At 43.2% G+C, this 288,358-nt stretch overlaps 1 protein-coding gene across 1 annotated transcript; it reads left to right on the forward strand.

Annotated features, from left to right (window-relative positions):
• The first annotated feature begins 89,143 nt into the window (after window positions 1-89,143).
• TMEM88B (transmembrane protein 88B) lies at window positions 89,144-232,758 on the forward strand. Its single transcript, XM_040325800.1, has 2 exons — window positions 89,144-90,092; window positions 232,114-232,758. Exons 1-2 carry the CDS (start codon window positions 89,823-89,825, stop codon window positions 232,381-232,383), a joined length of 540 nt encoding a protein of 179 aa, XP_040181734.1. The 5' UTR covers window positions 89,144-89,822; the 3' UTR covers window positions 232,384-232,758.
• The last annotated feature ends 55,600 nt before the right edge of the window (window positions 232,759-288,358 follow it).

Here is a 288,358-nt window from a genome sequence, read left to right on the forward strand (position 1 = left end):
GCCCTACAAAATGACCTCCAGCAGGCCACTGGTGTGAATGTCTCTGACCAAACAATCAGAAACAGACTTCATGGGGGTGGTCTGAGGGCCCGACGTCCTCTAGTGTGCTCTGTGCTCACTGCCGGACACTGTGGAGCTTGATTGGCATTTTCCATTGCACACCAGAATTGACAGGTCCGCCACTGGTGCCCCATTCTTTTCACAGATGAGAGCAGGTTCACCCTGAGCGTGTGTGACAGACGTGAAAGGACAAAAAACACAAACTCCTGCGTACAAGTGGGATCCTTGATGATTGATCAAATGTCTACATACAGTTCTCTTTAGATGTAAAAAAAAAAACCCCGTAGTAACAGAGGCCTTGCTGCCCTTCATGGATGGGGGAATCCTGATAGAAGACAAAAAGGGAGAAAGAAAGGCGCACCAGCCTCGTGTACTACCGTTTGGCAAATTTTAATGAAAAATTAAAATAATGAAAACTACTCACAAACAAAGAATGATAAAAGGCTTGTCAAACGATAAGACGTGAAAGGGTCTGGAGAAGCCGTGCAGAACTTTATGCTGCCTGTAACATTGTTCAGCATGACCGGTTTGGTGGTGGGTCAGTGATGGTCTGTCGAGGCAAATCTATGGAGGCACGCACTGATCTCTAAATGCTACACAATGGCACCCTGACTGCCATTAGGTTTTGGGATGAAATCCTTGGACCCATTGTTAGACCCTACACTGGTGCAGTGGGTCCTGGGTTCCTCCTGGTGCACGACAATGCCCGGCCTCATGTGGTGAGAGCATACGGCCAGTTCCTGCAGGAGGAAGAAATTGATACCATTGAATGGCCCCCACGCTCACCTAACCTAAATCCCAAAGAACACCTCTGGGACATTATGTTTCGGTCCATCCGGTGCCGCCAGGTTGCACCTCAGTCTGTTCAGGAGCTCAGTGATGCTCTGGTCCAGATCTGGGAGGAAATACCCCAGGACACCATCCGTCGTCTCATTAGGAGCATGCCCTGATGTTGTCAGGCATGCATACAAGCATTTGGGGGCCGTACAAACTACTAAGGACCATTTTGAGTTGTTGCAATGAAATTTCAGCAAAATGGACTAGCTTGCTGCATAATTTTTTCACCTTGATTTTCCGGGGTGTCTTTGAATTCAGCCCTCTGTAGGTGGATAATTTTCATTTCCATTAAATGATGTGCCATTCTTTCATTCCTAACACATTACCCAGTCCATATCAGTATAGATATCCAGCATGAGATTTTTTGCCCATTAAGATCTGATATGTTTTCAAAGTGTTCCTTTATTTTTTTTTAGCAGTTTATAATAAAATATAAATTACTATATATCTTAAATATTTTTTTCCAATCAAAAAGTAGCAACAAATCATAACATGAAGGGGTACAGGAGTATAAAGAGATATAAAGGTGTGAGACTTCAACAGGGCTTTCAAATCTCATTCAACACTGTTCTGTGTATTGATGCGATTCTGCTGAATATTCTCTCTCTGGACTCTGATGTTCATTATCCATCGCTGTCTTTTAACAGACACAAGACGCAAGAACCCTGAAGAGAAATGAAAAGATTGACGAGAGGCTTCTTCTCTAGTATGCTGCTGTCACAGATTGCTGGACCCAACAAACAAAGGCAATAATAGCTGGAAATTGATACACTAAATAGTGGAGTGAGAGGGCAGAACTCCTTCACCCTTCATAAACATTCATTTTTTGTCTTACTCAAACACATTTATTACACAGCTGGTAGAGCCATTTCATTTCCAGACTGTTGTTATTATACAAGTGGGTTTTATGCTGCCCCTAGGAGATGTTATGCTTTACTTCACTGACTGAGTTACTCTCGTTTCCATCTATTATTCAGTACAACACTGTTATATGCAAATTGATTTCAGCCTTTGGGTTCTTTTAGTTTACCTGTAGATGTATCTTTAGCCCTCTTGATGTTCTCTTGAATTTAAAGCTGTAGTAAACACCACTTGCACACTTGTAGGGTAAGGATCCTGGCGTAGTTTCCCAGTTTCACCACTAGATGGCCCATTGCTAAATTTGGGGTAAATGTGGGCCCTGTCCCTGAAAGGGTAGGGGGCCTTGGGTAAGGGATATAGAGATCTCAGGTGAGTGCAGAATGAAGCAGACAGTGTGTGGGACTGCTCCCTATGTTTTTATGTCAGGAGGCCTAGAGGCACAGCACCATGTAAGCAGGAAGAAGTTTCTTTATAGTTTCCCCTAAGACCCCTTTCACACTGGGGCACTTTGCAAGTGCTATAATGTTAAAAATAGCATCTGCAAAACACTCTGAAAGAGCCGCTGCTGTGTCCCCAGTGTGAAAGCCTGAGGGTCTGGTATGGATTTTAAGGGGAACCCCTGCCCATTCACATAAGGGGGGGGGGGCGGGTTTCTGGGGTTCCTCTTGTTAAAGGGGGCTTCTAGATTCTGATAAGCACCCCATCTGGAGACCCCCACAATCACCGGGCAGACCTGAAGGGATTTTGGGGGGGAACCACCACAATTTTTTTTTAAATGTTGGTGTGGAGTTCCTCTTAATAATACTAATACCAGACCCGAAGGGCCTGGTATGGACTGGGGCGGGGGGGACAGTTTTTTAAAATAATTTGTTGTGTATATTGCCGGATTCGACAATACATTACAGCTGCAGGCAATTTTAAATTACATTTTTTCCTTTATAAATGTAATTTTGCTGTGGTACTGTTATAAACATGGGAAAGATGTGCTACTTTACAGGCAGACTAAGGGGGCCCCCCAGGCATGATTTTTAAAGGAATATTTTATTTTTGTTGTTTTACTTCAAGCATTATTAAAATCAATGCCCCTGAAAAAACAGCATTTTTTGCATTGATACATGTCCCTAGGGCAGGACCGGGACGCAATACACTTTTTATGGCAATAACTTGCATATAAGCCTTTAAAATTAAGACTTGGGGCCAGATTCAGGTAGAAGATACGACGGCGTATCTCCAGATACGCCGTCGTATCTCTGAGTGTGAGGCGTCGTATCTTGGCGCCTGATTCAAAGAATCAGATACGCCAGAATTTCTCCTACGCCGTCGTATCTTAACTGCATATTTACGCTGGCCGCTAGGGGCGTGTACGCTGATTTACGCCTAGAATATGTAAATCAGCTAGATCCGCCTATTCACGAACGTACATCCGGCCGTCGCAGTACAGATACGCCGTTTACGCAAGGCTTTTTCCGGCGTAAAGTTACCCCTGCTATATGAGGAGCAGCCAATGTTAAGTATGGACGTCTGGACCGCGTCAAATTTTCCGTTGATTACGTTGTTTGCGTAAGTCGTTCGCGAATAGGGCTGTGCGTCATTTACGTTCACGTCGAAAAGCATTGGCTTTTTGCGGGTTAATTTGGAGCATGCGCACTGGGATACTTTCATGGACGGCGCATGCGCCGTTCGGAAAAAGCGTAATTTACGTGGGGTCACAATAAATTTACATACAACACGCCCACATCTTCCACATTTGAATTTAAGCGGGCTTACGCCGGCCTATTTACGCTAAGCCGCCGCAACTTTGCTTTGTGAATACTGCACTTGCCTGTCAAAGTTGCGGAGGCGTAGCGTAAATAGGATACGTTACGCCCGCACAAAAATACACGCTCCCTACGTGAATCTACCCCTTGATTTTTCACGTTTGTGTTCCATAGACTTTAACAGTGTTCCTGTGTTCGCACACATTTTTTGTCTGTTCGCATGTTCTAGTGCGAACCGAACCGGGGGTGTTCGGCTCATCTCTAATCTTTATGTAGAGCAACAATTATTTTTTTCAGATACACAGAGAGTTCTTTTCCATGTTGAACTTCCAGTATGAGAGAGTGAGAGCGATAACACCAAATTTAACACACCTGCTTGCCATTCACACCTGGGACCTTGTAACACTAACGAGTAACATGACACTGTGGAGGGAAAATGGCTAATTGGGCCCAATTTGTGAGGGGTGTACTCACTTTTGTGAGATACTGTATATATACATGTGGATCCGGCCTACCAGTCAAATGCCCGAGGTCCCCTATGGCCAGTCAGGGCATGGCTACAGGGGTACTTTGGTGTTAGGGATTGAGCTTAAAGTGGTTGAAAACCCTCACATATACCCAGTGAAGTGACTAGCATCAGATGATACACAGAAATTAAAGAAATCCTCCTACATGAGTTATACCTATTTATCTGCAGACAAGTCCAACATTTACACAGGAAGTGTAACACTGCAGATCTCAATGAGGACAGCTCTGAGCCCTGATTGGAGGGAAGCCACTCACCCCACCTCCTCACAGTAAACGGAGAACATGCAGTGTGATTAATACAGTGACATTATATATTCCTGATCGCTGCCATTACTAGTAGAAATTAATAAATAAAAATTCCAGTATACTGTAGTTGAAGGTAAATTTAAAGAAAAATGGATAAGAAAATGGTATGGTGTATGGCCAGCTTAAAGGAGTTGTAAAGGAATTATTTTTTTTTTTTGCTGAAATGACTGTTTAGAGACATAATAGTTAACTGATTCCTTTTAAAAATTATAAAAAATAGATAAAATCAATCATATAATGTACCTGTAGTTTCAGTTTTTGCATGTTTCCTGCTTCTCTGCTGCACATAGCCAATACAGGGCAGTGATGGTTTGGAAAACGAAACTGATTGGTGTTGAGGGGTTTTAGACACACAGTAATCACACCTCCTTGATTAGTGACCACAGAGAGAAAACTCCCATGACTTTTTTCATCAGGAAACAGGCAACCAGAAAGTGTTCAGAACAGAGAAGGATTACAGCAACATCAGAGCAAAAACGAACAATGAGGACATGAAACCAGGACTGCAGTAAGGTAAAGGAAGCTATTTAGCTAAAAAAAAAAAAAAATCCTTTAGTGTCCCTTTAAGGCTACCTTTTTAAATGCTTTTTAACTGATGTTTTATATTTGTCCCTACTGTATATTCTCCTTGTTTTACAAAAAGATGTCCTGGAAAAAAATAAAACAATGTGGAATAATAAAAAAAAGACATTTAAACATTTAAAACATGATCAAGGATTCTCAGGGCACTGTGGTTGTGCTAAAAAGATGGCTTAAAGGAAGCTACTACTTTTTAGTTGGCTTTTTTCTGATTAAAAACACTCAGTTGGAGCTACTCAGTTGTGATAGAGATGACTTATGTTTAGAGTTCTTCAACTAACACTAGAATCAATGATATTTTTTCTCTACTCCTGTTGTTTCTTAAGGATAGGATGTGATTGGAAATCCTTTCTAGTAGTAGGCAACAATACAAAAGTTTATATTTACAGTATGTTCTAAACCTTGTCAATGCTATCTGAAAAAAAGGAAAAATTGGGTCTGAGTGAAAGACTTCTGCATAAAGGCCAATTTGTCTTGGATGCCAAGCACATGCCAGTGTTAAAGTGATACTAAACACACAATGTATGTGGATGATGGCACTGTAGTTATTTTAATACAAAAAACTAAATCTAAGTACCTTCTTCCTGAGCGATATACAGCTGTCACATGACCCAATTTTTTATCAGCCTGTCTGCAGGAAAACATAAGCTGGAGGAGGATTTTCTAGTCCTTTGCTGCTGGTCACATGTTGAAAAAAACAAACAAACAGCCTTTGTGTAGCTTGTGTTGTAAAAAAAAGTCTCGACCAATGCAGGATCTTGACCGCGTCACTTCCGGTGTGGCTCCGTCACTCAAAAGGCTGACGGCAGGGCCTTACTGCGCATGTGCAATTTCACGGGTCTTTACAGCGCATGCACGGGAGCTAGCCAAGGTCAAAATCATTATGGTCTTGAGTGGGCAGGCAGGTGGAGGAGGAGAGATGCTTGAACGTACGTAAAAGAACTGTACTTGGACTATGCATGGGATCCCACCCCCCCTCCAAGCTCCGCTCTATTTCCCCCTGCAACCAACTCTCTGCCTCTGCCCGCTCCCTCGAGTCCAGGTTGCTCCATTGATAGCAATGGTGCATTGATGGCACATGTGAGGCTGCATTGATATGGACTGGTGAGGCTGCATTGATGGCAATTGTGGGGCTGCAGATAGGCATTGATCAGGCTGCATATGGGCACTGACCTTTATTTTTTTTCAAAGTTCCTTATTTCAAATAAATAAAAAAAATCCTGAAACTTCCCTCCTAAAGTGAAGGTGCGTGTTATACACCTGTGTGTGTTATACGCCGATAAATACGGTATCTATCACTGTATACATTGATAGAATTTGGCTGTCATTTTTGATTGTCATTTACCTGTTGTGAGAATTATTTCAACCGAGTCTTGGCTGTTTATCCGGGGCTTGGCTGATTGATACCTTTTTAGGTCTCTTCTTTTGGAGGGCTGGAAAGTTCACAGGGTTAAGGCTGCACAGAAGAACGTGTAATTATAAGCAACCCCCAAGGAGGCAGTGCTACGTTTGGAACACAGAGTAAACTAAAGTAATAAACAGTTTTAAATTGTCACACAAATATATATTTGAAATCAAATCTTTATTATTTTTTGGGCAATAATATGGCGTGGGTGGATTTCTTCCAATCACAGCCTGTGGCTTAGAATAAGAGGTTAGTGAAGCCTCCATCAATCTACATTGCAATATCCCATCCCATTGTGTTTAGCTGGTTAGTGGGCATGGAGGAGGAGGGAGGAAGTGGGCTGTCATTTACCACTGTGTATACACCCTCATGTGTGACTCTATAGTCACATGGGCTGCTCAGATGTGATAGGGAGGAAATGCTCAGCATAGAAAATCACTGAAAACTGAGCATGTGCAGAGTTGCTACCACTGATCTGAAAAATCCCTAGCTGTATTATCGACTTGGACAGAAGAGGGAGATAGAGAACAGCAGGATCAGACAGATTTTTTGCAGAAAACAGAAAACTAATCTCATAGTGACTGAGTGAGAAGCACTGTAATACAGCATTTATTGATGTTTTTTATGATGTGAGTTTAGTGACACTATAAAGCATATGTGAACCCTTACCTTACCGTAAAAAGCAACCCATTCAGTATAAAAACATATGTAGCGCCTGGTTACTTTCCAGAACCCGTACTAGGTTAAATTTAGAGGGGGTCAGAGAGTTAGGTAACTCTGACCATGTTAATTTGTCCAAATTTAGGCCTCTGTCTCAGCTTTGGCTGTGCTGTGGGCTCATTCTGTCGTTTCTGGGGTGCTGATCACACCCCAGGTCGACAGGTGGCAGCAGTGGAGTCAAGGATTGGGTGCTCTTACCCAGCAGCCTCGAGTTTGCCTCGCTGTGCATGCTGGGGGAGGGTATTTATGGGACAGATGCCATTGGTCTGGGTCTTCTTCTTCAAGTGTGGCGTCCACCTTCAGGGTAACCACGGCGAAATGGCCTTCCAGGCCGGGGTGTGCGTGCCATGCGGTGCTCCTGGCTCCGGGACCACGTTGGTCCGAAGCATCTGAGCTGTGACTGGGCCCCAGTGATCGACTGGGTCTCCAAATCTAAGAAGGTCCCAAGCGTTAGTCCTAAAATAGGAAGCTGTTCAGTGGAAAGTCTGCCTGAGGAGTGCCAAGAGAGGCTGGCGATCCAAAAGGGTTTCGACCATCCACCAGGGATCAAAGTAACCGGGTACTGAGAGGCTGGACGCCGGTCACCTATCAGTCGGTAACCTACCAAACTACCTGAAGGAGATCCAGGTGCCAAGTCTGCTAAGGAGAATTACCTCCGCTGTTTCAACCATAGGGAGAGTCTATGGCAGAGACTTTTTCCCCCAAGTTCCGAATGACATTCTGACTGCCAGGCTGGTGAGAGAGGCCTGTGCAGGTGCACTACACCCACTCAAGCTGGAGTGGTGAAAAAGAGAGTGTCGTTGGAAGCAAGACTGTTTCCCTGTTACTCGCACCTGAATCTGCTATTTCCATTTCTACTAAAGCTCTACTCTTCACCAAGTTTTATTGTTTTTATCCGGCTGGGTAATAAAGAGCACATTACTACACATTCCATTACTGCAACTTTCACCAAATACCCCTAGACGGCAGAGAAACGCGAGGTAACATGCCACCCAAAACAAACCAGCAGCTCCTTCAGGGGTAGTGCTGCACATATATAAATACTTTTTTGTATAAGTGATCGTATACCCTTTGTTCTCAACTGCATAAAAAGCTTAGAGGGGTGGAGGTGGTGAAACAGCAGTACACTGATCTTCCCAGTGAATGGCTGTGCAGGGGTGGGGCATGTCAGCACAGGTCTGATCACTGGAGGACAGGCAGGCTGTTCTCCCAGCACAGTCAGAAAACGTACCACGCAGAGATGGATGTGCTCTTTTGCTTAGCATGGTCGGGTTAAAATAGGAAAGCAGAGGGACTGGCAGGAGCACCAGGTCACACAAAGGAAGAAATACAAAGAGAACAGTATATTTTCTAACACAGGTACAACTGACACATATCAGGAATATCAAATGTTGGGGTTACATACTCTTTAGTTCTTTATCAGCTCCCCTTACAGAGAAGCTTATTTATATTTGCTTATTTAGACTGTTTTGTAATCTACCAAGAGAATTAGAATGTAAAAAATATGCATTTGTCATCCCAGTACCAGGAGAAAGCATGTAATACATTTCAGTGAAAGATAAATGTTAAAATTCCCCTTTTCCAGGACACACATATATTACCGGAGGCTAGCAGCTCGATTTCTCTTTTATAATTGCATGCAATTAAATTCACATGCATAATATACCTCTAATGTGCTGAGAGATAGGATGTACTCACAGGACAGTATATTATGCTGCCTTTTCTGCGTAATTGTCTCTTCATTCAGCGCTTTCCTCTTGTGTGTACATGATCGGGTTTATATATCAGACGTACTATATGTTGGAGGAAACGTGAGTAAAATTGCATATACAGTACTGAAGTTGGTGGTTCTGGATAAAGCCAAAGTACAAAAGCTTGGTGGTTGTCTAATAAAGTATAGTTTTTAATAATTCTAATGATTATAAGAATTCCCCAGTATAAAGGATCAACACATCAAAATCTTTAGAATTAAGCTCCAGGCAGATTTGAAGTGACGTTAGAGTTGAAAAAAAAAAAAATGTAGCCACTTGCTGTGTGCAGGATCACGTATATATTGTGATTCTGCATGTCTGCCTGAAGGGGGCGTGCTGCTTCTCTGTGATTATTCACAACAGAAGCTGATCTGAGCCGAGCCCTCAATGTCCTCCGGCACCTGTTGATCGTCAGTAAACAGCAAAGAATGGGGATCTGCCTATGTAAACAAGACAGATCGCTGTTCTGACGGGGGGGGGGATTCTGTGTTCCTTCAAAGCAGGGACTACAATCAATCTCTTCTCCTACTAAAAGCAGCAATACAGTACACATAAACACTGTCTAGGCACACTGTTGACCCTTTAATCGCCCTAGATGTTTACCCCTTCCTAGCCAGTGTCATTAGTACAGTAGGGATGAGCTTCGTATTCGAGTCGAACTCATGTTCGACTCGAACATTGTATGTTCGATCGTTCGTCGAATTACGAACGTTTTGGGCCGTTCGCGCCAAATTCGAGTTACGTTTCACAGCCCATAATTCACTGTGGCATTACAGTGCATTGCTGGCTGATGATTGGCCAAGCATGCACTATGACCTGCATGCTTGGCCAATCACAGCTTGCAAAAAACTGAGAGCCATAATTGGCCAAAGCCAGGGTGGCTTCAGCTAATTATGGCTCAGGGGGTTTAGTACACGCTATAAAAGGCCGCCTGCAGGTCGGCCTTGTGTAGTGTGTTGCGGTGGTTAAGAGAGAACAGAGAGAGTGTCATTTTTTGCAGGTAGATAGAGCAGGCAGGCAGGCAGGCTAGTCAGTTAAAGTTACAGTGTGTAGAGGATATATATACATCCCAGGTGTTGTACATATATTTATACACTGTATAGTTTAGCTAGATCAGTTCTTCCTAATTTACTGGCAGGCAGGTGATTGTGCTAGCTGCAGTATTCTCACGTGGTGTATTGCCTGTGTCCTCTGTAGTTTGCACCTAAAGCTACTTGATGTGTACTGCACATGTGCTCTGTATTTTGCACCTAAAGCTACTTGGTGTGTACTGCACGTGTGCTCTGTTGTTTGCACCTAAAGCTACTTGGTGTGTACTGCACGTGTGCTCTGTAGTTTGCACCTAAAGCTACGTGGTGTGTGTACTGTCTGTGTCTGTACTATTTTTCTCAATGATTTTCATTCATATTGCAGGGACCAGACATTACATTAAAGCCGCAAGCAGTTTTAAATTACTTTTTTCTTATAGTAATCTCATTTTGTGCAGGGACAGTTCTAAACATGTGCCACTTCACAGGCATACTATAGACACCCAGCAGGTACGATATTTAAAGGAATTTTTCATTTTTGTTTTTAATTTAAGCATCATTAAAATCACTGATCCAGAAAAAACGGCAGTTTTTAAAACTTTTTTTCTATTGATACATGTTCCCTGGGGCAAGACCCGGGTTCTCAAAGACGTTTTACGACAATAACTTGCATATTAGGCTTTAAAATTAGCACTTTTGAATTTTAAAACGTTCGAGTCCCATAGACGTCAATGGGGTTCTAAATGTTCATGCGAATGGTCAGTCCGTTCGAAGGTTCTGGTGCAAACCGAATGGGAGGGTGTTCGGCTCATCCCTATAGTACAGTGATAGTGTATATTTTTAGCACTGACCACCGTATTAGTGTCATTGGTTCCCAAAAAGTGTCAGTTAGTGTCCGATCCAATATCGCAGTTCTGCTATAAGTCACTGATCGCCGCCATTACTAGAATTAAAAAAATAGAAATTCCATAAATATATCCCATAAATTGCAGATGCTATAATATTCACATAAACTAATCAATACCGTATACACATATTGGCCCAAATTTATGAAAGAATTTTATTTTTTTATTTTTTTTATTGGATATGTTTTATAGCAGAAAGTACAAAATATTGTTTTTTTTTTCAAAATGTTTCAAAATTGACACATTTTCTTTTTGTTTATAGCGCAAAAAAAACTGTGGTGATTAAATAACACCAAAAGAAAGCGCTATTTGTGGGGAAAAAAATCTCATATAATAAATTTATGTACAGTATTGCATGACCACGGAATTGTCAGTTAAAGTAACGCAGTGCCATATCGCAAAAAGTGGCCTGGTCCGAAAGGGGGGTAATCCTTTTGGAGGTCAAGTGGTTAATCTGTGGCCCGGAAGTCCTTACATATTTCTATGTATTTTTAATCTATGAATTTTTATTGAATGTTTTGCCACTGATGTACTGCATTTACGTGTCTCTATGTATCTTGGAACAGTTTGTCTACCTCTGCCTTTCTTTGGATAAAAAATAAACTCCATTCAAATGTATACTTAAAGGGCTTGTAAAGCTTTGCGTTTTTTCACCTTAATGCATCCTATGTTTGCCCACAAGATAACCCCCTTGGGAGAGCGCTTCCCAGAGGGGGGTTAGCACTTGTGGGGAGGAGCCGAGACAGCCACCGAGGGACCCCAGAAGACCAGGATCGGGGCCACTCTGTGCAAAACGAGCTGCACAGTGGAGGTAAGTATGACCTGTTTGTTATTTAAAAAAGGAACCTTTACAATCCCTTTTTATATAGTAAATGGATGTGACCTGACACACACTATAATAAAAGTAGGACACATGGCGGCCTCCATCCCTAAATTTGTTATATAGAAGAGAGGAGTTTGTGGGACTTTAAATGAGGGAGCGCCATGTAAAAAGAAATACCATAAAAAGTTAATTACAGTACATGATTTATTTTTACAATCTTATATACATGTCAAATATTTTGTATCAAATAAATAGGTAGTCACAAGGCTTACTCTAGATATGCTGCTACATAGCATGCAATACAGAAATAAAATCATAGACATGGCAGATATATGTAATAAAATCGGTAAGTATGTGGAATATGAACAGATGATTTTTGGCATCTGGGAGCACTCTACGCGTTTCCTGGCATTTCAGCCAATCATCAGGAGTGTTTTTAGGACAGTATACTGGAAATGAGAATAAACAGAAATAAATGATGATGCATGAAAAGTGGGGAAGTACAGGGACTGTCCAACAAAATGGAAATAGTTGGGAAACTTACTATGCCACCACAAGACCCGGTCCGGTATCTGCCAAGGAAAGAAGGGGGGTCCGGGCAGGATGTCTCCCCCGGGGTTGAGACGGGGAACCCATGAGAACGAGGAACAGTGCCCGGAGTAAGACACGGTGGTCACAGCCTGATCCAAAATGTTATGTGTGCACGTAAAGTGCATAGTGTACCTAAAACAATGTATCAAAAATAAATAAGTAAATAAAAAATAATTGAAAAGAGGGGGTAAGGAAATATCAATGTGTTCCCATAAGGGGAATGCATGGGAAAGTGTGCATATTGGCATTTAGCAATACTGCTACTTATAAATTTCCTATGCATTACCAGACTAATTCCTAACCTTTGTTCATTGTTTCTATACCAGTGTTTAGCCACATTGCTATTAGATCTCTTTCCTACCTTTGAATATATCCCTACATTATTAATCCCCATTGCTACCAGACCAATTCCCAACCTTTGTTTATTGCTCCTATACCAGTGTTTGGCAACACTGTTATTAGATCACTTTTTTTTTTTGAACATATCCCTGCATTTACTATTTTTCCATGTACTATTTTTGGTCTACTACTGATATTAGACTAATTTCCTCATTTTTTTACTGCCCCTTTATCAGTGTTCAGCAACACTGTTATTAAACCCCCTTCTTTTTTCAATAGACCCCCTTAGCTACTACTTTACCATGTATCATATCTGACCCATTATTGCTACCAGACCAATTCCCAACTCCTTGTCTGGTGTGGTCTGTTTTTTTTGGGGGGGGCCTGGGTGGTTTTTCTGGCTCCGGGGTTGCGATGCGCAGCAGTCCGGCCCCTCCCCCCACCCTTTGGTGGGGGTTGGCGGTCGGCCTCCTGCGCATCGGCGTCATGCTCTGATGCTGTATTAACAGCGTCACTAACATCACTTTGATGTTTATTTACATCTTTGACCATACAGGCTGGGCGGGGAACCCACTGCTGATGGTTCACCATACGCAGCTGGTATTTCCCTCCCCGCCTTCCTTGTGCTAAATGGTCAATTAGGCATGATGTTGATGGGGGCCCCACCTGGGAATGGAGGTATATAGTTGCCTTGGAGTGGCTGGTGGTTCATTTGCTTGACTCAATCACTAGGAACAACACATCTGATCCTGCACACAGGTCACCCTCTCTTTTTGGGAGCCTAGTCACCATTCTATGGTATGTTTTTTTCTCCCCTGTCTGGCTCTCTTCTTTGCACACTTTCCCATGCATTCCCCTTATGGGAACACATTGATATTTCCTTACCCCCTCTTTTCAATTATTTTTTATTTACTTATTTATTTTTGATACATTGTTTTAGGTACACTATGCACTTTACGTGCACACATAAAATTTTGGATCAGGCTGTAACCACCGTGTCTTACTCCGGGCACTGTTCCTCGTTCTCATGGGTTCCCCGTCTCAACCCCGGGGGAGACATCCTGCCCGGACCCCCCTTCTTTCCTTGGCAGATACCGGACCGGGTCTTGTGGTGGCATAGTAAGTTTCCCAACTATTTCCATTCTGTTGGACAGTCCCTGTACTTCCCCACTTTTCATGCATCATCATTTATTTCTGTTTATTCTCATTTCCAGTATACTGTCCTAAAAACACTCCTGATGATTGGCTTAAATGCCAGGAAACGCGTAGAGTGCTCCCAGATGCCAATAATCATCTGTTCATATTCCACATACTTAACGATTTTATTACATATATCTGCCATGTCTATGATTTTATTTCTGTATTGCATGCTATGTAGCAGCATATCTAGAGTAAGCCTTGTGACTACCTATTTATTTGATACAAAATATTTGACATGTATATAAGATTGTAAAAATAAATCATGTACTGTAATTTACTTTTTATGGTATTTCTTTTTACATGGCGCTCCCTCATTTAAAGTCCCACAAACTCCTCTCTTCTATATTTACAATCCCTTTAACTCAAAAAAGTACCTTCTATTGCACTCAGGATCCTCCAAATCTCTAGTTTCCTTTATTTATTTTTGCTGTGAGAATGGCTATTTTAGTAGGGACAGGGCTTTGTTTCCACATGTCAGAGTCTCCAGCAAGGAGAACAGTGTGCAGCACAATAATCACATCACCAAATCACACTGAAACTCACAGTCAGAGGCAGCAGAACCTTGGCATAAATGCAGCTTTTTAGAGTTTTCTGCCCAGCCAGGAATGCCTAGGTACCCTCACATACAAGAATTGCACTGCTATTTTATAGAGGGATTCAAGACTATAGATACATTTTTCAAAGTGCTTCTTAGGCATAATTATTATTTCTAGATGTTCCCTAGAACACAGCAAATCTTTACTTTACACATGTAAATTTTTCGGGTTTTAAAAAATGAAGTTTCAACTTGATCATTAAAACGGCCTTGCCTACACACAATCGTGAAAAAAAATGCTCTAGCAAAGCGCGGTGACGTACAACGCGTACAACGGCACTATAAAGGGGAAGTTTCATTCGGATGGCGCCACCCTTGGGGCTGCTTTTGCTGATTTAGTGTCAGTAAAAGACGAATCGTGCTTTTCTGTCTGTTACAGCGTGATGAATGTGCTTACTTCATTACGAATGGTAGTTTTACCAGAACGAGCGCTCCCATCTCATAACTTGCTTCTGAGCATGCGTGAATTTTTCACGTTGTTAAAGCCCACACGCTTACCATTTTTTACAACCCGAAAAACAACAACGTTAAAAACGTTGGGAAAAAATAGAGCATGTTCGAATTTTTTTTTTGCCCGTTTTTCAGAACCCGAAAAATGCTCTGAAGCCCACACACGATCATTTTTAATGACATTTAAAAAAAACGAATTTTTTTACAACCCAAAAAATGATCGCGTGTATGCGGCATAAGAAAGCACAACATTAGAAATCCCTTTTTAAAATTCTAAACAGATTTCAAGTGCATATCAAGTGCGATTAATGGTGCATGCTCCATGTAACCCTCTACAGATTTTACACACTTGTTAATACACACCATCTGTCTGTTTTTAATTGCATTATTAAAATGAGGGTTGTAATTTCTCAACTCCTTCTGAAAATTTTAAATTGTCTGAATGGTCAAATTTATTGATCTGTATACTTGTCCTGGTCAGTGACAAAGAAAGTGTTGTGGTCATTGGATCAGCCTGACAGTCAGGCAACTAGCATTTTCAGAAATAGGTCAGTTATGACCTCCTACATAATTTGCTTGAAAAAGTTTTCTTTTAAAGGGACCCTGTCTTGTCCCTAAACTAACCAGATTTTAGTACCGTGCAAGAGAAAAGCAGTTATACCCACCTCCCCAACAACCCATGTGTCATACCTTCTCTACATTCCAGGGATGCAACCTTAGTCTGTGACATAGGCATTCAACATTTCCAGGAGTCTTTGATGTCTGTATTCCCCATAACATACCATGGTTCCATCTTTCGGCCCCTAGGGTTTTTTCTCTGGAACAACAGGACGTGGCAGGGGTGGCAAGCATCTGACACTGTTGTAAGTGTTGAACACAGAAGACACTGACGGAGGTTAGAAACTCTGAAAGAGGGGGTAGGTAGGAAACTCGAACCTCCAGAAAGGTGTGTTTAAGAGCTCTTCTTCTTCGAGGTACTGGTATCTTGATTTGTTTAGGGACCTGACAGGGTTCCTTTGAAAAATAGATCCAGTTTCTCATTTAGAGTCTCCTAGTATTCCAATGAATACCTATCGAAGTGCAAATATAGGAATTCAATGATCGTTCATCTTCTGAACGCAGCTAATGCCACTTACACACGATCAGTCCATCTGATGAAGCTGACTGATGGTTCGTCGCCCTACACACCATCGGTTAAAAAAACGATCGTGTCAGAACGCGGTGACGTAAAACACAAGGACGTGCTGAAAAAAACGAAGTTCAATGCTTCCAAGCATGCGTCAACTTGATTCTGAGCATGCATGGATTTTTAACCGATGGTTGTGCCTACTAACGATCGGTTTTGACCTATCGGTTAGGAATCCATCGGTTAAATTTAAAGCAAGTTTGCTTTTTTTTTAACCGATGGTTAAAAAACCGATGGCGCCCACACACGATCGGTTTTGACCGATGAAAACAGTCCATCAGACCATTCTCATCGGTTTAACCTATCGTGTGTACGCGGCTTTAGGCATGTGTCCCAGCCCTATGTAAGCAGGAATCGCCTCCCTCGATCTCGTTGTGGCTTTAAAAAATAGCCGATATATATGCTATGGAAAAGGGTAGCGCAATTATGCAAGGTAGAGAGGAGAAATTTAATAAAAAAATTAATACGATGATCCCTTTTTGTCTGCTCTAGGGAATATGGCTGTGCACTAGTGGAGGGGGAATAGAGGAGTTCCATTATTATTTTTTTGTTTGTGTGTTTGTCTGTTTGTCTGTTTTTTTTTCTGAGAATACTTTGGGACTATAAAATATGAATACTGATTCTAGAGACTTTGGGCCAGATTCAGAAAAGAGATACGACGGCGTATCTTCTGATACGCCGTCGTATCTCTGAGTGCGCTCGGTCGTATCTATGCGCCTGATTCAGAGAATCAGTTACGCATAGATATCCCTAAGATCCGACAGGTGTAAGTGTCTTACACCGTCGTATCTTAGGCTGCATTTTCAGGCTGGCCGCTAGGTGGCGCTTCCGTTTGTTTATCTGAGGAATATGCAAATTACTATTTACGTCGATTCAGAAACGAACGACCGCCCGGCGCTTTTTTTTTACGTCGTTTGCGTTCGGATTTTTCCGGTGTAAAGTTACCCCTGCTATATGAGGGGTATGTGCAGCGTATCCTATGTTAAGTATGGCCGTCGTTCCCGCGCCGAGTTTTGAAATTTTTACGTCATTTGCGTAAGTCGTTCGCGAATACGACTGGACGTAATTTACGTTCACGTCGAAAGCAATGACGTTTTGTGGCGGATTTTCGAGCATGCGCACTGGGATGTTTTCACGAACGGTGCATGCGCCGTTAAAAAAAAACATAAAATATGTGGGGTCAAGCCAAATTTAAATAAAACACCCCCCCAACATCCCCATTTGAATTACGCGGGCTTACGCCGGTCCACATAGGTTACGCCGCTGTAACTTAGGGCGCAAGTTCTTTCTGAATACGGAACTTGCACCCAAAGTTACGGCGGCGTAACGTATCTAAGATACGTTACACCGGCCGGACAGATACACCATTGTATCTGAATCCGGCCCTTTGTATACTTATTCTAAATTAGAACAGAACTGTGGTATAATATTTTTTGAGACGTGCATGCAATTGAATTATGTTTGTATGTTTGTATATATGTATTGTTTAAAATAAAATATAGGATAAAAAAAAAATGGCCATCCTTTGTTGTGTGAAAAAAGGCTTCCTCGCCATCTCGGTAGACGTACGTGGTCCTTACCATTTCTGCATGCCAGCTGTAAGCGCTGCTTTTTTATGTGACACTGAGGATGTCTGTAAGCCCTCATGCACACTGGGAATTTAAAAAAAGCTCTTCCTAGAGTCCCAAGTCTTGGAAAAAAAAATGGCAGAAAAAATGTGCTTTTAGCTGCGTTTTTCACAAACGTTATTTTTCACAAAACACACCCTACTGCTAATCTTTCACTTTCAAATGCCCACAAAACACACCCTACTGCTAATCTTTCACTTTCAAATGCCCATAAAAGATTATGGGCTCGATTTACTAAAACTGGAGAGTGCAAAATCTGGTGCAGCTCTGCATGCTAGCCAATCAGCTTTTAACTTCAGTTTGTTCAATTAAACCTTGACAAAAAACCTGAAAGCTCATTGGTTTTGCACTCTCCAGTTTTAGTAAATCAACCCCTACTTACAGTCTGAGTGGCATTTTTAACAAACAAAGGTGCTTTATTGTAATAGAAAGTCAGATAATACAGTATACCTCTTGACATGGTACAAAACAGGACATACAATAAGGAACATCCGCATACAGAAGATAGCCTAGATCAGGTATTGTAACAGGCCACATCATGACATTCAAAGAAAAACAACGGCAAATAGGGCAAGTCCACCAATGAATAAACCCCACACCACCCTCCCCAGAGGTCGCAGGAGACAAGACCCAGGGCCATTAGGAGGAGAACCAAGGAGCCCATACTTTTCATATTTCCACAGGCAACCACGATTAATGTAAGTGATTCTATACATAGGTAAGGCAGCCTCAATCTGTGTTTCCCAGGAGGAAAGGGATGGGGGGGAGGGACAATCCATTTCAAAAGTATCTCTTTCTTAGCGTAAAAAAAAAAGGTAAGAAATCAGTAATTTCAAATGATGCAGAAGTTGTGAATCCTCGTGCACCCCTAACAGGGCCAGCTCAGGTAGCATCTGGAGGGACAGCTGCAGCCTCGTGTTAAGTTCACGAAACACCTCTGACCAAAATCTCACTACAACAGGACAGTCCCAAAACATGTGGAGAAAGGTACCAACTTGAGTCCTACATTTAGGGCACATGGGATCTCTGGCCAGGAATATGCGATGGAGTTTTTGGGGAGTGTAATCAATTCTTTTTTTTATTCCATAAGTCTTTATTGAGTATATAATAGTGCAAAAGACAACAAGAAAATAAATTTTGAGCACATAAAATGTTCAACAGTTCAGAACAAAGAATTTTTACAGGTATGAGCAAAATAAAAGGAATGGTGTAGACATTATGCATATGAAATAAACTGAAGTTTGCTTGATGTATTGGTATAAGCAAAAAAAATTCATCCTTTAGTTTTGTACCTGTATTCAGGGTTTGGGAAGGGGAAGGATTGACCTAGGAGGGGGAGGGGGGGGGGGTAGGGGAAAAAAAAAAGAAAAAAAAAAAAAAAAAAAAGGAGAAAACAGAGAGAGAGAAAAAGAAAGACATGTGTAGCGCGTATGAGAGGAGAAAATCAGCTAAACCATCAATCTCAGAGTAGACAGATCTGAGGTTCAGGCATTACAAGTTATAGGTTTTGTATTCTGGGGTGCTTTTATACTCAAGCCATTTGTACCAAGTCGTATTAAATGTAGTAATCCGTTCCTGAGCAGTGCTAATGAGTTCTTCAATTCTTTCTATGTTAGTTAGCCTGCGAAACCACTCTTTCTTTGTTGGTGTGATAGTTGAACGCCAGTGGCAAGGAATACAGTGTCTAGCAGCGTTTATCATGAACATTGTGAGGGATTTCAAGTATCTCCTTCTGGGGATTAAACTATGGTGTAGCAGATATTGTGTCGGTTCTAGTCGGAGGTCTTCTGATGTGATTGAGGTAATAGTTTCATGAACCATTTTCCAGAAGGGTTGGATTAATGGGCATGACCACCAGATGTGAAGCATCAAGCCTTCCCCTACATTGCATCTCCAACACTTGTTAGAAATTTGGGATGAAAACTTATGGAGCAAGGTGGGAGTTCTGTACCATCTGGTTACAATTTTATAGCCACACTCTTGGGTGGCAACATTTAGAGAGCCCTTGTGGGCGTACATAAAAATGGTTTCCCATTCTGCTTGTGTGAAGGTCAGGTTGAGATCTTTTTCCCATGCCAGACAAGACGCACTGGAGAAGTCCGCATCGGTTTCAAATAGAGAATTATACAGTATAGAAATGGTATGTCTTTGTGGTTTATTTTGCGAAATCAAGGTCTCTAAAACCGTGGGGGGTCGAGACCAGATACGGATAGGCTCTTTAGCAGTCAAGAAATGTTTGATTTGCAAGTATTGCCAATGTGAAAATACAGTCGGCTTTAGTTCTCTGTTCACTTCATCTCTAGTTAATAAGATACCAGACTTAAAAAAGTGCAGAATCCGTTTGTCCCTGTGTGGCCAAGTCCTGGGAAAGAAATTACGTTCTAATCCAGGAGGAAAATCAGGATTGTTGTTTAGGGGGGTAAGTGGGCCTAGCCATGGTGACGGGCAGGTTGCTTTGAATGTGGTACGAAATATTTCTAGGGTGGGGCCAATGAGAGGATGATGTTTGGCAGCTAAAGCCTGGTGTTTCGGGTTGATCCAAGGAAGATTTCTGACTGGTTGATCAAATTGCGAGTGCTCCAATGTGACCCAATCCTTTATTGAGTGGTGGTTGTTCCAGTCCACTATCCTCGCTAGAAGGGCAGCTTGGTGATACTTACGCAGATCAGGAAGTGCAATCCCTCCCTTGTGTTTGGGTAAATTCAGTTTCGTAAATCTTAATCTTGGGGATTTGCCTCTCCAAATAAAAGAAGAGCAGGCTTGTCGAAAGGCGACAAAAAAGGCAAGAGGAAGTTTGATAGGGATCGCTTGCATAGCGTAAAGGAAGCGGGGTAGTATTGTCATTTTAATCAACGAGGCCCTGCCAAACCAGGAGACATTTAAGGAGCTCCATCTCTTGAGATCTTCTTTAGATTCCTTTAGAATTGGGGTAAAGTTTAATTTGAATAAGTCAGGTAAAGATTTGGGAATCACAATTCCCAAATATGTAAAGGAATTTTCTGCCCAAGTGAATGGAAAGTTCTTCCTACAAAGGTCCACCTCGCCCGGGGATAACGTAATATTTAACGCGGTTGATTTTGAGTGGTTGATTTTTAGATTAGATATTGCTTGGAATTGTTCTAAGTCCTGTAGTAGATTGGGTAGGGATATATGGGGAAGCGAAAGGAAGAGAAGCATGTCGTCCGCAAATGCGGCTATCTTGTACATTTTGTCATTTATTTGTATTCCCTTGATATCTGGGTTTTCCCGTATTCTATTTAACAAGGGTTCCAATGTTAGTACATAAAGTAAAGGGGAGAGGGGGCAGCCCTGTCTCGTTCCGTTTCGTAGTTTGAAGGCGTCCGACAGGTGGCCATTGACGCGTACTCTTGCAACCGGGTTTACATAGAGGGCTTGAACATATGATCTCATTAAGGAAGGGATACCAATATGTTTCAATACTGCGTCAAGATAGTCCCAGGCCACTCTGTCGAACGCCTTCTCGGCGTCTAGTGACAAAAAAAAGCCTTTTACCTTGTTAGAAGTAAGCCAATGGTGAACATTTAACGCTTTAATCGTGTTGTCACGTCCCTCTCTGCCTGGGATAAACCCTACTTGATCAAGGGAGATGAGGGAAGTTAGCAGTGGGACGAGTCTATTAGCTAGTATTTTGGCGTATATCTTAACATCTACATTGATCAGGGAAATTGGTCTATAGTTTGCAACCTGGGTAGGATCCTTTCCCTCCTTGGGAATTACAGATATATGGGCTTCTAGTAGTTGGGCTGGTGGGTTTTGCTCAGAGTGGAGGGCTCGGAAGGTTTTTAGAAATCTGGGTTTTAATATGTCTGTGAAGGTCTTGTAGTACATTAGAGGAAGACCATCCGGACCTGGAGCTTTTCCTACCTTCATGTCTTTAATGGCCTTGTCAAATTCGCATTCTGATATGGGCGCATCAAGATCTTGTGCTACATTGTCAGGTATTTTTGGTGGGCTGTATTTTTGTAGGAACTCTTCGATAAGTTGTGATCTTTTAGCCGTCTTATGGGGGCATTTTGGGTTAGAGGGTAGGTTATATAGAGTTTGATAATACATTTCAAATTGCTTGGCTATCTCTTCGTTAGAGGAGTGTATCTTGCCTGTGTTGTCTCTAAGTTGGTGGATTGTGGCAGCAGCCTTTTTATCTTGGACCGCCTTCGCTAAAAGTTTACCACTCTTGTTACCTTGTTCGTAATATATTTTATGACGTAGTATGTATTGTCTTTTAGTCTTTAAGCTTAATTCTTCCGACAGGGATAGTCTGGCATTCGTCAGCTCCTCCAGGGTATGCGCTGCAATAGTTTGTTTATGAGCTGCCTCTAATGTCTGTATTTGAGCGATCAAGGATTTAATCCTCAACTGCTGGTCTTTTTTCTGTCTGGCTATTGCGGCGATGAACTCCCCCCTCATGACACACTTATGTGCTTCCCACTGGGACAGAAGTGAAGTGTCTCCATTTTCGTTCCGTAAGAAATAGTCTGTCAGTGTATCGTTAAAGGATTGTACATGGACCTGGTCTTTCAGGATAGATGAATTGAGTCTCCACGTTTTTGTTGTAGTGATTCGGTCTGGGAATATTAATGTCATAGTGATTGGGTGGTGGTCAGATATCAACATAGGCTCAATTGTGGCACTTTTCAGTAGTTTTAAGTCTGCTTGAGATAGAAAGAAGTGGTCTATCCTAGAATATTTTTGGCATACTGCTGAAAAGAATGTGTAATCTTTGGTTTGCGGGTTTAAGGTTCTCCAGGCGTCATGTAGCATTAAACCTTGAAATTGAAGTTTAATTTGTTTCAGTGCTCTATAAGGAAGGCTCGACGCTCCGTTTGAAGTATCTAAAATAGGATTGAGAGGGACATTAAAGTCACCTCCTAGTATGAGCATACCAGAAGCAAAGGTGGTCAGCAATTGTTTAATCTTACGAAAGAATGCTACCTGTTTTGTGTTAGGGGCATACACACTTGCAATAGTGATCTGGTGTGATCTAAGTTTCCCTTTCAGAAATACGTATCTCCCATCTGGGTCTAGCATAGTGTCTTGTATTTGGAATGGGGTATGTTTTGCTATCAGCACTGAGACTCCTTTTGTTTTCCCGTCAGGGTTGGATGCATGAAAAGCTAGAGGAAATCGTTTATCAGTAAATTTCGGTATTTTGCCTTTTTTAAAGTGGGTTTCTTGGGCGCATACAATATCGGCTTTATGTTTATGGCAATCATTAAGCAGTTTAGTTCTCTTTTCAGGAATGTTGAGTCCTTTTACATTTATAGAGAGTAGCTTTAGCGCTAATGGAGTAGAGCGATGGTTATCAGGTGGCATATTCGCACTGTAACAAAAATCTCCTCAGGAAAAGAGAAAGGAAAAATAAATAAATAAAAGTAATGCAGAGAAGAAAGAAAAAAAAAAAATATATAAAAAAAAAAAAAAGGGGGGGGGGTAGGAGCGGGAGGGGGGAAGGAGTTGGGCAGGGAATTCCGGGAGTAGACCTAAACCTGAAGGTCTGCTCTAATAGTACAACCCGGTAGTATCAAAGGGTGTAAAAAGTTACACCCCTTGTGTGGGAGCAGTGTCTACTCGGATCAAGAAACAGCAAGTGAAGTAGAATAGTGGTAGAAATTGTGATGAGCAAAAAAGACCAATATAATAGGTCTCCCTGCACCTCAGAGATTTCTCTATAAATTAGGTGTGTGGGCACTCCGGAGCGACTATCTAAAAAAATGGCGTATATCAAGCTCAGGTGAATGGATGAATAATAACTAGGGTAAAGGCTGCAGGATTACTTTGAGTTGCTAAGGGCACTACGTGAGCATGGAAAAGACATGTTAGTACGTTCTGTCACCTATAGACAAACTTCAGTTTAAAAAGTTTTTACTTCTTTGACATTTCTAATAGCGCTGTGAGCTACCGTAAGAGGGCCCTGGCGGGTATCTCAGAGTAAAATACAGATAAACAATCTCTGTTAACAAAAAAAAACTGGCGACACAGCCAAAATAAGCAACTTATAACAATAACAGATCCACCAAACGACATATTATCACTTTTACATCTTCTAAGTATTACCAACCCTTCCAACTGTCTGTCTCATAGTTATTTTGAGATAGAACCTAGGCCTAAAACTGATAAATAAATTTGCCTGGCACATTATCCCCAAGGAGTTAGTGATACTATGAGTAGTTTTTATAGATTATATAGAGACGCATCATCTATCTTACTAATTTTGTTATAACTATATTGAATTGATACTTCTGTAAATAGTACCACAAATTACCTATTTAAAAAAAAAAGAAAAAAAACAAACCCAAAAAAAAGCAAAAACAGAATTATCAGATAGTGAGACATATCGCGCATGGTACCTGTCTCCGCAAAGTTTTCCGCCACCTACATCTCCAAAGAGGATACCTTCCTTCAGGGGCGTAAGGTAGATTATGTCAACTTAGTAATATATGCTAGCATATTTAAGATATTCTGAGAGTAGGGCGCAACTGTAGGATCTATACCTGGATTATACTTCCTTTACCTTATGACCTCAGTGATCTCGTAATATAATCCAAAGAGAATCAACCTATGATGGATCAATTATGCTTTTTACTGGATCTTAACTAAGACAGTATCCCCCCAAGTCCTCCACCCCTCCCTCCCCCCACGCCGGGAGTATATTCAAGAAACATGTATAGAAAATACAATAACAATGTAAGCAGCCAGAGAAGAGCGGCCTCTAGTGGCCTAAACGTATATTACTGAAGATTAAGATTGTTCAGAGTCAATCATCTCAAGACTCAATACGTGTACCCCTATTACTGTGTGGGATTATGGAACAGGTCCCATGTATCAAAAGGGGTACTTACAGCTAGTTAACCGTCTTGTCTGGTAAGTAGCAGGCAAAATAGCAGTATTCAACTGGAGCGTCTCAGTCCTGAATAATAATGAGTAAACTTGAGGGTCGCGTATTTCACTTCATACGTAGCTTCTTGTTTACCTTGTTTACCTGCAGGAGCAAAAAAAAAAAACACACACAAAAAAAAGAAAAAAAAAGAAACTTGGGAGGGGGGGGGGGGCCCAGGGAGGAACCAGCAAGATAGGGGTACATGCCCCCAGCAAAAAGAAGAAAGATACAGTTTGTCGGTATGGTTGACTTGTCCTTGTCATTTCAACCAGGATAGGCTCTCAATATTCTCGTGAAGCCTTTGTCTCTCATTTTCCTTTCTCCTTCCCCCACCCATAAGGTGGGATGTTTTCCATCTTATGTATAAATGTTCGTAGGCTTCATACAGATCATTACTGTGGTACAAAGGTTGAGATGTCAGGTGTCCATCTGATCAGGGCGATCCAGGCGGTCTCTGCGTCTTGGTGGGGACAAGTCGGGACTTCCTCGGGCTGCTCCTCCTCTGTTGCGATGGGGCGAGGAAAGTCTGCGGCGCCGGTCCCCGGTCCTCTGTGCTCTCGGGTTGTTGGTACTGATCACTTCGATCCAGTTGTCATGTATCATGAAGGAGTTATACCACTCAGGGACATCTACAAGTGGGATGTTCAGGGTTTCACAGAACGAACGAAGTTCATCAGGTGTGCGAAGCAGTGCCGTGTGGCCTCTCCAGGTAGCAGAGAGACAGAACGGGAACTTCCATCTATATGGGATGTTTCTGGATCTTAGCTGTTCTAAGAGTGGTCTTAGAGCTCTGCGCTGTTGCAAAGTGATGTTAGAGAGATCTTGGTAGAGTTCAATCTCATTGCCGTTAAAAATGACCCTGTTTTTCTCCCTTGCCTTCTTAAGTATAGCCTCTTTTAGTGGAAAGTTAACAAGGCAGCACACAATATCCCTGGGGGGTTCATTGTCTCTCCCCCTAGGCCTGAGGGCCCTGTGGATTCTCTCGAATTCAATGGGGGAGTCAGGGGGTCTTTCCAAGAGATCATTGAATATCTGTGTCGCAGTTTGTTCTACAGGGTTCTGGTCTGCGCTTTCAGGGACACCCCTTACTCTAATGTTGTGCCTCCTTCCGCGATTGTCCAGATCCTCTAAATGGCGAGTAATGTCAATTAGATGGGACAGATGTAGATCTGAGGACTTCTGGACCTGCTTAATGGCTTCTGCATGTCTTGCTGTGGATTGCTCCACTGCCCCCATACGCCCTGCTACACTCTGGATGTCAGCTTTGAGGTCAGATATGGCAGATTTGATGTCGTGAGCCACTGCCTGTAAATCAGCTAGGCAGAGAGGCTGTGAAGGCTGAGGAGGAGGATGGAGTGATTGCACTGATTGGGCCTGCAGCCCCTGCGTGCCATGAGGTGAGCCATCCATGATGGGATAGGAGCCTCCTAGTGGGACAAGTGGTTGTGGGATAGCTGCAGCAGCGTGGCTTTCTTCCCTCTGCTGTTTAAACAATGCAGGGATGGTGGATGTGCCCTGTATGACGCCCGCTGTGACTTGCGGTCCGTCGGCGATGGAGCTGGAGCCGCCGAGCGGCGTGTGCTGCTTAGGCGAGGCCGCGGATGTGAGGCCTTCTCCCAGCGAGGCCCGGAACATCGCGGGGATACAAATATTTTGCGGCTGGGCTGTGTTTTGCGATCCGCGGGAGGCAGCAGCGCTGCGGTCGCCCTTACCCATCCGTGGAACTCCTGTCCTGAGCTGTAAAGCTTATTTTAGCCGCTCCTGTGTGCCGGAGGACGGGAGTCACACGTCCATCTTGGTCCGGAGTTAGGCCACGCCCCGTGTAATCAATTCTATGGAGGAATTTGACCTGAATAAGCTTATCCCTGGATGCAATGACCAACTTAGGGCCATAATCCAGGCAGTCTTCCTAGCCCTCCCTATCCAATGAGGGTATGTCACTGTGCCAGGCATCCCACAGTCTCTCCATCTTGGGGCAGTAACAGCGCCCCGTACAAGGTAGAGAGAGGCCTATCAAGATCTCCCGGCACCAGAAGGTCCTCTATGGGGCAGGTGGTACGCAACCATTAATTCCAGGAAAGGTAGTAACTCGCCCGGGGCGCAACCTGGCTCAGAGAAGTGATACCAAATCGGGCCCACACCTGAGGGTCTGGGATGGAACGGAAGTGCGGCAGAGCGGGGTTGCCCCACAGTGGAGGACCACTGATTGGGTTTCAAATAGCGTCGCTGAGCAGCCGTCCACACCCTCCACGTCGCCGAGTAGGCCCCGGGACCACCTCATATGGCCCCGGCCCCCTATAGACAAAATTACGTAGGTCAGAAAGTGAGCCAAGGCAATTTGCCTCCAGGCAGACCGCTGTATTAGATCTGGAGCCCCTGAACCACCAATGAACCGACACCAACATTGCGGCCCAAAAGTACACCTCGAAGTTAGGGAGGGCCAGGCCCCCCATGTGCGCAGGCAACCACAAGGTGGAGCGTGCCAACCTGGGGATCACAGCACCCCAAATAAAGGAACCCACACAGCTATTAATGTCCTTAAAAAATGAGACTGGGACCCACACTGGACAGTTCCGTAAGAGGTAAGTAAACTTAGGCAGTATCATCATTTTTAACAAATTTATACGACCGAGGAGGTTAAGCGGTAGGTCAGCCCAGGCAGTACACCTGGAACGCAGTGTAGTCAGGACCGGCTTTAAATTCTTTCAACATACTTAGAAGGGTCTCTGGTCACCAAAACACCAAGGTATCGGAACTCCTCCACCCACCTCAGGGGGAGGGGGAAACCCCAGAAACCGCACCATCATCAATGGGAAATAACACAGATTTACCCCAGTTGATTCTGATGCCAGAAAATTTCCCAAATTCATCAAAAATACACAGTGCAGCTAAAAGAGAAGAGCCTGCATCATTCAGGTACAGCAACGCGTCGTCGGCATACAGGGACAGTCGCACCTCCAGCTTACCCACCCGCAGGCCCAGGACATCCGGAGCACTCCTGATCAAAATCACCAGGGGCTCCAGAGCCAGAGCGAACAGGCCGGGGGAGAGCGGGCATCCCTGCCGCGTACCGCAATATAAGTTAAAGGGTTTCGAGAGCCAGTTGTTGGTGCGGACTCGTGCTCTAGGCGTTTGGTAGAGCAGTCTAATCCCATGTATGTACCTGGGGCCAAACCAAAAGCAGAACCCCTCACAAAAAGGACCATTCGACCAGTCAAATGCCTTCTCGGAATCGAGAGAGGCAATGACCCTGGTGCTCAGGTTATCATGCGGGATGGTGAGGTTCAGGAAGAGGCGCCTAATATTTATATCAGTGCCCTTACCTGGCATAAACCCAGTTTCATCAATACCCACCAGGTCGTCAATGACCCGGGACAGTCGGAGGGCCAAGATCTTTGCAAAGACCTTTGCATCCACATTTAAAAGGTAAATGGGTCTGAAGGATGCACAATCAAGTGGATCCTTGCCAGGCTTTGGCACCATTACAATTATAGCCTCACTCATCGAATCGGGCAGGGCCTCCAAGGTTCCAAACGAGGAGAGAAGTGATTATCTGGCGCAGCAATCAATTGGACCTGGCTATCCCTGATGGAGCTAATAGGAATAGATGGTACGGCACCTTTGGCCAACCAGACCAAGAGCCTCCCATTTTTCCCCCCATGCTCAAAGACTGTCATGAACAACCCTGTCCACCAGATGGCGGTAGCGGCACATCGGCGTGCATGTGCGTGCGCAATTGCGGTAACGGCGCGTCTGCGCACACGGGCAGGCGCAATCGCGGCACCCTAACGCACGTGCAGATGCCATTCTGGCGCCAAATTTGGACATTTAAGGCACCTGACACTGGGGCCTCTTGCTGTTCGGTCTACAGCGTTTCGTGAGACCCACCTGTTACCCGTTTACCACGACTGATCCCGTTCCTGAGACCCGGCTTGTTCCTGATTGCTCCAGTCTTCTGCCTGCCCTGACTTCGGCTTGTTGTGACTACTCTTCTGCCTCACCCTCTGATCCATCTGCTGCCCGCCTGTTGCTGACCCGGCCTGAACCACGACTCTGCCTCTGCCCACCGTACCTGTACCTGATCCTCCAGCCAGTGTATGACCTGGCCTGTTGGGACTTGTTTGTGTCTGTACTAGGGTACACCTCCCCTGTTGCTGCAGCTCTCCGCTTCCAGTGCCTCTGCCTCCAGTCTGCAAGCCGTTCAGTCTGCACCTGCACCTCTGCATCCCCGGAGACCACGGAAGCCTCGCTCAGCTCCAGCACCAGCGTTACACCAGGCGCTTGTGCGACTTTGCATTCCCGAACTCCCTGTCTGCTCTACCAGGGGTCCCGGGATCAGAGGAGTAAGAGTAGCCACTCCCTGCACATCGGGCTCAGCCACCAGGTACGTGACATTCCCTAACAGCCATGTCCGAGCCCGCGCAGGGAGTGGATCCTATGCAGGAGCTCTGTCGGCACCTTGACGGATTAACCCAGGCAGTCTGAACCTTGCAAGAGGGTTACACGCGATTGGAGTACTGTGTCCAGGCCTTATCCGCTCCAGCCTCTACCTCTGCTGCTACTGGTACCTCTGCTTTGCCTTCTGTGATCATGCTGCCACCAGAACCCAGAGTCCCCACACCTGAGAGAGTTTCAGGAGAACAAAGTAAATACCGAGCTTTCCGGAATGCCTGTGAACTTTATTTTGCATTACAACCACAGACTTTTTCATTGGAAACCACCAAGGTGGGCTTTGTCATCTCGCTGTCCGGTGAACCGCAAGCTTGGGCTCATCGTCTTTTGTAGCAAAAGGATGTTTCCCTCAATAGCCTAGTCACCTTCTTCCAGGCCATGTCTCTGTTGTATGAGGATCCTCATCAAGCTACCGCAGAAGCCACCTTGCACGCTCTTCAACAGGGTCGCAGGCCAGCGGAGGACTACGTGTCTGAATTCCGGAGATGGAGTTCAGAAATGAACTTGAATGATGCGGCTCTATGCTATCAGTTCCGCTTAGGGCTCTCGGAGCCACTTAAGGATGAATTGGCTTGGGTAGGTGTCCCTGGAACTCTGGATGCTCTGATCAACCTGACAATCCAGATTAATAGGCGCTTAAGAGAACGCAGGTCTGAACGGGCCGCTGGTCCGTCTCGCCCAGTCTGGATGATGCCTCGGGTACCCTCCTTCTCCAACCCGGCTCCACCGATTCCCACGACTCCTTCTTCTTCTGACACCTCAGAACCCATGCAGTTAGGTCTTCTCCGCCCTTCTCTCACACCAGAGGAACGCCAACGTCGAAGGGTTAATAACTTATGCCTCTATTGTGGGGAATCCGGACACTATGTAAGGACTTGCCCGGCGAAGCTCCGTAAGTTCTTTTCGTCTGTTCATACGCCTGTTGTCCCAAATAATTCAACTCACCTGGCTATCCCCATTTTCTTTCAGCTTCCAGGAGGGAATATCCATGTCAACGCCATACTTGACTCCGGAGCCTGCAGCTGTTTTTTGGACCAATCCTTTGCCACCAGACACCATATTCCTCTGTGCCCTAGAGCTACTGAACTTTCTGTACATTTTGCGGATGGATCGGTCTTTAAATCTGGGCCGGTCACCCAAGAAACCCTGCCTCTGGCCACGACCATTTCCAATACCCATCATGAACTACTGTGCCTAGATGTTATCGAGTCTCCTCTGTTCCCCATCATCCTGGGCATGCCATGCCTACAAGCCCACAACCCTCAAATCAATTGGATTACTGGGGAGATCAGTTTCAACTCTCCTTACTGCCAGCAATACTACCTGCAATTGTTGTCATTTGCTCCCTCTCTGCTCTGTATGGACTCTGATGTCGAGATCCGCCAATCCGTTCCTGAAGTATACCATGACTTTCTGGATGTCTTCAGCAAAAAGGGGGCTGAGACCCTTCCTCCGCACAGATCCTACGATTGCCCGATTGAGCTCCTCCCCGGAGCCGAAATCCCCTTCGGTAGGATCTTCCCTTTGACAGAACTTGAACTCGAAACCCTAAAGATCACCATTGATGATAACCTCAGGAAGGGATTTATCCGTCCGTCTACTTCACCCGCAGGAGCAGGGATCTTTTTTGTAGAAAAGAAGGACCATACTCTCCGCCCCTGTGTTGACTATCGAGAACAAAGTGACCATCAAAAACCGATACCCTCTTCCCTTGGTACCCGAGCTGTTTCAAAGACTGGGGGCTGCAGTTATCTTTACGAAACTGGATCTCCGTGGGGCCTACAATTTGGTGCGCATCCGAGACGGAGATGAGTGGAAGACTGCCTTTCGTACCAGCTTCGGGCACTTTGAATACTTAGTAATGCCCTTTTGGCTCTGCAATGCCCCCTCCACATTCCAACATTTTGTGAATGATATCTTTAGAGACTACCTTGACCTTTTTGTTATCAATTTCCTAGATGACATCCTCATCTTCTCCCCTTCCTTGGACAAACATCGGGAACACGTCAAGAATGTGCTCAGACGACTTTGAACGTCTTTGGTCTTTCATTGATTCACATGAGGTTTCCTCCCAGCACCCTCACTGTCCCCTGTTGACTCTTTTTTTTATCTCAAGAGACATAAGAACCGTTGCCTTCTGCTATTAGTACTATTACTCAGTGGCTGGCCTTTGTTGGCAGGAGTTTACACTCCAGCCAGCTGGGAGTTCTTGCAGTTGGTCCAAGTGCTTCATTTCCCATCTTCCACCACTGATCGCAGGTCCGCCTCATGGCCGCTTATCGTCTGGGTTCTGATTTGGCCGTTCTTGCCAGTCCTGGAGAGTCCTCCCATCTTTCCTGGCTGTCTATCAGTGATCAGCTCACCATGTAAGTACAATCTCTAATGCTATAAAATCATCACATGTGTGGAGACATTTCTGTTGAAAGTATAACTTTAATGAGAATTTAATACTGAATTATCATTACCAACATTTATACTAATGTTCACTATATTTATATTATAGAACATTTTAGGATTGCTTCAAATGACATTAAGCCTCTGAGGAAGGACGACATGGTCCGAAACATGTTAGGCGTCATTTCCAAGCATGCATTCTCGCTGGCCTACCAACGTATCTAGGGCAGTTAAGTTTCATGCCGATGTTTTGTATTGAGCTTACTTGCTATTACTACCTGTATATGTTTATACGTAACTCCTGCTACTCTAATTTTTCTGTATGTTTCTAACAAATATGTTTTTTTACCTCACACCTGTTCTGCCTTTAAAAATACAGATGGGTCACATCGTGCCTTGAGCACTAGGTTTCTTCTCTTGTTTTCTATATTGGATTAGGTGGATCAGGTTTGTCACACACACTGTGAAACTCTGGTTAAAGATAGTATATGCGCCCTTTACCTTCTCAAACCACCACTGCGCACAGGAAAAATAAATGCAAATATATATACTCAAAATATATATATGCCTAAAGCTGAAAGGTATGATATATATGCAAACATTTTAATGAAAAATTTGTAGCACTGTGTTCATAAATCATATAAACATATCTAAAACATGTAAATAATATAAACTAAATCACCATGTGAAAAAGTGTAAAAAAAATATTAAACATGAGAATAAAAAGAAAATGTAGAAAATATGTACTGCAAATTACTGGTATATATTATCTCTAAACAAGTGTTCATAAGTGGTCATCCAAAACCCACACCTTAAACTTTAGGTGTGGGTTTTGGATGACCACTTATGAACACTTTTTTAGAGATAATATATCATTTGCAGTATATATTTTCTTTTTATTCTCATGTTTAATAATTTTTTGACACTTTTTTATGTGATGATTTAGTTTATATTATTTACATGTTTTAGATTTACATTTTTGTCACACACACTGCCAATCTCTTTCTAATTAACCTGGTGACACTCACTTATGTTATTATGCTAATATAATTTTTATAAATGTATGTGTGAAAAAATTGTTATACTTGAACCAAGTGTCAGAGGACAGAGGGAGAAGTGAAAATGTTTAAATTGTATTTGGAAATTTACTCTATATGACTGGATATATTAAACTGCTAAAGTGTGATAAAAGGCTTTATGAACTCCATGTAGATATTAAGACAAAACATCATAATGCAGCTATATATTCATTAAAATATTACAATGTATTTAAAAATGCAGCTAATGTAGATAACTTAATTTGTCTTTGTACGAGCCTCTTGTAATCTGTACAACAGTACACAGACCATGGAGGTGGGGCCTACTTTGCCCTGCATGCATGGGTACTTTTCGCTTGGAGCGAGATCATTCTGTGCTACTCCTCCGCCCCCCCCCCCTCATCCCCCCACAGCCGGATTCCCTCTTCTCTTCTCCCACTAGCTGTGGGGAATGTGTCAGGATGGAGAGCAGAGAAAGGGGCCAGTAAATATGTAATTTTCCGGCCCCTTCCTTTTCTGAATTGAACATAGCAAGCAATCACTATCGATCACTTCTGTGTCCTCTGATAACTGAGCATAGTAACCTGTGATTACTCTGCTTCAGTTTATGAATGGACGGAAGCTGCTGTCTCCTTTTCATTCATCTTCAATGCTGAGGGTACAGAGAAAGGGACTGGGGAATCTCTATCCTCAGTCCCTTTATCTGTCTCAAAGGGGAGATGTCAGGGGGTCTGTTTAGACTCCTGATATCTCAACAAAGCCCCCTCAACAGGACTGAAAAAAATACAATAAATATTTAGCAATTATAATTCAAAAAAATAAAATAAAAAAAAATAAGATAAAAACACCAACACTTTTCACTGCCCCGATGCACTCAACCCAGCCCCCCCTGCACTGCCTCCCAAAAAGAGCATTACAAAAAAACTCCAAAAAATTAAATTGTAAAATAAAAAATAAAAAACTACAGGCACCATACACTGCCATACTGATACCGTCCACTACCCCATACAGGCAGGGTTTGAAATGGTTCCTTGGAGGGTTGCGTTGTTGGAGAAGATCAGAGCCCCAAACCCGGTGAGTGAATCACTGTCAATGACATTGTATTACGGTATATAGTATATATAGACAAATCTGTCTGTGTACCGAGCACATGGCCTGCATGTGAGGGTTCCCCCCTTACCCAGTAGGCTGCATTTGATGAGCACTGGTGAGGCTGCATTGATGGGTACTGGTGAGGCTGCATTTGATGGGCACTGATGAGGCTGCATTGATGGGCACTGATGAGGCTGCATTGATGGGCACAGATGAGGCTGCATTGATGGGCACTGGTGAGGCTGCATCAATTGATTGACACTGATAAACTACATTTTATGGGCAATGATAAGTTGCATTCCATAACCAACATGCACCCCTTTGAATAACTGCAGAACCATCAGGAACCATGAATCAGACGGAGACAGAAAATGCAGTAAAAATCACACCATTTAATATAGTGGTAAAAATGTTACAAATAGTAAACATAGTCAAAATATAGCCAGGGTTCGGTAACCAAGTCGGGTAGTCAGAACAAGCCAGGAAATCAGGGAGCCAGAGATCAACGTAAAGGGTGTGTCTGCTGGGCATAATAAAATACTCCAGCACACCTACAACACACCCCTCAATCCCTTTGATTGGGTGGAGATAGCTCTGCAACGCCCACTCCAGGCACAAGGAAAGATGGCTGGACCTTTAAAAAAACAGACTTGCTGGCTGAATACTCACATGAAAATTAAAGAAAGAAAGCCTAAAAACAAGCTATCACATCTAAGCGTTGGTAAGCTGCAATACAATAAATGTTTGCTTTTGGGTTTAACTGCTTTAAGCATTTTTTCACTTTTAAACCCTTTTATTTTACCGTTGCTTTCGGTATGTCTGTTTTGTAATATATTTTCTGTAAATATTTTTTGCACATTTTTTTCATTTTTTTCATTAACCGGTTGCCGACCGCCGCATGTATATGTACGTCCACAGAATGGCACGTACAGGCATATGGGCGTACATGTACGTCCCCGCCTTTCCACGGGTCAGGGGTCCGATCGGGACCCCCCCCCGGTACATGCGGCGGTCGGAAACCCGCGGGGAGTGATCCGGGACGAGGGCGCGGCTATTCGTTTCTAGCCGCCCCCTCGCGATCGCTCCCCGGAGCTGAAGAACAGGGAGAGCCGTATGTAAACACGGCTTCCCCGTGCTTCACTGTGGCGGCTGCATCGATCGAGTCATCCCTTTTATAGGGAGACTCGATCGATGACGTCAGACCTACAGCCATACCCCCCTACAGTTGTAAACACACACTAGGTGAAGCCTAACTCCTTCAGCGCCCCCTGTGGTTAACTCCCAAACTGCAACTGTCATTTTCACAATAAACAATGCAATTTAAATACATTTTTTGCTGTGAAAATTACAATGGTCCCAAAAATTTGTGAAAATTGTCCAAAGTGTCCACCATAATGTCGCAGTCACGAAAAAAATCACTGATCGCCGTCATTAGTAGTAAAAAAAAAAAAAAAAAAAAATTAAACTTTCCCCTATTTTGTAAACGCTATACATTTTGCGCAAACCAATCGATAAATGCTTTTTGCGATTTTTTTTTACCAAAAATAAGTAGAAGAATACGTATCGGCCTAAACTGAGGAGAGAAAAGTTATATATGTTTTTGGGGGATATTTATTATAGCAAAAAGTAAAAAATATTGAATTTTTTTCAAAATTCTCGCTCTATTTTTGTTTATAGCGCATAAAATAAAAACCGCAGAGGTGATCAAATACCACCAAAAGAAAGCTCTATTTGTGTGGAAAAAACTACGCCAATTTTGCTTGGGAGCCACGTTGCGCGACCGCGCAATTGTCTGTTAAAGCGGCGCAGTGCCGAATCGCAAAACCTCGCCTGGGCATTTAGCTGCCTAAAGGTCCGGGGCTTAAGTGGTTAAGAGAAATGTAAATAACTAAGGGGTGTTGTTATTTTTGTCTTTTCACGATATCATTGTTAAAATTTAAAAGCTGCAAGTGAGTAAAGGTTTTCTGGTCAAGGGTTGCATGTTAAAAAATAAAATAGTAAAAATGTTATATGAGCTATGGGAAGACCCTATTTATATTTTGCTCCACAGCTCTGTAGCTTTTCGTTACACCTCTGATTACACATGTTCCAGACATTAAAAATTGTGTTGCTCTTCTCAACATTTTAATCTCTCCATTTTTATGCTCGGAGACTAAGATTGAAAACCTGAAACGTTTCTGAAACCTGAACTGAATTTCAAACACATAATAAGCATAATGAGTTACTAGGCAGGATCATATTAGCCCGCTGAGTAAAATTGTAAATATATGTTTATTAATCTAAGCATATATATCCGGTGTGATATTTGCTAGATTGGCTTTTAATAATGTATTTGCGCAATGTTAATTCCCAGCAGAGAGCGTGGGGGGGTGCTGTGTGAGCCCAGGGAAAGAGGGGCTCTTTGGCTTACGTGTTATTATGTTAATCACATTGTGCATATTGTTTTGCAAGCATTTTCCAGTATCACCAGGGTCACCAGATGGAGAGAAAATATATTCATGTAGATTGAAAATTGTAACAGGATGGAAGACCATGATTCCATCTTCATCTTATGAGTCAGATTAATAATAACAGTCCTTAGAATCTGAAACTGGCCATGTAGTGCGTGAATTTTGGTTGGTTCCTAACAAACCCGCTGAAATTTGGTTAATGGGTGTTCTTGTCTGCCCCTCCTGTCCAGCCCAGCATCTGTTGATTAAAAAAAACTAAAGGGGCCAGGCAGAAAATTTCTGGATGGACAGCACCTGCATCCAATTAGATGCGGCCGCTGTTTGGGTATTCTGATAAAAATGTATAAGTGCATGGCTAGCCTTACTTGCAGTCATATATGTAAAATAACTGCACAAATATTAACATCCAAATTGGGATTTCATTAATTTTACAAGTTCACATGAATACATTCCTGACTAGAGATGTAAAATGTCCCTAAATTTTGAAGCCATGGGGAAAAAAATGTTTGATTGTGTATTTTTGTCAGGCAGTGGTTTGTACACTTGCTAACTTGCAAGGCTGCAATTTACAAAAATTGTGAGAACAAATGTTATTTTCCAAATGCTACAAGGATGACAAAACACATCCTGGCATGCCAGAGATGCCATAAATGTGCCTTAAAGACATTAAATATATATTTTATTGAATGAAATGATGAGGACCATAATCAAAGTGTGAGTATATTTTCCCTTCAGAATTCTCATTCCAGGAACACTTTTTCTGCTGCTTCAGGATCATCACAAATAAAGCAATAACCCATTGCAGGCAGGAAACCGAGGCTCCTTAGTTGTGTAGCAGAATTTCAGTGTCCAGCTTGCATCACTCCTGTGTGACAGGAAGTCAGGTAAATCTGTGGGTGTTGTCACAGACGGGAGATACATTTCTGCCTTGTTTAGACAATACACCAATTATTATCAGGCGTCGGCTGCAGAAGTAGCCAGAAAGGTTTAAGGGCGTTGGAAAACTTTAGCTGTTCAGAATGAGGCAATTAAGGCCTCTATAAGTAATCCAGAGGATTACTACTGATTGCTGCATCCTGAGGCTTTTTGAATAAAGGAGAGCAGTGAACAGAAATATTTCTGAAGAGGTGAGGTGCTGTTGATTTTTCTGTGTGATAAAAATCAAAAAGACTATTTGTTTTTCTGCTGTATGACCAGCAGTGTCTGCTCAGCAGTAGGCTGTGCCAGACTCCATAGGTAGGTTCCTGTGTGGTGAAGATAGACGCCCCAAGTGGCCAGGGTTTATTTTATGTTTGATTTTGTTTATGCTGTTTGGATGCTTGCACTTGTTTCCAGCAAGATGGAAGAATAAACCAAATTCTTTGTTTTCAACCATCTTTGGCTGTTTCTCTGTATCGTTCCGTGTGTAGTGAAGCCATCCAGGGGGTCACACACCCCCCCTACTGAGCTAACTCCTTACAAATGTGGCTACTGATCCCAGAACCACCTCTGCAGCTGCCCCTTTCACTAGCCCTCCAGGCCAGGGCCACTGATAAGTCAGAACTACCCGCCCTTTCTTCTGACAGAAGAATGCATGCAGAATAGAAAAATCTCCTATCAGCGCCCCTCTTGCAGCGACGCACTGGGCCGATCTAAATGCAGAGTCTCCCTCCGCTTGTGTAATCAAGCACAGCGGGAGATGGAAATCTCCCTTTTTGTCAGCTGGAGCTGGGGTCTGAACTGTTCGGCGGCCATCCACTCACTGTAACAAAGCCCTGCCTCCTAGATCGTAATAGACAGAACACTGATCCAATGCAGAGAAATTAAGTCAGTGTTCTGTCTATCACGATCTAGGAGGCGGGGCTTTGTTACAATGGACGCCGCCGAACAGCTCAGACCCCAGCTCCATGACACAGAGGGAGATTCCTATGTAATACTCTTTGTAATCAAGGTACTGGCGAGGCTACAGATGGGCACAGTGAGGCTGCAGATGGGCACAGTGAGGCTGAACTGGGCACAGTAAGGCTGAAATGGGCACAGTGAGGCTACAGATTAGCACAGTGAGGCTGAACTGGGCACAGTAAGGCTGAAATGGGCACAGTGAGGCTGCAGATGGACACAATAAGGTTGAAATAGCGTCTATAGCAGTAAATCCGGCAGGCTGGTTTTACCCAAGTTGATCAAACAATCAACTTGGTACATTCAGTCTGCCCACACACGATTTGAATCTTGGCCAGATCCTGCTGAACTGAAAGAACACAGAAATCCTGTAATGTATATCTGTGTAGATATAGAGAAATATCACTTTGGAAAGTCTAAGGGCCAGATTCTCGTACGATCGCGTAACTTTGTGCGGGCGTAACGTATCTGATTTACGTTACGCCTCCGCAACTTAGACGGGCAAGTGCTGTATTCTCAAAGCACTTTCTCCGTAAGTTGCGGCGGCGTAGCGTAAATCGGCCGGCGTAAGCCCGCCTAATTCAAATTTGGATCAGGGGGCGTGTTTTATTTAAATCTTCTGTGACCCGACGTGATTGACGTTTTTCCCGAACGGCGCATGCACCGTCCGTGGAATTTACCAGTGTGCATTGCTCCAAAGTACGCCGCAAGGACGTCATTGGTTTCGACGTGAACGTAAATGACGTCCAGCCCCATTCACGGACGACTTACGCAAACGACATAACTTTTTTACATTTCGACGCGGGAACGACGGCCATACTTAACATTGGTACGCCGCACTTACGCCACCATATAGCAGGGGTAACTATACGGCGGAAAAAGCCTAACGTAAACGGCGTAACTTTACTGCGTCGGACGGGCGTACGTTTGGGAATTCGCGCATCTAGCTAATTTGCATACTCGACACGGAATTCGACGGAAGCGCCACCTAGCGGCCAGTGTAAATATGCAGTTACAATCCGACGCCGTAAGAGACTTACGCCTGTCGGATCTAACAGATATCTATGCGTAACTGATTCTAAGAATCAGGCGCATAGATACAACGGCGCAACGCAGAGATACGATGGCGTATCTGGAGATACGCCGCTGTATCTCCACTGAGAATCCGGGCCTAACATTTTATCTGTAGGGAGTTACAAATGTCACACAAATGATCCCAGACCGGGGTTATTATCTTTGTGTAATATGAACATATGTGCTTTTCCACACTGCCTTTAATTTCCTATTTAAATCCAATATACCGTAACTTTGTAATCCAACAATTGATTGTGGGTGATAGTAGCTAGCTCCTCATTATCTCAGTGCCACACATTGCACTCTTCAATGGTAGGACATTTTCATTCATGTAGCTCTGTGTGCAGAAGACATAGTCAGGTCCTCTGAGGATGCACATTTGACATTTAAAGAAAGACTACAAGTTAGGAAAAACTATTAATAAAAGTACATGGTACATAGTGGCCGTGCTGAATCCTCGGAAACTCAATCTTTGTACTGAAAGTAATTGCTTTGATCAAATATAAACTTCCATGGAAAACTTTAATCTAATTGGTAGCATTGAGAAACTTCTCAGTACCGACATCTGTCTCTCTGTATGTGAGACACAACAAGGAGCCTGCAGAGGGTTACCAGATCATCTATGAAGAAGAATGTGGTGGATTGGAGTATAACCCTTGTTTGTGCATGATAAACTGAAGCAATAGGCAGGAATGTAGTGTTCCCTGTATGTACAGTACTTCACGAGCCTGACCTGGCCTAAAACATTTCTAAGATAACAACACTGCAGAAACATACCTTGTAGTATTTACAAATACCCTTGTTAGGCCGTGTTCACGCTTTTTTTTGGTGTGGTGCGTTAAAACAAATTCTGATTGCTGCATCTTTGAAAAGTTTTCATAAAAAAACGTTATATAGAGTTCAATGGTACCTCATATAAAATGCACATAAACTAGGGTGGCCACCTCATCCCTTTAAAATAAACACATATTAATTACACGGGTTCTGTGGTGGATTAAGGTGATAATTAAACCCACTTAGTGCCTTATCTGCATTAAATTATCCTCAGAGTGATTAATATGGTGATGTCACTGCCCTACCATGCCTCGGGTGGTGATGTCATAAGGGGGTGTGGCCTCCTCATTACATCACCAGATTGCCCCATCCCATGTCTGTATAAGTCATAGCACATGGCGGACCTGGCATTCATGGAGTTTCCCCTAAAGAGTCATACCAGACACAAAGTGCCTGGTATTGTTGGGATCAAAGTCGTGTCCCTGTTCATTAAAGTCGGATGGCTGTCGGACTTCAAGCCACAGGGCAAAGTCGGATCCACAGTCGTATGACGGTTGTGTCGTACCAGTGTGAACACATCCTCAGACTACATCTCCCAGCAAGCTTCTAATTGAAAGGGGGATTTTAGGAAATGCTATTTTCAGAGCTGTTTTTGGCAGGCTCTCTTTCTTCTTCCTTGGATCCATCAGTGAGCACTAGAGCTGACATCCAGCTGCTTGAACCACGGCCTACCAGGACCCTGTGAGCCATCGCTGTCCCTGCATGGGTGAACCTGCATGCCATATTAAAGATCCCCTGTCCCTCCTGCTCACGATCAGTGGACCGCGCTGTGGGTGCCAACCCAGACTGCTGTGTTCACATCTGACTGACCTACTGCATCCATCTTTTTGCTGACTGATGTACAGACCCTACATTGCTTCCTGTGTGTGCCAACAACCTTCAGGATCTTGTGAGGGGGCTCATGCCCAAATCCCCTTCTCTTCAGCAACATTCAGCACATGGACACTGCATACATACAATATAACTTGGATTACAAAGGAACTTGTCACTTTAGCTATACCCACTACTTGCCTGCTGGCTGCTTGAATCTTCCTCCTTAACCTCTCCAAGGATTTTCCTTTCAACATCTTTGGGCTCCAACGTGCCGGTGAAGAGTGTGTTCAGTCATGACACTTGGACTACCCTTATCCTACTATATGTGGGGTGTGAGCTGGCCTAAATAGTGATTAACCTCTTCCCCATAGGAATAGAGTCCCCTACAGTCAAGCCTCTATCTATGCATAGTCTCCCCCACCATTGTGGTCTCTGGGCCCATTCAATTATTTAATGTCTGAATATATATTCTGAATATACATAACTGCCAAGTGTTTAGCTCGACCGGTCTGTCTTGGGTGCTGTCTTAGGGTTTAGCTTACTGAACCCACTGCTCGTCTTAGTCAATGCAGAGGTCTGCTGCCTTAAATTTACATTGTGTTTGTGATTCATTTAAGGGGGTATACATCATGTCAGAACCTAGAGAGTCAGAAGGGCTGGGAAGTTCCCAGGGTCAGGACAGCACATGAGGACAAGCAATATCGAATGGGTCCTATGAGGGTAGTGCTACACAACTAAGCCACTAAGCCATAATCTTTAAATAAATAAATGTGCCCCTATAAAGTCTAGACACTGGCTGTAAGACTTGACTTTTGTCAAAGGCAAGATAAAGTCCTGTGCCTGTCTGCACTACTTTTACACCCTGTCAGTCAACTGTCAAAAGGGGGGGATCTATTGCCCACTGTCATTTGATAGCTGAATAGCAGCGCCGGAGGCAGTGGTGTATTTAGGTTTTGTGCTGCCCTAGGCCTGACGAAACTCATGCACCCCCTAATTTAAATATGACCCACCCCGTCCCACCCTTTTCTGTCAAGCACACACCCCCATTTAGGACCCGCCCTGACATTTTCCAGTGAGGAGACCAGTTCTGAGGGCCTTGGGGGGAGGACAGTGAAAACTAGAAGCGACGCAAAGCCCCCCCAGTTGCGGAACGCTGCCCGCCCACACAACAACTCATTGGTTGGGGTCTGCCGCCCTAGCCTCCTCCATGTATATGGGCTGCCCCCTCCCTGATGGTGGCCCTGCCAGTATTATTATACCGGCAGTAGTGTGGCCACTTTATGGGGGCACTAGACTGATTTGCCTCCCGGCCCAGTCCACCCCAAGACTAGTGCAACACTGAAAGTGTAGTGCAAGCCACAAGGACTCTTTATGAGCTGCCCCCCTGCAGAGTGCTGCCCTAGGCCTGGGCCTTGTTGGCCTAGGCCAAGATACAGCATTGACTGGAGGTAGATTGAAGCCCTCCCTTATGTAAGAAAAAAGTTACTTTTTAAGAAGGTTACAATTTACTTTTGAAATTACATGAGTTTATTTGAGATTTTAATGAGTGGCTTTGGATCTACTTTAAAGGATATTGTACAGTCAAGAGGCCACAGTAGTGTAATAAACATTGCTCAGCTTAAAAAACATACAGCTAAGTTTACATGGCATATCTATAGACCTACAGTGAGGAAAATAAGTATTTGAACACCCTGCTATTTTGCAAGTTCTCCCACTTGGAAATCATGGAGGGGTCTGAAATTGTCATCGTAGGTGCATGTCCACTGTGAGAGACATAATCAAAAAAAAATCCAGAAATCACAATTTATGATTTTTTAACTATTTATTTGTATGATACAGCTGCAAATAAGTATTTGAACACCTGTCTATCAGCTAGAATTCTGACCCTCAAAGACCTGTTAGTCTGCCTTTAAAATGTCCACCTCCACTCCATTTATTATCCTAAATTAGATGCACCTGTTTGAGGTCATTAGCTGCATAAAGACACCTGTCCACCCCATACAATCAGTAAGAATCCAACTACTAACATGGCCAAGACCAAAGAGCTGTCCAAAGACACTAGAGACAAAATTGTACACCTCCAAGGCTGGAAAGGGCTACGGGGAAATTGCCAAGCAGCTTGGTGAAAAAAGGTCCACTGTTGGAGCAATCATTAGAAAATGGAAGAAGCTAAACATGACTGTCAACCTCCCTCGGACTGGGGCTCCATGCAAAATCTTACCTCGTGGGGTCACAATGATCCTAAGAAAGGTGAGAAATCAGCCCAGGACTACACGGGAGGAGCTGGTCAATGACCTGAAAAGAGCTGGGACCACCGTTTCCAAGGTTACTGTTGGTAATACACTAAGACGTCATGGTTTGAAATCATGCATGGCACGGAAGGTTCCCCTGCTTAAACCAGCACATGTCAAGGCCCGTCTTAAGTTTGCCAATGACCATTTGGATGATCCAGAGGAGTCATGGGAGAAAGTCATGTGGTCAGATGAGACCAAAATAGAACTTTTTGGTCATAATTCCACTAACCGTGTTTGGAGGAAGAAGAATGATGAGTACCATCCCAAGAACACCATCCCTACTGTGAAGCATGGGGGTGGTAGCATCATGCTTTGGGGGTGTTTTTCTGCACATGGGACAGGGCGACTGCACTGTATTAAGGAGAGGATGACCGGGGCCATGTATTGCGAGATTTTGGGCAACAACCTCCTTCCCTCAGTTAGAGCTTTGAAGATGGGTCGAGGCTGGGTCTTCCAACATGACAATGACCCGAAGCACACAGCCAGGATAACCAAGGAGTGGCTCTGTAAGAAGCATATCAAGGTTCTGGCGTGGCCTAGCCAGTCTCCAGACCTAAACCCAATAGAGAATCTTTGGAGGGAGCTCAAACTCCGTGTTTCTCAGCGACAGCCCAGAAACCTGATTGATCTAGAGAAGATCTGTGTGGAGGAGTGGGCCAAAATCCCTCCTCCAGTGTGTGCAAACCTGGTGAAAAACTACAAGAAACGTTTGACCTCTGTAATTGCAAACAAATCTACTGTACCAAATATTAACATTGATTTTCTCAGGTGTTCAAATACTTATTTGCAGCTGTATCATACAAATAAATAGTTAAAAAAATCATACATTGTGATTTCTGGATTTTTTTTTTTTATTATGTCTCTCACAGTGGACATGCACCTACGATAACAATTTCAGACCTCTCCATGATTTCCAAGTGGGAAAACTTGCAAAATAGCAGGGTGTTCAAATACTTATTTTCATCACTGTATCTGTGCTTCCCAAAGCCCATCCATCCTGACAGATTCATCCTCTCCTTGTATAGAAACTATGACACCTTGCCCATTGAGCTTCCCTAGGGAAAAAAAGTAATAAGCGCTCAACCTTTTTTTTACCAACATATGCATGTGCAGTGCGCTCTGTTTTCCACCATCACAGCATTTTGTATAAAAAGCATTTGTGTAAGAGAAGAAAAAAGAAAATACCTTGTGTGTTAGGGTTCTTTTAGATAGGTAATATAGAAATATCTAGGGAGAGCTTGGCAACACATACATTTATATGTTCTTTCAATTAGGACTTTTTACAAAGAACACATACATAAATAATTTTCTCCCCATGATCCATCTGTTGTGCTCAATATATTGATGTTTGTTTGTGCCTGTAAATTATTTTAAAGTGAAATAAATCAACATCTTGCAATTGACTTGTAGAACAAAAAAATAATTAGCCTTTTTTGTTTTATTCTCTCTGTAATATATGCAGCCAGTAATTAACATGGATTTACATTAAGTACTTTCTGAATGCCTCATGAGATTTTAGATTGAAATGTCAGACTATCTTTTATAAATAATACTCTTAAAGTGGTTGTAAAGCTAATTCCCCCCCCCCCCCTAAATAGCTTCCTTTACCTTAGTGCAGTCCTCTTTCACTTACCTCATCCTTCCATTTTGCTTTTAAATGCCCTTATTTCTTCTGAGAAATCCTTACTTCCTGTTCTTCTGTCTGTAACTACACACAGTAATGCAAGGCTTTCTCCCTGGTGTGGAGAAAACCTCTTGAGGGGGGAGGGGGCGAGCAGGAGGGTCAGGACACTCTCTACTTTGCAGATAGAGAAAGGAGCTGTGTGTTAGTGGGCCCCCTCAAGAGGCTTTCTCCACACCAGGGAGAAAGTCTCACATTACTGTGTGTAGTTACAGACAGAAGAACAGGAAGTGAGGATTTCTCAGAAGAAATAAGGACATTTAAAAGCAAAATGGAAGGATGAGGTAAGTGAAGGAGGACTACACTAAGGTAAAGGAAGCTATTTAGGGAAAAAAATTGACCTTTACAACCTCTTTAAGAGCATGAATATCATTAAGAGCATGTTTATCCAACTACAGGTTTCCTTTTAAGGAAACCTTGTCACCTCACCAGCCTAAAAAATGCACTGGAAAATCACATCATTTTAATGCTTATTTGCAGTGCTTTTTCCTTTTTATAAATATTTTTTTATTTACTTGCAGGATAAGCTTGGATTTGGTCTGAACCCATGTTTATGCCAAACAAGGAAGGAAGCTGTAAGTGCCACCCCATTGAGTTGTGGTTGGGGCATTCCCCACCTCGCCAATGCAGGTACACAAAGGGGATGATGCTTGTGAATTATGGTTATTGACCTAATATATGGCTACATGCCGATATTTCGTCAAGGACATTGACCAAATACGGCCATGTGGCCAGGGTGGGGAATACCCCAGACACAGCTGATTGGGCTGGCATTGGCAGCTTCCTTCGAAATTCGGCTGAACATGGGTTTGGACCCAATGTGCCTCTGAACTTGCTAGAAAATGTTCTCATTCCAGGAAGAGTCAACTGCATAGTACAGCCCTTTCTTCCTTGCACACAACAGATATTTTCTCTTCTGGTAATTTCTAATTACTGTCTGTGCTGGCCCAGCTCTGCCCTTGTGAGGGGGAATACTATATATCAGAGTTCTCCAAACTGTAACCCAAGGGACAGATGTGGCCTTTTGCTAGCGTTTATCGTGCCCTTGGAGCACTTTTCCTCCCAATGATTTCAGACACTATTCCTTCCACTGACACCAACAGTGTGGTATACTTTCTGCCAATAATGATGGGAAACTATTGCTCCCACTGATAACAGATATAAAATAGGGGGGGGGGGGTGTAATGGCGTTTGCAAATAATAAAGGGAATAAAATATAAATAATACTAATAAAAATTCATGTTAATAAATAAATAATGATCTTCCAAGTAATAAAATCCAATTTCAAGTGCGTATATCCACCATTTGCTGTGTGTCTAAATGTGTTCCACTCTAAATAAAATCAAGAATACTGCCCAACATCAATAAGTTAATGTGGAGGGTAATAAGAGTGAATTATTAATAAAATTACCTAAATAGGTAACCCAACGTGCCAACGTAAGCACAGTGTAGATGTGGTCAGAATAAAAATTCATAGACCTCAATAAATAATAATACATAAATATGCAGACATGCATAAAGTGCTAAATCCAAAAAAGTGCATAGTGAAAAAATAAATAGAATCAATGATTAATAAAGTCCAATAAAAATGTGTAAGGCAAAATTCCTTAGAACAGAAATGTCCAATAACATGCATAGGGTGACAGGATGACTTTATCGGCAAGAGATTTGTGGAAAAGAGCTACAAACAGGACTTCATTGAGAAAAAAATAAAGGATGTTGTCGCCTTGGATAGAGATACGCTCATTCAGGATTCCACAAGGAACAATTCCTTTGCTGGGGGAGTACCCCAAATAATGGACTACAGCGTGCAACACAAGCAGATAGAAGCGATTTGTATGAAATACTGGCATATTGTGAAAGCTGACCGACATTTGTCATTGGTACTCCCAGAAAAAATGATGTTTACATATAGGAGGGCCCCCACCCTAAGGGATATGATTGCAAAAAATGTATTGGACCCTCCGGAGAAAAAAAGTTTTACATTTTTTAATGAAAAAGGCTATTACCCATGTAAAAAATGTTATACATGTAGACACACCAAAGAGAGCAAAAGGAAAAAAGAAAATTTTAAATCCAGTGTCACAGGGAAAGAATATAAAATTAAAGAGTTTATCTCCTGTGAGACTGAAGGGGTGGTCTACCTTTTAGAATGCCCATGTAAAATTCAATACGTTGGTAGGACAAAAAGGAAACTTCGGAAAAGACCACGTGAGCATACACAAAACATTAAAAATGGGTTCCCAAAGCATAGCCTGTCTCGTCACTATGATCGGTGCCATAACAGAGACCCCTCCTCAATAATGGTATGGGGTATAGAGAAATATAAACCCCATTGGAGAGGAGACAATAAAGTGCAGAAGATTAGTCAGGCAGAGTCCCGCTGGATACACAAATTGTGCACTTTGACGCCACATGGGCATACTGTTGAGTTTGATCTTAACTGTTTTATATAAAATTTTTCAACTTACCCTTCCTTTTAAAAAATATTTATAAAATATTTTATATTTTAATAATAATTTTAGGATAGTACTATTAGTATTTTCCTTTTATTTGGTATCATTTAGATATTACATCGTATGCGTTTTTTTACTGTCCTTATTCCTGAGTATTCATCATATTTGTTGATTGTCACGTATTAATATGAATAGCTATCTTGCATCCTGAGATATTCCTCAACTTTGGGTCGGGGTTGCCAAATTTTTTTGAGTGGATCAATACCTTTCCTCCTTTATCTTGGAAGTTTTAAATTAATTTATCATGTATGTTGTTCCTTATTTCATAATTTGGACCTGTTAGTATACAAGGAATTGATGTTCTCATGTGTTTTTCCATTATCCAGCAGGGGGTGGTGGTGCACCCGTTATCTGTGAGCTTTAATATTTATTTCATTCTATGTCCTCTTTCACCACTAGAGGGAGCAATCAGATCGTAGGATTATTTATTACATTATTTATTCTATTTAATTATGCATCTGAGCAGTGTAATTATCAAAATGTTTATCAAGCGATATTGCTAGTTATGTATTTATTGTTTGTTGCCTCTGTCATCCGGTCAGTAAGGCACTATAAGAGTCACCTCTGCACCAGCCGCCCTCCATCCTATGATTAAGTGATGTTGGTTGTCACGATACGCGTGAGGAAGAAGGAGGGTGCTGGTGACGTCATCCGCTCACGGCCGCAGAGCGGAGACACATGCTGCAGTTACATGCTGTTCGTTACAGCTCAATTTTGTGAGTGATACTTGTTTTTATTTATTAAAATACCATTGATTTTACACTATGGAGGCTTCCTTATTCTCCTTTTGAGTGCCTGTGCTGGGACCTTGTAAGCCTTCTATTTTGGGATCGGATCTGCTGGCTGACGCTGGGACATGCATTGAGCAGTATTCCTATAGGCTTGTTATAAGCCTTTTTAAGGTAAGGGGCTAGTGATTACACTCATCTGACACTGTGGAAAGCCTGGCGTTGGTTGTTTCAATCACATGTGCATGTTTGGTATCTTTTTGGAGCACATTTGCACTTAGAAAATTTTGATGATCAAATTAATTCTATCTTGTGTTCAAGATTATTGGACATAATTTTTCTGCACTGGACACGCTGTTTTATTTATTTATTTTCCCATGACATTTTTCTGTGTCTGATCCCCTGGTGGATTATATTGGGGCATTTTTTTCACTGCATTAATTATTATTCATTGGTTTTTTTATTCACCCTATGCATGTTATTGGACATTTATATTCTAAGGAATTTTGCCCTACACATTTTTATTGGACTTTATTCATTATTTATTCTATTTATTTTTTCACTATGCACTTTTTTGGATTTAGCACTTTATGGATTTCTGCATATTTATGTATTATTATTTATTGAGGTCTATGAATTTTTATTCTGACCACATCTACACTGTGCTTACGTTGGCACGTTGGGTTACCTATTTAGGTAATTTTATTAATAATTCACTCTTATTACCCTCCACATTAACTTATTGATGTTGGGTGGTATTCTTGATTTTATTTAGAGTGGAACACATTTAGACACACAGCAAATGGTGGATATACTCACTTGAAATTGGATTTTATTACTTGGAAGATCATTATTTATTTATTAACGGGAATTGTTATTAGTATTATTTATATTTTATTCACTTTATTATTTGCAAGCGCCATTACACCCCCCTATTTTATATCTGTTATCAGTGTGTGAGCACTATTAGTCGTGGCTGCTGCTTATTTATTTTATTTTATATTCATTATTAGCCCTAGTTGCCCTGGTTAGGTTGGTTTGCGCATTAGTTCCCCCGACTTTTATTGCTCCCACTATTATCAATGATGGGGCACTATTCCTCCCACTTGTATAGATGATGGGTCGCTATTTCTTCCACTAATATCAATGATGGGCAACTATTCCTCTCAACAGTATCAGTGATGCAGCACTATTCTTCCCACTAATATCAATGATGAGGCACTATTCCTTCCACTAATATCAACGATGAGGCACTATTCCTCCCACTAATATCAATAATGAGGCACTATTCCTCCAACTAATATCAATAATGAGGCACTATTCCTCCCACTAATATCAACGATGAGGCACTATTCCTCCCACTAATATCAACGATGAGGCACTATTCCTCCCACTAATATCAATGATGGGGCACTATTCCTTCCACTAATATCAATGATGAGGCACTATTCCTCCCACTAATATCAACGATGAGGCACTATTCCTCCCACTAATATCAATAATGAGGCACTATTCCTCCAACTAATATCAATGATGAGGCACTATTCCTCGCACTAATATCAATGATGAGGCACTATTCCTTCCACTAATATCAATGATGAGGCACTATTCCTTCCACTAATATCAATGATGAGGCACTATTCCTCCAACTAATATCAATGATGAGGCACTATTCCTCGCACTAATATCAATGATGAGGCACTATTCCTCCCACTAATATCAATGATGAGGCACTATTCCTCCCACTAATATCAATGATGGGGCACTATTCCTCCCACTAATATCAATGATGGGGCACTATTCTTCCCACTAATAGCAATGATAAGGCACTATTCCTTCCACTAATATCAATGATGGGGCACCATACCCCCCACTTATATCAATGATGAGGCACTCTTCCTCCCACTAATATCAATGATGGGGCACTGTTATTCCTACTAGTATAGATGATGGTTCACTATTTCTTTCACTAATATCAATGATGGACAACTATTGCTCCCAACAGTATCAGTGATGCAGCACTATTCTCCCCACTAATATCAATGATTGGGCACTATTCCTCCCACTAATATCAATATTGAGGTACTATTCCTTCCACTAATATCAATGATGATGCACTATTCCTCCCACTAATATCAATGATGAGGCACTATTCCTCCCACTAGTTTTAATGATGGGGTACTATTACTACCACTGACACCAACAATGGTACACTATTCCTGCCACTGTTACCAGTGATGGGGTACTATTCCTCTCACTAATTTCAATGATGGCACACTATTCCTCCTCCTACTGACCACCAAAACTGAGGCCATGTTTATTCCCTTTGATGCAGGACCCAGGACACTTTCTACCCCCACTGACCACAATCAGGCCCCCTAAAGTCTGAAGGATAGTAAACTGGTCCTTTGTTTGAAGAATTTGGAGACCCCTGCTATAGAGTGTCACATGAGTGACAGCTCTGAGTCTGGTGACATCACACTAAAGATGGTGGCCCCCAACAACAGTCTAAGGGCTTTTGAAAGTCTCCACAAGGTAGACTTTTACAGATAAATAAGATTCATAACATACAATAAATGCACATACTGTATAATCTAATGGGAAAAATGTTGTAATGAAAGGTCTGAAGAAAAGGCCTCTTTAATAGAGTGATTTCTGGTTAACATGCCCTTGTCCTCCTCCCACCTGTTTTTCCTTACACCCCATGCATCCCTGATACAAACTCTGCTGATGGTACATGGAACCTTTATACCCAATTCTGAATTTCCTGCTTCTATTCTTAAAAATAAAAATCCCTGCAGTGATACAGCAGGACTTAATTTTGGCAGCTCTTTATTACCATCATTTCCAACAGGTTAATGACACCTATTCAACAGATCCTGCAGCTTGCTGCGTATATATCCCCAGCTAATGCACCCAGATAATAATCAGAATTAACTGTCCACATAAAGAGATGAAATTTGATCTGAGCCACTCAGTGTTTAGCTGCGTCATAAGAATCTAGCAAAGCAATATCAATTCCCTTTGGCAACTAAAGAATAAGAGGAATAAAAACCTTTCTATGGAAATATAGTAAACATCTGCACATTCGTACGTGTCATCGTTATAGACTACAAAAAAGTGGCAAATAAAATATGTAGATGATTTTGTTGCTTAATATGTAATGGAAAAACAGAATCTTTGAACCTCAATATTTTTTAGTCTCTTCAATATATAATCAAACTTGCTTCACCACAGAGACCCACCCCTTTGCCATAAAGCCCCACCCTTTTTTAGGTGTTATGGCCAGCTTAGACATACCATTGCACTCTATATATGAGGTAAATGGTTGAACCATTGTTTGATATAACAAACCTGTTGACTCTTTAAAATTAAAAAAATATATGAATATTAACGACTTGCCGACCGCTGCACACCGATATACGTCAGCAGAATGGCAGCGGTGGGCAAATGGGCATACCTGTATGTCCCCTTTAAGAAGCTGTGCAGCAGACGCACTCTTCGTGACTGTGCCCGTGGGCCCTGTGAACTCGATGTTCGCCAGCGGCCCGCAATCGTGTCACGGAGAGGCAAAACGGGGAGCTGCCTATGCAGGGCTGTCTAAATGAGAGGGCACACCTGGGCACTGCCCAGGGGCCCCATCTGCATGGGTGGCCCTGCACTTTGCCCATAGCAGCTGGTCCTTAAGCCCACGCTGCCCCAAAATTAGAGGGGTCATAGTTCTGGGGGGCATATTTGGGATGTAGAGGGGTCAGAGTGCTGGGAGGATATCTGGGGTGTAGAGGGGTCAGAGTGCTTGGGAGATATCTGGGATGTAGAGGGGTCAGAGTGCTGGGGGGATATCTGGGGTGTAGAGGGGTCAGAGTGCTGGGGGATATCTAGGGCTTGAGGGGCCATAGTGCTGGGGAGGCATCAATCTAGCAGATATATTATATGCACAGGACAGCTTTGTTACTTTAGGTACCGTATTTGCCGGCGTATAAGACGACTCCCTAATTTTCCAGGAAAAATTTTGGTTTTTGGGATATACTCGCCGTATAAGACTACCCCCTTCCTACTAGTCTTTCTGGAAGCTGAGGGGTAGCCGGAACAACCACTGACAGGAACAACCGCTGACAGAAACAGGCTTTTTTCAAATCTCACTGTGCCATTAGATGCCTCACTGTGCCTTTACATTACAATACATGCCTCCACTGTGCCATCACTTGCCCCCACTGTGCCATCACTTGCCCCCACTGTGCCATCACTTGCCCCCACTGTGCCATCACTTGCCTTCACTGTGCCATCACTTGCCCCCACTGTGCCATCACTTGCCCCCACTGTGCCATCACTTGCCCCCACTGTGCCGGCCAAGACGATCTCCCTACCTTATGTTTTTGCAGATTATGTCTTCCAGGCTGCGGGCATCCATTATTCAAAAGCCACGCCTTCTCCTCAGACTGTTCCGTGATAGGCGGAACACAAATTTTCCCAGCAGGGCCTCTGTTCAGTCATTCTTAAAGCCCAGTTAAAGTCTCATGCCGCGTACACACGATCGTTTTTCGGCATGAAAAAAAAATACGTTTTTAAAAACGTCATTTAAAATGACCGTGTGTGGGCTTCACATCATTTTTCGGCTTCTGAAAAACAACTAAAAAAAAATTCGAACATGCTGCATTTTTTCACGTCGTTTTTTAAAATGTCGTTTTTCGTGTTGTTAAAAATGATCGTGTGTGGGCAAAAACGACGTTTTAAATCCACGCATGCCCAGAAGCAAATTATGAGACGGGAGCGCTCGTTCAGGTAAAACTACTGTTCATAATGGAGTAAGCACATTCATCACGCTGTAACAGACAAAAAAGCGCAAATCGTCTTTTACTAACAAGATATCAGCTAAAAGCAGCCCAAAGGCGAATAGAACTTCCCCTTTAGAGTGCCGTCGTACGTGGTGTACGTCACTGCGCTTTGTTCATCATTTTTCAAAAACGATGGTGTGTGGGCAACGTCGTTTTTTAATGATGTCGTTTTTTGGACATGCTGAAAAACTTTCGTGTGTACGCGGCATCACACTTTTCTTTTTTTTACAATATAGTCCAAATGCTTTTAAACGATTTGCCCTCAATGAAAATTCTGCTTCCTGCCCTCCCATGTGTGTAGACATAGACCAGTGATGTCAGTGAACTAATGCTGCGCAGTGGTTGCTGGAAAGAAACTGGAAGAGTCTGAATAAGGCTGAAGGATAACAACATTTCTGAAATGCAAGAAAGAGTGAAAACATTTAAAAACAGTTTTTTTTTTTTAATGGGGAAAAAAAATGACATTCATGTACAGTACACATTGCTTTAGCAAACTAAATGTCATCAACGTAGGGTTTACATCTACTTTAAAGGCAAATTGACACCAATTAAAATGAACTGAGCTTCTCTACACCAATAACAAAATTACAAACAAGTTGTAGCACCAGAAATAGGAAAATGTCATTTAAAGGGCACTTAAAAGGCTTTAACGTGCAGCAAAAAGCGCCCTTTAAGTGACCTTTCACCCAGTGTTTTGCGAATCAAAGTTAAATGCAGTGTACATACTTGTGGCTAAGCGCTGGGATTCACTATCTATTCCACCGTTGAATGCTGAAAAATCATTATAACATGTTTTTGAAACATTTCTTAGCATTTAATAACATCTGACTAATGGTGCCCATATGGCCCGTACACACCATGAGAATATCGGACGAAAACTATCGTCCGAGGAAGAATCGTACGATTTTCGGATCGCGTGTACACTATTTTTAAAAGCCGATCGCGACAGTTCATCCGATATTATTTGATCGGACAAGCACGAAAATTTTCCATGTACGATGCCAGATCGGACGATTTTCGTTTAGTCAGTACAGTTGTCGTCTGAAAATACAATACAAATACATTACAACACATGACATCACTTCCGCAGAGGTTATCAAATACCACCAAAAGAAAGCTCTATTTGTGCAATTGTCAGTTAAAGCGACACAGTGCCATATCGCAAAAAATGGCCCGGGCATTGAGCAGCCAAATCTTCTGGGGCTGAAGTGGTTAAAAGCTCATTAATATTGATACATCAGCAAAGAACGGACACTGACACAATGACTATTTTAGTGGTGGAGGGAGGTAGAACATATATAATAAATATTATTTATTATTTCCACCAGAATGTTATGCCTAGGTTTCAATTCTTTGATACATTTTCTTTTTCTTTTTTAATACATTTTGTGAAAGTGGATAATTAAACTGACTCGCAACATGTTAAACTGCCCCCACCCCTATTATGTGCAGTAAAAGTCTACTTTTATTAAAAGCTCTACAAATCTATTTATGTATAATAGCTGTGATGTTAAAGCTCAGAAAAATGTTTTCAATCTTGTTAAATTGTAGTTATAATAAAATATCTTTTGATTATTCTACTTCCCCTGGAGAGTACCACTGTTTTACAAAGTATATTTAATCTCTTATTTGAGTTTGAATATTTAGGGTAATGAAAGCCTAGCTATATGTCGCCTGTTTACATTATAACATTTTGTTTTCTTTGTTACTATGCCTACTAAAAATTTGCTACAGTAAAGACATTTCTCCAGCTGTGATATGCGTTCCACAGGCTGCAATTACATCTACTCTGCCAAACAGAGACATTGTAATTATTACATAAACCGAGCTTGGATCACCGGTGTAGGACAGTGCGATGTTCTCATGTGATACGTTGCATATTCCTGCCTGGTAGACCGATGTCTACGGGAGGACAAGCCAGGGCCTCATTAGTGGGCATTTTTTTTTATATATTTGATAATGTATTTTGTAATCTATTTATGGAATATACAGTGGGGATCGAAAGTTTGGGCACCCCAGGTAAAAATTTGTATTAAGGAAAAATTGAAAAATCTCCAAAAGGCTTCAAATTACAGATTAGACATTCTTATAATACGTAAAAAAAAAGTTAGATTTTATTTCCATCATTTACACTTTCAAAATGACAGAAAACAAAAAAATGGCGTCTGCAAAAGTTTGGGTTAATATCTTGTACTGCCCCCTTTGGCAAGTATCACAGCTTGTAAACACTTTTTGTAGCCAGCCAAGAGTCTTTCAATTCTTGTTTGAGGTATCTTTGCCCATTCTTCCTTTCAAAAGTCTTCCAGTTCTTTGAGATTTCTGGGCTGTCTGTCACACACTGCTCTTTTAAGGTCTATCCAAAGATTTTCAATTATGTTGAGGTCAGGAGATTGTGAAGGCCATGGTAAAACCTTCAGTTTACGCCTCTTGATTTAATCCCCCGTGGATTTTGAGGTGTGTTTAGGATCATTATCCATTTTTAGAAGCCATCCTCTCTTTAACTTCAGCTTTTCCACAGATGGCGTCAAGTTACCATCCAAAATTTGCTGAAATTTTATTGAATCCATTTTTCCTTCTACTCGTGAAATGTTCCCTGTGCCACTGGCTGCAATACAACCCCAAAGCATGAATGATCCACCCCCATGCTTAACAGTTGGACAGAGGTTCTTTTCATTAAATTCTGCGCCCTTTCTTCTCCAAACGTACCTTTGCTCATTCCGGCCAAAAAGTTCTATTTTAACCTCATCGGTCCACAGAACTTGTTTCCAAAATGCATCAGGCTTGTCTATATGTTCATTTGCAAAGTTCAAACGCTGATTTTTGTGGTGAGGACGTAGAAGAGGTTTTCTTCTGATGACTCTTCTATGAAGACCATATTTGTACAAGTATTTCTTTATAGTGGAATAGTGTACCACAACTCCAGTGTCTGACAGATCTTTCTGGAGGGATCGTGCAGTCAAACGTGGGTTTTGAATTGCTTTTTTCACAATCCTGCGAGCTGTTCCGTCTGATATTTTTCTTGGTCTTCCAGATCTTGCTTTAACTTCCACTGTTCCTGATGACTGTCATTTCCAAATTACATTCCGAACAGAGGATATTGACATCTGAAAACGCTTTGCTATCTTCTTATAGCCTTCTCCAGCTTTGTAAGCGTCAACTATTTTCAGTTTTAGTTTTCTAGACAACTGCTTAGAAGAACCCATGGTGCTGATTGTTGGGGCAAGGTCAGATGAGTCTGGGCATTTAAAACCTTTGAGATTGACATCACCTGGTCTTCCTAGCCGATGATTGAGAACAATCCATGACACTGGCAGGTCTCAGCTTTGCAAAGGGGGCAGTGCATGCTATAAATTCTGCAGGGTGCCCAAACTTTTGCAGACGCCATTTTTTTGTTTTCTGTAATTTTGAAAGTGTAAATGATGGAAATAAAATCTAACTTTTTTTTGACATATTATTAGAATGTCTAATCTGTAATTTGATGCCTTTTGGAGATTTTTCCATCTTTCCTTGGCTTCGTTATGCACATTAATACAAATTTTTACCTGGGGTGCCAAAACTTTCGATCCCCGCTGTATATGGAATTTGGCGGTTACTTTACATTCTTTTTCTACATCATCTGAAAATTATTTCCAAATGTTTTATTTTGTAATAATTTTTATATTTTTTTGGAGTATTAAACCATATGCTATTACATTTTAGGAACTAGCAGTTTTGTCTTTTGATTATATGGTATGTTTACATTATATACAGAGGCGGCTCTAGGCTTTCTGAGGCCTTAAGCAAAACTTAGACACTTAGGGCCAGATCCACAAAAGGGTTACGATGGCGTATCTGTTGATACGCCGTCGTATCCCTGTTTCTATCTATGCGGCTGATTCATAGAATCAGTTACGCATAGATATCCCTAAGATCCGGCAGGTGTAATAGTTTTACACTGTCGGATCTTAGGATGCAGTACCGCGGCCGCCGCTGGGGGCATTTCTCGTCGTAAACCAGCGTCGGGTATGCAAATTAGCACTTACGGAGATCCACAAAGGTTTTTCCCTTCGTGAAGTCGCCGTAAGTGTTAGTTTGCCGTCGCAAATATAGGGTACCTTTACAAAGTGTAAAGTTAGTACACCATGTAAAAGTATACCCGTATTTCTCGCGTCGCTGTCCAATTTTTTTTTTCTTTTATTTTTTTCCCGCCGCAACTCTTTTTTACCCGTCGCGATTCACAAAACCTTGGCGCAACGTAACTTCGCGCAAAGCACGTCGGGAAAATAGCGTCGGGAGCATGCGCAGTACGTCCGGCGCGGGAGCGCGCCTAATTTAAATGGGACTCGCCCCATTTGAATTGGCCCGCCTTGCACCGAACTGATTTAGGATACACCGCCGCAAATTTCCAGGTAAGTGCTTTGTGGATCGGGCACTAACATGGGCAATTTGCGGCGGTGTAACTTAAATCGGAAAAGTTACGTTGCGCCCGCTGTTTGTGCATCTGGCCCTTAGCCACTCATGCCTATAATTGGTAAAAAAATTCAAGCCAATAAAAATGGCTGCAGAAAGTTGCACGGATCTAGCACACAGCGATTGAGCAGAGGCAAATTAGGGGGCCGTGAGGCCCCTGTGAGTGCGAGACCTTAGGCGACCAGCTAATTTGCCAAATTAAAGAGCCGCCTCTGATCATACACATTTTGGAAATGGGGGAAGGATTGCCTGGAGGGATTATTCTCTACCATCATAGCTATGTCCCACTATGTGCGTTTGAAAGAATGGATTTTTTTTCATATATATGACTTTACTGTGCACCCTAAGGCTCCTTTCACACGGGGCAGTAGAGGTTTGGTGGCGGTATAGCGGTATCTACCGCGATATTCGGCTGCTAGCAGTGTGGTTTTAACCCCCGCTAGTGGCCAAAAAAGGGTTAATACCGCCGGCAATGTGCCTCTGTAGAGGCGCATTGCCAGCTGTATTACCGTGTTTTTTCCATTGATTTCAATGGGAAGAAGCGGTATAGGAGCGGTAAAACCCCCCGCTCCTATACAGCTCCAAAGATGCGGCTAGCAGGACTTTTGGAGCGGTCCTGCTAGCGCACCGCTTCAGTGTGAAAGCCTTCGGGGGGAATCTGGAGTCAAGGGGGGCCTAGCTGAAGAGCAGTAAAACCCATAGAGGAACACAGGAATAGCACCAGAAGAAGCCAGTGCCGGGAAAGCAGAAGGGAACAAAAGACAGGTCAGCCATTAACCACTTGCTTACTGGGCACATATACCCCCTTCCTGCCCAGGCAAAATTTCAGCTTTCAGCACTGCGTCACTATAAATTAAAATTGCGCGGTCATGCGACGTGCCTCCCAAACAAAATTGCCGTCCTTTTTTTCCCACAATAGAGCTTTATTTTGGTGGTATTTGATCACCTCTGTGTTTTTTTTTTTTTTTGAGCTATAAAAAAAAGAGCGACAATTTTGAAAAAAAAACCACAATATTTTTTACTTTTTGCTATAATAAATATCCCATTTTTTTTAAAAAAAAAGTTTAGGCCGATAAGTATATTGTTGGTAAAAAAACACAAAAAAAACGCAATAAGCGTATAGTGATTGGTTTGTGCAAAAGTTATAGTGGCTACAAAATAGGGGATAGAATTCTGACATGTTTTTTATTATTATTTTTTTACTAGTAATACGGCGAAACTGCGAATTTTGTCAGGACTGTGATATTATGGCGGACATATCGGACACTTTTGACACATTTCTGGGACCATTCACGTTAATACAGTGAACAGTGCTATAAAAATGCACTGATTGCTGTATAAATGTGACTGGCAGGGAAGGGGTTAACACTAGGGGGCGAGGAAGGGGTTAAATGTGTATCCTGGGAGTGATTCTTATTGTAGGGGGAGGGGACTGACTGGGGGAGGTGACCGATGCTGTGTCCCTATGTACAAGGGACACAGCATCAGTCTCCTCTCTCCCTGACAGGACGTGGAGCTCTGTGTTTACACACAGAGCTCCACGTCCCTGCTCTGTCACTGCCAATCGCGGATACCTGGCGGACATCGTGGCCACCAGGCATGCGCATCGACATCTTGTTGACGAGCTGGGTGTGCGCGCGCCGCCGGCGCGTCTCCCATGCCCCTCAGTGGCTGGAGGCCGGAGGCCGTATATAGACGGCCTCCCGGCAATTAAGAGCCACATTGTGGCCGTAAAAACACGCCGGGCGGGCGGAAAGTGGTTAAAGACTGACCTGCAACTTACTGTTTTATGCTTGAGCTCTCCCCAGATGGCCCACTGTGATGTGAGCAATCAGCCGCCTGGCTGAATGAGCCCGCTGCTCAAACGTCTCAGAACTAAAGTTTATGGACACATTCACTGCCTTTTTCAGGAAAACTTTTTATTTTATTTTGATAGCTACTTCTTATTGTGCTGAGTTGCAAAGCAATGAATACCAAAGCCAATTTGGTTGGCCCACTGTCAAAGTGGATTTTTAAAAGTTCTCTCACTTCTACAAACAATCCCTGGTGTTCTCGATGAAACTGTGATCTATTGCATGTCTTAGCGCACATTTCCCAGCTTCAGCTTCAAATTTATGTCATTCCTCTCTGTGCGTCTGGCGCATTGCCAGCTGCATTTATCAATCATATTTCATTTTGTCTTATGGATAAATTGCAGGGCTCCGCAGTCTGCTTACACTAACAGCATACTAATTGAATACAGATGATGTGAAGTTATGTTGATGACATTTTTTTCTAGCAGCAAAGAGAAGACGCTAAAGACTATCCCTGATAATTATAGACAAGTTCTGATATTTACACAGACATCAACACTTTCTAGTACTTCAAGTCTGCGGACAATCAGTGTGTTATTACTGGCATCTTCTAAATCAAAATCAATGCAAACCAAGGACAGACATTTCTTAGATATTTTGGGCCAGATCCACGTACCCGAGCGCATTGTTGCGTCCGGCGTAGCGTATCTATGATACACTACACCGCCGTAACTTACAGTGTAAATTCCTGATCCTGAAAGAATTTGCGCCGTAAGTTATGGCGGCGTAGTGTAACTTTGGCGGCGTAAGGGCGCGCAATTCAAATGGATGTGATGGGGGCGTGTTTTATGTAAATACGTCTTGACCCAACGTAAATGACGTTTTTTTTGAACGGCGAATGCGCCGTCCGTGGGGGTATCCCAGTGCGCATGCTCGAAATTAACCCGCAACAATCCGTGACGTTACGACGTGAACGTCATTCTACGCAATGCCCTATTCGAGAACGACTTACCCAAATGACGTAAAACATTCAAAATTTGACGCGGGAACGACGGCCATACTTAACATTGAGTACGCCTCATATAGCAGGGGTAACTATACGCTGAAAAAAGCCTTATGGAAACTACATAAAAAAAATTGCCGGCCGGACGTACGTTCGTGGATCGCGTATCTAGCTAATTTGCATACCCGACGCGAAATTCGACGGAAACGCCACCTAGCGGCCAGCGTAAATATGCAACTACGATCCGACGGCGTACTAAGACATACGCCAGTCGGATCAAGCCCAGATTCAGTCGTATCTTGTTTTGTGGATACAAAACAAAGATACGACGGGGCATTTTAAAAATTACGTGGCGTATCCATAGATACGCCGGCGTAATTCGTTTGTGGATCTGGCCCTTTGTTTCCAAAGATTTTATTTGGAAAGTAGAACACATAAATCATTAGCTTTAGTCCTTCAACTGATGGCAAAAGAATTACTTTAAATGACTATATAGTAGATGTATAAGTGACTATTCTAAATAGATCTTAACAAAAGGAAAGAATTGATATTAGATTAAAAGGACAGCGCTATTTAAAATAACTTATTAAATACCCTTAAATCCTGTTAAAATATAATATTTTATCAATATTATGTAATTCAAAGTTCCCACTACTCTCCTAAACGCAGTTCTATTCACAAAAGATGAAATCTAACAAAGTGCAAAATGCCAAATGGGCAACACAATTATTAAAAAAATGTTTGGTACTGAGCAAAAAATATAAGAAAAATATAAAAAACACAAAGAAAAATATAGAAAACACAAACAAAAATATAAATATCTGTGCAAAAAAATTATAAATGAACGACTCAAATTATAAAGACTGTATAAAAGTTCATGCAAATAATTCATTAATGTCCTACATATTCAACATACATTTAGAAAAGTGCTCTTTTTAAATCATTCTAGTATTCATCAAATGTTGGTAAATTGTATATGGACTTTATTTGTTTTTTTAAAGGAGGTTTATGTATTGATTTATGAAGTTTTTGCACAGATATTTATATTTAATTCGTTTTTTGCGCGGCACTAAATACCTTTTGAATAATTGTGTTGCACATTTGGCATATTGCACATTGATAAATTTCATCTTTTGTGAATAGAACTAAGTTTAGAAGAGTAGTGAGAACTTTGATTCACATAAGATTAATAGGATATTATATTTTCACAGGATTTAAGGGTATTGAATAGGATATTTTAAATAGTGCTGTCCTTTTGAACTAACATCATGTGTTGAAATGTGAAATATGAAGTCCAGCAGGATAAGCTGCAATTGCGCCAATGACATAGGTTCTTTACTAAGTGATCAGCTGTGAATGATCACAACTGATCACAGCGTGTAACCAGGAAGTTCCAATAAATGTCTTTCCTCGGTTTGCGCTGACAGAAGAGCCGACCACCAGCTCTCTTGTCAGATGGAGGGTTTGCGATGATAATCAGCACATTGATTATCAGCTCAGCCCCCATCAGAGGTGCCCACCACATCTGCCAATCACTGCCCATCAGCTGCCAGTCAGTGCCCATCAAATTGCCAATCAGTGCCCATCAGTAATGCTTGTCAGTACCTCATCATCAGTGCTGCCCATTAGTGCCATCTATTTGTGCCCATCAATGCTGCCTATCAGTGCCCATCAGTGCCGCCTATCAGTGCTGCATATCAGTGCCCATCAATTTTACATATTAGTGCCTCCTCATCAGTGCCAACTCATTGGTGCCCATCAGTCATGCCTCATCAGTGCCCATCATTGCAGCCTCACCAGTGCCCATCAGTGATCGAGAAAAACAACATTTTATAACAGAAACAAGGAAAAACGTTTTTTTCCCCCAAATTTCTGTCTTTTTTAGTTTGTTTAGCAAAAAATAAAAACCCCAGTGGTGATCAAACACCACCAAAAGAAAGCTATATTTCTGGGGAAAAAAATTGTTTGAGTATAGTGTTGCATGACCGCAATTGTCATTCAAAGTGTGACAGCGCTGAAAGATGAAAATTGTCCTGGGCAAGAAGGGGGCAAAGTGCCCAGTATTGAAGTGGTTAAGTATACATCATTGCATAATACAAATATGTTGCTAGCACTATGATGTTTTAGGTAATTAAATTAAAACTGGCTATATGTCTGGGTCCTGAAGAAGCCAATTTAATGGCGAAACGTTGACTGCAAAGAACAACATCATATCATACCACTATATGGACCTATGTTCATCTAAACTGTATGGGCCAGATTCAGGTACAGCGGCGTAACTTTGAGCGGGCGTAGCACATCTCATATGCGCTACGCCGACATAACATAGAGAGGCAAGACCAGTATTCACAAAGCACTTGCTCCCTAAGTTACGGCGTAGCGTAAATGGGCCGGCGTAAGGCCGCCGAATTCAAATTAGGAAGGTAGTGGGCGTGTTGTATTAAAATTAACCGTGACCCCATGTAAATGAATGGCCGAACAAACGACGCATGCGCGCGCATGCTCAGAATCACGTTGCATATACTCCCTAAGACACGACGGATCAATGCGTACGACGTGAACGTAACCTACGCCCAGCCCCATTCATGTACGACTTATGTAAACGACGTAAAATCCGACAGCTGTACCAACGTCCATACCCTAACATGACTTACCCCTGCTTTATGAGGGATAACTTTATGCTGGACGTACGCCTTACGTAAACGGCGTAGCTTACTGCGACGGGCGCAAGTACGTTCGTGAATCGGCATATCTAGGTCATTTACATATTCAACGCGTAAATCAATGGAAGCGCCCCTAGCGGCCAGCGTAAATGTGCACCCAAGATACGACGGTGTAGGAGACTTACGTCTGTCGTATGGAGCCAGAATTCAGGCGTTTCTGGTTTCAAGAATACGGCACATAGATACGTCGGCGCATCCTAGAACTTACGCGGCGTATCAACAGATACGTCAGCGTAAGTTCTCTCTGAATCTGGCCCTATATGTTTATTTTACTATAAGTATATTTTATGTAGTAATTTTCCCGGTTGGAGTATCAACAATCTTCTCTTCTAACATTTTAATTGTTTTCTAAATAAAATATGATGCTTTCATTTAATATGTCTCCTCTTTGTGGCCGATATAGTCCGTCATTGTAGGATACTAGAGGTTCTCTGGTTATCTATTAGCTTTGAATGCATCACACTGATCCTATACAACAGACACCAGCACATGCATAACACATGACTACTAATACAAACAATCCCTCAAGGCCCCATGCACACTGTGGGGGTCCTGACTATTAGTGTTTGCAGGTGGAATGAAGGCTAATTGAGTGGCTAATTAGTGTTTAGTATGCACAGTGGAGAAAGAAACTTGCCTCAAACCAGGCCTGAGAAGATTGGAAGCATCAGTGATCACTTTAGATGTGCATTATGCTTTCTACAGTTGTCTGGCTGAAGTCATATCAGATGGAGAGGATGGAAGGCTGTAGCATTACTCATACAGTGGCGGCCTGCTTGTGATCTGTCTCTCCAGTGATTACAAAAGTGCAGTGGAATATATGAATAATTTTTTTGGCTCCTGGCATTAAAGATATTAAATCAAACATGGAGCTTTTTTGTAGCGTGTACTACAGATCACTGGACTTGTAACAACAGCTTTAAAGTAAAAAAAAGAAGAGTCAAAGATAAGAGGTTATATTTGCTAATTGCTCAGTAGCGCTGGATGCATTTGAAAAACTAATGCATTTTTAAAGTGGATCTAGCCTTTAAAGAATAAATGCACTTGTAAAACCCAATCGTGATTTTTATTTATCCAGCCAAATATAGCAGCTTTGCAAATACAAAAGTTTGGAATCTTATCTTTCTGTTCTTATGTTTTTCAAACCATCAAATTAAATGTATAAGAGACTTTTAGATTATATAATAATAATAATAATAAAAATAATAATAATAATCCGAAGAAAAGAAGAAGAAAAAAATGTATCATATGTCCAATCACTCAAAAAAAAATGTTTTCAAAATTAATTTCCCAAGCAATAATTACTGTATTAAGGAGCAGCTGCGGTCCTCTATTACAAAGCAAACAGTAGATTGAGTCTGCAGAACTTATTTGTATTAAAGGGGAAGTATAAGGCATTGCTAACAAGTGCATACTCTATTTTGAGTTATTGTCAGGAGCGGACTGACAACTCATGGGGCCCCCGGTCAATAAGAGATTATAGGGCCCCCTGGCAATAGGAGATTATGGGGCCCCTGGGCAATAGGAGATTATGGGGCCCCCAGGCAATAGATTATGGGACCACACAGTATACACACACATACAGTATACATACACACAGAATACACATACTGAAAAGATACTGGAGAGGCGGGGAAGCTATAATCTTGAGATTTAAAAAAAAAACACAGATTTTTACATACTGTCCCTGGTTTTACTGAGGCTGGCAACACTGATGGGGCTAGTGGCATGGGGCCCTCGGACAGTGCCCGAGTGGCCGAATGGTCAGTCCGCCCCTGGTTATTGTTGTGGTTACGATAAAATATTTTTTATGCAATTTGCATACTTTTGAAGCCCAACTCTAATTTAAAACAAGTCAAAATTACCGCCCTCACTCTGCTCATAAGGAATCTAACCCTAAGGCCCCTTTCACATTGAGGCGTTTTTCATGCGGTACAGCGCTAAAAATAGCGCTGCTATACCGCATGAAAAATCATGCCTTGCAGGCTTCAATGTGAAAGCCCGAAGGCTTTCACACTGAAGCGGTGCGGTAGCAGGAACGCTCCAAAAGTCCTGCTAGCCGCATCTTTGGAGCGGTATAGGAGCGGTGTGTTTACCGCTCCTATACCGCGCCTTCCCATTGAAATCAATGGGAAACCATGGTATTAACCTTTTTTCGGCCGCTAGCGGGGGTTAAAACCTCACAGATAGCGCCCGAATATCGCGGTAAATACGACGGTATAGCGGCGCTACAAATAGCGCTGCTATACCGTCACCGCGGCTCCACGCTTCAATGTGAAAGAGGTCTAAGGCTTCATTTCCACTGGCGTTTTTACAGCCACATTTCTGAGCGTTTTTTACAGCTTAAAAACGCCTGTCCATGTTATTCTATGGCATCATGCCCACATAGGCGTTTTTGAGCTGCAAATGGCATAGGCGTTTTTCAGCTGAAAAAAAAAACGCGGGACCAGGGCGTTCTGTGGCTCCAGCAATAGAGCTGTAAAAACGGCAGACATTAAAAAACGCTCAAAAACGCTCAAACCGCTACCGCTGCGTTTTTGAGCTCCAGCTGACAAAAAAAAATAAATTTTTTTTTTTTTTTACAAAATAAACATGGACAGGCGTTTTTAAGCTGTAAAAAAGGCTAAAAAAAGTGGCTGTAAAAACGCCAGTGGAAATGAAGCCTAAGGCCGGGTACTCACGACCAAACATGTATGGTGAAAGCGGTCCGTCGGACCGTTTTCACCATACATGTCTGCCAGAGGGCTTCTGTACGATGGTTGTACACACCATCGTACAGAAGTCCGCGCGTAAACAATACGCGGGGCGTGTCCGCGGTGTCGCCGCGACAATGACGCGGCGACGTGGGCGGCCCGCCTTTAAAATGCTTCCACGCATGCGTCGAAGTCATTCGACGCATGCGAGGGACGGCGGGCGCCTGGACATGTACGGTAGGTCTGTACTGACGACCGTACATGTCCGAGCGGGCAGAATTCCAGCGGACTGTTTTAAAACAAGTCCAGGAATATTTGTCTGCTGGGAAAAGGCCCGGCGGGCAAATGTTTGCTGGAATTCGGCCCGCTCGCGCCCACACACGACCAAACATGTCTGCTGAAACTGGCCTGCGGGCCAGTTTCAGCAGACATGTTTGCTCGTGAGTATGGGGCCTTATGGTTGCAGTAGCAGCATTGAAATTGTTTCAATGTGTATCAGCCAACTCGGATTTCCTCCAAGTGTGGGTTCCATAAGAATCTTTGGTAGTGGGTTTCCAAATAGCATTCAGCTGTGCAGGCAGCAGGAGAAGTGCGTATTTATTTTCTTCTTTACAGTAGTTGAGTATTGTACTGTTAGCCACTTAAAGCGGTCCTCCACTCTAAAGTGGAGTCCCGCTGATCGGAACCCTCCCCCCTCCGGTGTCACATTTGACACCTTTCAGGGGGGAGGGGGGTGCAGACACCTGTCTAAAGACAGGTATTTGCACCCACTTCCGGCCACACGATACGGGCGAAAGACGGGCATTCCGTCACATCCCGTCTGTCGCCCGTTGTGTGCTGGGAACACTCGGCTCCCAGCACACAGCGTGTGAGCCAATCGGCGGGCGCAGCGCGGCTCGCGCATGCGCCGTAGGGAACCGGGCAGTGAAGCCGCAGCGCTTCACTTCCTGGTTCCCTGAGCGTGGATGGCGGGGGGAGCAGCAGAGTGACGAGCGATCGCTCGTGCTCTGCTGCGATCGGCGCTGGACTCCAGGACAGGTAAGTGTCCTAATATTAAAAGTCAGCAGCTGCAGTATTTGTAGCTGCTGACTTTTAATATTTTGTTCCCATGGCACATCCGCTTTAATAATACAGAAAGTTTGGAGTTTGAGTGACAGAGAAGAGAAGTCCCTTCCCCGTTTTAAATACATACAGAGAATAAATATTAAAGCCCAGCTCCGGGAATTAGAAAAAAAAACCTACCCTTGCAGTGGGGCCTCCTGGCACAGCAATAGTTGTAGAAAAATGTAAAATAATGCATTTGGGTGGCAAAAATATGAATGCAATCTATACACTAGAGGGGGGGGGGGAGAACCTCTGGGGGAATCTAGGATGAAAAAGGACCTGGGGGTCCTAGTAGATGACAGGCTCAGCAATGGCATGCAATGTCAAGCTGCTGCTAAAAAAGCAAACAGAATATTGACATGCATTAAAAAGGGTAACAACTCCAGGGATAAAACGATAATTCTCCCTCTCTACAAGACTCTGGTCCGGCTGCACCTCGAGTATGCTGTCCAGTTCTGGGCACCAGTCCTCAGGAAGGATGTATTGGAAATGAAGAGAGTACAAACAAGGGCAACAAAGCTAATAAAGGGTCTGGAGGATATCAGTTATGAGGAAAGGTTGCAAGCACTGAACTTATACTCTGGAGAAGAGACACTTGAGAGGGGATATGATTTCAATCTACAATACAGCTCTTGAGTTAACTGGAGTAAGGAATAGTGTAAGGGCCTTTTCGCATTGGGCGATCCAATCAGGTCCCCCTGACAATTTATCAGGTGAACCTAATCAGAAGGTCCATGCATTCCTACGGACCGGCGGGTGTAAATTAACTTGTGTCCGTTTATACCCACCTACCTCGGGGTCCAATCAGGCTTGTTTAAACAAAATGGAGAAGGACTGCATCACCTTTCATTTGGGTGGACCTGATGGAGGCAGCTGGGTGTAAATGGACTGTGGAGTCTGTTTACTCTGGGCCCCCCGTAGAACAGAGAAGGGTCTGTCCATGTCCACTTTGCAGAAACATCTGCCCCGCTCTGCTCCCATCAGCAGGGGATCAGCTCATAAATCCCTTGCTGATCGGAAAACAAGGTACCTCTGTGAAAGGGCTCTAAGTAATCCTGCCTGTTCCTCTACCCCTAGACCCAACAAGCATTTAACCCTTGCACAGGGCTGGTGCAAGAATTTTTGACACCCTAGGCGAAACCTAATTTTTCCACCCCTTGGCTCCACCCCTGACCCCACCCCCTTTGCCCTTCCCTTGTAACATGTGACCTACCTGACCATTACTCTGACCCACCTACCTGACACATACAGTGACCCGCCTACCTGACACATACATCGAACAACCTACCTGACACATGCACTGACCTACCTATCTGACACATACACTGACCTACCTACCTGACACATACACATACCCACCTACCTGACACATACACTGTCCTACCTACCTGACACATACACCGATCCACGTACCTAACACAAACACTGACCCACCTATCTGACACATACACTGACCTACCTACCTGACACATACACTGACCTAACTACCTGACACATACACTGACCTAACTACCTGACACATACACTGACCTACCTGACTCCTATTTCCTGCACTACTCACCCCCCATCCCCCACATACAGCTCGATGTAGATCTGGGAGGATCCATCCTCCTTACCTCTGCGCTTCTTTGTCCATCACATCCGGGCTCTCCTCAGCACTGAGCGGGCAGTATTGCTATGGTGTCCCCACCAGCACCACCATCCAGCCGCTCCATGGTGTCTCCACCAGCACCGCCATCCACCTGCTCCAGAAGGACAGGCTGGCGCAAAGGAGTCCCAGAGCGGCGATGTGAGATATTTCTGTGTGAGGAGATGTGACAGAAGGGCAATCAGAGGGAAACATTGGGGGATTGGCGGCATAGCGGATGTGTTCTTGGGACAACCGGCCCGGTACTGAACAGGGTCAAGCTCACACACGCCTGGAGCTTCACGGGGACAGAGGCTGTGGCTGCGTCCTAGGCGGTAGCGTGCCCCTAGGCGGCTGCCTACTTTACCTAGTGGTAGCACCAACCCTGCCCTTGCAGCAGTGCAGGGGGGGGGGACCAACTGCAAGGGTAGAATTTTTTTTCTAATTCCTGGAGTTGGGGTTTAATACACATGTTCACAAAACACGCTGCAGTACTTTAAATAGTGCATTTAAAAAACACATGTATATTTATGCACAGAAATAGCTTGTATTGCCTTCCTGCTGCAATCTAAATGCTGGTATGCAAATGATTACAGATGTTTCCACAAAGACATCTATCTAATGAATACTCGTGAAATAAGTGGGGGTCTTTTATATTTATCCACACTTACACTTTAAAATCCCATTTTAGCATTATATATATCTTCTGGTTTGTGCACAAAAAATAAATTCAGAGCCAGTTTCCATAAAAACAGTATTTTTCTTTAGTGGCAATCATTTCTCTAATTCCTCCTGGCTAGACTGCTGCTTGTATTTGAATTAGTTATCATAACAGAGATGAGATGTGTGCGCTCTGAAATGTTTCTTGTGTAATATGGTTGGGGACTTTGCTTGGCGTTAGCGTGCAAAACATGGCTTGAGTACAGCGGCACAAAGGCTGTACAAGAAATTGAGCCGATTATCAGGCCCGGATTTCCCACAAGGCCACTGAGGCCAGGCCTTGGGGCGGCAGGGCTCCAAGGGGCGGTAGTGGCATGGAGTCCCCCGACGCCCGGAAGATACAGTTAAGGGTGGTAAGTTATGGGGGAATCCACTCGCTCGTGAGTGATTGCGGCGATGTCGCCGAAATCACTTGTAAAATATGTGCTCCCGTCCGTCCTCCCCTCTCCCCCTACCCCACATACCTCTCTCTGCTGGCTCTGTCTTCGGGACTCCGTCCTCCCCCCGGCCACCGAGTCTGTCTCCTGTCCCTGCTGCCGATGTACACAGAGAGAGGGGAGAGCTGTGCTCTTCCCATCTCAGCTGTGACAGGAGTTCTAGCACAGTGCTAGGACTCCTGTTTTGGAGGTGACAGGGTCAATAAAGAGAACCTGTCACCTCCAATTGCTATCACACAGGAAATTGTTTTCTCCTGTGTGATAGCAAAAAAGTTAAGTGAAAAAAAATTGTGAAAAAATAAATAAATAATAAGAAATAATAATTAAATTAATAAAATAAAAAAGTAAAGAATAAGAAAAATAATAAGAAAATGATACAAAAATTTAAGAAAGTAAGCGACAAGCTACAAATAAAAAAAGTAAAAAAAACCAAACAAAACATATTTGATCTAACCGTGCCGCACATTCTCCGTTGATTTGGGGGGGGGGGGGTTCGGTTAGCGGGGAGGGGGTGCATTGTGGAACCTGGCCTTGGGGAGGCAGGGAGAGAAAATCCGGCCCTGCCGATAATGCTTTGGTGGAAACCATTGTTATCCAGCTGCAGAGGATCCTCTGCATTGTATTGGGTATTCAGAGAAAAGCAGAGATAGCCAAAAAGAACCATCAATTCTTTCATGATGAATGTGACAGGCAGACTAATGAATGCAAAGCCATTGGGAAGATGGATGTGGGTAAAATTCCTATCCTCCCTATCTACCCTGTAAGTATTTGCTGTTACAGTGCACAGAATCATTTGCTACAAGACATTAACAGCCAATGGACGAAGCCAATGAAATCGAAGAGATTTATACAACAATTCTAGTCATTAATGGAATTAGCATATTGTTTAATTTTTATTTAATTGGAAAGTCTTTCTCAGAAAGCTTCATCAGGAGTTCAGAGGTACTGTTAGATGTTTGTAAATGATATATCAACATACACTAGATTGTCAAAAGTATTGGGACTCCTGCCTTTACACGCAAATGAACTTTAATGGCATCCCCAGAGGCGGCTCTCTAATTAGGCGGCTGCCTACGGCCTCTCGCTCCTAGGGGCCTCGCGGCTGCCTAATTTGCCTAATGTGTATGTGGGAGAGATTGCGAATGTCCCCCAATCGGAGTCCCCGGGGCTGTGTTTATGCCCGAAAATAGTTGTCCCTAGCCAGGGGGCGGACTGACCTCTTAATCACTTCCCAAGGTCCCAGGGTAAGTGCATTGCGGCTCCATGTACTCCCCTCCTCTGGATCCTCCCCTTTTGCCACTCTCTGTGTATCTCCTGCAATGTGCAAAGCGCGGCGGCTGAGCAACTCCCTGACCCACTCTCCGGGACGGACTGTAATGGAGGAACCTGCCACTGCCAGAGTTCGTGCCTGGCGATCATCAGGGAGCCTGTCTGCCGCTCAAGGTACAGCATGACAGACAGTCCTGCCTGACACTGACACGTAAGTGGGGCCTCATGTCTAAGATTTGCCTAAGGCCTCACAAAGCCTAGAGCCCCCTTTGGGCATCCCAGTCTTAGTCCGTAGGATTGAATATTGAGTTGGCCCACCCTTTGCAGCTATAACAGCTTCAACTTTTCCGGGAAGGCTGCCCACAAGGTTTAGGAGTGTGTCTATCAGTGGCGCTGGTGCTCAAAATTTTTGGGGGGGGCGCAAAAAAAAAATAATTGCAGCCTCACTGTGCCCATCAAATGCAGCCACTGCGCCATAAATTGTCACCACTGTGCCATGCCATCAAACGCAGCCACTGTGCCATCAATTGTCACCACTGTGCCATGCCATCAAACGCAGCCACTGTGCCATGCCATCAAACGCAGCCACTGTGGCATCAATTGTCACCACTGTGCTATGCCATCAAACGCAGCCACTGTGGCATCAATTGTCACCACTGTGCCATGCCATCAAACGCAGCCACTGTGATGTTATTCAGTTGTTTTGATTAACCACTTAAGCCCCGGAGCATTATGCAGGTTAAGGATCTGGCCCCTTTTTGCAATTCGGCACTGCGTTGTTTTAACTGACAATTGTGCGGTTGTGCGACGTGGCTCCCGAACAAAATTGATGTCCTTTTTTCCCACAAATAGAGCTTTCTTTTGGTGGTATTTGATCACCTCTGCGGTTTTTATTTTTTGTGCTATAAACAAAAATAGAGCGACAATTTTGAAAAAAAATCTATATTTTGTATTTTTTGCTATAATAAATATCCCCACAAAATATATATATATTTTTTTTCCTCAATTTAGGCCGATCCGTATTCTTCTACATATTTTTGGTAAAAAAAATCACAATAGGCGTTTATTGATTGGTTTGCGCAAAAGTTATAGAGCCGGATTCATGTAGCACTTACGCTGGCGTATCTCGAGATACGCCGCGTAAGTGTCAATGTGCGCCGTCGTATCTATGCGTCGTGCCCACAGAACTTGATACACCTGAAAATAGGCTTCATTCGACCGACGTAAGTTTCCTACGCCGTCGTATCGTGGGCGCATATTTACGCTGGCCACAAGGGGTGCTTCCATTGATTTACGAATCGAATATGCATGGGGTCACGCTTCATTTAAATGGATCACGCCCACCTTCCAGCTACTTTGAATTAGGCGGGCTTACGCCGACGAAATTACGTTACGCCGGCGCATTGTTGGGAGCACTTGCATGGTGAAGTCGGTGCTTGGCTCTCTGCTTTACGTCGGCGTAGCGCATATGAGATGCGCTACGCCCGCCTAAAAATGCGCATAGTGTTTACAATATAGGGGATAGTTTTATGGCATTTTTATAAATATTTTTTTTTTACTAGTAATGGCGGCAATCAGTGATTTTTTTCATGACTGCGACATTATGGCGGACACATCGGACACTTTTGACACATTTTTGGGACCATTGTAATTTTCACAGCGAAAAGTGCTATAAAAATGCACTGATTACTGTGAAAATGACAATGGCAGTGAAGGAGTTAACCACTAGGGGGCACTAAATGAGTTAAGTGTGTCCTATTGTGTGTTTCTTACTGTAGGGGGCGTGGCTACGTGTGACGTCACTGATCGTCGTACCCTATGACAGGGAACAGACGATCAGTGACAAGCCACAGAGAAGAACGGGGAAGGTTTGTTTACACTCACCTCTCCCCGTTCTTCAGCTCCTGTGACCCGATCGCGGGACACCAGCGGCGATCGGTGTGTGTGTAAAAACACAGACACACAGATCCAGTCAGGGGAGAGAAGACAGATTATGTGTTCCTAGTATATAGAAACACCGATCGGTCTCCTGCCCTAGTCAGTCCCATCCCCCCACAGTTAGAATCACTCCCTAAATAACACAATTAACCTCTTGATCGCCCCCTAGTGTTATCTCCTTCCCTGCCAGTAGTGACATTTATACAGTAAACAGTGCATATTTATAGCAGTGATCACTGTATAAATGTCAACGGTCCCAAAATAGTGTCAAAAGTGTCCGATCTGTCCGTCACAATGTCACAGTCACGATAAAAATCACAGATCGCAGCTATTACTAGTAAAAATAAAATAATAATAAAAATGCATAAATCAATCCCCTATTTTGTAGGCGCTATAACTTTTGCGCAAACCAACCAATATACGCGTATTGCAATTTTTTTTTTACCAAAAATATGTAGAAGAATACATATCAGCCTAAACTGGGGAAAACATTTTTTTTTTAAAAAATTGGGATATTTATTCTAGAAAAAAGTTAAAAATATTGGGCTAGATTCAGGTAGGGCGACGTAAATTTGTGCGGGCGTAGCGTATGTTATTTACGCTACGCCGCCGCAATTTAGAGAGGCAAGTGCAGTATTCACAAAGCACTTGCTCTGTAAGTTGCGGCGGCGTATCGTAAATCTGCTGGCGTAAGCGCGCCGAATTCAAATTGTCAAGAGGTGGGCGTGTTTTATGTAAATAAAACATGACCCCACGTAAATGACGTTTCTCACGAACGGCGCATGCGCCGGCCGTAGACGTATCCCAGTGCACATGCTCCTAATCACGTCGCAAATAGTCAATGCTTTCGACGTGAACGTAATTTACGCAAAGCCCTATTCGCGAACGACTTACGCAAACGACGTAAACGACGCAAAATTCAACGCTGTCCCAACGTCCATACTTAACATTGGTTACTCCTCATATAGCAGGAGTAACCTTACGCCGGAAAAAGCCTTACGGAAACAACGTAAAAAAATCCGCCGGGCGCACGTACGTTTCTCAATCGGCGTATCTAGCTCATTTGCATATTCTACTCCGAAATCAACGGAAGCGCCACCTAGTGGCCAGCGTAAATATGCACCCTAAGATACGACGGCGTAGGAGACTTACGCCGCTCGTATCTTAGCCTAATTTAAGCGTATCTGGTTTCCAGAATACGCTTACATTTACGACGGCGTAGATTCAGAGTTACGACGGTGTATCTACTGATACGCCGGCGTAACTCTCTATGAATCTAGCCCAAAAGCGCAAAAAACAAAAACCACAGAGGTGATCCAATACCTCCAAAAGAAAGCTCTATTTGTGGGGAAAGAAAATATAAAAAATCTTTACTTTATCTCTGTGCAGAAGCTTCCTTTAATAAAGACCAGTCCCCACTTCCCTCTCTTCTTGTGCAAGGTGACTGGTCTTGTCAACGCCCCCTCCTGTAGACTTCTGCAGGCAGCCTGTAGTGGGTGGACTTGCTGGGCCCCTGTCACAGCTCTTGTAATAATTTCATTGCTAGGTTTACAAGGTAATATCTGGGCTTGCAAAGATGTTTAGTGCACACAAAGTGCATTTATATATTTTGTGGCTATTGGAAAATATACTGTATTTAAACGAACAGTTTTCTGCCGGATATTTAATTTTAAACCAGTAGGGTTCGGCATGTGATACATTTATATACAAGTAGTGCTAGTGGAGCTGTGCTTGAAACAGTAGAACCCCCTCCTGTAATGATGTCATTTTTTTTCTTTAAAATTCAGATTATTTCAAATACTAAAGAGCGCCTTAAACCCAAATATTCTGAAAATGACTTGTATAATAATAGACACAAAAGCACGCAGTCTGAAAAGCGACTTCAACCTGAGCTGACACACAGCAGTATTAAATAGATCATGTTGATTTTAATCTTCTTTAAGTCAGGATTTTATTCATGACCATTGTTCCGAGAAATATCTTTTTTGACTGAACCTGAAAAGCAGACTAACATGTTTTCAAAAGCAGATAATTAAAATGAAACAGAATATTATATAAAAAAAAAAAAAAATCCTTTTATTCAATATTCATTGGCTATCCAGAGATTCCCAAATGCAGAGACCAGAAGGTTATTTTTTTTAAAGACTTCTTTACATATCTGGAATGTGATGAGCTTAAAGGGGTTGTAAAGGTTTACATTTTATAACATGTCATACTTACCTCCACTGTGCAGCTCGTTTTGCACAGAGTGGCCCCGAACAGCGTTTTCTGGGGTCCCTCGGCGGCTGTCATAGCCCAATGACATACCCCAAAACATGAACCTTTACAACCCCTTATGACCCTTATGGTATGTAGGCAGGGCTGGGGCAAGGGGGACAGAAGAGACATGCGCCCTGGGCGCAGTGTTGAAATGTGGAAAGGGCATGTATTGGAAGTTTATAGTGCTCTGTTCTCCTGTACCTCAATGACTGCAGTGTCACTCCTGTCAGAAGAAGCATGGGACTCAATAGTTGCTGGAAGAAGGATTCTGTTTCTCCTCCCTCCACTAACAGCCAATTGTGGGTGGAAAAAAGTGTGTGCCTGCCAGGGGCGGACTGACTATTCGGGCAATCGGGCACTGCCCGAGGGCCCCATGCCACTAGGAGGCCCCATCAGGGTTGCCAGCCTCAGTAAAACCAGGGACAGTATGTAAAAATCTATGTTTTTTACATCTGTCCATGAAATGTCCCTTACCGACATCCTTTTGGTCTAAAAATCCCAAGATTATGGCTGCCCCGCCTCTCCAGTACCTTTTCAGTGTGTGTATGTGTATACTGTCTGTGTATATTGTGTGTCTGTGTGTGTGTGTATACTGTGTATGCATACTGTCTGTGTGTGTGTATTCTGTGTGGCCCCATAATCTATTGCCTGTGTGCCCCATAATCTTCTATTGCCCGGGCCCCATGAGTTGTCAGTCCACCTCTGGTGCCTGCTGAGAACACATCTCTGTCTCAGAATGATGCCACTGGGGACTCGGGGAGTGATGGCAGGAAGCTCTTCTTTCTGGCTTCCCTTGTCATGTGACATATCACATGACCAGAGAAGAGGAAAGCGGATGCTTCACTGAGAAGGAGGTCTAAACTGAGTACACTCAACTCATCCGTAGACCTCTCCTCCTTAAAACCCTCCGAAAGATCCTTGACTTCCTGTTTCCCTTAAAACCCTTCAGCACCCTTCCTTCCTCAGAGCCCCCCCTCCGGATCCATTTAGTTCCATGCCCCCCCCCCCCCCCAATCCCTCTGATATAAATGCCAAAGCAGCTCTCCTCAGACAGAGACACCACTGAGGCAGGGAATTATTTTCTTCACTGACACTTATCCTTGTCCATTCTCTGTCCCCTTTCTCCACTGTGCCCGGGGCAACTTCCCCTGCTGCCCACCCCATGACATTGCTCACGCCCCTTCCTCTGTGACAGCACTGGCTTCTCAGGTACCAGCTCCATTACATGCTAGAAAATATAGAATATAGAAAATATAGAATTAACAGCACTGTAAACTAAGATAGACTTGGAGCTTATGCAGAGGTACTTCTTCTTCTTACTCCCAGTGGAGAACAGAGTGTCAGGGCAGCAAAGGGAAGGTAATTATAAGTTGCGGTGGAGGCCAGTTTCAAAGTTAACCTGTAAAAAGCGCAAGTTTACCTTAATCTGCTTAGACCTTTTTTAACACCAGCAGTGACATGTCATTCAGTTCTATTGGCCCAGTGCGATGTGGTGGATTGAGCCACACCACACTGTGCTAAAAATGAACTGCATACAGTACATATTGTCAGTGCACATCAGTGTGAACTGTCCTCAGGGAACAAGGCTTTTTGCCTTGTCCTGTGCTGGACAAGGTTGCCCAGCGCATTCCTAACACCCCGGATATGAACAAACCCTTACAATTTGCCACCGCTGGTGTGATATATGCCTGCTGTAGCTAGTCTGTCTTACTATGCAATGGAATAAATAACCCTGGGCTAGCGTACACACGATCAGAAATTCCGATAAGAAAAACGTGGATTTTTTTCCGACGGAATGTTGGCTCAAACTTGTGTTGCATACACACGGTCACATTCCGACCGTCAAGAACGCGGTGATGTACAACACTACAACAAGCCAAGAAAAATGAAGTTCAATGATTCCGAGCCTGCATCGAATTGAGCATGCGTGTTTTTTTTGCGTGTCGGAATTACAAACAGACGATCGGAATTTCCGACAAGAACTTTTCTTATCGGAAAAATTGAGAACCAGCTTTCAAATTTTTGCTGTCGGAAATTCCGACAGAAAAAGTCAGATGGAGCCTACACACGGTCAGAATTTCTGACCAAAAGCTCACATCAAACTTTTCTTGTCGGAAATTCCGATCGGATGTACGCAGCATTAGGCGAAGGACTCAGAAATGAGCCACAGACTCCGACTTTTATTACTCCAATATGAACATTTTTATTAAATTCCCCTTCTAGCTTTGAAAGATAAAGACACTCATTTGCACATACCTTCTTGAACAAAACACTTTGTCACCAGCTAAGACAGGGTTTCTTTACTGTCTATGGTCTTTTTTTGGACTTCTTTGCCAAAAGAGTTTCTGATGGTAAATAGTATATTTAAATATCTATACATTGTTTAGTAAAAATGGCATCTTCAGCTGTAAATAAGGCCCCGTTCACAAGGGCCGACTGATCGGATCCACCTCTCGGTTTTTCTGGCGGACCCGACCTGACCCTCCAGTCTCCTCTATGGAGCGGCGGGTGTCAATGGACATGTGTCCATTGACACCTGCCGATATCCAATCCTATCTAAAAAAAATATCTGAGAGATGGGCAACCGTTCTCCAACTGTCTAGTGGATTGAATGGTGTAAACGGGCAGGTGGTCCGTTTGCATCTGACCGCCCCTAGAGGAGAGCAGGCTGTGTCTGCTATGCATAAGCAGAGCTGACACGGACCCGCCATCCGCCTGCTCAGCAGGGATCAGTGGACAGATTCCCCGCTGAGGAGACAGGCTCCAAGCGAGCCCGCTCTATGTGTAAGGGGCCTAATAGCACTTGTTAGAGAGGTGATGCCAGAGTGTTTTGCAAGGACTTCTGAACAACATACTCTAATGCCTCGTACACACACGACCGGTTTTCCCATTGGGAAAACTGCCATGACAGCTTTTGGTCGGGAAAAAAAAAACGGCCATGTGTTTGCTCCATCGCAGTTTTCCCGACAGGAAAACCGCCGTGAATCCCTGCAGGAAAAATGAGAACATGTTCTTATTTTTCCCGCCGGAATTTCCGGCGGTTTTTAAGTCGGCAGTTTACCTATGGGGAACACCTGCGGTGGAGCATACACACGGCCGGGTTTTTCCGACCAAAGCTCTCATGGCTGTTTTCCTGCCAGGAAAACCGGTCGTGTGTAGGTGAAAAAAGCTACCAAGCAGGTTCTTGGTTTTCCCCTCGGTTTTCCCGGCGGCTTTTTTACCATCGGGAAAACCGATCGCGTGTACAAGGCATAAGAGGTGCTAGGAACTTTCAAACGTGCACGTTAAGTCATATGAGGAAAAGCCTTGAAGACACTTAACACCTCTGTTGAATTGGCTCTTGCACAGCAAGGCTTCTTTCAACGGATACTCGACAGTAGTTCAAACAATAGAAATACAGAAAGGAACGCCAGACCAAAACCAGATGACAAGATCATTTTAATTGTTGGTCAATAAGTCATATTAAAAAGCAATTATATTGCTTTATATACTTTATCAAATAAATGTTTTGTTAACCATCCTGCTTGATGAGAATTACACCATATCTAGCGTTAGGTTGCTCTTCAACTGCACTATTGTGTCATATCATCACTAACTTTTATATTTGAATGTGTTTTCCTTTTTTGTCATATATGGTCACTAACTTTATGGATATGTTGTTTGAAAAAGTTTGCACTACTACCTGAAAACTTTTGTCTACAGGGAGTGCAGAATTATTAGGCAAATGAGTATTTTGACCACATCATCCTCTTTATGCATGTTGTCTTACTCCAAGCTGTATAGGCTTGAAAGCCTACTACCAATTAAGCATATTAGGTGATGTGCATCTCTGTAATGAGAAGGTGTGTGGTCTAATGACATCAACACCCTATATCAGGTGTGCATAATTATTAGTCAACTTACTTTCCTTTGGCAAAATGGGTCAAAAGAAGGACTTGACAGGCTCAGAAAAGTCAAAAATAGTGAGATATCTTGCAGAGGGATGCAGCACTCTTTAAATTGCAAAGCTTCTGAAGCGTGATCATCGAACAATCAAGCGTTTCATTCAAAATAGTCAACAGGGTCGCAAGAAGCGTGTGGAAAACCCAAGGCGCAAAATAACTGCCCATGAACTGAGAAAAGTCAAGCGTGCAGCTGCCAAGATGCCACTTGCCACCAGTTTGGCCATATTTCAGAGCTGCAACATCACTGGAGTTCCCAAAAGCACAAGGTGTGCAATACTCAGAGACATGGCCAAGGTAAGAAAGGCTGAAAGACGACCACCACTGAACAAGACACACAAGCTGAAACGTCAAGACTGGGCCAAGAAATATCTCAAGACTGATTTTTCTAAGGTTTTATGGACTGCTGAAATGAGAGTGAGTCTTGATCGGCCAGATGGATGGGCCCGTGGCTGGATTGGTAAAGGGCAGAGAGCTCCAGTCCGACTCAGACGCCAGCAAGGTGGAGGTGGAGTACTGGTTTGGGCTGGTATCATCAAAGATGAGCTTGTGGGGCCTTTTCGGGTTGAGGATGGAGTCAAGCTCAACTCCCAGTCCTACTGCCAGTTTCTGGAAGACACCTTCTTCAAGCAGTGGTACAGGAAGAAGTCTGCATCCTTCAAGAAAAACATGATTTTCATGCAGGACAATGCTCCAGCACACGCGTCCAAGTACTCCACAGCGTGGCTGGCAAGAAAGGGTATAAAAGAAGAAAAACTAATGACATGGCCTCCTTGTTCACCTGATCTGAACCCCATTGAGAACCTGTGGTCCATCATCAAATGTGAGATTTACAAGGAGGGAAAACAGTACACCTCTCTGAACAGTGTCTGGGAGGCTGCGGTTGCTGCTGCACGCAATGTTGATGGTGAACAGATCAAAACACTGACATAATCCACGGATGGCAGGCTTTTGAGTGTCCTTGCAAAGAAAGGTGGCTATATTGGTCACTGATTTGTTTTTGTTTTGTTTTTGAATGTCAGAAATGTATATTTGTTAATGTTGAGATGTTATATTGGTTTCACTGGTAAAAATAAATAATTGAAATGGGTATATATTTTTTTTTTGTTAAGTTGCCTAATAATTATGCACAGTAATAGTCACCTGCACACACAGATATCCCCCTAAAATAGCTAAAACTAAAAACAAACTAAAAACTACTTCCAAAAATATTCAGCTTTGATATTAATGAGTTTTTTGGGTTCATTGAGAACATGGTTGTTGTTCAATAATAAAATTAATCCTCAAAAATACAACTTGCCTAATAATTCTGCACTCCCTGTATTACCCTCCCATTTTGTAGAGGTCTGGAGTTATGTCATGTTTTTGTAATTGTTATTTCTGGAAAATGAATACACATATTGAAATCTAAAAAGTAACTATATTTACCAACATAGGCATGCGCACAGGGTGTGCCCAGGCACACCCTAATAACCTCATGTGCATTAGTGTTATTGCTCTATGTAGCAACAGGAAGATAGGGAAGATCTGCCATAAGAGAAGTCTTTATGCTCTTCTCTTTCACTGTACTGGCCGGGAGATCAATGTGCCAGGGTCATACGTATGTAGACACATACACAGCATGTGTGTTTGAGCTTAAGGGTGCACGCCCTAATGCAATAATCTGCGCACACCAGGGCTCAAGTCCTGCGGGAACGTGTGGCAACGGAGTCCCTGCACTTTTTTCACAGCAGGAACGCAGTTCCCTTTGCAGGACGAGAGTAGCCGAGCCGCCCAAGCCAATCCTTCACTAAGCGGCGATGCCCAGCTCGAGTCACTGTCAGGGGCAGGCGAACCTTAGTAATCCTTTATGTTACTGGCCGCTTCCCGTATATGGATTCATCAGGTAGTGTGCGGGTATTCTGTCACTTCCTCGATGCCGCAATGTCTCCTGGGAGCTTTTGTCATTGTTCCCAAGAGACATTGTGGAGGTCTGCCGCGAGTTATCGCAGGATTTAGAAAGAACTTGCTTAAAGGAAGTGACAAAATACCCGCACACTACCCGATGAATCTATATACAGGAAGCGGCCAGTAACATAAAGGATTACTAAGGTACAGTGGATCGAAAATTTATATAATTCATTTTTTTTTTTTTGGTGGGGGAGTGGATCTTGGGTGGGAGTTCCCACACGTTTTTCCCCAGGACTTGACCCCTGGCGCACACCTATGTTTACCAACAATTAAAATGATCTTGCACTGTCATACAGTTTTAGTCTAAAGCTCCTTTCTGTATTTTTAGGGTTGTTTGCAACCCACCACCTCTGTAATTATGTTGGAGGCCAGGCTGTTCTGCTGCTCTTCTCATCTAGGGACCTTCCACGTATGTATCTGCCTCTAGTGAAGGGAAGTGTGCTATGTAGTCCTGTGTGTGCTGTTCTCCTTATAGTTATTTGTACATTACATTATTAATCTTTATTTCTACATGTTTGTTTTCATGCATTTCTTTCACTGCTGCCATCTGCTGGCCAGAATTTGCATGCCACACGTCCCTGTTCTTGTTAGTAAAGTTTTTTGTATTCAGAGGCGTGGACTCTTGCTGGGCAGGTCTCTTCACTGGGAGCAGCCATTTTCAGTATCTCCTCATGGCTGTGTGACTAGACACTCCACATTTTTGGGCTCGAGAGAAGGCATCAGTTTTTGACCACGCAGAAGTCAGCAGAAGTCAGCAGTAGTTAGCAGCAGCTCAGCAGCAGCTCTGCAGCCACAGCAGCTAGCCTCAGGACATATTCTAACAAGTCAGCATTGATACCACTACTACAGAACAGTATTGTATCACCGTTTGTTGTCTTATCTGGATTGAATAAACCCACGCTGATTTCATCTTCATGTCTGAGTCTGGATCCATCTAACCTGAACATCTGCCGGTCCTGTCTGCCCCACTGCTTGGATACGAAGGTAAGAAGTCACACAGCTATTATCAGTTATACCTTCAATCGCCTTCATGTGGGAACAGAACAGTCAAAAACTGCCTTAATGTCCACACCCCAGTCACAGATTCCCTCAGAGTTACCACACTAAGGAATCGCCCTGCAACAGGCCTATCTGCAGCGAATCTGCCCAGCTACAGTGCATGTTCCACAAGTCTAAGGGCAAGCACCGCATGTCCACAGTATCTTTACTGTTGCCTGAAAGCCCTCCACAACTCATCAAGCCGTTTCCTATATCCCATATCAATCTTTGCTCGCATAGCAGAACTGTTAACGCACACGGGGTCCCTCTCTAACCTAAACCCCCGCAAATCACTTAAAACACCTGAGGAACCTTGCCAGAGTGCCCCAGCGCAGCCGCACTGCAATTTTCAGCCCCCAATTCAAAAGTTTATTTTCTTAAAGAGACAGCGCACCTTAAATCAAAATGGACAAAAAGGACCTTGCACAGTTCCCCAGTGATGAAACAGAGCTAATGCAGCCTGATACTGATCACCAAGAAGCACAGGAAGCAGAACCCACACTTCCAGCAGACCAAGTCGTGCGACCAAGACGCTCCCTCAAACCGACAATAAAGGTCAGGGAAAACTATCAAACCACAAAAGATGAGCTATGCGATAACCTGGAAGAGCTATGGGAGCGAGTTTCCTCCCTCATGTCAGGACTTAAATCCTCTGGTGATACCTCAAGCTTACAAGTTGGCATCAGGCGGCTGAACACAGCTCATGAAGGATACAAGAGACTGTTCACAAGGTATATAACCTTTCTAAAAAACGTTAATAATGATGAAGCCCTTTCAGAACTGAGCAAGGCAGAATCTATAGACATTCAAAGAGACACCATGGTGCTGCTTGCTAAAGATAAAGCGGAACTCCGCATCTCCCATTTGCAAGAAACTAGATCACACAGATCAAATTCATCCAAACATTCCTCTCGGTCATACAGATCATCGTGCTCAAGAAGCTCAACCCTAAGCGACAGACTACTAGAGGCCCGCATAAATGCAGAGCAATCCAAAGCCAGACGTTCCTTCACTGAAAAAGAAGCTCTGGCAAAAGCAGAAGCAGAGGCCAAGAGGGCAGAAGCAGAGGCCAAGAGGGCAGACGCAGAAGCAGAGGCTCGAATAAAGATTCTTGAATCAGAGATGGAAGAGGAAGTTGCATTAGCTAAAGTAAGACTACTTGAGCAAGCATTAAGCCAAGGTCTTGATCCAGTCTGCTCGCTACCACAGGAGGTAGAAGATTCAGCTGACCGCACCAGCGACTATGTACTGAAACAATTATCTGCATCACCCCCAGTATGCAGTACTGTCCAAGCCGACAACGCCGAAACCTCAAAGTCATCTCCACCTACAGTGCCATTTACAGCACCCGAGCAACCTGATGGTGTTCACCCAGATGTGCCTTCTCAAGGACAGTTATTACAAAACTACAAAAAGGGTCATCAGGCGTTTCCTGGCCTACCTCCACAGCTCAAGCAGCAGTCCTCACGATCTACAGAGACTAGATCACAGCTCAACCCTGCAGCAGCATCATTCTACCTGGATGCATCTCACCCTTTCACGCCGCAAAGCCTACACGCCCCGGCGGCACCACAGGTTGTCGTGGCAACAAGCAGTGAGAAATCAGATATGTCTGAGTTGGCCAGGATTATGGCGATCAGAGAGCTAATTAACACAAGTCTCTCAAAATTTGATGACCGTGCAGAGAGCTACAGAGCTTGGAAGGCAACTTTCAAGGCCACCATTGCCAACCTCAAACTAGACGCAGAGAAGGAGCTCAACCTCATGATCTCATGGCTGGGTCCAAGCTCCACAAATCGCATCAAGAGCCTCAGAACTGTCTATGTGGGACAAGCAGAAGCAGGTCTCGCTGCCGCCTGGCAGAGACTCGAACGTACCTTCGGCAGTGCAGAAGCAATAGAGAAGGCCCTATTTAAGAGATTGCAGAACATTCCAAAGATCAATCTTAAGGACGTCCATAAGCTTCAGGATTTGAGTGACCTGCTCATGGAACTAGAGCTTGCCAAAAGAGACCCTCGTCTGATCGGGCTATGCTACCTGGATACCGCCCATGGAGTGAACCCAATTGTCGTGAAACTACCATACAGTCTGCAAGAAAAGTGGGCGGCATCAGTCTCAAGGTACAAAAGGGTGCATGACATCACCTTTCCCCCATTTATTCATTTCTGCAGATTCATTGAAGAACAGTCCCAGATGAGGAATGACCCCAGCCTCGATTTCCTGGAGTTCAACACTACAGCTCCAGCGACACCATCACCAAGGTATGAGAGTGCCATGCATAAACACAGAGACTTTAAGAGCAGCGTGAGTGTTAGAAAGACTAACCTACCATCTTATGCAGCACCCACGGGTAAACAGTACAATACCTCATCAGGAGACAAGTCCTTCAATCGTGAATGTCCCATTCATAAAAAACCACACTCACTGAACAAATGCAGAGGGTTTAGATCCAAACCCATACAGGAGCGCAAGAAGTTCCTCAGCGAGCTTGGGGTATGTTTCAGATGCAGCGCTTCATTGGAGCACATGGCTAAGGACTGTAAATCCATCATCAAGTGTGAGGAGTGTCATAGTGAAAGACATGCCTCGGCTATGCACCCAGTTCCACTGCCCAGAGACTCACCAGCTGCCGTCGCCACCAGTCCCGCTCCAAGTCATGGCGGGGAGCCCCAGAACCACGCTAACGCAGCCGCCGCTGTTTCCTGCTCATGTTTGGAAGTATGTGGCGAGGGCCAGGGTGAGAAATGTTGTGCCCGAATATGCCTAATCAAGGTCTATCCAGAGGGACTACCAGAAAAGGCAGTAAAAATGTATGCCATCATCGATGACCAAAGCAACCGGTCCCTAGCAGGACCTAAATTCTTTGAAGCCTTCGGGATAAAGGGACCATCAGAACCCTACATCTTAAACACCTGCTCAGGCCGCATTGAGACTAGCGGCAGGAGGGCGCAAGGATTCATTGCTTCCCCCATCAGTGGGAATACCGAAATACCCCTACCAACACTGATTGAATGCGATCAAATACCCAACCATAGGGATGAGATTCCTACCCCAGAAGCTGCGTTTCACCAACCGCACCTAAGGCACCTAGCCAACGTTATCCCACCTATGGACAACAATGCTGAGATTCTACTCCTGCTTGGCAGAGACAATCTAAGGGTGCACAAGGTGCGCCAACAGTGTAATGGTCCTGACTACGCGCCATTTGCCCAGAGGCTGGACCTGGGATGGGTAGTCATAGGAAATGTATACCTGGATCAACCAGAAATCGACTCCTTCAAAACGTACGTGCGTGGAGACGGACGCACAACTTGCATTAAGCCGTGTCCTCATCACTATGAAGTGAAAGAGAAGTCTCCAGACCTCGTACAACCACCTGACATCATTTCTCCCCTCTTTGCTGACGACTTGGGGAGATCAGTCTTCCACACAACCAAGGATGACGATAAGGTAGCCTTATTGGTAGAAGACAGAGAGTTCTTTAAAGACGAAACTAATCACTGTGTTTCTCCATTACCCTTCCGGACCACCAGGGTAAGTCTCCCGGACAATCAGGAGCAAGCGCTATCCAGATCTAACTCTCTTCGGCGCACCATGGACAGCAAGCCTGAGACGAGAGAACACATCGTTGTACCATTCGAACTTAATCCAGCAGATCACGCAACCAGGCCTACGTCTGTGGATTCCTTTGCTAAATCTACTCGGCTTACAGGCCCAGAGTTTCTGCTAGGACGGGCAGACAAATGTGAACAGGAAGTTTACAGCATCCAGGATCCGGATAATGATCCAGAAATCCGCGTCGAAGTTAGCGCATTAGTCACCGAAACAAGGGAGACCTCCAGGCCTGACTGCTATCGTTTTGAACATTTCTCCAGTTGGATGAGACTCGTCAGAACCATTGCAAGGTTAGTGCACATCGCCAGATGTTATCACAACACTCAAGAAGATAAAGATTGTCACGGTTGGCACATCTGTCATAAACCATTCTCTGCTGAGGACATTTCTCATAGCGAGTCTCTCATAATACGTCATGTCCAGCAGCAGGAATTTAACGTAGAATGGAAGTGCTTGAACAACAGACAGCAGATTCCTATAAAAAGACCTCTTGCTAACTTAAATCCAATTATGGACACTTTTGGCCTGCTCAGAGTTGGTGGTCGTTTGAATCAAGCCCACCTAGGAGTTGCGGAGCAAAATCCTGTCATTATTCCCAGCAAACATCATATCACCACGTTGCTGATCCGACATTACCACAAAAAGACTGAACACCAGGGCAGACAAATCACTGAGGGCAAGTTAAGGTCTGCGGGTCTTTGGATTATAGGTATGAAGAAACGTGTAGCCCAACTACTGCATGACTGTGTGCACTGTCGTAAAGCCAGAGGAAAACAGCTACACCAACAAATGGCCGACTTGCCCGCGGATAGACTATGCACAGAGCCGCCCTTCACCTACACTGGCCTAGACGTCTTTGGACCATGGATGGTGTCCGCACGTAGAACCCGTGGTGGTCACGCAAACAGTAAACGTTGGGCCGTGCTATTTACTTGCATGAGTGTGCGAGCCGTTCATATAGAGGTGATAGAATCTATGGACACATCCAGCCTCATTAATGCCTTAAGACGGTTCTTCGCCATCAGAGGACCAGTGAAACAGTTGAGGTCAGACCAGGGAAGTAACTTCATCGGCGCCTGTAGAGAACTGAACATCGACACTAAGCCTATCCAAGATCAGTTGGCGGAGAAAGGTTGCACCTGGATTTTTAATCCTCCTCATAGTTCCCACATGGGGGGTTCCTGGGAGAGAATGATCGGGATCTCACGCAACATCTTAAATTCTATGTTGATGGATGTAAACTCTTCAAGACTTACGCACGAGACTCTCGTCACTCTTCTCGCTGAAGTTTCAGCTATCATCAATTCAAGACCCCTTGTGCCAGTATCTATGGATCCTGAAACACCAGCCATACTGTCTCCGGCTATTCTACTTACCCAAAAAACGGACAATATGCTCACGCCTAGTGGAGAATTTACCCATGGGAATATCTACCAAAAACACTGGAAACGTGTACAACACCTGGCAGATTACTTCTGGAACAGATGGCGTAAAGAGTATCTCAATATTCTTCAAGGAAGGAGGAAATGGCAACATCAAAAACCAAACTTGAAAGAAGGAGACCTCGTATTAATGAAGGAGCAACAAACCGAAAGGATCACCTGGCCTATGGGACTAATTACAAAGGTTCTTCCTAGCAAGGATGGCAAGGTCCGAAAGGTGGAGCTGAAGATCTTCAGGAAGGGTGAGCTTAAAACTTTTGCAAGGCCGATTAACAAACTCATTCTAATATTACCCATCGAGAACGTTCCTGAAGGATGAAAAAGGACTGAACTCGAACTTCACAGCTTTACCCGCTATGGGTCAGCCAACCCACTATGTCATGTTTATTGCATTTCACATGTTCTTTGTTACAGGTTGTATTATATTTTTATGGACATTCGTCATAGTGAAATCTCCTTACGTAAATTTCAGACGGGGAGTGTGCTGTTCTCCTTATAGTTATTTGTACATTACATTATTAATCTTTATTTCTACATGTTTGTTTTCATGCATTTCTTTCACTGCTGCCATCTGCTGGCCAGAATTTGCATGCCACACGTCCCTGTTCTTGTTAGTAAAGTTTTTTGTATTCAGAGGCGTGGACTCTTGCTGGGCAGGTCTCTTCACTGGGAGCAGCCATTTTCAGTATCTCCTCATGGCTGTGTGACTAGACACTCCACATTTTTGGGCTCGAGAGAAGGCATCAGTTTTTGACCACGCAGAAGTCAGCAGAAGTCAGCAGTAGTTAGCAGCAGCTCAGCAGCAGCTCTGCAGCCACAGCAGCTAGCCTCAGGACATATTCTAACAAGTCAGCATTGATACCACTACTACAGAACAGTATTGTATCACCGTTTGTTGTCTTATCTGGATTGAATAAACCCACGCTGATTTCATCTTCATGTCTGAGTCTGGATCCATCTAACCTGAACATCTGCCGGTCCTGTCTGCCCCACTGCTTGGATACGAAGGTAAGAAGTCACACAGCTATTATCAGTTATACCTTCAATCGCCTTCATGTGGGAACAGAACACTGTGATTGACAGCTATGTCAGCCAATGAGAGGAGTGCACAGCACATCTGCCCACTAGACATCTGCGCTTGCCCTGGAGGAAAGAGGATATCTGAAAACTTTACCGACTGGCCTGCTGGTAACTTATTAGGGTGCTGTGGGGAGTTTATCATTATGAAGTAGGAGGCTATACGCATACCTCCCAACATTTTAAGATGGGAATGAGGGACACCTACTAGCAAACGTATGTAGGCGTAGGACACGCCCCCTGCCACATCCCCTTAAAGAAGAATTAACAAAAAAAAAGGTTCATTAAATCCACAAGGGATTTTTTTTTACCGCTAATATTCCTTTATATTGGCTTTTAAAATTTACAGATGCAGCAGTTTACAAATTGGATGTAAGGTTTAGCACTGGGAAACATTTTTTGAAACACAAAAAGTGTATTTTATATACAAATGGATCAGACCAAAATGAGGGACAAATGAGGGACAGAGGGACATTTCTCCAAATAAGGGACAGTCCCTCAAAATTAGGGACAGTTGGGAGCTATGCTATACGGCCCCTGGGAGCAAAGGTGCGGTGGCAATTGTGGCCCCTGTAGCTTCTTGTTGTACAATAATCTAAGGAGTAATGACTGTTGAACTCCAAACAAATGATTCCCCAACATTGAAGATAAATTGGCTGATGCCTCACTAGAATCGCTGTTTTCTTTTCTTTTGGTTCATCTTAAAGTGGTTGTATAGTCAAAAATTTCACTTTCTATTTATAAGTCCATGTAATTTTTTTAAAAAGTTTGCAAGAAACCTTTTTTTTTTACCTGTATACTTCTTGACTTATTGCTGCATTCTCGAGTGGGGACGTGTACCGCGCATGCGCCGGATCCGGCAAGCTGAGCCTCAGGCCGGACAAATTCTTTGCTTATGTCGGGGCTGCGTCATTTCCTCATGCAGACGTCAGCCCCGACATCCCACGATGCTTCGGCCTGATTCTCACCTAGAGCATGATGGTCATCACGTGACCTAGGCTTGCATATTGTGATCGCAGTGCACACGCGCGGGATTTATGAATCAGGAAGGAACTGTGGGCGGAAATTCTGCATGTGAAAGACGCGGAAGACCACATTAGAGATGGCGCAGGCTTACTACAGAAATGGCATGTCACAAAATCGGTGATTAATACAGTAAGACAGTAAGTATTACAGTAAGTAATGTGATATATTATATAGGGATCAATTGATGTAGAAATACAAGGTCTTTAAGACTATGTAAAGAGTTTGGATGTTTCCAGAGGGTTTACAACCGCTTTAATTAGAGAATGTGGAAATGAATGAACTTATGCCTTTTATTTAACCTTGCTTTACAGAACGCTTTTCTAGTCTCGTACAGATGAACAGTTGGATATCAGGGTTTGTTAAAAGAATCAGCTTTGAGTATTTCAGACAGGTGAAAAGATTTCTGCTTGAGAGACCTTACAATCTCTTACTGAACCGTCCTCGTGCAAGATTTTCCCTTACACGCTTCTAGGCAGGTCATGTCGTGTTCGATTTGCCTCTGTCAGTAACGCACTCAGATTGACACCCACACTTCAACACCTATCAGGCGCACTCTTGGATCGATCAGCACAAGACTTCATTACCCCCCCCCCAGTGGGGAAGTGTGACAAAAGTCAGAATTGGTGCAAGCGATAATGACATTAGCTGCAGCCTGGAATAACCCAAAGTGACGGAGCAAGACCCAGGTGTAGATCAGCTAGCTGCATGCATGTTAAGCAGAGAGGCAGCTGCTGTGGCTCCGGTAGCAGCCCATTGGCTAGTAGCAGCAGACAGTTCTTCCGAGCAGGATCACAAAGCTTAAGCTGTGAATAGAGAAACATCAAGCTAGGAATCAGCCAGCTGCTAATAGAGGAGCTTATGAAAATTCACTTCTGTATGTAGCTTCTCCTCCAAGACCATTATGATCACCTTACCTGGACAACTTTTCACATCTGCCATTCTAAGGGTCACCCCCAAGGATGTGACAACAAAAGCGTCTTTTAAGTAGAAAAGCTGCAGATCCAAGGGGCTCAATATTAAAGAGCATCTCTACTACTGACAAAGAAATTGGACAATTTCAGAGAGCTTGAACTTTGCATTTAAAGCGGTCAAGGGAAAGTGTGAAGCGCAAGCGACTGACGAAGTAAAATAACACTTTCACCCAAGAGTTTCGCAGCCCTGCCTGGACGATTTCAACACTTGCACATCTAAAAATGTCTGACCAAGAGATTGAGGACTTTGATGTGGACAATATATCGGACACTTCTCGAATGATCCCAAGCCTCCCTCCATACAACATGGATGACCAGCTCCTGCCCATGGAGACCCGGAGCAGGTGGGGTTGCTGGATTTGGACAGTGTTTGTCTCTGGAGCTAACTTTTTGGCGTTTTTAGTTAACTCCCTCGTCCTGGCCGTCATATTCTCTATTGTCTTGACTCCAACTATCGTTGTGGTCTACTTTGGATTTAAATGCCACTCAAGGGTAAGTACATGATGATATCTGTCCCTGTGACTTGCACCTATAGAACCTATAAATATACATGGTGTATATAGGATAGTTAATATTGTGGCAAGACAGAGAAACAAAAGTGCTGAACATAATAGAGCAATCTATAGCTCTTAGAGTCAACAAAATATAACATGAATACCACTTCAGAAGGTTGTCTTATGAGTGTAGAGTTCATTGCAGCTCTGTAAAGTATCATTTTCCTAGCTGTGCCCCTTTTACCTCCATACTCTACAATTCCCTGGAGTGCACTGGGTACGAAGGAGAGAGTTTGATTCACAATACAACTGATTTTGGTGCAGCTCTGTGGCAATTTATCTCTGAATATGAATAATTACAAGACACATATGGGAGATCACTGATGAAAAAAAAGAAAAGCTTTGGAACCTTTCAGCTAATGCCCCACTGTTCTGGGCTAGCTCTGTATGGATAAGTCTATGGTTTATGGGCAATCAGGTGCTTGTCTTACAGGCACTAAAGGGTGAATGTGTAAGTTGGCTGATACAATCGCAATAATATCACATCATTATTTTTTTCAAGTGTTGTATAAAGCATGTCTTAAACACGTAGACAAAGTTGGAAAAAGGGAGGTGAGGGGAGGAAAATAAAGATAGATTGATAGATAAATAAGGAGGCAGATAGGGAGAATGGTAGATAGATAGAGAGGCAGATAGATAGATAGATAGATAGATAGATAGATAGATAGATAGATAGATAGATAGATAGATAGATAGATAAGGAGGCAGAGAGGGAGAATGGTAGATAGATAGAGAGGCAGATAGATAGATAGATAGATAGATAGATAGATAGATAGATAGATAGATAGATAGATAGATAGATAGATAGATAGATAGATAGATAAGGAGGCAGAGAGGGAGAATGGTAGATAGATAGAGAGGCAGATAGATAGATAGATAGATAGATAGATAGACAGACAGACAGACAGACAGACAGACAGACAGACAGACAGATAGATAGATAGATAGATAGATAGATACATGGATAAATAGATAGATAGAGAGGCAGATAGGGAGAATAAGAGAGAGATAGATAGATAGATAGATAGATAGATAGATAGATAGATAGATAGATAGATAGATAGATAGATAGATAGATAGATAGATAGATGGGCAGATAGGGAGAATAAGAGATAGATAAATAGATAGATAGATAGATAGATAGATAGATAGATAGATAGATAGATAGATGGGCAGATAGGGAGAATAAGAGATAGATAGATGGGAAGATAGGGAGAATACGAGATAGATAGATATATAAATAGATAGATAGATAGATAGATAGATAGATAGATAGGCAGATAGGGAGAATAAGAGATAGATAGATAGATAGATAGATAGATAGATAGATAGATAGATAGATAGATAGATAGATACAGAGGCAGATATGGAGAATAAGAGATAGATAGATAGATAGATAGATAGATAGATAGATAGATAGATAGAGAGGCAGATTGGGAGAATATGAGATAGATAGATAGATAGATAGATAGATAGATACAGAGGCAGATATGGAGAATAAGAGATAGATAGATAGATAGATAGATAGATAGATAGATAGATAGATAGATAGATAGATAGAGAGGCAGATAGGGAGAATACGAGATAGATAGATAGATAGATAGATAGATAGATAGATAGATAGATAGATACAGAGGCAGATATGGAGAATAAGAGATAGATAGATAGATAGATAGATAGATAGATAGATAGATAGATAGATAGATAGATAGATAGATAGATAGATAGATAGAGAGGCAGATATGGAGAATACGAGATAGATAGATAGATAGATAGATAGATAGATAGATAGATAGATAGATAGATAGATAGATAGATAGATAGAAAAGAAAATAAGAGCAGAGGAAGACACCAATAAATAGTATTAGAAACAGGTAGATTTAATGAGATTGACAAAAAACAAATCGATAGATAGACAGATAGAATAAGGGACACCTATTTTGATAGATCTATCTATGATAATAATAATAATAATAATAATAATAATAATAATAATAATAATAGATAGATAGACAGTTAGATAGATAGACAAGCAGACAGATTCATTCATACAAGCACTCGTAGATAGTACAGATTTATAAGTCACCAATCATTCCAAGTACACCTAGAAGCGATATAAGTACAGGTAATAATCCAATAATCGTCTGTTAGAGAACAATATCTGTAAACATCTTCCAATAGCCCCTAACATTAGGGCTTATCTGACCTCAATTCTTTAGGAACAGTGCAAAGGCCAACCAAGGATTGTAACCCAAAGCAACCATCTAGACTTCACCAGATAAGAATATCCAGATCAAAGCAAATCTAATTCTGACTGCTAATGCTAATATGTGTTTTCTCATCTCTCTTTGCCCTTTTAAATGAAGGTCACAGGATATTTATGGAGGTGTCACCCAATTTCACAGTACAGTATCCTATTTGCACACTGCTTCATTTTTCATGGACAGACACAGGAGATAAGGAGTTAATGCACACAAGACATGAAGATCATTGTCATGTGTGATGTGATAACAGTGTGGATGTATAGAATGGGCTTCCATCAGTCACTGGAGATATCTGCTCAGACACCAAGCTGGCAGAGATGAATGCTTCTAGAGCTGGCATGGAAAGCAATAAGGCACATGGCATGCACATGGCATGCTGGATGGTAAAGGGCTACTGGTCTAGGCAAGCCAGCCTTTTAGTGTTTAATTGCTCTTCATTAAAAAACTATCTTCTCCCAATCCTTCTTATCAAAATGATTTTGATGATTCTTTCTAGATCACTTTCTTTTATCCAAAATCATTTCAGAACCATGGACAGCAAGTTCACTGAATTGTATACAAATATAACTAACTATACAAAGCAAGCTTCAATAAATGTGAATATTACACCTCATTCACACAAGCTTTGAGACCTGTAGTCATTGAAAGGACCGTGTATTTATGTGGTTTCAGCCTCCAGGTGCTGCATCCAGGCAGCCCATTTAGGTCTATGGGGATGCAGCAGCTTCAAGGACACTTGGACCAATTTGGCGGGTGTGCAGATGCAGATGTGCTGCCCAGAGAACATACACGGTCTGCATTGGGGGCTCACCAGCTTCTGCCCGCCTGTTACGTTGGGACAGGTGACTGTGTCCTTACAGCTGCTGCATCCCCATAGACTTGGATGGTCTGCCTGTACATAACTTTAGCCTAACTTTAATTGTTTAGCCAGCCCAGTGTGACCAGCTAAACTTCATACAAGCAGTCCTTTATTAATAACCACAGTTACCAACCATGATTTAATATTTAACAACAAAGGCCCGGATTCACATACATCGGCGCATAGTTCTGCCGGTGTAGCGTCTATCTTTTACGCAGCGCACAGAGGCAAGCACGTAAGCCAGCGTAGGTGGAAGTGGGCGTGAGCCATGCTAATGAGGCGTGACCCCATGTAAATGATAGACTGAGCGTCATAAAGATACGGATAACGTACGACGCATGCGCTGTCCCGTGGAAGCATCCCAGTGCGCATGGTCAGAATCACATCGAAACAACTGCCTAAGATACGTCGAATCACTACCTACGACGTGAACGTAACCTATACCTAGCCCTATTCACGTACTACGTAAACGACGTAAAATACGACGGCTGTGTTCCCTGGTCCATACCTTTGCATGACTTGCGCCTCATATATGGGGAATAACTTTACGCCGGACGTACGACTTAAGCAAACCGCGTATATTATGCGCCGGGCGCAACTACGTTCGTGAATCGGCGTATCTCCCTCATTTGCATATGCGCATAGAAAATCTATGGGAGCGCCACTTGCGGCCAGCGTAAATATGCGCCCACGATACGCAGGCGTAGGCAAGTTACGTCGGTCGGATGAAGCCTATTTTCAGGCGTATCTAGTTTTGTGGGCACGGCGCATAGATACGATAGCGCACATTTATACTTACGCGGCATATCTCGAGATACGTCGGCGTAAGTGCTTTGTGGATCCGGGCCAAAGAGTTTATACTTAAAGGGGTTGTAAAGGTCTGTTTTTTATTTTCTAAATATGTTCCTTTAAAGGGGTTGTAAAGGTAAAAGTTTTTTCACCTTAATGCATTCTATGCATTAAGGTGAAAAAACATTTGTGCATTAGCGCCCCCCCCCCCAGCCCCCCTTTACTTACCTGACCCCTCGAAAGTCCTGCGCCGTGAACGAGCAGGCTTCTCGGACATCTTCCCGGCTCATTAATTGGTTGATTGAAAGCAGAGCAGCCATTGGCTTGTGCTGCTGTCAATCATGTCCAATGACGTGGCACGCCAGGGGGGTGGGGCCGAGTGATACCGTGAGTGGCTATGGCTGCTGGCTGTATCACGGGAGCGCGCCCGCAAGAACTCGACACCATGCGAGAGAGCTCGCATGAAGGTGTTGAGTGCTTGCGGGGAGGAGCCGAGAGAGCTGCCGAAGGGACCCCAGAAGACATAGATCGGGACCACTCTGTGCAAAACGAGCTGCACAGTGAAGGTAAGTATAACATGTTTGTTATTTAAAAATATATATATAGTGACCCTTTAAGCTAATACATTGTTGGTTCACTTACCTTTTTCTTTGATTTCCCTTCTAAATGTTTTTTTTCTTTGTCTGAATTTCTCACTTCTTGTTCCTCCTCAATAAGCTGTTCTGGCTGACTAACCCCCAGCCAGAACATAGGGGCAAGCTTACTGAGGAGAAACAGGAAGTGAGAAATTCAGACAAAGAAAAAAAACATTTAGAAGGGAAATCGAAGGAAAAGGTAAGTGAAACAACAATGCACTAGCTTAAAGGAACCTATTTAGAAAATAAAAAATTAACCTTTACAACCCCTTTAACTTATTTAGTGATACATCTCTGTTATTTCAATAAGCCCTCATTTTCTCTGGGCACCTGGTTCAAGTCAAATAACCACATGGTTCATTCACAGACTATGGGCCTCAGCACTTATGTGAATGAGGTCTTACTAGATAAAAAAATAAAAGACAGCTTTTGCTGCAATATTCTGCCTTAATCCAAAGATTTCCCCCACTGCTGTTAGATATCTTCAGTCTGATGGCCAGCATCATTTAGCCCACGTTTTCTAAGCTCAGGTCATCATGGAACCATCCAAGCCTGTGACTGGGCAGTGAAAGGGGAAGCAGCACAGTGATGAGCTAATCTCTCTGTCAATCTTCTTTCTTCTTCTATCAGTGTGCTTCTTGTCAGCGCATTAACTAATTGGCTTTTTGTGCTGCTTCTTCTTTTCAAACTCCTGCCCTGTTGTACAGATACCAGGTCAAATTCAGACACTTACACTGCTTGCATTTAAAGGGTCACTAAAGGAATTTTTTTTTTTAGCTAAATAGCTTCCTTTACCTTGCTGCAGTCCTGGTTTCATGTCCTCATTGTTCGTTTTTGCATTCATGTTGCTGTAAATCCTCTCTGTTCTGGACACTTCCTGGCTGCCTGTTTCCTGATGACCACAGTACTGGGAGATTTCTCACGGTGGTCACTAATCAAGGAGGTGTGAGTAAAACGAAACTGGATTGGTGCTGAGGAGTTTTAGACAAAGTATCACTGCTCTCTATTGGCTGACTGCCCTCTAGTGGCTCTCTGTACATCAGAGAACCAGCAAACAGCAGCAAAAACAAAACTACACTGCAGGCACATTATATGATTGTTTTTTTATATATTTTTAATCATTTTTAAAAGGAATCAGTTAACTATTATGTCTCTATGCCCTGTAAACAGTCATTTCAGCAAAAAAAAAAATTTCCTTTAGTGACCCTTTAACTAGCTCCCTTACCGCACTATAGCCAAAAGACGGCTACAGCACGGCCGTCCAGTTCTGGGAGGACGTCCATGTACACCCTCCCAGAACCACGTCCCCTGCGCAGCTGATCACAGATCAGGGTAAAGAACCAATCACAGTGGCCCTTTACCATGTGATCAGCTGTGTCCAAGCACAGCTGATGACAACTACCTTGCTAGTTATCGCCATTCCTTTCCTCACGCGTTGTCACGGAGTGAAAAAAAGATGGCAGCAACCAGCAATTCTGAGAAGGCACATTTACACTGATAATCAGGGCACTGATCATCATTGCAGCCCCATCAGTGCCCATCAGTGCCTCCTCATCAGTGCCCATCAGTGCTGCCTATCAGTGCCAATCCATGTAGCCTCATCCGTGCACGTCAGTAAAAGAGAAAAAATTGTTTTTTGCACAAATTTATAACAAACACGAATAAAAAAAAAAATTCAACTTTTTTTTTTAAAGTTTTCAGTGTTTTTTCATTCATTTAGCAAAAAATATAAAACCCAGTGGTAATTAAATACCACCAAAAGAAAGTTCTATCTGTCTTAATTATAAACATTTCATATAGGTACAGTGTTGCATGACCCTGCAATTGTCATTCAAAATGCAACAGCACTAAAGAGCTGAAAACTGGCCTCGGCAGGAAGGGGGTGAAGTGCTTAAAATACATTCAGTAATGCTTTAATTATTTCAGAAATGAATTAATTAGGGTCTGTTATATCTACCAAGAGTTCAGCCTTAAAGTTATCTAAAGCCAACTTTTTTTTCATATTGGATAGATTGAGGCATGATTAGAACAACCGTTAATTCTTTATCACTGTATGGGGTTGGGGATTGTGATCAATATTTTGGGGGGGCAAATTAACGCCCCCCCCCTCCGAGGGAGACGGACAGGAAGGCGGCAAATCCCCCCACAGGAGATGGACAGGAATGCAGTGATCCCCTCCCCCCGGTAATCAGAGGCCTTACCTTAGGAGGCAGAGGAGGAAGAGCTGGGCCATTGCTCCCTCCCGGCCGAACAGGAAGTGGGTCCTGAGGCCCAATATGCCAGGGAGTTCTAAGATTGGAATATTAATTCGCTATTGTCATACAACTGGGTGGGCTTAGGGTGCAGTGCACCTCAAGCCCACCCTTTTTTTAAGGCAATTAGAGCCTCAGGCTCTAATCAAGTGCTTAAAAAAAACATTGAAATCCTTGCATTCGGCTCCCTGCATGTAGATTAGGGGCCGGCTCATGGATTAGGAGGGCGGCCCCTACGCCTCTTATGGACAGCCACCATTGTTGGGGAGGTTGGCGAATGTAATTGGAGTAGTGGGCAAAATCTTCCACAGGGACACTTGATTCTAAGCTGGGATTTACCTTTTTCTAGAAAAAGTTTCTCTGACTCTCCATTGAGTCTGGGCCGGCTTCCTGGTTGTAAGAACAGTGGACCATGACTGCACAGTTTAAAGGAATTTAGTGACTGGATTTAGAGCTACTTTAACAGGACTTCATCCCTTTGTACCCCAACAAAGGCCTTACACATCACCCTTTTTCAAATGCCATAACCCCATCTACACAGGAAACCACCCTAGTTCTCCTGTGTAGTTGTTGGTCGGCTGCTAACACTCCACTCATTATAATGCAGAGGCCACTTAGGGCCTGCAGAACTTCAGGCACTTGTAAAACACAGTCAAGTTATGTCTAAAAAACAATTAAAGCAAACCCTGTCATTAACTGACCATATGGAAAAACATGATAAGCAGAGGTTATCTTGCATGATGTCAAGGTTATCTTGCTTAAGAGGTTAGCTTGCATGATGTCAAGCCAATCAGTAGATCCAGGGATAAAGGCAGCTGAAGTTACTTGCAAATAATGACTTTTCCTTCAAGCATTGATCAATAAGGTCGCCCATCACATAATGGACCAATAGAGAGGCTCAGAAGTAGGAGTGGCAGACCTAAACTTGAATTTTACAGAAAAAGGCTAAAGTAGTTGTAAACTCTTACATAGGTTAAAGTAGCTGTAAACCCTTAGGCCCCGTACACACGGTTGAACATGTCCGCTGAAACTGGTCCACGGACCAGTTTCATCAGACATGTTCAGTCGTGTATACGGCCTATCGGACCGTTTTCCAGTGGACATTTTTCCAGCGGACCGTTTTCCAGAGGACAAAAGTTTCTAAGTATGCTTAGAAACTTGTCCGCCGGAAACATGTCCGTCGGACATGTCCGATGGTTAGTACGCCTAACCAGCGGACCGAAATCCCGCACATGCGTCGATTGATTCGACGCATGCGTGGAAGCATTGAACTTCCTGGTTTGCGCACATCGCCGCGTCACCGTCACCACCATGTCACCGCGTTCTCTGTCCGCAGGGATTTTGGTCTGATGGTGTGTACACACATCAGACCAAAATATCCCAGGAGACATGTCCGATGAAAACGGTCCGCGGACCGATTTCATCGGACATGTCTCCTCGTGTGTACGGGGCCTTACATATAACCACTGAAGTGGCTAGACTCAGGTGATACGAAGAGATGAAACAATCCTCTCTACATTTTCCTAAAACACACAGATCAAAAGATACTTCTCAGCAGTAGAAGGCACAGGGTGGGGAGCTGTCACACACTGCACAGCTAGAGTGCAGAGCTCAGTGAAACCTGAAACCTGAGTGTAAGGAATGGATAACCCCCTCCCCTCTACAAAGTCTCGTAGTGAAACATGCACAGCTGAGGCTGTCAATAACCTTCTGTGTGATGGAGAGGATTTCACCCTGGATTCTGTGGAATCGGCTTGGACTATTATCAGTGACTTGTACAGGTATAGGGAAGAGACAGCAGAGAGAAATGACACTATGTGCTTTGGATTGAAGCTAGTACACACTATAGTAGGGTGTGCTTTGTTCATTTTTATAACAACTTTAAAGCAGTATTACACCCAAAAGCAAACATTTATATTGCAGTTTACCAATTCTTAAGTTGCCCATAGATGGATCAAAATTAGGCCAGTTCAGCTGGCACTGGCCAGATTTCCATCGATCTATGGCTGTTCCCATAAATGTTTCTTCAATCAGCACTTCAGCACCAGTAACAGCCCTACATGACACTGTGGGGAAGAGTCCCCCATCCAACTCGATTGTGTGACTCGGGGAATCTGTTCAGTTTTATTTTTTCGGTCAACCCACTGCACCCCAATTGCACTTTACATCGGTGTCATCCTAACATGTTTCCAGCATTGGCTGCTATAGCCAGAGATGATTAAATTCAGCCTAATTTAACCTGCTGGGTAGAAATTACAGACTTCACTGGCTGCAAAATAGTTCCAGGTAAGCTAGCAGATAGGGAACCAACAACCAGGTCCATCTGTGCGTGCTCATAAGGCTTTTGAAATAAGGCTTCCAGGTTTCTGGATGTAGTTGTCATGGATCATCTCTACGGTTCAAAGTTACATCGCAGTTGGGCAAGGACTGAGATCTGGAACTGGCCGTTGTGTCAAGTCCTCCACACTGTAGCAGACTGTTCTTTTGATCAAAAAAGCAATCTCGTGTGCCCACAAAATTGCTAAAAACTCAAATGGAAGCAGCTACTGTTCTGTGAAACATCAAAACAGTGATCAAAAATAGTAAAAAATATAAAGTCGCGCTAAAGCTTGATATAAATAAGTATAAAAGGCTAAATGTAAGTGTAAACACATGAAATAATTTGTGAAAATAACATAGGAACATCCAAAGGATGTGAATAAAAAAAATAAGAACATGCAAACGAAATCACAAAAATAATAATTGTTTGTTCAGATCCATACTTGTTCATAAAATTCATGAATGAGTGATCTTAATATAACGTCCACAGAGATTAAATAATGATCCACCTGTGTGCACAATCTTGAAGTGATAAAGTCCACTCTCTTCAGAAATGGAAACAAAACCAAAACGTGATGTCCACCACCATATGTCAAAAGGATCTGCTTACCAGAACCCTGTGGGGCTAGGTTTAGGTTAGGTTTAGGTTAGGTTTAGGTTAGGTTTAGGTTAGGTTTAGGTTAGGTTATAAAAAAATATCTCGGAGCACTGTTCAATCCTACTAAGACATGGCCGTCCAGTTAAACTAATAGGCCAGGCAAGGAGAGCATTCATCACTCTGGAGGAGCTACAGAGAGCCACAGCTCAGATGGGAGAATCTGTTCACAGGACAACTGTTAGTTGTGCACTCCACAAATCTGCTCTTTATGGAAGAGTGGCAAGAAGAAAGCCATTGTTGAAAGGTTTGATTTGCAGTTTGCAAGAAGCCATGTGGGGGGGACAGCAAAGGCGGAAGAAGGTGCTCTGGTCAGATGAGAACAGAATTAAACTTTTGGGCCTAAAAGCAAAACACTTGTGTGGTGGAAAACTAACACTGCACATCACCCTGAACACACCATACCCACCATGAAGCATGGTGGTGGCAGCATCATGTTATGGGGACAGGGAAGCTGGTCAGAGTTGAAGGAAGATGGATCAAGCCAAATATAGGGCAATCTTAGAAGATAACCGGCTAGTTTGCAAAAAACTTAAGATTCGGGCAGAGGTTCACCTTCCAGCAGGACAACGACCCTAAACATACAGCCAGAGCTACAATGTAATGGTTTAGATCAAAGTATATTCATGTGTTAGAATGGCCCAGTCAAAGACCAGACCTAAATCCAATTGAGAATCTGTGGCAAGACTTGAAAATTGCTGTTCACAGATGCTCTCCATTCAATCTGACAGAGTTTGAGAAATTTTGCAAAGAAGAAGGGGTAAAAATGTCACTCTCTAGATGTGCAAAGCTGGTAGAGATGTACCCAAAAAGACTGTAATTAAAGCGAAGTATTGACCCAGGGGGGCCAAATACAAATGCACGCCACACTTTCACATATTTATTTGTAAAAATATTGGAAAAACATTTATCATTTTCCTTCCACTTCACAATTATGTGCCACTCTGTGTTGGTCTATGACACAAAATCCCAATAAAATACATTCACGCTTTTGGTTGTAACATGACAAAATGTGGAAAATTTCAAGGGGTATGCAAACTTGGCACTGTATATATTATCTATGTTTTATCTGTTTAGTCAGAGTTCAGTTTTAGATCATCATGGTTTTGGAATAATTTAAGATACTAAACTTTGCAATTATCTGTCTCCATTCAGCCCTCGGGAGAAGCTAGTCTCAGACAGCCTGTGTTAACAGTCTTCTCTCTGCTAATGTAACATGCTCAAAAAAGGCAATAATGACAAATATTCATCTAAAATTGCTTTTCTTTGTCTGCTTTGTACATGGCAGGTGATCTTATTGCAATTTCCCCAATCTCTGTGTAATACCAATGACAGTAAATCAATGTGCAGGGACACTGTGACAAGCAGAATTATAACACGTAAAGTACAAGCAACGGAGTGCAACCAAGACAGATTAAGGCAGATTCTGTGTTTTAAGACATGCTGGGTAAGAAACAGGGATTCCATTGCTGTTTACCTGACCCGTCTTTCTACTTGAAATGGTCATGCCCAGTTAGGTAATGACCTCAGTCAATGGTTCTGATTTACTATGTGGAACTGCACTGGAATGGGCAGAAATTGCTATGCAGATTACAGGTGCCACAACTGATCATTAGTATGAAAGGTTCATACTTCAAACAATGGAGCAGGTCCAACCTATGCACCATGGTGCAAAATGGCAATATAAGTACATGTATTTATCATTACAGCAAGCTATCTACAGCAGCATATTAAATTGGGCAAACCCTGTATGTCTGCCCATGTGCTCTACGATTCGGCTGTCAAAGAAAAAAAAATGGGATAGGGTGGGATCAGCAATGTGGGAGGTTCAGTTTACTATAGAGAGTGCCCAAACCAGACACTGCATACAGGGCTGGATTTCCCAATAGGCACCCTTCCTAGAGGGGTACCCGTCTGTATGAGTTAGACCTGCAGAACGGAAAAAAAAATTTGTTTCGGATTGATTTGTTATTTTACTACTTTTGTTTTGTCGATTCGTTTTGGAATTTGTTTAGTTTTGTTTGTGAATTTTCTAAGAAATTCAAAAATTTTGGAACGTTTTGAATCCAGATCAGTTGAAAAATGATTGACCAATCCGAAGCCTGTGTGAAGAATGGCTAGTTGTTAATGAGTGGGCCAGGAAGCTGGCCTCCGCCTCTTTACCAATGACTCATCAGCTGTCAGCAGGCTTCCCCACTGACAGCTGAATTTAAACAGAATTGCCAGCAAATAAAAATTCGGAAAAAGAACAGCGTGCTCTCCAAAATCTATACCAGACCCATATCTGAGCATACAGCCCGGCAGGCCAGGAAAGGGGGTAAGGTCACCTGGTGATGTAATCGGGTGGCCCAGCCCCTTAGTTATTTAAGAACTCTCAGATGGTGAAAGCCTTTGTCAGGTACAGAGCTCTTTTTTTTCTTCTTTGGGGCGGCAGTGGTGGCGGGGTATGGTGATTGATGTTAAATCTACCTTAAGGGACATTTTTATTTATTAAATTTTTTTAAATAAAGGACTTGTCAAAAACTGATTTTATTTACCTTTTATACTTTTTTGGCGAATGAGTAGGGGCACTATGCATCCAATACTTATTTAAATGGGGGGGGGGGTAGGTGTGTTCTCTGGCGGATAAAGGGGGCTTACAGATCCCTCTAAGTCACCCTTTCACCCCCACACAACTACCGGGCCAGGGTAGTGGGGAAGAGGCCCTTGTCCCCATCAACTGTAAAAAAATGAAAGTACATAAACAAACAAATATATATATATATCACATAATGATATGTCTCTTTAGAACTTTAGAACAGTATTCATCTAAAAATACAAAGAAAACTACTCAAGTGACTAGATCAACCTTTTTTGACCAATTTTACATGCAGTCATCCAATTTTGATGGTTTTCACATTGATCCGTTCAGATGAAGCTTTGATGTTTAACACTTTACTGCACCCTACATACAACAAAAGTGCCATTATCACAGCAAAAATGCAGAATTCATCCCAGGATACACCAAAGAGCACCAGATCCGGATTAAAATTCTTATTTCATTACATCAAATAACAGTACGGAGGGTCTTTTTTACAAGATCACAGGCATTTACTTATCGGGGACATAAACAAACTTCAAAAGAATCATCACTCACTGTCAGTAACAAATTTACATTAATCATTTCACTTCAAAGATTTATAGAAAAGAAAATTGCATCATTTTTCTGTTCCAGCATTTAAAGCAGAACCCAGACCACTACACCTCCATACTTTTCTGCCAGTAGAAGTTTGCTAAAGCACTTTTGCTACTTTGGTTTGGATGCAGGTTGGCGTAATACTGGGAAAGATGACTTATGAAGTCCCACTTTGAAATTCGTTAGAGCCATTGCCCCTCCCATCTACAAAACACCTTAGCTATTTTTCTATTGTACAAACTACTGTAAATAAGAAATTAAAAACTGAACTCCAGCCTTAATCTGCAAATTCTTAGGAAAATGTGTACAAAAATTCTTATAACAATCCATTGTCATTCAAAAGTACAGTAGTTTCTTTGCTTTTAACATTCAATTTGGAATTATAAATTTGTACTTTTGAAAAAAAAATATTTCTTCCTGCTCCTTCAAATTTTCCTGTCACTGCGGTTGAAAATGAAAATGGATTTGACCCCACTAATGATTAGAAAAATGAACAAACATTCTTACAACAAAAGATATCGAACAAAATCTCAGTCTTGCATAGTTGTATAGTCTTCTCTCCTCTAATGAAATAGCTTACACTGATTTCACTGCACACTGTAAGTTTTGTGTACAATGCATTAAAAGCTGCATCAAGTCATGCAGAGTCCATCTTATTTCTTGGCTTTAGGACTTTGAGTATTATCTATAAGACTCCTTTCACACTGGAGCGGTTAGCAGGCTCTATTGCGTTAAAAATAGCGTCTGCAAACCAACCCTAGACAGCCGCTGCTGTGTCTCCAGTGTGAAAGCCCTAAGAGCTTTCACACTGGAGCGGTGCACTTGCAGGACGGTAAAAAAAGTCCTGCTAGTCACATCTTCGGAGCGGTGAAGGAGCGGTGTGTGTATCGCTCCTCCACCGCTCCTGCCCATTGAAATTAATGGGACACCGCGGCTATACCCCCGGCAATGCGCCTCTTGCGGTGGTTTTTAACCCTTTCTCGGCCACTAGCGGGGGTAAAACCTCCGAATAGCGCAGCGAAATTGGCGGTAAAGCGCCACTAAAAATAGCGTAAAGCGCTGCCGCCGCCCCAGTGTGAAAGGGGCCTAAGGTCTGGGATACGGTGGTAAAAATTGTGGACCAAAGGATCCTGAAGAGCTGGCCAGGGGTTTCTGGTAAAGCTCATATTTTCCATCGAAAAAGCAAAGAAAGGGAGGGGGAGAGCAACCTAAGGCCCCGTACACACGATAGAATCCATCCGCTGAAAAATCCCAGCAAATGGGTTTCAGCGGATAGATCCTATGGTGTGTACACTCCAGCGGATCTGTTTCCGCGGATATTTCTCCCCTGGGATGGATTCCAGCAGATCGAATATTTGCTGACATGCCAAACAAATCTATCTGCTGGAATCCATCCCAACGGATGGATCCGCTGGTCTGTATAGACTCACCGGATCCATCCGTCCGAAGGGATCCCCCGCATGCGTCGTAATGATTCAACGCATGCGTGGAATTCCTTATATGACAGCGTCACGCTCGTCGCCGCGTCATAATCACGGCGACGGCGCGACACGTCATCGCCAGAGGATTTCGGCGCGGATTTCAATGCGATGGTGAGTACACTCCATCGCATTAAAATCTGCTGAAATCCTCGAGAGGATTTATCCGTGGAAACGGTCAGCTGGACCGTATCCGCGGATAAATCCTCCCGTGTGTATGGGGCCTTATAGTTAATTCATTCAAAAATAAGATTGCAGCACTTCCACAGTAAAAGTAAAAAAAAACCTTATAACTGTTGAGGCTGTGGTCAGCCAACTATGGGGCCTACGTGGGCCTTCCTAGTGCACAGGTGGAGAAAGCCAGTGTGGTCGCTCTGTGTGCCTCGGGCATTCCCATCCTGGGTGCTCTTAGGGGGTTCTTAGGTGGCTGAATGAAGTAGTAGAAAGAGTCAGCGCAAAAAGGGCCCATAGGTAGTTCCCTTGGCTGAGGCACCTGATGTGGCTGTTCAAAGGATAGGCATGAGTTGTCTGGTTTAGCAAAACATCCAGTTACTTCCTTTCACCAAATAAAATGTGTTTCATGGCTTTACATTGCCACTTCCTAAGTTCAAGGTGATAAAATTGGTGTCTAGTATCAGCCGGTAGTGAGATCCACTTATGCAATATCCTTTGTTGGCCACTAGATGGAATGTAGAGCTTGTGGCAGTGATGTCATCTAAGGGGATCACTAGCTGATACTAGACAACAATTTTATCATCTTGAACAGATCAATTGTCAATTTAAAGCCATGAAACGCGTTTTATTGGTGGAATAAAGCAATTGGATGTTTTACTAAATCAGGCGACTTGTGCCATTCTTTAAACAACCACATCGAGCTCCACTTCCAATCATATCACCTACGGCTCTTTTGGCACTGACTCTTTCTACTACTCCAGCATTATCTAGTCCTTTTCTCTCCAGCCTGACTATCCCTGGTCGACCCCTTTCATGAATTGGGGTTCAGTTCTTTCCATTGTGGCGGCTCAGCATCACATATAGGGGTTGCCTAAGGCAATCTACAGCCTGCCTAGGAAGTCCTCCAGACTGACACCCTTCCTTGAGGGTGTTTTTTGACATTTGCATAACTTCTTCCAAGAGCCAACCCACTGCTTCTGTCAGGGAAGATGGCTCTAGAAAGAAGTAGTAAGACAGGGTACTCTGCTTTCAGAAAACTATTGGTCCCTCCCACCAGCCACAATCTTCCTGCATAACATAGAGAAGCACAGTGACTCACTAGGTCAAAAACAAGGTACGTAATGAAAGCAAAAAATTGATGATGATGGGGGAGGGAGGAACCAGGGAAGGCAAATTTTAAATAGGCAAAACTTGAGCTTTTATAACAATACATTGTAGTGAAATTGTGTCACCCTGTAAACCTGAAAAGCAGGTGTGTACCTTTCTGCAGGCAGCCTGTAATGGGTGGGCTGATTGTGTCAAAAAGTCCCTTTAAATACCATTTTATGGTTAAGAAATTTACGAAATGTACCATCACCAATGACCCGGCTTTCTTCCTCCTGCATTCATCGGACATTCCCGAGAGGGTCTAAAAAAAGTCTGTGATTAGACACTTGCTGGATGCAGCCAAGGCATGCATCCCACTGCTCTGGAAAGCCTCACTCCCACCGTCAATTGCTCTTTGGATCTCAAAAGTGGAAAAAAATTAAACAAATGGAGGACCTTATCCTCACAGCACAGGACAGGCAGGAGGCATTTTCCAACACCTGGCAACTGTGGAATATATTTATATACTCAGCTGAGGGGCAGGCCCTACGAGGGCCCTCTGCCACTGTGTAGGTGTGTGCCCCTCCTTGAACCAACCCCTATCCCCTGGACGGCGGGAGCCCGTTCTAGAAAAAATCTACCTCTGGGAACCCCCCCTCCCCTTCCCGGACACTCCATGCTCGTGGGAACCCTCCCCACTCTCTGGTCAACTTTACTCCTTCTCTTGCCCTCATTATCTTCTGTTCTTCTTAGTTTCATCCAGTGGCAAGTCTCTCCAGGTCTCTCCTCCTTTTTTATCTACACGCCTGGGAAGTTTTTCAGGTTTACAGAAAAAGTTGGGATCTGGCCCGTAGGGCACCGACACCTCACCTGCCACATAGTCGACACACATGAGCCCTCATCGGCAATAGAAGACTCCAGCAGCCAAAGCACACATGGTGAGATGACTGTTGGGGTGGTTTCGGGCGCACGAGGGATGTTGTGTTATGACATATGTTGATTCTTATGCCCCCCCTCCCCCCATGATGCTCCATGTTATCGGAGATGCTGTACAGTCTGATGTGATGCTCTGTGAGATGTTCTGTCTGTGTGTTGATGTCTGATTACATGCCTTATTTTGTATCATGTCGGTCCATGTGGGCCCCTTCCCTGTTATAAATAAACAATAAAAATAAATAAAAAATAAAACATTTTATGGGCTGCTGTGCCTGAGCACATGTGGCCCGCAGACACGCATAGGTGTGAACTGAGCCTTAAAGTGTACCTTGCTACCTTAATGACTACTTATTGCTTTTAAGATTTGCCTATGTTATCAACTTGGACTTCCCTTGGATTCTGTCTGCCCCATAACTATGCTTCTTTGCCTGTTGCAACATTCCTGCCATACCCATTCAGGTGGCTCTCACCCCTCAGTATCACAGAGGGGTGAAAATAAATGTTAACTAAAGGCAAATTTTTTTGTTAGATTTGGATAAAGTGGAGAGGAATTAGAACGCCTGTCAGGCTTTTAATTCTGTCTGTGCCCCTATTAAGGAAATCCATCCTCTCTATTTGTCCTGTTTACCATTATCATTGAAAGTTAAAGAAAACCCCAAATTTTAGGTTGTCCCCAGAAAATTACTAGGGGAGAAATCTTCCAACGAGGGCACGAGTTCTGATGACCTTGGGTGCCCCAGCGGTTTCCCTGAATTTTGAATTTTGAAGGGATTTCTTCTCACTCTGTTTCGGCTATGCGACAGGTAAATATCCCCAGTGGGATAAAGATGTTGAAAAGAAAACTGACAGTGGTTATACCTCCCCCTTACTCAATACAAAATGTAATTGCCTATGTAGCGCCCCCTTACTTTCAGTATGGGCACTACACTAAAGTTAGTGGGGAATGGGAGGATTAGTTTACTCCCATTCACAATTTATTGAAATTTGGGCTGTTGTCCTGTAGGTCAGTCTGTGCTCCAGGTGTGTGTTACCACCCCTGGGCAACTGTTGGCGCTAGAGGGGTTCTGACGGGCCTACCTTCCCCAGCAGCCAATCAGAGGAGTTTTTCCCTCGTTGGACATGCTGGGGGGTATATCTGTGGCAACCGCCATTAGCTGTTCTGTTCTGTGCGGGGCCCTGGTTCCAGGTGCGGCATCCACCTTCAGGGTGCGCGCATCCATGGGCCCCGCCACCGTGGCCTACTTTACCGAGGTTGCGCACCATGCGGAGCCTCAACCTAACATTGAGAGGGGCCCCAGCGGCTTGCTGGGTCCCAAACCCTCTGCTGAGAGGATCCTAGGCTGGGAGCTGTGCGATGGGTATCAGCCCGGGGAGAACCTAGAACTAGAGGTTGTCCAGGAGGTCTAGACGGACCATTGGGGATCCCGTCACCACACTACATGACAGGTATGCTTAAAGCTGTCAATCGGTGACACTATTTGAACTGACTGGGAGGATTCACTCAATGTAATCTCTTATATCTCTTGCTAAGCCTGTGGCAGAGGCCTGTTTCCTCCCAGTGATTTGCAAGTGACGCTCCGGCTGCCAGGCTGGTGACAACCTCCTGTCCGGGGGCACTTTACCCACTCTGGCTGAAGTGATGACAAGTTGAGCTTAATTATTACCGAGAGCGGGCTTGCTCTCCTTCATATCCAAGGCCTGATACCAAAGTTCTCTCCTTGCTCATCAACCTTTCTCTATTGTGTGCCATGTTGATGTTGGCCGTGTTGGGCCTTGGAATAAAGCATTGAAAACTTATTTGATGTCTGGACACTCACTCTTTATCCACACTCACAAGTGTCACTCTAGACAAAAACAAGAGGGCAACTTAGTATGCCGATCCCAAACTAATCAGCGGCTCCTTCGTGGGTGAGCGCTACACCTATAGTGTAGAAAACCCAAAATGTAAGGTTGTCCCCAGAAAATATAGGGGAAATCTTCCAATGAGGGCACTAGTTCTGGTGACCTTGGGGGGCCCCAAGGGTTTCCCTTAATTTGTAGGGATTTCCTCTCACATTCTGTTACGACTAAGAGACAGGTAAATCTCCCCAATGGGACAAATATGTCAAAAGGAAAACTGACAGTGGTTATACCCCCCCTTACTCAATCCAAAATTGAATTGCCTATAGTTTATATTTTAATTAGAAGTGTCTGAGACAAATTCTTTCTCAGCTGGTGACATTGCTCATAGTAAGCATTCAGCTTGCTAACTAATCGATGCGGTGCAGTCAGTCAACATGGTGCAATGATAGATAGAGACCCAACATTTGTCAGATACTTGAGTGCATATTAGCTGCTCTAAAATAAAGATAAATGTGTTACATGATTATATTTTATAATTTCAACATATTATTTTTAAAATGATCAACTGCTTTTTTTAAATGTCCCTCTTTACCTCTGCTAACTGGCCTGAATCCAAAAAATCATTCCATTTAAAAACATGGATTTACAATATATTTAGCAACTAAAATCATTACTAATAAGAATTGGAAATGTTTTCCTGTAGTGAGAACCTCATGAATATCCCCCTAGGTATTCATTAACAGTTTCACCGATTAAGCTAGGTCATGCAGAAACCTAGGGGTCAAGCTGTGTGATGTCAATATTCCCTTATCCCCCATGGGGTTGTAGGCGGAAAATCCTATTACTGAATTCTGTTTATTGGGAGTAGCAATCAGTTGATGGCACAAATAGGGTAACAGCAGCAGCAGAACAATCCCAGATGGGCCTGTTTTTTGTTACGTTTCTAGTAGTTAAGGGAAAACAATACTTTAATACACTTTGAGCCAACTGCCACTGCCCATCCTTTCACCTTCCGCATTGTATACATATGGCCAAATGTATACTTCAGATTAGCCAATGACCTCTTCCACCAGTATAAGCCCACTCTAGTTGATTTCATGTGGCCGCCATACCTTTCTCCATAGGAACTACAAGCAAGTAGATGGCCTTTGTGTTGGGCCTTCAGAGAAAAGCTACACCTGCATATTTTGCCACATCCAAGAGTGTGGACAGTGACTCCTCCTTCCTTCTCCTGACCTGCTTTAGGTCTTCTGAAGTTCAGTCATAGAGAGAAAGCCTGGAGGAAAACAGCTTCTGCTGCATCTCCCATTAAAAAACCCTTAAAGGGGTTGTAAAGGAAAACCTTTTTTTGCCTAAATTGCTTCCTTTAAGCTAAGGCAGTCCTCCTTTACTTATCTTATCCTTCGATTTTGCTTGTAAAGGTAATTTTATCTTCTTACAAATGCTCACTTCTTGTTCTTGTGTCTGTCGCTTCTCACTGTGAGTTCCCCTTGGTGGTGAGTGTCGTGCTCGCGCCCTCCCTCGGACTACAGGACAGCTTCAGGATGCTCTCCACGTTTTAGAGAGAGACAGGGGCTGTGTATCAGTGGGCGTGTCTAGCGGGCCGCAGCACTGCCTCTCTTGTTAGGCTAGATAATGAAAAAACAGCTCTGGGAATGCGCAAAGCCACTAAGCGTAGTGGGAAATGTAGTTTCAGTATTGTGGTCACGTCGCTGCAACGAACGCACACCGCAAACCCTGAAATAGATGACAGAAGGATTACAGGAGAGCCGGAGGATTAGATACATGCTGTCTTTTAACAGGTATATATATTACTTGGATGAAAATGATTACTTTTACCAATATAAGTACCTTATAGACATTAGTTATACAGTTGTATTCAAAATTATTCAACCCCCACTGAAATTGATTGTTTTGCCCAGTTTGACATTGATTTTGATCATCCTGTCATCCTGCTTACAATTAAATCAAAGAGGCACGTGTAGGTCAGACAAATATAACATAACATTTATAATGAAATAACCACAAATGCCTTTTCTGTGCTCACATCATTATCAGTTTTATTCAACCCCCAATTGACATTCAATCTTAGTACTTAGTACAACATCCTTTTACAGTTATAACAGCTTTTAAACTTGAAGCATAGCTTGACACAAGTGTCTTGCAGCGATCTACGGGTATCTTCGCCCATTCGTCATGGGCAAAAGCCTCCAGTTCAGTCACATTCTTAGGCTTGCGCACTGCAACTGCTTTCTTTAATTCCCACCAGAGGTTCTCAATCGGATTTAAGTCTGGTGACTGCGATGGCCACTCCAAAATGTTCCAGCCTTTAATCTTCAACCATGCTCTAGTGGACTTGGAGGTATGCTTGGGATCATTGTCCTGTTGAAAGGTCCAACGTCTCCCAAGCCTCAGGTTTGTGACGGACTGCATCACATTGTCATCCAATATCTCCTGGTACTGAAGAGAATTAATGGTACCTTGCACACGCTGAAGCTTCCCTGTACCTGCAGAAGCAAAACAGCCCCAAAGCATGATTGACCCCCCGCCATGCTTCACAGTAGGCAAGGTGTTCTTTTCATCATAGGCCTTGTTCTTCCTCCTCCAAACATAGCGTTGATCCATGGGCCCAAACACTTCTAATTTTGTTTCATCAGTCCACAGAACACAATCCCAAAACTTCTGTGGTTTGTCCACATGATTTTTGCATACTGCAGTCGACTCTTCTTATTCTTTGGAGACAGCAAGGGGGTGCGCCTGGGAGTTCTGGCATGAAGGCCTTCATTACGCAGTGTGCGCCGTATTGTCTGAGCAGAAACTTCAGTACCCACATCTGACAAATCTTTTGTCAGTTCCTCAGCAGTCACAAGGGGACTTTTCTCCACTCTACGCTTCAGGTAGCGCTCAGCAGTCGAAGTCAGCATCTTCTTTCTGCCACGACCAAGTAGCGTTTCAACAGTGCCATTTGGCTTGAATTTGAGAATGATGCTTCCTATGGTGTCTCTTGGTATGTTTAACATCTTTGCAATCTTCTTATAGCCATTGCCCTTCCTGTGAAGAGTAATCACCTCTTCTCTTGTCTTCCCGGACCATTCTCTTGACTTCACCATGTTTGTAACCATACCAGTAAATGTCTAGAAGGAGCTGAGTATCACAGTCATTTTAAAGCTGCCTGATTGGTGCTTATTAGGCTTTATTGCTGCTCCTTGACATCCACAGGTGTTTTCAATACCTGATTGAAAACACTTCAATGAACCTCTGTTCTTCAGAGTGGTAGTCCTTAAGGGGTTGAATAATTGTGTAAATGAAGAATTTACAAAATAAACATTTACTACTGTATTACAAAACCAATTGATGTCATTTTAGTTGCATATAGTTCTTTAAGAAGTCCTTGTAGGATTTAATTCTGAATACAATTACAAATGTACACTAAATTCCCTAAAACCCTTTACAGCATTGGGGGGTTGAATAATTTTGAACACAACTGTACATGACACATTTTTTTTTGTTTACAACCCCTTTAAAGCGAAGTTCCACCCAAAAATTGAACTTCCCATTTTTTAAATCCTCCCCCCTCTGGGAGCAGATACTCCTGTAATCCAGGTATTTGCTCCCACTTCCCGGGGATAGGTCGCCGCGGCGACCTACGCCATGTCCGGTGCCTTCTCCGCCCCCCTCGCTGTCTTCTGGGAGACACACAGGTCCCAGAAGACAGCAGGACCGATAGAAAGATTGGCTTCGGGTGCCAACATCACGGGCGCCCAGGACAGGTAAGTGTCCATATTTTAAAAGTCAGTAGCTGCAATTTTTGCCTTTTTCCACTTTTCTCCACTTCTCCTCTAGGTGATCAATGTATATTGCAAGGATTTTAACAAATTTTGTTGTAGATTCCTATTTGTTTCTGCTCTGAAGGAATAATTCTTTGTTAGATCATCAGCAGAACACTGTTTCTGAATGGGAGTAACACAATCATTACAGGTAGCTGATGCACTCTCAGGGTTCTGATGAGAACAGTTGCAGTGTCAGCATCCCTTTAGAAGTAATTAACTAATTATTATTATTTCACCTATATGAAATTTGTGCTGCAGGAGATGCCTAAAACCTGACTTGTATCTTAGTGCAGTCTTCTTCACATAAGCAGGAAATAACATTTCTGGGAGCGTTCTGTACAGCAACTGTGTACAGGAAGCCTCCAGGTTGCTATATTGCATTGAATATATCCACTTAAAGACCTTAGGTGTTTTTCAGATTTGGTGTTTGCAAGACTAAAACAGTTTTTTCTGCTAGAAAATTACTTAAAACCCCCAAACATTATATATATTTTTTTCTAACACCCTAGAGAATAAAATAGTGGTCATTGCAATACTTTTTGTCACACCGTATTTGCGTATTTAATTAAAAAAAAATCACTTTTTTGAATTAAAAAATAAGACAACAATAAATTTGGCCCATTTTTTTTATATATTGTGAAAGATAATGTTACGCCGAGTAAAATGATACCCAACATGTCACGCTTAAAAATTGCGCCCGCTCGTGGCATGGCGTCAAACGTTTACCCTTAAAAATCTCGATAGGCGACGTTTAAAAAATTCTATAGGTTGCATTTTTTGAGCTACAGAGTAGGCCTAGGGCTAGAATTATTGCTCTCGCTCTAACGATTGCGGCGATACCTCACTTGTGTGATTTGAACACCGTTTTCATATGCGGGCGCTACTCGCTTATGCGTTCGCTTCTGCGCGCGAGCTCGTCGGGACGGGGCGCTTTAAAAAAAATGTTTTTGTTTTCTTATTTATTTTTATTTATTTTATTACTTTTTACACTGAAAAAAATAAATAAAAATGTGATCACTTTTATTCCAATTATAAGGAATGTAAACATCCCTTGTAATAGAAAAAATCATGACAGGTCCTCTTAAATATGAGATCTGGGGTCAAAAAGACCTCAGATCTCATATTTAGACTAAAATGCAAAAAAAAAAAAAAATATTTGAAAATGTAATTTTTTCAAATGACAAAAAAAATAAATGTTTCTTTAAGAGGCTGGGCGGGACTGACGTTTTGACGTCACTTCCGCCCAGCAGAGCTATGGGGACGGGCGATAACGGCGATCTCGCGGCGAATCCGCCACGGAGACCGCAAATTATCGTGTACAGGACCGCTCATGCTAAAGATAGATACCTCGGTTGTGGCAGCAGCTGCTGCCGTTACCGAGATATCCATCTTTAAAATTTGGACGTATATATACATGAGCAGGTCTGGAAGTGGATATAGAAAATTACAGAGCTGCAGATTGAAAAGGAAAGGTAATTTTAATAACTTTAAATTACAATATGACTTCTGTTATTGTATATGCTAGATCATTTTTTTTATTAGCTATATTTTTTTTCCATGAAAGTCGACTTACCGTTTGAAAAACCATTTTAAGGTGGGTACACACTATAGGGAAATTGGGCAACAAATTGTCCTGTTTTCCTCAATGTTTCACAGCAAGCTGAAACTGAGGATGAAAAAAATGTATGAAAATTCTTGTACAACAAAAGTTTTTTTTGTTTTGTTTATTGCTTCTGATCATGTGCAGTCTTGTATCTGATTTTTCTCGTACAAAAAACGAACAAAAACTGTATACATTAAAGGAAAATCGTTAGTTCTGTTCACGTACAAGAAATTTTTTGGAGATTGTCCTTTCGAAAATTTTCATTTGGAAAGTCTAAAACATTATACAGAAATTATATGATTTTGGCAGGGAAGGGGTTAAACACTAGGGGGCCATCAAGGGGTTAAGTGTATCCTAGGGAGTGATTCTAATTGTAGGGGGGGCTGGTCTCACTAGAACATGACAGAGATCACTGCTCCCGATAAGAGGGAACAGTAGATCACTGTCCTGTCACTAGGCCGAATAGGGAAATGCCTAGTGACACTGGAACACTGGCGGACATCGAGTCCGTGGGTCCCGCGGGCACGGTCACAAAGTGCCTGTGCGCCCATTTGCGCAGCCGTGCCATTGTGCCGATGTATATAGTTGTGCATTGGTCGGCAATCGGTTAACTGAGATGTTTAACAACTCGATTATGCAATTCAGGGAACCGGATAGATGGACAGGCAAGAGATGGCTGCAAATGCCCCCACCCACTCACAGTCTGTTCCCAATAGGGGTGTTTGGGTGCTCAGGAGGCATGCCCGGTATCTCCGCCAGTCTACTATAGAGCTCCTCATGTGCATTACTCTCTTAGGCCCCGTACACACGACCGAGTTTCTCGGCAGAATTCAGCCAGAAACTCGATCGAAGCTGAATTCTGCCGAGAAACCCGGCGTGTGTACACTTTCGGCCGAGGAAGCCGACGAGTTCCTTGTCGAGCCAAATAGAGAACATGTTCTCTATTTCCTCGTTGTTCAATGAGGAAAGTTGGCTCGCCGAGATCCTCGGCGGCTTCACACAGAACTTGACGAGCAATTTGATGAGTTTTGCCCGTCGAGTTCCTCGGACGTGTGTACGGGGCCTTATTGTTCTTTAATGAATGCATTGCCCTGTCTAGCTTTGCACCTATGTTGTTATTATTACTCTAAAACTCTTAGAACTCTGAATATGTTATTTCTGAGTTTATGTAAATCCCTTTTTGTTTTATTTTTTAAAAACCTCAACAAAAACATTGAAACAAAAAAGTCAATGTATAGGGACGGCCAACATTGGTCCCACCCCTCGTCTGAGGGCTGTGTGTGCAAACACAAAGACTGGCTACCAAGATCAATTCATGTTTGGGAAGACCCCTCGTCTTAGATGCGGGCATCCCCCATTCATGCAGTTCCTCTTTGGGTAATGCATTTCTTCTTCTTAGGAATAATAGTCACAGCTCAAAATTACGTTAAACCAGTTCCTTAGTGACCACTATGTCACTGATGTTATCATGTACCGGTACTTTTCTATATTGTATTGTATGGTTTTATAGCTGTATAGTTTATAACCTTAATAAAAATGATTGGAAAAGAAAAAGTAATTGGATAGTAAAAAGCTTATAAGCAATTTTAAATTGTGTAATATCTCTTAAAGCTGAATGTCTTAAGTGAACATTTGCTGGGCTTACACTTTTGTAAATCGACCTTTAATGATTTAGCACAACTTTTTCTCAATATCTACTAAATGATCCTTTTCTTCTATAGTCAATTTTGTTTAACAAATACATTTTCTTTATGTTTCAGCACATTTCATAGATGTGCGTACACTCTCTAAATTAATGGCACATTTATGTCATAATATCGATGTTGTATGACAATAAACAGATTTTTTGAGCTACTAAATCAGTAAGTCAATTCGTCAACTAATCAATTTTAATGCCACAGGATAAAATTGGTCACATAATTATGATATTGCCAGGAATTAGGCAGGCAGTAGAAAAGTGACCCTTTAGAATTGATCATTCCTCTCTAATCTTCGGGTACAGCTAGCATGAAGTGGTTAGGCCTGACACTAACTCAGCCAGGCCCTAGCAATTGCCGTTTTCAGGCAGGGACCACGGGCCCCTATGGTGTAGCAAAATAGAAAGTCTCTGGTGCTATCTGTCCTACATGCAGCTACTGATCCCAGTAAGCCATCATTAGGCCCTGCCAACCCTCCTGGCATCAGCTGCCTCTTTCCACTGCCCCTTCCACCACAGTCCACACTTCTGGTTCTGCACCCATCTCAGACTTCAAGCTCCTAGTCCTCTCAGGCGTGCCTCCCCAGTCCTTCTGACTGTGCCTCACTCACCAACCCTCCTGGCTGTGCATCACTTACCAGCCCTCTTGGCTATGACCAGTTGTCCTCCCTGGAGTCTCTTAGTAGTGCTCTCTCTCGCTGTCCTCTTCTTGCTCTCTCTTGTGCCTTCAGTTCAGGACCTCTTCATGCGTTCTTGAAGGTGGTCCAGACTGCACCTGGGCCCAGGCCCAAGGTCACCCCCCCCCCCAGACTGGAGAGCTCCCTCAAATACCCTGTCAGCCTCCACACTCTCTCACTCCAGCTCTTCCACCTGACAACTCCTAGGCAGCTGGACTGACTCTGAGTATTTAAGGAGGCCTGCCAATCCGCACACTGGGGCCCCTGATTCTGTTGAGTTAAAAAAAAGCCAAGTAAACGGTTTACGTTGACATCTCTTAAATGTCTTTATGTTAAACAGTTATTATTCTCATTAAAGAGGTGAAAATGATGACACGGGACAAAAGATGGAAAATTCTTTGAAGATGTGATACACAGGAAAAACGCACAGAAACACTCCACTCTCTCTAGCCACCTTGTGAATCTGCACTGAAATACTGCTGGGAGTGATCTTATATACTGGTCGTGCAGGCAGGTTCCTATTGGTTGCTATGGAGGTTGCTAACCTCTGACAACTGTGGTAGGAGAACTCTGATTGGCTCTGATGCAAAAGAAGGGCGGAGAAAGTATTCGCGAATAATCGTAATACGAATATTCACGATAGCGAATATTCGTCAACATAAAAGGATCGCCTCAGCTTAGCTACTCGGCCCAGGGTCTCTAATCATACCAGCAATGCTTTTAGACGTCGATGGCCGCGATATTCGAGTTATTCGCGAATAATCGAATATGCAATATTCGTAACGAATATTCGCAATACGAATATTCGTGAGCAACACTACCTCCTATTCATATTCTTCAATTTTCCTATCTTTCAACATCATATCACAGGAAAAGCTGACCTGAGTGATGAGGAAGAATTAATGTTATTGCCATATACTGACTCTTTTGGGGGTCAGTGGCTTTTTATGGGGACAGAGCACTTATGACTCTTGCTGTGATACAGAACATGATTTGGGATCTGAGAACTGCCTGTTGTTGAAAACACCCTTTGTGGACATATTTTCTATTCTTAAATTAATTATTTTTTGGAATTCTATTTTGGGAGATCAAAAGCAATAAAGAAGGAAATTCCTGTTTCATTTGAATACTTCTGCAAATGATGCCACTATTTTTCTTATTGAACCTATTTTCTTATTCTTTAAAAGAGACACTGTCATGAGAAAAACATCATTGTAAAATACATGTAAAAATATTGAAAATAGCAATGGCATTCATTCTTTTGCTGTGTAAGGCACGATAGAATCACTAGAATGTTTACTTAAAATTGTTTTTACTCAACACCTTTATTTTATGATGCGTTCTAAGTAAATTACAAGTAAAAACATGTATCTTGAAGTTGTTCTGCCTTACATGTAACTTAAAGTGATTGTAAAGGCAGAAGGTTTTAAAGTGATTGTAAAGGCAGAAGTTTTTTTTATCTTAATGCATTAAGATAAAAAGCCTTTTGTGTGCAGCTCCCCCCTCAGCCCCCTGATCCCTGGATACTTACCTGAGCCCCATCTCCATTCAGCAATGTGCACGTGTGCCTCGGCCGTGCAGGACACTCCCTCCTGATTAGCTGAGACATAGCAGCGACACCATTGCCTCCAGCTGCTGTCACTCAAAGACAGTTAGCCAATTAGGAGAGAGATGGGGGCGGGGCCGTAATTCAGCTTCATGTTTGAATGGACACATGGAGCTGTGGCCTGGCTCGGTTACCCCCATAGGAAGCTGCTTGTTGTGGGGGCACTCAACAGGAAGGAGGGGTCAGGAGCTCCAAAGACGGACCCGAGAAGAGGAGGATCCAGGTTGCTCTGTGCAGAACCATTTCACAGAGCAGGTAAGTATAACATGTTTGTTATTTTTTAAGAAAAAAAAACAAGACTTTAGTATCACTTTAATGATCTTTCATTTTCTTGAATCCTCTCTTGAAGTTGTGCTTCTGTAGAAAATGTTTGTGGCTTTAAAGGGTTTGTAAAGGTTTGTTTTTTTATTTTCTAAATAGGTTCCTTTAAGCTAGTGCATGTTGGTTCACTTACCCTTTCCTTTGATTTCCCTTCTAAATGTTTTTTTTTCTTTGTTTTCTTTAAATTTCTCACTTCCTGTTCCTCCTCAGTAAGCTGTTCTGGCTGACTAACCCCCAGCCAGAACATGAGGGCAAGTTTACTGAGGAGGAACAGGAAGTGAGAAATTCAGACAAAGAAAAAAAACATTTAGAAGGGAAATCGAAGGAAAAGGTAAGTGAACCAACAATGCACTAGCTTAACCACTTAAGACCCGGACCAAAATGCAGCTAAAGGACCTTGCCCCTCTTTGCGATTCGGCACTGCGTCGCTTTAACTGACAATTGTGCGGTCGTGCGATGTGGCTCCCAAACAAAATTGGCGTCCTTTTTTCCCCACAAATAGAGTTTTCTTTTGGTGGTATTTGATCACCTCTGCGGTTTTTATTTTTTGCGCTATAAACAAAATTAGAGCGACAATTTTGAAAAAAATGCAATATTTTTTACTTTTTGCTATAATAAATATCCCCCAAAAATATTTTTTAAAAAAAGTTTTTTCCTCAGTTTAGGCCGATACGTATTCTTCTACCTATTTTTGGTAAAAAAAATCACAATAAGCGTTTATTGGTTGGTTTGCGCAAAATTTATAGCGTTTACAAAATAGGGGATAGTTTTATTGCATTTTTATAAAAAAAATTTTTTTTACTACTAATGGCGGCGATCAGCGATTTTTTTCGTGACTGCGACATTATGGCGGACACTTCAGGCAATTTTGACACATTTTTGGGACCATTGTCATTTTCACAGCAAACAATGCATTTAAATTGCATTCTTTATTGTGAAAATGACAATTGCAGTTTGGGAGTTAACCACAGGGGCGCTGTTCGGGTTATGTGTTCCCTGAAGTGTGTTTACAACTGTAGGGGGGCGTGGCTGTAGGTGTGACGTCATCAATTGTGTCCCCCTATAAAAGGGAGGACACGATCGATGCTGTCGCCACAGTGAAGAACGGGGAAGGCGTGTTTACACACGGCTCTCCCCGTTCTTCAGCTCCAGGTCCCACGGTCCCGGTCACGAAGCTTTGGACCGGGTCGCGGGAGCGCGCAGCGGGTGTGCACCCGCGAACCGCGTCTGGGTACTAGTACAGGACGTACCTGTACGTACATGTGCCCAGCCGTGCCATTCTGCCGACGTATATGTGCAGGAGGCGGTCCTTAAGTGGTTAAAGGAACCTATTTAGAAAATAGAAAACAAACCTTTACAACCCCTTTAAAGTTTGAAGAATAATTAGGTTGTTTACACTGTAGCTGGTGTATGAAGGTCTGTCTGCTAAGTAACCACCTTAGAGCAGAAGAAATAATGCATCATCAGGTTTAAAGACTCATCGTTCTTTTCTGTGAGTTCTTGTTAACCAGAGGTCGTATTAGAAGAAGGTAGAAGAAATTACTCTTAAAATGACATAGCTGAAATTTATAACGCAGTTTATAGGCTATAAAATGTCACTTCACCGGTAAATGGCTTGGTAGATACAGACTAATAAACCTTTAATTGTATTTATAGTTTATTTGTAGTGTTATCCCGCTGTCCTCTCTTGCTCTTCCTGTGCCTCATGGACAGGACACCTCTGTGGGTTGTAAGAGGGTCCCGTCCGCTTCCGAGCCCAGGCCCAAGGTCACCCCCCCCCAGACTGGGGAGCTCCCTCAAAGGCCCCGACAGCCTAACACTCCATCTCCATCTTCCACTCGATCAACTCTTCCCCAGCTGGGCTGACCCTGAGTATTTAAGAAGGCCTGCCCCCTGAAAGTCCAAGTTGGGGATTGGTCAGTGATCCTTAGAATGCCCCATGTAGCTTCACCTCCCACTCCACCTCTTTTCCCAGAAAGTACCAGAAGATTCTGGAAAGAAGTGGGAGGTCCTAGTGACAACACCTGTGAGTTACCCAGCACTACTGTGAGCCACTTACAACTCAGATCACCAGAACACACCCAGGCTTGGCTGGTAACCAACAGCACTGGCGTTTATACTGGTACTGGAGTATTTTTTCAAAATGTTACTATTTATGAAGAATAGAATCTTGAAAGCTTAGCAGACCTTTAATATAAACAGCAGTAGTTTCTAAGCTTGTTTTATGATTTTTGAGGATCTTTGAGGATTAATTACTTCACAGTACAAGCAGCATGAAAGGTCAGTGATGGCCAGTGATGGCTTGCTTTAAAAGAGAAGTTTTGGTTTTTGTTTGTTTTAAAAAAAAATCATACTTAACTAGGTGAATGCAACATTGATCTAATGCTGCATCTGCTGTCTCTGAGGCCCCATTCCCACCTGAGCGTTTTGTAGCTTGAAGCCTCAAGCTACAAAACGCTGGAGGGGAAAAAATAAATTATTCTCTATGGAGATGGTTCACATTTCCACTCCAAAAGCTAAAAGCTCCAAAATGCCTGAAGCTCAAACAAGTTCTGGAGCTTATTTTTAGGCAGGTTTCAGGCGTTTTTCTACCTGCCTTACGGCTTCACTGCCCGTTTCCTACTGCGCATGCGCGACACGCATGGCGCTTTGTGAATGGGCGGCTGCCTCCTGGGATACACACAGTTCCCAGAAGGCAGCGCGCCTCATTCACAAGAAGACACGGCGACGTAGGACAAGCTTGAAGATCCTCCGCGGTGGAAGAAGAGCAACAGTCGCATAGCAACAGCCCTTTCAGGTGAGTATAAAACATTTTTTTTTTCAATTTTGTTTTTTTATTTATTTTACGATTTTTAGGATAAAAAAAAAAAACAGGTGGAACTCCACTTTAAGTACTTTAATCATTTTTATAGAATGAATATATTGATCTGTTTGTGTAACTAAAACAACTACTTTATAAAACCTGATTCTATTAAGTAGTATCCTCAGTGAAGGGGAACTTATAACCCCCACAACATGTTGGCATTTGATTTTTATCATAAAAAATAATAAATTATATCTGGACTCATCACTATGGTATGGCTCATAGGTGTGCGCAGCTTATTGCATTAGGGTGTGCACCCCAAAGCTCAAACCCACATGCATGTGTGTGTCTACATATACAGTATATGACCCCGGCACATTGATCTATCTGCCACCAGAGTGAAAGAGAAGTGTGTAACCTCTTCCCTTATGACAGAGCCGATAAGAGAGAGATCTTTCCCATCTTCCAGCATGTACACAGTGATGATGCTAATGCACACAAGGTAAGTAGGGTGTGCCCAGGCACACCTGGCACACCCTGTGCTCATGACTATGGCTTGGCCCTTTCTTCCTTTCACTCCATACAAGCTGACTCTCCCAAGAACCCCATTGGGGCTCCACTGGACAATGGAGAGCTACCACATCATAGCAGTCATTTGATTTATTTGGAATCTAGCCAAGCTTAAAGGGGTTGTAAAAGAAAACATTTTTTTCCCTAAATAGCTTCCTTTACCTTAGTGCAGTCCTCCTTCACTTCCTGTTCTTCTGTCTGTAACTCCACACAGTAATGCGAGGCTTTCTCCCTGGTGTGGAGAAAGCCTCTTGAGGGGGGAGGGGGCGAGCAGGAGTGTCAGGACGCCCACTAACACACAGCTCCTTTCTCTATCTGCAAAGTAGAGAGTGTCCTGACACTCCTGCTCGCCCCCTCCCGTCTCAAGAGGCTTTCTCCACACCAGGAAGAAAGCCTCGCATTACGGTGTGTAGTTACAGACAGAAGAACAGGAAGTGAGGATTTCTCAGAAGAAATAAGGACATTTAAAAGCAAAATGGAAGGATGAGGTAAGTGAAGGAGGACTGCACTAAGGTAAAGGAAGCTATTTAGGGAAAACATTTTTTTCCTTTACAACCCCTTTAAGCTTGGCTAGATTCCAAATAAATCAAATGACTGCTATGATGTGGTAGCTCTCCATTGTCCAGTGGAGCCCCAATGGGGTTCTTGGGAGAGTCAGTTTGTATGGAGTGAAAGGAAGAAGGGCCAAGCCATAGGCATGAGCACAGGGTGTGCCAGGTGTGCCTGGGCACACCCTACTTACCTTGTGTGCATTAACATCATCACTGTGTACATTCACACTTCAGGATGCACAACGTTCTGCACTCTGGCATAGAGAAACGAAGATGGAACTTTGAACGAGCAGTGTGGAAAAGGAAATTGTTTGTCTGTGACCAGCATAACTATTGGAAATGTGTTTGATTGCAAGATTTATTTTTTTAAAAGATTTCTTAATTTCCCCTCTCGAAAAGGTAACACTTTTTTCACAATAAACAAGTCGGAAACATTACTGAAATATACTATAAAGATGTAATGAAGTGTAACAGTATGACTTGTGGTTTTCTTTCATCCATTCAGCATGGTTATGATTTTGAGACTTTAAATGCCTTCTTGTATGATATATGTAGGTTCTGTTAATTCTAATCTCTAGACACAGAAGGAAGATATCGTGCTATTTATTTCCCAGAAAAAGACTTCCCATTAAATCATAGTAAAAAGGTAATATGGACTCATAAAAGGATCTTGTGCTCACCCTCCCTTTCTCATAAAGGGAATGGCATACCAGGCCTGGCATGGCTGTTAAATGCTCCATAAACTCAACATTTTGACCCTGAAATGTGAAGGAGAGATGGAAGTGAAGCTATTATCCAGTATGTATGCTCCAGAGACAGAAATTTTGTGGGGAAACAAAGATTAATGATGTCAGTGATGATTGCACTCATGATTCCTTCATTGGATTTGCCAATGATATATAATGTAATGAATTGATACGCTGAATACTAATGATCCAATCATTTTTCTAGATTATGAAATGTGATCACATACTCCAGGTTTAAATCGGGACTGGAAAGCAAAATAAAATAATTTAACCACTTAAGACCCGGACCAAAATGCAGGTAAAGGACACGGCCAGTTTTTGCAATTCGGCACTGCGTCGCTTTAACTGACAATTGCGCGGTCGTGCGACGTGGCTCCCAAACAAAATTGGCGTCCTTTTTTTCCCACAAACAGAGATTTCTTTTGGTGGTATTTGATCACCTCTGCGGTTTTTATTTTTTGCGCTATAAACAAAAATAGAGCGACAATTTTGAAAAAAATTCAATATTTTTTACTTTTTGCTATAATAAATATCCCCCAAAAATATATAAAAAAACGTTTTTTTCCTCACTTTAGGCTGATACATATTCTTCTACCTATTTCTGGTAAAAAAAAAAAACACAATAAGCGTTTATCAATTGTTTTGCGCAAAATTTATAGTGTATATACAAAATAGGGCATAGTTTTATTGCATTTTTATTATAAATTTTTTTTACTACTAATGGCGGCGATTAGCAACATTTTGGCGGACACATCAGACAATTTTTACACATTTTTGGGACAATTGTCATTTTCACAGCAAAAAATGCTATACAAATGCATTGTTTACTGTGAAAATGACAATTGCAGTTTGGGAGTTAACCACTAGGGGGCGCTGAAGGGGTTAAGTGTGACCTCATATGTGTTTCTAACTGTAGGGGGGTGGGGCTGGACGTGTGACGTCATTGATCGTGCTTCCCTATATCAGGGAACACACGATCAATGACAGCGCCACAGTGAAGAACGGGGAAGCTGTGTTTACACTCCTTGTTCTTCAGCTCCAGGGACCGATCGCGGGACTCCAGCGACGATCGGGTCCGCGGGTCCCGCAGCCGCGGAGCTTTAGACCGGGTCGCGGGTGCGCGCCCGCGACCCACGGTTGGGCACTTAAAGAGGACGTACGGGTACGTGCTTGTGCCCAGCCGTGCCATTCTGCCGACGTAAATGTGCAGGAGGCGGTCCTTAAGTGATTAAGAAAAGCCAAGCTATGGCGACTCCGACTTCAGAAAAGGATCCTGTACTACTTCAAGGCAACTTCTAGGCAACTTGTACCCATTGATTTCAATGGAAGCCGTCTCCAAAGTCGGATCAGTGTCTAAACTGAAGCAACTTTACAGGAAGAGAAAATAGTTTTCTCAGCCAAACCCCTCCCTCCCACAGAGTTGATTATTGTTTGATTGGCCACTGTCAAAGTCGCCTGTCCTGCAGACAACTTGAAGTCGCGTTGTAAGTTGCTCCGAAGTCGCTCTGAAGTCGTCACGCAAAGTCACACTGGAAATCGTGTTGCCCCTGTGTAAACCGGCACTTAGCGTTGTTCCCAGCCCTCTATGTTTACAAAAAAAAATCCTACTTATGATATGGAGAAGAGGAAATGGGAGTTGTTCTGTAGTTCTAAAACATTAAGGGACAGATTTACTAAAACTGGAGCGTGGAAAATATGGTGTAGCTCTTCATAGTAACCAATCAGCTTCAAGGTTTTATCGTCAAAGCTTAATTGGACACGCTGAAGTTAGAAGCTGATGGGTTACTATGTACAGCTGCAACGTATTCTGTGTGCACTAGTACGTCCGGTGACAACTGCCGTGCCATAGAGAAGACTGGAGGGTCCTATCGGGTCAACTTGAAAAACTGACAGGTGGACCCGATCGGTGCGCCTGTGTGAAAGGGACCTAAAACATTCAAGTTACCAGCCCTGACCTTAGGCAGGAGACCGGGCACCCTTCATGGGGGCTCACAGTTTGACACTGAACTGACATGCTAATATTGCAACAAACGACTAACCTTGAGAAGCAAGGCTACGCTATTGTTGAACTTCAAGCAATTAAAAAAAAAAACAATGAGTGCATAAATGTATTTCTAGGCACCCATACCCCCTCCCCTTTTTCAAGATGATGTTGAGACTGTTAGGATGAATTTACTATGTTACTGTGATATATATATATATATTTTTAAGATTAATGCCCTGAAATGCATATATGTATATATATGTATATATATATATATATATATATATATATATATATATATATATATATATATATATATATACTATATATATATATATATATATATATATATTTTTTTTTTTAAGTTGCATGTCTATGCAGACAGCATCAGCCATGTCTTGGGGGAACAATGATGTCTGGCTGACAAATGTCATTCTAACAGTTAGGCTTTTCCTCCCTCAAGTTCGATCAGTTGAGGGTAGAGGTCTAAAGGTGCCTGATGACTTATTGAATGGATCTCTATAATTACCACATCTATTTGTTGATCTTTATTGAACGCTACATGTTCCTGCGTCGTAGTCTTCATTCATCCTTTCATTGTCATTAATGCTTTCAATGACCTTCAACAGCTCTAATCAAAAGGGCTCTTCTTACCTTTGATTGGCCTAAGCTACAATATCAGCACATATTATCAGTTATACCTTTTCAGCCCTTCATAATAAATCCATCGATAAATAATTCTCTTTAGTATGATGCAAGGGAACATCTTCTACTGAGAATATTGCTGGATTTCATCAAATGTGTTTATTACAGGTATTTACATAGCAATATATATAAACCAAAAGGTGAAAGATCGCATTGCACGCCCAAAATACTCAATTAGAAATAAACTTGCCAGACAGTTTGTTGAAAAAGGACATACGATCTTCCAGTTAAAACTACTGGTCATCGCTGGGGTAGATCGGAATAGACGTGGTGGAAATCACAAACTAATTTTCACAAAAAAAGAAAGTAGAGTGGTCACATTCTTTAGATACATTCCAACCGAGGCGGCTGAATTTGGATATGGATTTGTATCTTTTTGTGTAGGTCCATGTCTTTTTAAGCATCTCTGTAAATATCTTTTTAAGATTTTGATTTTTGGAGATGTTTGACTAATTGCTTCTGTGGGGAATATTGCAGAGGCTATTTGTAAGGAATTATATATGCTTTATAAATGGGTATGTGAATATTTGGGTATAAGGTATATGGATATGGAGTGTTTTGCACTTTTTTTGCCATTAGTGTCTCTTCTGTTCCATACTAGGTGTCATCAAAAAGAAAAAAGTGATGTCAGGGACTATATTCATTTAATTTCATTAATTCCTGTTTAAAGTTTTTGAGATTTAACTTTAATTGGCAATGTAATTAATTTGATTGATTCCAAATGTGCTTGTGTTATAACTACTGATGCATATGCAATTATATTCTGATGCGTTTTCATCTGAAGAAGGGTGCTACCTTTATTAGCCCGAAACTTTAATGATGAAACTTCTATGATGGATTTTTTTTAACGATATTTCAATACATTTTTGTAAAGCAATCCTTTGCCTTTTTTGCAATATATATATATATATATATATATATATATATATATATATATATATATATATATATATAGACAGTACTGTGCAAAAGTTTTAGACAGGTGTTAAAAAAAGCTGTAAATTGAAAATGCTTTCAGACATAGAAGTGTTAATAGATTATTTTTATCAGTTAAAAAAATTGAAAGTAAATAGAAGAGAAATCCAAATCAAAGTAATATTTGGTGTGATCACACTTTGCCTTCAAAACAACATACATTCTTCTAGGTACACTTGCACACAGTTTTTAAAGAAACTCAGCAGGTAGGTTGTTCCAAATATCTTCGAAAACAAACTAACTAATGTCGGCTGCCTCAAATCGTTCTGTCTTTTAATGTAAATCCAGACAGACTCGATGATATTGAGATCAGGGCTCTTTTGGGGCCAAACTATCACTTCCAGCACTCCTTGCTCTTCTTTACGCTGAAGATAGTTCTTAATGGCATTGGCTGTATGTTTGGGGTTGTTGTCCTGCTGCAGAAAAAAAATATGCCAATCACACACCTCCCTTTTGGTAAGGCATGATAGATACAGTGGATAGAACAAGTCTACAAACCCCTGTTCAGCTAAAGTTCAGCTGTTCTAGTAGGTCTTTCTGACATTATCTCAGTCTCAACCTACAGCAAAAGCCATGATACCAGAGAGCTTCCAAAGCATCAGAAGGATCCCATTGTTAAAAGTTATTAGTCAGGAGAAGGGTACAAAAGATTTCCAAGGCATTAGATATACCATGGGACACGTTGAAGACAGTCATTATCAAGTGGAGAAAACAGTGACATCCAAGAACTCCCTCCAAAACCCTCCAAAATGTATGAAAAGATTAGAAGAATACTGGTCAGGGAGGCTGCCAAGAGGCCTACAGCAACATTAAGGAGCTGCCGGAATATCTGGCAAGTATTGGCTGTGTGATACATGTGACAACAATCTCTTATATTGTTCATATGTCTGGGCTATGGGGTAGAGTGACAAGATGGAAGCCTTTTCTTACGAAGAAAAACATCCAAGCCTGACTAAATTTTGCAAAAACACATCTGAAGTCTCCCAAAAGCATGTGGGAAAATGTCTGATTTAACCAAGGTTGAACTTTTTGGCCCTAATTACAAAATATATGTTTGGTGCAAAAACAACACTGCACATCACCAAAAGAACACCAAAAGAACACCATGCCCACCGTGAAGCATGGTGGTGGCAGCATCATGTTTTGAAGCTGTTTTTCTTCAGCTGGAACAAGGGCCTTAGTCAAGGTATAAGGAAATTATGAACAGTTCCAAAAATCAGTCAATATTGGCACACAACTTTCAGGCGTCTGCTAGAAAGCTGAACATGAAAAAGGACTTAATCTTTTAGCATGACAACAACCCAATGCATACATCCAAATCAACAAAGGAATGGCTTCACCAGAAGAAGATTAAAGTTTTGCAATGGCCCAGCCAGAGCCCAGACCTGAATCCTATTGAAAATCTGTGGGGTGATCTGAAAAGGGCTGTGCACAGGAGATGCCCTTGAAATCTGACAGATTTGGAGTGTTTTTGCAAAGAATAGTGGGCAAATATTGCCAAGTCAAGATGTGCCATGCAGTGATGTAATACAATCAAAAGGTGATTCAACAAAGTATTAGTTTAAGGGTGTGCATACCTATGCAATCATATTTTTTTTATTTTTACTTCCCTCCAAATAAAAGATTTCAGTTTGTTTTTTTAATCAAGTTTTACAGTTTATAGGCCACGTTAAAGGTGATAAAGGTTCTCAAATGATTTATCTTTGTCTCATTTTTATACCTCACAGACACCTGACATTTTGACAGGTTTGTGTAGACTTGTAAGTATCTGCCTGTTTTACTCATTGAGGACACTGTTGATCAATGGCAATGTTGAACTGTAGACACAGTGGTTAGTCAAGGAAATACACCACATGGTGGCACCTGTTCTAGTATGCCCTCACTTTTAAGGGATTACCACTTACTTCTGGGTTTGCCTATGGGAGAGAAGAAATCTCCTTAACGTACACACGGCCGAGTTTCTCGGCAAAAACCAGCAAGAAGCTTGCTGTTTTGTTTTTGTTTGCCGAGGAAACCGGTTGTGTGTACACTTTTCGATGAGGATCTCGTCGGGCCAAAAAGAGAACATGTTCTCTATTTCCTTGACGGCAATGGGAAAATTTGGCTCGCCGAGATCCTCGGCAGCTTCACAAGGAACTCGACGAGCAAAACGATGTGTTTTGCCCGTCGAGTTTCTCGGCCGTGTGTACGCGGCCTCAGGGGGACACAGCAAAAAGAGAAACTTTCCAGGGATTCTAACCCTTACCTAGTCTATCCAAAACTGAAAAAGGCTGTATAGATACACAGTAAAATACTAGGCTATTCGAAAACTGTCAGAGACTCCAGATCTGTGTTGTACGGTGGAAAATGGTAAAGAGTATCATGTGTGATGTTTATTGCTATTGTTTATTATTGTGCTTATTCGTCTCTCATCCTTCTAAGAGTTGAAATGTTATTTTTAATAGTCAATGTTAGAATAACTTTTTACAGATCATCTTAAACATGTCTCTTTAGAAAATGTGATAAAATGCTTTCACAAGTGTTTAAGTGCTATATTAATATTTTATCAAAACTGTGTGATATTCTGCCTTTTCACCTCTTGCTGTGTAAAAAAAAAAAACATACTAAATTAACTGTAAAAGCTAAATATAAAACATCTTCTCCTCTCCTCTACCTTCCGTTTCCTTCCCTTCCCTCATTTTAAACATCTACAAATTAAAGCAGAAAGAAAACCTTTCCGCTTCATCCGTATTCATTATTATACCCAGCAAGGCTATTGACTGTAATGAAACATTTCTGTTTATACAAGTGCATAGAGTAACCATCCCCTAGAATCAGCAGAATAAACTATGGGGTTTGATCTAAACCAGAGGTGCCCAACCTTTTGAAGAGCGAGGGCCACTTAAGTGACTTAGTAACCAGTCGCGAGCCACAATAAGCAGATGGCAGGTCCACGTCCACTCTGCGTATGCAAAGCGGACACAGACACAGCCCACTCTACCTTATGGGCCCTCTCATCTGTTCAAATGGAAGGGGACGGATCCACTTTTGTTTTTTTAGCAGATTGGATTGGAAATAAGCAGGTGTAAATGGACACAAGTCAAAGTTGACCAGACATCCCCAGTTTCAGGGGACAGTCCCCTGATTGAGGACACTGTCCCCGGACCAAGTCTGTCCCTGGTTTTGTCCCCAGATTGGATTTAATAGGGGGCAGGGGCAATTTCAAAGACAGTCAGTGCAGAATTAAAATAAAAAAATTTGAATTACACACCCCCGCTCCGCCGTGCCTACTAGCATAGGGGGTTGTATTTTTCCTATTATCTGTGCCCCTTTCTGATGATCATGTGCTGGTCGGAGCGGAGGGAATATTTCTTCAGTTTCGGACGCATGCTCATTCAGCTTCGCTCGCATGTTCTTCTGCCTTGGCTCAAATCCCGGCCAACCACCTGCCTAACTTGTCTTCCCTGGCGAAGTGATCTTCCTCCGCCCCCTATCCAATAGTAGCCAGGGCCCGAAGTGTAAGACTTGAGAGGCTGTGAGGCGGGTGGCGATGGGCAGAGAGTCGCTGATTGTTCCTAAAGTAAAGAAAAAATATGTCCCCGGATTTCATTTTGAAAAAATCTGGTCACCTTACACAAGTCTGTTTACATCTGCCGCTCCATAGAGGTGAATGGAGGGTCCGATTGGGTCAGACAGATCATGTTAAAGGGGCCGAGGGTTACTTTTACACTGATGGTCTGCGGTCTACTCACACCGTGGATGCAGCACAGTGCACCTGTGGCTTTCCTGCAGGTTAGCTGTTCTATTATATCCTGCGGGCGTGGTACCATTTCTGAACACCAAACGCACAGGTAAAACCAGAAGTCTATGGCTCAGTGCAGGTAACCCGCAGGTGCACTGCTCTACACATGTGGATCAATTTGAAAGCAGCCCAGTAACCACTGCAGAACAGATAAGTCCATACAGGTATATCCCTTTTAAGTACACAATGGGGTTTATTTACTATCATTGGAGAGTGCAAAATCAGGCTCACTTCTGCATAGAAACCAATGAGCTTCTAACCCCAGCTTGTTCAATTAAGCTTTGGTAATAAAACCTGGAAGCTCATTGGTTTCTATGCAGAAATTAGCCTGATTTTGCACTCTCCAGTGATAGTAAATAAACCCCATTATGTACTTAAAAGTGGGGTATGCCTGCAAATACACTGTGATATTAGTAATAAACTTGCTGTCCCAGGTGGAGTGCATTTGGTATCACTCCACCTATGACAGAGCCAGTGCTATACAGGAAGCATTGGCTTATTGCTCCGCAGCTGTTTTCTTTCTCTACCGCTGGCTTCATTCACAACACTGATGCTCTGGCATGGCGGGTGGGCAACCTCCAATCTGATCTTGCCAACCTGCCATCCCAGAGCCGGAGGTCGCGGGCCACATCTGAGGTCTCCGCGGGCCTCATGTGGCCCCAGGGACACTGGTGGTTGGGCACTCCTGATCTAAACCTACCTAGACCCCAGCTGTCCGTATCCATTGTTCCCACTAATCAGACCCTTAGTTCTGTATCTTAGGCCTCGTACACACGACCGAGTTTCTCGGCAAAAACCAGCAAGAAACTTGCTGGGAGATATTTTTTTGCCGAGGAAACCGGTCGTGTGTACATTTTCGTCAAGGAAACTGTCGAGAAACTCGACGAGCCAAAAAGAGAGCAAGTTCTCTATTTCCTCGACGGGAATGGAGAAACTTGCCTTGTCGAGTTCCTCGACAGCCTAACAAGGAACTCGATGTGTGTGTTTTGCCCGTCGAGTTCCTCGTCGTGTGTACGAGGCCTTAGGGTAGTTAGATAAATCATGAAGAACACAATTAATCACAATATAATCAGCATTCATATTTCCTTTTCTCCCATTTCCTAGAGGTAAAAATAGTTGAGTGGCAAAGGTTTGTTTGGTTCTGTATTTGGAACGAAAGAATGGACACGGCTAAATTAAATTCTGCACAAAGGATCAACTCTTATTAATATAATTGGTAGGCTGGAAAACACGACTCTGGCTGGATTAGTGTTACTAATTATACCTTGCCCTCCTGTAGTAGACAATGCTCTAAATTATATTACTGCTAATTTGGTTAATGAAACAATTAATGATTAGGAAGTACTGGAGAATTATTGTCAGGTCTGTAAGGGTTTTATGTTTCATATTTTCTTGAAATTAGCCATTAGTTTCATTACCATGTTGCATGTAGCATAGACTCTCTGGGGTTGATATACTAAAGACAAATAGGCTCTTCTCTTTACAAGGGAAGTTGCATGTTGCAAGAGATTTTTGCCCCAGAGCTTAGTGAATGCGGTAAAGGGATACCCAATCACATGCAAGGAAAATAATAAAATACAGCATTTTATACTCCACATGATTAGATGATGGGCGTCAGCAGAGCTTCCCCTCACTGCAAAATTGCTAAATTCTTATGCAAACTGCAATTACCATTTTAAAGTGAACTTTCTAGCTTCCTTTAGTAAATCAATCCTTATAAATCACTGTAATCTTTCTATCTATTTAAAGTACAACTAAACAAAAACAAAAATTAAACAACATTTTCCTTTAACCACTTAAGACCCGGACCAAAATGCAGCTAAAGGACCTTGCCCCTTTTTGCGATTCGGCACTGCGTCGCTTTAACTGACAATTACGCGGTCGTGCGACGTGGCTCCCAAATAAAATTGGCGTCCTTTTTTCCCCACAAATAGAGCTTTCTTTTGGTGGCATTTGATCACCTCTGCGGTTTTTATTTTTTGCGCTATAAACAAAAATAGAGCGACAATTTTGAGAAAAAAAAACAATATTTTTTACGTTTTGCTATAATAAATATCCCCCAAAAATATATATATATAAAAAAAAAAAATTCCTCAGTTTAGGCCGATACGTATTCTTCTATATATTTTTGGTAAAAAAAATCACAATAAGCGTTTATCGGTTGGTTTGCGCAAAATCTATAGCGTTTACAAAATAGGGGATAGTTTTATTGCATTTTTATTGATTATTTTTTTTTTACTACTAATGGCGGCGATCAGGGATTTTTTTCATGACTGCGACATTATGGCGCACACTTCAGACAATTTTGACACATTTTTGGGACCATTGTCATTTTCACAGCAAAAAATGCATTTAAAATGCATTGTTTACTGTGGAAATGACAGTTGCAGTTTGGGAGTTAACCACAGGGGGCGCTGAAGGAGTTATGTTTCACCTAGTGTGTGTTTACAACTGTAGAGGGGCGTGGCTTTAGGAGTGACATCATCAATTGTGTCCCCCTATAAAAGGGATGACACGATCGATGCAGCTGCCACAGTGAAGAACAGCGAAGCCGCGTTTACACGCGGCTCTCCCCGTTCTTCAGCTCCGGGGACCGATCGCGGGACCCCAGCAGCGATCGGGTCCGCGGGTCCCACGGTCCTGGAGCTTCGGACCGTGTCGCGGGCGCGCACCCGCGACCCACGGCTGGGTCCATATACAGGACGTACCTGTACGTGCATGTGCCCAGCCGTGCCATTCTGCTGACGTATATGTGCAGGAGGCGGTCCTTAAGTGGTTAACTCCCCTGACTGAGCCAAATCCTTGACCATTTGTGTCCTACAGACTCCCGCTCTCAGACACTGCATCTCCCACTGGGAGGGTTTTAGTAACAGAGGCAATGCTGTCAATCCAGAAAGCAGTGGCAGGACTAGGTGAAGCCAGGTGATGAGTGACAATCTACAGGCTTCTAAATCTGCAATGCTGATAGTCATGCCCCCGAAACATTTTTTTATCCCTCTGTATGGTGTTTTTAGGGCTATAATTAGCATTTTTCTTCCTTCAAACACAGCGAGTCAAGTTAATACCAAAGAGCTCAATTTTGGTCTCATCTGACCACAGCACTTTCTCCCAATCCTTCTCTGAAGCATTTAGATGTCCATTGGCATGACTGTACATGTGCCTTCTTGAGGAAGGGTACTCACCGTGTTTGGAGGAAGAAAAATGCTGACTATGACCTTAATGCCGCGTACACACGATAATTTTTCGACTTGTAACCAAAGTTTTTTAAAAATGTCATTTAAAATGATCGTGTGTGGGCTTCACATAATTTTTCGGGTTCTGAAAAACGACAAAAAAAAAATTCGAGCATGCTGCATTTTTAAACAACGTTTTTCGGGTTGTAAAAAATCATCGTGTGTGGGCTTAAACGACGTGAAAAACACGCGCATGCTCAGGAGCAAGTTATGAGAAGGGAGCGCTCGTTCTGGTAAAACTACCGTTCGTAATGGAGTAAGCACATTCATCACGCTGTAACAGACAGAAAATCGCAAATCGTCTTTTACTAAAGCAGCCCAAAGGGTGGCGTCATCCGAATGGAACTTCCCCTTTATAGTGCCTTCATACGTGTTGTACGTCATCGCGCTTTGCTAGAGCATTTTTTTTTTTTAACGATCGTGTGTGGGCAATGTCGTTTTAATGATGAAGTTGGAAAAAACAATGTTTTTTATAGAGGTTGAAAAACAAAGTTTTTTACAAGCCGAAAAATGATCGTGTGTACGCGGCATTAGAGCATGATCCCTACAGTCAAGTACGAAGGTGGAAACATTATGCTTTGGGACTGTTTCTCTGCTAAAGGTACAGACTGACTTTGCCTCATTGAAGGGCCAATGGACGGGGCCATGTATTGTAAAATCTTGGATGACAACCTTCTTCCCTCAGCCAGAGCACAGAAGATGGGTCATGGATGAGTCATCCAGCATGACAATGACCCTAAAAATAGGCGAGGCAACAAAAGAGTGGCTCAAGAAGAAGCACATTAAGGTCCTAGCCAGTCTCTAGACCTTAATTCTATAGAAAATTTATGAAGGGAGCTGAAACTTTGAGTTGCCAAGTGACAGCCAAGAAACCTTAAAGATTTAGAGAAGATCTGTAAAGAAGAGTGGACCAAAATCCCTCCTGAGATGTGTGCAAATATGGTAACCAACTACAAGAAATGTCTTACCTTTGTGCTTGCCAACAAGGGTTTTCTTTGTCATGTTTTGCTTGGGGATCAAATACTTATTTTACTCACAGAACTGCAACTTAATTTATAAAATTTTTATCATGTGTTTTTTTCTGGATTTTTGGTTGATATTCTGTTTCTATAATTTAAAATACTGTTTCTGTTGATATTCTGTTTCTATAAGATAAAAATGATAGACCCTTAGGGCCAGATTCACATAGATACGTTACACCGCCGCAAGTTTTCATCGCAAGTGCCTGATTCACAAAGCACTTGCGATGAAAACTACGCCGGCGGCCTCCGGCGCAAGGCGGGCCAATTCAAATGGGCGTGTGCCATTTAAATTAGGCGCGCTCCCGAACCAGACCTACTGTGCATGCTCCGTTGCCTAACTCCCGCCGTGCTTTGTGCATCGTGACGTCATTTTTTCGAACGGCGACGTGCGTAGCGTACTTCCGTATTCCCGGACGTGTTACGCAAACGACGTTAAATTTTAAATTTCGACGCGGGAACGACGGCCATACTTTAGACAGCAATACGATTGCTGACTAAAGTTATGGCATCCAAAACGACGACTAAATTTGCGACGGGAAACTAGACTAGCGGCGACGTAGCGAACGCGAAAATCCGTCGGGGATCCGCCGTAACTGCTAATTTGCATACCCGACGCTGGTTTACGACGCAAACTCCACCCAGCGGCGGCCGCGGTATTGCATCCTAAGATCTGACAGTGTAAAACAATTACACCTGTCGGATCTTATGGATATCTATGCGTAACTGGTTCTATGAATCAGTCGCATAGATAGAAACAGGGATACGACGGCGTATCAGGAGAAACGCCGTCGTATCTCTTTGGTGAATCTGGCCCCATATTTCTTTGTAAGTGGGCAAACTTACAAAATCTGCAGGGGGTCAAATAATTATTTCCCCACTGAATACATGTGTGTGTGTGTGTGTATGTATGTATATATATATATATATATATATATATATATATATATATATATATATATATATATATATATATATACAGTATATAAACCATTAACAGTAGTTGGTGGTTACATTTTGGGTAAAGATCCTTCCACCACAAAGTTTTCCCTGTGATACCCAAATGTAATCTGGTGCCATTTACTGCTGTGATTCTGCCATCCTGTGTACAGTAAATAAAGAAATAAAAAAAATCTTTATAAAAATAGATACTGTATTCAGAAAACTTTTTGCTATCACCTTGGAGTTTCGTTTTAAATGTATAAATACATATGAAGAAAATGGGACTTTTAAATAATTTAGAAGTAATGCTCAAAAATGCTTTTCCCAGGATTGAGGTAAACACAATATTTTAACCGGTACTAGTTCTTACTAGTATAGAGAGTAAAATCAGTGTAATTTTCTACATTAATTTAAAAAACAAACTTACGTCTTTAAAGCGGGGGTTCACCTGCAAATTTTTTTTTTAAAAGCCAGCAGCTACGAATACAGCAGCTGCTGACTTTTAAAAAATTAACACTTACCTGTCCAGCGCGTCCGCCGAAAAGCCGAGCGGTAGCTCGGCTTCCCCCGCCGCCATCCTCTGTAAGGGAATCGGGAAGTGAATCGCTGCGGCTTCACTGTCCGGTTCCCTACTGCGCATGCGCGAGTCGCGCTGCGCAGTTCCACTGGTTTCCGTTGTGTTCTGGGAGCCGAGTGTTTCCCAGAACACAACGGGGGGTGACGCGGAGGGTTTGAACCCCCGCGGAAGTCAATACCCAGAAGTGGTGCAAATACCTGTTTTATACAGGTATTTGCACCCCCTCCCCCCTGAAAGGTGTCAAATGTGACACTGGAGGGGGGTGGAGGATTCCGAAAAGCGGAGGATCACTTTTGGGTGAACCTCTGCTTTAAAGGTATGCATGCATTGCAGGCCTGCATGTGCATTGAATTTTGTACGCATAGCAATCGTAATTCGTGAACCATGTTCATTGTTTACGGTGTAGTGTTAATTTGCCCTAGGTGTTAAACATCCAAACTATGTTGTCTTTGTGCCTGATGCTTCTTTAATGTACGCCATAGAATGTACATGTCAGCTATTTCTGACATAAATAGAATGAAAATGAATGTGATCAACTCTCTTAGCAATGACATGCATACGTCGGGATAAGCAGTATGTCAAAAAACCTTGTAAGCTTTACTGTCACTGGAATAAAGACACAGCATGTATGAATATTTATCATTTGACTCTCTATTCAAGGCACCAGCACATAGAATCTTGTATGACAGCTTGAATACACCTCCACCTATGACTGATTTTTACAAACTAAAGTGTATCTAAAGCCAAAACTTTTCATTTAGTTTTGGAATAGATAGGGTAGGGGGGGTTAGAAGCCCTGCCAAGTCTTTATTGCTAGAATTTGGTTCAAAAATGTTTGTAATGTCTCCCTGGAGTTGATTTAATTAAAGATTACGGTAAGTTCAATAAAAAGTAAACTCATGTCAGGGGTTCTAAAGGTCCCACGTCGTCAGGGCTTAGATTCTGAAAGTTACGTGGAAACTGGACTATGTAACAGTGGTGTGATCCCAAAAAGGATTCTAAAGAATTGTGCACAGAAGGTCCAAGAATCAATAGGAACCAACCAATTATTTTAAAATGTATATAAACTTAAAGGTATAGTCCACTTTTTGCAGAAATTGAACAAGGTAGACCAACCTGTTATCCTGAGTTACCCAGAATTTGTGGCTTAATTCAAAACGGTATTTGATGTACCCGCAGCTCCGCTTCTGGCTGTCAAGAGCCTCATGTCCATCAAACAAAGTACGAGAACTGTTGCCGATTACGCCATTGAATTCCGTACTCTGGCAGCAGAGGTTGCTTGGAACAATGAGGCCCTCTTGGCTCCTTCTGAGAAGGAACAAGTCTCTGCCACCGACTTGGCTCTAATGAAATTAGAATTAGGAGTGGAACCTCTGCCACAGGCCCTTTACTCAGAAACATGGATAATAGAGCGAATCCTCTCAGTGAATATAATTTGCCTGAATCTCCCTCAGGTAGACTTCTTAGTTTGGGGTCACCGACTGACAAGTTGCAGCATACAACTTCTCAGTGTCCGGCCACCCGGATCCCCGATGGATTGCCTAAGCCCTATTGGATCACCTACCTCCGGGCTCACCCCAGACCGACTCCCCACCGAACCGCATAACTCGCTTGGGATCTTCCTCATGAAATGTGGGAACCCAGTAAGTCAGCTCCGAGCAATGAGGGCCGAGAGTCAGGAACTCCACGTAGCACGTGCACCCCGGCCTGGTAGGCCATCTCACTGGGGCGCGTAATTGTGCGCACACCCTAAAGGTGGGTGCTGCACCTGGAACCAGGAACGAGCGAAGGAACTCACAAAATGGCCTCTGCCCAAGAAATACCCTCCCCCAGCATGCCCCGCGAGGGAAACACTCCTCTGATTGGCCGCTGGAGAAAAGCACCTCCGCCTGGACCTCTCTGGCGCCACCTGTTATCCAAAGATGGAACGGTATCTTTGGAACACAGAATGGAACCGCAGAACAGCCCAGCCTGGCAGAAACCCAATTTAACAAATCAACATGGATGAGAGCAAAATAACTCTCTCATCCCCCTCTAAATTTAACATAGCACCTGTACTGAAAGTACACAGGCGCTACATATATGCAGAAAAACCTTTAGGTGACCAGAAAGCCATTGGTTAACACTGTAAATCATCCTTCCATTACTTGCATTTAAGAGCTTTTAAATGTAGAAACTAAATATGAATTTCCATGGTTGCATGTGCTAGAGTTTTATAAATGTGATTTAATACTAGTATAACTAGAGCGGTCTAGTCTAATACATCCCTATTATAATTTGCCACTTACACAGACAATATGCATCACTGATTCCAAGTTTGGCAGTGTTTGTCCAGGGGGATTTTTTTTAATACACTAGCAAAACCCAGAAACATAGTTTATGTTAATTTGTTTCAACAGATACTTTGTTACCTTGGATTCTGCTGTGAAAACAGCCAATCCCCTAACACTGTAAAAATGCTCTAGCATGCTACATACTGGTCGTGTAACCTTATGTCAAATTGAAGGTGATCATTTATGCGTCTAAGAAATGTGCTAATCTGAGCAAGATTGCCTTACGGACCTTTCTCAGCATATTCATGATAATATTTATTAGTCAGGGGAGAAACTGGCCCCACATCTAATTATAAAGAATGCTATTCTTTTACTGTTTGTCTGTCATGCAGCTACATCAAAGTCCATGGCAAAAATCTAATTAGTGGATGGTAGTGACCTCCAGCATATCAATATTTAAAGATATGAGGTAGCAGTGAGGCCACAGCATCGTCCTTTATTCTGTGATCACTTAGAAGAATGGCACTGCATATTGGCATTCCTCTGCAGAAAAAAATCTGAGAAGCTGGAAATCATATACAGTTAATATTTTATGCTACCACAACTATCTCTTGGGTTATTTATGTATATTAGTGCTGTCAAACGATTAAAATTTTTAATCGCGATTAATCGCATTAATGTCATAGTTAACTCACGATTAATCACTCTAATTTATGACGAATTTCCCCACAAATATCGCACAATTCTGCAAGTGATTATAATTTATTATCGCTGTTTTCTAGCTGATCTAAAACCATTTTTGACATAAAGGGACACTTTTGGACAATCTACAGTTTTTCAGGCAGAAATAATAGTTTTTATTTTATAAAAGTACATGTAGGACACTGGGCAGACCACTAGGGACAAGGGGGGTGTGTATTTTTTACATACAGTACTGTAATCTATAAGATTACAGTATACTGTGTGTATTGTGTTTGTTTACTTTTTTAAATTTGGCGCCGTTCTCCGCTCCCGTGCGTCGTAACGTCGCAGGGAACGGAGCTCGGCGGCACACAGGCACTGTGAATCGAGCGAGGAGGACCCGCCAAGCGAGGAGGACCCGCCAAGCAAGGAGGACCCGCCAAGCAAGGAGGACCCGCTCGATCACACAGCGGGGTGGCATCGCTGGATCCAGGGACAAGGTGAGTAACTTGCCTGTGAATCCAGCGAGAAGGTAAGCCGCGCTGCGCCGCTGCACACTCTGCATGTCCACCCCGAGGGCTCCTGCGTTAATCGCGCGATAAAAATATTGACGGCGTTAACATGGGTTTGCGTTAACGCCGTTAATATCGCGTTTAACGCACAGCCCTAGTATATATATATATATATATATATATATATATATATATATATACCGTATTTATCGGCGTATACTGCACACATTTTTCCCCTGAAAATAGGGGGAAAATCACGGGTGCGTGCTATACGCCGATAGCATACCTCGGAGGGGAAGGAGGGGGACGAGTGCCCGCCGGAAATCACCGAGCCGTCATCTCCTCTCAGCTCTAACTCGGCTGTCACGTCACACACGCACAGTCCCGCCTCCGCCACCAGCATTGGACCAGTGTTCTGTCTGTCACAGGGGATGGTCCAATGCCGATGGCGGTGGCGGGACTGTGCGTGTGCGACGTGACAGCTTAGTGAGAGCCGAGTGGAGATGACGGCTCGGTGATTTCCGGCGGGCGCTCGTCCCCCTCCTTCCCCTCCGAGGTATGCCATAGGTACGCATTACAGTCTAGGCCAGCGCTGCCGGGCTGCCCGCGTTTAAGGGTTTCCTCACCCTCCCCTTCACCACAGACTGCTGAATATTTGGGTATAGAAGCCCCAAGCCGCGCTACAGTTCCGGTCAGCGCTGCCTGCGTCTGAGAGTTCCAGCTCCCTCCCTTCCACCATCGAGTGCTGACAGCTAGAAGCCCTAAGGTACTGTGTATCTCCTTGAACATAGGAGTTGCTCTCTGAGTTGCTTGTTGTACATTGCTGCTTATCTTACTTTTAATTTTAACTGCATTTACTATTTGGACTAAAAAAATTAGTTTTTCCAGAAAATTCCCTCTTAAAATTGGGGTGCGCATTATGCGCCGGCACGCGTTATACGCCGATAAATACGAAATATATCATTTTTTTTTTATTTTTTTTAAATCAGCATTTGTTAATGGAGATTAATAGAAGTGTTTTGAGTTTTTTCTTCTGTTGTGCAGGCAGTTAAACAGCCTTGTTTCACCTTATGCGAGAGATGAAGTTAGGAGGCACTGGATTCAACTGAACCATAATAAAATGTACCAATGGTCTGGCTTGCAGCTCACTGACACAGTTGTAGGCAGGTGCCTAAAATGTTAAAAATGCATTTATCTAGCAAAGGGTTAATGTGTGGCATTGCAGGAGTTAAAGTTTGGTGCTGTGATGACCATATGGTTGCCACTTTTTCTTCAAGCCAAACCCGAACACAGTAATTTTTTTTTGTAGTACACACTATATAATTGTAACAGACCAGGGACACCTTTGGAAACTCCAAAGAGTAGAATAGTAATGCGGTGCACTTAGTGCCACTGCCCCCTCACCCTTCTGTCCTGTTATGTCCTGAGCCACATTCTTGTCTGAATATTGTGTCTGGGTTTCAGGTGGACTGAAACCTGAGCACATGATTCAAAACCCAGACTGTCTGGGTAATTCCTTGCTATGGAGTCATGGTCTGTCAAAACCGATAGCCAGTGAGGATTAAGCCTCCACATTCGGGTAGGGGAAGTCATTCGTAGGGACGCCGTCAGCCAGCAGGGAAAGTGGTCTGACAGGACCCTAGGAGCAAACCCTTCGTGGTATGGCTCAGAGGGCGCAGGATATCCTCTGCTGCGCCGATGCGGATCTCAGCCTCAGTGACCCAGTCCTTCAGCTTGGACAGGTCCTGGCGCAGCAGCGATATATCAATTTTGACCTTGTCTATTTTAGCTGTAAGCGTCCCCTGTATCGTCGCAATAGCATCCAGGACTTTAGCCGTGTCCACGCTCTGGTGTTCCGCAGCGGAGCACGTGCAGGCGCCATCTTTGGCCTGCTGCTCCATCTCATGATGCCGGTATTTTGCCAGTTTATCTATGGCCTCCATGTTTCGTTTAGGCGGGGAAATGTTCCCGTACAACTCCCTAGTAGAGGACACACTTTGGGGTGTAGATATTCAGGCTGGTAAGTGAGAAGGATAGATTACAGGATTCGGGGCAAGAGGAGCTCACAGTGCGTGTGTCCTACTCCATCGCTGTCCAGGTCATGCCCCATTTGGGTAATTCCTGCACAGGTGGAAACCCCAGGTGTTCCCCCTGCATGTGTCACTTCCTGTTTCTGAAGTGATAAATACAGGAGGGGGCAGGACCTCATGTGGTCCAGGGATGAGAAGAAGTCAATAAGGATATGTCATGATGTAATCTGGGTTTTAACCCCCGCTGGTGGCCGAATACCCCCACAAATATGACAGTAAAGGGGCGCTAAAAATAGCGGCGCTTTACCCCCGACGCCCCCACTGCCCCAGTGTAAAAGGAGCCTTATGGAGGGTCTGTAGGTAAGGGTGGCCTGGAAGTTGGCATGCTCTACCAAGGGGATGGGTCCCTAACTTCGGGCCAGCCGCAGAACGGAACCCTCCCAGGGATTGAGCCTGGAAACATGTGTACGCAAGGCCTTGAGAACTAAGTGCAGTGGTCCCAATCTTTGCCTACAGGCTGGTAAGTGTACAGTGTTATGAAGAGCTGGTGGAGAACAATCAGTGCTCACAGCTCAGCACTATTTCCCTTGAAATGTCTCTGTAGTTAGTCTCGGGACAGGTGTCACTGGTATGTGTGCTTTCTATATGTGGGGCCTAGTGAAGCAATTTTGGCCTTTGGCCATGAGGTGGCACAAATCCATGTGTGAAACAATACAAATGTAACAGCATGTAGTCACATGTCTACAAAATATTTTGATATTTCTCCATAAATTATAATTGTAGTAAAGTTAAAGGGGTTGTAAACCTTCATGTTGTTTCACCTTAATGCATCCTATGCAGTCGTCTAATTACCATTAATAAGAGAAACAGCCCTGACATAACAAATTAGCACCCTGCTTGTAGCAAGATGGCCACTTATACACAGGCACAGTGCAGAAGATGGCATAGTAAGTCAGTAATGGAGAAAGATCATCTGTAGGGAGACCACAGGTAATGCTGGTGACTAGTCTTTTGTCCTCTGTTTGCCTCTTGGCTACAGCTTCCACAGTACATTTCCTTCTTCAGAACCTTACTTTGTAATATGGTTTTACCTAATATTATTAAGACCTGATCAAATCTTAATGAATGAAAACAAATATATATTAAAAGTCAGCAGCTACAAATACTGCAGCTGCTTACTTTTAATATATGGACACTTTGTGAATACAGTACCTGCCTCTCTAAGTTACGGCGGCGTAGTGAATCTGAGATACGCTACGCCCGCACAAACTTAACCCAGTCTTTCTGAATCTGGCTAAATAACTTTTGCACAAAAGTATACGCTTATTTTGATTTTTTTTACCAAAAATATGTAGAAGAATACATATCGGCCTAAACTGAGAAAGAAATTATTATTTTTTATGTTTTTTGGGGATATTTATTATAGCAAAAAGTAAAAAATATATATTTTTTCAAAATTTACACTTTTTTTTGTTTATAGGGCAAAAAATAAAAACCGCAGAGGTGAGCAAATACCACCAAAAGAAATCTCTCTTGGTGGGAAAAAAAGGACGTCAATTTTGTTTGGGTGCAACGTCGCACGACCGCGCAATTGTCAGTTGAAGAGACGCAGCGCCGTATTGCAAAAAGTGCTCTGGTCAGGAAGGGGGTAAATCCTTCCAGGGCTGAAGTGGTTAACAACCCCCTTTTATTTATACAACAATTCAATAAACAGGAGAGATGTGTAGCACCCTCCTAGATAGGCGCTAGGATTAGATACATAGATGTAGTGTTGGCTCACTGTGTTTTGTGTAGCTGTGTTTTGATAGATAAATTTAGCTTGTCACATTGTAATCAGTTTGGCTGCAATTGCTGTACTTGTCACATTTAGTTGCTCACTATATTCAGTGCAGCTGCTTTTGACTAGTTAGGTCTGTTCAGTGTTCTCAGCTGCTGCTAGTCTGTTTACTCCCTCTGCTTTCCAGAAAAGCTGTGAAAACTTGGATCATAGTTGTGGAGCCATGCATGTGGCTGCATTAAGGCATGCTGGGAGACTATATATATTCTCTGAGCACACTGGGCTCTAGTCCTTTTCCTGGAGAGGAGTAGTCCAGACTGGAGGGCTTGCTGCCCCCCCCCCCCCCCCCCAGGGCAGTGCTGCCATATGCTTGCTGTTCACGAGACCTCAGCAGGGCAACCTAAGGGCCTGGATGTTGAAGCTACAGAGAGCTGACTGAGGGGCGGAGGGGCTGTCTGCCGAAGATCTACTCTGGTATCACTGGAGAAAGGTGCCGCTTAGAAGTTGGAAGGAGGCAACCGACTGTCCCTGGACCTCAGTGGCGGCTGGTGCTCAAATTTTTTTGGGGGGCACAAACAAACCCTAAAAAAAACATTGATTGCCACCACTGTGCCCATTAAACGCAGCCACTGTTCCCATCAAACGCCACTAGTTTGCTCCCTCAAATGCAGCCAGTTTACCCCCCCAAATGCAGCCAGTTTCCCCCCCCAAATGCGGCCAGTTTCCCCCCAAATGCAGCCAGTTTGTCCCCAAATGCAGCCAGTTTGCCCCCAAATGCAGCCAGTTTCCCCCCAAATACAGCCAGTTTCCCCCCCAAATACAGCCAGTTTGTCTCCAAATGCAGCCAGTTTCCCCCAAATGCAGCCAGTTTGTGCCCAAATGCAGCCAGTTTCCCCCCAAATACAGCCAGTTTGTCCCTAAATACAGCCAGTTTGTCCCTAAATACAGCCAGGTTGTTCCCAAATGCAGCCAGTTTGTCCCGAAATACAGTCAGTTTGTCCCCAAATGCAGCCAGTTTCCCCCCAAATACAGCAAGTTTCCCCCCAAATGCAGCCAGTTTCCCCCCAAATACAGCAAGTTTCCCCCCAAATGCAGCCAGTCTGTCCCCAAATGCCGCCAGATTGTCCCCAGACTGCCAGACTGGTACTTACCTTCCTTGGGTCAGCTCTGTCCTCTCCACGCTCCCTCAATGTCGTTTCAGCCAATGAGGTGACCGGTAACCAGACCCAGTGCACCTGATTGGCTGAGAGGTGGTCAGTGTTAGGGAAGCGATTCCCTAGCAAAGCATTGTTTAACCAGGGAACGCACAGCCTGTGCGCCCTCTGGTTAACCATTTGGAAGCCGATTAGAGCCCACAGGCTGTTATCGGGAAGCCTATTAGAGCCTCTCGCTCTAATCAGGCACTTCCAAAACACACCCACTGCTGTTATTCAAATGGCCGGCGCTCAACAGGGCGGCAGACATCTGAATAGTGGGCAGCAGCGGTGACAATCCTGCGCCCACTATGGACGCACCACCACTGCTGGACCTTTTCCTGAGTACAGATGGTTGTGAGAGATCTTAGAGACTTTGGGCTGCTGTCACCCCTCCTATGCTAGAGAGTCAGCTGTGTGTTTGCTAAAGGGGACATCAGCTGGTGTCCTAAAGAGCTTAGTCTGTTTAGTTCTCTGTGAGGGGACTCTTCTCTTGCTGTTCTAAAGGAAGAACCTTGTGTGCTTGTAACTGCTTCTATTCCAAGTCCACAGTCTACTATATGCAAGGGCTTCTGCTTCAGCTTTACAGAAAAGAGTTCACTGTCCTCAGCTTGTACATAGTTTCTGTTTTTAGAGTATCCCACTTAATTCCCTCAACCGTCTCCAAGTTCTCCAAAAATAAAAACAATAAAAACAACACCTCTAGACTGGTTATTGAGGAAAAGAGTGACTGTGCTCTTGTGCCTGGCTGGGGGAAAATCCACTGGGGAAGAACCTGGGAAAATTAACAGTGGCTCCTATGGGGGTAGCGCTAGTTTTGTATTCATTATAACTATAGAGAGCCTACTGATTCCTCTTTCAACCTCCCCTATATCCACCTCTAGTCCATTGGCTCAATTTAGCCACAAATGTCTAGCGGTGATCAAAAGAGAGAATCTCAGTCTGTGTTTTGTTTAGAAAGCGAAACGCGTTCGGGGCGTGGCCTGGTTGGAGCCCAGGCTGAGGTTGCCACTCTGATACTACCACAAGTCAAGTTGAATGTGCGGCTTAAGGGATTACCTCCTCCCTTTCCCTTGGTGCTTTTTTTAGGCTTGGCGGCAGCTTCACCCATCCTTACCTACTGCTCAAGGCGTGGTAAAATGGCCTTGGCTCACAGAGAATCTTTTTCTGTATCAATCAGAGAGGTGAGGGTTTTGTTCAAACATAGGTGTGTATTTATAAAATGTTTGTTGCACAAATCTCAGAAGCACTGGTGCAAGCTGCACGAAATGTCATTGTACATTTTCTAAGAGATTAATGCCCATATCATAATCTCCATTTAGTGGCCAAAATGCAGTGTAGTTTTCTCAAATACCTCTATCTGGTTCAGCTTACATAAATGCTTCTGAGTTCTGACATTCAGGAAACAAATATTTTTTTAAATAGACCCTATAGTGTGTTTAACTGTATTGATCCAATCACAGGACACAGTTAATATTATTGCAGTCTACAGTATAAAAAAATAATAATCTGTTGCTGAAATTGTTACAGAATTAAAAAAAAAGGAAAAAAACGAAACATCCAGCAGTCTTTGCTGCTTCAGCTGAACTGTACATTGTGATAAGCCGCGTGCCGGAGTTCTGGTACAAAAAAGAAAAGCGTTTTTAATTAAATACCTGACGTGCATCTGTTTGTTTTTGCGCAGTGCTCAGACAACTACTGTTCCCTCTTCTGTTTACCTTCACATTCTGTTCTACGTCCTTCAGCGATTGTGTTTCTCAAATGGAAATTCAATTTCAGCAAGCTTTGCTAAAAATTTGCAGTATGGAGATATGGTAAATGTGTCCATAGAAGTGGACACACTTCACGGAGACTCGTTCAGCTGTTGAGGCTGGAACTATTGTCCATGGACCCACATTAACTTGGGGTGCCCACTAGCATCCCAACATTTTGATATAGGAATGAGGGACACCTACTAACAAACGTATGTAGGCTTAGGACACGTTGCCTGCCACACCCCATTGTAGGAGAATTAACCCCAAAAAAGGTTAATTAAATCTGGCCCTGTGATTGGCTAGAGCTGCGATAACGTCACTCCCGCGCATAAATGGACAGTCTAACTGAAGCGACGGCACTCCCCTATACTTAAAGTGGATGTCCTGAACAGTTCCTCTGTTATCAGCCTGATAACTCTTTATAAATTCTCAGACTTTTTAGACAAAGGCAGCCTGAATCTTCTCTCCGGGCAGATTGCTAAAATAGATTAGCAGAGAGCAGGTCCTATTACAAAACACCTCTCAGAGTCTCTGCCTATGATGAGAAGGGTGTGTGCCTTTCTTTCCTCCAATCAGCAATGTTAGCTATCTTGGCTGTATGCCTAGATATATATATATATATATATATATATATATATATATATATATATATATATATATATATATATATATATATGTATATATATATATATATATATATATATATATATATATATATATATATATATATATATATATATATATATATATATATATGTACAATCTTGTGGATGGAAATCAATAATAAAAAAGTAGTGAAAAATGTAGATTTAAATGCACAGTCCCATAATAGGATCAGCAATATAAACTTATTGGTGAATACACAATAGTTCAGTGCAAAAATTGGCGCAAAAATGTGGTGGTGACTTGAAAAGTGAAGAGGTGATCCAGTACAGTGCTCCCGAATCATCCACCACACCCCTGTGACATGGACATTAACCGGAAAAGCTGGCTGCCGTTACAGCAGCAAACACGCACTCAATGTAGATCCGCCATCTTTTGTGGGGAAGGTTGTTCAGCAACTCACACCATCCAGATGTAGCTGTAGTAAATAAAGCTGACCGGGAGCCAGATGAAGTCTCCACAGTGTAGTATTTATTGGAATACAATAAAATGAATCATAAAAACATATAACAATGAGTGTCACTGCCGACCCGGTATCGGACAGTGGCCTGACGTCAGCACTAGTGTCTGCTCCCCAAAGCTTTTCGTCCAATAGGACGTTATCAAAGCAAGGTCCATAAAGACATAGATGAGAGAGTTTGTGGTGGAGGAACTTGACTGGCCTACACAGAGTCTTCACCTCAACCCGATAGAACACCTTTGGGATGAATTAGAGGAGAGCCAGGCCTTATCATCCAACATCAGTGCCTCACCTCACAAATGCGCTTCTGAAAGAATGGCCAAACATTCCCATAGACACCCTCTTAAACCACGTGGACAGCCTTCCCAGAAGAGTTGAAGCTGTTATAGCTGCAAAGGGTGGTCCAACTCAATATTGAACCCTACGGATTAAGACTGGGATGCCGTTAAAGTTTATGTGCGCGTAAAGGCAGGTGTCCCAATACTTTTGATAATATAGTGTGTGTGTGTATATATATATATATAGAGAGAGAGAAAGAAAGAAAGAAAGAAAGAAAGAAAGAAAGAAAGAAAGAAAGAAAGAAAGAAAGAGACAGACCTTGCCAAATTCCATGAATGTCTATCCTAGCTCTAACTATATTGCATCCAGTTTTCTCTAGGCGGTTGTGTGGTTATAATGTATAATAAAGAGGGTACTGATTACTATAACCTCTGAAAATAGCATTGTGTTATGTTTTCTCTTCCTGTGACCTTGACAAAGACAGTTTATTGTGAAGGCAGCCATGAGGGAGTTTGTGGTGGAAAGATTCACATAGCAATTTCAAGGTGAAAATTCAGCGAGGAGGTTAGTTATGGATTACATTAAGAGGCTCTGATTGGCTTCTATTGATAGCATGTACGTATGAGCTTTGACTTGCTTTTCCCTTTGGATCAAAAAGAACATTAATCTCAATTAAGTGACTCTAATTTAAGTAGACCACATGTTTTCGCAAGGAAAGCAGGGTTGGACAAGAGAAGTTCCACTGAACACCGTTCATCACAAAGCTAGCAATGAGAAATGAAACAGCTCTATTAAGCACTTTGTATGTCAAAAAGTGTGTTAGCAAAAATGGCTGAACAACAAAGTACCGTATATACTCGAGTATAAGCCGAGTTTTTCAGCTGAAAGTGACCCACTCGGCTTATACTCGAGTCAGTGTACCGTGCCATGCAGATTCAGACGGCGGCCGGGCAGTGTTGAAAAGTCGCGCTCCTCCTTGTCCTGTTCCGTGATAGGCAGAACACTCAGTTTCCCAGCAGACACTGTGTTCAGTGTTCCGCCTATCACGGATGCCCTCTCGTCCTCTCGTCTATCACGGCGTCCGTGAAAGGCAGAACACTGAACACAGTGTCTGCTGGGAAACTGAGTGTTCTGCCTAACACGGAACAGGACAAGGAGGACCGCGACTTTTTAACACTGCCCGGCCGCCATCTGAATCTGCATGTCTGGGACTATCACGGAACAGGACAAGGAGGAGCGCGACTTTTTACCACTGCCTGGCCGCCGTCTGAATCTGCATGTCACAGACTCAGGTACATGGCAAAGTGATTCTGCAATGGGCACAGTGAGGTCTGGCTGCAATGGGCACAGTGAGGTATGGCTGCAATGGGCACAGTGAGGTATGGCTGAAATGGGCACAGTGAGGTCAGGTTGCAATGGGCACAGTGAGGCGTGCAAATGGGCATTGTTGACCCTCTTTTCCACATACAGTAACTGCTGCATTCTCACCCTAGGCTTATACTCGAGTCAATACATTTTCACATTTTTTTTGTGGTAAAATTAGGTGCCTCGGCTTCTATTCAGGTCGGCTTATACGTGAGTATATACGGTACGCTTTGATGGTTAAATCCTGTTTCCTTCAGCATGTGTCTTCTACCACCATTACAATCCTATGCCTAAGCTACGTCAGTGCAACAGACACAAGGGCACTGTTTTTGACTAGAGGAAAAGAGATTCAACCTCAAATAAAAATGTTTCTTTACTGTAAAAGCTGTGAAAACATGCAATAGCTGTTTCAGGGTGGCTCAGTAGATTCCTTCAAAAAGAGCAAGTTGTGTTTTTAAATGCACAAAATAAAAACAGGTACTAATAACTGTAAGAAATAGTATTGTTGTGTATCGCTTTACCCCAAAGGAGCCACTGTCCTCTCAATAATTAAAAAAAAAGGAGAACACACACGCAAACAGCAATCACCCTACACATGTGAGGTATCACTGTGAACCTTGATTCATGGGCAGTAATTCTAGCACCAGACCTGTAAATCTATAGTGGTAACCTGTAAAGGCTTTTAAAGCGTCGCCTATGGATAGTAACATTTACATAGTTTGTCGCAGTTGCGCGGGCGTGCACAATTTTAAAGCCTGACCTGTTTAGTATCTATTTATTATTTATTTATTTTTTATGTGTTATTTTGCATTTAAATTACAAAAAAGTGTATTTTTCCCCAAAAATTGCATTTGAAAAACTGCTGTGCAAACATAAAAAATTGCAAAACCCACCAATTTATTCTCTAGGGCAGTGGTCTCCAAACTGTGGCCCGAGGGCCGGATGCGGCCCTTTGCTTTTCTTTATCTGGCCCTTGCGACACTATCCCTCCCACTGATACAAGACACTATTCTGCCATCTGACGCTGACAATGGAGCACCATTTCTCCCACTGACACAACTAAAAGAGCATTATTTCTCCCTATGATACCAGCAATGGTAACTATTCCTCCCCTTAATACCAGATGTTTACTAACAATGATGCCAGGAAAATTTCTACTCCCGCTGGCCAAAGTCCGGCCCTCCAAGAGTCTGAAGGCCAATAAACCGGCCCTTTGTTTAGAATGTTTGGAGACTCCTGCTCTAGGGCCTCTGCTTTAAAAATATATATGATGTGTGGGGGTTCTATGTAATTTTCTAAAAAAAATAATACAGATTGCTACATGTGAAAAAAAAAGTGCCAGAAAAGGCCCGGTCTGGAAGTAGTTATTGCGTCTCTAGGTCCCAGAGGGCCCCTGTAAGGCGGCACAGTCTGCACTAAGGCTGGATTCACACCTATGCATTTTTTGTGTTTTTTTTTTTGCGTTTTGCAGATTTGCACTACAGTCCATTTAACATGGTTTCCAATGGAACACGTTCTGTAGTGCAAATCTGCAAAATGCAAAAAGAACTAAAAATGCATGAATTAGAGCTGCAGGATTAATCGTCAAGAATCGTTATCGCAATCTTTTTCCCGTTGCGATTCTTGACACAGGGTTTTACGATCTTTGACATGAAAATAATTTTCTCTCTGCAATTTGGTATGCAAAGAATTTCCTCTGCTCTCAGCCAAAAGTCAAAGTCTGGGCAATCTGCGAAGTATGGGCAGCCTGCCAAGTTTTGAAAACATTCTTTATCAGTGGAAAGTTAAGTCTAAACATTGTATCACATTGACTTTTACATCAAAGGAATAAACTTCTGTATGTAAATTAGGAACGTTTGACCACTTAAACACCAAACCTTTTTCTGACAGTTCTTTTCAAGTTAAAATCATTATTTTTTTTTTGCTAGAAAATTACTTAGAACCCCCAAACATTATATAATTTTTTAGTAGAGACCCTAGAGAATAAAATGGTGGTTGTTGCAATATTGTATGTTGCACTGTATTTGCACAGCAGTTTTTTTAAATGCATTTTTTTGGGAAAAAAATACTTTAATGAATTTTAAAAAAAAACTAGCCAGTAAAGTTTTTTTTTTGTATAAATGTAAAAGATTTTACTCCATGAGAATCGTGAGAGAATCGTGATCTTCATTCTAAGCATTTTGACCAGAATCGTGCAGCTCTAGTGTGAATCCAGCCTAACAGAAAGCAGCTACAGGTCCCAAGCAGGGGTCAAGTCCTGGGGAAAAAAGTGTGGGAACTCCCACCCAAGATCCACTCCCCCACCAAAAAAATTATACGCTCATATGCATAATTACTAAACCGCATGTTTTTTTAAGCAAGTTCATTCTGGCAGACCTCCGGAATGTCTCCTGGGAACAATGACAAAAGCTCCCAGGAGACATTGTGGCATCGAGGAAGTGACGGAATACCCGCACACTACCCGATGAATCCATATACAGGAAGCGGCCAGTACCATAAAGGATTACTAAGGTTCGCCTGCCCCTGACAGTGACTCGAGCTGGGCATCGCCGCTTAGTGAAGGATTGGCTCGGGCGGCTCGGCTGCTCTAGGCTGCTCTAGTCCTGCAAAGGGAACTGCGTTCCTGCTGTGAAAAAAGTGCAGGAACTCCGTTCCCACGCGTTCCCGCAGGACTAGAGCCCTGGTCCCAAGGCTAAGTGCTTTGTCTTATGCAACCACTAGCAGGCGCCATCAGTGACAAACGCATCACCTTGCTTTGCCCATGACTCCTTCTGCCCTGCCTAATCCATTGGAAGACACTTTTATTCAGCCTTTAAGTAACTGTTTCCATTTCTCCTCTCTCTCCTTTTTCTGTGCTTAACTAATTTTTCCTCTCCTGGTGGAGCTAATTCCCTGGGGGAAACAAGGAGGTGGAACAAGAAGCGAAGAGATAAAATCACGAAAAGACATTCTGAAGAGGTCTTGTCAATTGTTATATTTAATTATAGGAATAACTCCCCTGCTTCTGGATGACAGCAATCTCTACCTAACAATTCCACATTGACAGCCTTTCTCACCACAACAGCTACACTTATAGGCAAGGCTGATGTGCATGTCTGAGTGCTGGGATGACGGCTGGCTTTTGTACATCTCTCCCGAGCTTGTCAGCAACGTTTATAGACTAAATACTAACAGCAAGAGCTCTTTTTTCTTTTTTTTTTCTTCCCCTTCTTCGTTGTTGTAAAATCGCGGCCCCCTGTGATTGAACAGCAGTCTTAATGTGTAAATTAGCATCACAATCGCTGGCAGAAAAATGGAAAAGTCTTGCAGTGACAATAAAACATCATTGCGGACAGATGGGAAGCTTCTGTAAGCATAAAGCTCAAATTCAACTTTCAAGAAGATGGGTTTAAGGTTGTTTTTTTTGTTTGTTTTTTTGTGAAATTACTTAGCATTTTAATTTAAAAGCCCTCTGTCTGATCCCAGTTCCCTTTGGTGCAGGTACAAGTCAGTGTGCACACCTGCAGCTCACATCTGGAGTTGTGACTCCAAAATCTACCAGTAGCACCACCTACTGGAGAAAATTGGGAAAGCAGAAGATCTGATAAGCTGGTAAATGCAACATTAACATGTAAAAAAATATATATATTTTTTCTTAGGTAAATATTTTTTATGGAAAAATGTAAGGGCCAGATTCACAAAGAATTGCCCTGGCGCAGCGTATCAGAGATACGCTACGCCGCCGTATCTTACCTGGCGGAATTTCGAATCCAGGAAGATTTTGCGCCGTAAGTTACCGCGGCGTAGTGTATTTCTCGGCACATATTTCAAATTGGGCGGGTAGGGGGCGTGATTCATTTAAATGAAGCACGTCCCCGCGCCGAGTTACGTCCTTTCCTATTCACGGACGACTTACGCAAAGAAAAAAAAAATTCAAAATTCGACGCGGGAACGACAGCCATACTTTAACATGGCAAAGTCTATCTATACGCCACAAAATAGCAGCTTTAACTATACGCCAGGAAAAGCAGACTAGCGATGACGTAAGAGAATGCGACGGCCGCGCGTACCTTCGTGGATCGACGGAAAAAGCTAATTAGCATACCCGACGCGGAAAACGACGCGAACTCCACCCAGCGGGCGCCGAAGTATTGCACCTACGATCCGAAGGCGTACAAAGCCGTATGCCTGTCGGATCGAAGCCAGAAGCCGTCGTATCTTGGTTTGAGGATTCAAACTAAAGATACGACGCGGCAAATTTGAAAGTACGCTGGTGTATCAGTAAATACGCCGGCGTACTCTCACTGTGAATCTGGCCCTAAATTTGTAAAATTACAAAGTATTAGCTAAGCATCAGTTTACATTCTAAAAGCAGGGACTATAATAAAATTATGGCAATTGCAATTTATTTTTATTTTTATGTCATTCAATTATTTTGCTACTGTTTATTAAATCTACATTTTTAGTACAAAATATACTCAAAAACATTTAGCGCACACAAGCACAATATAATACCCATATTATTATTTTTGTAAAATATGAAAGATAAGGTAATGTTGAATAAAATTTATTCATGCCCATAATAGGGTACCCAAAAAGCATTTTTAGCTCATCAACTTTTAGTTTACAGAGAATATCAGCCATAGCATTATTGCTTTTATATTTGTGTCTGGCAATATCTAATATGTTTATAACAATTTTATTTTTATCGGGCTTTGGCTTCTAAAAAAAAGTGTATTTGCATTTGTATGGGGTGTTTAAAATATTTTTAGGTGCTTTTTTTTTATTAAATGTTATATATGATCTTAGTTATTTTGTAATGTTTCTTTATTGCTATGACAGAAGGGGCTGATAAGCCCTTAATGTGATATAATATTGCAAGTGACAGGTTCTCTTTAAGGCAACATCAATGGTCAATTAGCCAAACAAGCTGCTGATTAGGCCTGTGCTTTGAGGCCGGGTTCATACTAGTCCGACAAACGCTCTGACATTGGGAGCTCATGTCTCATGACGTGTGAAAATGAATGCTTCCCTATGGGAGCCGTCATAACTGGTCCGACACATGTCAGAGCGACTTTGCAAATGCTCCCTGTACTACTTTGGTCTGACTTTGATCCCACTTCACTCCATTGAATATCATTGAAGTCGGAACGCAGTCTTGCACACTCCGACTTTGGAATGCGACTTGTACTCTGCTGATCTTGAGGGGGAACTCCACGCCAAATTTTAACAAAAAAAACGGCATGGGTTTCCCCTCCAAGAGCATACCAGGCCCATGGGTGGGTCCCCCAAAATCCATAGCAGACCCGTATCCGAGCAGCAGCCCAGCAGATCAGGAAAGTGGGTGGGGACGAGCGAGCACCCCCCCTCCCTAACCGTGCCAGGCCGCATGCCCTCAACATGGGGAGGTAGGTGCTCTGGGACAGGGGGGCGCCCTGCAGCCCCCCACCCCAAAGCACCCTGCCCCCATGTTGATGAGGACAGGGCCTCTTCCCGACAACCCTGGCCGTTGGATGTCGGGGTATGCGGGTAGGGGGCTTATTGGAATCTGGGAGCCCCCTTTAACAAGGGGGCCCCTAGATACCGGCCCCCCACCCTAAGTGAATGAGTATGGGGTACATCGTACCCCTACCCATTCACCTGGAGGAAAAGTGTCAAAAAAAATAAACACACTACACAGGTTTTTTAAAATATTTTATTAGTCAGCTCCGGGGGTCTTCTTCCGACTTCTCCGCTCTCCGGGGGTCTTCTTCCGACTTTTCCGCTCTCCTACGTCACCACCTGGAGCATTCTGGGACTGTGACGTCATAAGAGGCCTATATAAATCGGCGCGCACCCGGCATTACAGCGGGAGGGAGCGTCGAGTCAACACCGGAAGAAAAGAAGAAGGAAGAAGAAGGCGACGGAAGAAGACCGGGCTGGCCGCCGCTAGTAAGAGAGCTACAAAGAAGATAGCGGCGGCCGGCATCGGAGAGCGGGAGAAGAACCGGGGAGCACAAAGAACAGGAGAAGAGAGAGGAGAAGACGGAAGAAGACCCCCGAAGTCAGAAGAAGTCCCCCGGAGAACAGAGAAGTCGGAAGAAGACCCCCCGGAGCTGACTAATAAAATATTTTAAAAACCTGTGCAGTGTGTTTCTTTTTTTTGACACTCACTGTGTCCATTCATAACTGAAGCATAGTAAACTGTGTGTATTATGCTTCAGTTTATGAATGAACAGGAAGTCACTCAGCACAGAGCACTTCCCTTTCATTCACTGTCCAGTGCAGCTGAGGCTGCAGAGAAAATCATGTGTTTGAGCTTTGGGGTACACACTCTAATGCAATTGGCTGCACACACCTATGAGCATTACCAAATCCAGTTATTATTTCAAGTACAGTGAAACTTTGGTTTACGAGTAACGTGGTTAACAAGCGTTTTGAAAGATGCAAACCCAGCAGGATTCAAGCCTCTGGGGTGTGCAGTACCGCATTTGGCCAGAGGTGCGTGGGTGCCGGTGACACTCGAAACAGTTCGGAGTCGTTCAGAAATACTCGGAAATACTCCGCTCCTGAGTATTTCCAAGCCTTTCTAAGGGTTTACGAGTTCAGCCAAGCTGTCTCCAAGTATTTCCAAGTCTCTCCTGTGCCCCCCCCCACCTCTGGTCACATGCAGTATTGCATGCACTAGAACTCAATGCTGAACGACTTATCTTCATTTTCATTGACTTCTATGGGGAAACTCGCTTTGATATGCGAGTGCTTTGGATTACAAGCATTCTCCTGGAACGGATTATGCTCATAATCCAAGGTTCCACTGTACAAAGTACTTGCTTCCTGCTGTGAATAAAAGACGTCTATTTCCAGCCAAGATCACATGATCTCTGGATACCAATCATTACCATAAAGAGTGCATGCATTGTATATAAATAGCAGCGTGATAAGTTTTAATACGGCAACCTCCATATACGTCAATAGTTGTCATCTATATGCAAAACAATACATTAACACGCATTGATGAGATTGTTAGAGAAAAAAAGCAAGATTTGAGGGTCAATGATCATAAAGATAATGACATACTAAATGGCTTCAACCACTCATTTCATTTCTCTGTGTTGACAACAGCATTAATACACATATTTCATTAACAATGTCTTAAGAATGACTGTTGAATTCAGGAATAAAAGCTACATTCTTCAAATAGCTCATCTACACCGACAGCACTCATCTACATTCTATTTTTTTATTTGATGGATATTCCGTATTTGTGCAGCATCCCCTTATTGATGACTTGTTAGATAGATGCACTTATGTCTGTTTTTTCTATGTTTAACAATATTGAAGATACATGAGCCCTTTGATTAGTATAGTATTTTATGTACATATGTTTTTACATTGTAACCACTTCCATACCGCGCCTATTCTGGCACTTCTCTTCTACATGTAAAAATCATAATTTTTTTGCTAGAAAATTACTCAGAACCCCCAAACTATATATATATATATGTTTTTTAGCAGACACCCTAGGGAATAAAATGGCGGCCATTGCAACTTTTTATCTCGCACGGTAATTGCGCAATCATTTTTGGGGAAAAAACACGGTGTCATGAATTAAAAACAGTAAAGTTAGCCCAATTTTTTTTGTATAATGTGAAAGATGATGTTACGCCAAGTAAATAGATACCTAACACGTCACACTTTAAAATTGCGAACACCCATGGAATGGCACCAAACTTCAGTACTTAAAAATCTCCATAGGCGACGCTTAAATTTTTTACAGGTTACCAGTTTAGAGTTACAGACGAGGTGCTAGAATTGTTGCTCGTGGCGATACCTCACATATGTGGTTTGAATGGCATTTACATATGTGGGCGGGACTTGCGTGCGTGTTCGCTTTTGAGCGTGAACTACCAGGGACAGGGGCGTTTTAAAAAAACAATTTTAATTTTTTTAACTTAATTTTTTTTTTTTTTACACTTTTTTTTATCACTTTTATTCCTATTACAAGGAATGTAAACATCCCTTGTAATAGGAATTGTTAGCGACAGGTCCTCTTTATGGAGAGATGCGGGGTCAATAAGACCCCACATCTCTCCTCCAGGCTGAAAAGCATGAGATCGGGAAAAAAAAATCACGATCTCATGCTGACAGCCGCAATTGCGGCTTTGTTTACTTCCGAGAACCTGGGCTTTATGTCATAACGTCGCGCCTGAGCATCCGGCGGTCATAGAGATGACTGGTGACCATCTGGTCACCAGAAATCTCTATCGTCGTGAGCCGATTGTTTCTCCGGGCCCCAGATGGCACGGAAGAGCCCGAAGAAGCAACGAATGGAAGCGGAAAGGGGGATGTCCCCTCCCACCACCTATAAGAACGATCAAGCGATGGAACTGCCACTATGATCATTCTTATGGTGCACAGAATTGCCGGCTGAAAAGAAGGATATCTGAATGATGTCTGTAGCTGCAGGCAGGTATCATTCAGGTATCATTCAGATATCCCCACTGAAAGTCCAGGACATCATATGACGTCCTTGGGTGGGAAGTGGTTAAAGCAGATTTTCACCCATATTTTCATCTTTTCTTTAATCACTACAATCCCGCAGGTTGAACAACATTTGGCGTTTTTTTTTATCATGCTCTGTGTACCTTGTTGCTAGGTACGTCCTATCCTGCAGCGCTACTGCTCCTGGGAGATGTGTGTCATCATCCCCAGGAGTCAGTGGACATCGCTGCCTGGTATTTTCCAAACAGGAAATTACGTAATACAAGACGGATCTAAGCGCCATTTTTGAAAAGGCTGCATTACTTCAGTCTGTTGTCTAGAGACTTTAGATGCTTACATTTGATTGCCATAACAACTTCCTACACCACCGACGTTGCAATGGCAACCAGAGACACAATCATGTCTTATGCACACGCACGAGATCCAGAGGTGCATGCTGGGTAACCAGCAGCACCGATTCCTGGCAGAAAACACATGTGGACTTCACTTGCCTACAGCTAAGATGGGAGCATGCTGCATGCAGAATATAAAGTAACAAAAAAAAAAATGCTATAATACAGCGTTCTGTCATATATTGAGCATTTGTAACATTAGGTAATATGAACATCTAGGGTGTCTTAAAAAATAAATAAAAATTACGACTGGAACTCAGCTTTACGGTACCCAAAAATATGTAATGAAACCGCCAAAACTGGTCATTTTTGACAATTGTATGCACATAGCTACAGATTATGCCATCCACTGCTTGCTATTGTCTCCCCTTATAAGCAAGAAACAACATAAGTATCAAAAAAAATTGAATTAGAGGTAAATCTACCTGAATTTTTATAAATAATAATAATAATAATCATACTAATATAATCTATCTATCTATCTATCTATCTATCTATCTATCTATCTATCTATCTATCTATCTATCTATCTATCTATGTATATATATATATATATATATATATATATATATATATAAATACACAGTGTATGTATGTGTGTGTATATATATATATATATATAAAAGCTTTTTTAAATCAGACAATTAATGTTAATAATAATATATGTTATATATGTTATTATATTATAATGTTCATGTAGCGCCCCCCTACTTTTGGTACAGGCACTACACTAAAATTAGTGGGGAATGAGAGGCTTAATCACTCCCATTCACGAATTATGGAATTTAGGCTGCTGCCAATTCCAGAATCGTCCTGTAGGTCAGTCTGCGCGCAGGCGGTGCGTTGACACCCCTGGGCGGTAGTTGGCACTAGAGGGGTTCTGGGGAATCCACCTTTTTTTTCAGCAGCCAATCGGGAGGGTTTTTCCCTCATTGGGCATGCTGGGAAGGGGGATATATCTGGCGAGGCCGTTTTTGGCGGTTCGTTCTTGCGGGGTCCGCATTCCAGTTGCGGTACCCACCTTCAGGGTACGCGCATCCATGGGCCCCCGCCACCACGTCCTGCCATGCCGAGGTCAAGCACCATGCACCTTAATTAAAGAGGGACCCCAGCGTCTTGCTGGGTTCCAAACTGTTGCTGGAGGGATCCCAAGCTAGGAGCTGTGCTGTGGGAGTTGGCTCGGGAGAACCTAGAACCAGAGGTTGTCCGGAGGGCTTAGACGAACTACCAGGGACTGTCAGTGGGTGACATTGATTGAACTAACTGGGAGGATCTACTCAACCTGACCTTTCTAAATCCTAAATGGTCCAGCCTGTGGCAGAGGCCTGTATCCTCCCAGTGACTTTTTTTTGCAAGTGAAGCTCCGGTTGCCAGGCCTGAGATAACTGCCTGTCCGGGGGCACTTTACCCACCCTGATCGGGTGGCGACGAATTGTTTTGCACCATTGCTGAGAGCAGGCTTTCTCTCTCCTAACATCCAGAGGCCTGATACTAAAGTTCCTCTACTCTCATCAGCTTTTTTTCCTGTCGTGTGCCTTTTGATGTTGGCCAGTTTGGGCCTTGGAATAAAGCTTTGAAACTGAATTTGTGTCTGGACATTAGCTTTTCTCCCACACTCGCAGAAGTCACCCCTAGACCAAGTAAAGAAGGTAACTTAGAAAGTCGATCCTGAATCAAACAGCGGCTCCTGCGGGGGTATCGCTACATTCATAATAATATACAGTGAGGAAAATAAGTATTTGAACACCCTGCTATTTTGCAAGTTCTCCCACTTGGAAATCATGGAGGGGTCTGAAATTGTCATCGTAGGTGCATGTCCACTGTGAGAGACATAATCAAATAAAAAAAATCCAGAAATCACAATTTATGATTTTTTAACTATTTATTTGTATGATACAGCTGCAAATAAGTATTTGAACACCTGTCTATCAGCTAGAATTCTGACCCTCAAAGACCTGTTAGTCTGCCTTTAAAATGTCCACCTCCACTCCATTTATTATCCTAAATTAGATGCACCTGTTTGAGGTCATTAGCTGCATAAAGACACCTGTCCACCCCATACAATCAGTAAGAATCCAACTACTAACATGGCCAAGACCAAAGAGCTGTCCAAAGACACTAGAGACAAAATTGTACACCTCCACAAGGCTGGAAAGGGCTACGGGGAAATTGCCAAGCAGCTTGGTGAAAAAAGGTCCACTGTTGGAGCAATCATTAGAAAATGGAAGAAGCTAAACATGACTGTCAATCTCCCTCGGACTGGGTCTCCATGCAAAATCTCACCTCGTGGGGTCTCAATGATCCTAAGAAAGGTGAGAAATCAGCCCAGGACTACACGGGAGGAGCTGGTCAATGACCTGAAAAGAGCTGGGACCACCGTTTCCAAGGTTACTGTTGGTAATACACTAAGACGTCATGGTTTGAAATCATGCATGGCACGGAAGGTTCCCCTGCTTAAACCAGCACATGTCAAGGCCCGTCTTAAGTTTGCCAATGACCATTTGGATGATCCAGAGGAGTCATGGGAGAAAGTCATGTCGTCAGATGAGACCAAAATAGAACTTTTTGGTCATAATTCCACTAATCGTGTTTGGAGGAAGAAGAATGATGAGTACCATCCCATGAACACCATCCCTACTGTGAAGCATGGGGGTGGTAGCATCATGCTTTGGGGGTGTTTTTCTGCACATGGGACAGGGCGACTGCACTGTATTAAGGAGAGGATGACCGGGGCCATGTATTGCAAGATTTTGGGCAACAACCTCCTTCCCTCAGTTAGAGCTTTGAAGATGGGTCGAGGCTGGGTCTTCCAACATGACAATGACCCGAAGCACACAGCCAGGATAACCAAGGAGTGGCTCTGTAAGAAGCATATCAAGGTTCTGGCGTGGCCTAGCCAGTCTCCAGACCTAAACCCAATAGAGAATCTTTGGAGGGAGCTCAAACTCCGTGTTTCTCAGCGACAGCCAAGAAACCTGATTGATCTAGAGAAGATCTGTGTGGAGGAGTGGGCCAAAATCCCTCCTCCAGTGTGTGCAAACCTGGTGAAAAACTACAAGAAACGTTTGACCTCTGTAATTGCAAACAAAGGCTACTGTACCAAATATTAACATTGATTTTCTCAGGTGTTCAAATACTTATTTGCAGCTGTATCATACAAATAAATAGTTAAAAAAATCATACATTGTGATTTCTGGATTTTTTTTTTTTTTGATTATGTCTCTCACAGTGGACATGCACCTACGATAACAATTTCAGACCCCTCCATGATTTCCAAGTGGGAGAACTTGCAAAATAGCAGGGTGTTCAAATACTTATTTTCATCACTGTATATCTATATATAGATAGATATATCTATATATATATATATATATATATATATCTATATATATATATATATATATATAAATAAATATATATATATACATATACATATATATATATCTATATATATATATATATATATATGTATATATATATATATATATGTATATATATATATATATGTATATATATATATATATGTATATATATATATATATATATATATATAAGCTTTTTTAAATCAGACAATTAATGTTAAAACTATTGACGTCTTTTCTTCCCCCGCATCATGTGTTTATGTGGGATTTAGTAACGCTTGGATTAAAGGTAGACAGTGTACAGATGAACGTGTTTATCCTTTCCCAGACACAAAAGCAGGAAACTCCTACGAGCAATGTTCTATAGAAGGAAGTCAGATTTACACTACTAAAAATATCCAGACATCAAAAATAAATAATAATGCCCTGATAATTACTAGAATTTCAAGGGGGATTTTTAGGGGATTTACAAAGATAATATTTTTTAATAGTTGTAAAAATATGTTTAAAGTGTATCTAAACACCAGTGTTTATTTTATAGTTTTGGATCAGTTAGGGAAAGGGCCAAAATTCTGTCAGTTTTTTGTTTTTGTTTTGCTGTCCCATTTGCTAGATTTTCCATCAGTCCCTGTCCAATGGACACCATGGAAAGTTGGCTGAGATCTCTCCAAGGTCATGACAAGTTGTTGCCAGGAACTGGATTGCTACGGTGTCATGGGCCTTACACATTTCACTTTTTTTTGCGGTCTGTGTCCTCATCTAGAACTTTTTCTGCACCGGAGGAAGTAACTAGAACAGGCAGTAAGTAAAAGCCTTTTCAAAGTTAAAGGATGTTTAATATCTGACAGTTGCCACTGGAACACATGGTCCCCATTGGAAGATTTATTTTTACCTTCTGTTTGTTGACAACTTTAAATTGTGGGTTCTAATGGTCACTAGGATAAATAGAGAGCACAATTAAAAGAGTACAAGGGTTTCAACACTTTCAAAATCCATCCAAAATGTGAATAACAATTATGCGTGTTATCACATTATGCATGCTAGTCTCAAGTGAGCAATTGGAAACGGTGGAAGAAAGACCTTATAACCTAACTCATAAAATTCACCAATAATTCTGTGGAAAGAGGTTTTCAAGCTCATCAGACATGGTGCCATAAGAGATGACCCATAGAATCACTGTATAATTTGACTAAATTAATATATACTGTACTTACATACATTAGGGGCATTAAATATAATTGCAGCATCGGTGCATCGCGATTCAGACGTTTGCAATGCTGCACCGATGCTGCAAGTCGGCCGAATCAATGTCTGGTGACATCATCTGGGAGAAACACAGAGGCAGAGCCTGCATGGTGGATAAAGCCCCCTCCCCTTCACTGAAGTAGAAAGTCAGCTGATGAGCTGACAGTCAGTACAGTGCAGGGGGGGAGGAGCTCAAGTAGACCCGACATCAGGAGAGATTTCACTGGAGGCACCGGAAGGAGAAAACACACTGAGCAGCATGGAGAAGGGGGAATTGACTGACACTGATCCCATTCCTCCACTACCATCACCCCTCTGCCTGATTCCATCTATCCCTCTGCCACTGATGCCACCATCCCTCTGCCTGATCCCATCCATCCCTCTGCCACTGATCTCACCACCCCTCTGCCTGATCCCAACTATCCCTCTGCCTATGATCCCATCATCCCTCTGCGACTGATCCCAGCATATCTCTGCCACTGATCCCATCATTCCTCTACCACTGATCCCATCCATCCCTCTGCCTTTGATCCCATCCATCCTTCTGCCACTGATCCCACTATCCCTCTGCCACTGATTCCATCCATCCGTCTGCCACTGATCCCACCATCCCTCTGCCTGATCCCAGCTATCCCTCTGCCTCTGATTCCATCCATTCTTCTACCTCTGATCCCATCTATCCCTCTCCGTCTTATCCCAACCATCACTCTGCCTGATCCCAGCCATCCCTCTTCCTCTGATCCCAGCCATCCCTCTGCCTCTGATCCCAGCCATCCCTCTGCCACTGATCACACCATATCTATACAAAATTCCTGTTAGCGCTACAAACTCCCAGTCTTAAGCGTGATATAAGTTACTTGGAAAATACAAAAAAACGAATAACCAGTGCGGCCGCCAACCACTGGAAAATGGATAATTCAACAAAAAAAAAAACACAAAACAGCAGCGCTCAATGAAACTAGTATAAAACTTTATAGTAATGTAATAAATAAAAATGTAATAATATTGCACTGAAAACAATGTGGCTATATGAACAATAAAATACAATCCATGGTAATGCATATAATCATAAAAGCATCCAGCTAGATAATAAGATATAAAAGTTTTAGAACGATACTACTGCAGAGTCCAAGAAGAGAAGGGTTAAAGTCAGACCATCGGCGGACAATAGTCACCTTATAGAACTGTCACGAATCCACATAACTAAAATGGGTCAGGAAAAGTGCAGTGTAGTAACTCAAGGGTACCTCTGTTGTGAGAATTCCTCCAGTCGCTGAGTGTCTGAGCACGTTCGCGGGGTTCTTTGAAAAAGCGTTGCAGCGCAAAACATGTAAGTTACGGGTATCCTGCAAGCCAGCGATTACTACTGTACCTGAGTCCTGTTTCCTTCCGTCCTTTTCTGTCACCACGGCAACACCCATGTTCCCGCTGACGTCATACGAGTGGCCCGGCTCTCCGTCGGCTTGTCGCGGCAATTGCTGCACATCCATCGCAGAGGCTCCTGCCCAGCGCAGCTACTTCCATCGCCTCCCGCATGGTCCGGGTCCCTTAGCGGTCTTTTATCAGTGCTATAAAGTTTTATACTAGTTCCATTGAGCGCTGCTGTTTTGTGTTTTTTTCACTGATCACACCATCACTCTTCCACTGGAGAAAGTTTGAGTTTTTCAGACTACTTGAATTTTTGGATAAAACGTTTTCAACCATGCACACTTGCGCAGTAATCGTGATGCATCGCAGAATCAAATTGAATCGAATCGTGGATAGGATAATTATAATCAAATCGTGAGACCAGTGAAGATGCGCACCCCTAACATACAAACAAACATACATACATACATACATACATACATAGGTAAGTAGATATTTTCAGAGAGCAATCAACTTGCTCAGACCATAAAGTACTTTTTTGTTTAAAGCGGAATTCCAGGATCCAGCCTGGGAAATACACAGTTCCCAGAAGTCAGCGCGCCCCATTACCCAGAAGACAATGTGAGGAGGACAAGACCGAGGAGCACCACTGACAAGGAAGGGGCAGATTAGGAAGATCGCCCTAGTAACAGCCATTTCTGGTAAGTATAACATTTTTGTTTACATTTTTTATTTTAGCCTTTTTGGCTATTTTTTTTTTCTTTTTTTAGGGTGGACCTCCACTTTAAGGACCAGGCATAAGATAGCAATTAGCGTTGAGATCAGCACAAACAGTAGCAAGGTCACCTAAAGTGCAGCAGTGAGCAGTAATAAGACTTGACTTATCGAACTCAGGAACTATATTGCCAAAGTTCATTGATGACATTGGTGACTATGCTAGGCCTAGGCCGACTGCGTGTGCACTGTCCATAACAATTAAGGAAAATGGAGAAGGTAATAGAGGGGAGGTACACTATGCTTTTACGGAAGGGGCAGTCCTTTATGTTGTTCTTCTGCTGACTATCCTTTGTGCCCTTTAAGAAGCATTGGTGCCCTTAATGACAGTTTTAGTAAACCAGCATGCAGTATTGGTGTGGTAAAGATGCCCTAAAAGTGCAGTAAAGGTGCAGTAAAAATGCAAGTTTGGTATAGGTGTGGTATACTTAATGCCCTGCCTCCAGTAACTTAGTCCCTGCTAGCAAAGTGAACATTGGGCATTGAGCTCTCTCACCGGTCCCTGTGGTGCAGATTTGAACTCTCGCAGAAGAAGGGGGCCCCACCTCTGTCTCTCCACAGAATGCCTCCATTGATCAGCGGTGGGAAGAAGAGGGTGAGAGAGTGTTCTGGCTGAAGGTGATAGCGCAACAAAATATTCAACATTACAACACAAAGTGAAAGTAAACTGGTTGTAAAGAGGGAAATTTCTCCTTCTCCATGTTTCTATAGTCCAGCACCTGGCTACAAAATAAACGATGTTCTCCAGAACAACACCCACTTTTATATTTGTGCCCAAGGCAGCATACTTGGTGTGGAGGTGCCCACAGAAAATTGTTCCTTTCATTAAAAGGACAGTTTGTTGTGTTGGCCTCCAAGGTCAAATACATGCCAGTTCTCTCCTGTTGCAACCTAATGTATGAGGGGACTAGTCCTTTTATGATTAGAAAATCAGGGTTCTGTGGTTTATAGATACAACTCTGCCAAGCAGCTTATGTTTATTACAAGAGCACTCACAAAGATTTGGCTGCATCATGGCTCCCAATTTGAAGGAAAGCAAGCCAGAGAATATTAGCAAGTATATTTACTCAGGCACTAATTCAATGTAAACTTTGCCAAGTTGTAAAGGCTTTGCTATTTACTTATGTGTGTAATCTTTTTGCCCAGTATGTGTAAAAATAGGAGTGGTGTTTAAAGCTGTGTTGACAATCAACATTAATTAAAGTGAAACTCAAGCCAAAGATTTTTAACATTTTTCTATAAAAGCGGAAAAGGTTAGAACGTCTGTCACATTTTATTTATTATTACTCTGATTACACTACCTGTAACCTCATCTGTGAATGGGGGACAGTCTGATCAGTTACACGATTTCCTTCTCCATTCACTTATTGTAATCAATAGACATTTGCTGAATGAAAATGTATTGCTTTGTTTCATTTTGATTCGTTATTTACATAAATGTATTTAGTAAATTTGTTTAATTTTTTTCGGAATTCATTTTGTTTATTCTAATTCAAATAGATTATTTTTTTTTTTAATTCAAATTTCATTCCAATTGCATTCTAATCGAATTCTATTTGAAATCGAATTTTATTTGATTTGCATTTTGGAAGATGGTTATATTATTTATTTTCCATTCTATTCTATTGTTTTTTCTATTCGACTTTTTTCTTTTCTTTTATTTTATTTTTTATTATATTCTATTAAAAATTTAAATTTCTTCTCTTTGAAATTCAAATTCTATTCTACTCCTTTATTTCCTATTATATTTTATTCTATTTTATTTTCTATTCTATTTTGTTTGGTTTTTCTCTATTATTTTATTTTCTATTTCGTCCCTTTTTTTTATTCTATCTTTTTTCTATTCTTTTATTTTCTATTCAGTTCTGTTTTACTCTATTATATTATATTCTTTTCTATTCTATTTTATTCCCTTTCAGAAATTCAAATTTGAAAGGTTTTTGAATTTGATTAGAAAACTATTCAAATTCGATTTGAAAACTATTCGAATTAGCTTCACAAACTGTTCAAATTAGAATTCCGTCCAAAAAAATTTGATTTGTTATTTCAGGTTAGTTTAAATTCATTACTATTGTAATTCAGAAATTCGGATGCATTCGAATTTCGGAATAATTTGTCCGAATTTCAATTTAGAACGAAACGAACCGCACATGTCTAGTAATCAATAAAAGGGCTTTTCTCAATGGAGGAGAGTGCAGGAGGGGACATGTCCCTGTCGGGTCATCTTTGGTGCAGCAGAGGCTGGAGACCCGAGGCTGTTAACCCCCACAGTGCCAGAAGTTCAGCAGCAGGAAGAGGACAGGGCAGCCCTGCAGTCAAGATTTTGACGTGGGACATACCTCAACACAGGTAAGTAATGTATCTAAATCTATAGAGTAAAAAATATGTTATAGCTAAACATTCCCTTTAAAGTCCTGATAACTGTGGGTAACTTTCACATTCTCTTAAAAATAGTTGTTGGTCGAGTTCAACAAACTATAAAAAAAAAAGCTGGCAAGCTGCTTTTAAAGTTCTGCAGGGAACAATATTTATGAAGAGATGTACTGTACTGTCTACCCGGTGAAAACATTGGTTAGCTCAAGCAAACGAACAATAGAAGGAAAGGCGGAAAATGTAGATATCCAGGAGTGTAATAACAGAAATCAAAGGAAGACTGAGAGTTGTTTTTTCAAAGTTGACCATCTTTGTGATCCTGTTAGAAATAATAATGGTAATAATTCTGAATTAGTCCCCGTTGATTTTTTGTTGTGTGACAATCTCATATCTCTGCCATGCCTTTTCATTTAACTCAGTGTGTGATTTCCACAAATAGTTTTGGTATTGATTGATATTTTTGTGTTCTTTATACCACGATAAGGAGGCTGTGGTGCCTTATTCGCTTGCTGAAAAGGTGGATTGGTACACCCAGCATGTCACTTACTGTCACATGAAAAACCTCCCACACACACATGTCCTGGAACATGTGGTGTCCTTATTGCACTCACCCACTGCTGATCACAGCTATAGCGAAGGAGCTAAAAAGATTGCATACAGGCTCCACCACTGTAAGTAACTCCAAATACTATTATGATGCTTTGATTGGTGATTCTAGTCCACATACAGTGCATTGCAAAAGTATTCACCCCCCCCCCCCCTTGGCATTTTTCGTGTTTTGTTGCCTCAGAACCTGGAATTTACATGGATTGTTTGAGGATCTGCATACCTTAATTTACAGAACATGACCACAACTTTGAAGATTTTATTTTTATTTTTTATTGTGAAACAAACAACAAATAGGACAAAATAACAGTCAAGTCAAAAACAATAAAAGTCAATGTGCATAACTATTCACCCCCCTGAAGTCAATACTTTGCAGAGCCACCTTTTTCGCTTCGGATATGTCTCTATGAGCTTGCCACATCTTACCACTGGGATTTTTGCCCATTCCTCCTTGCAAAACTGCTTCAGTTGGATGGTTTGCACTTGTGAACAGCAATCTTTAAAGCGGTGGTTCACCCTTATTGACAACTTTCAATCATTAAATTAGGTATAGTAGTGCGAGCTACAGTATGCCTGTATTTATTTTTTTAGTCCGGTACTCACTGTGCAATCCTAGCGAGACGATTCCGACTCCCCGCGGGGAATGGGCGTTCCTATCCAGAGGGAGCATGATTGACGGCCGGCTATGGCACGTCACGCTCCCCGAAGATAGCCGGAGTAGGTCTCGGCTCTTCACGGCGCCTGCGCACAGACTATGCGCAGGCGCCGTGAAGCGCCAAGTCCTATTTCGGCTATTTCCGGAGAAGCGTGACGCGCCATAGCCGGCCGTCAATCATGCTGCCTCTGGATAGGAACGCCCAGGAGTCGGAATCGTCTCGCTAGGATTGCACAGTGAGTACTGGGCTAAAAAAATAAATACAGGCATACTGTAGCTCGCGCTACTATGCCTAATTTAATGATAGGAAAAAAAAAATGTTTTATTAGGGTGAACCACCGCTTTAAGTCTGACCACAGATTTTCTATTGGATTGAGGTCTGAGCTTTGACTAGGCCATTCCAACCCATATACATGTTTCCCCTTAAACCACTCAAGTGTTGCTTTAGCAGTTTGTCTGGGGTCATTGTCCTGCTAGAAGGTGAACCTCCATCCTAGCCTAAAATCTCACAGTGGTACAGGTTTTGCTCAAGAATATCCCTGTATTTAGCACCATCCATCTTTCCCTCAACTCTGCCCAGTTTCCCAGTCCTGACTGCTGAAATGGTGATGGTGTTCTTTGGGTGATGTGATGTGTTGGGTTTGCGACAGACATAGCATTTTCTTTGATGACCAAAAAGTTAAATTTTAGTTTTATCAGAACAGAGCACCTTCCTCCATACATTTTGGGAGTCTCCCACGTGTCTTTTCGCAAACTCAAAACGTACCATTTTGTTTTTTGCTAAAGGTGTCTTTCTTCTGGCCACTCTGCCATAAAGCCCAGCTCTATGGGCTTATTGTCATCCTATGTACAGATACTCCAGTCTCTGCTGTGGAACTCTGCAGCTCCTCCAGGGTTACCTTAGGTCTCTGTGCTACCTCTCTGATTAATGCCTTCCTTGCCCGGTCTGGAGTTTTGGTGTGCGGCCGTCTCTTGGCAGGTTTGCTGTTGTGCCATGTTCTTTCCATTTGTTTATGATAGATTTAATGGTGCTCCTAGGGATCACAAAAGATTTGTATATTTTTTCAAAACCCAACCCTGACTTGTACTTCTCAACAACATTGTCCCCCCACTTGGTTAGTGGTGCCTCTTGCTTAGGTGTTGCAGCCTTTGGGGCATTTCAAAAAGGTGTGTATATGTATGACAGATCATGTGACACTTAGATTGCACACGGGTGGAAATTATGTGACTTCTGAAGGTAATTGGTTGAACCAGAGCTTTTTATGTGATTCATACCAAGGGGTTAAATACATACGCACATGCCAATTATCATTTTTTTATTTCTGAAAAATAGTTTTATGTATATATTTTCAAATTTTACTTCACCAACTTAGACTATTGTGTTTTGATCCATCACATATAATTCAGATTAAAAAAACATTGAACTTAAAGTGGAGGTTCACCCGGAAATGTTAGATTGATGCTCATTTTGTCAAGGGGAATCGGGTAGTTTTTTTAAAATCGAAGCAGTACTTACCGTTTTAGAGAGCGATCTTCTCCGCTGCTTCCGGGTATGGGCTGCGGGACTGGGCGTTCCTATTTGATTGACAGGCTTCCGACGGTCGCATACATCGCGTCACGATTTTCCGAAAGTAGCCGAACGTCGGTGCGCAGGCGCCGTATAGACCCGCACCGACATTCGGCTTCTTTTGGCTACTCGTGACACGATGTATGCGACCGTCGGAAGCCTGTTGGAAGCCTGTCAATCAAATAGGAACACCCAGTCCCGAAGACCATACCCGGAGGCGGCGGAGAAGATCGCTCTCTAAAACGGTAAGTACTGCTTCGATTTAAAAAAAACTACCCGATTCCCCTTGACAAAATGAGCATCAATCTAAGGTTAAAAAATTTTTTTCGGGTGAACTCACGCTTTAAGGCTGTAATGTAACAAAATTGGTAAAAAGCCAAGGGGGGTGAATACTTTTGCAAAGCACTGTATTGTATTAATTCTTTAACATGATTGTACAGGAAATAAAAATAAACATGTCATACTTACCTGCCCTGTGCAGTTTGTTTTGCACAGAGCAGCCTCGATCCTCCTCTTCTTGGGTCCCATGCCGGTGCTCTGGGCCCCTCTCCCTTGCCGAGTGCCTCCTATAACAAGCCGCTTACTATGAGGACACTCGTCCATGCTTTCTCCCGAGCCAGCTCTTTGTGTACATATTAAGACACAGACAGCATGGCTCAGCCCCGCCCTCCACTCCTGAGTCCCGGCTCACTGTCTGTGACTGACAGGAGCCAATGGCTCCTGCTGCTGCATCTCAGCCAATTAGGAGTAAGAGACCCGGGAATGCCTCGGCTCTCATGCACATGGCTGGATCATAATTAGACTTAGGTAAGTATTAGGGGGGCTGAGGGGCAGCTGTATATAGAGTGCCTGAAGGTAAAAAACCTTCCGCCATTACAAACATTTTAGGCTGGGTTCACATCTAATGCCAAAGTGGCTCCCAGCAGGAGTCCGGTGCGTTACAGGTCTAATTTCAGGTCCAATTTCAGCCAGAATTTTTGGCAGAATTCTGACCTGAAACTGACCAATAGATATAATATTCTTATATCAAAGCATGTAACGCTGTTTTGGAACACAATGTCCGCGGTTTGCGTTCCAAATACCGGACGTGACATCATCTGACGCTTCTGGGGGGGAGCAAAATGCAGGAACTTCCTGTGACATCACGTCCGGTATTTGGAACGCAAACCGCAGTCATTGTGTTCTAAACCAGTGTTTTGGCTCTAAAAATGGTATCCGGATAATGCCTGCAGCTGCTTACGATTCTCCACTTGCCTTGTCTCCTTCCTTGTTTGTTTCCATCGCTAAGGCAACGCTGACGCCATCCAATAGTGCCCAGATCATTTCAATCCTTGCTGTGCCATCACGCATGCCCCCACATAGTGCGGATACATTCTGTGGCTTCCACGCTGACCAGATAATCAAGTGGCTTGTTTGTACTACACGGCGCTGTGCGCCACCTGCCACAATTATTCCTAAGGCTCCACTATTGTGCCCACATCTGAGGTTAATGGCCGGTTTTCAGCACCAAGCCCATATCAAGTTATCATACAGCACTTCCCTCCTTCCATCTGGTACCATATGAAGCCTCGTACACACGGCCGAGGAACTCGACGTGCCAAACACATCGAGTTCCTCGGCCAGTTCAGCACTGAAGCCGCCGAGGAGCTCGGCGGGGAGAGAGCTCCCATAGAACAACGAGGAAATAGAGAACATGTTCTCTATTTCCTCGCCGAGCTCCTCGTCGGCTTCCTCGGCCGAAAGTGTACACACGACCAGTTTCCTCGGCAGAATTCAGCCAGAAACTCGGTCGGAAGCTGAATTCTGCCGAGGAAACTGGTCGTGTGTACGGGGCCTTACCCTCTATCTTGGAGCCGTGGCAGCCCCATCCAAGGGATCTTTGCTATCGATGGACTGATAACCCCTTTCCTTTTGGACTCAGCAGTGGTATCGTTCCAATCATTTTACCCATTATCTATTAGCTACAATGACTGTCTGGTTTTAATTAAGATGTAGCTACAGCATTATTCTTATTATTTTTTAAGTGCAATATAGTATTATGGTATTTTTATTTTCAAGACTATAATGTTTTTATTGCTGATTCCATTGAGCGCTGCCCTTGTGTTTGTTGTTTCCTGATGTCCATTTTCCAGTGGTTGGTAGCTGCTCTGGTTTTTAGCCTTTTTGAACTATTCCAGGTTGCACATATACACGTTTAAGATTGGAAGTTTGTAGCGCCAACAGGAATTTTGTGTAAATGTAGAGGAGAAATGGGGCTACACGTGTGCCAAGTTCCGGGTCCAGGGGACCTACGACCGGCCGGTACCGGGTCCCCAAAGTCTCCGGAGAAATGACCGTTTAACATGGGAGTCTATGGAAGGAGTCTATTAAAAAATCTGTGCTCCCCGGCTGTAGGCCCCCCGGACAACAAACTTTGCACACTTGTAGAGGAAGAGTGGGGCTACACGTGTAACAAGTTTTGCCGGTCCCGGGTCTCCAAAGTCCAGGATATCAGGCGCAAAATGGTGACTCGAGTATAATCCGAGGGGAGCATTTTCAGCACCAAAAAATTATACTCGAGTATATATGATATGTGCTCTAGAGTAGAAGATAAATCTCTCTTCCTTTTTTCCCATTCACCTAATAGACTATCACTGCACAGCATGTATTATCCAGCCATGAAAGTGGGGCAGGGAGAATCACAATTAGGGAAACTGCAGAGCTGTAACAATACACTTATTTCACTAATTACTCCATATAGCATTGTAGGCTTTGAAATATTCCAAAGCTGAATATGATATTTCCCTTAAGGTTTCCGTGGTGGGGAAATATTTATGTAAAGTGTTAATAATTACTGTACTTTCCTGCACATTTCTAATCCGGTTTGAACTCCCATGAAATCTAGAAGAGTCTTGTATTGCTTAGAATGGTATAAAAGGCCCTTCACATTTTCTTTAATCAAACTACAAGAGTCTGATAAATGAGATGAACTCTATTATATTAGATAAGCAGAGTTTAAAATAAGTGATTGGTGTATAAGCAGAGGGATTACTGAAATTACAATCACTGCTGTGCATACAGGGGAAAAATAAATGCAAAATTAACACAGAGCCATGGTGCTCAACCTGTGGTCCTTTAGCACGTATTGGCCCTTCTGGGTCTCTGCACACAATACGTTTTCCTTATCTAGGCGCTTACTCAGGCCAGTTAAGGCAAAAATATTCTTTAGACTATTTCCTAGTAGTTTAGAAGTTTGGTTTATTTCTTTAACATTATCTTATTTACTTCTGTACCGTCCACCCCTTTTCTCTTTTTATATATATTTTTTTCTCTGATGTTTTCTTGGACCTTTCTGATAGAGATATCAAATGTGGGATCAGTAATGTTTAAGAGGGCTGAGGGGAGCACAAATGCAGAAGTACTGAATTGTAAAGTTGCAGTAATAGCAGTGATCTCTAGCAGTCTCATGCATTGTGTCTCTAGTCTATGACTGTCTCTTGAAGTATGACCCCAGTCTCCAACACTTACTATAATTTAATAATTTCTGACCATCCCATGTCCGTAGACTTTGACCATCTACTGTTACATGTCTGCAGTCCCCGACAGCTCTGTATAGGTAATGTATAACTACATTCACTAAATATTATGTGTGGCCCTTTGGTGATGCCATGGTGATGCTTCACTTGAGGCCCCTGTAGGGATCTGTCCTATATTGTTTGTATCGCAGAGTTAATTAGCATAAACAGTTCAGGTCTTTCGGTTGCTGGGTTGGAAACTAGGGTTGTCCGATACAACTTTTTTAGGACCGAGTACAAGTACCGATACCCATAACCGATACTTTTTTTTAATGTCATGTGACAGTTTGACTGGTGGGCACTGATAGATGACACTGATAGATGGCACTGACAGATATGGACAGATAGGTGGCACTTATGGGCACTGATAGGTGGCACTGACAGGTGGCTCGCACTGATGGCTGGCACAGATAGGTGGCACTTATGGGCACTGATAGGTGGCTGGCACTGATGGCTGGCAATGATGGGTAGCACTTATGGGCACTGATAGGTGGCACTGACAGGTGGCTGGCACTGATAGGCGGCACTTATGGGCACTGTTTAGCACAATATCCTGTTTGGAAGGACCATTTCTCATAATCCCCACCCAAAAGAAAAGGGTATAAGAAAGTGTATAGAGTTTTACATATTTATATATATGTATATTTTCTTTAATCACTATGTACAGGCATACTCCACTTTTAAGTACACAATGGTGTTTATTTACTAAAGCTGGAAAGCGCAAAATCAGGCTCACTTCTGCATATAAACCAATGAGCTTCTAACCCCAGCTTGTTCAATTAAGCCTGGTAATAAAACCTGGAAGCTCATTGGTTTATATGCAGAAGTGAGCCTGTTTTTGCAGCTTTAGTAAATAAACCCCATTGTGTACTTAAAAGTGGGGTAAGCCTGTACATTACTAGAAATACATTTTGAAATTAAATTTTAAATGTATGTGTTGTGGTTTTGTATGTATTTTCTTACTTTATGGTTCATTTTTAATGAATATTATGTATTAAATCCCACTAGCAGGTAGCAATTCTGGGTTCCTTTTTACATGAACTGCAGTTTCTTCTTATCTAGTGTTGAAAAAAAGACTGTTTACAAAGTTGAATAGCTCAAGTTGAAATTTAGGTTCCATGCACACTGGGCTTAAAAAAGGTCTGTTCTTTTTGGAGTAAAAAATGTCCAATTAGAGCAGTGGTCATCAATCCTGTCCTACAGGGCCCACTAACAGGCCAGGACTGCATCTCCCCATGGCAATACATAAAACCTGGCCTGTTAGTGGGCCCTGTAGGGCAGGGTTGATGACCATTTTTTGTACAAAGTTTAGACGAGTTTAGGAGAGTTTTAAGTTTTTTCTGCCAGTAAGCTCCAATCAGAAACGCGAATGAGAAGGTTTTTTTTTCCTGCCTCTAAACGTTGTTCTCAAAAATATGCCTGTAAACCTCCTAATGTGTATGGACACAAAGAATAACATTGAGTTGCTTCTACAGGCAGAACACAAAACTCCTGTAGAAGCAACGTTTTTTATCCCAGTGTGCATGGACCCTTACTCACACAGGTGAATGTCATGTGTTACTTGTTTATTTGTTAAAACATATTTTTTTAAAGAGAAGGAGATCCTGGTCCAAACCCCCTATCCTCGGACATTAAAGCTAGCTGTTGTATAAATATACTTGAACTCCTTCTGCTGTTTCCCTACAGCAGTGTCTCTCAACCTTTCTAGTGCCGTGACCCCTGGATACAATTTCCAAAGTTGTGGGGACCCCTAACAGTAAAATTATTTATGTAGCGGGGGTTGTCAGCACCCAAGGCAAGACAAGTACTTTGCACCCCAAACCTACGGACATTCAGTGCTCCCATGAGTCCCTTCCACCTTTACAATATTAAAACCCCTTATGGTACATTTTAGGATGTACCACTCTTTCTCTTTTTTCTCCTTTTATCTCTCTCTATTCAAATTTCTTGTCCCCCCTCCCCCCCCCATTTCTCTCTCTAGCCTCTATCTTGTTCTTTCTCTTAATCTTTCTCTCCCGTTTTCCTTGTTCCTCCCCCTCTTTTCCTCTCCCTTCCATGTATTCTCTATTTTTATTCCTTACTCCTTGGTGGGGGGGAATATGATGAGTGGCAGTGCTGGCGGAAGGCTGGGAGAGCGGTGTGGACTTCAGGAACAGCCCAGGATTTGGTGACCCCCTGGCAAATCATCATTTGACCCCCAGGTTGAGAACCACTACCCTACATGTTCTAACATATTGCCTGTGTAACCTGTGCTATTGCACATTAACCAAAAAGGTTGCTTTCCTGAAGGGGAGGCACTTGTCAGGCTAGGTCAGTGATGGCGAACCTTGGCACCCCAGATGTTTTGGAACTACATTTCCCATGATACTTAACTACACTGCAGAGTGCATGAGCATCGTGGGAAATGTAGATCAAAAACAAGCCCAAACATAGCAGATTGGATATGTGAAGTGAACGAAATACAATATATCGAAAGACAGATAAGAGAAGAAGGATATATAAATAGTCAGATGCCAGCAATATGGCAAAAATGGGATGAATTTCGGCTCTCAAACAGAATGAATGAATATCTATAAATGGAAAATCATGAAGAATATGAAGGATTATTGTAAAATAAAAAATAAAAATAAAAATTAGTATATAGAAAGGGAGAGAGTAGAGAGGCTATGGGGTGTGTTTTTCTTTTTTTGGGGGGGGGGGCTGTGTGTGGCGGATGGTGGATGAATGTGAGATAGGATGAATGAGAAGGTAAAAAAGTAGAATATATGGAGTCATTTATGATAAAGAATTTTTTAGAAATATGGTATATAGGCATTGCTTTGATTCTGTATATTGAAAAATCACTAGAAATATATATTTATTGTGACAGAAGCGTGTATAAATGTAAAGGTTTTTGTATTTAAGAAAATAACTAATACAAATAAATTGAAAACAAAAACATCTGGGGTGCCAAGGTTCGCCATCACTGGGCTGGGTTGTGGGTCACAATAAAATTAAATGGTTTACAATTTTTAACTTTGAATAGCATATTGAAGATGTTGAACAAAAATCAGCATCATCATTTTCTGTGAGACTAATCCCTATTGGATGTTTACCCTTTATTACATTTTGTGGGTGTGGTGCACTTTCTGAAAGCACACAAAACCCACAAAATATAATTGAAGTCTATGGCTCAGTGATGCTAAACCTGTAGAAAAACCACAGGTAGACTACACTGAACCCACAGATCTGAACCCAGCAGCCTAATAGATTTTAACCCTTTTATAGGTAGTAATTTGCAACAGCTATTATAGTGCTTAGTGGGGGGGTGTCAGTAAAAGGAGATCCTAGATGGGGATAAGTATGGATCATCCAAGTAATTAAAGTGGATTTTATGCCGATTCTGCCATGGTTCTACTTGCTCCATTTGTTTGCAAGATACAAATGAAGGCCAGGTCACACCATTAAAATATGACTGCAAACATTGTTTGTTGTGTCTTTGCATTTAGATCCACTGCAATCCATGTTTACCACAAATTTCCGAACATTTCGCCCAGGTTCACCTTGGGCTGCGGGAGTGAAGCCGTGCGAGTTCAGCTGAACTCGCACAATTTCACTCCCGCTGGCAGTCCCGAATTTGGCCGCGATTGCAGAGACATCTGTGCAGGTTTCTGCACAGATGTCAATGTAAATCGTGGCCTGAAATCGCAAAAAGGAGTACAGGAACTACTTTTTGAAATCGGTGCAGCGCCGCAGATGCGGCGTCGCACCGATTAGGACGGTGCCATTGCCAACAATTGTCGGCAAATGCCGCCGATTTGAGATGCGATTTGACATCTCAAATTGTACCAGTGTGAACCAGGCCTTCAAGCTATAAATTTAGTAAGAAAGAAAGAAAGTTACCGCTCCAGGTGGATTGTGTTAGGATGATCAGTGTAGTCTCAGGAGATCAAGGGTGCTGGCAATGCATTTGTTCCATTTAAATTTAGTAACCTTTAATTGAGAACGGAAAGCAGGACATTAGTTAATGTATGTACAATAGTCACACAGAAAAAAAAGTGCAGCCAGTAAGATTGCTGAACATGCCTTTTGGGCATAGCTTTATCTAGAGAATAGTTTGGATGGTAGCAAAGGAAGATGAAAAGAGTATCCGAGGCAATCTCACTGTGCTGTCACTGCAGCATTGTTATGTTGCCTTGGAGAAACATTTGTGTGGCACTCGATGCATTTGTGTTCCATTCCCTGTAATTGGACATTTTTAAGAGGCCCATTAAATAGAGATGGACTCCCACTATGATTGAGCGATTGCTATGGAAATGGTCTTTGAGGCACACTTTGTCCCTGAGATTCTGGACCAAATTTATCCTTGTAAAACCCAGCAAAGTGGAGTCCACAATTACACCACAAAAGACACATGGGTCATTGTCAAATCAAAAGCACGTACAATGTGTTCGGTACTGAAAATAACAGCCATCACAGGACTATATGTCCTGACAACACTGTGTGCCAATTTCCCCTATTAAAGATTTTATTCCCAAAACACTTTTAACCACTTGCCAACCCCCGCCTGTATATTTACATCAGCAGAATGGCACGGTTGCGCAAAGAGACGTACCCGTATGTCCCTTTGAATTTCCCGCTTCGAGCTTGCTTCGAGCTCCGTGACCGCGGGACCCGCGGACTCGATGTCCGCCGGTGTCCCGCGATCGTGTCATGGAGCTGCAGAACAGGGAGATGCCCTGTAAACAAGGCATTTCCCTATTCTGCCCTGTGACAGGACAGTGATCTACTGTTCCCTGTCATCGGGAGCAGTGATCAGTGACGTGTCACTCGTAGCCCAGCCCCACCACAGTTAGAATCACTCCCTAGGACACACTTAATCCCTTCCTCGCCCCCTAATGGTTAACCTCTTCTCTGCCAGTGTCATTTACACAGTAATCAGTGCATTTTTTTTAGCATTGATCACTGTATAAATGACAATGGTCCCAAAAAAGCGTTAAAAGTGTCCAATGTGTCCGCTATAATGTCGCAGTCACGATAAAAATCGAAGATCGCCGCCATTACTAGTAGAAAAAAAATATTAATAAAAATGCCATAAAACTATTCCCTATTTTGTAGACGCTATAACTTTTGCACAAACCAATCCAATTTTTTATCAAAAATATGTAGAAGAATCATATTGCCTAAACTGAGGGGAAAAAAATGTTTTTTTTTTTCTATATTTTTTGGGGATATTTCTTATAGCAAAAAATTAAAAATATAGCCGTCATACAGCGTCACACAACCGCGCAATTTTCAGTTAAAATGACGCAGTGCCGAACCTCAAAAAATGGCTCAGGCATTGGGCAGCCAAATCCACTGGGGCTGAAGTGGTTAAAAGGGCTCTATCGTAACAGACTGCTGGGGCTGCCATTGCTGAACTCACTTTTTTAGAATGCTATTTCTCTGTTATACTGGGTCACGCTTTGGCTCCAATGCACTCTAAGCTGCTAACCCAGAACAATAATAGAGATAACAAATTCTAACACTTTTCAAGACCTATTTGATGGTAAGGGATCGACATTCCCAGTAATGCTATGACATCCATGTTTACACTGCTAAAACATGGCAAATCCAGAATGCATTACACATTTTAGAGATGCGTTCAATTTATTGATTGGCTGAACAGCTGTGTTAATTTTGATCTCCTATGGATTTAGTTTTAGTCAAAGGGGATGATTTACTAAAGACAAATAGCTCCAAGTACAGTTGCTCCAAAGCTTAGTAAATGAGGTGAGGCTTCACTTTTCAAAGAATACCAAATCACGTGCAAGGAAAAAAAAAACAGCATTTTTGCTTTCACATGATTGGATGGTGGAAGTCAGCAGAGCTTCTGCTCATTCACTAAACTCTGGAGCAATTGTACTTTGCAAAGTGCACAGTCTATTTGCCTTTAGTAAATCAACTCTTTGTGGTAGATTCACATAGACTTACGACGGGCGTATCAGTAGTAAGTCCGAATCCCCGCCGTCGCAACTTTAAGCGTATGCTCAAACTGAGATACGCTCAAATGTTGCAAAGATACGACCGGCGTAAGTCTCCTACGCCGTCGTATCTTAACTGCATATTTACGCTGGCCGCTAGGGGTGTGTACGCTGATTTACGCCTAGAATATGTAAATCAGCTAGATACGCCGATTCACGAACGTACGCCCGGCCGTCGCAGTAAAGATACGCTGTTTACGTAAGGGGTTTTCAGGCGTAAAGTTATTCCACCAAATACATGGCGCAGCCAATGTTAAATATGGCCGTCGTTCCCGCGTCAAATTTAAAAATTTTACGTCGTTTGTGTAACTTGTCCGTGAATGGGGCTGGCCGTAATTTACGTTCACGTCGAAAGCATGACGATTTGACGACGTCATTTGGAGCATGCGCACTGGGATAGGTCCACAGACGGCGCATGCGCCATTCATTAGAAACGTCAAATACGTGGGATCACTAGTATTATACATAGAACACGCCCCCAACCAGCCTATTTTGAATTAGGCGGGCTTACGCCGGCCCAGTTACACTGCGCCGCCGTAAGTTTTAGCGTTCTAAGTTTTAAGTTCTATGTGAATACAGGACTTGCTGCTCAAACTTACGGCGGCGCAGTGTATCTGAGATACGCTACGCCCGCCTAATTCTACCTGAATCTAGCCCATAGTCTTTTGACTAAAATACCATTTTAGTTTTAGTCGTATTTTAGTCATCTTGTAGACATGTGCACTGCCGAAAAATGTGTTAGTTTTAGCTTCATTCGTTTTTTTTTTGGTCATTCTTTATGATCGAAATTCGTTATTTAAAATAAATTTTAACTTCAGAAAAATTTGAATTCGTTATGTTCCATTTGTTTAGATGCGGTATTCGTAAATCAGAAAAGTTGTTAATTCGCAAATTCATAAATGTGTAAAATAGAAAATTCAGAAATTCCAAGATCCAAAAACTCTAAAAACTGAAATAATAACTAACTAATAATAACTATTAGATTACAGGTATTGGAATTTCCTTTCAAACTTGGCTGTTTATAAAACATAACAAATACGAATTAATCTGAAGTTATGACTTATGCAAAATAATGAATGCCGTATCTAAATGAATGGAACATAACTAATTAATAACAATGATAATAATAATAAAAGTTTTTATTATTATTATTATTATTATTAATAATTATTATTATTATTCATTTGTTACATTCCATTAGTTTTGTGATGCGGCATTTGTTATTTTGGATTATTCGTAACTTTGGATAAATTCGTATTTGTTACGTTCACTAACAGCGAAATTTGAAAGGAAATTCCAATACTTATAATTTAATAGTTAGTATTCATTATTATTATTATTATTATTAGTTAGTCATTATTTCTGATTTTCTTATTTTCGTTCTTTGGAATTTTCGGATTTTCATCTTTGTTTTCGGATTTTCGAATATTTGCAAATTAACAAATTTGTCGGGAAAACAAATTTGAAACGAAATGAATTGCACATGTCTACTGAATTGTTTTAGTTTTAGTTGTATTTTAGTCGCCTAAAATCTCCAGTACATTTTAGTTGACCAAAATCCAATGGGTTTAGTTAAATTGTAATGCATTATTTATGGTATTAAAGTTTGAACATGCACTACAGACACAGATTTAGCCGTGATATACTGTATAGCGTCTTTATAAATAAAACCTAGTTTCATAAACAAACAAAAAAAAAATGTAAACTTTATTGGCTGTAATTCTATTGCATATATTACCTGAATCTATTAGCAACATAAAAATTAAGAAAAAGATAAAAAAAAGCCTTTTTCTTATATTTTTTGTCTTTCAGCAGCTTAGTAGATGCCCCCTACATATTCTTAGGTGGTACTGTAGTACAGTGTTAATTTTGATGTACAATTTTGATTTAGTTTTAGTCATAGGCTTTTGACTGAAATGTCATGTTTTAGTCATCTGAATTATTTTAGTTTTAGTCATATTTTAGGCTGAATTATCACTGCTGAACAGAATTACATATTATTTGGCAGATAAGACAGTATATACAGATGTATAGATGTATACAGATGTAGCTGTTTACTTATGACTTTATAAATACATTTGGAAGCAAAACATCACTGTTAGGGCTCTTGTAGATAGACAATGCAGCATGTTTTCAGACACATTCAGCTTGCTTTTGGGATCAGTTTAACTTTAAGATGTATCCAAATTCAATCTAATTTCCATCCCTATCCCTAAAATCCATCCCTATTGCAATTTGTTGTTGGTCTGTCATTCTGCTGCTATGCACAGCAATAAATATCTCATTATTCTCTATGGAGCCCATTCAATTCAATGCAACATGGCGCAGTGTGACTTTACAAAAGATGCATGTGCTTCTTTTGGTACTTCTTAAAGCGGGAGTTCACCCAAAAAAATGTTTTTAACCTTAGATTGATGCTCAATTTGTCAAGGGGAATCGGGTCGTTGTTTTAAAATTGAAGCCGTACTTACCGTTTTAGAGAGCGATCTTCTCCGCCGCTTCCGTGTATGGTCTTCGGGACTGGGCGTTCCTATTTGATTGACAGGCTTCCAACAGGCTTCCGACGGTCGCATACATCGCGTCACGAGTAGCCGAAAGAAGCCGAACGTCGGTGCGGCTCTATACGGCGCCTGCGCACCGACGTTCGGCTACTTTTGGAAAATCGTGACGCGATAGATGTGACCGTCGGAAGCCTATTGGAAGCCTGTCAATCAAATAGGAACGCCCAGTCCTGCAGCCCATACCCGGAAGCGGGGGAGAAAATCGCTGTCTAAAACGGTAGAAAGTACAGCTTCAATTTTGAAAAAAACTACCCGATTCCCCTTGACAAAATGAGCATCAAGGTTAAAAATTTACTTTTCGGGTGAACCTCCACTTTAAGCCTCATAAAGACCTCAACGGTAGCACATAAAAAATGCATGTAATTTTGGCAGGTTTTTTTTATTCACTCAGGGAGGTCTGCGGCTGTAATCCATTTGCTCAGCAGGGGATCTCTCTGATGATCCCCACTGAGCAAGGCAGATGATAGGTCCATGTTTGCTACGCTCATGCAGAGCGGACACAGACCGCTCTCCTCTACGGGCGGCCAGATGTAAACGGACTGCCCGTCCTTTTACACCTGACTGCCATCCGATCCGATCACTGGGAGGATTGGATTGGATGTAGGCGAGTGTAAACGGACACATTTTCGTTTACACCCGCCGCTCCTTTGAGAAGAGTGGTTTTTCCGATCGGGTCGGCCTGAAAAACAGACAAGTGGACCCAATCAGAACGTCCATGTGAAAGGGGTCCAAAATCCAATTGTTCCTCCTATCAACAATCATGTCACAGCAGATCTTGCTAGTATTTTGCTAAAACAAAAATGCATGAAGCCTGAAAACACATGAAAAAAGTGCTTAAACAAAATAGAAACACACAGAAAGATGCATGATTATGCAGCAGCACTAGTGTAAACCTAGGATTAAACTGCCTTTATATTGCTAATAATATGTTGCCTGCAAACAGTGGCGGCCCGTCCATTAGGAGTGCACAGGCGCCGCCCCCCTTTTCATGTCTCCGGCCCCCTAATCTACATGCAGGGAACCGGACGCATGGATTGCAATGGGGGGGTTTATTTTTGAAGCACGTCTTTGGAGCCAGAGGGACAGAGCACTGCCCTCCGAGCCAACCCAGTTGTGTGTAAATAGTAAATCAATATTTGCTATTGCCACACGTATCCTCCTCCCGGCCTATCAGGAAGCGGGTCCTGGGATCCATCACCCGATTGGCTGAAAGGACAGGCGATCCTATTGGACGCATTGGTGGAGGAGATGCACGGAGGAAGCCACAGTGATGCAGATGAGGAGGAGACGGCATAGAAGCTGCCACCCACAACCCAGATGGGGTAAGTGCGGGGTTGGATGACCGACTGCGAGGGGGGTTGTAAATATTTTATTATATCTTTTCATGTGACAACACTGAAGAAATTACACTTTGCCATAATGTAAAGTAGTGAGTGTACAGCTTGTATAACAGTGTAAATATACTGCCCCTCAAAAAAACACATTGCCGCTGGCAACAAGAGTCAGTACACCTCTAAGTGAAAATGTCCAGATTGGGCCCAATTAGCCATTTTCCCTCCCCAGTGTCATGTAACTCGTTAGTGTTACAAGGTCTCAGGTGTGAATGGGGAGCAGGTGTGTTAAATTTGGCTGACGAAGAGGTCCTGCGTAGCCTCGAAACGTTGCAATCCTTGTGATGTTTTCATTGCATTAAAACTTTTGGACGTTTTATACGATCCGTGGTGTCATGGAGAATATGTTCATATTAAATTTGGTGTTATCGCTCGCACTTTCTCATACTGGTCACTAGAAGTTCAACATGGCACCTCATGGCAAAGAACTCTCTGAGGATCTGAAAAAAAGAATTGTTGCTTTACATAAAGATGGCCTAGGCTATAAGAAGATTGCCAAGACCCTGAAACTGAGCTGTAGCATGGTGGCCAAGACAATACAGTGGATTAACTGGACAGATTCCACTCAGAACAGGCCTCACCATGGTCGACCAAAGAAGTTGAGTGCACGTGCTCAGCATCATATTCAGAGGTTGTCTTTGGGAAATAGACACATGAGTGCTGCCAGCATCGATGCAGATTGAGGTTGAAGAGGTGGGGGATCAGCCTGTCAGTGCTCAGACTATATCCCGCACACTGCATCAAATTGGTCTGCATGGCTGTCGTCCCAGAAGGAAGCCTCTTCTAAAGATGATACACAAGAAAGCTTGCAAACAGTTTGCTGAAGGCAAGCAGACTAAGGACATGGATTACTAGAACCATATCCTGTGATCTGATGAGACCAAGATAAACACATTTGGTTCAGATGGTGCCAAGCGTGTGTGGTGGCAACCAGGTGAGGAGTACAAACACAAGTGTGTCTTACCTACAGTCAAGCATGGTGGTGTCAGTGTCATGGTCTCCAGACCTAAACCCTATTGAGCATCTGTGGGGCATCCTGAAATGGAAGGTGGAGGAGCACAAGCCACCAGCGCTGTGATGTCATCATCGAGAAGTGGGAGAGGACTCCAGTGGCAACCTTTGAAGCTCTGGTGACCTCCATGCCCAGGAGGGTTAAGGCAGTGCTGGAAAATAATGGTGGCCACACAAAATATTGACACTTTGAGCCCAATTTGGAAATTTTCACTTAGGCATGTACTCACTTTTGTTGCCAGCGGATTAGACATTAATCTCTGTGTGTTGAGTTATTTTGGAGGGCAAAACAAATGTAGACTGTTATACAAGCTGTAACGGAATGACCCATGACAAACAGAGACTTTGGAAGGATGAGGGGTACTCTTGTACCGGCGTCACCAAGGAGTCTTATGTCTAGGGTCACCTTATGTCCAATAGGGCCATAGGGTGATGGAGAAATGATATCAGAAATTACAGGACAGGGGACATTACTGATAGCTCATATTACAGGATCTTGAGATATTGCAAGTTGGTTAATTTTGACCCAACCAGTCAATAGTGACTAATTTCTCTGTGTAGACTGTTTACATGCTAATTGAGTCTGGTCCAGGATCTTTCATTACGTATGCTAAATACTGTTTTGTGTGTGGAATTGAACTTGTCAAGCTGTATGCGGAGACAGAACGTCTGTCTAAAGATGTGGATTGAGGGGAAATCATTGTGTGATGGTGTTTTGTTTGAATTCTGTTAATGAAGGAATGTGACTTCTCAGGTGGAGTGATTAGGTCATGTTAATTATAGACCGGCGCCGAAATGTCTGGAATGTTTAGCAATTAGCCCATCTGAAGGTGTATTGAAGCCCCCCCAGGGTGTGATGGGTGGGTGGAGAGTTTGATTGTTCCTGTGATCACTGAAACATGCCTTGAAAACTGTATATAAACTTGAGAGCTAACCATTAAAGGTGTTCATATATTTTGAAACCAGTAACAGAGCAAGTCTCGTTATTCTGGGAAATGGGATGTCTGATGTCTGTTGGATGGTTGGAGTGTCAGATAAGCTGTCGTGGGTTGATGGAAGGTCGTAAACGGTGGTGACCTTTACACAAGCTGTAGCAATGTGTAATTTCTTCAGTGTTGTCACATGAAAAGATAAAATAAAATATTTACAAAAATGTGAGGGGTGTACTTACTTTTGTGAGATCCTGCATGCTTTTTCATCTGTTGTTGTGTGTTGACAGCCCATTCGTAATGAATGGGCAGCTTAACACAACTTACATTAAAGTGTGTCGTAATGCACATTGAACTTTAGGGTGCTTCTTCAAGTGTGGTGCCATTCAAATTTTTTCAACACAAAGGTTCGGCTTGGTAGCTTCAGACCTTTCATAAGTGCATATCAGACTCTGAAAAAAAAAAGAAAAACATAATCAGAAATAGATGGAAGGGGTTGCTTTATTACAATTTCACAAAATAAGCTGCACTCAGGTTTGCAGGCTGTTATCATCCATGCTATGAAAATGATAATCACAATGCAAATGGCACAATTTTCAGGTATATTCAGGATTTTCGCCTCTCCGTTGGCTGAAATATCAGATAATATAGAATTCTGTATTGCCTTGTTTTGTGCTGAGCAGGGACTACAGCTCTGCTGTAATGAAATAATGGTACATCCTCTTTAAGTGCATTGAATCCCATTTCACAGCAATAGCAGAGCGAGGACAAGTACTTTCAACTGAATGTTATTACAGGAAAATGGGGCTTTTTCACCAAAGTATGCTGTGCTGTGCATAAAATCCTTGCATATAATATAAAGGATCAGTATATATCAGTTTTAGTAGATGCTGGAGGGTTAAAGAGAATGTACAGGTTTTTTTTTTATATACAAATCTAGCGATACCCCAGGGAGAGCAGCTGGTTGTAATGGGCCCTGCTGGCCTGTCTAGGTTTAAATCCTATCATAGTTGCTCCATAACCCCTACCAACCCACCAGTGGTGACCTAATGATTGACTTCCACACTATTGAAGTTTTATAGAGAATTTATTTAGCAGCTTTGAAGGAGAGAAGTTTGGGGCACAAGGCACCCCCGGGGTCACACCAGACCCTGATGATTAGCCAAAAGAGAAAAAACATACTCTCAGCTTTTAAAGGTAAAGAATATTTTAGCCAGTCTGGCATCCTGTAAGTTTAAGCTCCTGACTGTAGGGTAGAGAAGGTAGTAGTTAGCTTTCGGGTATGACATCATACTTCAGACAAGGTCACAGCTCTCCCAGCCAAACTTCATTAACCACTTGCCGACCACCTAACTGGTAATTTACGTCATGACTTTACAGTTTAACCACTTACCCCCCGGACCATATTGCTGCCCAAAGACCAGAGTACTTTTTGCGATTCGGGACTGCGTCGCTTTAACAGACAATTGCGCGGTCGTGCGACGTGGCTCCCAAACAAAATTGGCGTCCTTTTTTTCCCACAAATCACAGAGCTTTCTTTTGGTGGTATTTGATCACCTCTGCGTTTTTTATTTTTTGCGCTATAAACAAAAATAGAACGACAATTTTGAAAAAAATGAATATTTTTTACTTTTTGCTGTAATAAATATCCCCCAAAAATATATAAAAAAACATTTTTTTTCCTCAGTTTAGGCCGATACGTATTCTTCTACATATTTTTCGTAAAAAAAATCGCAATAAGCGTTTATTGATTGGTTTGCGCAAAAGTTATAGCGTTTACAAAATAGGGGGTATTTTTATGGCATTTTTATTAATATTTTTTTTACTAGTAATGGCGGCGATCAGCGATTTTTTTTTCGGTATTGCGACATTATGGCGGACACTTCGGACATTTTTGACACATTTTTGGGACCATTGGCATTTTTATAGCGATCAGTGCTATAAAAATGCATTAGATTACTATAAAAATGCCACTGGCAGTGAAGGGGTTAACACTAGGGGGCGGGGAAGGGGTTAAGTATGCCTGGGTGTGTTCTTACTGTGGGGGGGGGGTGGCCTCACTAGGGGAAACACTGATTTTCTGTTCATACATTGTATGAACAGAAAATCAGCATTTCCCCTGCTGACAGGAACGAGAGCTGTGTGTTTACAGCTCTGTACCGAGCGATCGCGTGTGCCCGGCGGCGATCGCGCCCGCCGGGCACACGCACGGGAGTCGGGGGCGAGCGGGGGGCGCGCGCGCGCGCCTCTGGCGGCGCGCGTGCGCCCCTAGTGGCGGCTAAAAGGTAGGACGTCCATTTACGTGGTCTCGCCTAGGAGAGCCACCTTGTGGACGTATAATGACGGTGCGGCGACGGCAAGTGGTTAATATCAGGGGTATGGCTGCAGCTAGATACCATAACCCTGGTATTTAAATTTTCCTGGCTAATTAGCAAGCCTGTGAACCGATCCAACTGTGGATGAGATTGGCCATAGAGCTATGCAGAGAAAAGATGGCCTTCACTTTTCTCTATGGCCTAGGAGGCGCAGAGCGACATCATGATGTCACTTCCAGTTCGCAGTTTACGTAGGTCACGCCCAACTATGTAAACGGTGTTCGCACCACACATCTTTCATATTTTACAAAAAATTGGGTTATATTTTGTGTGATTTTTTATAATTAATTAAAGTGTAAAAAAATTGCATTTGAAAAACCACTGCGAAAATACCGTGTGACGTAAAAAATTGCAACAACAGCCTCTGGGGTCTCTGCTAAAAAAATAGATATAATGTTTGGGGGTTCTAAGTACCTTTTTAGCAAAACAATACAGATTTTTACTTGTAAACAAACCTTGTAAAACAACCCATTCTGTTTAACCACTTGCTTACTGGGCACATATACCCCCCTCCTGCCCAGGTGAAATTTCAGCTTCTGGCACTGCGTCGCTTTAACTAACAATTGCGCGGTCGTGCGACGTGGCTCCCAAACAAAATTGACCTCCTTTTTTCCCCACAAATAGAGCTTTCTTTTGGTGGTATTTGATCGCCTGTGCGGTTTTTATTTTTTGCGCTATAAACAAAAAAGAGCGACAATTTTGAAAAAAATACAATATTTTTTACTTTTTGCGATAATAAATATCCCAATTTAAAAAAAAAAAACTCATTTTTTTTCTCAGTTTAAGCCGATACGTATTCTTCTACATATTTTTGGTAAAAAAAAAAAAAAAAATCGCAATAAGCGACTGGTTTGCGCAAAAGTTATAGCGCCTACAAAATAGGGGACAGAATTATTATTTTTTATTATTTTATTTTTTTACTAGAAATGGCTGCGATCTGCGATATTTATTGGGACTGCGACGTTATGGCGGACACTTTTGACACATTTTTGGCGCCATTCACATTTATACTGCGATCAGTGCTATAAATATGCACTAATTACAGTATAAATGTGACTGGCATTGAAGGGGTTAACACTAGGGGGTGAGGAAGGGGTTAAATGTATCCCTGTATAGTGTTCTAACTGTAGGTGGAGGGGGGGTGACTGGGGGGGGTGACCGATCTGAGATCAAGAGACACAGATCGGTCCCATCTCCAGAGACAGCACCGCTGTCTCTGTGTAAAACGGCAATGAGAGATGATCTCATATGTTTACATATGAGATCATCTCTCATTGGCCGCACAGATCGCCTAGCAAACGGCCACTCTGATTGGCCGTTCGTGGCGATCTGTAATTGGCTGTGTCCACGGGACACGGCCAACACAGATTTTCCCTGCTGCGTGCTCTGGAGCGCGCGTGGGGAACGCCCAAAGGGGCGGACGTCTATTGACGTCCTGTTGGATTTTGGGATCTGCGCTGTAGCCGTCATTCGACTATAGCGCGGGTCCCAGGAGGTTAAAATAGAAATGAAAGGCAAACCATTTGTGTATAGCAGGGGTGTCCAAACTTTTTTCAAAGAGGGCCAGATTTGATGAAGTGAACATGCGCGAGGGCCGACCATTTTGCCTGACATTCTGTGAACCATTAAAATTCGGTCTAAGTGTGTTCGTTCGCACTAATACACTGCCCAACAACAATTTTCTTGCCTTTGTGGCTGTGTGTAGCAAAAAGATGAGCTCAGGTGTGTTATTTGGATATACCGTATTTATCGGTGTATAACACGCACCTTCACTTTAAAAAAAAATCATACTTTTTAAATAAAGTACTGGGAATCAAAAAAAAAGGGTCACTGCCCATCAATACAGCCTCACAAGTGCCATAAATGCAGCACCCCCTTGCCCTGAATGCAGCACCCCCTTGCCCTGAATGCAGCACCCCCTTGCCCTGAATGCAGCACCCCCCTTGCCCTGAATGCAGCACCCCCCTTGCCATGAATACAGCACCCCCCTTGCCATGAATACAGCACCCCTCTTGCCATGAATACAGCACCCCCCTGCCATGAATGCAGCACCCCCTTGCCATGAATACATCACCCCCCTTGCCATGTATACAGCACCCCCCTTGCCATATATACAGCACCTCCTTGCCATGAATACAGCACCCCCTTGCCATGAATACAGCACCCCCCTTTCCATGTATAAAGCACCCCCCTTGCCCTGAATGCAGACTCACCATTGCAGCCTGATTCATGGACATCTACAGCCTTGGAGGGGGCGGGACGAGCACCGACAAACATACAGGAGAATTTCCTGTTTTATCGGCTGCCTCTTTAATCGAAAGTCCCGCCTTCTGTGATGGACAGAAAGTCATCCAATGGCAGCGCAGGAGATGGGACTTCCGGTCGTTGTGTAAACAGGAAATACTCCTGTATGTTCGTCCCACCTCTTCCAAGGCAGCCAGCATGTATTTCTTTTGTGGCCCCCGGCGCTCGGGGATTCGTTGGGGGCCACAAAAGACATACATGTCAAAATGACCAGGCAGGCCGTCCAAAACCGGAACGCAGGCCGCAATTGGCCTGCGGGCCGGACTTTGGACATGCCTGGTGTATAGATATTAAAAAAAAAAACATTTTTTTCGTGTTTTATAAATGATCACACCCTCTCAGCTGCAATAAAGCTGGGGGAGGAGAAGCAACAGCACACTAAGCTTGCCAGTGAATGACTGTGCAGTGGGTGTGTGTTAGGACAAGTCTGATCATTGGAGGAAAGTACACTGAGTTCCCAGTATAGCTAGAAAACTGATGTGCTCTCCTGCTTAGCGTAGTCAGTTTTTAATGGGAAAGCAAGGGGACTAACAGGACCACCAGGGATTTCACATAAAGGAAGCAATACAAAGAGAACAGGATACTTTCCCCTACTTTCTCATGTACCATAAGTACCATAAGTATATGGAACAGCAGGCACAAATCAGGTAGATGAAGTGTTGGGGTAACAAACGCTTTAAGTGGTGTTCCTTGTTCAGGCACAGTTCCACTTCCCCTGAGGAAACCACATGCAGCAGGGCAGTGTGGGTCTAGGCCTCAAACTTTTGCCCAGTCTCCTAAACTCGTGGCCCTAAATGACAAGACATCCAATTTACACCCTCCCCCAGGTGGGAGGTCCTCCCCGCACATTGGTACTGACTAGCTTTCCAGTTTTTCTCTTCTTCCTCAGTTTTTCTCCATCACTCAGCTAATGTGACCCCAGTGCTGATGGAGAGGGGCAGGAGAGAATAAAACAAGGATGCTCTGCAGACAACCCACACCCTCCTTATTAACTGATAATGCCATCGGTTGTTAGGATGCTGGTGGTTAGAAGGTTATAATGATGCACAATGAAAACCTTTGGCTTTGTGTAACTAAAAGGCAGGATTGATCCACCTGCTGGCTTGTATACAATTTTGGTAAATTTTTATGAATTTTACCAAGGCACCCCTGAAAAACCCTTAAGGCACCCCAGGGTGCCTGGGCACCCTGGTTGAAAAAGGCTGTCCTAGAATTTATGAAAGCTAAGAGGCAGCATGCTAGGCAAGCAACTAGCATTTTTAGAATGGTGTTATCAGTCAAAGTTCATAATTCAAACACAAAGGAGCTTCAGGGTTTTCACCTATTCCCAGTGCTGAAAGTCCAGTGCTGAAAACTGCTGCATTGGGCAGCAATAACTAATGAACTGACGGGGACAGGTGCTATACTTTCAATGAGCTAACGGCACTGCTCTGGTGAGGCTTTCCTAGAATGCATGTGGAAATCCTGGTCCTCTGACTGCAACCTTTTAGGTGCATGTGTGGAGGGCCATACCCTGGGCACTGTGTAAATGTCCTCTGGATCTTCAGTAATCTGCAGATTGCTAAGTTCCATAGCAAATTGAGCCGTTACTTGTTTTGTGGGTAAAACTTGCTTAGTATTTTTGTACTGAATTTCCAGGGGAGGACTGGGCTGGGGGCACAGGAGGGCATTTACCCCAGACCAGTAATAATAAAAAAATGCTGAGCTTGTGGTCCTGAGTGGAAATACTTTACCATTTGAACATCAATCAAAACAGGAGCAATTGTCAATGACGAGCTGGCTATATTACAGGAAAACGATTCCTCATTTAGACCTGTGATCACATTGGCAGAGAGAACACTTCCAGCACCAACATCTTGTGCATCTCAGTGATGTCATGTGAATGAATTCTGAGAGCTGCAAATGAAGTCATTGCTCCAAGATACGGCATGAAGGTTTGTTGTATTAAACCATGTCTCTTAGGCCTCATACACACGACCGAACATGTCTGCTGAAACTGGTCCGCGGACCAGTTTCAGCAGACATGTTTGGTCGTGTGTACGGCCGAGCGGACAGGCTTCCAGCGTACATTTGTCCACCAGACCGTTTTCGAGTGGACAAATGTTTCTAAACATGTTTAGAAACATGCCCGCTGGAATCCTGTCCGTCGGACATGTTCAGTCGTCTGTACAGACTTGCCGTACATGTCTGAGCGGCCGCCATCCCTCACATGCGTCGAATCACTTCGACGCATGCGTGGAAGCATTGAACTTCCAGGGCCGCGCACGTCGCCGCGTCATCGTCGAGGCGACGGCGCGGCCTCATCACCGCGTATCGTGTACGCGCGGATTTCTGTATGATGGTGTATACAGAAATCTCCAGGCGGGCATGTCCGCTGAAAACGGTCCGGCGGACCGTTTTCATCGGACATGTTTGCCCGTGTGTACAAGGCCTAAGGAATTTCCACCAACCAACGCAGCACTATGGCACACGATGTGACGTTTCTTCAGTCCCTACCATAAAAGGGGCCAGTGGCTTTCATTTTGCCCTCCCCGCATACACACGATCATTTTTCAGCATGAAAAAAAAAACATATTTTTTCAGCATGAAAAAAAAAACAACGTTTTCCCAACTTCATCATTAAAACGATGTTGCCTACACACCATCATTCTTAAAAAATGATCTAGCAAAGCGTGGTGACGTACAACACATACGACGGCACTATAAAGGGGAAGTTCCATTCGCCTTTGGGCTGCTTTAGCTGATTTTGTGTTAGTAAAAGACGATTCGCGCCTTTTTGTCTGTTACAGCGTGATGAATGTGCTTACTCCATTATGAGCGGTAGTTTTACCAGAACGAGTGCTCCCATCTCATAACTTGCTTCTGAGCATGCGTGGGTTTTTTACATCGTTTTAGCCCACACACGATAATTTTTTACAACCCGAAAAAAGACATAGTTTAAAACGTTGTTTAAAAATGCAGCATGTTCGAATATTTTTTTTGTCGTTTTTCAGAACCTGAAAAATGATGTGAAGCCCACACACGATCATTTTAAATGACATTTTTGAAAAACAACGTTTTTTTTCATGCCGAAAAATGATCGTGTGTACGCGGCATCAGAGTGGGGTAGGTGAATGTTACAGGTCAGAGTGTGTAGGGAGTACTTGTTTTTGCTTTTTTCAGTACTGAAATTCTCATGCCAAAAACTAGCAAGGCAACCATTGTGCCAGTCAATTCATTTTTTTAAAACAATTTAAAAAGAGAATTTTTTGAGAGTTATTGTGTACAATGCCTTATCAAGGAAGTATGGCATCAGTAAAACTTGATTTATTGCATAAAACACATTTAATTTATTCCTCAATAAAAGAATTCTACCCATTTCAGTTTGTCTTTTCTGACATTTTGTTTATTGAATATGAACAAATAAATGTGTAAAAATTACTCAGAAAGTACACATCATGCATTCTTACGCCTGGTGTGCATAAAGCCATCACTGAAACCAGCACTTGGGTTTCATCAACTTAAATGAAGAGAAGTCAGTGAGTGTAATGTATTTACAATCTAGCTGTCCTTGCCATAAGGCGGCCTCAGGCTGCCATTAATGGATCCAATCTATTGGATTAGCACGTTAAACAAAAACAATTTTTGCCTGTTACTAGGAAATTACCCAGAGGCCTCATCCATCTACAGCTGAAGCACTGTTTGGCTTAGTGGCATGACATAATACAGTATTGCAGATAAACAGAGTGGGCCATATTCTCAAACAAGTTACACCGGCGTATATGGAGATGCGCGGCGTAAGTGTAAAGATGCGCCGTCCTATCTATGCGCCGTAGTCACAGAACCATATCCGCCAGAAATCAGGCTACTCCTGTCCGTCTTAACTAGTTTAAGTTTACGCAGCGTAGGCGTATATTTCAGCTGATGGCATCCTAGGCTGCCATAGAATTAGTATTCAAATATGCAAATGATGTAGATGCGCTGATTCCCGAACCTACGCGCGATCGGCTTAGGCTACGCGCCGTGCGCGTAAGACGATTGTCCGGCTGAAAGTTACCCCTTATAAAGCTCGGTTAACTTTGCTCCAGACCTGAGTAAGTTAGCTTGAAAAAAGCAAATACAGCAGCACCATCCCGGACGAGCTGAGCAACCAAATTTTTCGGACAACACATTCGTATGCCAACATGCCAGGGGCAGGCGTGGTCTTAGCACTGCTAGTGTGTGAGGAGGAAGAGGCACTTAGAAGGAGGAGGGCACGGAGGAGGGCACGTGAGAGGATCTACCCACAGCGCATTAGCCTCTTTGGCATGGCTGATGTGGATGTGTATCACCGTTATAGATTCAGCCCTGATGCCATCCTTGAAATTACCAGAGCCCTGAAGAATGACATCAGCAGCCCAACACAACGATCCCATGCAGTGCAGCCACTGGTGAAGGTCCTGGCAACATTGCATTTTCTTGCCACAGGCTCTTTTCAAAGAACCAGTGGAGACGTGGTTGGGATATCCCAAACCAGCATGAGTAGATGCGTGCACCAAGTTGTCCCCGCAATACTCCGACGCATGTCGCACCACATAATCAGACCCACCCAGGAGGACATGCGGCTGAAGGCAATGACAGATTTCTGCCTAATTGATGGTTTCCCACGCACTGTGGGTGCAATTGATTGTACCCATGTGGCAATACAGCCCCCCCACGAGACCGAGCACATATACCGCAACAGAAAACATTGGCATTCTATCAATGTTCAAGTGATCGTGGATGCACATGGCCTCATATGGCACGTTCGTGCAAAACACCCCGGATCCAGCCATGACAGCTTTATATTCAGGCAAAGTGACATCCCAAGACAATTTGAGCAGAATGTGTATGGGGACAGTTGGCTGGTTGGTGAGTGACATGGGTGTCAGGTATGACTGTCCCCCCCCATGATGCAGACATCACGAGGGGCACATGCATGACTAACATCCTCCTGTCTTTTCCCTTCCAGGTGACTCTGCATATGCCCTGGGACCTCATCTCATGACTCCATTCCGCAATCCGCAAACACCAGGAGAGAGAAGATATAACGAAGCACACGCACGCACCCGTGCAGTGGTTGAGCGAACATTTGGCATCCTTAAGTCACGCTTTCGATGCCTGGATAAGACTGGGGGTACCCTGCTGTATTCCCCCAACTTCGTGTGCCAAATCATCGCTGCATGTTGCGTGCTGCACAACTTTGCAGTGAGAAAGGGCCTGCAGATTGACCTACGTGATGACCTGACCCCCCAACCACCATGTCCCCCCCTAACCGAGGCTACCCCGTCTGCTGATGGTACAGCAGTCAGGAGATGTCTCGTGGAGCGAATCTTTGAACGTTAAACACACACATTAAACATGGCACACAGAAAATGCACGCATGCACACCACTGTGGTCCCTAACACACACCCCACATGCACAGAACATTGGATTAGACCGAAGTACACCGCACGGTACTAAGGAGCAGCAACGCCGCGTCAAGGCCCCAATGATGTTGCTGTCCATTCATACGTCATTCATACGGACCTGGGGAGAACTTATCACCAGCGCCCGAGGGTGACCCCCCTTACTGGCAGGAATGTCACCACCCCACATTCACACACCATTCACACTGTACTCTGCAACACTGCCTGTGTGCAGCACCCAAAATTAAAAAAAAAGCTCTTAACCAGAGCAAATAATAAAATAAGCTCTTAACCAGAGCAAATAATAAAATAAGCTCTTAACCAGAGCAAATAATAAAATAAGCTCTTAACCAGAGCAAAAAATAAAATATGCTCTTAACCAGAGCAAATAATTAAAAAAGCTCTTAACCAGAGCAAATGAAGAATAAATAATCACTTGCCCCGGCGCGGGCTACGCCTGGTGCCCAGGTTCCTGGCCCTCACTTGCCTGGGGGGAGCTGGGGCATCAGGTGGAGGAACATCTCCAGGTGGAGGAACATCCCCAGGTGGAGGAACATCCCCAGGTGCCTCCCTGCCTGCCTGTCTGCCCTCCAAAGCCAGTGCTATGCGGGTGAGCAATGACTCCTGGGTAGCTGTCTGGGCCTGAACAGCCCTTCGCAGGCACCTGACCTCCCCCACAAGTTCGGCAGTTGTAGTCTGCAGCTCACCCAGGCTGGTGATTGTGGCTGCGCTGTTTCCAGCCACATCTTGGAGAGCATCTGGTACTGCTCCTGAGGAGGCCAAGCTGTCGGACAGGCGCCTCAACTCCACCAAGATTTCCCCCATACGACGGCTTTGCTGGTCCTGCTGCCTGGCCAGATTCTCATGCAGCATTTCTGCCGCACCCCTTGTCCTGTGGGTAGCCCTCCTGGGGACAGGAGTGGCTGGGCCCCTTGCATAGAGTGAGGACCTTGAGGGGCTGGAGATGAGGGGGATGGGACGGGAGGGACTGGAGAGGGTGTTGGAGGACCCTGAGGGGCTGGAGATACGGTGGCTTTGTGATGGTCCTGCCACCACATGCGACTCCTCCAAAAAAAGGAAGACCTCCTGCTCGCTGTGGACCACCTCTTCCTGGACCACCTCTTCCTGGACCACCTCTTCCTGGACCTCCTCCTCAACAACCTCCTGCACGGAGGACTGACCACTCCCCTCCACCAAGGCCTGTTGGCTTCCCAGGAGGTCAGTCACAGAAGCAGACTGCTCAGTGGATGATGGTCTGTGACGGCCACTGGCAGCATTGGATGGCCCCGCTTCATCCTGCTCACCTGTGGATGACACAAAACATTCACATGTTGGTGGACCCACACATTTGTCACATAACCCACCACCCCCACCACACATGCAACACACCAGATAGAAGATAAAACACACTTACCTGTCCTCATGGGTGGCTCACTTGAGTCATGGCCCTCCAGGCCCTCCACCTGCTCCCTCCGAAGGCAGTGGGCAATCACTTCCTCCTCTTGAGTGAGCCGGGTAGAACAGGGTGGCCCCCCTCCTGTGCCCCTGGCATGCTTTGCAATGATGGCCATCTTGTTCCTGACCACACCACGCAGGTCATTCATTTTTTTAAGAATGTCCTGGGGGGTCCTTGCCTCATGGCCTAAGGCATTGACCTGGGCAGTCACTTTCCTAAGGATCTCCTCCTTTTTTGTTTTACTTGTGCTGCCACTGTCAGCACCATGGAGTCTTGAATCGTATCTCTCCATGGCAGAGACTATGATGGCCCTCTCATCTTGGCTGAAATTTTTTTTTCTCCTTTCCTTCCTGGGTCCAGGCATTGCAAAGCTAAAGAGCAAAATCTCACGGACACCACCAACAGAATAAATGGAGTCACTTTGCACTCGTTGGGCGCATGTGGTGACGCTTTTATGCACTGGGCCGGCCCAACTCAGCAGGGATTTACGATTACTGTTGTTTTGCGCATGCGCAGAGGGCGGGGCACGTCCGGCACATGCTCCGTTCGGTCTGGACATCATTTGCATGGGGTCACGGTTCATTAGCATTCTTCACGCCCACATCCCTCCTACGGTCACTTGCGCCTACTTACGCCGACACATTTCAGCTCCGCGAGCGCAACGTAGGACGCATGTGGTACGGGAATAAGGGAGAGCTCTCTCCAAGTTAAGCCGGCGTAGCGCAACTATGATGCGCTACACCTGAGTAAATATGCGCCGATCTACGAGAATATGGCCCAGTGAGTCTGTTACATAATGTTCATATAGATGTTAGTAGTTCTTCATAAAATAATCCTTTTACAGTGGAAATGGGGCTGTTATTCCTGACCCCCTTTCGAAAATGCTAGTACCCTGGCTGTTATGCGGACCTACAGAGTCATTGTTCTGGAGCAAGTATGGTGTTCAGGAAGGTCAGAGGGCCTATTAGGTTAAGGTGGAACTCAAGCCAAAACAGACATGTCATAAATCTGGACAACTAAAACATTGTACATAATATGAAAACACACTAGCAGAGGTTGTCTGAAGTTAGAAAGCTGAAATTATATGCAGATCCTGACCTTTCCTGTAAAAATCATGACTGGCAATGGCCACCCCCTGGTATTGGTCAGTAAGACTTCTAAGTACATTGACCTATTCTCATGCCAGACATGGCAATACGGACAATTCCAGCCTCCATTAAAAAATACAGAATCAATCAGAGTGATTCCCAATCATGAAAGTCATTGGTCATTATGGTCTGGTGCATAGAGAGACTTGCCTCCATCCCTTTTACTTCAAAATACACAAAAAAACAGCAAGGTGACATTACTAGCCATCTTTTAGAACCGTCCAAACACATGGCTCCGATGCAGCCTTATGCCGCGTACACATTGTGACGGTATCGGTATGATATCCCCGTCAAAGATTCCCTTCTTCCATAAGAACATCACCCAATATTCCACTATCAGGAATATTCCTGAGATCGCCCATTAAGCCACACATTAGTCCAGGCTTACTGCTAGAACAAGACAGAGTTTAATGTTATAACACACACAGCTTATATGTCATTTCCAAAACTGTTACAATGACAAATCTCCGCCCCCCTCTTACACAGTGGGGGGTCTTCAATACAGCTCCTTTGAAATAAAGATATTTCTTTGAACTAATCAGTATCTAGCCGGTTCGGCACCGCATATAGAGAGATAATTACCACAATGAAGCAATCAGCATAATTAACATGAGCCACTTATCTAATCACAGTAACCAGTAAACACAGGGCTAGAACAATTAACATTTGAAACAGGGCTGGCTGCAGAAGGGTAAATACAATTAACAGCCTTAAACAAGCAGGGAGGATTAACCTGAAGCATATAGGTAAAAAGTCCTTCACAATGGCCCCCTTCTTCTCCCTGCTCCGGAAAACCCGGTTGGACCTTCCCTGGTCCAGTAGGGTTGACGGGTTCAGAGCTTTTAGTCCGAGGTTAACTCCGTTTGGCGTGACTGACCTCCCTTGGCAACTGCTTCAGACTCAGGTATGCCACCGGGTCGTCAGATCACACGCCGGTAAGTCCCCAAGTCTTTGTGCGATCTGCAAAGTCACCAGAAGTCAGTGTGAAGACGGCGAATGGGTCTGTGCGCCGCCATCTAGGTGTCCCGCTATGGGAGGGGCAGGTTATGGCTCTGAAGTGACAGTCACAGGAGATTCATAAAAAGAAAAAGTTATATTTGTTGAAATGCTGTAGCACTGGTGCTCAGAGTCCGGGGGGGGGGGGGGGAGGGGACTCAGAGCCCCATAAGGTCAGCCACCCCCTGCTCCTTCCGCAGCCGCCGGTTCTCCTCTTTGAGCTTCTCCAGCTCCATCTCCAGTTCATGGAACCTGGGGGGGTCAGCCCGCTGTGACCTCAGGTGGTTGTTCTCCTCCTCCATGCGGCTTATGCACTCCTCCAGCTCTATGTACTCACGGATCAGATCCTGCTTGCTCATGTCCTGCAGGCTTTCCACGTGGTCCTTCATCATCAGGAACTGGGTGGTGGTGTAAGGGGCCACCGGTGGGCCCTTGGCGAACATCTCGGCCCGCATCTGGGGCGCCCGCTGCGATTCCATCTCCTCCAGTCGCTTCTTCTCCTCCCAGGTCCGCTGGTTATATGACTTCCAGGACCTCTTCTTCTTGGAGGGTAGCTGGCGGTGCCTCTTTCTGCCCAGCTCCCTCCAAGGCCCCTCCGGCTCATGGCTGTCGCCCATGACCAGCTGACAATGGTGTTCCCTGTTGTCCGTAATAACAGATTGTACCATGAGGGCTTCGTAAGGGGTGCCCAATGGTTCTTCCTGACCCAGCTCCTGGGGATCCCAAGCCGAGTCTACACAATGGGCTGCTGCTGGTGGGCGGTACCCAGGTTGAGACCAATTTGACCTGGTGTTGTCATTCATGGGGCAATTCTGCTTGAAGTGACCCAACTGTTTGCACCGGAAGCAGCGTTGTTCGTTGTCCTCCTGGCGTGGGTAGCGAGGGCTAGATGTCATCGGTCTGTTAGGCGGTTGGTATCTAGCGGCTGGTGGGTGTGAGGGCGCCGTTGGTTGTGGAGGTTGTACCCGTGGTGTGACCTGGTTTGCCTTGCGAGTATCCGCATATTCATCCGCCAAATTCGCGGCCTCTGGTAGAGTCATGGGCCTGCGATCTCTCACCCAATCCTTGACGTCCGTCTGGATGTGATTGTAAAATTGCTCCAGGAGCATTAGTTGCAAAATGTCCTCTGCGGTGGTGGCCTGGCTGCTGTTAACCCAGTTAGAGGCCGACAGGGACAACTGGCATGCCCATTCCGCGTAAGAGTCTTTCGTGGTTTTGCGTGAGTCCCTGAACTTCTGTCGTGGGACTCTGGGGTTACTGCATAACGAGCCAGGAGCACTTCTTTAACCCTGGCGTAGCTATGGATATCCTGATCTGGCACGGTCTGGAAAGCATCAGAAGCTTTGCCTGACAGTTTGCCCGACAATATTGCAACCCACTCTCTTCTAGCTATTCGGTGCAGGTTACATTGTCGCTCAAAATCCGCCAGGTAGTTATCAATTTCACAGTCCTTTTCATCAAAAGCTTTAAAAGCGCTAAACGGAATCTTCCTTGTGTCTGCTGTGCTGTACTCACTGTTTGGAGGATGTGCGGCTGCTTGTTGGACTGCTGCCAGTTTTAACTGTAGCTCTGCGTCTCTTATTTGTTTATCCTTCTGTAGTTCTGCGTCTCTTATTTCTTTAGCCTTCTGTAGTTCTGCGTCTCTTATTTGTTTATTTTCCTCCGCTAACAGGTCCATCACTTTCAGCACCACATCCGGCGTTGGGTTCGGGCCGAACCACGCTAGCTTCTCTCTCATTAGCTTGTTGGCTGGCGATTCCTCCTCCTGAATCACTGGTGTCTCCATCTCTTGTACTGCTGGCGTTGCTGCAATCCCGTCCTCCTGGTCTATCTCCATTGATTCTGCTATGATGACCCGCTTGGTTTTGTTGCTAGCAATCCTTCCACGAACTTCCAGTAGTTCTTCCAGTGTCTGCTTGGAATCCGGGTGTGAAGGGGAATAGAAGGGAAAATCCCTCCGCTGCCACCAATTGTGACGGTATCGGTATGATATCCCTGTCAAAGATTCCCTTCTTCCATAAGAACATCACCCAATATTCCACTATCAGGAATATTCCTGAGATCGCCCATTAAGCCACACATTAGTCCAGGCTTACTGCTACATGAAGAAAAAAACCTAATTTGGTGTGCATCAAGCGTAAGGTGATAATACGGATGCACCGGTATTAAATGTGCCACCGCCCCGATATTGTAGAATTGAACTAAGGACTAGTGAGTTGGGCTTTGAAGGCACACGATACAAAAATTGTAGAAAACTAGAAAAATTTATTATAGATATAGAAATATCATAGAAACCGTTATAAATAAAAAATCACAAGTGATTGTGATTTTTTATTTATAACGGTTTCTATGATATTTCTATATCTATAATAAATTTTTCTAGTTTTCTACAATTTTTGTATCGTGTGCCTTCAAAGCCCAACTCACTAGTCCTTAGTTCAGGCTTACTGCTAGAACAAGACAGAGTTTAATGTTAGAACACACACAGCTTATATGTCATTTCCAAAACTGTTACAATGACAAATCTCCGCCCCCCTCTTACACAGTGGGGGGTCTTCAATACAGCTCCTTTGAAATAAAGATATTTCTTTGAACTAATCAGTATCTAGCCGGTTCGGCACTGCATATAGAGAGATAATTACCACAATGAAGCAATCAGCATAATTAACATGAGCCACTTATCTAATCACAGTAACCAGTAAACACAGGGCTAGAACAATTAACATTTGAAACAGGGCTGGCTGCTGAAGGGTAAATACAATTAACAGCCTTAAACAAGCAGGGAGGATTAACCTGAAGCATATAGGTAAAAAGTCCTTCACACACGTGATCAGAAATTCCGACAAGAAAACCGTGGATTCTTTTCCGACGGAATGCTGGCTCAAACTTGTGTTGCATACACACGGTCACACAAAATTCCAACCGTCAAGAAAGCGGTGACGTACAACACTACGACGAGCCGAGAAAAATTAAGTTCAATGCTTCTGAGCATGCGTCAAATTGATTCCGACTTTTCTTGTTGGAAATTCCGACCGTGTGTACCTGGCATAACACAGGTATAGGATCCTCCCCACCATGGACAAAAAGAGGAAATAGCAAGTAACAGAACAAACAAATGCATGACAAAACACCAAAACAACCAAACAAAAAGCAAAAATATAAATGGCAAAAAAACAAGAGATAAAAAACAACGATCGAAAAACAAAACAAAGTCTGGACCCCGGTCAGTTACTGCAGCTCACTGGATCAGAATAACAAGATCCTAAAAAGAAAAAAGAAAACAATAATGAATGTGAATAAATCAAGTATGCAAAAAAACAAATCAGTTTAATCCCACCATTTAAGCGTTTGCTACCCCAACACTTCATATTCCTGATATGTGCCTGTTGTACCATGTACTTGTATGAGTAGGCCTTTTTTTCAGGGGGAACTTGGTAGAACTCAGTTCCACCACCTCTGGCTCAGACCCTTGGGGGGGGGGGGAGGCTGCTCACCACAATCACTTGTAAACACAGAAGTCCGTTTTTTGTGTTTACAAGTCACAGCTCTGCACTGTGTGTAACCCCCCTGAACTCTGCACTCTGTATGTAATGCAATCCTGGTATTTAATGCCCCTTTAAGACCCTCCTACTGTTTGTGAAATTTGACTGACCACACCCACTATTTGATGTGATTTGGAGGGTGTGTGTGTGGGTGGAGGGGATTTGGGGGGTCTTGGTTGAGTTCCAGCACCTATTGTCTGAGAAAAAAAGCCCTGTGTATAAGAAAGTATACTGTTCTCTTTGTATTGCTTCCTTTGTGTGAAATCCCTGGTGTTCCTGCTAGACGCCATGCTTTCTTATTTAAAACTGACCACACTAAGCAGGAGAGCACACCATGGTCAGTTTTATAACTATGCTGGAAACTTAGTATGATCTCCTGTAATAATCAGACTTTAGATCACAGGGTCACTAGTTATAAGATACTAATATTTTTTTAAAGTGCAGATCCAATCTCTTGATGTTGCTTATTGTATTTGGTAATGAATTTTAAACTATTATCTATTAATTCTACTGTTATTTTTATTTTTTTACAACAAAAGCTCTAAGTCTGTCTCCTAAATTCCTAGCTTCCTTCTTAGGCCCTGTACACACGATCGGACAAAACCGATGAAAACGGACTGAAGGTCCGTTTCATCGGTCCAAACCGACCGTGTGTGGGCCCCATCGGTCCGTTATCTTTCGGTCGAAAAATGTAGAACTTGCTTTAAAATTTAACCAATGTACGCCTAACCGATCGGTCAAAACCGACGGTTAGTAAGCAAAAGCATCGGTTCAAAACCTGCGCATGCTCAGAATCAAGTCGACGCATGCTTGGAAGCATTGAACTTCATTTTTCTCAGCACGTCGTTGTGTTTTACGTCACCGCGTTGGACTCAATCGTTTTTTAAACTGATAGTGTGTAGGCACATCAGACCATCAGTCTGCTTCATCGGACCGTTCTCATCGGATGGACCGACCGTGTGTACAGGGCCTCACAGGTGGGTGGCTCTATTTCGTCCTATATAGTACTGACTATATGGTATTGTTTATATCAGAGGCAATAGATGAGAACTGCTCACATGAAGAATGGTATTTCTATTCACAGGTTTGTGGTACAAGGAGCTTTGTAGTCTCCCCCCAGTGCCTTTGGATACTAAAACATCCAGAAAGGCCATGTCTGTTGGTGGCAGGCCATAGTAATTTGGAGAATAAAATAATTGCATTTAAACATGCAAAGAATTCATCCAGCGGTTGTCTCTCACCATCCCAGACAATGAAAATGTCCCTGTGCCATCAGGGATGGACTGGCCATAGGGACTACAGGGAGTTTCCCGGTGGGCCGATGGCTCAGTGGGCCATTTTTTTAAAACAGAGATGCTGCTTGGAGGACTTTTTGTAACGCCCTGGCAGCGCTCCAGTGTGAAAGCACTCAGGCTTTCACACTGGGACTGTAGCAGAAGCGTTTTTCAGTCGCTTTACAGGCGCTATTTTTAGCCCAAAAGCGCCTAAAAAACGCCTCAGTGTAAAAAGGGGTCCTACACTCACCCCCTCTCTTTTACATTCACTCTCTTTTTCTTACACTCACCCCCCTCTCTCTCTTTCTCACCTTCTCATGATATACAATAATGGATGTAGGGGCCTTTTGGTGGGCGTGATTTTTTCATTTTATTGAATTAAAGTGGGCCGGTCTGGATGAAGTCCAGGGCCAAATTTTAGTCCCAGTCCAGCCCTGTGTGCCATGATAAAATGTGGCACAGCTACATCGAGAAAGCATAGTCTGAGATTTGGAGCTCCCACTCCCACAGGTACAGATTGGCGTAGTTTATAGTTTATATTGTTTGCAAAATTGTTTGACAGTAGGGATGGGCCAAACACCCCCCTGTTCAGTTCACAGCAAAACTTCCGAACAAGGGAAATGTTCTAACCCAAATGGCGAACCCCATTGAAGTCTATGGGAGCCGAACAGGAAAAATTAAGTGCCCATTTTGAAAGCTTATATGCAAGTAATTGGCCATAAAAGGGGTATGGGGGTCTGGGTACTGCCCTGGGGGACATGTTTCAATTAAAAAGAAAAAATATATTAAAAAAAACTATAGTTTTTTTCAGGAGCAGTGATTTTAATTATGCTTAAAGTGCAACAACAATAAATGAAAAATTCCTTTAAATATAGTGCCTGGGGGGTCCCCTTAATGTGAGTGTAAAGGTTGTGCATCTGTGGCATGCACAGAACATGCTGTAGCAAAAATTTTCAAAGAAAACTAATAATTAAATCCCATTTAAAAAAAACTTGCTGTTACAATTGTCGGTTATTGAGAAAAAAATATGGCGTGGGGTCCCCCCCCAGTCCATACCAGACCCTTCAGTATTGGTACAGATTTTGGGGGGACCCCCCTTCTGAATTATACCAGGCCACATGCCCTCAACATGTGGAGGTGGACGCTTTGGGACAGGGGGCTCTTTTGCCACACCGCAAAGCACCTTGGGCTGTGGTTGTCAGGGTCTGCGGGAAGGGGGCTTATCAGAATCTGGAAGCCCCCTTTACCAAGGGGGCCCCCAGATCTCAGCCCCACCCTATGTGAATCAGGTACATAGAACCCCTAACCGTTCACCAAAAAAAGTAATAAACACAAGAGACAGTTTTGGACAAATCAAAATAAAAAAAATTGTGTCCCTCGACACATTATAAAAATAATAAAAAAACGCTCTTGCCTCTCCCACTGTATACACCCGCTCTGTGTTTTGACATATAGGTAAGTGGCGGGACACCTTATCAGTGCCTCTTCATTAGTGCCGCCTATCAGTGCCCATCAGTACAGTCTATCAGTACCCATCAATGTCCATCAGTGCCGCATATTAGTGCAGCTTAATCAGTGCCTCCTCACCAAGGCCTCAGTGCTGCCTAACAGTGCCCATCAGTGCCACCTCATTAGTGCACATCATTGCCTATTCGTGCCATCTATCAGTGCCCATCAGTGACTCCTATCAGTGCCCATCAGTACTGTCTATCAGTACCCATCAGTGCCCATCAGTGCCACATATCAGTGTAGCCTCATCAGTGCTTCAGAGTATTCTATCAGTGCAGCCTCATCAGTGCACATCAGTGAAGGAGAAAAATTACTTATTTTCTCAATTTTATAACAGAAACTAGGAAAACTTTTTTTTTTTCAAAATGTTCAGTCTTTTTTTTTTTTGGTTTAGCAAAAAATAAAAAGCCCAGTGGTGATTACATACCACCAAACTCTATCTGTCTCAAATAAATAATAACAATTTTGTTTAGGTATAGTGTTGCATCACTGCACAATTGTCATTGAAAGTGTGATAGCACTGAAAGCTGAAAAATTATTATTATTATTATACAGGATTTATATAGCGCCAACAGTTTGCACAGCGCTATATAAATTGCCTGGACAGGAAGGGGGTAAATGCCCAGTAGGCAAGTGGTTAAACGCTGTGAAGAGTAAAAATGTCATTGGTATTTGGCTTAAAGAAAAGTTTGGTTCTTCATTATAAGTGTTAGATAAAAACACTGACACCTTTGTGTTTAATCAAGGCTCTCACCTATGATGCTGAGAAAAACGTACTAAGCTTTTAGCACCAGACATCGGCACATGTGACAAGGTATGAGCAAAGCTACTATTTTTAAGCTGTTAGAGAATTTCTATTTTGCAGACAGATGGGGGGAATCTGATTAGGCAGCTCCTGTGAAGCAAGGAGCGCCACCAAATTAACTTTCAGTTTAACCACTTCAGCCCCGGGAAGATTTGCCCCAAAATTGAAGTCCTTTTTCCCACACAAATAGAGCTTTCTTTTGGTGGTAATTGTTCACCTCTGCGATTTTTTTTTTTTTGCACTATAAACCAAAAAATAGCAAAAAAAAAACAAAAACAAAAAAACAATATTTTTTTTACTTTTTGCTATAATAAATATCCCCCATAAAAAAAAAATTCTTCCTCAGATTAGGTCAATATGTATTATTTTACATATTTTGGGCAAAAAAAACAAGGGTATATTGATTGGTTTGCGCAAAAGTTATATATATTTATGGCATTTTTATTATTCTTCTTTTATTTAACTAGTAATGGTGGTGATATGCGATTTTTATCGGGACTGCGACATTGAGGGGGACAGATTGGACACTTTTGACACTTTTTTAGGACCATTGAAATTTATACAGCGATCTGTGCTAGAAAAATGCACTGCTTACTGTATAAATGACACTGGCAGGGAAGGGGTTAACAGTAGGGGACGATCAAGAGGTTAACTGTGCCAGTTAACTGTCCTAGGGAGTTATTCTAACTGTGGGGGATGGGACTGCCTAATGGAGGAGACTGATCGTTGTTCATACTTAGTAGGAACATCAGATCATTCACCTCTCTCCTGACAGCACAGAGATCTGTCTGTTTACATTGAGAGATCTCTGTTCTGTCACTGTGTGAAGCCATCATGGGTGCCCAGTGGGCACACGCATCGGCTCCAACGGCGCTCGCGCGCCCCTTAGTGGTCTGAAAGCAGGCTGACGTATAGCTACGATGGCTCGCCCAGGGGAGCCAACCTGCCACAGTATAACAGCTGAATGGGAAGTGGTTAGCTAAATACATTCCAGGTGCATCAACACAAACAGTGTACAAAGTCTAATGCCGCGTACACACGATCATTTTTCGGCATGTAAAAAACAACGTTTTTAAAAAATGTCATTTAAAATGACCATGTGTGGGCTTCACATCAATTTTTGGGTTCTGAAAAACGAAACGACGTTTTAAACTATGTCGTTTTTCGGGTTGTAAAAGATGATCGTGTGTGGGCTAAAACGACGTTAAAAACCTGCACATGCTCAGAAGCAAGTTATGAGATGGGAGCGCTCGTTCTGGTAAAACTAGCGTTTATAATGGAGTAAGCACATTCATCACGCTGTAACAGAAAGAAAAGCGCGAATCGTCTTTTACTAACAATCAGCTAAAGCAGCCCCAAGGGTGATGTCATCCGAATGGAACTTCCCCTTTATAGTGCCGTCGTACGTGTTGTCCGTCACTGCGCTTTGCTAGAGGATTTTTTTTTAACAAACGTGTGTGGGCAACGTCGTTTTAATGATGAAGTGCAAGTGCAATTAAGACTTAACCACATTTTGATACAAAGGTTGACCCTTCAACACTCCCACCATGTGCCAAGATGCACCAAGTGGCCAAGGAGTTATTTCAGAACTTTATTTACATATTGAGAGGATAATTCGAAAGATTTTGGAGAAACTGTCCGGAATATGAAATACCTCACCAATTCTTTTGAATACCTGTACACAGAATATGCAGAGGCCTGGAGAGACTGTCTGTTTTAGGATAGACCAAAGCTAGGCAACCTTTCAGAGGGGGAGATCTATCTGAATAACATGGAAGTGTCACCCATGCCACCCAATGTTACCTCTTCATGCCTGATTTAAAACTCTAATTGTCGTACTACTGTGCCACAATCCTGTGCATTGCATGATAATTATAGGTTTAAATCAGGTGGTGAGGAGGATCGCTTATTAAAGAAGAAGCAGTACCTGCTGCACTTTTGAATGAGCCCTTGCTTGCATTCAGTGGTGGCACCCTTAGGGCTTGTTCAGACATGAGGATGGTAAAACCATGCAGTTGAGCTGCTGCTTTACCACCCCAAGAAAACAAGAGTGTACACATGCTATAGCAGGAATTATACCCCCTGTTGCTTTCGATTTGCACTACCACCTACCAGTAGTAACTCATTCAAGCACCCACACAACTATGTGCTTGGGTCCAAAGGGTTAAAGCAGGTGGTGAGGTTCAGAGGCATTGATAGGCGGGTGAGGGGGGGGTCTGTAATGCTGGGGGTCTGCACTAGGGAGGTGTCTGTACTGAGGGGGGTCTGCACTGCTGGGGGGTGTCTGTACTGAGGGGGGTCTGTACTGAGGGGAGGTGTCTGTACTGAGGGGGGGTCTGCACTGAGGGGGGTCTGCACTGAGGGAGGGTCTGTACTGAGGAGGGTCTGTACTGAGGGGGGTCTATATTGATGGAGGGGGTCTGTACTTAATGGGGGGGTCTGTACTTAGTGGGGGGTCTGTACTGAGGGAATGGGTCTGTTCTAGATGGGGGGTCTGTAGTTAGTGGAGGGGGGTCTGTACTGCAGGAGGGGGGTATGTAGTTAGTGGAGGGGGGTCTGTACTGCAGGAGGGGGGTCTTTACTGAGGGGGGACTATAGTTGGTGGCGGGTGACGCCATTTATTTTCGCACTGGGTGACACCAACCTTAGTGACGCCACTGGTGAGGTGGCCTCTTCACTGCCTGCTTTAATCTCTTGGTTGCTGTACTGCACAAGGTTGCAGGGCGCTTGCAGAATGGCCTCATTCACCTGAATGTGTCATGCTTGAAGGGCGCTATACCCACCAACCATAACAGAGCTTATAATTCCTGTTGTGACTGTGATGTGTACACCCCTGGCCTATGCAGTTAAAGGGACTGTGGTTGGAGGGGTGGTAAAAACATGGCCTAACTATTGTGTTTCACCCCCCACAAGCCACAAATGTAAATAAGCCCTTACTGGCCTGTGCCCCTATAATAGTTGCTTGCCCAGTTTTAGAAGCTATTATGCCTGGTTCTGTATTGCATGTGTAAGGTACACTGACCTGAAGAACTTATTACAGGAGAGTAGAATCTACTTTCAGTGCAAAAAAGAGCAGTTCTTGTTTCTGTCTTGCAGCTTCTGCTGGCACCGCTTCAGATCCTACTAGGAGGAATAAAAAGCCAGTGCAGTTATAATCATTCTGCCTGGGACTGAAGCCACCATTACAGAGGGATTATTAGCTTATGTAGCGGCTCTCTGCTCCCTCTGCGGCCAACTCCAGCTCAGATACAATACAGATATGGTCCCACTGCTTATATACACTATATTACCAAAAGTATTGGGAAACCTGGCTTTACACGCACATGAACGTTAATGCATCCCAGTCTTATAGCTGGATTCAGAGAGAGTTAGGCCGGCGTATCAGTAGATACGCCGACTTAACTCAGAATCTGCGCCGTCCTAAGTTTAAGTGTATTCTCATACTGAGATACACTTAAACCTATATATTTAGGCTGGCCGCTAGGTGGCGATTCCATTGAGTTCGGCGTAGAATATGTAAATGACTAGATACGCCTATTCACGAACGTACGTGCGCCCGTCGCAGAAAAGATACGCCGTTTATGTAAGGCGATTTCAGGCGTAAAGTTATTCCATCAAATAGCTGGACTAGTCAATGTTAAGTATGGCCGTCGTTCCCGCGTCAAAATTTGAAAATTTTACGCCGTTTGCGTAAGTCGTCCATGAATAGGGCTGGACGTAATTTACGTTCACGGCGAAACCAATACGTCCTTGCGGCGTACTTTGGCGCAATGCACACTGGGATATGTACACGGACGGCGCATGCGCCGTTCGTAAAAAACTTCAATCACGTCGGGTCACGAGTAATTAACATAAAACACGCACCCCCATCCTCATTTGAATTAGGAGCGCTTACGCCGGCCGCATTTACTCTACGCCGCCGTAAGTTAGGAGGCAAGTACTTTGTGAATATAGTACTTGCCTCTCTGACTTAAGACGGCGTAGCGTAAATATGATATGCTACGCCGCTTTAAAAATGCGTTGCATACCTGAATCCAGCTATTAGTCCGTAGGGTTCAATATTAGTTGGACCACTCTTCTCTTTGCAGCCATAACAGCTTCAACTCTTCTGGGAAGGCTGTCCACAAGGTTTAGGAGTGCGTCTGTGGGAATGGTTGACCATTCTTCCAGAAGCGCATTTGTGAGGTCAGGCACTGATGTGAACCCCAATACTCTTGGTAAATTTTGGATACTTTCTAATATTTTAATTTCTGTATTGTGGGCAGCTGCAGCTGTTTAGATCAGAGAAGCTAAACAAATGTGTTATTATGGATAGTAATGGCTCAATAAATTATTTATTATTTTATCTTTTATTCATATACTATGGGGATATCTTTCCGCCAAGTTTCTTTTAGACTCAATAGTGTATATATTTTTGTGCATTTAAACATGAATGTTAACCCTGTGCCTGCAATGGGATCATACCTTAGTCAAGTCACGGTTTAAGCATGTTTAAAAGATTTCTGTGTCTGATGACAAAAAATAAATAAAAACACTAAACCAAGAAAGGGGTAACAGCCCTGGGGTCACCCATATTAGAGTAAGCGCATCACAAACCAACTTAAAGTCACATCACAAGTCCAATGGAGAGCTTTGGTAGGCAATAAAAAAGTGAACAAACTTGGCTTTTAACCACTTCCATACCAGGCACTTATACACCTTCCTGCCCAAGCCAATTTTCAGCGCTGTCGCAATTTGAATGACAATTGCGCGGTCATGCTACACTGTACCCAAATTAAATTTTTATCATTTTGTTCCCACAAATAGAGCTTTCTTTTGGGGTATTTGATCACCTCTGAGATTTTTATCTTTTGCGCAACAACTAAAAAAATACCGAAATTTTTGAAAAAAATTACGTTTTTATTTTTTCCTGTAATTTTTTTTGTAAATAAGTAATTTTTCTTCTTCAATTATGGGCATTGATGGGCACCGATGAGGTGGCACTGATGGGCATCGATGAGGTGGCACTGATGGGCACTGATAGGCGGCGCTGGTATGCTGCACTGATGGGCATTCATAGGCGGCACTGATGGGCACTCATAGGCGGCACTGGGCACTCTTTGGTGGCACTGATGGGCACTCATGGGTGGCACTTATGGGTGGCACTGATGGGTACTTATGGGTGGCACAGATGGGCACTGATAGGTGGGCACTGGGCATAGATGGGCACTAAGAGGTGGCGCTGATGGACACTGGGTGGCACTGATGGACACTGAGGGGTGGCACTGATGGCATTGCTGGGCATCATTCCAGCCAGTGCCCATGTTGCCAGTCAGTGCCCATTTGTGGGCACTGATTGACATTGATTGTGTTAATTTTTTTTTTTTTTTTTGCTCTATTGAGCATCGGGGGGCACTCCCTGGTGGTCCAGTGTTGGCATCCGAGGGGGGCTGCGCTGATAAGCAATCAGCGCGAACCCCCCCCTGTCAGGAGAACCGCCGATCGGCTCTCCTCTACTCGCGTCTGTCTCCACCGGCTCTTTACCGAGATCGGAGATGCAGGGTGTCAGACTGACACCCCGCATCACCGATCGCCGCGCTGCACGCCCCCACGGGCGCGCACTGGCATGAAATCCTGCAGGACGTCAATAGACGTCCAGTCAGGATTTCACAACCACTTCCCGGACGTCAATTGAATATTGACCGGGCGGGAAGTGGTTAAGAAACGTCTTCATCACCAACCTTTAAAAATTGCATGTAAAAACACAAAGAATAAGTATTTTAAATGCGTATTTTCAGAATATTTATTTTCCATAAATGTTTTCTTCTATTTGCATGCAGTGTTCTTTTTTATTTGCCAGTAGATTTAAATTTTTTCTTTAGGGGATGTCTAATTAAGGTCTGTGCTGCTCCTCCCCTCACCTCCCCACATACCCTTTTATGTAGCTGCTGGGGAAGGAGCAAAGGGGAATACTACGCGGTCATGCTACACTTGTACCCAAATGAAATTGTTATATTATAGGGCCAGTTTAGATGCAAGTAATGCCTAGTGGTGTTCCCAATTACCATGTTCTCTTTGTCTTTTCAATGGCCAATTGCCTTATAAACTGGAAAATAAATATTTTAGGAAAGCAAAAGAAAGGGATAACAAATCTGATAATTCTGGGAAAACGTTAAAGTTAACATCAATGGTTTGCGGGGAAAAAGAACAATGAATATAATGAGAATAAAATCCTTGCCCTGCAGTGAATCATTTAAATCAAGAAGCTTAATTACTCTACCACATAATTCCCAGGAGATATCTGTATCCTTTCCAAGACACAGACACCAAACGTGATCACGTACGTTTTACCTCAAGTAAATGTACAGTACACTGATGTTGATGCTATGTCAAAATGCAACAAAATTCTCTGCACCTAAAACAAGGTTGTTGCTTTTTGGGGAAAATCTGTGATTCCTTATGGAACACCCATAACTGTTCATGTGGCAAAAAAAAGAAAGAAAAAAAAAGGGGGAGGGCGCTCCGACCTAGTGCATTACCATAAAAAAGGTTTTATTGAAAAAAATAAAAGCAATACTCACAAAGAGAGCTTGAATACACACTTATCTAGCAAACAGACTGGTCTCTTGGGGCCAGATTCACAGAAGAGATACGACGGCGTATCTCCTGATACACCGTCGTATCTCTTGTCGTATCTATGCGGCTGATTCATAGAATCAGTTCCGCATAGATAGCCCTAAGATCCGACAGGTGTAATTGACTTACACCGTCGGATCTTAGAATGCAATACTTCGGCCGCCGCTGGGTGGAGTTCGCGTCGTTTTCATGCGTCGGGTATGCTAATGAGCATTTACGGCGATCCACGACGGTTTTCGCGTTCGTTAGGTCGTCGCTAGTAATTTTTTCCCGTCGCAAAGTTAGTCATGATTTTACATGCCTTAACTTTACACGAGCCATGTTAAAGTATGGCCGTCAATCCCGCTTCGAATTTCGTTTTTTTTTTTTTTTTGCGTAAGACGTCCGGGAATACGAAACGCCGTAACTCACGTCGCCGTTCAAAAAAATGACGTTACATCGCGCAAAGCACGGCGGGAATTTCAAAACTGCGCAGTACGTCCGGCGCGGGAGCGCGCCTAATTTAAATGGTACACGCCCCATTTGAATTGGGCGGGCTTGCGCCGGACGTGTTTACAATACACCGCCGCAAGTTTACAGGTAAGTGCTTTGTGGATCAGGCACTTACACTGAAAACTTGCGGCGGTGTAACGTAAACGGGTTACGTTGCGCCGCCGCAATTGTACCAGAATCTGGCCCTTGGTTCCTGCCAGCAGGACCTGATGATACCGAGGATCGGATGGTACCCCAACGGCGTTTCTGGGGTGCACCCCTTTCTTCAGACCCTAGATGGTCCGTTATAGCCTTCTCCTAAGTGCCCTCAAATATATATGAATGAATAGGTGCGCACATGTGTAGAGGTGTACAAAATCAGGTGACCATCAATTGGCCAGTCCCGCCCCTTAGTCTTAACCCCTTCCACCCGAGGGAATGGAACTCCTAGGTGACCACCTCCATGGGAGGTGGTCAATTGGCGAACCCAGATGGTCACCAGTCATCTCCATGACCATCGAAGGCCCGAACGCAACGTTATGACGTCAGACCCGGAAGTAAACAAAGCTGCAATCACGGCTGAAAGCATGAGATCGGTGAAATTTTTTCCTGATCTCATGCTTTCCAGCCTGGAGAAGAGATGTGCGGTCTTATTGATCCCGTATCTCTCCATAAAGAGGACCTGTCACAAATGTATTTACACAAATGTTTTGTTCTTTTTTAAACTCAGTGAATTGCTTTCAATCACTTTAACCACTTGCCGACCACCCGCCACAGTTATACTGCGGCAAGGTGGCTCGGCTGCATGAATCTCCGTAAATGTACGTCGGCTCGTGCACTAGCATTTTTGGGTGGACATGCGCGCTTCCATTGGCCAGCAGGGGAGCCAATTAGTGGGTCCAGCGGACTCGATGTCCGCCGGCCACCCGTGATCGTTCCCCGCAGTGACAGAACGAGGATCTGCCTGTGTAAACAGGGAAGATCACACATATCCCGTCTTTCTGCTATGCAGGAAGACGGATCTGTGTGTTGTACCAGTGAGCCCTTCCCTCCATACAGTTAGAACACACAGTGAGGGAACACCGTTAACCCCTTGATACCAGTGTCATTAGTACAATAATAGTGCATATTTTTAGCACTGATTGCTGTAGTGATGTCACTGGTTCACAAAAAAAGTGTAAAAAATGTCAGTTAGGTGTCCGATCTGTCTGCCGCAATGTCGATGTCCCACTAAAAATCACTGATGGCCACCATTACTAGTAAAAACAAAAATTTATTTAAAAAATGCCATAAATCTATCCTGTATTTTGTAGACATTATGGCCCAGATTCTCGTAGATCGGCGTAAAAATGGGTGGGCGTAACGTATCTGATTTAATTCACAAAGCACTTGCGTGTAAAGTTGCGGCGGCGTAACGTAAATCACCCGGCGGAATTCAAATTCGGCGGGTAGGGGGCGTGTAGCATTTAAATGAAGCACGTTCCCGCGCCGAACGAACTGCGCATGCACCGTCCGTAAAATATCCCAGGGTGCATTGCTCCAAATGACATCGCAAGGACGTCATTGGTTCTGACGTGAACGTAATTGTCGTCTAGCCTCATTCACGGACGACTTACGCAAACGTCATAACTTATCAAGTTTCGATGCGGGAACGACGGCCATACTTAACATTGGTTGCGCCTCATAGACCCAGGGGCAACTTTACGCTGGGAAAAGCCTAACGTAACTTTACTGCATCGGCTGCGCATACGTTCGGGTATTCGCGTATCTAACTAATTTGCATACTCGACGGGGAAATCAACGGAAGCGCCACCTAGCGGGCCAAAAAAAAATTGCAGCTAAGATCTGACGGCGTAAGAGACTTACGCCTGTCGGATCTAATGGATCTAATGGATATCTATGCGTAACTGATTCTAAGAATCAGTCGCATAGATACGACGGCCCAGATTAGGACTTACGATGGCGTACATGGCTCTGCGCCGTCGTAAGCCCTTTGAGAATCTGGGCCTATAACTTTTGCGCAAACCAATCAATATACGCTTATTGCGTTTTTTGTTTTTTTTTTACCAAAAATATGTAGCGGAATACATATTGGCCTAAACTGATGAATAAATTCATTTTTTGCAAAAATACATTTCGGAAATGTTTTGTAGCGGAAAGTAAAACATTTTGATATTTAATTTTTTTTCAAAATTGGTGCTCTTTTTTGTTTATAGCACAATAAATAAGAAACGCAGAGGTGATCAAATACAACCAAAATAAATCTCTATTTGTGGGAAATTAAGAACATTTTTTTTATTGCACGGCCGCGCAATCGTCAGTTAAAGCGACGCTGTGCCGTATCGCAAAAAAATGGCCTGGTCATTAAGGGGGTAAATCCTTCCGGGGCTGAAGTGGTTAAGCATGCATGTTTATGCCCCGTGTTTAAGTTTATCAGAACTGGGGCCGACCAAGAACTCAGCAGGTGACTTTCAGCTATTAAATCTTCAAACAAATATCTCCTAGCCAGCTTTAAAAATGAAAGTTCTTTGAGCATGAAGAGCTACGACCTTGACCTTTTCTAATCAAAGGAAAGATGTTTACGATGGCAGCAGAAATAGCTTGGAAGGTGTATTTGCATCACGATGCCCCATCACTGACTAAAGAGAAAAACACATTAACATCTGCTAAATGCAAAAAGTCAGCTGGAGCTGCGCATGCAGACGCATTTCTCTCAGAAAAACAGCCCATTATTTACCTTTTCCCCAGGAGACCTTCAACTGTTGAAAGTTTGTATAAATCTTGAAAATGTTTGAGAAGTCAGCATGAAAGAGCTTATTAGAAACATTAAGAAATCAGCAAACCATTTTAGAGCTTACAGTTTAAAAAGTTTACACAGTTGGTTGGCTTAAAAAAAAAAAAGTAAAAATTCTATCGTATTTAACCAATAGAAAAAAAAATATTATAAATGTAGCGATAGCCCCACAGGAGCCGCTAATTGGGATGGAACTTCTGTTTTTCTGCCTGGACCTTTTCCAAACACCTCTGCCCTCTAACACACCAGGTTGAATATACCAAATTACAATATCACAGAAAACAAGTATCAAACCATTTAGTAAAGGGAAACTCAATATATTGTTACCCAATATGGTTGGTAACTAGGCAAGGTAAAACAGGATTAACAGTGTAATAACACAATTTACATACAAAGGGATTAGGAGCCGGTTTACACTGGGGCGGCACGACTTCGGGGGCGACTCGGCGAGGCGTCCTGAAAACGACTTCAGAGGCGACTTGCAAAATGACTTCTGTATAGAAGTCAATGCAAGTCGCCCCGAGTCGCCCCCGAAGTCGTACAAGAACCTTTTTCTAAGTCGGAGCGACTTGCGTCGCTCCTATTAGAACGGTTCTGTTGAATAGAATGGGACGCGACTTGTCAGGCGGCTGAGTCGAAATTAGAAAATTTGAAAATTTTACGTCGTTTGCGTAAGTCGTCCGTGAATAGGGCTGGATGTTTACTTTCACTTTTACTTTTACTTTCACGTCGAAACCAATACGTCCTTGCGGCGTACTTTGGAGCAATGCACACTTGAGCAATGCACACTGGGATATGTACACGGACGGCGCATGCGCCGTTCGTAAAAAAAATGTCAATCACGTCGGGTCACCCCCCATTAGCATAAAACACACCCCCTCATCCTAATTTGAATTAGGCGCGCTTACGCCGGCTCCATTTACGCTACGCCGCCGTAAGTTAGGAGGCAAGTACTTTGTGAATACAGTACTTGTCTCTCTGACTTAAGGCGGCGTAGCGTAAATACGATACGCTACGCCGCCTTGAAGTATATTCTTTTTCGTTACCTGTTTACATTTGAATCCTCAGAGTTCTCGTTTTACATCTGAATCCGCAGTGTTCTCCTTTTAGATCTGAATCTGCAGAGTTCCCCTTTTACATTGGCTCTGAATCCACAGGGTTCTCCTTTTACATCTGAATCTGCAGTGTTCCCCTTTTACATCTGAATCCGCAGAGTTCCCTTTTTAAATCTGAATCCACAAAGTTCCCTTTTATATCTGAACTCAAATAGTTCCCTTACACTGTGAGGCCCATCGGGCATGTCTCCTCGTGTGTACAGGGCCTAAGGGGGGACTCTGCAGACTCTGATGTAAAAGAAAACTCTGGGGACTTTGATTTAACCACTTGCCGACTGCCTCATGCACTTATATGTCGGCAGAAAGACACGGGCAGGCAAAGCAACATATATATATACGTTGCTTTGAATTTACCGCCTGGCGGGCACACAACGCCAGTGGGATGCGTGCGTGTCTCCTGCCGGTGTCCCGCGATCAGGTCACGGAGCGGCAGAATGGGGGGATGCCGTCGCATGTGTAGCGCTATACAAGTCATTCATTCATTCAGTGATCTAAAAAATGTGTCAAAAGTGTCCGATCTGTCCGCCGCAATTTTGCAATCCCAATAAAAATCGCAGATCGCTGCCATTACTAGTAAAAGAAAAATGTATAATAAAAATAAAGTTCAATTTTAGTCTCATCAGACCAGAGCACCTTCCTCCATACTCCCTTTCTTCTGGCCATAAAGTCCAACTCTATGGAGCGTACGGCTTATTGTCGTCCTAGGTACAGATATTCTAGTCTCTGCTGTGGAACTCTGCAGCTCCTCCAGGGTTCCCTTAGATCTCTGTGCTGCCTCTCTTATTAATGCCCTCCTTGCCCAGTCCATGAGTTTTGCTGTGCGGCTGTATCTTGACAGGGTTGCTGTTGTGCCATGTTCTTTCCTCCTAGGATCATCAAAGATTTGGATTTTTTTTTATAACCTAACCCCGACTTGTACTTCTCAACAACATTGTCCCTTACTTGTTTGGAGAGTTCCTTGGTCTTCATGGCAGTGTTTGTTTAGTGGTGAATCTTGCTTAGGTGTTGCAGTCTCTGGGGCCTTTCAAAAAGTGTAGATCACGTGACACTTAGATTGCACACAGGTGGACATCATTTCATTAATTATGTGACTTCTGAAGGTAATTGGTTGCACCGGAGCTTTTTATGGGCTTCATAACAAAGGGGGTGAATACATACGCACATGCCAATTATAACTTTTTTGTTTCTGAAAAATAGTTTTATGTATGTATTTTTCTAATTTTACTTCACCAACTTAGACTATTGTGTTCTGATCCATAACATATAATTCAGATTAAAAAAAGATTAAACTAAAGGCTGTAATGTAACAAAATATTTAAAAAGCCAAGGGGGGGGGGGGGGGGTGAATTCATTTGCAAGGCACTGTGGACCAGATTCACAGCGGAGATACGACGGAGTATCTCAGATACTCCGTCGTATCTCTCAAGCCTCGTACACACGGCCGAGGAACTCGACGTGCCAAACACATCGAGTTCCTCGGCCAGTTCAGCACTGAAGCCGCCGAGGAGCTCGGCGGGGCGAGAGCTCCCATAGAACAACGAGGAAATAGAGAACATGTTCTCTATTTCCTCGCCGAGCTCCTCGTCGGCTTCCTCGGCCGAAAGTGTACACACGGCCGGGTTTCTCGGCAGAATTCAGCCAGAAACTCGGTCGGAAGCTGAATTCTGCCGAGGAAACTGGTCGTGTGTACGGGGCCTCAGAGTATCTATGCGACTGATTCATAGAATCAGTTACGCATAGATAGCCCTAAGATCCGACAGGTGTAATTGTTTTACACTGTCGGATCTTAGAAATGCAGTACCGCGGCCGCCGCTGGGGGAGTTCACGTCGTAAACCAGCGTCGGGTATGCAAATTAGGAGTTACGGCGATCCACGACGGTTTTTCGCGTTCGCTACGTCGCCGCTAGCCTAGTTTCCCGTCGCAAAGTTAGTCGTCGTTTTGGGTGCCTTAACTTTACACAGCAAACGTATTGCTGTATAAAGTATGGCCGTCGTTCCCGCGTCGAAATTTAAAAATTCACGTCGTTTGCGTAAGCCGTCCGGGAATACGGAATTACGCTACACGCGGAGCCGTTCAAAAAAATGAAGTCACTGCGCGCAAAGCACGGCGGGAATTTCGAAACGGAGCATGCGCAGTAGGTCCGGCGCGGGAGCGTGCCTAATTTAAATGGCACACGTCCATTTAAATTACGCGGGCTTACGCCGGAGGCCGCCGGCGTAATTTTTCATGCAAGTGCTTGGTGAATCAGGCACTTGCGATGAAAAATTGCAGCGGTGTAACGTATCTATGATACGTTACGCCGCCGCGATTCTACCTGAATCTGGCCCTGTATGTGCATTGGTGTGCATTGCATAAAAACATGCAGCATGTCTGCATTTTCCGCAGCTCAACACACGACCCCCCTCTTCACAATACACAGCAGTACACACATGTTATATGGAACATAACGCATTCAGGCTGGTGTGAATGAGCCTAATTTAGCAAGTTTAGGTTTTATGGAGGTAATTCCTCCAGAATAAACAAAGTAGAAACAAACAACTAAAACCAAGCTTTCACAACTTTATAAACAGTGAGGAGCCCTGACCTCGGCTGTTGATACTGATCAGATTAGGCAGTCTGTGCTCACGTTCCAGACACAACCCGCGTTCTGCTTCTCAGGTGCTTTTATCTCTTGTGCTTTTCGATGTAATGACTAAAATACAACATGTACGACTCTGATTCCATGATCAGACGGTGGAGCTGGTATTTGTGTCACTCGAATCATACAAAGCCTAGTCATCTGGAATCTGTAGAGACATTACAAACAATTTGTGATGGAGTCAGCCTAGAAGAAAGGCAATTTTTATTCGCGGAGACAGTGAATGTATTCCCTCCCTACTGGTTCAGCTTTACAGATTCCTGTGTTACCTTTTTACTCACTGAAGTGAGGTGATCATGTTCAATAAAAGTCCAGAAAGCAGACTGGAGGTAGGTAGATAACATAGCCAGATGCCTTGCTGAACTAGTGTAGACTGATGCAGGACTAAGTACAATATGGAGAAGACATTGGGCTAGATTCAGGTAGCTTTTATGGCGGCGTATCTCCAGATACGCCGCAGTAATTTCAAATCTGTGCCGTCGTATAGTAACGCCGATTCTCAAAGGCAGATACGTTAAAAAAATAGGCTTCCTCCGCCGACGTAACTTGAATACGGCGGCGTATAATTGTGTGCAATTTTATGCTGGCAGCTAGGGGCGCTTCTGTTGTTTTCGACGTATAATATGCAAATGTCCTAGATACGCCGATTCACAAACGTAAGAATGGCCGGCGCAATTTATTTACGCCGTTAAAGTTGGGCTTTTTCGGCGTAAGGTTGCTCCTGCTTTTAGGAGGCGCAGCCAATGTTAAGTATGGACGTCGTTCCCACTTCGAAATTTTAATTTTTTACGTTGTTTGTGTAAGTCGTTCGCGAATAGGGCTGGACGTAATTTATGTTCACGTCGAAAGCAATGACGAGTTACGGCAGAATTTCGAGCATCTGGGATCCTTTCACGAACGGCGCAAAATACGTAAAATACGCGGGGTCACCATTCATTTAAATAAAACACGCCCCCCTCATCATCATTTGTATTACACGCGCTTACGCCGGCCCTATTTACGCTACGCCGCCGTAAGTTAGGAGGCAAGTGCTTTGTAAAAACAGCACTTGCCTTTCAAACTTACGGTGGCGCAGCGTAAATACGATACGCTGCGCCGCCGTAAGATCGCGCGCAGCTACCTGAATCTAGCCCATTGCCTTTTATTCATCTATTCCTCTACTAAGACACTGATGTCATGCTGCACCATTCTCCACCAGTTAGTAGATGATTTTTGTTAAACTGCCTCTTGGCACTGAGGAAATGAGTGGACATTTGCCCGCCAGCGGGAGACTATATCAGCAGAGATTCGAGTCTGAGCCTGGGAGTGAGGACACCCAGGGCAGCACAGCACCACCCACATCACAGCACCTATACTACAGATGCAGGGAGACCAGAACATCCACTCACCCTCTGCTTCCTACAACTGATCGCAGAAGAATTTCAGGGAGAGACCGGGGGAGCCCCCTTCTACAGTAAGAGGTTTCCGCAACATCCCAGGGACTGGTGAACGGGCTATTTACTATTTCCCCATTGCTGATACTGCTAGCAGGGATTGAGCCACTGAGAGCAGAATGCCAAGTGTACCCAATCAAAACTGCACATAAACTGCACTCTAAACCGCATGTAGCGATACACTTGAAGAAGCCACTGGTAATCCATGAGTGTGATCACCCGCCTTGGTTACCACGGATAACAGCACACACTTTGTAATACCAGGGTGCTGTCACCCGCCGTGGCTGCCAGTCAGGGCCCTCAGAATACTCCAGACAGCTCCCCCTCCACTCCCATTGTTCTAGAATCTTATGCAAGTTTCTAGAAGTAGGGGGAGGTCTTATAGATGCTGCCTGCAAGTCATCCAGTCCTCCCTGAGACACTCAAACCCTGATCCAGAAAAACACACACAGGCTTGGCTGCCAGTCAAGCCTGAACAGTTTATCTACTGCTACAGACATTTATTCCTAACTTAGACTGTACCCATACCAAACCTATACGGCATCATACAGAACCTTTACCGCATCTGAATCACATCTACCTTGCACCCATGTGGAGACTATACTGTACCTATACTGCATGCAGTTTAACTGGGACTGTTGTTGGGTGCACCAATGTTCTTAAAATGCCCCGACGATAGCTGGTAGAAGAACGTCTCAAGGTACTGTCCCTCCCGTAATAATTATTCTGCAAGCCCCCTTTGTTCTCCTGGACAGTGCATATCTGGTTGGTCTAGGACTAGCATTGCTGCCATAAATGTGCTCTGACAGTATAGTTCCAGCACTCGGTAGGTTAAACTTTACTTCTGATCACTGCTGCACTGCTTTGCTACTGTTTATGTTGATCTGGACACCAAGAATCACCTTATGTCTATTCCTAACTGTTAATCACTTTGTATGCTAAATTGTGTTATTACGGTTTTTAATGCCTAGTTACCAACCATATTGGGTGACAAAATATTAACCACTTGCCCATGAGCAACAGTATATATGCTGCAGCAGGTCGGCTCTATTACACGAAATGATGTACCTCTACGACATTTTGCTTAATAGATACGTCCGCTGGCCACCCGCGATCACTCCTCACAAAGCAGATCCCCATTCTGACAGGAGAGTAGAGAGAGATCTGCTGTTCCTAGTAATCAGGAACAGCGATCTCTCTCTACTCCCAGTGAGACCATCCCCCTGACAGTTAGAAAGCACATCCTTAGGGAACACTTAACACGTTGATCACCACCAGTGTTAACCCCTTCCCTGCCAGTGCCATTTATACAGTAATCAGTGCATTTTTATAGCATTGATCACTGTATTGGTGTCACTGGTCACCAAAAAGTGTCACTTAGGGTCAGATTTGTCCGCCGCAATGTTAAAGTCCCGCTAAAAATCACAGATCGCCACCATTACTAGTAAAAAACAAAAGAAAGTCTCTAAATCTTTCCCCTATTTTATAGACTCAATATAAACCAATATAAACCAATTGATATACGCTTATTGGGATTTTTTTTACCAAAAATATGTACAGTAGAAGAATACATATTGGCCTAAACTGATGACAAAAATCAATTTTTTATTGCATATGTATTATAGCAAAAAGTAAAAAAAAAAAAAATACATTTTTTTAAATAGTCGCTCATCCTTTGTTTATAGCGCAAAAAAAACACAGAGGTGATCGTATACCACCAAATGAAAGCTCTGTTTGTGGGAAAAAAAGGATATACATTTTATTTGGGAGCTACTACGGGGGTAGCACTACACTAGGAAAAATAACTGCCTCCTATTTGGTTGAGTAGTGTGACAGGGGGATTTGAATCAAAAGGCTGGTTAACTAGAATGAAACACCATTTGACTGTTGTGCACTTTAAATACATATATTTAAATTATTAATTTGACTGTTTGTCAGGATGTATGCTTTTAGGTAGTAGGGTGTACATTTTAGTGATGAAGGGGGTGTTTATTATTTTAGGGAAAGCTAATAGTTTTTGGTCAATGATTTTTTTGTTATATTTAAAAGTTTAAAAAACGATTTTTGTTATAACCTTTAGAGGTTTAGCCGTCTGACAAGTCGCGCTCCGTTCTGTACAATGGAACCGTTTTAATAGGAGCAACTCAAGTAGCTCCGATTTAGAAAAAGGTTCCTGTACTATTTTGGGACGACTTCAGGGCAACTTGCATTGACTTCAATACAGAAGTCATTTTGCAAGTCGCCTCTGAAGTCGTGAGCAAATCGCCTTGCTGAGTTACTCGGCAAGTCCTGCTGCCCCAGTGTGAATCGGCTCTTAATCAATTTAAAAAAAATCTGTAATAAGCAAGCGAGATAAAGATTACATTCTTGCTGCTCAATTTGCAGAGCATACTGGGCTCTCTAATAAGAATGTGCTGCACTGTCTGCATGCTTTTTAGTAGTCTGTGTATAATTGACTAAGGCAGATGGTCCCTTCTCTGAGAGAGTCATTCAGCAATGTGTAAACTGATCTCTCCTGATATTTAAGTCTATTTGCAGCAAAGCTAGCTGCAAGTGGTATTAGTAAATATTCATATGTAATATTTGCTATTTACTCCAATAAAAATGTAATCTAATCATGCAGTACCAGTGGGGGCTGGTGGTATATTTTTTTGGTTGGGGGGGCGGCAAACCCACAGCCCTCTCCCCCCGTTCGGGTCACCCCCCCACCCCCCCAGTTGGTTAGATCGGATAGTTACCAGCCTGACACTTACTCCATCTATGGCACGGGCATCGCTACTCTCCAGGGGACCGCTTCTCCTGCGTCTCCTCCTCAGCATTATGGTGGATTCCGCCGTGCGCCTCCTCCCTCTGTGATGGAGTTGATAAAATGATTATTTTATGTTTATGTTATCTTTCTCCTAACCACTCAAATATTGCTTTCCTTTCTTTTATTATTGTATTTCTTTTATTTCTTGTTGCGATGTGTGTGTGTGTATATATATGTATATGCACATGAATGTGTGTATATGTGCATATATATATGTGTATTACACTAGTATTATTTTCCTTGAATGAAAATCATGACAGAGTTAAAGTGGAGGTTCACGCTAATCTGCAAGTCTGCGTTAAACACAAGGGCTCGGTGTATGTTGTAACAGTTCGCTGTCTAAAAAAATTGCTTCCATACCTTTGTTTAGTCTTCTGAACCAGGCACTTCCTGGTTTGAGTCCCGCGGGAGTGGGCGTGTCGCTTCGGCTGCGATCGCCACAGTGATTCCAGGGAGCACAGCGTGACGGCAACTGTGTAGTGTTGATGGCGCCGCTCGCTGTCAACACTGCACATGCGCAGGATGGAGCGTGAATGCTCGGACATCAGTATTCACCGAATCCCGGAAGGATTTGCTTGTGGGCTTCAGAGCGCCCACAAGCAAGATGGAATCGTCCATCCACGATTTTTATAAATAATCTTTTGGGGCTGAATCGGAATGCTAGCGGCTAAAAAGATAGTACACGCGAGTACCCTATTATGTAAGGTAAGAGCGGCAGAAACATCTGAAAAAAAACGTATTCCCGCGGAACCCCCGCTTTAAATCTCAGCCAGGATGAAGAGGAGAGACAGATGGCTTTCTACTTCCTCCTCCCTCCTCCCATTGACCAAAAGATAAAATGGCCCCCATGAGTGTTTGCCTTGTGGTCAAGAAGCAGATGTAATAAGAGAAGACCATATGAATGAGCCAATCAGATGCACCCATATGAGATAATGCTTGCTTACGTCACTTTGGCTATAAAAAGCTGTAACTTGAATAAAATCTTTCTCTTTGCTGTTGGAAAACGATGACGACGGGTGAATAATTTTTCCTCCTGTTTGCATGTTCACATCATGAATTTGGCTCAGCGGCAGAATAGAACATGTATCCTGGAATTGAGCCAGGGAAAATCTATTAAACCTCCTTCTTAGGCCAATTGGAAAGCTTCTCTTTTCGGCCAATCGAGAAATGGGTTTACGACCAGCTTCCTGATTGGAGATCAGCGTGACAACAGCGAATATTTATTTGCTATTGTCACGCAACTGGGTGGGCTCAGGGTGCAGTGAAGCCAATTAGAGCCTCTGGCTCTAGTGATGTGCTTAAAAAAAAACCCTGATTGGAATCCATAGGGGGCCGTAGCCGTGTGCCCTGCATTACAGACTGCCACTGTGCACAATAGTTTTAAAAAATATATATATAATTTTACTTTAAATTTATAAAGCTTACTAGTGCCTGAAATCAGAGTATAAGTGCATCAGACTGATTTAATTCACATGCAGGCCAACTCAGGCTGCAGTGTATTTTTGAAAGGTCGGACCTGTTGTCAAGTGGCAATAAAATGTGAAACATGTTTTTTAATCAAAGAGGTTCACTTCTCCAAACTTTATTCTTTTTTTTTCCTTGTGTTATAATTTAATTACTCCTGGGTTCTTGGTCATCAAGTGCTCAACACTGTTCAAATAATTTTAGTGAGTGAAACATTAGTTGTGCCACTGACAGTATGTATTAATGACAGCGGTGACATTTTTCAGATTAGAGGAGTAATTAACTTTTATATTCATGTTCTCGATGATAGATGATTACACCCCCCGACTGAGAAAAATGAAAGTGGATATCAGCAACTAGAGACGTTACAGATTTGTAGCTGCAGGGAAAAACCAAGTAGAGTATATTTAAGCGCTGCTTCCGCCTGCCGCGGGCCATGGCTGATGTAAATGTTCTGCTCTTTTAAAACCTGTCTGGCTTCTCTTCAAAGGACACTACATTTTGTTTCCCACAACCAAGTGGATGGATTATTTTACAACTGATTTAATAATCAAATTATTAACTTGTCAACACAATATACTATGAAAGCCTAATTCCATTTTTAGATGACAATGCTAAATAAATCTCTCAAGTGTCAATAAAATTAAAAATAACATACCCTCCCTATATCGCCAAGTGGGAACGAAACTTTTAAATTCACAGTGGAAATAATTATTTTGTTTTCTAAGGCCTGGTTCACACCTATGCATTTTTCAGTGCCTTCTCAGATTTGCAGAAACACACTACAGTCCATGTAACATGTTTTTCTGTGAGTCACATTCAAATCTGTGCATTTTATGGACTTTTTATGCACTTTATGGTCTTCAGGCTAGGGACCCTGTCCCCACCCACATGTGACAGCAGTGATGCCTAAATTGTGCTTTTTATACTCAGAAGTACTTAGTATCTCTCTTTGTTTTAAGCCAGGGGTGTCAAACTCAATTTCATTGTGGGCCGCATCAGCATTATGATTGCCCTCAAAAGGGCCAGTTGTATCTGTAAGATTAGATCTCTAGTGCATCCTCTCCCCTTAAATTAGATGTTAAGAGCCACCCCACCATCAGAAGTTGAGTCCCCCACTCTCCCTTACATCACAGTACCTTTCCTTATGCTGCTGCTGGGAAGAAGCTGTATGCATTGCTTTAAAAAGAAAGTAAGACCAGAGGAGAGCGAGGGCCACATGAAATGGCCTGGAGGGTCGGATTCGGCCCACAGGCCTTGTGCTTGACACCTGTGTTTTAAGCGATTAAATAAAGTAGTGGAGGAACAAAGAGAAGTTGAGTAAGCTCTTATGCCTTGTACACATGACCGTTTTTTACGACGAGAAAACTGTCATTTTTTATATTGGTCGAGAATACCGGTCGTGTGTATGCTCCCTAGCAGTTTTCTCGATGAAAAAAAATAAAAAAACAGCTCTCTTTTTTCTCGTCAGTTTTTTTTTCGTCACGAAAAACGGTCATGTGTATGCTTTTCCGGGGGGGAAAAAAATGTACATGCTCAGAATCAAGTATGCAGCCCAAAGGGTGCCGCCATTTGAAAGGAACTTCCCCTTTATAGTCCCGTCGTACGTGTTGTACGTCACAGTGCTTTGGTCCTGAGCTTTGTCTCCAACATGCATATGAAACATAAATGAAGGCAATCTAGTGCTCTCTGTATAAGGAGTGTTTAATTGCAAAGATAAAACAAAAGCGAAACTACTCACAAAGATGGCACTCAGACGCGAGTGCTTACAGACAGCATAGAAAACAATTGCAACAGCGATGGCTGTGGGTGCCGTCTGTCGTGACTCCTCCCCCTCGTACGCGTTACGTCTGTAGGCGGGACTTAATCAGCGCAAGGTAGGATGACACAAAGACGTCCTGCTCATAACAACTAATACAGGGGCATGGCAACCATACTGCAACTCTCATTGAACTTGCCATGAGCCATAGGAATGAATAGGGCAACAGGCATGGCCACACAGTGAACATCATTGCAGTGGGGCTGAAGGTAGGTATTGAGGCATGCACTACACTAAGGGGGTGGAAGGAAGCTTTAACAGGTAATGTGTATCTGAACTGTCTTTAACTATCCGTATAGGAGTCAAGTTTAATTAGCACCATACTGATTATGTCATCCGGAATTCAGTGAAGTGCAATGCCACGTAGAGGTTTACAGACTTTTTTTAGAATAGTATAATAAACCCAAAATATGTCTGCTTGTTGCTTTAATCACCAAATCAAACATGCTATAAAAATGCTGAATGTGTATCTATTGTTTTCACTGTGCGGTTTTTAGACTACATATTAAATTTGCAATAAGATGATGTTTTAATGCATTTGGAATTGTGGTGTGGGAAGATGAACCTTGGTAAAGTAGTAGCACTTGTTCAGGTAATCTCCCAAGGTCAGCAGATGAGAGCGATAACTCCGAGGCAAAGGGGAGGCGATAGCTAAACAAGTTTTGCAGGCAGCCATGCGAGAAATTACACATCCAGAAAAGGTTTAATATCTAAGCCAGTAAGTGCTTTTCAAAGGTCATCTCTTCAGAACTACCACAAACAAGCTATTGTCAGAGTGTCTGCTTCTCGGTGACAGATTATTATCACTTTAATTACTGCGAATATTTGTATTGTGCTCAAACAACATAAAGAAATAAAATATCTGATATTTGATTTCCCAGTAAAAAAAATCCCACACATGCCAGAGCATTGTTTATAAGGTGGGGATGTCTGACAGCAAGAGGGACAGGCCTATTAAAGTCTAAAACAAGGTGACAGACAAACCACTTACTTGGCTTTTTAGACAAACTTTATTGCTAGTAATGGTTCCCCCTCCGCTCTCCCCCAGCATTTTTTATTTTTTTATTTATTGCTAGAAATAATATTAGTCCCTAGTTTAACTAAAGGGCAAAGCAAACAAAGGTACTGTCACCCAAGAATAAACTCCATGGGTAGGCTACTAACTGTACCTTTGATATAATAAGAAAGCGCATTTAGTTTACCCTAAACAATATCTAAACCCCATAATAAACATTTAATTTATTACAGCTTAATTTTCCTTAAATGTGATGTTTTCAACTGGCTACATTGGTTTTATTTTTTCAAAAACAGAAAATATCTATTGCCATTGGCATGTGCAGCCTATTACATTAGGGTGTGCTCCCCAGAGCCAGATCAGCAGAGCAGTGGATGGTGTCAGTAGAGCAGAAATTGGTGTTAGTATTTTTTTATTTCATTATTTTTTTTTAAATTGTATTTTTATAAAAAAAAAAAAAAAAACTTTTTTTTTTTTTTTTTACAAATTCTTTAGGACCCCTGATGCCTCACTTTTGAGACAGAGAAAGGGATTGAGGACAGAGCTTCCCCAGCCCTTTTCTCTGCAGCCTCAGCCTCACCTCAGCTGCACTGGGCAGTGAACTAATGGGAAGTGCTCTGTGATGAGCGGCATCCTGTTCATTCACAAACTGAAGTCCAGTAAACAAAGTTTACGAGGCTTCAGTTAAGAATGAACACAGGAGCGACTTGTACAGATCATTCAAAAAAGGAAGGGGTCAGTAAATGAAATATTTACTGGCCCCTTATGTCCCCTCTCCATCCGGAAACAACCCCGCAGAAACCAGAGGGAGAGGAGAGAAGGGAAGCTGGTAGCACTGCAGGATTGAGATAGGGCACCAGGAAGCAGGAGAAATTGGCACTGCACAGGGTGATTGGGGTGTGCCCATGCACATCCGACACACCCTGTGCACACGCCAATGTCTGTTGATCTTGCAAAAAATTTAGCAATCTTGTCATTTCCTGTGAATTAAGCCCAAACATGTAGGGTCAGATCCATGAAGAAGTTACGTCGGCGTATCTATTGATACGCTGCGTAACTTCTAGGATGCTCCGGCGTATCTTTGTTTTGTATCCACAAAGCAAGATACGCCTGAAGCTGGGCTAGATCCGACTGACGTACGTCTTAGTACGCCGTCGGAGCTAAGGTGCACATTTACGCTGGCCGCTAGGTGGTGCTTCCGTTGATTTCAGCGTCGAGTATGCAAATTAACTAGATACGCCAATCCACAAACGTATGTCCGGCCGGCGCATTTTTTTATGTCGTTTAGGTAAGGCTTTTTTCGGCGTAACGTTACCCCTGCTCTATGAGGCGTACGCAATGTTAAGTATGGACGTCGGGCCAGCGTTGAATTTTCCGTTGTGTACGTCGTTTGCGTAAAACGTTCGCGAATAGGGCTTTGCGTAAATTACGTTCACGTCGAAAGCATTGACTATTTGCGACGTGATTTCGAGCATGCGCACTGGGATACCCCCATGGACGGCGCATGCGCCGTTAAAAAAAAACGTAATTTACGTGGGGTTAAGTAGAATTAACATAAAACACTTGCCTCTCAAAGTAGGGGCGGCGTAGCGTACAAACGATACGCTACGCCTGCTTAAAAATACGCCGATCTACGTGGATCTGGCCCGTAATTTTTTATCCATGCTATTTTCTGTAAACTACCCCCCTCCCCCACATTGGAGATAAAGAGAGGAAGACTTGCTTTATCAAAATCAGGAGAGCAGCCTAAAGCTACAGTAAAATCCGTGAGAACTGAAATCCAGGAGGCATGTTATTAACAGGATTATTAGGTGAACAGAAATGAAAAAAAGCCCTTCAAAAAAGAAAACAAATGCAACCACCACATCTAAAGACTGGTAAACTGCAATATATTAAATGTTTGTTTTTAAAACCCAACTGAAGCCCTGTTTTTTATACTTGTTAGGCTGTTTTCTAATGGTATGCTAGTAGAATAGAAAGAAGTTGTCCTGTGTCTGCAGCACACTAGAGAGCCAGATTGCTGTCCTCAGCATAGTGCTACACTTATCAACACACAGGGAGCCCGGCTCTCCAGTGTGCTGTTAGCACAGGGCAACTCTTGTGCCACGTGCACACGGTCGGAATTTCTGACAATAAATGTTCAATGGGAGTTGTCGGAAATTCCGACCGTGTAGGCTCCATCGGACATTTTCTGTCAGAATTTCCTACAACAAAAATTTGAGAACTGGTTCTCAAATTCTCCGACAACAAAATCCGTTCTCGTAATTTCCGATCATGTGTGGGCAATTTCGACGCACAAAATTATACGCATGCTCTGAATCAAGTACGAGACGGAAGCGCTCGGTCTGGTAAAACTAGCGTTCGTAAGGGAGATAGCACATTCGCCACGCTGTAACGGACTGAAAAGCACGAGGCTGAATCGTCTCTCACCAAACTTCTACTAACACGACTGGTATTGAACTTCACTTTCATAGTGCCGTCGTACGTCTTAGGCCCGGTACACACGAGCAAACATGTACGATGAAACCGGTCCGTCGGACCGTTTTCACCGTACATGCCTGCCAGAGGGCTTCTGTACGATGGTTGTACTAACCATCGTACAGAAGTCCGTGCGTAAACAATACGCGGGGCGTGTCCGCGTCGTCGCCGCGACGATGACGCGGAGACGTGGGCGGGCATGCCATTTAAAGGCTTCCACGCATGCGTCGAAGTCATTCGACGCATGCGAGGGACGGCGGGCGCTCGGACATGTACGGTAGGTCTGTACTGACGACCGTACATGTCCGAGCGGGCAGGATTCCAGCGGACGGTTTTAAAACACGTCCAGGAATATTTGCCCGCTGGGAAAAGGCCCGGCGGGCAAATGTTTGCTGGAATTCGGCCCGCTCGCGCCTACACACGACCGAACATGTATGCTGAAACTGGCCCGCGGACCAGTTTCAGCATACATGTTTGGTCGTGTGTACGGGCCTTATACGTCACTGCGTTTTTGGCGGTTGGAATTTCCAACAACATTTGTGCGATCGTGTGTATGCAAGACAAGTTTGAGCCAACATCCGTCGGGAAAAAAATCCACTGTTTTGTTGTCGGAATTTCCGATCGTCTGTACGCGGCATTACAGTTAAAAAAATACACAAATAACACATAATAATAATAATAATAAAACGTTCCATTTTTTTGCTTGTTTTGCAGCCTGACTGAATACCAAGAAATAGGCTCCATTCACACTTGTGGATGGGGTCATTAGCGAGTAAATGTGGAAGACCAAACAGGAATTCCCTGCAATTAGCTGTGGGTGGGAAGACCCATTGAAAGCAATTGGAGGCTCTCAGCTCCCGCAGCTATTCATGGATGCTCATATGAGCTTTGATTATTGAAGCATTGTGCTGAGAGCAGCAATCTGGCTCTTTGTTGGGCTGCCAACACAGCACAGCTTCTTTTTATTCTAATAGTATACCATTAAAAAAAAAAAAAAACTGGGTATTTGACAGATAGTCAATAATGGCCCTATTTGCAAGTGTGAATGAAACCTAAAAAACAAGACTGGACACCTGTACCTAGTGAATGCCATTGTAAACTGTCTTTTCCCAACAGCTGGCACCTACAGATAAGATGGTTCTAATCAGATAATGTATGTCCTTGTTCCACAGGTCCTTCACTCGGATGCCTCATACTGCAAGACCCTACTAGATGACAACAGCTCCTCCGCACTCATAATCCTGGGTTTCGTCATGATGTCCCCACTCATTGTCCTGGCTATGGCGGTGTACTGCGGTCTGGCACGCCGCTTACGTCTCTTCATGCTCTTCCAGCCTTACACACGAGCTCTCTACAAGGGGGTGCGATGGAGGTGGTATGATGAGGGAGGGATATGTAGCTGTGTCAGGGAATGGAATAATCATGTGAAGGCCTGGGTATAGAAAAATCTGGGACTGTTCTGAGGAGCTTTTGTTTGGCGTCCATCATGCAGAAGTGCCATCACAAGCTGCATCCCCAATCAAACGAACTTGAGTCTACTGGCATCCTAGTTAATACATCTGAAAGACATTTTGCTTTCCCTGGCTGGTGACATACATGTGACATAATATCTTGTGATGACTTGTTGTAAAATATATGAACTGCTAGAACAGAGTTGGGCAACCGCTTAGATATTAGGGACTAAAGAGTGGCACCATATTTCTTTAAAAAGGAAACCCAAACTGAGTTGCCAGCGCTAACTCTTAATTAAAATGCTGGTTCCTTGGCTGCCCAGGGACTGCAATGCTTTTTGAATAAATTACCTAAAACAGACATTCGAATAGGGGTTCTGACTTCACTCTGTAGAAGCTTTAATTGCTTGCTGTGCTAATTTATTTTTCAAGTTTAAGTCACTTAAATGTATTATGCCGCGTACACACGGTCGTTTTCGGCAAGGGAAAAAACGATTTTTTTTAAAATGTCATTTAAAATGATCGTGTGTGGGCTTCACATCGTTTTTCGGCTTCTGAAAAATGACAAAAAAAAAATTCGAACATGCTGCATTTTTTCATGTCGTTTTTCAAAATGTCGCTTTTCGTGTTGTAAAAAATGATGGTGTGTGGGCAAAAACCATGTTTTAAACCCGTGCATGCCCAGAAGCAAGTTATAAGATGGGAGCGCTCGTTCAGGTAAAACTACCGTTCATAATGGAGTAAGCACATTCATCACGCTGGAACAGACAAAAAAGCACAAATCGTCTTTTACTAACACGGAATCAGCTAAAAGCAGCCCAAAGGCGAATAGAACTTCCCCTTCAGAGTGCCGTCGTACGTGTTGTACGTCACTGCGCTTTGTTCATCATTTTCAAAAACGATGGTGTGTGGACAACGTCGTTTTTAATGATGAAGTTGGAAACATTTTGTTTTTTGGACATGCTGAAAAATGTCTTTTTTTTTTTATGCCGAAAAACGGCCGTGTGTACGCGGCATTAGACTTGGGATTCAATACCTTAAATCAATATCTTAAATTACCTAAAAACCATGTTTATTGTAAACAGGTATGTTAGTGGTGGCTAAATACTGGCCCCCAGGAGGAGCATAAATGTTAAAAACTCATGTTACGCCAGACACTGGCACCCACAAAGTGTTTATGGTCTGATTAGACTATTTGAAGACTTTGTGATCCCAAAGCTCAACTCCAACAAACTTGAACATTACCTCTTGCAGTGTGGCTGAATCTGCCCTGCAGGAGTTAACGGCTCAATTAGTCTGGGGCAGTAAAAGGCACTTTTATTTACCTGATCCTGCTCTCCCAGCTGAAGGCGGTGGACTGTCCCTTGGCATCCTCACATCCAATGCAGGGCTTGATGACGTCAGGACTTTAGACCGCTGTAACATGGGGGAGAAGATGCTGTGGGCACCAGTCTAGCAGAGTGGAGTAGCAGAGGAACGGGTATGTAAATCTACTTAAACAAGTCCCATAGACCAAGAACCTTTTCTTTAGCATATCAATATGGAATGTGGTGCTTGATAGACTGACCCCTCTATACAATAAATAAGTCCCCTAGACCTAAACAAGTAATTAACCCTTGTAGTGGGGGTGCACCCCCACTGCAGGGGAGAATTTTCAATGTTCTGGAGTTCAGCTTTAAAGTGAATACTGGGGATTGTTTTTTTATCGTTAAATACAGACAAAGTTTCAACTTCAATATGGAATAACCTGTAATTGTTTTGGAACCACTTTTTTTCAGGTGCGCATAAGACTCAAGTCTCTAAATTGTAACCCGTGTGTTATTTGCCATAACAATTGTTATTTTCAGCTATGGGACTGTTATTTGTAGTCATTATAGCAAATAATGTTTTCTATAGCTTAGCGAATTGAGTCTGTAGACTCCTTATATGCAGTCATAACCATGAAACCACCACTACATGGGAACCACTAAATGCAGATAAAGCTGAAGACATTAGACTCAATTCACCAACCTTTAATGATCATTATTTTCTATAATGACCATTATTTCCAGAAAAGAAGAACAATAAGTGCTAAAAAAATAACAATTGCTACAGCAAATAACATGTTCTAGCCTAGCAAACTGAGCCCTTTTATCAGATTTTGTTGCACCCCCTTATTGCTACAACAGTAGTAAAAAGATAATATATATATATATATATATATATATATATATATATATATATATATATACATATATATATACATTAGACATAACTTTAACATTATCTGAATTAAATTAGAGTGTGCCTTAACAAGGCTAATTTTGTGATAACCAGGGCTTTTTTTCAGGGGAAACTTGGCGAAACTCATTTCCACCACCTCTGACCCTTGGGCGGGGGGGGCTGCTCACCGCAGTCGGTTGCAAACACAGAAGTCAGGTTTCTGTGTTTACAAGTGACAGCTCTGCACTCTGTGTGTAACCTCCCCTGAACTCTGCACTCTGTATGTAATGCAATCCTGGTATTTAATGCCCCTTTAAGACCCTCCTACTGTTTGTGAAATTTGACTGACCACACCCACTATTTGATGTGTTTTGGAGGGTGTGTTTTGGGGGGGTCGTGGTTGAGTTCCAGCACCTATTGTTTGAGAAAAAAAAGCCCTTGAGATAATAATAATGTTATGTCACACATTCATTCACATTAGATGAGGGATGTGTCAGAGGGAACCAAATTAAACTTAAACCTCAGCCATAATGAAGCAGGAGTAGCCAGATAATCATAATGTTAATATTTAGAGCACGTTGGCATCAGGACTTCATTTTTCTTGGAAAATGTATTAGTCCCTAGACCAAACATTTTTGGGTTACTGAAACATGTTAGTCTTTGTTTAGCATCAATGAAAAGCATCCTCTAAAGCCTCGTAAACACGATCAGTTTTACCGATGGGAAAACTGTGAGGAGAGCTTTTGGCTGGGACTTTTGCCCGGAGGCTTTTGGCTGGGACTTTTGCCCAGAGGTTTTTGGCAGTTTTCCTATGGGAAAAACTGCGATGGAGCATATACACGGCTGGGATTGCCGGCCAAAGCTTCATCGCAGTTTTCCTGTCGGGAAAACCAGCCGTGTGCAGGGGAAAGACTGAACCAAGCAGGTTCTCGGCTTTCCCCTCAGGATTTCTGATGGGAACTTTTCCCATTGGAAATCCCGTACGTGTGTACGAGGCATAAGAAGCTGCCAAATTTGCACAGACTTTGGGCTCCATAGACAGGCTATAGCAGGGGTCAGCAACTTAAAGAACAAATGCCATGGTGGGCATGCAAAACTATTTTCAGTGGCACCCTGAACAGTGGTAGCCACAGTTCTACAAAATTATTTGAAATTTCTTAATAAAACATAACTGTAATCTCTATTAAACATTAGCTGATCTGCAGTAAATTGCGTTTGCTAGTCAAATTCTTGTGTTTAAAAGGCAACTTTTGCATTAATCTCAGCATTTGTACCCAAATATATGTGCAAACTGTTTTTTCCACACAGGGAGACAGTGTTAATTTCATCCTGAAGCCACCTTACAACAGATAATTTTTTAGACATGCGTGAAAATTATATTAACACCCTACGAGCCATACATAGTGCAAAAAAGCCTTGAAAGATAGGGACAGTGATCACACTGGAAGTCCAGTTTACTGTTTAGTACATGTTAATGTTAAATATGGATATATTTTGTGTGTGCAACTGTTAGCATAATAACAATAATAAATGAGTTAATCTTGCCATTATCATTACAACTATGAGTGCAAAAACTGAAAATAAACTGTATGGTTTTGGCACTGTTGTCCACCGGCATGCCAGTTGCCTAATGTTGGTAAGTTGAAGCTTAAAGAGGAAAAGGTTGCCAACCCCTAGGCTATTGATTTAGATCATGCCTTATATATGCCTACAATTTCCACCAAGAGGTTTGTCCAAAAGATGATTCCTGCTCTCCCCCGATTCTCCAGTCAGCCACCAGGAGCAACAAAAATAGCCAGTACATTTTGGGTATAGCTAGTGTAGAGCAACCCAAATCTTACACAGAGTTGCTTTCTTCACTCTTAGCAGAACAGCCAAAGAGAAAAATGAAGGCGTGTATGCAGGGGCCGAATGACAACTCATGGGGTCCTCGGGCAATAGGAGATTATGGGGTCCCCCGGGCAATAGGAGATTATAGGGCCCCCAGGCAATAGATTATGGGCCCACACAGTACTGTATACACACACATACAGTATACACACAGTATACATACACATACAGACACACAGTATACATACACACACTGAGAAGGTACTGGAGAGGTGGGGCAGCTATAATCTTGAGATTTTTAGACCAAAAGGATGTCGGTAAGGGACATTTCAGGGACAGAGCTAAAAAAACACAGATTTTTACATACTGTCCCTGGTTTTACTGAGGCTGGAAACCCCTAGTTGCATGGGGCCCTCGGGCAGTGCCGAATGGTCAGTCCGCCCCCTGTGTCTATGTACTTTAAAGTGAACATGTTGCTTTGCTCTGTATGGGCAAATACAGGTTCACTTTAAGCTCACCCTGGACAAAAGTAAATGTCCCATATAAAGCCTTGGATCAAGGATCCAAGGTAATTCCACTGGGATGCAGAAAATAATCTGAAGATATGTACTATATTTTTAGAGATAGAGTTTCAAAAGCTATTCCTCCACAAATCAATCTTGTAAGACCAAAGGATGCACTTAAGTGCTATATTAGTATGTAATAATTTCTAGGAAGGTAGATCCATCATCTTTTGTATGCTGTTACTTGGATATTAGTTTCCCAGCCAAGATTCCTTTCTTCAGTAATAACCATTGTAAGCCTAACAATAAAAGAGGAAATGCATTGGTGATCCCAGGTCAGCCAGCTATTTACAGCTAAGAAATGTCCTCTTAATAGAACTGGAGCTACAAATGTACTACTTCAATACTCTGAACTTGGAAAAAACAGGTCAGTGCAACAGTGGAGTAGTGATTCCTTGTTTCCATTCACCTCGTATATCATCAAGGACACACCAGAGCACAAAAATAGACTGAGATTGCAACTTGTCAATCCCGGCAGTTCACAGATTTCTGCTCTGGTTGCCGATCATTACCATTTAACCACTTTAAAAAGCAAAAAAAAAAAAAAACCTTTGAGCACAGAAATTTTCCTGGGACAGTTTTATCCTCCTGACAGAGAAGATAATCCTGCTCAGAAACCCATATTGATCAAATGTTTCAGGGATGCTGAGCAGCCTTGTTGCTGATAGACAGAAATTCTGAGCAGGAGCCCTTTGTCAATCAACAAAGATTGTGATTTGGATAATGAGCTTTCCAGTTTATGGCTGAAATGGAAGAATCTCTATAAAAAAACAACTGCACCATAAAGGCCAAGTTCACCTTTGGAACATTATAGATATTCGACCTGCATTTAGGGTGGAACATGTAACATGTAGAGAATGCTAACTTGACGCTATGAATGGACTTTTATACACAAGCTTGGGATATGCAAAATAAGTATAAAAAGTAAAATTTTATTATAACAACACATTTAAATATACATATCTTTTTTTAAAAGGCACAGCAAAAGTGTCCTATACAATAGGCTCTATAGTTACACATATACAGTGACACTGGATAGGTTGCCATTGTCAAATAACCATGTATCATCTGTGCATGAAACGCTCAACATGTTTCACAGGAAAAGTCACTGCTTCTTCAGGAGTTTTTCACATATAGTTCTATAGAGCAAACATCAATAGCATACTAAAAATAAAAAGGAAAAGAGATTAATCATAACAACAGTATATATTGAAAAATAATAAACATGATACAAAACATGTGTGATGGTATCCCCTGTATGCTGCCTTACTCAGGACACACTCATGTGCATGAGCCCATGGAATAGGTCTGCCCCAGCGAGTATGGGAACCCCACGTTAGGGGACTCAAAAGCCTATTGTCTGATAAAAAAAATATAATAAGGATCAGAAACTGGAATCATATGTATACTAGTATAAAACAACAAGGTCAAAGAATATATTTTCAACACACCATGATAGTAGATGCGGAAATCTAAGGTGGGTCCACTCAAAAATGTAACTTTACCTTAAGAACAGATAACCCAATAGAGTTGAAGCTGTTATAGCTACAAGGGGAGGGCCAATTCAATAATGACTCCTACGGACCACGACTGGAATGCCATTTACCTCCCTGGTGGTATGATTATGTCAGGTTTTTAATGCTGAAAGCGGTACATTGTTTTGCATGGAAATTTGGCGTTTTATATTGTAGGCCTGTAATTCTTAGTAATACCACAATTAAATCTGTCCAAACAAGAGTCTAGTAGACGTCCCAGGTATGATAAAGTTTGAAACAAGGAATAATAAATTATAATATAATAAATAACTATAAATAATTATAACAAATAATAATATAATAATAAATGTTATTCAATAATGTAATCAAATCAAAAACACTGAAATGTGCTCAGTTGCTGAATTGTCGCTGTCGTCGCTTTCTGTGTTTGATGACTAATTTATCCACGATTCACTATCACTCAATTCTGCAAGTGTTCTTATTTACTATGGCTGTTTTCTAGTTGGTCTAAAACCGCTTTTGACGTAAAGGGACACTTCTTGGTTGCCATGGACAATCTCAAGTTTCCAGGCAGAAAGAACAGTATATATAATATAAAAGTGCATGCAGGCCACTGGACAAAGCACTAGGGACAAAAGGGAGGTGAAATAATTTGATATAGTAATGCAGGGGTGCCCAACCTTTTGAAGAGCGAGGGCCACTTAAGCAACTTGGTACCCAGTCGTGGGCCACAATGAGCGGAGCGGGCGGATGACAGGTCACAGCTACTCTATAGGCTCTCCAATTCGATCTGCCCAGATGGAAGGGGACAAATTCCCTTCTGTGTTTTTTTTTGTGGATCGGATTGGAGGTAAGTGGATGTAAACGGACAAAAGTCTGTTATATTTGCCGCTCTGTAAAGGTGAATTGAGGGTCCCATTTGGTCAGACTGATTGTGTGAAAAGGGACCAAAACTGCTTTCACACTGATGTTCTGTGGTTTACCCATAACGGGGGTGCAGCGCAGTGCACCTGTGTCTATCCTGCGGGTTAGCTCAACTGCCATAGAGTCCGCCTGTGGCAAAAGTTGGTGGTGTAGAGGAAGCATCGGCTTATGGGGCTCTGCTCCACAGCTGCTTTCTTCCTCCACTACCAGTTTTATTCACAACACTGATACTATGGTATGGTGGGTCGGCAACCTACTAGTCATGCCCAATTGGAGGACTCCGCGGGCCACATGTGGTCCCCGGGCCACTGGTTGGCCACCCCTGCAGTAATGTAATCTGTAAGATTACAGTGTACTGTATGTGTTCTGTATTTTTGACTTTTTGAATTTGCCGCCGGGCACCGCCCCTGTGCTCGCAGAGAATGAAGCCCTGCACAGTAACACATCGAGCGGATGTTCCAGCGGAGGAAACAGTGGGGGGACATCGCAGGATCCTGGGGACAAGGTAAGTACGCTGTACCAGGATACTGCGATGCAGTTCAGAGTGTGGCTTGGGGTTACGGCTTTTGGTAGTAAAAATTCACTCCAAGCCACACTTGGGAATACCGCCAAGGAGGTTAAAGATCATGTGTGTGTAACGGCAGATGCCCCAATACTTTTGGTAATATAGTGTACTGTATATTTAGCTGATTTCAACTAAGTTATTAATTGAATTTTAGATTTTGAGCAAGCTCTGCTGGTTCTGGCAAAATAGTAACATAGAATGAGCTACCATCTAGCAACTTATGGTTTCCACTGTCCTGGGGGCTCAATTTACAGTGTAGATAGATGTTGTTCTTGTGCCTTTAGAGCGCACATCAAAAGCAAATCTAAAGATTTATGTTTACTTTATTTGTGTAGTGTGGATGGAAATTTTGAGGCTGCATTTGACCTGCTTTATTATTATTGGGACAACACTGGTCCTGTTCAGGACCATTGACATTTCAGGCAATGAACATTGGTTTTCTGCATTTTGCTTTTGATCTCATGCATTTGTGTAGTGCAAATGGAAAAAGCTGCACTCCAAAAAACCTTGATGGTTGTCTTTATTTAAAAAAGGAAAAATGCACTACAAGTCACAGCACACAACACGGGAGTAAAAGAGTTGAATCGTTTCACACTATAAATTAGTGCTTAATCATAGCTATGATAAAGCACTAATTTATAGTGCGAAACGCATCAGTTGTTTTACTCCCGTGTTGTGTGCTGTGACTTGTAGTGCATTTTTCCTTTTTTAAATAAAGACAACCATCAAGGTTTTTTGGAGTGCGGCTGTCCATATTTTCTTTTTCCATTTGTTGCCTTGTGCATTGCCAGCATCCTTGATCTCCTGAGACCATACTGATCATCCTAACACAATCCACCTGAAGCGGTAACTTTCTTTCTTTCATTTGTGTAGTGCTGTGTGCAAATGCAAAATGCAGTGTTTGCCAACCCCTGTCTATACAAGCTCCATGTACATAGGACGTTTTTACAACTGCTCCTGAATGATTTAACTTGGCAGATTTAAAACGTCAGTTTTGTCCCATTTACATGCCGCGTTTAGCGGCGTTTTGCCACGTTTTGCGTTTAGAAGCGTTTAAAAAAAATGTTCTTTTTTAAATGGCCAAAAATGAAAAACGCCTATAAATAAAACGCTGCTAAACGCGGGTTACTGCGTTTATCTGTGTTTAGTCGCGTTTGGCATCTGAAACGTGGAAACCTTCGGCGTCTGAACCCATTTTTTTGCTTTCAAAGAAATGCTGTTAAACGCAACTGCCTAAAAATGGCAATAAACAAGACTGTGTACATGGTCACATAGGATAACATTAAATGAGTTCAGGGGCAGTTGAAAAAAGCATCCAACTGCCTCTGAATGTACGTTTAGCAGCGTCCCGTGTACATGGGGTCTTAATTAGACAACAATTTTGCTTCAAAAGAACTTTAAACATGAATTTCGGTACTGTTTATACAGTGGCTTTGTGTACACTGCTGCTGGTAAACGGACGGAGCAGTTGGGCGTTTTTTTCAGCTGCCCCTGAACTCTCCTCTATGTTATCTTAGTAGTAAATATACACAAGGTCGTTTATAGTCATTTCTAGGCAGTTGAGTTTGGAAGCATTTTTTGGAAAAAAAAAAACATGCATTCAGGACGGATGTTCAGAGGCATTTGAAACGCCAAATGCCTGTAATAGCTTTTAAATGCGTGTAGAAGACTCACGTTTAGCTGCATTTTGTTTTTAGTTGTTGACTATTCAAAAATAGTAAACGCATGTAATCGCTGCAAAACTGTAATTTTTAAAAGTTGGTTACTATCTGTCAAGTGAAATGGTTCAGGAGAGGTTGTAAAACGTCCCGTGTACATTAAGCCTAGAAGCTTTTTATTATGGTAAAACAAATGTAGCAGTTGTTGGAATTTCTTCACTACATTCAATATCTAGTATGATTTTGTCGGATGTCGAAATGTTTCAACACACGGTTAACTCCCTGTGCAGTAACACCTCCAAATGTCATCAATGTATCTCACTGGGTCTAAAACTGATACTAGCACAGAGCAATATGGTGCTCACCAAAGCCACATAAAACATTAGGATCCTTTTAATGTTGATGCTGAGTCTCAGACATGCCTGGTTGTCTTTAGTTTTCCACAGCGGATTTGTAATGAATAAATCGAAATGCAGTATTCACATTAAACCTATAATACAAATGACTTTCCAGAAGAGATAATTATACCATTCACAAGTATGCATGCAAATTTCATATTATGAATGAAATGAGATAGCTGGTGTTATATTTATATTCAGTGCACAGCTGAAATCTCCTGTGTTACATAAGCAGACATTTCTGGATAAAAGAGGGTGACTACAGTGCTCCTTTACTATCAGGAAAATACAGCCAAAATACAGTCTGATCAGGGTTGTTCCGCAAAGATTGGGTAAGATTACTGATTATATGTAAAATTTATTTCAACATTAAATTGGGAAGAATGATTTTTTTTATTTTTGGTTTTTGTAGTTCGTAGTGGACATACAAGAGGCTTAATTTTCTGTGGTGCAGCAGTTGCGGTGCAGTTCCACATTCCACATGTAAAGCACTGGCCCCAACCTCTAGTTTCCTGTAAGTGACATAATGAGGTTGATTTACTAAAGGCAAATAAACTGTGAACTCCAGAGCTTAGTAAATTAGGTAAAGCTTCACTTTGCAAAGAATACCCAATCACGTGCAAGGAAAATAAGAAATAAAATAAAAAAAGCATTTTTGCTTCCACATGATTGGATAATGGAAGTCAGTAGAGCTGACTTGAAATGAGTCAGCTCATTTACTAAGCCCTGGAGCAACTGCACTTGCAAAGTTCAACTGCACTGTCTTTTTCCCTTTAGTAAATCAACCCCAGTGTGAGATAGTTTAGGTACACACTGGGGGTTATTTATGAAAGGCGAACCCACTTTGCACTACAAGTGCAAACTACAAGTGCACTTAAAATTGCACTGAAAGTGCACTGGGAATTTCAGTCGCTTTAAACCTGAGGGGTAGATCTGAAATGAGGGGAAGCTCTGCTGATTTTATCATCCAATCATGTGCAAGCAAAAATGCTGTTTTTTTTTTTCCTTGCATGACCCCCTCGGATCTACAGTGACTGCACTTCCAAGTGCACGTTCAGTGCAATTTCAAGTGCATTTTGCACTTGTAATTTACACTTGCAGTGCAAAGTGGATTTGCCTTTTGTAAATAACCCCCGCTGTTCTTAAACTTTTTTTTCTTTTAAATGATGCAGCAATGTGTTGCAAACAAATGGCATCTCTGAGAACAGATGGTTAATCACAAGTAAATGTTACACTTTTAGCCAGGGATGTGAGGTGAGGTCAGTGGCTGGTGAGGCACTGGCTAGTATCAGAGCCAGATACACATAGGTTACATACGCAGTGATCGTTAGAGCGAGAGCAATAATTCTAGCACTAGATCTCCTCTGTAACTCTAAACATGTAACCTGTAAAAAAATAAATTAAAGCGTCGCCTATGGACAATTTTAAAGCGTGAAATATTAGGTGTCTATTTACTTGGCGTGTACACATATTCGCCAGCACACCAAGGATCATTTAAAAAACGTCCAAAAATGTAATGCATAATAGCGATCCAAAAAGCAACGTTTCGAGGTCACGCAGGACCTCTTTGCCTGACGAAGAGGTCCTGCGTGACCTCGAAACGTTGCTTTTTGGATCGCTATTATGCATTACATTTTTGGACGTTTTTTAAATGATCCTTGGTGTGCTGGCGAATATGTGTACATGATTTGCTTTCCGGTTCCCAGCTGGTGATCGTTTCAGCACCCTTTTACTTATTGGCCATTTTCCTGGAAGGTGTGCAGTTGGAATATTTTGTGACTATTTACTTGGCGTAACATCATCTTTCATAGTATACAAAAAATAATGCTAACTTTAGCGTTTTTTTATCAATTTTTAAATTGCATTTAAAAATTGACTGCGCAAATACCGCGTAACATACAAAGTTTCAACGACCACCATTTTATTCCCTGGGGTGTCTGCTAATATACAGTATATATATAATGTTTGGGGGCGCTAAGTAATTTTCTAGCAAAAAAAATATGATTTTTACATGCAGGAGAGAAGTGTCAGAATTGGCAAGTGGTTAATTAAACTGGCCACTCTGTATGTAGCTTCTGACAGGATGCACAAGGAACCCCGTATCTCTGGAACCATAGGTGGCAGGAGCTCCAAATTTTTACCAGCGGTGTGGTAGGACTTCAGCTACACTCCCCCGCAAATTGTCCCCAGGTTGCCGAACTATGACCCTTGAAGCTTGATAATTTTTTTTGGATTAGTTATTTCAGTTATTTTTTATGTTTATGGCAGGTGAGGCTGGCGGGAACCCTTTATAATGAAAGGAGTCCACAAGAGATGTAGTATAAGAAACTATATATACAATAAAAGTGTAGCACTGGATGATGAACCATATGCAACCATATAATGCAATACGTGAATATACAGTGTGAAAAAAGTATGAAAAACAAAACAAAAAATTCATGAACCAAAAATGTATAAATAGTGTACAGTGAATCACTAAAGTTCATAAGTGAAAAAACTCCTGAGGAGAAAGATGAGAGTTTAATATATTCATGTAGACCTCCAGTGATCTAAGATATATAAATGGAGTCCAATCCTTGAAGAGACCCGCCACCAGGAGGAGAAATGAAGGCTTACCAACTAGCCAGTGACCGCCCTTCTCAGGGAGGTCGAAACAGGCTCTGCAGAGTGATGGTCCTCACTGGAGCATTAGGGAATCCTCCCAAATACGACTGCTCACAGATAACACTTCCGCAATTCCCAGATAGGTGATCTGGATACAGTCCACAAACAGGTTCCGGAGTTGGAGCAGGTAAACATTCGGTAGTAAGGGATTAGTGATACCTTAGTTTGAAGTCATGTGCTGCCTGACGTATGTTGGTCACTGTTGTGCTGCTCCTGCACAGGGTGTGGGCCTTCCCAGTTTGGGACATACATCTTCGGCTCCGGTTCCGACTTTTGCGGTTTCCCAATTCCATCTCCCTACAGCTCCTCAGGGTAAGCCTATGTCACCGGTCACAACGGTGAGTGGGGACCACTGAAACAGCTTCTAACTAAGGTTTTACTAATTCCTTACTACCGGATGTTTACCTGCTCCAACCCAGGAACCTGTTTGTGGACTGTATCCGGATCACCCATCTGGGAATTGCGGAAGTGTTATCTGCTACACTTTTATTGTATATATTTCTGTCGTGCCTTATATCAAGGTTGTGGTGTTTAGCGGCAGGACATCTGTCAAAGATACATTTATTAATTTATTCACATATTTTTGCACCTAGCGCAAATTTTTATTTTTATAGTATAAGAAACTAGCAGCTGGTTTAATTCTTCAGCATCTACCAAACACTGAAATATTATTTTAAAGAGCCATTGATGGCCATCCTTACAACATCACTGTCGTTTGCTCTGCCTAATTACATCAGCCCAACAGTCCAAGCTAGATACACTAAACTTGATTTTCTTAGCTAAGTGATTAATGACATTGTAATTAGTTCTGAAACCCAAACACAGCCTGACATATACATATAAGTTTTTATAAGTTACTGTGTACATGTACAATGCTAAGGCCTTGTACACACGACCGAGGAACTCGTCGTAAATGAAACATCGTTTTCCTCGACAAGTTTCTTGTTAAGCTTGTTGAGAAACTTGACAAGCTTTCTCGACAAAATCTCGTTGTTCTCATACGCGGTGACGTAAAACACGTACGATGGCACTATAAAGGGGAAGATTGATTCCACTGGTGCCACCCTTCTGAGCATGTGCGGGTTTCTATGCATACACACGAACGTGTTTCTCGTCGAAAACCAGCACGACGAGGAACACGAAGAGGAAATTGAGACTCCCGACGAGGAAAAAGAGAACTTGTTCTCTTTTTTTCTCATCGAGTTCCTCGACAGTTTTCTCAATGAAAAACATACACACGGCCATTTTCCTCAGCAAAAAAGCTCTGCCACCAAGTTTCTTGATGGATTCTGCCGAGGAAATCGGTCGTGTGTACGAGGCCTAAGTGCCAAGCTCCGCAACATCTCAATCCACTGTAAAGCAGGCACAGACTACTTGAGAGTAGCAACTCTGCTCTGAATTCAGGGGCTGTGCAGCATAGTTGCCACCCTATCACAGGAAGCTGTATTAAGTGGATTTCACATGCAGAATCAATGGGTATTTGTGGGACTTTGCAGATGGAGTAAGGGAAAACTGTAATTGCAGCTCATCCAGTGCCCAAGGCAAAGATGTCAAACTGCGCCCCCCCCCCCCTGTTCATGATGTGCAAGCGTTGGGGATCCTACGTCCAGCAGCCCCCATCTCTATAGTAAACAGGGCAGTCATCCCTCCTGCCCATCCCTTGTCCTGACCCTGGTGCAGCTGCATTTATAATTACGTGGCACACATTTTTTTATAATGGATGGCCAAAGGTCTACTTTTAAGGATGTTTCCTACATACTATTTAAGAAAAAAACTTCAGAAGCATTCTAAACTTAAGGAAAATGCAGACATAATGAACAGAAAACTAACTGCCCAAAGGCACAATCCTTTATATCTTTAAGCACAATAGCACCCACATATGATATTTACACTAAAATCAGTACTGACACAACACACAGGTCCTAAGGGTATCAAGTGCTTATTTTTTTACAGAATCTCTGTAATATCCACTATAATATTTATTACCTACCTATAATTGTACACAGATCCTCTTTTCTATGATAGTGAGTAAATATTACTCCCATGGCACAACCGATATGCTGTGTGTTTTTCAAGCACAATCTGAGATGCTTTGCAAAGAATCGAGCAACAGGTGTGGTATCGTGATCCCTGTAATCTCTCACTGGAAGGTTGCTTAATCTTTTCTTAAAAGAGATCAATAGAATGTTCAAAATTATAATTTGTTAACAAACATTAATGTTTTTCTTACTTGCAATGGGTGTCTGGAATGAAATGTTTCCTTAAAGAGGACTTGGTGTTTTTAAGATATTTTAATCACCAGCTGTTTTTAAACTATTCTAGTTCTATTCTAACTGTAATCCAGAAAGTTGAACAGAACCTCATCCACTGATTTATCCTGGGGAAAAGCACCGTGATTTCCATGAAATAGACAGTATTTTATTTTGGCCCATTTTGCAGTTTGGAGATACAGTATCTTATCTAGTTTGTTTAGCATTGATATAATAACCTTACAATGATATGGTGCCCTACAAGGTAGCACTGAATATTATTAACTACAATGGAAATAAATAACATGTATTCAGTCCAACCGTGTGAATATTCTGTATTTATTGTGATGTAATAAAGTTTGTTTAAAAGTACTCATTGCATTATGTGGTTTATTCTATCTATCTATCTATCTATCTATCTATCTATCTATCTATCTATCTATCTATCTATCCAAATATCTATCTATCTACCTCAGTCTGCTTCAAAATGGTAAAAGATAGAACATGATTATAAGGACATGCCAGGAGCTCAGGCACAGCATAACCGTACCGTAAGGCCTACATGATGGGGTTTGTCCAGAGAGGCTATGGGCACTTAGGGGTTAATGCAAGGTTTGTTTTAATAGGAGGGTAATCAGGCTTATTTAATTGGAGGAGGTTAGGTTGGGGCAGGGTGGGGTCTTAAAGCGGATGTCCGCTGAAAAAAAATATATATTAAAAGTCAGTAGCTACAAATACTGCAGCTGCTGACTTTTAATATCGGCACACTTACCTGTCCTGGAGTCCAGCGCCGTCCGCAGCAGAGGACGAGCGATCCTGTGTAAATGTCACTGGCAGGAAAGGGGTTAACATTAAGGTGCGATCAGGGGGTTAAATGTGTTCCCTGGGTGGTGTTTCTAACTATGAGGGGATGGGACTGACTAGAGGAGGAGCCAGATCATTGTTCCTACTTAGTAGGAATAGATGATCTGTCTTTCCTTCCTGTGATCACGCCCGCCGGCCACGCGCATCGGGTCCCCCTGCTGTGCCACGGGCTTGCGAGCATGCTAAGGCTCTTGAACAGAGCAGAGCATGCATTAAGGTAAAAAATCTCCGGCCTTTAACAGTAAATAAGAACATAAACTTCAAACTAGAAACAACTAGAGTGACTATGAACAAAAGCAGACAGCTGAAGAGTCTCTCATGAACTACCTATCTACCAAACAATAGATTGATGGACAACCCACAGAACTCTTTGCAACTGGCTAGCATTTGCACAAAAATGTTGAGTCTTCATTTTTGTGGTCCTGACATTGACTGACCATAATAGTAGGATGGGGTCACAAATAACAAACAAATCCCAGTTAAAGTGATCCACAGTAAGTCACATTTCAGAGGCCATTTGACAAGTTGTGAGGAGGCATTTTGTGGCGGTACCGCCTGCTAAAAGCAACATGCAATTTTATTGTTGCTGTTTATGTGAAGCAAAGCATCATTGTTTCAGCATGTGTACAGCCCTGGTTTAGGTAGGTGGTTAGGGGGAGGTAAAACCTGCAACTCCTCGTCCGACATCAGTGCCTGACCGCACAAATGCGCTTCTGGAAGAAAGGTCAAACATTCCCATAGACACACTCCTAAACCTTGTGGACAGCCTTCCTAGAAGAGTTGAAGCTGTTATAGATGCGAAGGGTGAGCCAACTCAATAATGAACCCTACGGACTAAGACCAGGATGCCATTACAATTCATGTGCATGTAAAGGCAGGCGTCCCAATACTTTTGGTAATATAGGGTATGTGCTTTCTCTTAACTGTCACAGATTGTACTCCACATATGTGCGCAATTTGAATTTGAGAAAGAGCGTGCGGAGGCTAGCATAAATGTCTGGTAGCCATTTAACTACCAGCACCCAGTCTAATGAATATTTTTCCTTCAAGAGCAAGCACCTATATAGGGTAAAACAGACTACTGCCGGCAGAGGACCCAAGGGCCACACCGTAAGTGGCAAAAGGCTGCATGCGGCCTCCGGGCCCCAGGTTGGGCACCTGGGAGTTATGTGCACATGCACTGTTCCCGAGTTCAGAGCAAGGCATCCGAATCGGACTGTTGTACTGCGTTCAGCAATACTGACAAAGGCAACCCATTCTCAGTGGGGCTCCAATGGCCCTCAACACTTGTCCTATTTTTGTTTAGTACAAGTGCTTTCTATAAAAAAAATTAGACATCTTCTACTTTATAATAAAGCATTAAATGAAATAGAAATTTCAAATGAATACGTGTTCAAATAAATACATTTAGACAAAAAAAAAAAAAACACTGACCAACCAACAGCATTTGTATTTCTTGGCCACCCCGGTAACAGCATACAGATAGAATGTTCATTACAATGGAACTCCGGGGCTTTTTCAAATTAGGTTATTTTCTACATTTAATAATAAGCTGGATGGCTGGAATACCTTGTACTTTGTTTCCAACTCTGAAATCCCTTGGCTGTGTTCTGTAAGAAAATATATTAAATTAACTGAAAGAGAAGAACGTTACAGAACAAATATGAATCAGAGAAGGAAGTCCGTTACCAAGTGAAGTGTGAAAGTTACTTTATATATTGGAAAGAGTACTAGAATCCAGTTAACTGATACATGGGGAAAATGTATTTTCAATTTGCAAAACAGTAACATTGGGACAATTTTTTTTTTTTATCCATATATGCTTCCCTCTACAAAGTAGCACTATGGGGGCGTGGCCAGGACAGGCATGTGAGAGGACGCGTCTCTCACAGCTCCCAGCGGTGATCCGGTAACGATCCTTCCCCGGCCAAAATATCGATCCGCAACCACCCTATGCTGGCAGCTGACGACACCGGGATCACAGCGGTACCACCACCGGCACTCTGTACCAGGGGGATGACCCGCAAAGGACAAGGAGAGACCGCAGGGCCGGAGATCCAAGATGGCGCCGCCGCGCTGGCTGTGAAGGGGACGCCTCGTGGAGCGGAGAAATCGGGGCCCAAGCACAGTAAGCAGGGCAAGGCCTCGGGCAAAGACCCCCCTAAGGACATGCTCTATTATGCCCAAAAACTGTCGGGGGCTGGGGGACAGGAACAACCGTCCCGCTCTGGGGACGCACACCAGGCCGGGCCTGCTATGCAGGAAGACACTGCCCAGCTGCATTGGGGAGAGGAGGTGGATGGGGATCAGGCCGGCTTCATGCCAGATGGCGGCCAGGCCGATGCACCACAGGCCGCGACTGCAGTGCAGCCCACGCTGGCGGACATATTACAAGCTGTGAACAAATGCACGGTCTCTGTTGACACCATTAAGGAACAGTTTGGCCTGCTGCGGCAGGATATGCAAAAAATTCGTGAACGCACCACTGCGGTGGAAAGCAGGGTCAGTGAGGTGGAGGACCAGATGCACCCCATGGCCCAGGATACCAGGGCAGCTTTGCAGATGGCAAGGGAGGCTTATGACCGTGTAGAAGATATGGAGAACCGTCTCAGACGAAACAACGTCCGCATTGTGGGCCTACCGGAGAGGGTGGAGGGCAAGGACCCCACCACGTTTGTAGAGAACTGGCTATTGGAACTTTTTGGCAAAAAAACACTGTCACCGTTCTTTGCGGTGGAGCGAGCCCACAGAGTCCCTTCGCGCCCACCGCAACAGGGGGGCCCCCCCAGATCTATCCTGGCTAAACTGCTTCACTACCGTGACAGGGAGGCAGTGCTCCGCCAGGCCCGGGAAAGAGCCAATATTCAATATAATGGAGTGCGGGTGTCCTTCTATCCGGATTTCTCACAAGAGGTGCAGAGACGCAGGGCGAAATTCCTTGATGTGAAGCGACGGTTGCGAAACCTGCAACTTCCCTACGCAATGCTATACCCTGCGAAGCTCAGAGTGGTGGTTAGGGGCCAAGCCCAATTTTTTGAATCCGCTAAGGAGGCCATGTCGTGGCTGGACCGCAATGAACAATCCTTACAAAGGCGAGCGCAGGAGGAAGGAGAGTGAGCCCTGGGACTGGGGTGGGAGGTTTACTGTTTGCCTTTGTGCACCTATCCTGCACAAATGAGAGAATGTCTGAGTTGATCCTGTTTAGGGGGGAGCCCCTACTTTTTCCCTGTTGATCTCCTTTTTCAGACTTTTATGCTCCATATAGGAAGATCCATTTCCGCAATTTTTTTTTGATTCTTTCTTCACCCTCTTGGCCGGGGGACATGATAAGTGGCAGCAAGATGTGAGGAGAGATGCTCTACACAAAAAGTGTGCTATGCTGATGGTTAAAGCGAACAGTGTCAGTCGACAAGTAATCGCAAAAAGAGTTGTATCCGCCCTGTTGGTGATACGTGGATATTTGGGGCCCGTTTGGTCCACAGGTTACATTAATTTCTATCACTTTTTCAGTTGCCATTCGTGGAAAGAGGTACATCGCACGAGACTTAGGCCTTTGGCCCACTTGCAAGGTAGTATGCAGATGTGGACGGTCATGGGGGTGGGTCTGCCTTCCCAGACATGGGACCAGAATGTGTATTTATGCTCACCAGTATATAGTTACATGATTTTAGTGGAGGACTCTCATGGCTAAAGTGCCTATTGTTTCATGGAACGTGAGGGGTATGCATTCACCACTAAAACGTACAATGTTGTTTATGTGCTTAAAGAAATATTTGCCAGGGGTGATTTGCTTTCAGGAGACTCACTTGACGGCGGAGACCGTGTGCTTCCTGAAATACAAATGGGTGGGTAAGGCGTATCACTCTACACACACCTCCTTTTCGAGGGGGGTGAGTGTACTGGTGCATAATGCAGTGGATTTTCAGGAGATTGCAAGTGTCATAGACCCAGAGGGCCGCTATGTATTTGTTCACTGTAAAATTGGTAACTTAATCTGTGTCATAGCATGCGTTTACATTCCCCCGCCCTTCACGGCAGTGGTGCTCCGGCTCCTCCTCTCTTTTTTGGACGGTAGGCCGGAGGCTCCGCTGCTCGTGTTGGGAGATTTCAATTGTTGCTTGGATCAGGTGGCGGATAGACATCCGGCCCCTAGACCCTCTGCCCTCGCTAGGAGTACTCCCCTGGCGCGGTTGTTGCAAGAGGTGGGCTGGGTGGACGTCTGGCGACACCGTAACCCGGGAGGCAGGCAGTTTACGTGTTTCTCAAAAACTCACGGCTGTCTGTCCAGGATTGATTTGGGGGTGGGAAATCTGAGCATGCTTCCGCTGATAGCGGACCTGTCACACAGGCCCCGCAGCGTGTCGGATCACTCAGCTCTAGTGATACAGCTCTTAGTGGCTCCGCAGGGGAACTTAGTTAAGGCACCATGGAAATTGAATGCGTTCTGGTTACAGCTCATACGTTCACATGGGGAGATATTGGAGGAGGTACGGGGGTACTTTGCAGCGGGTGCGGGGATGGACATGGAGGTGGAACATTGGGACGCCTTCAAGGCGCATTTTCGAGGCATACTTAGCAGGGAAGTGAACGGGGTTAAAAAGGCCTCAACAGCTTTATTGATTGAAGTAGAGAACAGGGTTCAGGACATGGAGAGGGCCTACGTGGCGGATCCTTCTGACTCGACCAGGGAAACCTGGCAGGCCGCTCAGTCGGCCTACCAGCAACTTCTCTCATCGACTGCTGAGAAGAAACGTTTTTTTGCAAAGCAGGCGTTCTTTGAGGAGGGTGAGAAAACCGGCCGTATACTGGCCCGGATTGCGAACTCCCACCAACGATCGCCGGCTATAGGGGCCATAAGATCTAGTTCTGGAGGATTAGTTTCGCAACCAGAACAGGTTATGCAGGAACTGGCGGGTTTCTATGAGACCCTGTACAGCTCGGGCACGGCATACACACAGGGAGACCTAGAGCTATACCTAGCCCAACTGGCCTTCCCAGAACTGACTGCTGACCAGCGTATTCTGCTGGATAAGCCAATCACAGTGGAGGAACTGGTGGGGGCGGTCGGTGCGTTCCCTAACTGCAAGGCCCCGGGGGAAGATGGGCTGCCCATGGAGGTGTATAAACAGTACTCTGAAACATTACTTCCCCAATTACTGAAGGTCTTTAACAAGGCCAGGGAAAGGGGGAATTTACCCCCGTCTATGACTAAGGCTAACATAGTCCTGCTACTTAAGCCAGGCAAAGATCCTGTAGACCCAGGTGCGTACCGCCCCATTTCCTTACTGCAAAGTGACATTAAGATACTAGCCAAGGTGCTGGCCATGCGGCTGAATGGGGTGATAACTTCAATTGTGCATGGAGACCAGGCTGGCTTCATGCCCAATAAATCCACGGCGGTCAACCTTAGGAGGCTGTTCCTTAATATACAGGCAAGGGCGGACAACATGGGCAGTAGGGCGCTACTGTCCTTAGACGCCACAAAGGCGTTTGATAGTATAGATTGGAACTACCTTTGGACGGTGTTGCAGAAATTCGGGTTTGGTCCGGTTTACATTTCCTGGGTGCGCTTGCTATACTGTCAGCCACAGGCGGCAATAAGGGCGTTTGGCTCCCTGTCAGGGAGTTTCGCACTGAGGAGGGGCACTCGGCAGGGGTGCCCTCTGTCTCCCCTCCTCTTTGCTTTGGCTATTGAGCCGCTGGCCATTAGTATCAGAGCCAACCCCCGCATCACCGGTTTCTGCTATGGAGATGAGCAGGAAAAGGTGATGTTATATGCGGACGATACCCTCCTTTTGCTGGGGGATACGGACACCTCCCTTAGAGAGGCCATGGTAGCGATCACAGAGTTTGGCCGATTTTCCGGTTTACTTATTAACTGGTCAAAGTCGGCCTTGCTGTTGCTGGACGGTGACAACACGCAGGTAATTAATCCCTTGTGCCCTATTCCCATTACTCCCTCCTTTAAGTACCTAGGGGTGCAGATCACGGCTCAGCCACGGGACTTCATCCGTCTCAATATATCCCCCTTGTTATTGCGATTTAGGGACAAAGTTAAAACTTGGAAGGCCCTGTTGTTATCGGTTGCAGGCCGGGTGAATTTAGTTAAGATGATACTTATGCCACAGTTATTATACTTCCTCCATAACACCCCCATGGTCATCCCCTTGAAAGTTTTCCACACGGTTAATAGCATCTTTCGAGGCCTCATCTGGAGAGACGGGGCTCCTAGGATTAAATTAGAGCACTTACAGAGACCTAAGGATAGCGGGGGATTGGCATTGCCAAACCCCTGGCTGTACTATTTGGCGGCCCAGATGCAGCAGCTGGTCGGTATGTTTCGGCCGGCGGTGCGGTCCTCGGCTCAGAAGCTCCTGGAGCACACCGTGGGCAGAAGTCCGATTCCTGACGCGTTGGAGGCACAGGCCTTTGCTAAACCACATAGGAAATACCCCACTTTTAGTCTAACCCAGAAGGTATGGAATAAGGTCAAATATGTTCAGAATGCGGAAGGATTCACGAAATACAGTCCAATATGGCAGAATGACACCTACACTGAACTCGCCAAGCTGCAATCGGGGACCAGATGGAAAAGATATGGGGTCACACACCTCACACACATATTTCGTAATGGAGTGTTACGTACGTTCCCTGCGTTGCAAGAGGAGTTTGGCTTGCCGCAGTCAATGTACTTCTCCTATCTACAGCTGAGGCATGCAGTGGTGGTGCAGGGTCGCTCTTCCGAGTGGTGCCTGTCACCTACTCCTGCTTTTAATCTTCTGGGGGACGCTGAAACGTCGAAAGGCTTTATCTCCCAGTGCTATACCATTTTGTTGCAATATGTGATGAAGCAGCACCCCCTGAGGATAAGAGAGAGGTGGGAAGCGGATGCGGGAGAGTTGGATGGGGAACAGTGGGAGGAGATTTTTCAGGCGGTGGGCAAGTGCTCCCTGAATGTATCACAAAAGCTTACCCAGTTGTATATCCTGTTACGTACCTATTACACCCCACACAGACTTAGTAAGATGAACCCGCAACTTGACCCTACTTGTACACGCTGTAAGAGAGACCATGGAGATTTGATCCATATGTTATGGAGATGTCCCAAACTCCACACCTATTGGGCAGGAGTGGTGAGTACTATTAACTCAACATTTGGTGTGACTCTTCCGCAGGACCCGAGGGCATGTCTCTTGGGGGCTCTGGAGGAGTACGAATGGGAAGAGGCGGACAGGGAAGTGATTCACAGGGTGTTGTTCCAGGCGAGGAAACTCATCATGGTTCATTGGAGAGCTGAGGCCCCCCCGACCCGTGCTGAGTGGATCACCAACATTGGGACAACGATGAGGATGGAGAAACTGGTATACCAACACAGGGGCAATGCCCACAAGTTTGAGAAGTTATGGGCAAAGTGGTTGGATGTACCGGGCCTAGCCCCGGTGGACTTGGTGATGGATAGGTTGCTGGGTATTAATGTTGGGTGAGATCTGGATGGGAGCGGATGCCATGAGAGCAATGTCCGGAGTGGTGGCGGGGGAGGGGATTCACCTCCAGAATGGGATTGCTATATCTGTACATGTTTGTATGGCCTTGATCTTTTTCTTTATTTTATGTTTATGTCCCCGACGTGTCGAGGGGATTCTGTATGCCTTGTACCTCTGCAAAACAAATAAAACTTTTGTTGGATTAAAAAAAACAAAGTAGCACTATGCTGATGACAAAAAGTGGTCCCATTCCTCCATCTTTCACCCACTTACAATTAAAAAAAGACACCCAATCCACTTTTTTATTTTACTTACTTAAAGGGGTTGTAAAGGAAAACTTTTTTTTTCATAATAAGCATCCTTTACCTGCAGACCATCCTCTTTTCACTTCCTCATTGTTCGTTTTTGCTCAGAAGTTGCTCTATTTCTTCTCTGTTCTGTTCACTTCCTGCTTGTCTGATTTTACTGACCACCGTGAAGGGAGGCTTTACTGCGGTGGTCAGTGACGTGCTCTCCCCCTCCTGGGAACTACATTTGTGCGGCAGGACGCTCTCTACGTGTTAGAGACTTCAAGGAGGTGTGAATTACTAGGCGTGCCGCAATGCATACTGGGAAATGTAGTTCTTACATGAACGAACGATGCAAACCAGGAAGTGAATGAGAGAACAGAAACTAGAATGCCGGAGGTGATATAGATGAAGGAATTTAATAGGTATTTACTAGTTTTTTAACAGAATCATTACACTATTCTGTCTGTCTACCTTGCAGACATTAATTTTCGGCAAAACAAAATTTTCCTTTAGTGACCTTTTAAGCTTGCCAGTGTGTTATCTTTCATGACTCTTTCATATCAAAGTAAACACAGAGTGATTCAAAATTATTAAAATGAAAAAAATAAAAATAAATAAAAGATTTCATTAGTATACAAATCAGCATAAGGGACATAGGATGTGTCCCTTGTGCTGATTCCTCTTCTGTCAGTGGACATCTTCCCACCTTGCTGCTGCAATGTTCCGATGAAGCGGGGGTAATTAAAACTAACCATCTGTCCCAACTATTCTGTTTTCATCAATAATGCCAACTATGCCTGTCCTTTCCACCCAGCTCCTCCATTCATAGAAGCCATACTACAGCTTCTATGAATGGAAAGCAATCTATGAATGGAAGATGGGCAGATGATTGATAGCGCTCCCCCTCCATATATAGATCTTATTTCATTTATAGACACCGTAGTACAGTTTCTATGAATGGAAGAGCTGGGTGGAAAGGACAGGCATAGTCAAGTTTTCTTGATCAGAGCCTGTAACAGCTCCTTAGTTCTATTAACTCCCGGAAATACTGGAAAACTACTGGAATTCATTTTACAGGTATTTACAGTCTTTTCATTTTTTTTTTTTAGATATACTTAAAAAGAGATCTGTTTGATATAAATAAGCTTATCGATCTGTGTTATTAAAAACCTTGATTCTATATATAGTTTACAATGACATGTACATGGCGGCAGCCATGTTTGCTATTGCATACACCGGCTCTGTTTCCTGCTTTCCTGTGATAAACATTGGATGTGCTTTACTGCGCCTTCTCAGATCTATGGATCTACTAAAAGAATTGAGCATGTTAATTTTCTGAAATTAATTTTCACTTAGCTTGGTAAATGTGGTGAAAATTGCAAAGAACACCCAATAATGTGCAAGACACATTGAAAAACAAGATGCATTTGACTGAATAATTAAAGTCAGAGGCAGCTTTCCCACAGTCACTAAGATAAGTTAAATTCCTTTGCAAAGTGAAAATGCAATTTTTTGGGGGCAAATCTGGGTTATTGAAAACAATGCACTCCCCGTGTGACTAATATTATATGCCAACAGTTGTTAAGAAGAAATATATAATAATCACAGTGAGCCACTGAGAGATCCTAGTGGCTGATCTATACATTACTATGTTGCAAAATAGTGGACAAGCAAGGATGTAAACAAATTAAATGTAACATGAAAACTTACTTTAAGGCAAACAAATGATAATTAAAAAACATGTGCTCACCAAAATTACATTATACCTGTCCTCTAAAATACACGTATGCCTCGTACACACGATCTGGCCTTTTCCTGGCCAAAAGCACATCGGAATTCCAACGGAATTCCATCGGAGTAAAATAGAACATGTTCTATATTTAAACTCAGATGGAATTCATTGGAATTTCTGATGGAATTTCTCCGATGGGGCATACACACGGTCGGAATTTCCTATGGAAAAAGTCCATCTGACTTTACATTGGAAATTCCGATCGTGTGTACAGGACTTTATTCTTTATTCTGAGATAAAGCTGGCGAGCAAAATAAATTGTACAGGTTTTCATATGAAATGAATAAGTGATAGCGCTAATATTAACTAGTGCTGAGTGAATACAGTATAAATTGTGATAATAGTAATCATACACAGTGAATGTTAAAAAACAGCAACACTTATGAAAATACTATATCCAATGAGATGATGAAGTGAGTTCCTTATGGGTTAAATTGGATTTAAACCCATATGCAGCCCTATGGTAATCAGCTGGCGTTTTCCTCCTCAATGCTTCTCATTAGACAGACAACGACCTTTCCCAAAAAGATCCAAGCAGAAATGCTCCAATATAAAGGAAAAAAGAAAAAGAGAGAGGACAAGCCTCATAGTACAATACTGTATGGCAAAGGACAATGGACAAGAAACTACACCGACGGTGTATGAACTCACAAAACCGCCGATTGACACAGGCTCTGAGTTAGATTGCCGCTCAGTGTGATGGTCTCCTCACTAGGATCGTAGTCCCGTCACATAGGCTCCTCCCCCACGCGTTACGTCACTAGGCACGTGACTTAGTCATGGGTTTTCATATATTGCTCCTTGCCAGGTTATCCCCCTCCCTTTTCAATAAACGTGTAGGATCAAGGGTCTATGAGAAAGTAAAAATTCTTGAAATATGCCTTACGGCCCTTTGACACAGGTTTTATAATTAGGTCCACCTGTCTGTTTTTCAGGTGGACCTGATTGGACACTTGATGTGGGTCTATGGCACAGGTGTCAAACACAAGGCCTATGGGCCGAAACCGGCCCTCCAGGCCATTTCATGTGGCCCTTGCACCTCTCCTGCAGCTTCAGGAGAGCTCCAGCCCTCCTCTGGTCCTCCTCCAGACCCTGTACCCCTGGCTTCTGTTTGACTCCGCTTCTGTCTGATGTTTTTGTACTTTGCTGCCGTCTGTGTACCGAACCCGGCCTGTGTCCCGTCTCTGCCTCTTGTCTTGGTACCTGCTCTGTCTGGCTGTTGATGACCCCCTGGCTTATGTCCCGGCACATCCATGTGCTGACCCAGCGATACTCCAGTTCTCAGAGCCTTCCTAGCGCTCTTCAGCCACCTGGTTCCTGCCAAGGCCCAGCCAACGCCATCCACTGCATCGGCCCTCGTGCCACTCGATGTCCTTCACTCCCTGTCATCACTACCAGAGGTGTTGGACAGGAGGTGCAAGAGAAGCCCCCTCTCCAGCTCGATCTCCACCAGGTACGTGACAGCTTCGAGCTGCCATGAAAAAATAAAGAAATGTAATTCTTCTTCAAACATGGTGTTCTTTTATTATAAATGATCAGAGGGCCTGTTTGGGCACAAAGTATCTCCAGCTTTATTAATATAATATGCTAAAACCAAACTGAACCTCATCTTGAGAATGGAAGAAATATTCTCCTCTGACAGTGGTTAGTTTGAATAATCTTCCAAGGTGTGGCTGCCATAGAACAGATCATGTTTCAGGATGAAGATTACTTACATTTTTCCTAACAGTTAATAAATTCCACAACCAAAGCTATTTATAAAATATTTTTAGGTAACAAGTGATCAGACTTTTCCTCCTAATGAGATCCATTCCCTCCACTCCCTTTACATACTTTATCCCTTTTTTCTCTCTACACTGCTCTTTTTTTAACCTGTCCTTTTAAAAGCATAACAACATAATAACAACCATACAGACTTTGATAAATGATTGATTTTTTTCCAATAAATCTCTCCTATAGGAATAATCGAACTATAGTCATCAACCCATTCGATCGATATGCCATTATCAGGAACCATAAACCAGACGGAGACATAAAGTGCAGTTAAAATCACACCTTTAATGAAATGGCAAAAATAACACAGTTTAGGAAGGTAGTCAAAAAACAGAAGCCAGATTTTGGATGCCAGCGTTTAGATGCCAGAGCAGGTATCAGACAAGCCGGGTCAGGAAACCAGAAGTCAGCGCGGTAAGGAGCAAAAATCAGGAGCAGGAATCGGAGGGGAAGTCAACTAAGCCAAGTCATACATGGGAGCGGAGGAAGGAACGCACTTATGCCCTGTACACACGATCGGATTTCCCGTCGGAATAAACTCTGATGGGTTTTTCCGACGGAATTCCACTCAAGCTGTCTTGCATACACACGGACACACCAAATTCCGACCATTGAAAACGCGATGAGCCTAGAATAATGAAGTTCAATGCTTCCGAGCATGCGTCAAATTGTTTCCGAGCAGGCGTGTTTTTTCTCCGTCAGAATTCCATAGAGATGAATGGAAAAAAGAGAACATGTCCGTCAGGAATTTCCGATGGAAAAAGTCAGATGGGGCATACACACGGTCGGAATATCCGATTAAAAAATCATGTCTGACTTTTTCCATTGGAAATTCCGACTGTGTTTATTCGGCATAAGAGATCATAGACCACGTAAGGTCAAGGAGGAAATTAGCTAGGCTGCTTAAATAGCAAAAAGGGTCTGGCTGTAGGCTGAATTAATGAGACAGGTTAATGGTAACCAGGTGTGTCACTGTGGTAACAGCAAGTGGCTGATAATTAACCGACAGCCGAGATGCTTCTAAGCACTGAAAAAAGTAGCAGAAGCCTAGCCCTGAAAGCCACACACATTATTGTGGATTTCAATTGACAGTTGGGAGATACAATTATACGTTTTCAATTGCATTTCTGTCACCATGCAACCTCATGATTTGATAAATTCATGAACAAAGAAACACAATCAATAATTTTCTGCTCTAGTCGATCAACTCAGAATGATCAAATCTGATTTAAATCGAGTGTAAACTGATCAGAGGGGGAGTTATGCCTCTTTAATTGTTTGACAATTGCATTAAGTTGATCAAATCACACATTGATTAGATTTTAAAAAGATATTATTGGCCACCATATAAAGACAAGTAAGCAATCTGCTACATCTTTATACATTACATCTGTATTTAGAATACTGACTGATAGTAGTCATTAGGGATGGTCCCGATGTTCGAGTCAAACGTAAGTTTGATTCGAACATTTAGTTAGCTTGTTTACAAACCAACCGAACATATGAGGCATTCGTAGCAAATTCGAGTAGCGCAGAGCCCCCCATAATGCACTGCAAGATCGCAGTGCATTGATGGCTGCTGTTTGGTCAAAGCATGCACCTGACCGGCATGCATTGGCCAATCACAGCGCGCTATGAGAGCCATGATTGGCCAAAGACAGGGTGCCTTTAGATTCTGGATATACATTTTTGCATATGGGTAGTGTAGGGACAGATCACCAATGACAGGGACAGTGATTAGCGGCAGGGAGAGGTTTCAGACGAGTAGGGAAAGGACTAACACTAACCTCCCCCTAGACTGACAGTGCTACTGTGTAAAAAGGTGTCTGCTTTACTATGTCCTACAGAATGCAGACACCCTAAAACAGCAAGTGTGTTACTTAACAGGTCAACAGATGAAAAAAAAGAAAAAAGAAAACGAATGCAGTCACCACATATAAGGATTGGTAAGCTGCAATATATTGCCAAAATGTAATCTTAGTAAAGATTTGTATGAAAATCTGTGAATCTCACAAGCAGGACATGGCATTTCTGGGGGCATTCCGTTCACTAGCAATGTACTGATTGCTATATTGCATTGCATTTTTTCAGCATTTTCAGATAATTACAGCAGTTTCAAATTAAAATGGAATAGGAATTTAATAACAGTATATTGTGTAGAAAATATATATGCTATATTTTTTTATGAAGATGGAGTTCTCCTTTAAACAAACAAAGAAAATTCAAGGGCAGTGGGTAAGCCTGCAATTTTGTTATTTTAAGGCTCAGTTCTCTTTTAAGTGCCTGTAGCCACAGATGACGACATGTTTAAACTCTGGAACAAAAATATCTCAGGAAGCTCCAGGGTTTAATACTGCTATCAGCGCATGGTTCACTGTTTATTCTGCAGGGAAGGAATATACAGCTCTATTAATTTTAAGAGCTTTCATCTGCTGCTTGACCTGACAGTGGAAAAAAAACACTTCCGTACATTCTTCTGCTGTTTTATTCCAAATGAACCCGTTTCTATCCAGTGAAAAGATGTACTGTCAAATTAAAACTCATTATCCCTGCAGGGCCTCTGGGAATAAATAATTTAGGTTCAAGTTCTAACTGGAGACAGCAGTATAGAGATTACTATATAAGTAGTCCTTCTGTTTAACCCATTCATTTCTACATTAAAGTGCATCCATCTAAACCCAAGAACAAAAAATGAATATATTTCAGTTTATGAGCCCTTAAAGTGTTATTAAACCCAGAACCCTGCATTCACTATATCTGGTCTCCCACATTACACGTGTAGCGCCTTGCTCCCATTGAGTGGGCTCTATGTGTTAAATATAGTTGTCTGAGCAGTAGTTTGGCTCAGAAGGATTATGCTAAATTGATAGTTCTGTTCCAGTTCAGCTGGGTTGCATGATTTTCCCCTTGACTGTGGGTGTCGCTGCCACTGAAGGTCAAGGTTGGAAAGGCGACATGCTGGATGCATTGGATATCTCTTTCCCAGAAGCAGCCCAGGGGGAGTGGTGAACCCGCTGTGCATTCTGGGAGAGGGTACTTAAGGAACGGACGCCGTTTTGGCGGGGTCTTCCCATCCTGACCTGATGGCCCTCCTGGCCTCGGGTGATGTGTGAGTGGTTTATAGTCTCGGGGCCAGCTGGCCCGAGGCTTCATAACTGAGATAAAGCCCAGAGGTTGCTGGGGCCTACTAGTCCAGGGATGGTCCTTCAATTTTTCCTCACTGTGCTGCCGGGTTGGCTGAAAGATTCTTGGCACAGTGAGTCGTGTACTCTATTGAAATTTCTACAAAGTGCGTGAGTAGTCGCACGATCTTGTGGCAGAAGATTGTGGGATGGCCCGGCAAACTTATCGAGTCTGTGGTAGAGACTCTAGCAAGCTTCGCACCAGCTGCTAGGCCGGTGAGAGTGGGCCTATCTGGTGGTTGCTGGAATCCAGCGTGGAACCAAATTAATCCTCTGGATCTAAGTTTGTACCCGTGATCCGCAAAGCAAAGGTACCTGAGTCTCCCCATATCTCTACCCCTCTGTTGGAGAACTTTGTTCAATTAAAACCTTAAAAGAGACTTTGTGTTTGGTGCAGACATTTCTTATGGACAACTCTTCAAGAAAAACCCCTGAGACAAGCGTATGGAACAGTAAGGTAACAGCAGGCCCAAATCTAAACCAGCAGATCCTTCGGGGGTAGTGCTACACGTGGGGGCTCATCCGGGATTTGCCGTTACCTCTCGCAACTAAAACAGACTGTTCATTTGGGACCTATCCTACAGAGGGAGAAGGACTGTGCTATTTTGTTTATTTTACAATTTTTCTGCTCTCCTGCTGAGGAGAGAACGGGGGAGAACTTTACGGTCACTCTTAGCTGCGTGGGCTGTGGGCGGAGCAAAGAAAGGAAAAGCCTGTGAGCTACATGCTAAAAGGAGAAAAGTGGGAGGAGTTCTCGCCTACTTGGCACGTGAGACGCCACATGTGTGTCCGGCACCCAGAGAATCGGAGCACCGCCATGTCTTCAGTGCTATTGTTTACAGTCTGCTTTTGGACCCAGGATGTTTCCTGTGGGTACCATGAAGCCGGGAACCGTGCTGACAGACACTGGCATTCGGCTGGAGCCGCATGGGAGGTTCGCGCTCTACACGATCGGTGATGTTGAAGCTCTGGGTATGCTGTGTAACAGGTGTAATGGACTGGCCATTCATCCCCGTCCATTTGTTCGATGCCTACATTGCGGGGAGTACCTGTTTTCTGTGGAGCAACCCACCATACCGCCCCGTGCCTACAAAGTGGACTGGGCCACGGGCAACGTAACAGAAGAAGCTGCTGCCTTCGACCAAATTGTCCAGCCCATGCCTGCCGTATCTGCTGCTGTGAGTAATCCCGAGGGGAATGTTAGTGTTACCACTGTGAGTGGGTCACCAGCGGACACTGCTACTATTGTCACTTCAAACGTATCCACCTTCGCTGCACCTGTTCTCGCTGCACCTGTTCAGAAAAAGGTGGGATACGTGAAGGCCTCTTGTGGCCGTGGTCGAGGCCTACACCAAGGACTACCCGAACCGGACCCGAAGAAAAGCCAGATCTCCGAGAGGTCCACGTCAGGAACGGGTGAGATTGCCAAGGGGGATTTGTCTGGGACTGTATGTCATTATTTACAGGCAGAGGAATTGGGAGATTCTGAGATAGAATCTTTTTCAGATATCTCCGGAGATGACGATTTATTTGAAACAATGTCACAAGAACTATTATGGGCAAATAGTGATGATGTCGCCTCGGCCTATACTTTCTCCAAAGTAAACAGCTATGGATTCGGGGGAGACAACACACAGGTTGGAAACCCCACTTGTTATTTATGAGGTCCTGGCCCGTGGTACCAGTTCGCTGGACTCAGTAAAACTTGCCGCCAATGCTATGGTGCGCAATTCGGCAAAGTCATGTATCCCTCCTGGATCTGGGAGTACCAGGTTGCTGCCAAGGTTTGCTCGGTCACAGAGACTGTTGAATAAACGGGTGGCCACAGAATATGGGTTGGAGTTTCCCTATGTTCCCAGGGAAATTATAAAGGAGATCGAGTCTCGCAGAGAACAATGGTACAGCGAGGTTGTTTAGGACTACCTTTCAGTGCCAAAACCATTTTGTATATAGGCCATTCCTTTATTATGGACGAACGTTTCAAAGGATTCTTGCTACACTGGAGTTATGACAGGCATATTCACGCATATAAAGTGGTAATTTGCAGACCAGGAAAAGACAATGTGGTCTACTTCATTACTACTCTGGATAAGCAGAGAAAGAGTTTAAACCTGCCTGATCCCCGGTTCTACTGGTGAGAGGTTACAGTGACTGACCGGACTGGAGTGACTTCAGAGTAGACAACATGTTTCCTCTAGATGGACTTTTGTACCGGCCTATTTATAGGTTGAACTGGATGGACTTGTGTCTTTTTTCAACCAGACTTTTACCACATATGTAATCCATGCTTCCTCTCATAGACGTAGGAATTTGGCTAATACTTATGCACATGCGTGCATGCATATCTTCACATGCGCACGTGTGCATCTGTGTGCTCACATGCACTTATGACAGATGTTGGTAACAAATTAGCTATTTAAATGGTGTCACGCTTTGTCTTTAGCTGTATCGTGTGACCCTGCGGTTCTGCATCCTAATTCCAGTTGCTGACCCTGGCTTGTCCTTGACCTCCGCTTCTGTCCGCTCCATTTGCTTCTCTTCCACCGATTGGCTCCTGACCCAGCTTGTAACCTGACCACGCCCTTGCCTTCTCCTCTGTACCTGATCCGTCCTCCCAGTGTATGACCCGGCCTGCCTTACTCCGCTAATCTTCCTTAGGTTTCCAGTACTTGCCTTACATGCTGCTGTGCCTGCTGTTTCACAGCCTGCTACCAGTGTATGCCTCACCTGCCCGTTGTCACTAGTACCAGCCTGCTTTAGCCTGAGTGTGTTGTGTGATGTCATGGTGCAAGGGAGCTGAGCAGAGCAGCCGGAGCCTCATGTGAGGGTCAGGAGCAAGGCAAGCTGGGAGCGGGACTTTTAGTGCTGTTTGGACTGTAGTGGACTGAAGAGACCACCTGGCATGAAGAGAGACTGTCACTGTGACTCAGGAGGGGACATGTTGTGTCAGTTATGTGTTATCACTATCTGTGCTGTTGCACACATTCTAATATTTTAGTCCTGTCCCTGAGCTACTACTTACTATATGGAAAATAAAATAAGAAATCGTTTTTTTGCCCTAATATCTACTTTAAATCACATTGCTAATTGCATATTGTACTTGTTTGTAGCCTAAATAAAGAAATTTACACTGAAAAAAATAATAATTTTGTAACTTTTGGAAATGCCAGTAAAAACTTGGCTGTGCCAGTAAAGTTTGGTTGTCGTAAATTTCAACCTGTAGGTTGGCAACACTGGTTTGTACGTGGATGTGTGTATTCATTTTTAGTTACCGGTGAGTTCCTTCTGCATTCTTTTGATACATTAAATGGTGGCATTAAGGCCTGGACCATCCATATAAAAAATAAGAGTTGCTCTTTTATTTGAGGTAAGCCCATGGTCCTTATTCCATTATTCTACTTAGTAGTCTGGTGGCATATGTTTAGCCCTTGACTTATGGGATATATTTAGTAAATACTTACTGGGAATAGGCCCATATACAAATGTTTATAGATTTGGGTCTGGCAAGGGAATAATGTATTGTTTGCAATGAAATTTACTTTATCTTCCTACTTATTGGCAAGACAAGTTTTAGAGTTGATGTCCTCTTATAAATTGTTTTCATGTGGAGTGATTTCACATTGATGGAATAAAGATGTGCAAACTTTTTAATCCGTTTTGTTGTGTGTATATATTTCGCACAGGGATGATACACTCCAAAGGTATATTTTTTAATTGTCACCATTCCCACACACATATTGCTTTGATGCAGTAGAGGAGGAGAGGAGAGCATTGACGAGGCAGAGCAGGTAAGTATAGTATGTTTTTTTTAATTTAGGAAAAAAATAGGAGCCTTTAAAATCACTTTAAGTCTGTCAAGTAAAAAAGATAAATAGGTTGTCCCACTGGCTGCCAATTGTCCTATGCAATAGTTATGATATGCTTCAATAAATAAAAAATTCAAAATTTGCAGCCATAGGCATGCGCACAGGGTGTGCCGGCTGTGCCCAGGCACACCCTAATCACCCCATGCGCTTTAGTGTTATCGCTCTGTGTAGAAACAGGAACATGGGAAAGATCTCCCTTTTACCGGCTCTGCCACAGGAGAAGTGTTTATGCTCTTCTCTTTCACTGTGCCAGCAGGGAGATCAATGTGTCGGGGTCATATATATGTAGACACATACACATGCGCTTAAGGGTGCACACCCTAATGCATTAGGCTGCGCACACCTATGTTTGCAGCCCTGAACATAATAATTAAATAATGCCAACATGCAAAAACTCTGTACATTATTTTTCTCTTGTCTCGGGTAATTGCTTCTTGCTCCTAATCGTTATAGTTACTCCTTGCACCCATCACTTTGAAAATATATTCTATGGAGGTTTTTTTTTAAGATTTAAAAAAAAAACAGCACAAAACACACTAAAATTCTACCGAAAGAAAAAGAAAACCCACTCCCCCAATATAAACAAAGGGGTAGGGTCTCACGTTATTGACCATATATTTGCATGACCATATTTGGGCAATGACATCACAGGAATCCTAGTGATGTCATTAACCAAAATATATATGGAAGGAGCAGACTGCATGGGCATATTATTCCCCAAATCATTTTAACTCAAAGCCCCAGTTAATGGTGTTAACAGCAAGCTAATAATAATACAATTATATATTTCTTTCCTTATACTACACCAAGATTGTAAGCCTAAGACAACAATATCTACTTCTTGTTTTTACCCACAACCACTGTCAAACAACTAAATTACCAGTGTTATATTGCCTTGTTTTTGTTGCTTTCAACAGTTCGAATCCATCTTAAAACCTTCGGGACCAATTTTAAATTATGAATCATGCGCTAAAGAAGTTACACGGCAGAGATTTTCCACTGCACTGGAGACTGTATAGAAAAACGAGACACTGATGTGAGAAATGAGATTGGAAGTAATAGATGACTATAAAACATTTCAAGCATGCAAGCATTTTTTTTCTCCTCCAGCAACAGCGGTCACTGACTTTATATTTAATGAAGATTTTGTAACTAGGACAAGATAAAATAGCAGAGTGAATTTAAATGAACTGTAAGAGATTTGAATGGAGAACAGAGTATAGAAATAACTGAAGGGTGTAAATAAATGACATTTTATGTTCTGGAGGAATGAAAGTGAATCTCTACAACAAAACTTTTTTTTATGAATGTTTTTGATAAAAGAGAAGGGTTAGAACCCCTAAACAATGTGGGAAAAGGAAAATGGCAGAAATATGCCAAAACATATCTTTATTTGAAGACTTGTACAACAATACCCAGTGCATTTTGGGATTCAATGGTCCCACTTCTTCAGGAATACATGAAACTTACAGTGTTTGAGACAGAAAACATTTGTTTTCCTTGCTGGGAGATAGTTTTTAATGACATTAAAAAAAAATGCATTTTTCACGTCATGAAAAACGGTTGTGTGTACACGCCATTACAGTTGTCACTGGAACAGGAAGTTAGGGAACATCTTGCGATCACTGGCAATATTTCTTCTAATTTTCTTTGTGTGCCAATAAGTAAAAGAAAATCACCCAATGGGACACACAAAAAAAATATGACAAGGATTAAACATTCTTGTTGTTCCAAACATATACAGTACTGAACAACATCCAAGATAAAATATGTTTTGGTTTTAGATGTACATTAAAAGACTAAAATAAAAAATGTGCGCATTTAAGACAGTTGCAAAATGGTTTATTGTTTCGTCTGGGCTGACAAACCTCCACCCAACCCTCCTGAATGTACCATATTTGTCATCATATAACACACACAGGCGTATAACACGCACCCTAACTTTAAGAGGGAAGTTTCAGGAAAAAAACTTTCCACAGCCCCCTGCGTATAACACGCAGGCACAGTTTACCCTCTATTTTCAGACCCCATTCACACCTGAGCGTTTTGTAGCTTGAAGCCTGAAGCTACAAAAGCTGGAGGGGAAAAAATCAATTATTCTCTATGGAGATGGTTCACATCTCCACTCCAAAACGCCTGAAGCCAGAAGTTCAAAAACGCCTAAAGCTCAAACAAGTTCTGGGACTTTTTTTTAGCCCTGGTTCACACTGGGCTGCGGGAGTGAAGCTGGCAGTCCCAATTTCGGCCGCGATTTAAGAGACATCTGTGCAGGTTTCTGCACAGATGTCAATGTAAATCGCGGCCCGAAATCGCAAAAAGTAGTACAGGAACTACTTTTTGAAATCGGTGCAGCGCCGCACCGATTAGGACGGTGTCATTGCCGACAATTGCCGGCAAATGCCGCCGATTTGAGATGCGATTTCACATGTGAAATCGCATCTCAATTTGAAGCAAATCGTACCCAGTGTGAACCTGGGCTTAGGCAGATTTGGGCGTTTTTCTGCTTTTCACATTGGTGACCCTAGACCTGTCCAAAATCGCGATAAAAAACGCCGCAAAAATCGCGGCAAATCCCAGTAAAACACGCTGCAAATATTGCGGCAAAACGCGGTAAAAAATGCCGCAAAATCGCGGCAAAACGCTATGCTCAGGTGTAAATGCAGCCTCAAGGTAAAAAAAGTGAGTGTTATACGCCAATAAATACAGTATGTTTTCACAGCTGCACTGCCTAGGGAGTTCCACTGCACATTTGGTGGACCTGCCCTATGATCAGGAGCAGTCCATTCAGGTGCAGCCTATTGCATTAGGGTGTGCACCTTAAAGCTCAAACACACACTACAGATCACTCACCATGTTTATTCAGAAAGAGAAGGGTCTGATAAATACATATTTACCAACCCCTTCCCTCACTCATCCTAAAACATCCCCACAGCAACAGCCGACAGGAGAGGAAAGGAAGGAAGCTGCTAGTGCTGCAGAGGGAAGAAGGGGGCATGCCAGGGCAGTAGGGGGAATCTGTGCTGCACAGGATGATTAGGGTGTGCCTGGACACACCCGGCACACCCTGTGCGCACGCCTATGATCAGGAGATTGTGGTTCTCCACAGAACTCGCTTAGTTTTCCTTTCAAAAGATTCTTGGTTCCTTCTACTTTAACCTCCAGCCTGCTCCAAAACCCAATTCAAATAAGCAACCTATATTTTGCTGACCACAAAACAGATCATAGCAAAAGCCCAAAACAGCAATTTATTTGTTTTATCAAAGTCAGTTGTTGAGTCAATGCATTTTCCATTAACGAAAAACTCACCAGTATTATAGACACCCATAAGAAATTCCATGTGATATGCTCTTTCCATAGATACAATATACCCACTCCTCATTATCAGTAGTTAGTTACTCTTTCCTGTAGGTATTGAGCCTCGGAGACTCAGGTGGCCCAATACCCCACCCTATATCCACTTTTGCACTCTCTTCTTCTTCTCTCCTTCTTTATGCCCACTTTTATGATTCCCTCCTCCTAAACCTTTCTTTAGCCTTCTATAGTGGGAATTCTGTTTTACCATGATGAATGGTTAGTCTGTGGATCATTCACCACATATTTGCCACTGGGACCCCGATGGATCTGTCATTCAAGTTTAAAAATATCATTTGCTGGCCTGTGTGCTCCTTCTGATGAGTCACATTTTTCATACAACTCGATTTCCTATTCTATAACTTAAATTTAAATTCATTGATAATACAGCGAATGGCACAGTCCCTGATCCTGAAATATTTTCACCACTATTGTGCTGGTTTAATATTGTATATTGAGAATATATTTTTTAGTTAAGTCATCATTTTATTGATATTTATACATAAAAACATAGGGGCAGATCCACGTACAGCGGCGCATTATTCCGCCGGGCGTAGCGTATCTAAGATACACTACGCCGCCGTAACTTACTTTTTTTTCGAATCCTCAAAGAATTTGCGCCGTAATTTACGGCCGCGTAGTGTATCTTTGGCGGCGTAAGGGCGCGCAATTCAAATCGATGTGATGGGGGCGTGTTTTATGTAAATACGTCGTGACCCGACGTAAACAACGATTTTTTTTAACGGCACATGCGCCGTCCGTGGGAGTATACCAGTGCGCATGCTCGAAATTAAACCGGAACAAGCCAATGCTTGCGACGGTGACGTCATTCTGCGCAAATCCCTATTCGCGAACGACTTACGCAAAGGATGTACAAAATTCAAATTTCGACACGGGAACGACGCCCATACTTAACATTGAGTACGCCACCATATAGCAGCTATAACTATACGCCAGAAAAAGCCGAACGCAAACGACGTAAAAAAATGCGCTGGCCGGACGTACGTTCATGGATCGCCGTATCTAGCTAATTTGCATACTCAACACGGAATTCGACAGAAACGCCACCTAGCGGCCAGCGTAAATATACACCTACGATCCGACGGCGTACTAAGACGTAAGCCTGTCGGATCGATCCCTCATTCCGTCGTATCTTGTTTTGTGGATACAAAACAAAGATACGACGCGGGAATTTTGAAATTACGCGGCTTATCAACAGATATGACAGCGTAATTTCTTTGTGGATCTGCCGCATAGTTAGTTGATTCTTTTGGAGCAGATTACATTGTAAATCCTCAAATACTGACGAATAGTTCCTAACTTCCTATTGTTTTATATAGATTTACTAATCCATAGTCCATTGCATAGTTTTTTTTATTAATTGTTTGCTAAAGTCTATAACAAACAAATGAGCACTTCTCAATGTCTTTTGTGAACCCAAGTCCACTTCTTCAGGAAAGCATGAGATGAATGATGTATCAAAAATCATATAAACATTATTATAATTAAGTACCAAAAATATCATTAAACATCATCTCTTTCTAACGTGGACCTTGGTTCATGAGAATGCATTGAGAAGCATTCATCTATTTCTGATAGACTTTAGTTAATTATTCTATGTATTGGTCTATGGATTAGGAAATTAATATAAAATGATAGCCAATATTTGAAGATGTATAGTTAACTTTAAAGGGGTTGTAAAGGTTCGTTTTTTATTTTCTAAATAGGTTCCTTTAAGCTAGTGCATTGTTGGTTCACTTACCTTTTCCTTCGATTTCCCTTCTAAAAATTTTTTTTCTTTGCCTGAATTTCTCACTTCCTGTAAGCTTGCCCCCATCATCTGAGCCGTATTGGCTGGGGGTTAGTCAGTCAGAACAGCTTACTGAGGAGGAACAGGAAGTGAGAAATTCAGATAAGGAAAACAAAGGAAAAAAAATTAGAAGGAAAATTGAAGGAAAAGGTAAGTGAACCAACAATGCACTAGCTTAAAGGAACCTTTTTAGGAAATAAAAAACAAACCTTTACAACCCCTTTAAAATAAACAGCCTTACCCTTTTCAACAATGTTCTATGTATATACTGTATATCTCAATGAAAATGATGGTTTAACTTAAAAAAATGTATTCTCAATTTACTGTATGTGCATCTAAAAATTCCTGCTAGGTGTTTTTATTTTTTTTTGTTTTTAAGGATTTCAGCTGATGTCTGCTGACATGTGTCCTCTCCACTAGGGATGAGCCGAACACCCCCCTGTTCGGTTCGCACCAGAACTTGTGAACACACCAAATGTTCGTGTGAACTTTAGAACCCCATTAAAGTCTATGGGACTCGAACATTTGAAATCTAAAGTGCTAATTTTAAAGGCTAATATGCAAGTTATTGTCCTAAAAAGTGTTTGGGGACCTGGGTCCTGTCCCAGGAAACATGTATCAATGCAAAAAAAAAATTGAAAAACGCTGTTTTTTTCGGGAGCGGTGAATTTAATAATGCTGAAAGTGAAACAATAAAAGTGAAATATTACTTTAAATTTTGTACCCAGGGGGGTGTAAAGTTAGCATGTGAAATAGCGCATGTTTCCCGTACTTAGAACTGTCCCTGCACAAAGTGTCATTTCTGAAAGGAAAAAAAGTTTTTTAAAACCGGACTTGCGGCTATAATGAATTGTCGGCTCTGGCAATTCAGAGAGAACTCATTCATTGAAAAAAAAAAAAAATAGCGTGGGGGTCCCCCCAAATTCCATTACCAGGCCCTTCAGGTCTGGAATGGATATTAAGGGGAACCCCGCCGTCAATTTAAAAAAAAATGACGTGGGGTTCCCCCAAATATCCATTCCAGACCCTTCAGGTCTGGTGTGGGTTTTAAGGGGAACTACACCCCAAATTAAAAAAAATGGCGTGGAGTTCCCCCAAAAATCCACACCAGACCCCTTATCCGAGCACGTTAACCTGGCCGGCCGCAGAAAAGAGGGGGGGCAGAGTGCGATCCCCCCCTCTCCTGAACCGTACCAAGGCCACATGTCCTCAACATGGGGAGGATGTCCCCATGTTGATGGGGACAAGGGCCTCATCCCCACAACCCTTGCCCGGTGGTTGTGGGGGTCTGCGGGTGGGGGGCTTATCAGAATTTGGAAGATCCCTTTAACAAAGGGGACCCCCAGATCCTGGCCCCCCCTATGTGAATTGGTAATGGGGAACATTGTACCAAAACACACACACACACCGTAGAAAAAAGTAATTTATTAATAAAAAATAAATAAAAAAAATACAGCGGTGACACTCGTTCCCGGCTTCCTGCTCCAACGTTGTCTGTATCCAGCGATGGGTGCGGGTGATCTCCGGTCCAGCAATGAGAAGATCCATCCATCCAGAGCGCAGCATCGCCGACCTCCTCTCACCGCTGGACACAGCCCAGTGAATGACGCGGCTGAAGCTGTGACATTTCTTATATAGGGGAGGCGGGGCCACCCGTCACGTGACCCCGGACCATCTGACGCACCCTCTGCTACGTCACTGGGGAAGCCCAGTCTTCCCCCTTGCTGGGCCTGAAAACGCCTGAAAAAAAAAAGCTATTAAAAAGTATAGCTCCAAAAAGTGTACAGGAGCTACTATGGGAGTGGAGAGGAGTCCATTCAAGTATATGTTGTTGCTCCAAAAATGCGCAAAAAAAGCACGAAAGACACCACACTCCCGGGTCATTCAGATATGAATGGTGCCTCAAAGGAGAAAGCCCAGCACTGGCTTCTCACTTTAACATTGCCTCATTCTAACTCAAAATTCGGATATGGTTTTATAGGGTTGGACGCTTCTTTCCTCTGGCCCATTTAGCTGTTGCTCTCACAACACAGTCTATTGCCAACAAAGCTGTTAAGTCTGGTAAGTAAAAAAAGAGAAAGAAATCAAAAGTTTTGCCTGTTTTTACAATAGTTACATTATACTTGAATAAAAATAAAAATTAAAAAGATATTGCCATCCCTGAACACATTAAAGAAATACAGTAATGAAAACATATAAAAAACACTGTACATTCCTTTTTATTTTCTGGGGTCATTGCTTACTGCTCCTAATCAACACCGTCTCTTCTTGCGCCTATCTTTAAAAATCTTTTCTATAGAGTTCCAGTTTAAAAAAAAAAAAATGATTAAAAAAATTTGCACAAAAGACAGTACATTTCAGTATAAAATGCATCTACCTTCAAGTTTGCCTTCTAGAACATATACGCTCCAGAGATCTTTGTGAACCATAGATATTTACTTTCTCCTGTAGATAATACACTCTCAAATAACAAGATTTGTAATGGATCAGCAGGGAAGTTGTCTCACAGATTTATTTATCTGAGCAGAGCAGAGGTGGACGGGAAAGATGGTAAGTCTTAATAAGCCAGGGGCTGACAACAGAAAAAGGAAAGTCAGGTGGGCTCAGGGTTTAAGAATCAAATGTACTCTAATGCATGATACGGATGATATATCTATGTTGGATAAATCTAATAATTCACTGCCTTAATCTTATGTCTGAACTGGTCTGATAAAATGACTTAGTATAAAATTCATAGATGATAAAAGCAGGGTTTAAAAGGACACTATACTCTTGGACTTATTTTCCAGGTATCAGTAACAGCTAAACTGTTGACTGGAAATATTAAAGCTTATCTCCAGTTTAAAGGGATCCCCCTCGTCCCTATCCCCCTAGCCCAACTTCAACCTAATTTTTTTCTTAAAAATGTTCCCTAGCTGCTATAAAAAATAATTTTTTTGTATATATATATATATATACACACACACAGTTGTCAATCATATCCAATGACGCAGCGCGCAGGGGGCGGGGCCGAGTGATACAATGAGCGGCTATAGCCGCCAGCTGTATCACGGGAGCGCGCCCGCAAGAACTTTCCACCATGCGAGAGAGCTCGCATGAAGGTGGAAAGTTCATGAGGGAGGGAGCCAAGACAGCCGCCGAGGGACCCCAGAAGACCAGGTTTGGGGCCACTCTGTGCAAAACAAGCTGCACAGTGAAAGTAAGTATAACATGTTTGTTAGTTAAAAAACAAATTCTCTTTAGAGATCCTTTAATATCGTGTTTTTGCCCCTTTTAACATCAATGACAGCTTGAAGTCTTTTGTGGTATTTGTGGATGAGGCTCTGTATCTTCTCAGATGGTAAAGATGCCTATTGCTCTTCGAAAAAATCCTCCAGTTTCTGTAAATTCTTAGGCTGTCTTACATGAACTGCATGTTTGAGATCTCCCCAGTGGCTCAATGGTATTGAGGTCAGGAGACTGAAATGGCCACTCCAGAAGGGAAGAAAAGAGACAGACACTCCACAGCAAAACTTTATTAAAAACGTTAAAATGATTCAAATCTGAATGGAAAACAAACAGTGCGGTATGTATACAAACAGTCCAGAGTTTCGCTTGATTTATACATCTCTTCACTAGTGTGACAGTAATAGGAAAATCTGTCTTAATACATTATTTTTTATTTATGTGTGGTTTATTCACTTATGCACTTTGGATACATTATACATTGATTTGGACTTCTTATGCCTTGTTTCCACTGAACGGAACGGTTCAGGTCAGTAAATTTGGAGCGGTTAGAATGGGACAGGTCTATTCTCGTGAGCATTTCCACTGCAAATCGGACAGTCAGGGACCATTCAGGGTTTAGAAAAAATGCCTAGCGCGTCCACCAATCAGTGGAATGTATTGTATCTCCGCCCTAATGGAACTGTTCCATTTTCTATGGCCCCACATCTGAAGCAGGACCCAGAATGGTCCGGTACGGTTCGGTTTAATGGCACACTTTCATAATGGAAGCACCCAAAATAGCGTACCGTACCGAACCGATCCGCTCAGTGGAAACGAGGCAATAGTTACGTATATATTCTTTGTGAATAGCACAATACTTTATATATGTATACAGTATATATATATCACAATGATTAGCCTCATCACTGCACAATTTTACCCCCCATGCACAGCACTGTAATTAACCCCTAGCATGGAATAATAATTAGTCATCAGCAGAGCACAATAATAAAAGCCCAAGCATGGCACAATAATAAACCCCCAGCACTGCACAGTAATTAACCCCCAACATTGTCTATTTATAGTACCTTTAATAAGTATTTTATACTATATATGCACAAGGTCTGTTTCACATGATACCAGCATTCAGTATCCAGGACAATTCCACTGATCACCTCTGATCTGCCCCTCCTTCCACTTGTCACTTCTGATCTACCCACTACTTCCAGCCACTGGTCACCTCAGCATTCCTCCCCTTCTTCACCTGGTTAGTTTTGCTCTCCCCCTCCTTCCACATGTCTTCTCTGCTTTCCTCCCTAACTTCCACTGGTCACCTCTGCTCTCCCCCCTCACTTCCACTGGTCACCTCTGCACTTTCACCTCCTTTCAGTCACAGGTCACCTTTATTCTCCCCCTTACTCCCATTGGCTACCTCTGCTCTTCCACCTCCTTGCATCCATCACATCAGCTCTCTCCCTTCCTTCCACAGATCTTTGCTCTTCCTCCTCCTTCCTCTAGTCACCTCTGCACTACCCCTCAATTACACTGGTCATCTCTGCTTTTCCACCCCTTCCAGCCACTGGTCGCCTCTTCTCTCCCCCACCTTCCACTTGTCACCTCTGCTCTCCCTCCTTCCTCCACCACCTGGCATCTCTGCTCCCCCCACCTCACTTCTACTGGTGACCTCTGCCCTCCCTCATCACTTCCACTGGCCACATCTGCTCTCCTGCCTCCTTTTAGCCACTGGTAACCTCTGTTCTCCGACCTTCCTTCCACTAGTCACCTCTGCTCCCTCCACTGGTCACCTCTGCTCTCCCCCTCCTTCAAGTCACTGGTTACCTATGTGCTCCTCCCCTACTACAAGCCATTGGTCACCTCTGCTCTCTTGACTCCTTTTAGCTTACTGGTCACTCCTGCCTTCTTCAAGCTACTGGTCAGATCTGTGTTCCTCTATGCCTTCCACTGGTTACCTCTGCTCTCCCGACTCCTTTCAGCCACTGGTCACCTCTTCTCTCCTGCCTCCTTCCGGCCACTGGTCACCTCTGCTCTTTTGCCTTCTTCCAGCCACTCGTCACCTCTGCTCTCCTGTCTTCATTCCAGCCAATGGTCACCTCTGCTCTCCCCCTTACTTCCACTAGTCACTTCTCCCTTCCCTCCTCCATTCAAGAACTTGTCCTCTCTGCTTCCGCCCCTCACTTTCACCGGTCACCTCTGCTAAAACCCCTCCATTCCACTGGTCACTTCTACTCTCCCCCCTCACTTCCACTGGTCATCTCTGCTCTTCCACCCCTTCCAGCCACTGGTCACCTCTTCTCTCCCCCACCTTCCACTTGTCACCTCTGCTCTCCCTCCTTCCCCCACAACCTGGCATCTCTGCTCCCCCCACCTCACCTTCTACTGGTGACCTCTGCCCTCCCTCGTCACTTTCACTGGCCACATCTGCTCTCCTGCCTCCTTTTAGCCACTGGTAACCTCTGTTCTTCGACCTTCCTTCCACTAGTAACCTCTGCTCCCTCCCTCCACTGGTCACCTCTGCTCTCCCCCTCCTTCAAGCCACTGGTCACCTATGTGCTCCTCCCCTACTACAAGCCATTGGTCACTTCTGCTCTCCTGACTTCTTTCAGCCACTGGTCACTCCTGCCTTCTTCAAGCTACTGGTCACCTCTGTGCTCCTCTATGCCTTCCACTGGTTACCTCTGCTCTCCCGACTCCTTTCAGCCACTGGTCACCTCTTCTCTCCTGCCTCCTTCCAGCCAATGGTCACCTCTGCTCTCCCCCTTACTTCCACTAGTCACTTCTCCCTTCCCTCCTCCATTCAGGAACTTGTCCTCTCTGCTTCCCCCCTCACTTTCACCGGTCACCTTTGCTAAAACCCCTCCATTCCACTGGTCACTTCTACTCTCCCCCCTCACTTCCACTGGTCACCTCTGCTCTTCACTCTCACTTCCACTGGTCACCTCTGCTTCCCCATCTTCTTTCAGCCATTGGTCACCACTGCTCTCCTGCCTCCTTCCAGTCACTCATCACTTCTGCTCACCCCCCTCCTTTCATTTGTCATCTCTGACCTCCTTCCACTAGTCACCTCTGATCTCCCCCCCTGCTTCCAGCCACTGGTCCTCTCTGCTCTCCTTCCCTTCTTCCACTGGTCGCTTATGTTTTTTTTACTTATTTCAGACACTAGTCAACTCCTCTCTTCCACCTCCTTTCAGTCACAGGTCATCTCTTCTCTCATGCCTCCTTCCAGCCACTGGTTACCTCTGCTGCCCTGCCTCCTTCTAGCCACTGGTCACCTCTGCTCTCCTCCCTAACTTGTCACTTGTCACTAGCCACTGGTCACCTCTGCTCTCACCCCTCACTTGCAATAGTCTTCTTTGCTCTCATCCCTCCTTCCGCTGGTCATCTCTGCTCCCCTCATTACCTTTGACTGGTCACTTCTGCTTTCTTTTTTTTAAATAAAGGACCTGTAAAATGTTGGGGCGTCTTTGATTATAGGCTACAGCTTTTTTTGTGAATGAGTAAAGGTACTATGTACCCCATACTAATTCACACAGGGGGCAGTATTTGAAGGGCCCCATATTATTAATGGGGGCTTCCAGATCCCAATAACCCCCCCCCCACAAGCAAACTCTCACAACAACCAGGCAAGGAGTGTGGGGAAGGGGCCCTTGTCCTTATTAACATGGAGACAAGGTGATTTTCCTTGCAAGGCCCCCCCCATTAAAAAAAACCCACAGTGCCCAAAATATTTAGCAGAACCTTAAAGGGTCTGCATGCTTTTTTTTAAGTCATTTACCAGAATTAAATGTTTTAAACATTCTTTTTTACATTGGGACAAGGCAGTGCCCACCCCCATGCTTCTCTTGACACCCTCTTGCACATTAGCCCAGATAATGGGCTATTTTAATTTGACAGATTCAGCTCCCATAGTTGGGCAAACCCCTTCCGCACTGAACCCAGGAATGTTTGGCTCATTACTATCAAGGACAAAAAAGAGAAGTTGCCACCATCTACAGTATCTCACAAAAGTGAGTACACCCCTCACATTTTTGTAAATATTTTATTATATCTTTTCATTGCTACAATGTAAAGTAGTGAATGTACAGCTTGTATGAGTGTAAACTTGCTGTCCCCTCAAAATAACTCACCACACCGACAGCCATTAATGTCTAAGCCACTGGCAACAAAAGTGAGTACACCCCTAAGTAAAAATGTCCAAATTGGGCCCAAAGTGTCAATATTTTGTGTGGTCACCAATATTTTCCAGCACTGCCTTAACCCTTTTGGGCATGGAGTTCACCAGAGCTTCACAGGTTGCCACTGGAGGCCTCTCCCACTCCTCCATGACGACATCACAGAGCCGGTGGATGTTAGAGACTTTGCGCTCCTCCACCTTCCATTTGTGGATGCCCACAGATGCTCAATAGGCTTTAGGTATGGGGACATGCTTGGCCAGTCCATCACCTTTACCTTCAACTTTTTTAGCAAGGCAGTTGTCGTCTTGGAGGTGTGTTTGGGGTCGTTATCATGTTGGAGATCATGCTCTGCTTCAGTATGTCACAGTACATGTTGGCATTCATGGTTCCCTCAATAAACTGTGGCTCCCTAGTGCTGACTGCACTCATGCAGGCCCAGACCTTGACATGCCCACCACCATGCTTGACTGTAGGCAAGACACACTTGTCTTTGTACTCCTCACCTGGTTGCCGCCACACAAGCTTGACACCATCTGAACCAAATAAGTGTATCTTGGTCTCATCAGACCACAGGACATGGTTCCAGTAATCCATGTCCTTAGTCTGCTTGTCTTCAGAAAACTATTTGTGGGCTTTCTTGTGCACCATCTTTAGAAAAGGCTTCCTTCGGGGACAACAGCCATGCAGACCAATTTGATGCAGTGTGCGACGTATGGTTTGTGCATCGACAGGCTGGCCCCTCCACCCCTTCAACCTCTGCAGAAATGCTGGCAGCACTCATAGATCTATTTCCCAAAGATAACCTCTGGATATGGCGCTAAGCACGTGCACTCAACTTCTTTGGTCGAGCAAGGCAAGGCCTGTTCTTAGTGGAATCTGTCCTGTTAAACCACTGTATGGTCTTGGCCACCATGCTGCAGCTGAGTTTCAGGGTCTTGGCAATCTTCTTATAGCCGATGACATCTTTATGTAGAGCAACAATTCTTTTTTTGAGATCCTCCTTTTGAAGGCAGGTGGCAGTTGGCAAAGGTCCAAGAGGGATGGATTAGTCCTAGATCACTGCTCTGATGTACAGGAACACAGGTAAGTGTCACTATTAGAGCTTGTTCACACTTGACCAAATTTCTGACACTCAACAAATGCTTCTATAGCATGGTTTCGTAGCATTTGATGAGCTTTAAAACTGCTCCACAATGAAAAGTGACAGAAATAATCAAATTTTAATGCCCTGCAATCACACCAAATCCACCTGCTAGAGCATTTGTGGAGCATTACCATAGACTTGAATTGAAGGAGTTGAAAAGCTTCAAATGCCTCCTGACTCAACATGAGGCTTCAATTTTGAAGCAACACTAATGCTTGCTGTGAACAGCACAATGTGCTGTCTATTATGTCTTGTGCTTAGGCGTTTGAGGGGTGTTTTTAATGTCTGTCAAATGCCTCTCAAACACCTGCCCTTAATGCCAGTGTAAACTCAGCCTTACAGCTTCTTTGGACGGCCCAGAAGATAGCAGGCAGATGGATGTCCGCAGTTCTCTGAGGAGCACGGATGATTGTGTACCAGAACGTAGTCACCAAGGGACAGCTGAACACAAACTGGCGTAGGTCCTGTGACCGGAAGGACGTCAGGCCGGGATGATGTCACACGATGGGCGGCAACAATGTTTTGGAAGACTTCAGCTCCTTCATTAAACCAGAAAGCTTCCTGGACCTTTGCCAACTGCCCCCTGCCTCCAAAAGGAAACATATGATTTGCTTGTATCTCATTTACTCCTGTGAGTGCAATCCTTTTCTATACATTATGTATTTTTATATATTAAATAGATACACTTCTCTTTTTTGTTTTTAATTACAGTTTACAGAGGCATTCAATACCCTCATTGAAGAAGTGCTGCAGCCATTCATGAAGTGTACTCATCCTATACTAATATCCCATACACTGACATTACCTGATAAATGGGTTTAACACCCACTCTTTGTTTGCGCTAAGGCATTTTTATTCTTTTTAATTACTATTAAGGACCAAGCTTCCCCCAGCTTTTTAGGTACCCATTTAGAATGAAGTTCCTCCACAGTGCTTTAATCCTCATGTACAGCATACTAGGTCTCAAACCTAGTCCTCTGTCCAGCCAGATGTTTACCATCCTCAGGCAGCAGGGCTGGGAGGATCCAAAGGCCACCTATGTCCCTGCCCGAAGCAAAAGCACCGGGCGAGGGGGTGGGGGGGTATACTGAGTTCCCAAGGTCACTCCTGAATATTTATACCTCTCCCAGCCTGCACCACTGGCATTAAACCTCCTAGTGGGTGGCCAGGAAGATACAAATATTCATAGATCTGATTAGTGCAGCCTTTCACACGTTTTCCATGGCCACTTCCTAGCAGCAGGCAAAAGCAAACATTAAAGGGTCACTAAAGGACAGCTTAGACCACCGTGAGAAAGCTCCCAGTACCATGGTTATAAGGAGCCAGACAAGCAGGAAGTGTGGAGATCACAGCAGAATTACAGCTACTTCAAAGCGAACAATAAGGACATGAAACCAGTACTGCAGTAAGGTAAAGGAAGCTATTTAGCTAAAAAAAATAACTCCTTTAGTGATCCTTTAACTAAAGCCCATGGAGGGCTGAGTAAGTTTAACTATCAATCCAGATCAGGCTGACTAAGGCCTAGCAAATACTACATTTTAATATAAACCACCGCTCAATCTAAACACTGAGAATACTAAAATTCCCTTTAAATGCTATTAATTTCAGTATGGTTGGTGGGAGTATCAGTTGACCATCAGCTGTGAAAACACAGGTTGGCTCATGTCCCTGTGGATAGCTGTGAGATTATGGAATCTTTCAGCCTGCATAGTTTTTTATGCATGTCTGAATGCAGCTGATTACGAAAAACAGAGACCAAAATACTCAGCAGATATTTCTGTCTTTTTATGTGAAACATAATAAACACCAAGACGAAAACAACAGCTGGGAGGAAAAGACCTAATGTCCCTTAGAGAGAACCACATGTTCTTGCAGCTTAGATCTACCATAGCTTAAGAGGAATATTTCACAATAACTAGTTGGACCTAAGGCCCATTAGGGGTTAAACAAAGCAGTCTCAGGGCAAAAGTGTCTGGCCCATTGACTACGTGTGGGTCATTAAACTTTTTAAGAGTAAAAAAGGACTGTCCACACCCCATTACTTCACTACTGTGTGTGAAATGTACCACAGAAAAACCTGTTATACATCTGCTTCTTATATCGGCAGAGCACGTCTACATGGAAATGAGCCCAGGCGGTCTTAAATGAAGCCACTTCAAAAGTCAAAAGGCCCCGACATGAAGTGTATGTACATTCTGGCCTCTGCACTATGCTTGGAGAGAACAAGGATATACGACAAAAGCTATCTGTAATGCTTTTTATAATATCTGTACATACATTGCATGTGTCTTGCAGGTCTCATAGAGTACACGAGAATATTCAGGGCAGCATTAAAAATATTGCAAAAATACAAAAAAGATAAAATAAAGTATTTTTTAATTGCTTTTTATAACATTAGAGTGGATCTAAACCCAATATCTAAAACCTCACATTTAATATGTAAGACCAGGTGCAGACCTTTGCATTGCGTTACCATATACACTGCTCCAAAACATTATAGGAACACTTTGAAAACATTTTAGATCTCAACGGGCAAAGTAATGCTCTGGAGCCCTTACAAATGAGACAGTGCAGGTAAACAGACATCGAGTAGGTAGGAGGCAGACAAGCGGAGCTTCCCCTTTTGGGTGGAGCTCCGCATTAACTACATGAACAATCATTCTGTACAGCAAAGAAACAGTGGGGAAATACTACATACATAAAGTAACAAAGCTCTCCTGTGCATATAATATATCTGCTAGATTGATGCCTCCCCAGCACTCTGACCCCTCTATGCCCTAGATATCCCCCCAGCACTCTGACCCCTCTACACCCCAGATATCCCCGTGGCACTCTGACCCCTCTACACCCCAGATATCCCCCCAGAACTCTGACCCCTTTACACCCCAGATATCCCCCCCAGAACTCTGACCCCTCTACACCCCAGATATCCCCCCCCAGAACTCTGACCCCTCTACACCCCAGATATCTCCCCAGCACTCTGACCCCTCTACACCCCAGATATCCCCCCAGAACTCTGACCCCTCTACACCCCAGATATCCCCCCAGCACTCTGACCCCTCTACTCCCCAGATATCCCTCCAGAACTCTGACCCCTCTACACCCCAGAGCATCACTGGCGCTCCAGCCCTGCCGGATGTGAAATAATAGGTATCGTTCTGCACAGCCTGCCTCCTCTGTGTATTCATCACTCTCAGTGCCATCATGGGGCCCCTCAATTTTGAGGCAGCGTGGGCTCAAGGACCAACTTCTTTGGTCAAAGTGCAGGGGCCCCCTATGCAGCTGGGGCCCCTGGGCAGTGCCCAGGTGTGCCCTCTCATTTAGACAGCCCTGCTGATATGGATTGAGTATGTGTTAGAAATGAAAGGATGGCACATCATTTGATGGAAATGGAAATTATCCACCTTCAGAGGGCTGAATTCAAAGACAATCGAAAATCAAAGTGAAAAAATTATGCAGCAAGCTAGTCCATTTTGCTGAAATTTCATTGCAACAACTCAAAATGGTCCTTAGTAGTTTGTATGGCCCCCAAATGCTTGCATGCATGCCTAACAACATCAGGGCATGCTCCTAATGAGACGACGGATGGTGTCCTGGGGTATTTCCTCCCAGATCTGGACCAGAGCATCACTGAGCTCCTGAACAGACTGAGGTGCAACCTGGCGGCACCGGATGGACTGAAACATAATGTCCCCGAGGTGTTCTTTTGGATTTAGGTCAGGTGAGCGTGGGGGCCATTCAATGGTATCAATTTCTTCCTCATCCAGGAACTGGCTGCATGCTCTCGCCACATGAGGCCGGGCATTGTCGTGCACCAGGAGGAACCCAGGACCCACTGCACCAGTGTAGGGTCTGACAATGGGTCCAGGAATTTCATCCCGATACCTAATGGCAGTCAGGGTGCTATTGTGTAGCATTTAGAGGTCTGTGCGTCCCTCCATGGATTTGCCTCCCCTAACCATCACTGACCCACCACCAAACCGGTCATGCTGAACGATGTTACAGGTAGCATAAAGTTCTCCATGGCTTCTCCAGACCCTTTCACGTCTGTCACATATGATCAGGGTGAATCTGCTCTCATCTGTCAAAAGCATGGGGCACCAGTGGCGGATCTGCTAATTCTGGTGTGTAATGGAAAATGCCAATCAAGCTCCACAGTGTCTGGCAGTGAGCACAGAGCACACTAGAGGATGTCGGGCCCTCGGGCCACCCGCATTAAGTCTGTTTCTGATTGTTTGGTCAGAGACATTCACACCAGTGGCCTGCTGGAGGTAATTTTGTAGGGCTCTGGCAGTGCTCATCCTGTTCCTCCTTGCACAAAGAAGCAGATACCGGTCCTGCTGATGGGTTAAGGACCTTCTACGGCTTTGTCCAGCTCTTCTAGAGTAACTGCTTGTCTCCTGGAATCTTTTCCATGCTCTTGAGACTGTGCTGGGAGACACGGCAAACCTTCTGGCAATGACAAGTATTGATGTGCCATCCTGGAGGAGTTGGACTGCCTGTGCAACCTTTATAGGGTCCAAGTATCGCCTCGTGCTACCAGTAGTGACACTGACTCTAGCCAAATGCAAAACTAGTGAAAAACAGTCAGAAAAGAGGTGTAGGGAAAAAAATGTCAGACACCTCCACCTGAACCATTCCTGTTTTGGAGGTCGTCTCATTGTTGCCCATCTAGTGCACCTGTTAATTGTAATTAACAGCAAAGCAGCTGAAACTGATTAACAACCCCCTCTGTATACACCCCTCCCCCTCTGCTACTTAACTGACCAGATCAATATCCCAGGAGTTCTGATTCAAAAGCGTTCCTTTCATTTTTTTGAGCAGTGTATTAATGCTAGTTTAGCATAGCTTCAAACTGTCCCTGATTTCACTGGACTGTCCCTCATTCAGAACAAAGTCCATCTGTCCCTCTTTCCTACTTATTTGTCCCTCATTTTGGTCTGATCTATATAGTTGTATATACTTTACTTTGCACAGCTGCTTTAAATCAATTTCATTGACATGATATTGATAAGAGATATTTTATTTAAGGGAAGTTCCCAAAACATTGTCCCGTTGGGGGGACTTGAGGACTGAGGCTGAGAACCACTGATTTACTGTATCTATCAAAAAGTTTTTAACAGTGCTAAATCTATCATTCAATTTCTAATTCTATTTGTAAATACCAAAAGCCAATATAAAGGAATAGTGGTGGTAAAAACACACTTGTGGGTTTAACCAATCATTTATTTGTACATTTCTCCTTTAAGGGGGACATGGAAGGGGATGTGTCTTATGTCTACATACTTTTGCTAATAGGTATCCCTCATTTCCATCTTAGAAAGCTGAGAGGTGTGGTTTAGTAGTGCTAAAGATTTGAATGGTTTGCCAACGATCCTCAACAGATTTTTAACACACACACCTGCTTGTTTTCCAACAAACCACAATGCACCAATGATTCTTATCTGTGCGCTGTGGTACGATTAAGGGTCTTTCAAGGTGTGTTGGTGATGAATGATGCTGCAACACACCACACCAAAAAACCTAGGGAAAAAGAAGCAGCTTACCCCCCGCTGTTTGTCCTATAGTGCCAGACAAGATTTTTATTTTTAAATACAATCTGTCCAACATTAGAGACTGCACAATGGCTCTGGGTCCTGGGATGATGTTTGGATTGGCCACTACCATGGGTTTGAGATTTGTAGTCCTGGAAATTTTTGTGCAGGTTCACCTGGGAATATTTTTTTAAAACCATAATGCACTACATAGCCTATAAACTATGGCCAGCAGGTATAAAAGGGCCTATACATTTATTTATTTTGTTTTAAGTCAGCCCCCTCACTATAAAAGGGGGACACAGAGTATTGGGGGCTACTGTAGGGATAGCTGACAAACTGCATAGGGAGAGATTAGTGTCAAGCCTCGTACACACGCTCGGTTTACTCGGCAAGAACCAGCAAGAAAACTGCTGGCAGAGCTTTCTTGCCGAGTATACCGAGTGTGTGTTCGAGGCTTTCAGGTTTCTTGTCAAGAAAACTGCCTAAAAGCTCGACGAGAAAAATAGAGAACCTGCTCTCTATTTTCTCGTTGTGATTCTCGGCAGTGTTTTCTTGCCGAGAAACCCAAGAATGTGTGTATACTTACCAGTCACCGTGGAAACCCGTGCATGCTTGAAATGATTTTGACGCATGTGCGGTAGCTTCCTAGGCATAGGTAGGGTGCAGCAAGATGGCGGCGACGGCATCGAATGTGACGAGCGCATGCAACTAATAATATGCGTTGTTCGCGGCAAATTCGAAAGCCGCAGAACACCATTAAAGTCTATGGGACACTAACATGAAAAACCAAAAGTGCTAATTTTAAAGGCTTATATGCAAGTTATTGCCATAACAAGTGTTTGGGGACCTGGGTCCTGTATCAATGCAAAAAAAAGTTTTAAAAACTGAAGTTTTTTTGGGAGCAGTGATTTTAATAATGCTTTAAGTGAAACAATAAAAATGAAATATTCCTTTAAATATTGCCTGGGGGATGTCTATAGTATGCATGTAAAGTGGCACATTTTTCCCATGTTTAGAACAGTCCCACAGCAAAATTAAATTTCTAAAGAAAAAATGTAAAACTGCTGTAATGAATTGTCGGGTCTAGGCAATACTGATAAAACTCATTGAAAAAGATGGCATGGGTCCCCCCCAGTCCATTACCAAGCCCTTTGGGTATGGTATGAAAAAAAAATGGCGTGGGGGTCCCCCCCAAAGTCCATACCAGACCCTTATCCGAGCACACAACCTGGCAGGCCGCAGGAAAAGAGGGGGGATGAGAGAGTGCCCCCCCTCCTGAACCATACCAGGCCACATGCCCTCAACATGGGGAGGGTGCTTTTTTAGTCTGACCTGTTGATGGGGACAAGGGCCTCATCCCCACAACCCTTGCCCGGTGGTTGTGGGGGACTGCGGGCGGGGGGCTTATCGGAATCTGGAAGCCCCCTTTAACAAGGGGACCCCCAGATCCCGGACCCCCATGTGAATTGGTAGGGGTACATTGTACCCCTACCATTTCACAAGAAAAGTGTCAAAGATGGTAAAAAAGACAAGAGACAGCTTGGCACAAGTCCTTTATTAAAAAATATAAATGTCCAACGATGTAAATCCACGCCGCCCGACGACCGAAAAAGGAAAAAAAAGCACCATGGGAGGCTCCCGCCAAGTGACGCTTCTCCCGCCGGTGACAGCTGTTATATAGCTGAGGGCTTTTTTTTCGGATCGTCTGGCAGCGGGATAGAAGATGAATAAACATCGCTGCTTATTTTGGCACAGGGTTCCCTTTAATAGCCATACTAGGCCTGAAGGGCCTGGTATGGACTTTGGGGGGCTCCAACACATTTTTTTTTATTTTGGTTTGGGGCTTCTCTTAATATTAATACCAGATTCAGAGGGCTTGGTAATGGACTGGGGGGGGGAAACCCATGCCGTTTTTTTCAATGAGTCTATATTGCCGAGACCCAACAATTCATTACAGCGGTGATAAGTTTTAAATGACTTTGCTTCCTTTAGAAATGTAATTTTGCTGCGGGACTGTTCTAAACACGGGAAAAATGTGGCACTTTACAGGCATACTATAGATACTATAGACACCCCCCAGGCACGATATTTAAAGGAATATTTCATTTTTATTGTTTCACTTCAAGCATTATTAAAATCACTGCTCCCGTTATTAAAACTTTTTTTGCATTAATACATGTCCCCTGGGGCAGGACCCGGGTCCGCAAAAACACTTTTTATGACAATACCATGCATATAAGCCTTTAAAATTATCACTTTCGTTTTTTCATGTTCGTGTCCCATAGACATTAACAGTGTTTGCGTGTTCAAACACATTTTTTGCCTGTTCGCCGGGGGGTGTTCAGCTCATCCTTAATGTTTACTCCTCTTTAACTCTTTAACAGGAAGTTGTATACAGTACTGACTTTAAAGCACAATGGGGAAGAATAAGCCCCAAGCGCCTGCTGTGTGAGGTCTGTGAAGAAGTAGATTCACATCCGTGGATCTACAAGTATCACCAGCCAGTCTGTAAAAGAATTACTCAGCAATACTGTTATCAACTATCACAATGGGCTGTGCCCGCTCACCACGATGGATATCAGATGGATAGAGGGTTCCTAACCTGGAATTCTCTGTGTCTCTGTCCTGTGGAAATGGCTCAGCCACGCCACGCCACGCTGCAACTCCCGGTGGACTAGAATGCAGGTGTACCCAGATGGTCTAGAACGCAGGCCGGTCCACTGTGATGGAATAGCAATGCAGTCCTTCTGAGGCTGGGGAATCGGCTCTCCGCTGTGTAGGCTGCAAATTCTCACTCCCGGTCACACAGACCTCTTGCTGGCAGGGTCAGAAAGGCATCCAGAGAGAGAGCGAAAATAGGCCACACCCACCCTTTTATTTCCTCTCCCAGCAGGCTGCTCTGTAGGCACAGAATTCTGTTAACT

Source organism: Rana temporaria, chromosome 10, assembly GCF_905171775.1.
Source record: "Rana temporaria chromosome 10, aRanTem1.1, whole genome shotgun sequence".
Lineage (NCBI taxonomy): Eukaryota > Metazoa > Chordata > Amphibia > Anura > Ranidae > Rana > Rana temporaria.

Excerpts from the sequence above, each read along its gene's own strand:
- TMEM88B (XM_040325800.1), top strand. The coding sequence starts at position 89,823 with ATGTCTGACCAAGAGATTGAGGACTTTGATGTGGACAATATATCGGAC. Across the intron at positions 90,093-232,113 it reads GATTTAAATGCCACTCAAGG|GTCCTTCACTCGGATGCCTC; the intron begins GTAAGTACATGA and ends CTTGTTCCACAG.